Source organism: Chenopodium album, chromosome 19, assembly GCF_948465745.1.
Source record: "Chenopodium album chromosome 19, dcCheAlbu1.1, whole genome shotgun sequence".
Taxonomy (NCBI): Eukaryota; Viridiplantae; Streptophyta; class Magnoliopsida; order Caryophyllales; family Amaranthaceae; genus Chenopodium; species Chenopodium album.
In genome coordinates, this window is record NC_137852.1 from 8,147,152 (window position 1) to 8,401,668 (window position 254,517).

Consider the following 254,517-nt stretch of genomic DNA (forward strand, 5'->3'; position numbering starts at 1 on the left):
CTTACCATTACCAACATCAAAATGGCAAGCCACTGTTTGTATTGGATCTTATTCTTTGATAGTAACATTTCAGTCGGAGTTGGGTGCATTTTCTTTTCCTGGTTCCTAGTGGAATAAGATAAGAACTTCTAATTTGTAACCATATACTTCAATCTAAGAATTTTTTAGAATTTATGTAAATAAGCATTGCGTAAAATACAAAGCAGAATAGAGAAGCATCCTCAAAACATTATAATGATTTTACTTTTTAATATTACTTTGCTTTACAATGACTATCATCCATTCCCCATTTCCCCTTTGGATTGTTAAAATTGGCTGTTCTTGTTCACTATCCCTTTATAAACTTAGTATAATGTTGCACTTTTTTTTATTGGTTCTTTCCACTTTTTCGTTTATCTTTGTATTAACATTCATTGCCTGCTTGGATTCTCCTGGGTTTCATATGGTGTGCATAATGATTTTACTGTACATGTGTATTCAGTCTCAAGTTTATGAAACCCCATCAATGAAACGACAGAGATTTGTTATGTTTAATGAGAATGTTAAAGTAAGGCTGTTTTAGTTTCTAAGTATTATGGACTTCTATACATAGCCACATAGGTTAGACACAAAGGATCAAACTTGAGCCTGCCCTTCCATGATTAAACACTAACTGGTTTTCTCATTTTTGTTCTTCTAATTTGTATGATCACTTTATTTTTTCAGTTTTGGAGTTGTCATTTGCTTTATGTTGTGCTTCTCTAGTCTGGCTCTAACCGCCTGTAAGGCTGTTGGACGGAAATCACTTGAAGTCTTTGCTCTGCTTACATCACATTTCTCAGTTGTGACATAGAAAAGGAAATGCCTAATTGTGTCCAATAGATTTTATAGCATAATGATGATGTCTAAACCCTTCCTAAGATGGTTTTTACTGAAAATATCTCATGAGAGAATAAGGCGGCCCTGTATCCACGTTTGATTAGTTCCCCTCTTCTTTTAATGTGAAAGAATTGTCCTAACATTCACCCAAGTCTTTCAAATCTTGCTTTTTATTCCTCTTTTTCATTTCCCCTCTACTTGAATGTACTTATCCATCTATAGGTGTAAGGAAATGATAGAAGTGCAAAAGATGATTCCAATTTCAAGGCTATTGTAATGTGGGTACAAAAGAATCTGCTTGGTTGTTCACAAGGATAAGGATATTGACTGCTGTCTATTCATATTCTCAGTCAGAAAGCAAAATCTTGCATCTCTGACTGCATGCTGAAGAATCATAACTATATAAATACTCGTAGCTCTTTGATGTGTTTAGACAATTCGTGCCTAGTATCAATTGGCTTATAAGGCATGTCCGTTGAGACCTGTGTTCAACTATATAAATCTAGAATGGATACTCGGTCTTTGCAAGAGCAAATTGTGCAATTAAGGCGGTCTCTATTTGAGCAGGTTTAGTGTCTCTATTCTTTTATGCATCTGATACTTATAGCTATTGGTTTCTTTTAACAAACATCTGTCTATTAAAAAAAAATTGAAGGATGGATCAAGGTATCTCCTTGAAGGGCTGGGCATCATTGCTTGGATCAGTATGCAATCATTGCTGTTCTGCATTCTGATTTTGTGAAAAAATGGAAATTATGTGTAATATCCGAGCATTAGGGTAATGCAAGACCATTGAAACTCATTAAATAAAAAGATGGCAGAGTTTATACACATTATGGTGACAAATTGTATTTAATTAACTTGAGTTTATATTTCTCAAGGGATATTTTCATTGTGCAAGCATATGAAAGTTAATTTTATGAACAAACCTTAAGATGAATGCACTTGACATGTGACTGACTGGCTACTTTAAGAAGAAGCTAGGCTAATCGTGTAGATTATTTGTGGGTGAGACACTGAGACACCTCAAACTTGAAAATTTCCTGTTCAAATTCTATTAGAAATATGAATAACTTTTGTATACATCCGGTGTACAGTAATTTACTGTATATCGGGGGTCACTTTTTATTAATTTTAGGGTCACTTTTACAATTTTTTGGGTAACTTCTATCAGTAAAGCATAAATACTTCGTAACTTTTATTTATGTCAGGGTAACTTTTATTCATATTAGGGTAACTTTTGTTCATTTTAGGGGTAACTTTATAACGGATGTTCAATATTTATTGTACATCCGATTTATTTAAAAGTTTGTCTAGAGGTATTTTGCTTTGGTCTGCAATTTTAATTTCACTTCTACTGTTGGTCACATTGCTGGGAGGGTCATAGCGTCTGAGGAGGCCAGATGCATGCAGCCTTGCCGCTACCTGTAATGAACTCTTGATTAGTAGTTTGAATATTTGATGCCAATGCTGCAGGGATATCTTGATGAGCAATTTATTCAACTAGAGGAATTACAGGATGATGCCAACCCTGATTTTGTTGAGGAGATTGTAACTTCATATTACACTGATTCAGTTAGACTAATCCAAAATATCGACCAAGCACTGTGAGTATACTCTTACCTGACCAGTGATCTAATATTGGCTTCAGTCTTTGTACAGCATATTGATTGATAAATTCATACAGAGCGAAATATCCACTTGACTTTGAGAAGCTGGACAACTACATGCACCAGTTTAAGGGCAGTAGCTCAAGGTATGAATTGCTTAGTTAAACTTATGAGTAGCTTTGAATAGATGTATTTTATTTAGGAAATGGAGACATGTATTGAAATATGCATAGCAAAATTGAAGATCCATATGTTTAGTTGAACCATATATATATAGTATTTTTCTGCTGATCGACTGATGGTACTTGTTAGAGAAATCAATAAATGAAATAGTGAATATAACTCATTTTATCCCTCGCATTTGCAAATTTGCAGCATTGGAGCTAAGAAAGTAGTACTCGAATGCTCACAGTTCAGGAAATATTGTGCAGCTGGAATAGCAGAAGGGTACAATAAAATCCCAATCACACTACATTAGTAAACATTCACTAATTCATTTCCTTTAAAGTTACTTGAGTTAATCTCAACTGCAATGATTTAATGCATGGATTCCACGCGTTTGTAGGTGTGTCAAGACTTTTCAGATGATTAAGCAAGAACATGCGATGTTGAGAAAGAAACTTGAGGCTTATTTTCAGTTGTTGAGGTCAGCTGGAGGGACTTAGGAGGGCTGCCTGGCATCTGTTGTTGAGATTCACGTGTTGCTGTTACGTAGTACTCAGTAATAATGTTGTGCTAAATTTAGTTGTAGAAGCTGTCTGTACATGATATGTTTGTCGTCTCCTATGACTTAGCAGCGCAATTATATATACCAATACCACAGAAGATAAATGCAGATTTGTTTCAACTGATTTGAGTGTTACACAAGGGGTCATTCATTTCTTTGTTAGAACTCAGAAGTATAGTGTGAACGTTCAAAGTGCATGTATGTGGTCGATTGTACTTTGAGTGATATTTTGTAATGCAGTTAGCATGTCTCTTGCTACTCATCTTATGCTGCATGTAGCATGGAATGTGTATAGCAGTACTGAAAATTTGTTCACTTTTGTGTATTTTGTTGGGAAAAATAGAAATTTGCCACTGTGAGAGAGTACTTTGTATCTTATTGTTTGCTCATGCATTAAAGCTTCATCACCTTCATGGCAGAGAGTTGAGATCGAAGGCTTGATGATGTCCATGGACCGACAAAATCTTCATTGGACAAAAAAAGTTCTCAGAATCTCAGATCATAAGAAGGAATGGTCCTAGAGAATGCTTCAAAAATAAATGATAACAAATTGTTATAACTTATAAATACTTGTATAACTTTAAAAGGTTTAAATCATGTAATTGGACCTCCAATTCATTTATAGAAATCAAGTCTAAAAATTAACCAAATATTATACAAGTAGGTATTAAATTATTATTTCTTATTCCAATTCATTCCCATGTTTTTAAGGGTTTTTATTTTGAAAATCAAGCAATTATTATTTATCATGTCAAGTCATCAAATTTTCCTCATGAAACATAACATAAGATTACGAAATAGAAGAATTCAGGGAATCGTTTGATATAATTATTAGTTAAATTTTTTTAAAAAGTGCCTCAACTCAAGGCATCGCTCAATATAATCACTAGTTAAATTTTTAATAAAAAGTGTTTACATTTTCTTCTCGCATGTATTTGGATTATCATTTACGCAATTGTATTAACGTATATCACTTGGAAAATTATTATCAATTATTGTACAAAATTTAGACATTCTCGATTCTACTTGGTATTTTATTATATCTCTCATTATATGGTTTCCATTCGATTTTTTTTTCCTCATCTCACATCCCTAGCTTACTTATTACCTCACAACTTTTTTACGTAGTTATAGTACTTTTTAATTTTTCAATAAACACCACTTAGACCCTATAATCTTCACTTTATAAAATATAAATCAGTTTAGTTACAAAAATAAGGTGAAGAAAACAAAGCTTTGATATAAAAAAAGGGGGACCAACCTTAATGCCGTGTTTAAAAATTTTAAAGTGGATTTTTGTAAGGTAATAATGTTTAGGAGAAAATACAACTTTCTCATATCTCATATTGATAAACATGGAGGGCGCCCCAATTGATCTTTTTGATAAACATGAATGGTTTATCAATTGACAAACTTGTAAATAAATGGCCAAAAAATTGCATTATTCATACACCATTATAGGTTTTACAAAATTGTGCATTTTCGTGGTATAACGAAATAACTATTCTACCATAAATAGTGCATATTTTTGGTTGTTTATTTATATAAGTTGATCAAGATGATAAACTTGTATCGAGCATCTCAAGGGGTATTTTGGTCTTTTCGCGCAGGAAGTTTGGGTACTAATGTCATTTGTCAAGCCCTCATATTTACTGTAATTATTTTCTTAGAGAGAACGAGTGCATCTAGGCGCATAGCACCTATATGTTTAGCATGCATATAGGAGGGCAGTATGGGGTTTTTATTATATTTTTTCATTTGATATTTTTCTACTGTGGTACATTTTTGTGTATTATAATGTACCATTAAGGTATTAATTGTATTAATAGTACTTTTCTGTACTATTATACATGTGGTGGTACTTTTTGTTATCTTATGGCTTTGATTATTGTCTCCTAAAATACCTACCACCTATCACTTATTAGGCTGTAGTGGTGCATTTTGTCATCCTGTATATTTCTAAAACATATAGGTGCTATGCGCCAATACTTAACCAGAGAGAACCTGTGAGAAGAGGAGAGAGAGAACGAAAATGTCGGATGAGAGTGCGTGAAATACTGAGATGCTAAACATTGAAGAGCAAGAACAAGGTGATTTATTGCATTTTTGAATTTCATGCTGAATTTTCGATTATGCATTTCTCAATAAATTTTTCCCATTAATTTGCTAATTTTCAGTTTCTTCATCTGGGGTTCGTTTTCATGCAATTTCCAGCTTATACTTCCAATTCTATAACTCGAATTTAGCAGAATTCACCTGGGAAATTCGTCAGCATTGATTTACTATCAAATGGGTTAGTTTGATCTACTTGTTTCCAACTGGGGTTCTTAAATTTTGTTCTAATTTTGATCAGAACTTTACTTAATTGAAGCAAATTTGAAATTTCATTCTATAAGTTCGATTTCCAGATTTATTTTGAATTGGGTAATTAATTGATTGTGGATTTTTAGATAATTGCAGTAGCTGTTGCAACTTGATAGAATCTCATTGTTATGGATTTCTGGGTTTTCGATTATACCAAATTACACATTCTTATTCTAAGTTCTTAGCTAATTGCAGTTTACAACTTGATGGCATCTGTGTAGTGTTCATTAATTTGGTTTTTCGGTTTTCGATGTCGATTAAATTGCTTTACACATTCCTGTAGTTGGGTTCTTTCTCTGATACTCAGGAAAGTAGTGTAATATTCATATCTTCTTTGCTTGCATTGCAGATTGTTCAATGGAGGGAAAAAGTAAGCATAGGATATTGATGGTGTCAGATTTTTTCTACCCAAATTTTGGGGGTGTTGAAAGTCACATTTATTATCTATCTCAGTGTTTGCTTAAGCTTGGTCACAAGGTAAATTGTTTGTGGTTTTCTTATTAGTTATGCTGGTAGAGTGGTCATATGAAAGTAGTGAAACTCTTGGAAATCGCATTTTTGGTTATTTTGTGCAAGATTGTTAGTAGGCAGTATCGGTATCGAGTAAAGATTATCATTTTTTTTTACTGTTCCTGATTTGTGGATGTTTTATTTTATGTTGGCCCAAATTTTATGCTAAATGGTGAACTCTTGAAGTTATATATCTTTTGGATGGGAAACTATTAAAGGTTCAAGTTGGCTTAGTTGGTTGATAGGATTGTGATAATATTTCTTTACTGGTGTGTGACAAAACAATTTTGATGGTTTTTGGATAATTTGTAGGTTGTAGTTTTGACTCATTCATATGGAAATCGTTCCGGGGTGAGATATATGACGAATGGTTTGAAGGTTTATTATGTTCCATGGAAGCCTTTATTCATGCAGAGTGTATTACCCACGTTCTCTGGTACACTTCCTATTATGAGAACTATTTTTGTCCGAGAGAAGATTTCATTGGTCCATGGACATCAAGCCTTCTCAACTTTCTGCCATGAAGCTCTAATGCATGCACGTACTATGGGATATAAAGTTGTTTTTACTGATCACTCTTTGTACGGCTTTGCTGATGTCGGTAGTATACACATGAACAAAGTCCTACAATTTACCTTGGCAGATGCAACTAAAGCAATTTGTGTTTCCCATACAAGCAAGGAAAATACAGTGCTAAGGTCAGGAATTCCTGCTGAAAAGGTATATGTGGTACCAAATGCTGTTGACACTGCTATGTTTAAGCCTGCACCCGAACGACTTTCAAGAGACCAAATTGTCATTGTTGTGATAAGTAGATTGGTATACCGGAAAGGTGCAGATTTGCTTGTTGAAGTTATTCCTGAAGTTTGTCGTTTACATCCCAATGTTAGTATATGATTTTTTTATATGTTTTGGAATTAGCATTAATGTTTGTCCTCTTAGGTCAGAACTTGTCTCAATTCAAACTTGGTTTTGAATTATTTTTTTTCATGCATAGATATTTGATACATAATTCAATTGCTCTACATCTTTGTTTTTTATTGTAAATAATTGTTATCAACTGATCATCTCAGGTTCGTTTCATTGTTGGAGGTGATGGTCCGAAAAGAGTACGGCTAGAAGAGATGCGAGAAAAACATTCTCTTCAAGATAGGGTTGAAATGTTGGGTGCCGTTCCACATTCTCAAGTTCGATCTGTGTTAATCTCTGGACATATATTCTTGAACAGGTAACTTTTGTCTCCTTTAGAATATGAGGGAGAGAAAATTTCTCTTATTTAGGAGGATCTGCTTGTTTTTGTACCTCTGGACTCTACTTAGGATTTGAGGAAGTGTTAAATTTCTTGCTGGCCTTTCATTTTCAGGGTTTTTCCTAGCAGCTATTTTCTTATATTTGGGATAAATAATATATGCTTGATTTCATGTAACAAATGGAGACTGGTTTTCAAATGGTTTAAAAATTTATACAGTATTTGAGTTCAATATGAGAAATCATGAGTCGATAGATGGCAGTTGTCTTTCTTCCAACAGATCAAGCTGAGGACTACAGTTGATTAAATTTGTCTACCTTAGCTACACTTGATGAGTTGCTTGCTGAGGAAAAAACCCGATTACTCTTCATGAGTTTCTGATGTTGATACGAGCATTTCATTTGGTAATCTACATATTTTGGAAGTGAATAGTTGAACACTTAAATTTGAGTTATTCTTCTAATTTGATTGGGGAATTTTGGAAGTAATTGAACCTAGATGTTCCTAATTCCTTAAGTATTTGATTGAGTTTGCAAGATTGGTTGAAAATTCCCTTTTAGCCAGTACCTTGTTTCTAAGAATCGTGTTTTACTGATTCACCAGAGTAAAAATCAATCAATGAGGAACTTTGTTTATTTCATTCGCTTTGTTTGCAGTTATGTAGTTTGTTGACCCGATTTGGTGCTGTTGAAGTTAAGGCTTACCAATAGTGAAGGCTAGAGCCTTACGAGAAATCTTGAAGCTCTTTATCATAGAACTTAATAGAAGTAATATATTATTCACCTGGGCTGAGTCATATGATCTTTTAGTTCCCATATATGTAATGCTTAAGTTTTGGAGCTTCCTTTTTTCTTTACCTTTCTGCAGTTGTTTTGACCTTCCTGATGTTCTAACATCCATTGTTGTCTTCGTGTTTTCCACCATCTGATTTCTCTGCTTTGAATTTCTGGACAGCTCTTTAACCGAAGCATTTTGCATAGCTATATTGGAAGCAGCTAGTTGTGGATTATTAACAGTCAGCACACGTGTAGGAGGTGTCCCTGAGGCAAGTTTTATGAGTTTTTTTTTTTATTTTTTTTTATTTTTATTATGCATCAGTCTGCATCTCCCTTCATGTTTTTGCATCCTCGCCTTTCAACCAGCCTTAGTCTGTTACTATGATTCAAACTAAATCTTTTACTTTGAAGAGATATATATGTGTGGGCTAAATACTAGGTATGGATGGATCAATGTATGATTATATTTTCATTACCCGTGCAAATTTCCCCTTTTTACTTATTAGGTTTTGCCAGATGACATGATTGTACTTGCAGAACCAGATCCTAGAGTTATGGTGCAGGCTGTTGGAAAGGCGATAACCATGCTCCCTAACATTGATCCGCAAGTTATGCATCTTCGAGTGAGTACAGTAACTTATATGATTGTATTAGTTCCACCACCCCCTCCCCGGATCCCTTCTTTTCTCTCTGCTGATTTAATTATTTCCTGCTGCTGCTAGATGAAAAAATTATATAGTTGGCATGATGTTGCTAAGAGAACAGAGAGAGTCTATGAGCGGGCTCTGAAGTGTGCTGATCAGAATCTTCTTGAACGGCTTTCAAGGTAATGCTTGATAAATATGCATGCTTCAATGGTAGCGTGTAAGCTAAACCTTTGAAAGACATAACTGAATGGTGTGCTCAATATCTCTTTCATGTTTAAATTCTATGCTGTTAATTCAGTCTATTGTTAAAACAAGACAAAGAGAGCAGAAAGTCATCATTTGCATGGTGGAAACTGATGAAAGAGTGCTGTATCTTCTTAATTTGGACAACAAAGTCTGTTGTGATTGCATCGGCAGTTTTTCCCTAGCCCTTTATGCTTGACTAAAAAATGATCAGATGTTACAATACTTACAAATGCATTATCCCGAGCCCAATTAATGTTGATATACTGGTTCACTGTTTTTTTTTTTTTTTTTTTTGGTTCTCTTGGATCATTTCAGTCTGTTATCCTTATAATCTTTTTGGCAGATTGCAAGATAAAGTTAAGAGTGACAATTCTTTTTCTTTTGATCGATTTAAAATTAAACAGGTACCTTGCTTGTGGTGCATGGGCAGGCAAACTTTTCTGCTTGGTTATGATTATCAATTATCTTTTTTGGTGTCTGTTGAAACTATGGCAGGTATTTACTCACCTCCAACATTGTATTTGAATTTTAATTGTTTTGACATTATAATCTTTTCATATTACGACATTTTGCTTTCAGCCTGACGAGGAGATTGAGGAGGCTCCAGATGTTCAATTATCTCATCAGCTGGAAGATTTATCAGAGCAATCTACTCTGAACAGAAACACGGAACGACATTAGATTTGTCTTCTGTACATAATTGATAAATTCATCACTAGTTCATCGCTGGACGCTCACGTATGTCAATCTACAGCAAATTTTATATACAGCACATTGCAAAGAAGTCCACCTGTAGGCGTTTGTACTTTGTACTTTCTAACTTTCTATTACTATTGGACATCCTAATTTTTCTTTTACTTTTTGTAACAGTTTTGTGGTTAATGCTCTATACTTTGTATGTCCATAGGCGCAGTGTAAGTAATTTATCTGATGATTTAACCAAAAACCACAGAGTGTTTCATTTTGTCAAGTTTCAAGGATTGTTGAAGATAGTTCATAATATAAATTCTTCAGACTTCAGGTGTATTTATTGTTGTAATTTTTTTTCTAGTATATATATATTCGATAAAAAATCTTTAGCTATAATATACTAAGTAAAAAACTTGATTTATAAAGTTAAAACAAATTACATACTTGTACTCTTTCAAAAGAAACAATTAAATACTTGTACTAAATCAAATTAGCCAATGTACAATATTGACATGACAATTACTCTGATTTAAGAGAGTTCAGTTGCATTTAATCAAATGAAACGTTTCATTTTCACAGGAATATTTCCATCTTCTCATGGTTAACTACATACATTTATATGCAAGTATGACTTAATTGCAAATTAATCAACACCCCTTCGCTTCCTCTTCCATTCTCACGTAACTGTAATTCTAGACTGACTACCTTAAAACACCCTGTAATTCTATAAATACCAACCCCTTCACTCCATTATTCTTCACATCACTCTCTCTCTCACACACACACGAACACGAGCACGCGTGTAGAAACACCTACCATGGCACAGTCCCTAAGGATCCTCACCACAATTGTCGTATTACTCACAATATGCTTTTTAACAATCACCAATGCACGTCCTATACTTGTTGATCTTAGTCCTACTGAGTCGAGCACGTTAGTGGCTCGACTAAGCTTGGCAGGCCACTCGACGAGCTGCTGGGAGTCCTTGTTTAAGCTCCAATCTTGCTCAGGGGAGGTGTTCCAGTTTTTCTATGATGGAAAAACATATTTGGGCTCAGATTGTTGTCATGCAATCATTGTCATAGTCCAAGATTGTTGGCCCGCTATGCTCGGCTCATTGGGCTTTACTCCTGAGGAGGGTGATATTCTTAAGGGCTATTGTGATGCTGAGGAGAACAACCCAAGCCCAAAGCCTCCAAGCCCACCTCACGCTCCCGGGCCCGTTAAGGAAGAAGTGATGGATTAGGATTAATTAATCATGTTTAGTAAATCTTTGATAATTATTAGTTTGTATTTGGTCCAAAATGTCTGAATCCTTTTTGAGCAAGTATTTCCTGATGTTTCTTGTTTAGGTATTGGCTAAAGATGAGGGTATGTTAGGTAAGACAACTTAAAAGGAAACGACCTTAGTTTTTTGCATAATAAAGTTTTGATCTCGATCATATTAATTGCTCTTGTTTTGCTTCACTATTTGAAAGTTCAATAAAAAATCTCTTTAAGTTATTGTTTTTTGTTTTTTTTTTTTTTACTCGAGTTTTATTTATTTCATGCTTGTTAGTTTGAAATTTGCAATTAATCTCTCTTGATACTCTGAAAAACTGTTTGTATAAATGCTTTCTCTTATTATCATGCGTATTATTGTCTTTTGCAACTTCCTAAAGACATATTTTTCCGTAATAGGAAAGAGATGAGACAAAAAGTAATGTAAATGCGTGATTTACAAAAGTGACATTAAAGTTATATCAATTGTAAGTGAAAACAAATCTAAAAGCAAAAGATAAAGTGATTAAACAGAGAAGGAAAGAAAAGGAAATATTGAACAGACCCTTCAAAGTATGAAATAATTAATCTCTTGAATAAGACAAGACTACTAGTCCACTACTAGTCTACCACCAAAGTTGTGCTTAAATTATGTAAATTAACTGTTTTTGGTTATCTTTCTTTAAAAAAAAAATTAAAAAAAAAAAACCTGTTTTTTTTTGTTTTTTTTTTTTTTTTTTTTTTTTTTGACAAGACGAACTAAAAAAAGAACTACTGAAAAGAACAAAAACAACTAAAAGGACCAGAACAAAAACCGGCGACGACGAGCCTGAATAGCCAACCAATGAGCCGGAGCCACCCACTGACGAGGAACCCTCCGAAGTTCACAAGCTGAGAACCTAAGGATGATATTCCTAATGTCCTGAATCAACCAGATGCAAGAAATGTCTCGACCTTCTTTATTTTGAAGAAAAGAAAATAAAGTCGAGCAGTCAGTGTAGAGCAACAAACGCCTGAAACCACGACGATCAGCAGCCTTGAGAGCCCAGAGACAAGCCTGTAATTCTGAGTGTAGAGCAGAGGAAGAGAGGAAAGCTCTAGAACCACCACCAAATACCATATCCGAACCTGGGTCGCGAAAAATCCAACCAGCTCCTGCAGCGCTATCATGAGCTGTAAAAGCTCCATCGAACACCAAGCAAATATCATATGTAAACCCAGAAGGACCTTGGAGACAGCAGGACGAAAAGGAGGATCTAGACCTAGGACATAGTCTTGCACTGGACAAGAGAGCTGAAGCTTTACAATCCTGAACTGCGAGGCCTCGAGAGACCCAATCTTGCATAATGTGAATAACAAGAGCAGGAGAAAGCACAGCTTGTCGGAACACTTTATGATTACGAGCAATCCAAATTGCCCATAAAAAAGAAACCAAATTCATTAAAAGCTCCCAAGACTTAGTTTGTCGCAAAGATAACACCTGGTCTACAAACCATATAGTGAATGGTTGATCTTGGCGTACAACAAGCGACTGAATATTTGGAACAGTCGTCCAAAGAGTGGAAACAAAAGGGCAGTCACGAAACAGATGATCGATCGTCTCCTGATTACCAAGACAAAGGACACATGTTGGATCCGCTGGAATCCCTCTTGCCTGTAGAACCCCATTGAGAGGCAAAGCGTTATGGAGAAATTTCCAACAAAAACACTGCAACTTTGGTAAAAGTGGCAAACTCCAAAAGAACTTCCACCATGAAGTAGGGAAGGAAGTTACTCCACCCGAGTGATTAAGCTTGCGAAGCAGCATAGCATAGGCAGACTTGGTAGTGAAATTGCCATCCCTTGAGAATTTCCAATAAACAAAATCATCCATCGGCCTACTAGGGCGTTCCATAGCCAAAATACGACTGGTCGTGGAAGAGTCAAAAAGCTGATGAACTAAAGTCGAGTCCCACGCGTAAGAACGCGGATTAATGATAGAAGAAACATGAGACGGAAGAGGCGCCTCACTATTGTCACGGAAAGAGAGAGGTTCCCCAGGAACCCAAGAGTCCTCAAGAATTCGAACCTGAGAGCCAGAACCAACCTTCCAAGCTATACCATCAGACAACACTGACAGACCTTGCAACAACCCCCGACAACCCCAAGAAGACTCAGGAATTGCCCTCGTCTGAAAAGAACGAAGAGAAGGATACTTTGCTGAAAGGAGCCTGGAAACAAGAAGCTGAGGGTGATGATGAATACGCCAACATTGACGAGCCAGGAGAACAGAGTTGAAAGAACCTAGACGTCGAATGCCAAGACCTCCCATCCCTTTAGGAAGGTGTAAAAGAGTTTTAGAACGTAAAGCAAGCCCTCGAGACTGAGAATCCGACTTCCACCAGAAGCGGGCCAAAAGATTATCCACTTTGGAACATATCGAAGAAGGAATCTTAAACACCGAAAGAACATGATTGAACGAGGCAACCAAAACCGAGTTTATGATAACCAACTTCGCAGCTGAGGAAAGACCCAAGGAGGCAAAACTTGTCAAACGCTTAACCACCTTGTCAATGAGAAAACCAAAATCAGCAACTTTACTATGGCCTAACTCCACCGGTAAGCCTAAATATGAACCCAAGGTAGGCTTATGCTGAAGCCTCAAACTTTGAGCAAGGAAATCACGATAGTCTGTCGGAGTATTAGGGCTAAACTTAACAAAAGATTTCTGAAGATTAATCACCTGACCTGACAAAGAACAGAATTCTGATAATAGGGCCGTAAGATTCTCACAGGCCTTGGGAGTAATCTGCAAGAATAATAAGGAATCGTCGGCGAAAAACAGGTGAGAAATTGCAGGAGCTCCACGAGAAATATGTATTCCTTTAAAAAGAGAGTCTCGTTCCGCCTTGCGGAGCATAGCAGACAGAACCTCCATACAAAGAACAAACAGATAGGAGGATAGAGGATCGCCTTGACGAAGACCACAATGAGGTTGAAAAGCCCGAAGAGGGTTACCATTTACTAGAACCTGGTAAGAAACTGTTGAAACACATTGACGGATAATGTGAATCCAATAAGGAGGAAACCCGTAAGCTTGAAGCAACCGAAATAGGAAATCCCAATTGACCCTGTCATAGGCTTTATTCATATCTAACTTGATAGCTGCATAGAAGCTCTTTTTCGCTTTTGATTTGTTCATATAGGTAAGAACCTCATGAGCAATCAGCGCATTATCCGAAAGAAGACGGCCCGGAACAAATGCATTCTGATAATCTGCTACCAAACTAGGTAATACCTGACGAAGACGACCCGTAAGACACTTCGCAACACACTTATAAATCACATTACATAAACCTATTGGGCGGTATTGAGAAATAACTTCCGGATTATCCACTTTCGGAAGTAAAGCCAAGAACGTACGATTCCAATCCTTCAAAAGATAACCATGAGCAAAGAAGTATTGTACTGCTGCAACCATTGAAGGACCCACTATATCCCAAAGAGTTTTGAAAAAAGCTGACGGAAAACCATCTGGACCAGGGGACTTGCTATCATCAATGCTGAAAATCGCAGTTTTAATTTCGTCCGACGAAAAAGGCGTCATGAGAAAACCTTGTTGAGCAGAAGACAGAGAGGGTAATTGAAGGTTTTCCCACCACTCTGTATCATAACCAGATGTATGATCAGAGGCCGAATAGAGATCTTTGTAAAACTCCAGGGTCATAGAAGCAATTCGATCAGGCTCGCGATGCCAACAACCAGAAGAATCTCGAAGACCTGAGATCCTATTTCTTCTCTTCCTGGACTGAACTGAGGAGAACAAAAGACGAGAATGTGAATCCCCCAAAGCATCCCATTTAAGCTTTGCTCGTTGTTGACAGAACATGTAAGCTGCTTGAGCTTCAGCTACCCATGCACCGCCGGAGCAGAATAAAAAACCTGTTTTTGGTTATCTTAAAGACAAAGGAATTGGAACGGGTAGGTAATGTATTAGGTAGTCATTTTAAACTCGTCTCTGCAAAATTGTATACAAAGAATGATAAATACTGAGTATGATCTTATTGTTTTATAAAATACTGCCTCCGTTACATATTACAGTATTTGCAATGATTTGACATAAAGAAGAGAGGGAAAATGTCTAATAGGTATAGTACACAAATTTTCTTATGCTCGTTGATGTCTCATAGCATGACTCGAATTTGTAGTCTTAAAATTACATGCATGTTAAGTTTCTCACCATTTTAAAGTTTTTTTTTTTTTTTTTTTTTTTTTTTTTTTTTTTTTATTTTTTTTTTTTATCAACTTTACTTGCTTGATCTTCCAATTCTATATAGCTATGTAATAATATTGAAATTAATTTAGATCGATTGTAATATGTATCAATGTATAAACCCAAATTAACATGTAGAAGCTTTATATGATTTTAAAGTCCCAATACTTAAAATAGAAATTTAATATAAAAAGTAACGATAATTTCTCCGTTAACCTTGTATTCATATATATTTCCACGTCAAATCGAAACCACTTATAAAAACGATCATAACAATATTGTAAGTTTGTAACACATCACATACATCGATCACAATAAGCAACAACTCGTGGCAAATTTAGTCAATCGTTATTATCCTTACTTGTAGACTCCATCATGACTAATTGAGAAATCGTACCTTACCAAGTTACTTGGTATATACTTAAGCATGAGTGCAAGAACTACAAATGGCCCCACCCCACGGGTAAAACAGGCATAGTGCATGATTGTTCAATCATCAATGCATAACATCCACAATACATATATATTCTTAAATATGATTTTATTGAACTATGTACTTTTATGTAGCACGAAATATATAATTGGACTCACCTAATTATATTGTTTTAAGAGTTTAGGGAAGAAATATAAAATGAGAGGTACAGAAGATGTTATTAATTACAAGTTTTCTGATGTTGATGAAGATCAACTATTTGATGATGATGGCAATCCCAAAAGAACTGGTAATACCTTCTTTTTCTTTCTTTTTTTTTTGCTATTTATTATTTGATTTGGAATTTAGGCCCTTCTTGTATCAGGTATGTACGATCTCAATATAGTAAGCTCTACCATATCCTTTATGGAATACGGCATTGTCGTTGTTGTTAGTTGTTGTCGTTGTCGTTGTTGTAATGGGTTTGGGAGTGATGAAAAACTTATAAAAGAAAGAAAAAAAAGGTTACATATTTTATATAGGCAATTATGGTAAGTAATATTGCAGTGGTATATACTAATACACGACCAATTAGTTGTAATTCCGTGTAAATTTTAAATGAAGTACTTTGTACGGAATATGAAATAAGTCAGTCACATGTTCTAGTGATTAGTCGTTTGGTTGAAGTGTTGAACTATAGAAGTAAAATTTCACAAAGTCTTTCTCATGTAAAATAATTTGATTGTTTCGTAGTAATTATTGGAGATCGTTGTTTGGTTCAAGATGCGAAGTTACTTAGGGCAACCTAGGTTATTAAAACCAACATTATGATATAGCTATTTGATAATTTTGCAGGGACTTTATGGACAGCAAGTGCACACATTATAACAGCAATCATAGGATCCGGAGTTCTTTCACTAGCATGGGGCACGGCACAGCTTGGATGGGCAGGGGGACTCGTGACACTAGTAACGTTTTCGTTCATCACGTATTATACTTCAAATTTCCTAGCTGATTGTTACAGATTCCCTGATCCTGTCACTGGTAAAAGAAATCATTCATATATGGAAGAGGTTCGCGCCAATTTAGGTACCATCCCTCTACAGGGGTTATACATAGCGCGTATGACCTTAGTTCATCGGATTTTTTCCCCTGAATGACCTTAAGTTTTTGATCATTTTTAGGCAGAGTAAACTGCATTGCTTGTGGGATAGTGCAGTATGCCAATTTAAGTGGAATGGTAATTGGTTACACGATTACTGCATCAATAAGCATGGTGTAAGTCCATCTATTCCGAGTTCAATCTCAGTTTTTGAATCAATTGAATGCACGTTAAAAGTGTATGTAGTTGCATTAAGCTAGCCAATTTATGTTCATTGTCGAAAATTTTAATTTACAGGGCAGTGCACAAGTCTAACTGCTTTCACAGAAAAGGCCATTCTGCTTCTTGCAAGTTTAGCAATAATCCTTATATGATTGGTTTGGGAATATTTGAGATATTTTTGTCACAAATTCCTAACTTTCATAAGCTCACATATTTGTCAACTGTTGCCGCGATTATGTCTTTTGGGTATTCCTCAATAGGCATTGGACTTGCTCTTGCTAGGATCATCTCAGGTAATTTATCTACCTTTAATAGCGCGATAAGCTGATATTAGTGATGTCTAATTGAAATTTCAGCGAGTGATTACATTAATTTGATTGGGTAGGCAAAGGAGGGAGGACAACTTTAACTGGAGTGGAGGTAGGCTTAGATGTAAAAGTTGCTGATAAAGTATGGCGGACATGTAGAGCCCTTGGAGATATCGCGTTTACATACAGTTTCTCTGCTGTCCTTGTCGAAATACAGGTGATTTTTAGTGCATCTAGCCTATGTTTCAATGAAAACTTATGTCCATTTTTCTGATTATGTACAAAAATATATAACAATGACTTACTAAAGTCTGTGACATGTTCTTAGGATACGCTAAAATCGGAACCACCAGAGAATAAGGTGATGAAGAAGGCCAATGCAATATCAGTGTTCACAACCACAACATTTTACATGTTGTGTGGTACCTTAGGCTATGCTGCATTTGGGAATGATGCACCTGGTAACATGTTAACTGGATTCGGGTTTTACGAGCCTTTTTGGCTAGTAGACTTGGCCAACATCTTCATCGTTATTCATTTAGCGGGCGCATATCAGGTATGAAACAACAATATATTCAACAATTAATCGCGGTTATAACTTGTAAGTGATATAGGTCACTTGCATATAGTATTTTATATACTCTCCTAATATGTGTATTTAATTGGGAAATGATACTCTCGAGTGCATCATATATATGGTGCAATTGTATTATGAAGTAGAATTTTATGTTTTATCTTATTTAAAGGTAAAGAGAAGGGTCTTATCGAATCAGAACCTCTCACATGTTAACTCAGTTTAGGTTTTATGAAGTAAATATTTATAAGTACATATGTATTTAACTCGAAATTTTCTATGATGGGCCAGATATTTACTCAGCCTGTATTCTTATTGATCGAGTCATCGGCCCAGAAGAAATGGCCCAACTCAATGTTTGTCAACTCAGAGTGCCCCATCAAAATTGGCAACAAAACAGTGTTAAGCCTAAACTTACTTAGGCTAACTTCAAGGACCATGTTTGTGGTGTTAGCAACCACATTAGCAATGGCAATGCCCTTCTTCAATGACTTCCTCTCGCTGCTCGGATCAATCGGATTTTGGCCACTGACCGTATATTTCCCAGTGGAGATGCACATTGCTCAAAGAAAGATCAAAAGACGGTCAATGAAGTGGTGTATGTTACAACTTCTTAACTTCCTCTGCTTGCTTGTTTCCTTGGCTGCTGCTGCTGGGTCTATCCAGGGTGTTAGCCAAGGTCTTCGTACGTCCAAGCCTTTTCAGTATAAAGTATAAAATACCAAGTAATAAACTTGGTTTTTCGAATGAAGTTATAACAAGTCTTGTATCAACTATACACCTCTACCATGATTACCATCTAATTGTTGATATTAATAATAACCTTATTGTAATGATATTATCCGGACTTCCTAATATTTTATTTTACTTACCTTTATTATCCATGTTATGAATGTATCCAAGCAACAATATTGACATGACAATTAGCATAGGTCGCACCCAGTCAAAGAGAGTACAATTGCTTACATTTCTCATGGTTAATTTCCATACATTTATAAAAGAAATTAAAATGGTTTTATCTCTACATTCTCAAATACATAGACACACACACGAACGTGTTTCGGAGTTTGTACAAACACATATCATGGAACAATCTATAAGAATCCTTACCACAATAGTGGTAGACTGGTAGTAGTAACAATATGCACTTTAACAAGGACTAAAGCACGTCGGGTATTTTTAGGGTAAAAGAGGTCTAATACAGTGTGATGCCACGTCCTATACTTGTTGATCTAAGCCCTATCGACTATCGAGTCGAGCATGTTAGTGGTTCGACTTAGGGCCTGTTCTGATTGACTCAATCTAGATGAACTAAACTGAACTGATATGAACTAGACTAAATTGAACTTATTAGAGCTGAACTGAACTGAACTGAATATTTTATGAGAGAAGGAAATTAAGATAAAAACTGATCTGAACAGAACTTATTGGAGTTGAACTGAACTGAAAATAAGCCGAAGTGAACAGACACTAAATTTGGCCGGCCATTCAATGAGTTGCTGGGAGTCCTTGTTTAAGTTCCAATTTTGCTCAGGGGAGGTTGTTCCAGTTTTTCTATGATGAAAAAACCTATTTGGGCTCAGATTGTTGTCATGCAATTATTATCATAGTCCATAACTGTTCGCCTGCTATTGGGCTTCATCCAAGTCCACCTCACGCTCCCAGGCCCATTAAGGTTAGAGGGATGGATTAAGGTTAATTAAACTTGTTTAGTTAATCTTTAAATAAAATTATTATAAGTTAGATTTATTTTTTATTAGTTCAACATGTATGAGTCCTTTTTGAGTAAGGATTTTATTGGTATTTCTTTTTTAGGTGTTGACTAATGATGAGGATTTGTAAATAAGATAATCCAGTTAAAAAGAAATGAGCTTTCGCTATAGCTATCTAATTGTTATTTACGTAATAAAATTTTGATCTTCTTGATAGTAATATTTTTTTTGTTGTTTTGCAACGCAATTAAAATTTCAATCAATTCTTTGGTTTTACTGTATTTTTTTATTTTTAGGGCCTGTTCACATTTACTTAATTTCAGTTCAGTTCAGTTCAGTTCAGTTCCAATCAGTTCAGTTCAATTCAGTTCAGCTCTTAATTTCCCTCTCACATAAAATATTCATTTCAGCTCAATTCAGTTCAGTTCAGTTCCAATCAGTTCAGTTCAGTTCAGTTCAGCTCAGTTCAGTAAATATGAACAAGCCCTTAGTTTGAAAGAAAGATAAATAAGAAGTTAAGATAGAGTCTTCTTTCAAGAATATACCCTGCTTATCACAATCAATTCTATAATTGTTGTTGCTACTTCGAATATTACTTTCTTTTTTTTTTCTTTTTTTTATTTCATAATATATGTTTGTAATTTTTAAATTGCAATTGATCTCTTTGATTAAACGAACATATATATTAAATATGGTTTGTATAAAATTTTCCATCTTGTAAAGTCTATTAATGAGGGACGTTAATAATTGAATACGGATTAACATATACTCGTATTGTCAATATCATCGATGTCTTTTTGTAACCTCGACCTAAACATCCGGAGTGAAAATTAATCATTTATTTATGCTTTTCTGTAATAGGGAAACGATGAAATGATGAGAAACTCAAAAGTAATGAGAATATGTGACCTACTAATAAATGTGGTATAAAAAGTAGCACAAAAGATAAAGTGTATAAAAAAGAAGCAAGAAAAGGGTAAATTGAATAAATCCTTCAAGGAATGAAATAATTTTTGACTAAGACATGAGTACTAGTCCACTATACCAACTTTGTGCTTAGCAAGTTAGCATATGATAACTCTTTTTTTAAATAAATCTTTGAAGACCATGGAATTTGGAAGAGGTTGGTCACTTGGTCCTAGTACTCCTAGATGAGGTAGTCATATCAAAAGTGGGCCTCTTAATGTAACATAACATTTGTCCCTTCAAAATTGGATCCATTGATTGATTAAAATGGTTTCGTTGTTTTATAAAAATGTAAATTTTTTATTTCTGTAAACAAAAAGTTTGAATTTTCTAAGGTCCACTAGGACCACTACATTTTATTCCTCCAAATTTGGATACAATGATTGATTAAAAATTTAAAATGCTTTTGTTGTTTTATAAACGTTTATTCTTTTTATTTTGAGAAAATTATTATTTAAATATTTTAAGGTCTAAGCTTGAGAGTATGATTCGAATTTCTAATCTTTTTAATTTTGACGAAGACTCGAATTTCTAATCTCAAAATGACATGGTGAGTTCATCACCATTTTCAATTTTTTCATCAAGCTTGTTTTGTTGATTATATTTTCCTAATACTAACTACATACAAGTATATGTTATAATATTGAATAAAACTTAGATTGTACATTTGCATATGCCCAATTTTAAGTACCATGTAAAAGCCCCTATATCCCCTATTAGGTTAGGTTAAGATTTATCTTGAATAATTCTTTGCATAAAAACATTTTTTTTTTTTTTAAAAAAAAGGGTGTACATTAGTTGTAAAAATAACTTAAAATGATAAAAAAAAAAAATAAATAAATAAATAAAATTGCACCAATATTACTAAGATTTACCTTGATATATATAAATAAAAGTTCTTTACGTTTCTAATAATAAAGTTACTTCTATTTTCCTCACCAAAAAAATATATAATAATAATAATAATAATAATAATAATAATTACTTCTTTAAACTATATAAGTAGTTTAATGTGTATTAGTGTATTACTATACTCTTATTAGAAGGTAATTGTATTACTACCATTATAAAACTTTCCTACATATAATCTATTTACAAATAAATCAAATCAGGTTAACTTTGAAGTTGCCCTCAAATTAAAAAAAAAAAGGTCGAAAGTTACTAGAAATTGACTAAATGTTACTGTACTTACATGTGTTCAATAATTATTACGATGTAAACTAATATTATTATAAAATAATATTATTATAAACTAGATGAACATGACATACATATATTTTGTTTATACTCAAATAGCGATAGAGTACAAAATATATTGTTGGGGTTCAATTTACCAGGTCCTATAATATGGTATCAGAGTTAACGTGACATAAAGATCATGGGTTTAAATCTCATTCATCCCTTACTTTGAAGTAAAATATTTCGCACAGGATAAGCGAAGGGTCCATGATATATCCACATTTCAAGTCCAAAGGGTTCTCATGTGGGGGGGGGGGGGGGGGGTGATAGATTATAAATGCTTATTCCTGTGTCTCAACCATCAATTTAAGATTTTGGTTGAATTCGTTGATCGTCTTTAACAGTGTATGTTGAACCCATGAACAAACCCACATTTGAGTGAAAATATTGTCTCATATTGAACTTCCTTAAACTTCCTAGAACTTGTAGAATGGATATTCATGACGGGTGTGATCCAGACTCGTTTATCACATAGTTCCGATCCACGTGTTGTAACGTAACACATGAAATTATAAGTAACGACCCAGGGCATATTTCTAGTCACTAGTTTTATTTTGTCTAAGTTCGTACCCTCCACCATGACTGGTTGAGAATTCGTACCTTACTACGTTATCTACTCAAGCAAGATCGAGTGCGCATGCAAGAGCTTCAAATCTCTTCTATATATGTCCCCACTCAACGGGCAAAATATATAGGTATCGTGCATGATTGATCAATGCATTATAATCCACAATAAATACTTCCTAGTTTAATTTCTTTAAAATGGTTTTATTGAACTTATATATTACGAAATATTAGTATATTATTGGACTTACCTAATAACCTTGCTTTATAAGTTTAAGGCAGAAATATAACATGAGAGGCACAGAAGGTGCTGTTGATAACAAGTTTTCTAATGGCGATGATGAAGATCAACTATTTGATGATGATGGCAAGCCCAAAAGAACTGGTAACACCTTTTTCTTTCTTTTATCTTCTTTTTCTTGTATTATTTGATAGGTATTTATGCCATTTAATTCTCCTTAAATCATTATGTATGTACGATTTTAATATAAGCTCAACCATATTCTTTATGAATCGGAATAAGGCTTTGTTGTTGTAATTGTAAGCTCAATTCAAGCTTTAGACAATAGGTTGGGATAGTGCCTATAAAACTTGAAATCACAAAAAAGGATGGAATATACTTGTAGTAATTATTATTGTCGTATGAAATGTCATTAACAAGTAATATTACAAAGGTATCTTATACTGCCAAATAGCTAGTAGTTCGTGGACATTCTTAACGATGATACTTGTATGTACTTCGTACTCCCTATAATTTTTTTTTTATTATTTTTTTAATTTTTTTTTATCCATCTAAAATAAAAAAAAAAAATGAATCTTGATTATAAAAACATTTAAAGTAATAGAGATTTTAATTTTACAGTAAAATAGTCATATATTTCAAATAATACAAAAAAGAAAAAAGGGGACAAGAATAAGATAATAATAAATGTGTGTTTGAAGATAGGGAATGATGATTAAAAATAAGGAAAATTCAATAACTATTACGTGTGATCTATTAAATAAAAATATTACGTGTGAGTTTTGTCTTTAGTTATCATTTTGAATTTAACTTTTATAAACATCAATACTTAACTTTGTTCTAAAATAATTGATAAAATAACAAGGATTTTGCTACTGAGCACCTCTTGAGGTTAGGTAACAATTTAAAATAATTTCTAAAATAGTTTTATTTGAAATGCATGCCCAAATCGCTCATTGATCGGTGTAATAATGTTTATTCTTTTTTTTTTTTTTTTTTTTTTTTTTGAAGTAATTTTATCCATCACTCTGCCCATGGAGCTGGTTTTTTAGCTTTTATTTGCCAAGTAAAAAATGGCTACTGTAAATTTTATCAAAACCTTTTCCTCCCCATATTATCACATATTTTTATCAAACTTAATTGTCTCATGTTATATGTTTTGTTGTTATTATTTGATACCTAAGATTTACTTTCGTTGCCTCATGTTTTTTTTTTTTTTAAAATAATTTGTAAGAAATATTTACAGAAAGTTGTATTTACTCCGTATATTTTTAGGCCCTGTTCTCTTACATTGAAATTCAGTTCAGCTCAATTCAGTTCAGTTCAGTTCAGCTCAGCTCAGCTTAGCTCCTAATTTCCTTCTCTTATAAAATATTCAGTTCAGTTCAGCTCAATTCAGTTTAGTTCAGTTCAGTTCAGCTGAGTTCAGTCAATGAGAACATGCCCTAATTTTATTTTAGACATCTGTGAATTTATATAAGGTTATATCAAACAGTTATAATAAGTTTTTATAAGTTTCAAATAATACTAATATAGTAATATAAGTATATTTTTCAAATACTCCGTGATATAATATAATTATAGATTTATAGTAAATTAATAACAGTTCATATCTATTACAAAAAAATCAAAAACTCAAACTAAAGAGCCCGTTTTGTGCGATAAGTCACACCTTATGGTCACTTGTAAAGTAACCTCATAATTGACATATTTTTTGCAAAGTTACCTCGAGGATTAACTCAGAAACTCCCAACATTTTAATTTGATATACTCCATAACAAAGTCAGTAAACATGCTAAACCTATGAGCTAGTATATATAATATGCTGCCTTTCGAGTGTAGATTAAATCATCTTTGTTGGTTGATAATACTGCAGGAACTATATGGTCAGCAAGTGCACACATTATAACATCAATCATAGGCTCCGGAGTTCTTTCACTAGCATGGGGCACGGCACAACTTGGATGGGTAGGAGGACTCGTCACACTAATAACATTTTCATGTATCGCGTTTTATACTTCAAATCTCCTAGCAGATTGTTACAGATCCCCTGATCCTGTCACCGGAAAAAGAAATCACTCGTACATGGAGGAGGTCCGGTCCAATCTAGGTACCATCCATCTACACGGGTTGCACCACGTTACACGTACAACCTTGATTAACCAAATAATTCCTTTAACTGACCTTAATTTTTTTTTATCATTAGGCAGAATAAACAGCATTGCTTGTGGGATATTACAGTATGCCAATTTAAGTGGAATGGTAATTGGTTACACGATTACTGCATCAATAAGCATGGTGTAAGTCCAACTATTACGAGTTTAATTTGAAGATTTATAATTGAATCAAGCTAGCCAATTTACGTTCATTGTCGAAAATGTTGCAGGGCAGTGCACAAGTCTAACTGCTTCCACAGAAAAGGCCATTCTGCTTCTTGCAAGTTTAGCAATAATCCTTATATGATTGGTTTGGGAGTTTTCGAGATATTTTTGTCACAAATTCCCAACTTACATAACCTCACAATTTTGTCAGCTATTGCTGCTGTTATGTCTTTTGGGTATTCCTCAATAGGCATTGGACTTGCTCTTGCTACAATCATCTCAGGTACGAGTAATTTACCTTTTATAGCGCGATAAGTTGATAGCTAATTGAAATTTTATTGAGTGATGCATTAATTTGATTGTGCAGGCAAAGGAGGGAAGACAACCTTAACAGGAGTAGAGGTAGGAATCGATGTAACAGTTGCTGATAAAGTATGGAGGGCATGTAGAGCCTTAGGAGACATCGCGTTTACTTACAGTTTCTCTGCAGTCCTTGTTGAAATACAGGTGAATATATGTGCATTTGATCTGTGTTTCAATAAAAATTTATGACGATTTTTTCTGATTAGCCTTTGTAATTGACTTCAGGATACGCTAAAATCGGAACCACCAGAGAATCAGGCAATGAAGAAGGCGAATGGGATATCGTTGTTCACAGTCACAGCCTTTTACATGATGTGTGGTATCTTAGGCTATGCTGCATTTGGGAATGATGCACCTGGTAACATGTTAACTGGATTCGGGTTTTACGAGCCCTTTTGGTTAGTAGATGTGGCCAACATCTTCATCGTTGTCCATTTGGTGGGTGCATATCAGGTATAAAACAACTTATTCAATAACTAATCGCGATTATAACACTTGCACAAAATATGCATTTGATTGATAAATTATACACTCGGGTGCACTATATCATGTTTATTATAAAGATGGTTATACACTCGGGTGCACCATATCATGTTTATTATAACGATGGTGAGGAACTCATCTTGTGACTTTGAGGTCACAAGTTTGAGCCCGTTAACTACAAAATGCTTGGGAGTAGGGGGATTTTCTTATCCACTCTCTACTATCAAGTGTTGACCTGCGGAGCTGAGCTGGCTAAACCTATAAGAGGTGTCGGTTCAGTAAAGTCCTTCATCTTACCTTATTTTTAAAAAAAATATTATCTTTATTATACATTGTATTGAACTCAAATATTTGTATGATGGGCCAGGTATTTACTCAACCCGTGTACTTGTTTTACGAAACATGGGCCCGGGAGAAATGGCCCAACTCAACGTTTGTAAACAAAGAGTACCCCATCAAAATGGGCAACAAAACAGTGTTAAGCTTCAACTTACTTAGGCTAACTGGAAGAACCACATTTGTGGTGTTAGCAACCATAATGGCAATGGCAATGCCCTTCTTCAATGATTTCCTCGCGCTGCTCGGAGCAATCGGGTTTTGGCCACTGACCGTGTATTTCCCGGTGCAGATGCACATTGCTCAAAGAAAGATCAAACGAAGTTCATTGAAGTGGTGTATTCTCCAACTTATAAACTTCTCTTGCTTGCTTGTTTCCTTGGCTGCTGCCGCTGGGTCTATCCAAGGAGTTGGCGAAACTCTTCGTACGTCAAAGCCATTTCAATATAAAGTTTAAAAGTACAAACCTTTGATTTTATTATTTTTGTCTTTTATTAATTAATTGTAATATGTATGTATAGAGTGATTGTTGATTGATGATGCTCCTAAAATCACTTTAGTTAAACATGTCAATGGGTTTGTTTAATGAACATGTTTTTAATAAGTTGATTTCTTGTTATAAGGAATTTATGTAGTGGGTCACATATTGGTTTGTGCTCCTAATTTATAAATAAGATTAATTAAATAGTTGATAGGAAGCACTTTGTACGGAGTATATAACCTTATCAATATAGTATGATCCTACACTTTGATATGTAACTAGTTCAGTTAATTAAAAGTTTGACGGATTATATCATAAACCTGAAATCAAATCTCGTCTATATTTTTCTTTACATATAACCCAAATTTAATGGAATCTAGCTAAAATATCTATAGCTTAGCACATGGTCAAAAGATGAATCAAAGAAATATAACACTAAAGATATAAAAATGTGCCCTAATCCCACTCACAGTCACTAGACCAACCCACCTTGTTGTGGCTGCTAATAATAAAGTGAACCAAGTTTCAGAGTAGACTTAAAAAATACAATAAATAACTACTTTTTCCTATTACAAAGATCTCCAACTATTTTGTTCCTCAAAATTTTATCAAAAGCCAACTGTAAATCTGTAATTTTGCCAAATTATAAAGTGTAATTATTGCTAATGGTCCCTTTAATGCAATTTCAACGGACCAAATTATAGTGTTAATGTGTTATGAGTTTATGACTATTGTCAATCCCAAATTAAATTAGTTGTATGATTAACATATTCTTTACTAATTTAAGATGTAACATGTTAATAAAAATCGAACATTTAAATCCTAGATATATAAGATCACTTGTAATATTAAAATCAAACATTTTAATAATAGAAATATAGAATTGCTTGTACATAGTAATGGGCAACAAGTAATAAATGTAAAAATCTACTCCGTAATTGATATACTGAAAAAGTACTCTGTAACTTTTATACATTTAGTATTCTGTAATAGTATAATTTAATCTGTTTTATTTTCACGTTGAAGAAATAGATTGAGAATATCTAACATATAAAATCGATGAATTGTTCTACTTATCATCAATTAATTTAAAGATGAAACTATGCTAAGCTTGTATGCATGCATGTGGTCATTAGTCATATTCGATCTCTTTCAATGTGGGTGTATGCTCAGCCTAATGAAGTTTATCACTAACAGATGCGATTTACTTTTTGTCTTTTGATATATTCTAGCTATAATGTTCCAAACACCAACTTTATTTGAAATGTTAATTCATATATTAGATGAAAAGATATTGGGAACCTTAAAAAGTAGTAACAACCCTTTAATTACAGCCTATAAAGTCCACATCAAAGGATAAAACGGAATTTTAGGTGAAGAAAAGCTAATCAAATATCATAGAAAGAAATAAAGATGCTTCAAAGTTTGATTTCCTCACTTTGTAGAATTGTTGGTCGTACGTACACACCATTGAACAAATTATTAGTACTCCCTTTGTTTTTAAATACTTGCTCCACTTTCCATTTGCGGCCGTTTTTAAATACTTGCTTCATTTTCTTATTTGGAAAACTTCAACAATATTTAATCAATTTCTCTCACCTAGTGGTCCCAACATATGTCATCTCTCTTTCAATTCTTTCCACTACTTTTGCTTTATACAATTTTTTATTTTTCCACTAACCCCACTACCTCCATATTTTATTACTCTCTCTAATTTCTCTTAAAACTCCGCTCATGAAGAAATGGAGTAAGTATTTAAAAATGAAGAGAGTAACTTTTATTTGTTTATACTCGTAACTGTCGTAAGATAATTCATGACAATTAAGGGCCTGTTCACATTTACTTAATTTCAGTTCAGTTCAGTTCCAATCAGTTCAGTTCAGTTCAGTTCAGTTCAGCTCTTAATTTCCCTCTCACATAAAATATTTAGTTCTGTTCAGTTCAGTTCAGTTCCAATCAGTTCAGTTCCAATCAGTTCAGTTCAATTCAATTCAGCTCAGTTCAGTAAACATGAACAGGCCCTAAGTAGATGATGTAAATATTTAATGTTATTTTTTACAACAACAAATCTAAAATATTTTGTTTCCACGGAAAGTATATTTGTTTTCAACATTTCGTCCTATCCACCCGCACCAAATATATAGTGATTGGTCAATTTATAACAACTCACAAGTCAAAACTCTCAAGTTATGAAAATTAGAGTAGGTCTCGTAAAAGTAACCTCCTTTGACTGAAAGTGCGTAACATCACTTTATCAATGTGAAACGTTAAGATTTATACTTTCTCCATTTTCTAAAGATTGTCCCTCCCACATTTTCTAATCAGAATTCAACTGACTTTACAATGAATATTAATCAATAAAAGTATTAATAACTTTTTTTTTTGAATGAAGTATTAATAACTTTTAATTACAAAGGGTACGTAATTTATATAAATAATACTCCCTCCGTCCCTAAATTACATTCCTCCTTTCTATTTTTGGTATTCCAAAATTACATTCATCCTTTCTATTTTTGGTATTCCAAAATTACATTCATCCTTTCTATTTTTGGTAATTTTTTTTTAATAAATCAACTCTATTTTTCTGTTTTATATTTAATGCTTTCTCACTCATCCTTTCCTAATCTCACTCACAATCCTTGTGTCAAATTACAATGAATATGATTGGTTAAAAATTTTCAATTAGGAGCATATGATTGGTCTTTTTTTTTGCAAAGGATTGATGACATGTCATGAGTAATGACTATTCAATCTTTGTATTTCCCATTGCATTATCTAATTATTGTTATTTGTCTTATTCTTCCCTCCTTAATACCCGTGTAAATTTCCAAAGAGGAATGTAATTTAGGGACGGAGGGCGTATGATATTAACGAGTCAATTTTTCCTATATGTATATATTTCTCCTTAGTCCTTACTTCCTCCGTTTTTTTTTACTTGACCCGCTTTGACTTTTACACTATTTACCACCCCTCCTTTGACCATCTTTTGTGAATAATATGTAAGGAATTGAAAAACATATTCATGTTGGATCATTTTGAATTCGTCTCAATAAGTAGTACGGAGTATCATAATATATAACTTTCATATTTTTTAATTATAGACAATTAAAGTTATTAATCGTTGAATTTTTGCATTGGCAAGCGTGACAAAAGAAACAGGTCAAGTAAAAAAGAACAGAGGAAGTACTAGATAGCATGGTGGTATTGATGAATTTGTAAAATCGTAAAAATTCAATTTTGCAATTCAAAAAGAAGAAATATAAATAAGGTCTCGTGCACTTGACTTTATTTTTGCTGAACTAAAATTATTTAAACTGAACTGAAATTATTTTTGCTAAACATAAATTATTTTTACTGAACTGATTACTAAACTGAAATTATTTTTGCTGAACTGAAATTATTTTTTACTGATTTTCTATTATATTTATTCTTTAAGTTTACTGATTTTTTTACTTAATTGAAATTAATTTTACTCAATTGAAATTATTTTTGCTAAACTGAATTTCTTTGGACTGGACTGAAATTAATTAATTTTCCTAAATTGAAAGTATTTTTACTGAATATTACTTAATTAAGGTGAAGTGAATAGGGCCTAATTGTGGTAGCTTTAATTATTATTTTTTTTTCATTTAAAAGGTACTAACTTTTTCAAAAATATAGGGGATCCCATTAATGAGATCATAAATTAAAGATATTTGAACCAAATTAATGAGATACTTTCACACTACCCATGATACTTATAAACTAAATTAATTGGCCTGGTTTTATAATGTGACAACTATTTAGGTGTGAGTTGTGTGACATTAATAATTAAGTCGTCTGATTATATATAGTTATTAATCACCATATAAGACGATTTAGTATCACGAGTACTCTGTAATAAATTACTTAAGAGCAATGAAAAATACATACGTCACAGTGTTTAGGGACAAACGGTATAATAATTGAACATTGCATTGTGTTGTAAATAACTAAATATCAATCTTTGTAAAATACTTGCAAGATTAAAATAAGTAAAAAAGACACTTAATTTAGGAGTTGTTATATAAGTAGCACAAGAGCCTAGTCACAAGTGACACAAACAGTCTCTCCCACTTATAAAATAGGGAGACAGTGTAGTGTGTCTGTGTGTGAAAGAGCAAGAAGAGTATTTTTTTTCCTACCTAAATTATTTCTCAAATTATTGTAGGCAAATAATAAATTAGCCTTTTAACTTTGCAAATTCAGATTTTAGTATATTTTTTTGTGTTTTTCAAAATGAGAGGTAGAAAAGATGAGGAATTCCAGCAAGGTGGTATCAATTCATTGGCTACAAATTACAAGTTTGCAGATGAGGAATTTGATGATGATGGCAAGCCTAAAAGAACTGGTACAATCTTCCCTTTTCCTTGATTTTCTACTACCTTTTTTTGGTCCATTTTGTGCCTACTATTTATAAGAGTGGCGAAAACAAAATGTAGTCGGAATTTAATCCTTAGTTATATATACGTGATATATTTTGAGTTACTTCATACTCCGTATTTTTCTTGTTAAGATCATTATTGTTTATTTGTTATGACCATGTAAATTGGGTTGGATTGTGCTAAGTTTTACACTTTTGGCATGCCAAATTGTTATGATTCTTATGAAGCTTAAAAATTTTGTATGAGGTGTTAGCTAACTTAATTCATTGGTGCCATGAAAGAGGCTTTAGCCTTATTCATTTGTCCTGAATTGTGAGTGACACTTATATTTCTTCCTCTATTCCCTTTAGATGGCCCCATTTTATTATTATTTTTTTTTTTTTGTCAAACTTTATAAATGTTTATGGTAAATTCCAACTAATTTGTACATTTATTTATTCTTTACATTTTTCTTTGTGTATGATTTTGTTTGATTAGTTTTGATACATATGTGCAGTATAAATTTTTTTATCATCAAATTTTTACAAGTAAAATTTTACGTGTACTGAAATAAAAGTATACAGTTTATAATATGTTTTGAAGATTGTAAATAGTCAAATGTAACCGTTTAAAAGAATAGTGGGAATATATTAATTATTACATACTTACATCTATTGAACAAGTGGTGTTTTAAGTTTTTAACAACCAAGGTGTGAAGGAGATTATATACTAGTACTTCGTATTTAAGAAAGGACTACAATTTTTCTAAGCCGATATAACTATTACTCGAACTACTTAGGCTATATATATATATGTTCAAAAAAAAAAATAGTGATAATTTGAGAGAGTATTAGATTGGTAGCCGAGCGAAAGTGGCTGGTATGGACTGTATGGTTGTTAGGAGATGGAGGGGGGAGAGGAGAGGGGTGGGGGTAAATTAGTCTTATTTCTTTTAACAATAATTTATCTTATTACTTTTTTGAAATAAATGTCCCTCAAACTTTAATTAGGAGGATAAAAAGGAATCATATTTCCCAAATTTGGGAAGGATCTTTAATTAGTCTATAAGTCTTTAACACCTCATGCTCAACTAATTTAAGTACACCTTTTTTTTTTTTGGACTGAATAAAGAATATTATCATTAATAGATAGTCATACAACTAAGGGTCTGTTCACATTTACTGAATTGAGCTAAACTGAACTGAACTGATTGGAGCTGAACTGAACTGAACTGATTGGAACTGAACTAAACTGAACTGAACTGAACTGAACTGAGCTGAAATGAATATTTTATGTGAGAGGGAAATTAAGAGCTGAACTGAACTGAACTGATTGGAACTGAACTGAACTGATTAGAGCTGAACTGAACTGAACTGAACTGAAATTAAGTAAATGTGAACAGGTCCTAAGTACACTTTAAAGTAATTAAGTATTACTCCCTCCGTCCCTAAATTACATTCCTCTTTGGAAATTTACACTGGAATTAAGAAGGAAAGAATAAGACAAATAACAATAATTAGATAATGCAATGGGAAGTACAAAGATAGATTATTTATTACTCATGACATGTCATCAATCCTTTGCAAAAAAAAGGACCAATAACATGCTCCTAATTGAAAATTTTTAACCAATCATATTCATTGTAATTTGGCACAAGGATTATGAGTGAGATTAGGTAAACATGATTGAGAAAGCATTAAATATAAAACAGAAAAAGAGAGTTGATTTACTAAAAAAACTTACCAAAAATAAAAAGGAGGAATGTAATTTTGAAATACCAAAAATAGAAAGGAGGAATGAAATTTAGGGACGGAGGGAGTAGTATCACCCAATTTTCCCAAACATTAAATTGATTCTCCAAAGTAAACCAATAATTAAGGGTGCAATTTATTTATAGTTATCAATTTTACTTATTTTATTTCATCAAAACTTATGAGACCTTGTGTTTGGTTATAAAATAAATTTGAATAATATTTATTAACCCTTTATCATAACTTACTACGGAGTAATTTATTACGTGTACTTCCTTTGTTTTCCGAGCTCACATTTGTTGATGTACACGGACTTATAAAAAATTGTGCATCTGCAGGGACTGTATGGACAGCAAGTGCACACATTATAACAGCAATTATTGGTTCTGGAGTTCTTTCACTAGCATGGGGCACGGCACAACTTGGATGGATTGGAGGGATTTCTACCCTTGTAATATTTTCCATCATCACGGGTTATACTTCCAATCTTCTTGCTGATTGTTACAGATCTCCTGATCCTGTCACCGGTAAGAGAAATCATACTTACATGGACGAGGTCCGCGCCAATCTAGGTACTTCAAACTACTACATACATATTACATAGTTGATATAGTTTTTTGCTTATATGTAACGTATCATAATATAGTTAGCAACATTTTTGTACATGTACTTGTTTTGTAGTGATAAGTAACAATAATCGAGCTAGCATGCCTTACGATTTTTGGCCTGATGAAAGTTTCTTTTTTCGGGTTTATATAGGTAGATTGAACTGCATTGCATGTGGGACAGTGCAGTATGCCAATTTAACAGGAATGGTAATTGGTTACACAATTACTGCATCCATTAGCATGGTGTAAGTCCTATGTTTTTATCAATTCAATCTCCTGTTTTCAATTTTCGATGAAAAATTTATATATCAGTGGTGATGACTAATGTATGTTTGGTTTGATTGAAATTATTTCAGGGCGGTCCATAAGTCGAATTGCTTTCATGAAAAAGGACATGGTGTTTCGTGCATGTTTAGCAGCAACCCTTACATGATTGGTTTGGGGTTGTTTGAAGTATTCTTGTCTCAAATTCCGAACTTTCATCAACTAACATGGTTGTCAGGTGTTGCTGCGGTTATGTCTTTCGGATATTCCTTAATTGGTATTGGACTTGCAATTGCCAAGATTGCCTCAGGTTAATTAAACTCTTCCAAATGGTGCTTAATTTTGCTTTCGGATTTTGTCAGTAAATTGTATATAGCTTAGCTTGATACATATGCAGGGGATGGAGGCAGGACAACATTAACAGGAATTGAAGTGGGAGTTGATGTAACATCTGCTGATAAGACATGGAGGATGTTCCGAGCACTTGGTGATATCGCGTTTGCTTACAGCTTTTCTCAAGTCCTTGTCGAAATACAGGTAAATAAAAAATTTTCAACTTTGTGCTTCATTATGACAAAATTTTAGGAATGTTCAAGTAATTAAGTTCTAAGACGTTTGCCTAATGATATTGTACATTAATATACCTTAGGATACACTGAAATCAGATCCACCCGAGAATCAAGTGATGAAAAAAGCAAGTATGATCTCGGTATTCACTACAACATCATTCTACATGATGTGTGGCTGCTTAGGCTATGCTGCATTTGGGAATAGTGCACCAGGAAATATGTTAACTGGGTTCGGGTTCTATGAGCCTTTTTGGTTGGTGGACATAGCCAACATCTTCATTGTCATTCACTTAGTGGGAGCATATCAGGTATCACTTAGTCATTTTTTTGTGTTACAAACTTGTCCTAAAAGAGTGCAAAGAATTAATCTAGCTATTTTAGACATTATAAACATGATTTTTATAGTATATTTATTGAACATTGATGATTTTTATTTTTTCTATGATGGGCCAGGTATTTGCTCAGCCTGTGTTCCATAAGCTCGAGTCATGGGCCAGCGCGAATTGGCCCAACTCGACATTTGTAAACAAAGAACATCCTATCAAAATAGGCAGCAAAGTTGTGTTCACTTACAACATGCTCAGGCTAATTTGGAGAACAACATTTGTGATTCTAGTCACAACATTGGCAATGGCAATGCCCTTCTTCAATGACATTCTTGCATTTCTTGGATCACTCGGGTTTTGGCCTTTGACCGTATATTTCCCAGTTAGAATGTACATTGCCAAAAACAAGATCAAAAGGCGGTCCATGAAGTGGTGTATGCTACAACTTCTTAACCTGCTCTGCTTCCTTGTGTCGTTGGCTGCGGCTGTTGGCTCAATCCAGGGAGTTAGCCAATCTCTTGGTTCCTCCAAGCCTTTCCAGTTTAAAGTATGATTTTATTTAGGATGGCCTTTTAGAAACAATGTTTGGCAAGTGTACATGATATGTTGTCCGAAAATTAAGATGTTTGATGTTTGAAGCTAGGGAAGAACACCTTTTCTTTTGAGAAATGCAACAATTTTTATAAGAGTATCGCTAATTGCATTGGCAATTGCCTTCAACTAAGTACACTTATCTAAAATGTATGAAGAAATACAGATAATTCTCTTAGCCAAGGAGAACTATAAAGTGTCTTTTAAATGACAAAGGATCAACCTCGCAAATATGTGAAAAATAATCATCTCTCAATTAAAAATATCTTTCGAGGATCCAACAAATATATAACAATGCATGGGCTAACACAATTATATAATATGACCAGCTCGTTTTGTGTGTGGCTAACCATAATGTGTGACCACTTGTAAAAAAAAAAAAAGTAACCCCTATAATTTATATTGACCAAGTAACCCCTGTAATACTGACCGAGTAATCCTATAATACTGACGGAGTAACCCACCCCTTTAACATTGACCAAGTAACCCCCTATTACACTAACAAAGTAACCCTTATATGGCTGGCCACACGCGACGGTGTGACCAGCCATATATAAGAATTTGTGCAATTCTTAACAGCAAGAAATTCAATTGCAAACACATTATCTTATGCAACGTACTGTTTCGATTGCTCACATCCTCCTTTTCCTTTTCTTAAAAAACCCTTCCTCAAAAAAATTGGTAGTGCTTTGAAAATGATTTCCCCTTTGCCCGAATTGTATCCCACTATTTCATGCAATCATCGCTTCTTACCCTTAACTATGTAGAGTGATTTTCATAGTATGGACGAGTCATAATATATACAGTTAAATTTTAGTTAAATAATTGAGATCATAAAGCTCAATGCGCTTACAAATTATAGGAAGGTTTTATACTAAAATTAAATCAATTGGTGGTAGTAGAATATCTTCTTCTAGCTTAATGTTATATATACTTTTTTCTTCTGATCTTCTTGTTTATGAGGGGTAATTTACATATTAATAACAATGGGATTTTAACAATAGCCCATGATTTAGACCTAAAGTAACAAAATAACATTTTGCACAAGAATAAAATCTTATCGGATTTAGAAATCCTTATTCGGCACCCATAAACATGATTAATTAACACTATGAACTAGTTGACCAAATTGATATAAAATGGAGTAATAATATTCTTTTACTTTTAAGTTAAAAGCCATTCATAAGATGCTTTTAAGTTGTAATTAAATATTTTGCTACAATAATTACTAGGGAGGACCATTCTACAAGGAGAATTTTGTCAATAAATCTGATTATTTAAACAAAACAATTGATGAATAATTTCAACTTGGAGAATCATGAATATCATTAATAGTGTACATGATTTGCTTTATAATAGAATGTCCAAATAATTGAGTTGGTCGTTCATGCATTTCATAGTAGTAAAAGCGAATTTGTAAAAGCAATGGCTTATATATCAGTAGCGGTATACGGATGCTTCAAAGGATGAAACCGTATCTTTATAGATTTTTTGGTCACTAAATGAGTACTTCATATAAGTCTAATAGAAAATATAAGTTTATCATAGTGATAAATAAATTATATTATATACTCCGTACAAAATAACAATTTTGATATAAATCAACTAATTTTCAATTAAAAGCGGACCTCATCTCATAGTTGAAGTTGACTGGTACGCGATTAAAGTTATTTATCATTTGATATTTACATGATTCTTTCCAAATAAGTGAAGATAATTAATTTTGAAATTTTAATTACCTCTCATATAATGTATATGTATATGTAGGTGCATAACATTATTGAAAAAAAAGAAGCTAAAAGGTTAATGCTCAACGTATATGGTTGACTATATATATATATATATATATATATATATATATATATATATATATATATATATATATATATATATATTACTAGATTTATTGCTATTATTTTTATTAAATCTCTAAAAGAGTTATTGCAAAATAAAAATATCATAAATAAATAAATTTGAGGACACACCTAGTTGTGAGTTTGTGACATGTATCGTTGCTAATTTGTCTTTTCCATAGTAATACACAAAGTATGATGTGTATATAATGTCATGTACGGAGTAAAAGTTAAATTTTACAACTCCATATTACTAGTACGGTAACAATATACTTTGTATTTTATATGAAAAGGTTGAAAGTAAATATAACAATTTATAATTATTGGAGGCTTATAAATAGTACTGGTATGTTTCTGGCAAAAGAATAGTGGACAAAAAACACTCCTCCTTTTGAGTCAATTACAAATCTAGCTAGTTTTCTTAATTGGTTGTCTTTCACCATTTCACTCTTTCATTTTATTGGCTTCTTACCAACTTACTACAACACAATATTTTAAAACTGCTTCCCCAAATTTTATTTTTCTAATGGGAGACCCAAGAGATGAAGAATTCCAGCACAAGGAAGGTGTCGTACCGCCTTCTGTTTACAAAATTCCATACGATAGTGAAGAGTTTGATGACGACGGCAAGCCTAGACGAACGGGTACTTTGTCTTTCTCTCTCTCTCTCTCTTTTTATTTTTTATTTTTTTTTATTTTTTATTTTATTTTATTTTTTTATCGTCGAATTGACATGACTTGAATTGAATTGAATTGAATTATCAATGATTACAATGAATTATAAGTAACTTAAATTGGGTTGTCCCGAATTTACAATACTCAAAACTTAAATGGTATGAAAACATCAAATCTTCACTTCATGCTTTTACTCCAAATTTATGAATGTTTTGCTTAGTTTGTAATTGGAGCTAGACCGAGTCACTTGGTCTCAATGTCCTTAACACTTAATTTATATTTCATGGTTGAGAGTTGAAACACTGTCAAAAGAGGAGGCATAGGCAAAATATTAGCTAACTAACTTCTTGTTTAAATCTTAATTGGATATAACTTGTGTCGGACCATGGTCTTAGGGATATTAGTTACATTTCAATTTTTTAGACTTTATTTTCTCCATTATTACATAGTTGCACTATTTGTGACATTTGTCTCTCTCTTTTTTTTTCCTTTATTTATAAATTTAATGTGTTACTTTAATAATAATAAGTGCCTTTAATTGTACAATGCCAACAATGGTGATAAGTTATACGGTTATACCCTTGACAAGACAATACCAACATCATACACCATTACACCTGGATGCACATAGAGTTAAATGCATTCAAGGATGAGAGTGAGGGATAACTCAAGTGGTTAGAGCTTTCCTCCCGATTTCAGGAGATTCTGGGATTGATTCTCACCCCCGCCCTTGTGCCTCTCTAAACACCAAAAAAAATGCATTCAAGGATGGTTTTTTTTTTTTTTCTCATTTTATTCATTAAAACATGTTCTCATGAGGTCATAAAAATATATACTCCAGAGTTGTTTCTCAATAAACACATGTTGTCCATGCTTTTAATGTGAGCATGTATTTTAGGAATATATTGACAAATTTGGTTTATTTTCTACCAATGTAAAGTCAACGTTTTCAAGGTTTGAAGTTTAAAGAATTAAGGGACAAAGTGAATACTGTATCATTTACGTAGTACTCCAACGAAATTTTATTAGTCAGCATTATCAAAGTTTATCATTCAACAGAGAAATTGTGTTCAGTACTTCTGATCTTTTGTTGTTTTTTTTTTTTTTTTTTTTTTTTTTTTGGGTACTAGTGAAGTAGTGAATAATCTGATTATGATATTATAATGCAATCGTTGCAAATAATATGAAACGGAAGTAGTATACATATATAAGCATAAACTTTAGCCTAAAAAGTTTTACCGGTCATAAAAAACTCTTTTACACAGCCAAAAGCCAAGCACTTTACAAATATTGCTAGCATCTGCACCTCAGCTTAGTCTAAGCTAGAACACTAAATTATTAAATTCTTCAATGTTGATATACATAATTTATCAATCATATAGTATAATTTTACAGGAACTGTATGGACTGCAAGTGCACATATTATAACAGCAATTATAGGTTCTGGTGTTCTTTCCCTAGCATGGGCAACGGCGCAACTTGGATGGTTAGGAGGAATTGCTACTCTTTTAATCTTTTCTGGCATTATGCTTTACACCTCCAACCTTCTCGCGGATTCTTACAGAACCCCTGATCCTATCACCGGAAAGAGAAACTACACTTACATGGACGAGGTCCAAGCCAATCTAGGTACACATCGTGTACCAGTCTGATAAATTAAATATCTTTAATTGCATATTAGTTAAAAAAAAAAACAAAAAGATAATATATTGAGACGTTTTTAACAAGATCCAATTTAACTATACAGGTAGATTCAGTTGCATTGCTTGTGGAGTACTACAGTACGCTAACCTAACGGGGTTCGTAGTAGGCTACACAATTACTGCACCCAAAAGCATGGTGTAAGACCTTCTATCATAAGCTTAATTTTATGCAACTGTACAATAGGCAAATGAGGAGAAATTAATATAATTTAATAAAGTAATTTGATTGAAATTATTTCAGGGCAGTCCAAAAATCAAATTGTTTCCACAAAAAAGGACATGCTGCTTCCTGCAGGTTTAGCAATAACCCTTACATGATAGGTTTCGGAATCTGCGAGATCTTTTTGTCGCAAATTCCCAACTTTCATGAGCTAACATGGCTGTCAACTATAGCTGCAATCATGTCTTTCGCGTATTCCTCAATTGGTGTAGGACTTGCACTCGAGAGGATTATCTCAGGTAATTATAGTTAGTCTGTTTTTAAGTCTTAACTCTGTTTAATTCCCCTGCTTTTCTGATAGTAATTTAGCTTTGTTGTGTAGGGAAAGGTGGGAAGACTGGTTTGACAGGAGTAGAGATAGGTGTGGGTATATCGGCTGCTGAGAAAACATGGAGGATGTTAAGAGCGATTGGTGACATCGCGTTTGCTTATGGTTTTTCTCAAATTCTTGTTGATATACAGGTAACTTTGTGCTATCCTAGCTTGATCATGTAACCAATTTTATGGACTGAAGAACGCGTTATTAGAGTTGGAATAATACTAGTACTACCGAGGTTTAGTTGTGCCATGAGATCAATTTTCCTAGCAAAAAATACTCACAAATTTGTTATCATTACCATAATTTATTATTGTTTACCTTGTGAATTTCAATGTCTTAAGATTACATTGTCAATGAAACTATTGCTTAATCACAGAATTGTTTTACGGTCTCAGGACACGTTAAAGTCCCGTCCAGCAGAAAATAAGGTGATGAAAAAGGCAAACGCAATATCAATGTTAACGACCACAGTATTCTACATGATGTGTGGTTGCTTAGGCTATGCAGCATTTGGAAATGATGCACCAGGCAACATGTTGATCGGCTTTGGCTTTTATGAGCCTTTCTGGTTGATAGACTTGGCCAACATCTTCATTGTCATTCACATTGTTGGAGCATATCAGGTCTAATAATTTTACCTCGACTTCAAACACATTCCAATTTTATCTCAGTCACATTCGATATAAATCGCGACCATTATATTGTTATTCTTTGTAAAACGTGTTATATGATCCTAAGAGTTTTTGCTATGATGGGCCAGGTACTTGCTCAACCCGTTTACAAGATGATTGAATCATTCGCCATAAAAAAATGGCCCAACTCATTTTTTGTGAAGGCAGAGTATCCCATAAGAATAGGCAACAAAACCATATTAAGCTTGAATTCTCTAAGGCTAGTTGGAAGAACAATATTTGTGATTTTTGTAACCATAGTGTCCATGGCAATGCCCTTCTTCAACGACGTCATTGCATTCTTAGGAGCACTCGGGTTTTGGCCATTAGCCGTGTATTTCCCAATCCAAATGCACATTGCTCAACACAAGATCAAACGATGGTCATTCAAGTGGTGTATGCTACAACTTCTCAACTTTCTTTGTTTGGTTGTTTCGTTAGCTGCTGCAGCTGCTTCGATACAAGGGATTAGTGAATCTCTTCGTACAGCCAAGCTCTTCCAGTTCAAAGAATAGTGAAATTAATTACATTTTTGTAAGGAAATGGCAAAGTTCATGTTTGTATGGTCGGTCTAGCTAAGTAGCTAGTGTAATTTGTACCAAAATCCGTTATGTTGTACGCTTAGAAGCAAGCTAAGAACATTATATACAGAAATGATTAGTTTGGAGTGTTTGTGATAATATTATTCAAGATCCAATGTTGTTATAAGTCTAAACTTGTATGTATTCTTGTAGTTTATAACATAATCCTTAAAGTGCTTGTATAAAAGTTGGAAATTAAGTTCATTTTATCTCTTCGGAGGAATCTTAGCTTCACCATAATATATGACTGGTACAATTTTTTTCGTTAATGTGCTTCTAAGATACAAGCACATACATGGATAAATTAAACACACTCCGTATTAGTTATATTTGTACAGATATAGTTGGTTGTACATAGAGAATTGTCCCATTGGAATGTCTAAACTCTCATAAATTTCGATATTTCTTATATACCCAGCAAGCATAAAAACAATTCAAAAGTGAATTTAATTATTTATTTATCTTTAATTTTATACAAAATCACCTATAGAGTAACATATGGTCGTGACTTTATAGTATAATTCATAAAAATCGTACTCGTTCCTCATAATGACATTTTTTTTTTTGAAAACTCGTAATGGCATGTTTTGTTCATCATATTTCACTATTTTAGGTGTAATAAGTTTATATAAGTAATAAGTTATAATAAGGAGGTTATCCAAATACAAAGTACAACTAAACTAAATAATTCATCATATAATTTGTTCAGATAAAATAAGATAATTTCGAATAAGTGAAAAATAGGTGAATTAAACATGCACTAATATGTAATTAATTCCATATCCTCTAACGTTAGGGTCTACTATTCCTTCAGCTTAATATTAATATTATGCTCTATTGAAATTATGATGATGATGATGATTATTGTTGTGTTGAATTAAATGTTTCACGTAATTTGTTAATTAGCGAATTGTTTACGTAATTTGTTAATTTACGAATTGTTAAGGGGTGTAACCTTTACATTGTGGAACGGTTTACAAGTTCCTAAAACTTGTTGTCGACTCTTTTGCTCTTGTTTCCTTCCCTTTGAACGCCACCATACTTAAGTATATGATCACAGTGGGGTTCAAGTTTGGGGTAATGCTTGAAATATTCCCTACAAATCCCCTTATTTTCGACCGAAATACAACTGAGGATCTCATTTTTAAAAGCATCTAACAAACTTTCTCCAGCATAGTCCTCTAAAATCATTTCAGGCCGAGAAAATAAATACTTACGCCCAATTAACATTGAAATTATGTTAACTTTGTCATCAATTGCTTGCTGAATTGCTTTGGGTAAAAATATTTTAGTTCTACTTTTAATTAATCCCACATGTTTCACATCCTACAACATATGTGTAGTTGTTACATGAGAATACAACTCCTCCAATTTTCCCTCTACACAAACCAAAAAATTCAGCTTCCTCACTTTTTGCCGCTATGAGTGAGGTACAAAAGATAACATGATTAGATAATTTGATATGACATTTGCAACCATAAAATGCTGTTTGTTTAAGGGGTGGCCTACAAATATGATTTAAAATTATAATTTACTATTTTAGTTAACAAAAACAATTTATGTTAAAATTATAAACAAATACTTGCAATTTTGTTTTTTTCACGGTCCATTTACAAGTTAAAATAGTATCATGTCATATTACCTTGATAATTTTCTATATAATGAAGAATCAGGCTCTCCGCTTTCGCTCTTATCTATCACTCCCACTACAATGTCCGAACACCAGTTCTCAGATTCAGCCCTTCATTTCTGACAGGTAAACCCATAAATTCATGAGCATAGCAGGTTTGTTCTTCAAATATATCATGTTCTTCCTGCTCAAAAAAAATAAAAAAAAACATATTTACAAAATATAAATAAAACTAAAACAATGTTGGACAACAAAAATAAATTAAATTATTAAGCGAAAATATACGGAGGAAATTCATACAGAATACATTTTACTACTCGGTACTATATTATTATAGAAAAAACTTATACACAAGTATATACAGTAAAATGCCAAAGTGAAAAAATGAAGCTTTTCATATGTTCTTACCTTCATCTTCTCCGTTTTCAAAAATTATAAATTTTGTGCCTTTTTTTTGGAGTAGTACTCAAGCTTAGAGGGTCTGAGTGAAATAGTACATATTTGTTTTAGGTTTGAAACTAGATTATTCCCGTGCGATGCACAGTTTTAAGAAAAAGAGAAATATACAGAAAAGCTGGAAAAGATAAAGAAGCAGGAGGATTTGGATTAGAAGAACAAGTGCAGCCTATAATTTTCAATGCCTTTTTAAAGCTGGAATAGGGACAAGAGGGATTTGGACAGAAAAAAATGAGAGTGGGAGAAAGAGTTTTGACCAATAAAAAAGAAGGAATGATTGAGAGAGAAGCAACTGCGGCCTATAATTTTCAGAGCTATTAAAAAAAAACAAGGAGACAAGGCCAAGGGAAAAGAGAGAAAGAGAGAAGGCAGGCTGAAAAGAGATCAAAGGGGAGGAGAGAGAGGAGGTCAGGGAGAAAGCGAAAGAAAATTCATTTTACACCTCATTATTGAGAAACATTACGTTTTTTTTGCCATGACAGTTACTTTAGCCCAAATTAGATTGTATATTCACTCTAGAAAAACAAATCCTGAGAATAAAAATAGCACTAAAATTTGTTATGCAACTCAAAGAAAAAATATACAAATACAAAAACAAGCTTTGACGAAGTGTAGATCACACCAATTATGTAGACTAATAACAAAGAAATAAACAATTCTTTCATATGTTTTGCATTTAATCCATTTTTAATAACTTTAACCTTTTAAATTGCATTACCTTATCATTGTTCCTTATTATCATGCATAGTCATTTTTAGATATAGCTGTTTGAAAATTATTAAGTTACTTAATAAGAAATCATATTGCGCTCTAAAATAATATCTAAATTAATCGATTTTTTTTTAAAAAAAATCTTTTAATTCTAACAAATTCTAGATAACTTTACTTATTAAAATTGTTTTTCCACAAATATTTCCCCGTAGATATTTTATCACTACTCCTTGTAAATTCTTGTATCCTTGCTACTATCTCTGTTAACTTTTTATTGCAATTTTGGGGTATTATCTGTGAGATATAAAATATTCCAAAGTTGCAACCAAAAGTTAACAGAGGTAGTATTACAAAACTTGAACACAACCACGAATATCACAAAAACCGAACACAACAACGAATTTTACTTATCTTGCCGTCGGGGGGGCACGCGCAACGCGCGTGCTCCAACGACTAGTTAAATCAAAAGAAAGGAATATAGTTTCTTTTCAACTTATTATACTCTGATTTTCTATATTAAAGTTGTTGAAATAATGTACTTAGCTTGTTTGCGAAGTTTCAAAAAAAAATCTTGAAAAAAAATCACAAAAAATGACACCATCAATGGTTTAGGCGGGAAAAAAATTCATAAGAAAACGACACGTATACAGTTTTGAAGAGGGATGATGTCAGCAATGTTTTGTTTTAGTAATAGTTAATAGATTAGACCATATAAGTTGTTTTATTAGTTGTGCCTGAAAGGAGTCTTATGGGTTTTAGGTTTGAAATTAGACCATATGAGTTGTCTTATACGAGTAAGTGTTTTTGGTCATATATGTATCCAAACGGCATTATATGACCTTGAGATGTATTCCCTAGGGTTTCAAAATTTTTCGCTATTAGGCCCCGTAACCTTTAAAATTCCTCGAAAAGCGGGGATAAGCTTTCAATTTTGGAATTTTTTGACCTATTTTCGGCCAGAAATAATAAAATTTGATGAGATGTTTACCATGATCCCTAATACTCTCCGGGAGTCCAATTGGGTTGGTGAAACCATCCAATTTTCCTTAAATAGGTCAAGTTACCAGTTCGCAACTTGCACCGATTTCGTACCACGGACATTTATGACTACATATAATGGTCGTATATGGTTCAAAACGACATTATATGACCCTGAGATGTATCCCTTTGGGTATCAACACTTTACGCCTCCGGGCCCCGCAACCTCAAAAGTTCCTCAAAAAGCATGGATAATTGTAGGAGTTTATAGGTACTACGCAGCGGAAATAAACATGAATCATATTCATACAGTACCTAATCCAAGGATCTAATGCATAACACATAAAGCACAAATAATCGTACCTTTGAAGCGTGATTCCACGTGTGATCGAGCAAGAACAAAAGGAGATAAAGAACCCCAAGCGTGATTCCTCTACTTGGTCCACGGGCACAGATTAAGACCTCCACTAATGCTAGTTAGTCGCAATTGAAACCTTCAATTGACCTTCTATGGAGAAGAGCGACATGCTAACCAAGAACCACCACGATAACCACCACGAACCACCAACTAAGGGGCGGCCATACAAACGTGAGGGGAGGAGAGAGATAGCCGTGAGTTAGAGAGAGGATTAGGGTTTTTGGGATTGGTTGCCTTGATGTCAAAATTCACAGTGTGTGAATTATGACTCCTTTCTTACAAACCCTAGGCATGAATCTTATTTATAGATCTCATCTCTAAATAAGAGCCCATGTCAAAAGCCCAAAACCTAATTCCAATCTAACTATGCTAGCCCAATCCAATTCATGATTAGTTAATTGCTCATGAGGCCCATTAATGGGCCTCTTACTTGCTTAACCCAATACCCTTGTTGTGTGACCAATATAGGATCCATTCTAAAGGGCTTTGGGCTATTTGACTAGCCCAAAGATCATCTCTCATAGTCTAGCAACAGAGGATGACGCCCCAATAGAATGAACTTATTATCTCCATAATAGTGATCCTTGATATATCTAGTAATTGCACTTATCGAAGACATAATTCCTTCAATCTCCCACTTGTCTGAGACAAGTGCGCAATATTCAAATTCCTTAAGTCAATGTGTGTCGATTTGATAATATGATTGCATCTTATGTCGTGATCATATTAATCTACAAATCTTTTCTTGAAATCTGAGTTAGAATTGCAAAACAAATGATTACTACGTAATCCATTTGAGCACGGCCATGCATTTTCTGAATTCTCCCTCCTCAAGGGGCCAAGACACATTCCTAATTAAATAGGTAGACTCAATCCAATCTTATGGCAACCAAAGCTCCCACTCAACTTCTGAAATAACCGGGAAACACCCTTTATAATCTCCAGTTACGGGAAGACGTTTGAATGTACCACAGTTATATCATCCATTGAATGAAACCAATGTTCCACTCATGTCAAAGGAATCCACTAATATATCCGGAAGTTCTATACTTGAACTTCAAAGTAGGTCTATAGTTCGATCCTGCATCATTCATGCATATCCATGTGATTGACCGAGCATTATCACTATGCTCCTATAGCCCATGAAACCGAGCTATCCAATCAATCTTACATGCTAGTCCATTCATTGAAATCATTTATGTCCACTTTAATGATTTCGAACTAGGAACTTAAATAATATGTGGATTTTGTTCACCTGTGGGGTTTCATACACCAGGTCTCTAAAATAGATAACCTGATGAGCCCATCAATCCATAATTATTTTGGACATTTTATTTAATCTTGAAACCACGATCAAATAAGATTGAAACTTTGTTTCAATTGATAAACATAATTCTGCAAGCTAATGTATTTACTTTTGTAATATGCTTTCTCAAAAACATACACAACTAAAATTACATAACTTGCTTCAATCCAAAAAACCTTAGTATGACTCTCATACCTTGGTCATGGAAGGGGTTTAGAAAGTAGAGTTCATGAGAAATTCTCATAAACATGAATTTTGCAATTTCTAAATCTTATAATCATTTTTATCTCCATACACTAATAATTTTCCTTCGCCCTTTCGCAAGGAATGAACTTAGGAATTTCTAATTTGTATTCCAACGTTACATTGGATTTCGATTGAAATCTATCATCACTTGTTCTTTAAAACACGCGAATCAAATAGACGAGTATAGTCCATGGCATGTGCATGATGCATCCTTTGCGAATTGCATAAGGATCATCACTCAAAGTCTTAATTTCATCAACCTTTCTCAAGGTATTGAATCATTAAGCAACGTGCCATGTCACATGGGATTGAAACTCTTTTCAATATAATGTTGAACCTTATAAGAATCTTATCAATATAAGCTTCTTAACCAAAACTCTAACATCATTCGAGACCTATCTATATAGATCTTGAATCCCAAATGTGCTCATCTTCTTCTCCAAGGTTTTCATACAAAATCCATCAACCATTACTTGACTATTCAAGCAACAATTAATCGCTCTTTGTACTAGACCAAGAAGACTTCATAGCTCCCACTAAACATCTTGTACATACAAGACCTTTTCTCCATTTTACTAGAACATCAAACGATTTGATTAACTCGCAAAATTAAGAACATTGACTCCCTGATGCTAACTACAATCCATTATGGATCTTCTATGCATCCCTAGGATTATTGGATCTCCAAACTTTTGATTGTATCATATACAAATCTTATTTCATGAACAATTTCAAGAAAGTGTTTTTAAATCCATCTACCAAATCTTATAAGGTAGAAATTACTAAATATCTTTAATAGATCTTTGCAACATGTAAAGGTTTCATCGTAATCATAGTCATACTATGAATTAGTTGAATCCTTTAACAAGTCTTTGCTTTAGTTAGAAAACATTTTTTTTTCTTGTCTGCTTTGCTTACAATGGGTTTCACCCAATTTAGGCAAATTATTCAAGTGTCATACACTTGCTTACAGACTTAGGATCTATTTCAGATTTCCTGGTTTTAAACCACTTGGAGTCATAACTTGTCAAATCATCTTTATTACTTGCATAATCATCATGTTCCAAAATAAATATTTTAGAACTCTTAGTCAATATGAAATCATATTTCTTTGGCTAAGTTTTACGTATGCTAGTCATCATTGTGGGTTTTTATGCAACAATTGAAACTCATACAACAACTTTGTTTAGTTTTCAATGAGAAACGACAATAGAGGATGTGCACTTGGAATGTACTACCTTCGACACATGGTTATTAATCCCATTACACATAATGAGACCACGCGTTGTCATTTGTAACATGAGGTGAATCATGCTCATATTGTTGCTTTTATTCGATAACTTCTCAAATTTCTTCGAGATTTTCGAATCGAAATCACTTTTCTTGAACTCTTTCAAGGCTCTCGAACTTTTCGAGATTCTTATACTCCCACTTGCCTTTTGAGGAGGCATATTTAGCATAGGGTGAACCAACCAAGGTTTTGAACCATGTTTGTTTGTTGCTTTTCTCGAACTCTTTTGAGATTTACACTACTCCCACTTGACCTTTTGGAACAATTTCCATAAGGGCACCTACTTGAGCAACAAACATTTTGTGCTAAGTATGGTTGTGTAGTAGTACCCTGTGCTCTATATAGGAATCGAACGTGCATCAAACGGTTTAATACATGTTTAATTCCTTGCTTTGTAGAAAGACTTAATAAGAACTTTTCTTATCCATATCACATATGAAGTCTTTGCTACATTTTGATTTGACGTGTGTAGTTTTTGTTTAGTTTTGTAGCTTATCTTAAAAGTATATCCCTTGAACAATGGTTGGAAGATAGGTAACTTACATCCACTATCAAAATATATCTCATATAGGTTGATAGCTCCCTTCATAAACACTTCACAAGGTTTGTTTTCAGAGTTTGTTGTAAAACGATTTCACAACTCTTGGATGTTTATCAATGTGTTGGCTTAAATTCTCATTATTACGATCATATCGCAATATTTCAAATATGTTTCCAAGTACATGACTTGACTTAAATTTTCACAATTACAATCATATTGTAGTCTAATCATTATCTTGTCAAGTTGATACTGAACTTCATACTGAACATTTTGAACTTTTCAAAATCTTCACTCTTATGCTTCAACCAAGCACAAGTAGTGATCGTATCACAAATGAAGTTTCATTGTCCATCTCTAGTCTTTGAACCTTTGGTTTTCTTACATCGATATGTATTCGACCTTGAGTTCTCATCATCATTTCTCTAAATGGTGACTTAGTCAAAATTTCAAATCAGAATGATAATTACATATATCAATGGATTCATAATCCAATGATATTGAAAGTCCATCCCTTTGGATCTTCCGCATGCAATTTTCATTTTCATTCGAATTAATTGACATATTAGAGATAACTTTTATATATATATATAGAAATGGTTTAATTATTTCTATCATATAGAATTTTTAAACCTATTTAGCAATTCAAAACACATTATGACTCAAAGAGGCATAGAATAACATTTATTCCACGTTTTGAATCTTCGATGTTTAGTCATTACTAATCATTGAATGGTGTTTTGATAATGGCAAGAATGAATAACATTTATTTAATTCTAGCCAATTATTAGTGGTGAAATACTAGTTTCTACTTGTAAAGTTGCAACTTTTGCTTCCAAACTTGTAGATTCTACTTGTGAAGTAGCAACATTTGCTTCTAAAGTTGTAGATTTATTCCTCCTTTAGCTATGACTTCTTCCTTTAGATCGACCAAATTGTGCAATGAGTGATCTAAACAAGACATCATATGTCCAAGAATTAGCAATATGCTAAATCAATTTCTATAGTATACTTCTTAAATTGGAACATTTCCATTCTTTACCTTCCAACTATAAGAGGTAGTTTCTAATCAATTGGAATGGGTCCATTTAATTTGAAACATTTGTTGTTCATAACAACTTTTAGCATGTAAGTAGTTCTAGGTTTGAGAAGTAGCAACTTGTTTGCATTTCTTGGCCTATTACTTCTTAATGCGATCCTCATATATTCCTAAACCTTTCCCTTTGAGCCACTTAGAACATTTCTCTTAGGTTCAAAATGATACCTTGCTCAACTACTTTAAGCATTTTTCATGATTTTGCTAAGTCTATTCTATCATTATTTATATTTGAGTTTAATCAAGTATTAAACTCTATATAAAGTAGATGAAGAATACTGTCATTTGATCAACTTTTGATCATAGATATTTCCAATCACTTTCTTATATTCAATCATATTGAGGATAAGAGATTTTATTGGATTTTTATACTTGTCTTTGGAGGGGTTTGTACCTCTCATCTCATTATATCCCTTGAAACATTTTTCAAAATGAAGATGTGTTGATATTTTACTCAAACATTTTGAATAAAACCAACCTTAGACATGTAACATGAATTTCTAAAACTTGCCTTTTAGAACAATCTTAGCAAAATTGGAATATAGGTTTATGGATTATCTTTTAAACTCTTTTGAGAACGTTTCTCAACTTTATTTTCAATCGAGGAGATTATATATAATAATAAAATTAGAGCGACATGTTACTAATAAGTAAACGCAAAATTCAATTATGTTTATAAAATTTAAAGTACCATAAGCGAATTAAATTGGTAACTTTAAAGCATTTCATTCAATTTTAAATTGATCCCTATTGAATTAAATGATTCCAAGATCCTTTATTCGTGCAATAATTAACCGGACTTTGGCCCTGCCATCAACCATTACATTTTCAAGGTGAGTAAACTCTTTACTGATTACAACTCTTTGTAATTCTTGGTTGAATAATTAACCATCACATGTTTAATTATTACCCTTAGCTTCAAGGTTCTAAACTTTATCTTTAGGTAACCTTGTTGAGTATAACCAATTAAAAGTGTAGAATTTGTCCTACCCCCACTCCCCAATGAAAAATATGATGCCCAGCTTTGGCATGACCCATCATAAATGTCAAAGGTTTCATCGGGTTTTTAATTGGAAAAGCTGCCTCAATATTACTGGGACCTAGATTTATTATGTTGTGATTAAATAGTGAACTCTAGCGCATCATCACAAAACATCAATAAAATCTAACATGCATAAAATACTGAATGCATAAATAAGACATAGCATGGCCCCTAATCCTAAGAAAACTAATAAAGTAAATGCTCCCACTTGAATCATCATGGATCACATCCACCTTGCTCCTTTGGGCCTTCACTTCATGGGCTTCTTGGATTAACTGCAACCTGTAATTCTACTCTATTCTATCTACTACTTAAATAAAATAAAATAAAATTACAAAATACTTTATCGGTACGTAGACCGTACTAAGATTACAAAAATACATCACGATGCGCAGATCGTATTTAGCAATCTACTGGGCCATACAAGTCATTATATAGCAATAAACAACATCATATATTATAAAATTGCCACATAATAAATCACTCATCATGCTTTCCTAAACTATAACATCGAATGATCATAATTAAGGAAACATGGCATCTAAATATCTCATATTTTAATTAAAGTAATTAGATAATATCATATATTATTCATGATCATCAATAAAATATCATATATTCTAAATTAGTCATGAGATAGAATCAAATCTTATTTTAATCTTAAAAGATAAATCATATTTATCCTCAAAGATTATCCTAACAAAGTTAGGAAATTCTATCCTAATTACTAGCCAATCACAATATTTTAAATCAATTATATCCAAAAATAATTATGGGATAATCACATTATTTAAATCAATTATTATCCTTTTGGAATATGCTCAGAATATCCTAACAAATCTTATCCATAATTAACCACTTTAATTTAGGATAATTACCAATTTAACAACTTAAATATGGATAATATCAAGTATAACAACTTTTGAATATTTGATTTTATCCTAAAATAAAAGATTTTATCCAAATAAAACCAATTTTATCTTTTAAAAATAAAAGATCATATTTTCAAAATATTTTAACTTATCCAAAATAAAACTGATTTTATCCCAAAATAATTCATAATTATCCTGAAATAAATTTTCAAAAACTAAATTTTTTTTTTTTTGAAAAATCGCCAGCCACCGTGGTGTGGCCAGCCGAAGCCAGCCACGGTGGCCGTACACCGCAAGGTGTACGCTGCTGTGCAGCGGCGCAGGGCAGCAGCAGCAGCACCGTGCACCTGCGGTGCGGCACTGCTGTTGCTGCTGTTCTGATCCTTGCTGCTGCCCCTCCCCGCCCCTCCCTCCGGACCACCAGCAGCGGCACCACCGTGGCAGCGCCACCCAGCCGCGGTGCTGCTGCTGTAATTTCCTTTTTTTTTTTTAATTTTTATTTTAATTAATTAAAACAAAACAAATTTTGTAAAAATCAATTAAACTTTATGTGGTCCTATTAATCCCAAAATTAAATCATATTCAATTTTGAAATTAGGGTTCTTGATGAAATTAATCCCCAATTTAATTTAACACTTAAATTAAATAATTTGATCATGAAAAATTCATAATTTATCATGAAAGCAAATAGATTAAAATCATTAAACATATTACCATCGAAATAAATCAAAATTAAACACAAATTAGGGTTCAAAATTTCGAAATTTTCGAAATTAGGGTTTAGGGATTCGAATTTTTTGATTAATTTGGGGCAAAATTCGGATCACTTCATGGCTATTTTGAGCATTATTAAATCACATTTAATCAATTCCAAAAGTTAAATCACATTTAATATAATAATTGACCCATAATTAATTATTCTCCCTCCTAATTGAATTAAAATTGTGGATTATCAAAGAATTATTGGCAATATGCGTAAATGCAATAGGCTAACTGATACCACTGTAGGAGTTTATAGGTACTACGCAGCGGAAATAAACATGAATCATATTCATACAGTACCTAATCCAAGGATCTAATGCATAACACATAAAGCACAAATAATCGTACCTTTGAAGCGTGATTCCACGTGTGATCGAGCAAGAACAAAAGGAGATAAAGAACCCCAAGCGTGATTCCTCTACTTGGTCCACGGGCACAGATTAAGACCTCCACTAATGCTAGTTAGTCGCAATTGAAACCTTCAATTGACCTTCTATGGAGAAGAGCGACATGCTAACCAAGAACCACCACGATAACCACCACGAACCACCAACTAAGGGGCGGCCGTACAAACGTGAGGGGAGGAGAGAGATAGCCGTGAGTTAGAGAGAGGATTAGGGTTTTTGGGATTGGTTGCCTTGATGTCAAAATTCACAGTGTGTGAATTATGACTCCTTTCTTACAAACCCTAGGCATGAATCTTATTTATAGATCTCATCTCTAAATAAGAGCCCATGTCAAAAGCCCAAAACCTAATTCCAATCTAACTATGCTAGCCCAATCCAATTCATGATTAGTTAATTGCTCATGAGGCCCATTAATGGGCCTCTTACTTGCTTAACCCAATACCCTTGTTGTGTGACCAATATAGGATCCATTCTAAAGGGCTTTGGGCTATTTGACTAGCCCAAAGATCATCTCTCATAGTCTAGCAACAGAGGATGACGCCCCAATAGAATGAACTTATTATCTCCATAATAGTGATCCTTGATATATCTAGTAATTGCACTTATCGAAGACATAATTCCTTCAATAATAGCCTTCAATTTTGGAATTTTTTGACCTTTTTTCGCCCGAAAAAAAAATTGTTGAGATATTTACCATGGTCCCTAATACCCTCTGGGTGTCCAACTGGGTGGGTGGAAACATTCAATTTGCCTAAAAACAGTCAATTTAATAGTTCGTAACAAGCGCCGATTTCGTGAACTTAAGCCAACTACGGACATTTATACCCAGTAATTTACCTTCCAAACCCTACTTTGTATCGACTCATTATTTATCCGAAACCAATAAAACCCGACAAAATCAGAATTTGTAGATTGATTCATCTTCTATTCAATTTTGCCCAACTTTCTTCGAATTTAGGGTTTGCTCAAATTGCTTGTTTAAATTAGTTTCAGATTAGATAATTACAGCCTTTATCAAAGAAGAAATGGATAATTGGGAAAGTGGTTCAAAGAAGGCAATTGGTACGGTATTTATTGTGATTAGAGAGGAGAAGGATGTGAATGAATTGGGCAATAATGTCCTTTACGAGTGTTGTAAGTCATCCACTCTATATATTTTGATTGTTTTTTCTTGTTATTATCTCTAAATTATTGTTCTCATTATCATTTATTAATTCTATCCTCGTCCGAAGACGAAGATGATCAACTTTGATCAATTCTAATGATGAAGGTGATCATCCTTGTTCTTGTATATAGGTTGTATATTTTAAAAAAAAAAAAATATTATTGTAATTTAATTTAAGAAAAGATCACTAAACATGATTTCTATAGTAATTCAGTTTCGGTATGTCTTGATTTTGTTTACTATCTAGTTCCTCTTTTGTGTTTAACTTGTTATGATATGATATCTCAACCCTATGATGTTCTTGTGCTCATCCTAGACGCTTTAAATCTTATGATATGATATCTCAACCCTACGATATGATATTGTTGTGCTCATCCTAGACGCTTTAAATCTTATGATATGATCACTCAATTCTATGATGTTCTTGTGCTCATCGATCCTAGACGTTTTAAATGTGTCGGGTTCGCATTCACTTTACAACGAACCTCATTCGGTCAATTGTGTTGTGTATAACCCCATTCATTCGTTCAGTTTTCAACCTCATTCACTCACTTTTAGTTTGCATGTCATTTCATCCTGTGAGTAATATTGTTGCTGGAAAATATCGTGTGCAGCCCATCCATGTGTGACAGCTCGGGAGTTGCAAAGGAGTATAATGAAAGGAGTCCATGCAACGATGATTTTGACAATGTCGTAGATGAGCCTCGCCTGAAGAAAACATCTCAGATCATAAGTTTAATTGGGTTGGTTATACATATTGACCGTGTGTATGCAGAGGCAGAGATTACTTTCGTTTTAATTTACGTGTGTGTGAAATACGTGAATTCTTTAGACTGTTTGGATTTTGACAGGTACTTGCCCTGCACCTACAAGTCCAGAGGTAAACATTAGTATGTTTATCTTTTAATGTTGTTGGTTTAGTTTTTATGATTTTATCTTTTTTCTGGTTTCTGCACTATCATAGCAGCTTTTGCATCTTAAATTCGATCTTGATAGTTAAGCCCAACATTCTCAATGATAAAATCAATGTCCATTAGAGACAAATGGAGTAGATGTCAATGTGCATCATTGTACATTAATATCCTGGATACGTCACTGATATCAAGCGTGATGATTTTTGCTTCACTAATAACCCAATGGAGAATGGTTGGGAAAATCCGAAATCAAATTAATAACACAAAGTAAGAACTAAACTTTGAATAATGCACATTGCTCAACACAAGATCAAACGATGGTCATTTAGTAGACAATGCTCCTCTTACTGGTGTTTTTTCTTGGTCTTTTGCTTGTTACGATAGCTACCTGCTGGTGCCTTTTCTATTCAAAGCGTTCCAAAGCTCTTCAAAATTATAATTTGTAAAAGTTTTATGTGAGAGGGAAATTAAGAGCTGAACTGAATATTTTATGTGAGAGGGAAATTAAGAGCTGAACTGAACTGATTGAAGCTGAACAGAACTGAACTGAAATTTAGTAAATGTGAACATGCCCTAAATTTGGAGGGTTATGAGATGTAATAAAATGTCTCACAACATTAAATAATATAGCAAATGTACTAGGAAGAGAGAGTGAAAAAAGGGTGAGGTAAGACCCACCTTTTCGTTAGAATTGGTTTCGCGTGCAAAAAGGATAAAAAAGAACTGAGACCACAACTATTGAGATTTTATTTTATATCACTGAGGATTTTTATAAGTACCACTGAAACTGTATTGAGTTCCACCAAGAGTGTATTTTATACCACTGAGCTCTAATGATAATATTTGACAGACTAATGAGACATTTGAACCTTTTTTATATATATATATCACTGAAATTATATTTTATAGCACTGAAAGTCTATTTAGGACTACTGAATCTACAATGGTAAAATTTAAATCCCGTATAAAATGACCAACCTACCCTTGCGAGACAATTATAAATCTCTCTCAACCCTCTTATTGGAACCCCTCTAAGGCTCTAATAGTCATTGTAAAGATGGTTGCAAACACTGCAGCAATGTACAAAAATATTTATAGTGGCCCACACCACACGGTCGGTTGGAGAAATCTACTAATGTTAGCTATTTGTAAGTCAAAGTCGTCATTTGCCGCGCTAAAAAGTCAAAGTAAGTGGCTCTTGATTATTTGACCAAAAAGTTGGACCCACAATACAAATCACGTTTGAATGTTGTGATTACTTTTACTCCAAAAGTAATACAGTAAGTGCAAACCCTTATTATGGATCTGATTAATAAATGTAGTCAAGTAAACGGCTAAACATAAAGAGAAATAGAGAGAGATTGAGAGAATAGAAGTTTATTTCATTGATAGAAATTGAGAAATGAATCAACCAGTTTACAAAGGCTTACATTACTCATGTTTATATTATACTCGTAGATATTACAAGCTTACAAGCTTTGAATTCGAGTAGAATTGATTGAGTCCACAAATAACGTCATTAATTAGTTACGACTGGATTAACTAATCAAGTAGCCAATAAATTAAGAAAGGAGAGACAAAAGTTCACGCATCATCCTACTCTATACCAATGACTAATCTAAAAGGATTCAAATAACTCCAATCTAATTATCTCAACAATGTGCGTGCAAAGAGTATAGTACGTAGAGAACTCAAGCAAGTAATTGATTTAGCAAACCATGTGCTTATAGTGTGCTTAGGTATAGACTAATCCCAAAAATGAAAAGGTTTTGCCTACCCATTTTTGACTAGTGATCACTTTGATTGCTGTGTCAATATATTTTGGGAAAGCTATTATTGTTTCGAATTCAATGGATTTCAGAAAATTATACGTAGTACTCCGTATTTGATTCCAATCAACTACAAGTATTATCTATCAAAAATATATGAAAAAAAAAATTAGAAGTGTTATCTAAGTGTCATAATTATTTCCATTGTATTGAAGTTTTGTTGAATTGTCAATTTGCTATACATTTTTTGAAGATGACACTTTTTTTCTTTTTTCTTCTTTTTTTTTTTTTTTTTTTTTTTTTTTTTTTTTTTTTTTTTTTTAAATCTAGAAGAATGTTTGCTATTTTTTTTTTTTTCTAGAAGAATATATTCATTAAACTAATAATACAATCGTATCCTTTGTTTTCCACCCATCTTCTTCTCTATATAATAAAAATCTCATTCCACCCAAATTCATGTTCTTATATATTATTTTCTTTATCTATTTAGATATTTCCTCCATTTTAGTAATATTGCAAAAAGGATGAAAATTTGCATTTCAAATCACATTTCATACATTGTTATGAGACAAATCTAACAACATCTCATATGACTAATTAACTAAATTATTCTTAACATATAAATCATAATATTTGGTCAAAAAGAATGATGAATAGGACTTAAGTTTTATTGTTGCAATATTACTAGAATGAATAAATTTTTCACTCAAATCAACAAAACTCATTACAAAGTATCTTTATGTACTTTTAATTAGGGGTGAGCATAGCAGGGTACCCTGTAAAAATATCGGTACCTGGAACTGAAACCTGTTGCAACAGGTTCCTAAAATAGGAACCGGAACCGGAACCTGTTGCAACAGGTTCCTAAGAATTGGGAACCGGAACCGGAACTTGCAGGTTCCGGCTCCTAAACAGGGTACCCTGTTTTTCAAAGTAAGCTTAATAGTTACTTGATAATTGTGACAATTCTATATTTTTAAAAATGGATGTTCACAATAAAAGCTTACAACTTTAGTAAACCGCTTCAAATATAACAAACCAACACTAATTGTCTAGAATATTCAATACCATATAGGTTTCGTTTTCATGTATCCTATAGGGAACATGTACTAACAGGGTACCCTACAGGTTCTAGGTCCAAAATTTTATTACCCGGAACCGGAACCTGTTGCAACAGGTTCCTAATTTTATTACCTGGAACCAGAACCTGTTGGGGTTTGGAACCTGCGGTTCCGAACAGGTTCCGGTTCCACATCAGGGTACCCTGAATTTTTGCTCACCCCTACTTTTAATAACCATACCTTATTATATTGTCATAATGTTTCAAAAAAAAAAAAATTGTCATAATATTAATCTTTAATCAAACTAATCTCCACAATTTTAGTATTTTATTTTTCTTCTTACAAAATTGTGAAAAAGACAAAATAAAACTTTTATTTGGTACAAGGAAAGTGACATGTCACCATTTTAAATACAAGTGATCAAATAATGTGATAACAAATTAACAAATACAAAACTATTCCATTAAAGGGATATATGACAAAATCACCCGTGTAAGTTAACAATAGCATCTAATTTCTACCATCTTAGACTTTTCAACACATAATTATTCATCATTATCTATAGTAAAGTTTGTTATTATCTAGAAACACATGGACCAGTTTAGCCGTGCAGTATTTTATACATTTCATTAATCTATTAACAATAATTAATGACCAAAGATGTTCTTAATTACATTGACTTTGACTTACAAATAATGATGTGCTAGCCAACCCATGATATAATAAAATCATACAATAAGCCAAATTGAAACACACCAAATCTGAACACAAAAAAACGTTGAAAAAATTACCACAATGTCCCTTTTTTTTCTCTCTCTCTCCAAAAATGATTTCCCACTTCTAAGTTCTAAGCTCCCCTGTTTCTGAAAACAGAGCAACCAAAAACAGAGCAAAAACCACCCAATTCCACATACAAAATGACAAAATTACCCTTTCCTCCCACCAAATTCCTCCATCTTTTACCCTTTATCATCCTCACCTTTCTACCCTTTTTGGTAATTTCACAATCTGATCAACAAATTCTGTTGAGAATCAAGGAGCAATGGAACAGTCAACCACCAACAGATTCATGGACTTCCAATACATCCTATTGTGATTGGCCTGGAATCATTTGCACTGGTGGCAAAACCGTAACCGGAATCTCCCTCAATAGCCAAAACATCGAAGGCGAAATCCCTCCATCCATTTGTGATCTCAAGAATCTCACTCTTCTTGATCTTGGAAACAATAGTATAATAGGTAACTTTCCTACATTTTTATACAATTGTACCAAGCTCCAAACTTTAGACCTTTCTCAAAATTACTTTGTTGGGAAATTACCAAATGACATAAATAAGCTTTCTCCTAATCTTCAATACTTAATCATTAGTGCTAACAATTTCACTGGTGATATTCCATCTTCATTAGCCCAACTTAAAGGGTTGATCAACTTGTATTTGGATTCCAATTTATTTAATGGAACATTCCCATTTGAGTTGGGACAGTTGGAAAATCTTGAGGAATTGGTGTTAGCTTTCAACCCTTTTGCCCCTAACATATTACCCAAAGAATTTGGGATGCTTAAGAAGTTGAAGTTCCTTTGGATGACTCAATGCAATTTGATTGGTGAAATTCCAAATGAGTTTGCCAATTTATCTAGCCTTGAGCATTTAGACTTGGTTGATAATAGCTTAGTGGGTGAGATTCCAAGTGGGTTGTTCTTGCTCAAAAACTTGACTAAATTGTATTTGTACAAGAATATGATTTCTGGGGGATTGCCAACTTCGATCGAATCGTTGAATTTGGTGGAATTGGATTTGTCACAGAATAATATGACAGGAGTAATCCCTGATGATATTGGTAAACTGAAAAGTTTAACAATGTTAAAATTGTTTCAGAATCAAATTCATGGACCAATACCATCAAGTATTAGTCTACTTCCTAAGCTGACAACAGTGAGGGTGTTCATGAACCGGTTATCTGGCACCCTTCCTCCGGAAATGGGCCTACACTCAGAACTCACGAGCTTCGAGGTGTCTGACAATGCATTCACAGGGCAACTGCCTGAGAATCTGTGTTACAATGGGAAGTTGATGGGTGTTGTGGCATTCAACAACTATCTAAACGGAACGATTCCAAGATCACTCGGCCAATGCAGCTCTTTGTACGTAGTTGAAGTCTACAACAACAGCTTGACAGGAAAAGTTCCTGCAGGGTTATGGACTTTGCCTAATATGATGTTTATGCAACTTAGCAACAACCAATTTTCAGGCCGGCTTCCTGAGAAATTGGCTGCAAATGTGAGTCTTGTCGAGCTGAGCAACAACAAGTTTTCTGGCAAGTTTCCATCAAGTAGTGTAAGTAGTTGGAAGAGTTTACAGAAGTTTAAAGTGAGCAACAATATGATCACAGGTACTGTTCCATTGGAATTAACTAGCCTTTCGAATCTTAACACTCTCTTGCTTGATGGGAATCAACTGTCAGGTGAACTTCCTTCTGAAATCATCTCATGGCAGAGTTTAAGTAGCTTAGATCTCTCTAATAACGAGCTTTCTGGTTCGATTCCTTCTGCTCTTGGCTCTTTACCTGTTCTTACTGATCTTAATCTGTCCAATAATCAATTTTCCGGCCAAATTCCACCTGAAGTTGGTCAATTAAGGCTTACTTCACTCGACTTTTCCTCGAATAAGCTTACTGGGGATATCCCAGTTGGGCTTGATAATAGGGCTTATGAGAATAGTTTTTTGAATACTCACTTATGCTCCAATACCGGATTCTTAGACCTTCCAAAATGCTCGAAACATCAAAGAAAACCGAACCTGTCATCCAAATATCTTGTCTTGATCATAGTCCTTGCAGTGGTTGCCTTGCTAGCAACTTTATACTACATGGTGTTCATAATCAAGGAAATCCGACGAAGAAAGAACAAGGAAGAACTTGATAGAAGTACATGGAAATTGACCTCTTTTCATAGGCTGCAGTTCACAGAAGAGAAAATTATTGCCAGCTTAACTGAGAAACATGTGATTGGGTCTGGAGGATCAGGGACAGTTTACTGGATCCCTGTTAACCAATCAGGAGATGCTGTCGCGGTTAAGAGGATATGGAGCAACAAGAAGATGAGCAACAACTTGGATAAAGAGTTCCTTGCTGAGGTTCAGGTTCTCGGTACTATAAGGCATACTAACATAGTGAAATTACTTTGCTGTATTTCAAGTGAAAACTCGAAATTGCTCGTGTATGAGTATATGGAGAATCAAAGCTTGGATAAATGGATCCGTGAGAGTAATAGGCAAACTGTTTCATCAAAGAATGGCTCGGTGCATCAAGTAGTTTTGGACTGGCCTACTAGATTGAAAATTGCTATCGATGCTGCTCAAGGATTAAGTTATATGCACAATGATTGTTCACCTCCTATAGTTCACAGGGATGTAAAATCCAGTAACATTCTGCTAGACTCAAATTTTAATGCCAAAATCGCTGATTTCGGGCTAGCAAAGATACTGGCTAAACCAGGAGGAGAGCCTTACACAGTGTCTGCAGTTGCTGGATCATTTGGTTACATGGCTCCAGGTAAATTTCTACCCCAATCTTACACAATAAAATTTCGAAAAAAATTCTCTGACAATATACTTCTATTGTATCAACTTTGATTAGCTGACAGTTTGCTATCTGAATGTGTATTGCAGAATATTGTTACACAACCAAGGTGAATGAGAAGATCGATATCTACAGCTTCGGGGTAGTACTACTCGAGCTAGTGACAGGAAAAGAACCCCACATAGGAGATGAGCACACAAACCTTGCAGAGTGGGCATTGAGGCATTACAACGAAGGACATCCAATCAAAGATGTCTTCGATAAGAAAGTGCAGGAGCCTTGTTATATAGAAGAGATGACCAATGTGTTTAAGATAGGGTTGATGTGCACCAGTGCATTACCAGCCGTTAGGCCATCTATGAAGGAGGTTTTGCAGATGCTTCAACGACATATCAGTCTAGATGGTATTGGAGTAGCAAAGACAAAGAATGATCGCGATGTTTCCCCTCTTCTTGGGGGTGAAAATTACATCTCTAGTTGTAAGAATAGCAAGAGGACAGTAGAAGATAGCTATGACATGGTTTGAGTTTGTATCTATAGCGCGAGTTTGCTGTATTTCTGTAGGATAACCAATTATACTGTAAATGTAGGATTATAGTTTTACATACGAGTAATTACAGTAATCATTGTAGTCTCTTGGGAGGTTTATATCAAAGCATGTATTCTGTTCTCAGCTGCTGTAGTGGATGTGCCTCCATTGCACCGAAACAAGTTATATAATACAATCAAGAAATACTCCATTTTTTCATGTGCAACTATCAAGCAAAATATGAATAAAAGCCTCCTTTACCGATTCATTCAAGTGATTCAACGAACAATCATTTCAAATTAAATTATTTGTTCTTTACTTTAGGTCTCTACTCATATCAAGCATCATGCGTTGAACAATTCAAGCTCAAAGATTTAGAACAAAACTAGTCAAATTAAAATTAATAGAATTGGATATGATTTAGAATTAGATCAAAACTAGTCAAATTTGAAATTAATAGAGTTGGATTTTGGACGCATCCAATTAGTATTATATACTCCTGGAGTACTATGCATCATGGTACTCCTTACACAATATATTTGAGTTATTTTGCGCACACTTTATGTTATTTTGTTTAAATGTTGTGTTATTTTGTTACAACAATATGTTATTTACTTATTTAATACTTCAACCTCAACTCCTGCTATTTTTAAATTACATTAAATAACATGTACTTATTTATAAATAACATATATATAAATTGAAATAATAATAAATTCACATCAAAATAACATTAGCATTATTGAGTTTTAAGACATCGTGAAGAGAATCAAACACTTTAGAAGATACTAAATTTCTGGCCATAAACACATTTAAACCCTTAAATTACCTTCAAATCAATTGATTTCTAAGAAACCCAGAAAATTAGAAGAAGAAAAGAGGAGAGAGAAAGTGTGTTTGATTTAGAGTTGGAGTAGTGAGAGGAAGAGAGAGAGAGAGTGTGAGAGTGAGGTTGATTCCTCAAAAACCCAGAAAATTGAAATAAAGGAGAGAGAAAGTGTATGATTTTGTTGGAGTAGCTAAGAGGAAGATAGAGTGAGTGCGGGAGGAAGATGAATGAGAAAAAAGACGAAATAACATACATGTATTTAAAAATAACATATTTATAATTTGAAGTAACAAAGAGTTAACATCAAAATAACATGAGTTTTATAAAATCTGGAGTACCGTGTACATGGTACTCCTCCAGGAGTATGATAGAAATTGCGCACAACCAACTACCCATTAGCCAACCAAATAATATCGGGCTTGTTTGGTTTTATTTTTGGTTTTCAGTTTTATTTTTTTTTAAAAAAAAAATTAAAACCAAAAACAAGAAACAAGATAAATGTGTTATCCCTTTTCAGTTGTTAGTTTTCAAAATTATCAGGATTTTAGGGCATGTTCTCATTGACTGAACTCAGCTGAATTGAACTGAACTGAACTGAATATTTTATAAGAGAAGAAAATTAGGAGCTGAACTGAACTGAGCTGAGCTGAACTAAGCTGAACTGAACTGAACTAAATTTCAACGTATGAGAACATGCCCTTAGAATAATAAGTCTAAATATTTTTTTATTCATTATGTGACATATATAATAATATACTTTTAAAAAACCAAAAAACAGAAAACCACATTAATGCCAAACGAACACTTCAAGATTTGTTTTATTATTCAATTAAACTCTAATAAAAACTGTCATTCTACATGGATGGTGGCTTGTGAGAGGATCGCTGAAAGTGAATTTTACCTTTCAAAATACAAAAATCCACATTCTTACTTTTCTTTCTTTCTTTTTTTTTTTTCAATTTTTTTTAAGGGTGGATAACCTTATGCCAGATTTGTTAAAAACAATGGGCAACATACATGCTTTTATGCAACATTACAATGAAATCATTAGGTAATTACTAATAGTCAATGTGAAAAAAGCATTGATTAGGTTAGAATTTTTGAGTTTCTTAGTTGTGGAAAATAACTATTCTAGTTGTATTATATTCCAATTTTTCCACCTATCCATTTTTTCATTAAATTATTTGATGGAAAAACTTTTTGATCCACTAAATATTTGTGATTCCCAACTACTAGATGTGATTATTGGAATTTCTAAAAAGTCCCCATGATTTTTTACACTTAGGTTTATGTACACTTTAGTGCCAAGAAAGTTCTTAGTGGTCCATATTTTCATAGCACTTGTATGACATGCATGATTGTAGGTTTCCTTCTAGCTTGTTGCACGGGAAGGTTGGGTTTTTTTTTTTTTTTTTTTTTTTTTTTTGTTTTTTTTGGGGGGGTGTTTGTTCTAACATCTTAAGTATTTCCTCCGTTCTTTATTGTTACTTCAATTTTTGAGTAAAAATTCGCAGTCATATAAAATGTTGTTAGAAGGGAATGGTTTGAACATATTATCTAGTACAGTACAAAGTTTTCTTTACGCCCCATAATAACAGACACAATTTCCATATTCGTCCGTTTCAGAATAACTGATTAACAGCATGAGACTACTAATTACGAAGTAAAAATTATTTTTCTTAACTCTTTCATGACCCACTGATTTATTTAAGAAATCAATTTAGCCATATAAAAAAAGCAAATGAAAATTGGAATCTTTTTACACTAAACAAATGTATTCAATGATCTCAATCAAAGTTTTCTTAAACTATGTGTCTATCCCAACATCCCGGATATTTTGGGACGAGGGCATAAGCTAACAAGCGCCCTAGTAATGTTAGATTTAAGAATCATTTGTGAAAATATGAAAATAAAAGAAACATTAACTACACCGTTAGTCAGACATGTAATTTTAACATACATTTCAAATTAATCATACTCAATTTGAATATAGTAATATTTTGTCCAAATAGTGAACGCCCCTATTTTTCGTACCAACACCGGGCACAAACCATAGTGAGTACTCCATTAACCTTATCATTAATGGATCGGAGTCAAGTAAACGGCTAACCCCACTTTCAAGGACCAAAGTGTCACCAAACGTTAAAAATACGGAGTACCCGAACCAATTTTTCTATTATGGCCATTATGGGGGAACATAGAAAAACATAGGCAGAAATTCTTTCGTTTTTTTCCTGCCAGTGCAAATTTGGATGATTCTAATCTTGACTACCACTATATTAATTTTTTATTGGTTAATTTTTGATTTTTTTTATATTAAAATTATTAACTTAATTTTTAAAATTCATTTATTAAATTTGTAATAATTTTCAATTATTTAATTTTTATAATTGATTTACTAAATTCAGTTTTATTATTATTGAAATTGAAAAATAATTCATAAATTAATTCTGAAAATATTAAAAAAAAATTGAAAAATGAAAATAAGAAATATCATTTTGAGTCAATATCGACACATAAAATAAATTAAAAAAATAAGCCAATAAAATATTAGAATAGTGGTACTCCCTCCGTGTTTTAGTAAGTGTTAGACTCACATAGTATTAGGCAATTTAATTGATATAGATAAAATAAGAGGTACTTGGGATAATTGGAGTATTAAAAATTATAAAAGAAAGATAATAGGGTTAATAATTTTATTAAAAAATAATAAATATGAGAGGGAAGAAATAATAATAAAAAAATATTAGTGGATTTGGGTGGAAACCATGAGAGGAAAGAGATATACTATTAAAATATAGATTTTTGCCAAAAAAAAAAAAAAAAAGAAGTATAACACTTATTAAAACATAAGGAGAGTATTCATTTTAAAGATGACTACAATAAAATTTTCAACAAAAGGTTTATAAACTTGTAATCCTCTAGTAACTCAACTACCAAGTAGTAATTTGGCCTATATATGTAACATTATTCGAAAATTTGGGAAAAAAATAGTTTTTTTTTTTTTAGTTCATGCTTTTCTTGAGAAAAAGGAAGGTTAAAAGCAAGAGAAAGCGTCAAAGCAACAACTATTAAAATGCAACTATAAATGCTACTTCGTATTAAGTCAAGATATAAGAAGTAAATTTAAGATTATTGCCAAAAAAAAAAAAAAAGAAAAAGGGGGAAAAGGAAAGGGGGACACATGCCACTTGTGATTTGTGTGATTATAGACTAATAGGTATAGATTTGCCTTAAAAAAATATTTCCTCCGTCCCTTAATACAATGCCGAGAAAGAGGCTTTGTATTAAGGGACGGAGGGAGTACTCCATTTCATTTTTGTTTTGGGGAAAAGTACAATATTTTATTGAGAAGATTTTGTGTACCCATGAGACCATTTCACATGAGTCCGATTTATAATGCACACACCTTCCCCCATCCACATCCACTGCCATTATCTAGGCACTTGTCGCGGTTGGCGACCACCCTCTCCCTCCCAATCCCCCAGCGCCGTTGATCCTCCCCCACCCATTCCCCGATAGAGAAACGCACAATCAATGATTGGCAGGCCTTTAAGAATAAATTATTAGCTTCAAATACGTACTGAAGGTTAGCTACAATGAGTCGGGGAATAATTTAATACTTCAAATATGTGGATGGCTTTGGGATTTGTTGAGCTTAGATATGACAAAAGCTTAGAAGATGTCGCTAAAGGTGGGCACGGGCCGTGCCGGCACGGGCACGGGGGTCGGCACGGCACGGCACAGCGGCCCACCTGTGGGCCGTGGGCCGTGCCGTGAACAAAAATTCGGATTCCGGCACGGGCACGGCACGTGGCACGGCGGGTGGCACGGTGACCGGCACGTGGGCCGGCACGCTGGCACGACCCGCCGGCACGGCCAGGCACGGCCCGTGCCTTACCGTTGGAAAACTAGCCGTTTATGGCCGTTTTCCAACAGCTATAAACGACTAGTTTTCCACCCCATTTCCCACCCAAATTCCCTATAAATACCTCATATTTCCCTCCAAATTTTTCACAATTCATCAACTCATCTCTTCTCTCTTATTCTCTAATTTTCTTACTCCCAAATTCTCAATTCTCAAATTCCTACAAATCATACAATCTTGCTCTCTTTTGTGAAAAGAAAAAAAAAATTCCTACTGTCTTATAAATTTTACATTTTTACTATTATTACTTTTATTAGTCTACTACCAAAAAAAAAAAAAAATTGTTATATTTACATTCGGGAAATTAAATATTCGGGAAATTATAAGTTCGAGAAATTATAAATTTGGGAAAGCATTGAAGCGTCATTGTAAGATCTAACTCAACTTTATTTTAATTTGTTATTGTTATTATTATTATTATTATTATTATTATTATTATTATTATTATTATTATTATTATTATTATTATTATTATTATTATTATTATTATTATTATTATTATTATTATTGTATTCTTGGAACTACTTAATTATATAAAAACTATTTTCTATTTTAATTGTGGGTTATTTGGATTGTTGAAATCTGTCTAAGGCGGGATTTGGGCTCTGGACAACGTCGCTCCTAACCTCTCCTACCTGGGATCTCATTGATCCAAGTAATCTACTATTATTATAATTATTTTTAAAAATTTAATTTATATAAAAACTACTTACTAATTAATTCTCATTGATCTCATTGTTGTTAATTGTTACTTTGTTATTGTTAGTTGTGTTATTATTATTAATTAATCATGGCATCAAACCCGAACGTTTCCTCCTCCTCTAGAAAAGCCAAGTCAAAACGTAGGGAATCACCAAACCCAAACACTTCAATGTCTATGTCCCCCCCCCCCTAACATGTCCTTTCCCTCTTCTAACATGCCCTTTCCAAACACTTCCACCCCTTTCTTTCATCCCCAAAACACGGGACGGCAAGAACAAATGGATGATATGGCTCCTTGGACCCAATATCAACAAACCCAATTTCAACAATATGAATTTCCTTTTCCTCCTCCTCCTCCTTCCCAAGGTAGCCAAACACAAGCCTCCGGGTCGAGTGAACCATCCACCCAAATTCCCAACACCCAAAATCCTAACATATTAGAGTGGTGTACCGAAGAGGATTTTTCTCAAACCAAAAGAAAGAGTGAATGTTGGGCACATTATCAATTAAGTAAAGATGGAAAAAAATGCAAGTGTCGGGCTTGTGGTAAAATTTTCTCGGCCGATACCAAGGGAGGGACGGGACACCTTACTAGACATACAAAAAAATGTGGTGGACCATCTAGTGATCCAACCCAACCTAAAATTTCTCAATTCCATCCACAAGGTTTCATTTACAATTACGAGAGAGATAGGGATGAACTTGGGAGAATGATTGTACATGCAGAACAACCTTTTCTTTTCGCCGAAAATGATGCCTTCAACAACTATATTAACCAAGCACTACAACCAAAACACAAAAAAATCTCCCGAAAAACCGTTCGATCTGCTGCCATGAAGACTTATCTAGAGTACAAATTGAAATTAGTAAATGAATTAGCTAATCTTCCTAGTAGAGTTTCTTTAACCGCCGATGCATGGGATGGTGGGTACGGACTTCACTATTTATGTGTTACTTGTCATTGGTTAGATAATGAGTGGATGTTACAAAAACGCATCATTCATTTCAAAATGTTTGAATACCCTCATACCGGTCTTAACATTTCACATCATTTAATGGAAGCCATTGATGCATATAGTCTTAGGGATAAAATCATGTCTATGACTTTCGATAATGCAACTTCTATGACATATAGTGCGAATTTGGTCAAATCCCAATTGAACGATGTTATATTAGATGGAGATGCACTTCATGTTAGATGCATTTGTCATGTTCTTAACTTGTGTGTGAAGGATGGAACAGAAGCAATTGGTCCATTTTATCACAAAATAAGGAATGCTATTATGTCTATTAATAGCTCTAACATGAGATATCAAGAATGGAAAGGTTTTTGCAGGCAACAACGGATAAAAACCATAAAAATAGCACCGGATTGTCCAACTAGGTGGAACTCCACCTATGAAATGTTGAGTCGGGCAATCGAGTACAAGGTTCATTTAACACTTTTTTATAATATGAAATTTCCACAAAATGCTTTACTTGAAGATGATTGGGCTAATTGTGAAAAATATATGCAGTTTTTACAATTACTATATGGTATGACACATTGTTTTTCTTCTGTATATAATCCTTGTGCTCATTCTTTTCTTAGAAATGCATGTTTACTTGCACAACTTTTTGCGGAACACCGATCACAACATGTTTATCGTGGATATCTTCCATCCATGGAGGATAAATGGCGTAAATATTACACCGATATTCCTGTGATTTATATTTTTGCTTCTATTTTAGATCCTAGACAAAAATATGATGGCACCTTTTTATTAATTGATATTTATTATAGTAACATGAATTTTGAAGATGATGTTGAAACTTTTAAGAATAAGGTGACGGATGAGTTTTTTAATTTATATAGAGTTTATGAAAGTAAATATGGAACCGTGTCTCGATTTCTCAAACATCCAAAAATGTAAGTAAACGGGCCAAAGGTTTATTTGCACAAGTTGCTAACTTGATGTCTAAGTATTCAGGTACAGAATCATCATCATCTAGGAGAACACAAAGCGATGTTTCGGAGTTGCAAATGTAATTAAGTTACGACTTCATGAAAGGCATGGACGATGAAGAGAAGTTTGGCCTCGACATCCTCGATTGGTGGAAATCACAAGCCGTGAAACATCCAATTTTGTCGGCAATGGCTCGTGATATTTTTGCTATCCAAGTCTCCTCCGTTGCTTCCGAAAGAGCTTTTAGTGCGTCGGGAAGAGTTCTAGACGATAGAAGAACAAGACTAAAACCCGAAACACTTGAAATGTGTGTTTGCTTCAAGGATTGGTTGGATGCCGAAACTCGTTCTCAAGATCGTACTTATGCACAAAACGATGACGATGAAGGAACGTCGACTTCTTTTAGTTCTCATACTTCTCAATCCACTCAATTGGCGGATGAACTTGAACCTCTAGGAGACGAAGACGAAGATGAAGACGAAGGCGAAGACGAAGACGACCAATAATAATTACATGATTACATATTTACATTATACACTATTGTATTCTTTTTGTATTATCGAACTTCGTATTGTATTCTTTTTGTATTATCGAACTTCGTATTCCGTGGGCTGGGGCGTGCCAATTTCAGGCACGCCACGGCACGGCACGGCCCCCACCCCGGCACGGCCAGGCACGGCCCGTGCCCATGTTTAGATGTCGCTAAAGAATATGTTCGCAAATTGCTACGGCTATACTTCTTTGAGTTTCCCTATATCAAATATTCAGATCAATATTGTCTAATATCTGATATTTATAAATCAATATCCGACTATAATAATATAATTTTTTTTAATCTAATATCTGACAATTATAATCTAATTTCTGACAATTACAATCTAAAATCTGATAATTATAATCATACATATGACTATTCTAATTTCTGACAATTAAAATCTAATATCTGAGACTTACAATTTAATATCTGATAATTACAATCTAATATCTGACCATTATCATCTAATTTTCGACACTTTTAGTCTAATATCTGATATTTATAACTTAATATCTAACCATTACTATTTAATTTCTAACAATTAAGAATTTTTTTTTTTTTCTGTTTGTATGACCGGACTCAAGTGAGTTCGTTCTACACAATACTTTGTGTATTTTTTTTGGAGCTAATATGAATGTTGTTATCACCTCATCATTTTCATTTATTTCTTAAATTAGGGCCTGTTCATATTTACTGAACTGAGCTGAACTGAACTGAACTGAACTGATTGAAGCTGAACTGAACTGAACTGATTGGAACTGAATTGAGCTGAAATGAATATTTTATGTGAGAGGGAAATTAAGAGCTGAACTGAACTGAACTGATTGGAACTGAACTGAACTGAACTGATTGGAGCTGAACTGAACTGAAATGAACTGAAATTAAGTAAATGTGAACAGGCCCTTAGTTAAGTTTTGAATAATATAAATTTCAATAAGTTTGTGTTTAACCACTACCAAATCTCATACGAAGAGAGTGAGGAATAGCTCATGTAGTTAGAGCTTTCCTCCCGATTTTAGGATATCATGGGATCGATTCTCACTCTCGCCTTAATGGCTCAGGAAAAAAAAAAAATCTCATACGAAAGTTCAATTCATACATCCTCCCAAACTAATATAGCGAAGAAAATAAAAGGAAAAAACCTAAGCTAGAGAAGAGGGGATGCTAGCTATATATAGACCTGGCAATCCTGACCCGACCCGATTGACCCGACCTTAATGACCCGACCCGTAACCTTAAGTTGACCCGAAATCATTGAACCGAAAATGACCCAAACTCGAACTAACCCGACCCGACCCGAAATGGAGTTGACCCGAACATGACCCGATGACCCGAAGTGACCCGACTCGAATGACCTAACCCGAAATTGACCCGAAACCCGAACTTGACCCGATCCGAAATGACCCGAAACCCGAAGTGACCCGACCCAATTTTAACCCGAATTGATTGATCCGAATCAACCCGACCCGAATTGACCCAAATAATAAGAGAATAGGATGAAATGATGAACTACTTGTTTTAAGGCTTCTTTATTTTCTAAGTAATAGGTACTCACGATTTTTTTTTTAACTATTTTACTTTATTTTTCCAACTATTTTTTTTAAGTGAATTTATTTTGGTGACTTTTTTTTTTTTTTAACGATTTTACTTTATTTTTCCAACTATTTTTTTTAAGTGAATTTATTTTGGTGACCCAACACAAACTTGACCCGAATAGACTCGACCCGAGTTGACCCGACTCGAAATTGACCCAAAAATTGATCCTAAATATTGACCCGACCCGAACTTGACCTGACCCGAACTTGACCCGAAGTGCTGACCTGAATTTGACCCGAAACCTGAGTCGACCCGACTCGACCCGAACCCGACCCGAACATTTGTTGACCCGACCTGAATTGACTCGACCCGAACCCGACCCGAATGACCTGTTTGCCAGGTCTAGCTATATACCTTAACGATGTGCATGCAGCATCAAACCATATATGCTTCAAGTTTGCTTAGTAACTTGTGACCAGATTGACTAAATTGCTATAGGGTAAGCAATTGTCATTTTGCTTATAACTTGGGTTATAGAAATTGATGATATTAGAAGTTCAAAGGACAATGTTGATTTTGGCTCATACTAATTTTCTATGGAGTATTAGTAGATTCTTCTACTTATTATAAACTAAATTTAATTTGCTAGATGGAAACTATGTGACCAAAAAAAGTTCATACGTTTGTATTTAGGGCCTGTTTTGATTTACTGAATTGAGTTGAACAGAACTAAACTGAACTGATTGGAGTTGAACTGAACTGAATAGAGCTGAAATGAATTGTTTATGAGAGAAGAAAATTAAGAGCTGAGCTGAACTGAACTGAACTAAAATTAAGTTGAAGAGAACATGCCCTCGTAGTTGTACTTCGTAGTTATTACAAAGTAAATACTAAATAGGGATTATCACAAGAGAATTCAAATCATTTTTTTTTTACAACAAAAAATCAAATTAAAATTGCAGCAATATAATTGTAAGTTTTACTTAGTAAATTACAAAGCATGTTTTTTAATTATATATACCCATTATAACATTATATTGATTTTCAACAAATATAGAATTAAGTGGCTTAGATGATATATTGATATGACATATATATGGCGCGAAGTATATCAATACTCCGTATATGCTGAGATGAACATCTTTGTAATCTTGCTTCAACACAATTACACAAACATATACTTTGCACTACGAACCTATCACATGAATTTTTTATTGAGGTATAACTCAAGTAGTTAGAGCTTTCCTCCCGATTTCAGAAGATCCTGAAATTGATTCTCACCCCGCCCTTATGACTCTTCAACAAAAAATCCAAAATTGATTAGTGGTGTAATTGATTGATTTTCGATTAGTCCTTTATGGCATTGACTTGACTTGGAAAATGACATATTCCTATTCCAATTCACATTATTTAAACTCATCCAGTAGCCCAACTAAATACGCCTAACCGAACACTAGAAGCCGTTGAAAATTCTAACCAATTTTCCCTCCTTTTTTTTTCCCTAACCATATTTTCCTACACCTAAAATCCTCTGGTTCGGAAACAGAGCAACCAAAACATAGCAAAACTATCCAACTCCACATAGAAAATGACAAATTTTATCTTTCGAACAACCAATTTTCTCCCCATATTGCCCTTTATCCTCTTTACCACTCTATCCTTTTTCGTAATTTCACAAACAGAACAAGAAATCTTATTGCAAATAAAACAACAATGGAGTAATCAACCACCAATGAATTCATGGAACTCCACCACCCATTTTTGTCAATGGCCTGGAATCAATTGCTCCGGTGGCGAAACTGTAACCGGAATCTCCCTTAATAGCCAAAACATCGAAGGCGAAATTCCTTCTTCCATTTGTGACCTAAAAAATCTCACTGTCCTTGATATTGGAAACAATTATATCGAAGGTAACTTCCCCACATTTCTAAACAAATGTACCAAGCTCCAAACTTTAGTGCTAGCTTCAAATTTCTTTGTTGGGAAATTACCAGATAGCATAAATGAGCTTCCTCTTAGCCTCCAACATCTTAACCTTAGTGCTAACAACTTCACTGGTGATATCCCACCTTCATTAGCTCAACTTAAAGGGTTAGTCACCTTGTATTTGGATTCCAATTTGTTTAATGGCACATTCCCTTCCGAGCTGGGACACTTGGAAAACCTCGAGGAATTGGTGTTAGCTTACAACCCTTTTGGCCCAAACAATTTGCCAAAAGAATTTCGGATGCTTAAGAATTTGAAATTCCTTTGGATGACTCAATGCAACTTGATTGGTGAAATTCCGAAAGGTTTTACCAATTTATATAGCCTTGAGCATTTAGATTTGGATGGTAATAACTTGGAGGGCGAAATTCCTAGTGAGTTGTTCTTGCTCAAGAACTTGAAAAAATTATATCTGTTCAGCAATATGTTATCTGGGGAATTGCCAAACCCAGCTAAGGCCTTGAACTTGGTGGAATTGGACGTCTCAGGAAACAAATTGACAGGAACAGTCCCTGAAGATATTGGAAAGTTGCAGAAATTAGAAGTCTTGAAATTGTCTCAGAACCAATTTCATGGAACAATTCCGCCAAGTATAGCTCAACTTACATCCTTGAAGTACCTGAGTTTGTTTATGAACCGGTTTTCTAGTTCACTTCCCACAGAAATGGGCCTGCACTCGGAACTTGAAGGCATCGAGGTGTCAGACAATGCATTCACTGGCCAACTGCCGGAGAATCTTTGCTACAACGGGAAGCTGTTGGGTGTTGTGGCATTCAACAATTATCTGAATGGCACAATCCCAATTTCTCTAGGCCGATGCAACACTTTGCGTGTTGTTGAACTCTACAACAACAGCTTGTCAGGAGAAGTTCCTGATGGGCTGTGGTCTTTGCAGGACATGAAGACCATGTTACTTAGCAACAACCAATTTTCAGGCCAAATTCCTGACAAATTGGCTTGGAACTTAAGTCGCATGGAAATCAGCAACAACAAAATATCTGGTAAAATTCCGCCAAGTGTAAGCACTTGGAGCAAATTGCAGGTGCTTAAAGCTAGCAACAACTTGATTGCCGGTCCTGTTCCGTTGGAGTTAACTAAGCTGCCACTACTTAACACTCTTTTACTTGATCACAATCAACTCTCAGGTGAGCTACCCTCTGAAATAATCTCATGGCAAGGATTAAACAGTTTAGACCTCTCTCATAACGAGCTTTCTGGTTCGATTCCTTCTGTTCTTGGCTCTTTACCTGTCCTTTCTTATCTTAATTTGTCTAATAACCAATTTTCCGGCCAAGTTCCTCCTGAAGTTGGCCAATTAAAGCTTAATTCACTCAATCTTTCTTACAATAAGCTTACTGGTAAAATCCCACTTGGGATTGACAACAGTGCATTCAAAAATAGCTTCCTGCACACCCATCTATGCTCCAACACCGGATTCTTAGACCTCCCAAAATGCTCAAGTCATCAAAGAAACTTAAATTTGTCCTCCAAATATGTTGCTTTGGTCACAGTCCTTGCATTTATCGCCTTCATAGCAACTTTGTACTTCATTGTGTTCCTAATCAGAGAAAATTGGCATAGTAAGAAAAGGCCAGATACTTGGAAACTTACCCCTTTTCAAAAGCTACAGTTCACAGAAGAGAAAATCCTTGCTAACTTAACTGAGAAAAATACGATTGGTTCAGGAGGATCTGGTAAAGTTTACTGGATCCCCATTAACCAATCAGGGGAAGCTGTCGCGGTAAAGAGTATATGGAATAACAAGAAAAAGAGCAACAATTTGGAAAAAGAGTTCATTGCTGAGGTCCAGGTTCTGGGTAATATAAGGCATCTCAACATAGTGAAGTTACTTTGCTGTATTTCAAGTGAAAACTCGAAATTGCTTGTTTACGAGTACATGGAGAAACAAAGCCTGGATAAATGGATCCATAAGAGTAAAAGGCAACGTGTTTCATCAATGAGTGGTTCGGTTCAACAAGCAGTTTTGGACTGGCCTGCTAGATTGAAAATTGCTATTGATGCTGCTCAAGGATTAAGTTATATGCACAATGATTGTTCACCTCCTATAGTTCATAGGGATATAAAATCCAGTAATATTTTGCTAGATTCCGAATTTAATGCAAAGATTGATGATTTCGGGTTAGCAAGGATTTTGGCTAAGCCAGGAGGAGAGCCTAATACAGTCTCTGCTGTAGCTGGATCTTTTGGTTACATGGCCCCAGGTAAATTTTCCAGCTTACTCGTGTATGTTGTAAACAGGACAATATTTCAAAGATGATTTCTACCAATATACTAACTACTTTAATTAACTGAAGATGAATGTGTTTGCCATCTGATTGTGAATTGCAGAATATTGCTATACAAGCAAAGTGAATGAGAAGATTGATATATACAGCTTCGGAGTAGTTCTACTCGAGTTAGTGACAGGGAAAGAACCTCACATTGGAGATGAGCACACAAACCTCGCAGAGTGGGCATTGAGGCACTTTAATGAGGGACATCCAATCATTGACGTCCTTGATAAGGAAGTGCTGGAACCTAGTCATTTGGAAGAGATGACAAATGTGTTCAAGATAGGGTTGATGTGCACCAGTGCATTACCTTCTTTTAGGCCATCAATGAAGGAGGTTTTGCAATTGCTTCAACGACATAGCATCCTAGAAGGTCCTGGTGGAAGAAGAACAAAGAATGACTGCGATGTTTACCCTCTTCTAGGAGGCAAAAACTATATCTCTGGCTGTAAGAATAGCAGGACATTAGATGAAGATGACTATGACATGGTATAATTTAGTTTGTACCCTAAATCAGAATAAAATAAGCGTGATCTTTGTATGATCACAGGGAGTAGTGAAATATATTCTCCCTTCATCCTAAAATAACAATGATTGGCTTACCGCATTTCCTATGATAGTAGGGTAGTGAATGGCTTTTCCCAAATACACTCACTAAGATATTATATAGGTTAGTGTAATAATCATCAAACTATTATGATATTTTCCTGAGTGATAACAGTCACTAAAGTCTGTAGGGAGTTCTATTATGTTATTTGTTATAGGTGCTAAAGCTTCCTCCGTAGCAAGCAAGCAAAATAAGCACAAAAATGTAGTTTTAGTTTCTGCTACAGAACTATGTATAATTATCAAGATATATTTAAACCTTTCTTCACGAGGCAAACCCAAATATGCCTGCATCCTAAAATAATAGTTGCAACAATTATAGGATTTCAGGAAAATGTTCTAACATTACCTAGCATAGCCTGATCTGGCCTGGAATAAGGAATGGTGAAATCAAGAATCTTGATGTAAATTCCCTTCTTGTTACCTATAAAAAAAAAAAAAAAAAAAAGTAAATCAGTTGACATCAACAATAGACATAGAGAGTACTTGTATAATCAAATAAAATTTGATAGGAAGCTAAACAATAGATATGTTTCTGAATTCATTACCTTACAATTTTTAACAAATTCTAACACTAATAGAATCAAATTAACTACAAATTTTACTTAAGCCAAGTAACAACCTCTCAATTCATTCCTTCAATGAAGAGTCCACAACAAGGAACAACACTCTAACAAGGACTAGCATAGTAACAGTACATCATATTTGCAAAAACATGCCATTCCATTTTAAATTTATATTTGCCATCACATTATCTTCCATTTCCTTACAAATCAAGGACAGAAGGTGCAGCAGGCCAACATTTCATAATTTTATTTATAATAACTACATTAACCAAAGTTTACTAACTAAGTTGATATAAATGCAGGCACTAATTCCGCAAAAAAATCTCATAAGCTCCTCTTGAGTCTTAGAGGAACCTGTTTGATATAGCACAGGAATGACAAACTGCAAGTGAGATGAATCCAGTTTTGCTGCCAGGAGAGCTTGCAAGTTCCCCAAGATACACAGTTTTCATAGAGACAAATGATCCCATCTTGTGTCTCATATCCTCTCAATTTTGAAATAGCAATCTATTGTACAACATTTTTTGGATTTTAGTAGTTGTGTCTCATATCCCATCTTGTGTCTCATATCCTCTCAATTGAATTCTTCAAGCCTTCTAACTTCCAAATGCACAAAAATTAATTTCTGGAACAAAAAAACATTCTTTCATAACTAACTGCATGAAAGATGTCAAAAACAGTTTTGCCAAATTAGTATGCCTGCATCCTAAAATAGTACTATAGTTCTTTCTAACAATTTTAGGATTTCCCAGAAGTTTTTTTTTTTATTTTAACAAATGAAAAGAAAAGTATCAACTACTGTGAATTAATACAAAACAGCAACAGTAGTATTTATTTTAACTGCACTTCCCTTGAAAATTAGATTATCTTCAAAATAGCAACACTTACAAGTTACAACAGTACTTAAAGAATTAAACAATGAGTAAAGGGCTGCAGATGTACTACTATTATCAAAAGTATAGCGGCATAGCGCCTTTTTTAAATACGTTCTACGTCCTTAATTATACGGGATTTGGCTAATGACTATAATTTCCCTATGGGTTACTGAATTACCAGGGCAACAAGAGTCAACAGATGTATCAGAAAGGAGGAAGGATGAGAATGAGAATGCTGAGTGGGAGCAGGAAATCACAGAGGAAGGTGCAGATATTGCACAAGGATTAAAGGAATGATCAAGGGAATATAAGTACAAGTCCAGCTAAAATGTACTCGTAGTAAAAGTTTTATTGTCATTTGCTTAAGTTATTTGTCATATATGTGAGCCAGCAGTAGTTGGTGTAATCAAGGCTATATAAGCCAAAGTACGATTTAAGGGAATATTCCTCTCAATATTGTGACTCAAGTCAGCAGTAGTTGGTGCAGTGAAAGCTTTTCACTTTAGTGATTTGTTTATCAATTTGATGAACTTGCAACGTGACTCGGAGGCCAAGAGCTAACTTTTCAATTCTTCCGGACCTTTTACTCAGCCCGGAGCAACGCGTTTACACGCTTGTATTTATCCGGGCACCAACCTTTTCACACACACCCAAATAACTAAGTATATAAAATTAAAACAGCTACATTTACCATTTAATAATATACAGATGACCATTTAACAGCTGCATGTCCTTTAGTCTTCCAGCCTTCACTTAAGAATTTACATGTCCTCTTCCACTTAGTTTCCGGTTGGATTTTAGTACACTGCCCTAGTAGAACTCAATATGGCTTGAAAATAATCCAACCCACACACCAAATCTGATCACAGAAAAACGCTGAAAAATTGACCACAATTTCCCTCTTTTTTCTGTCTCCTAAAATGTTTTCCCCACTTCTAAGTTGTAAGCTCCCCTGTTTCTGAAAACAGAGCAACCAAATACAGAGCAAAAACCACCCAATCCCACATACAAAATGGAGCCACGACGAAGACCAAATATGAAGCAAGTTGTTCAGCTCCTTATTAAATGGAGCCACCACGAAGACCATGATCAAACACAAACGACTAATGAGTGAATATGTTAAAACTCTTAACCCTCCCCTGGTGTAGAAAGATATATAATTCCTCCGTTTCTGTTTACTAGCAATTCACCTCAAGGGCACACAATTAAAGGAGATTTGAGGTGAGTTGCAAGTAAAATGAATTGGAGGATGTATGTCTTAGCTCTAGGATCTTCAACCAACTTCACCTACTATAGAGTGATGTATAGGGGAGAATATAATTGGTCGTCATTCAACAGTCACCCCTATGTACATATATTATCTCGATATGTAACCCTTACCAACATCGAAAGAAATTATATAACTTTTGAGATGCAAAATCATTTTGGGTGCTTCCAGAGTTCCAGGTTCAATTTCCCATTACACCAAGTAAATGTCTTTTTCTTTAGTTGTGAAAATTTATCTATCTAAAAAAAATTAACATGCATTAATTGTACAGCAGTGTCCAGCTACCAAGTAATGATCAACAAATTAAGATATATCGTTAGAAAACGTAGAGGTCAAGCTGCACATATTTAACATAAAAGAAGGGGATAAGAAGCTGGAGAAATTTTGTGATTAGCAATTCATTGAACTTACTGAACACTTAACAGCAGCATGTAGACAAACCATCTTTTACCTTCAGCTTCCTCCTCAGTCCTGTCCTTTTCAGCATAGTTTCGGCCTTTCGGATTTGATTTTGGCTCACCGCCTCGTAAACATCAACAAAGCTTGGAAGTAATCCATCCCAATACTATCCATTAGTTCAGAAATAGGCTATAGCACAAAGTCTCCAAACAACCAGATTGGGCTTGATTCGAAGTCGATATTAGCATACCCTGATCTGGCCTGAAACAAGGGATGGTGAAGCACGAGAAGCATAATCCTTAAAAATGGCAAATCTTCTAGTGAACTCCCTTCTTATTACCTAGGAAAAAAGAAAAAACAGGTTCGCTGCTTTGGACATTCTTGGACTGTTTTTTCAATAAGATTAATAACTGATTGAATTTACTGAACAACTTACAGCATGTTAGACTCGGAGTTCAATGCCAAGATAGCAGATTTTGGACTAGCTAAGGCGACGATCAAGGCCAAAGGACCTCACACAGCATTTGCTATTGCAAGATCTTTTGGTTACATAGCCCCAGGTTGGTTTCTTGTGAACACTTCTTTTTTTTATCCAATCTACTTTTATAAGGGAGGAAAATAAAACCACCATATTAAATCTTGTATCTCTAATTTCCTCTCATTTTTTCACATGGTTACATAGAATATTGGCGTACAAAAAGGCTAGACGAAAAGATTGATGTCTACAGCTTTGGAGTTGTCCTTCTTGAGCTAACAGCAGGAAAACATCCATGCAAGGGAAACGATCATTTGAACCTGGCAGATTGGTCATGGAAGCATGAGAATTGAGCTATTAAGTGTCTTAGTACACAGGAATAAATTGTATTACGGTGCTTGTGTGCACTTGTGTTTCTAACATCGAGGGATAGAATTTGCGGCGCATTATGAGTTTAAGGGGTCTTCACACCGAGGTAGATTAAAAAGAATTCAACTTCAAAAGTTATGTGGTCACTAATTATTCAAGAATTAATTTGGTATATATGATTGATTGCTTGTATAATTATAATGTTTGATTATGTTATGGTTTGAGAGTCATCAAGTTGAATAACATGTAAAACAGCGTAAAGTGAAAGAGATTACGCACCAAAACTCTTGGAACGTATATACCTCAAGTATGAATATATGGGATGGGGGTTCTGGGGTTTTATATTGAAACATAACTTTTACCGGGAGTACAGAACGTTGTATTTTCCTTTTATCATTATTATGCACAGGACGTCCGTTACTTCATGTGACATTTGCCTACCCAGTTAGCTCCCGATGTAATTTACCTCAATTTATTTGTAGGGATTTGGTTGGAAACCTGTTTGATCCGTAATCAAATTAAATGGACATTGGTATTTGTCTAATTAAACGTTGAGTGTCTTTAATGCTTGTTTGAAAGGAATGGTGTCCTTCGAACAAGTGTATTATTCTGATAGTGGGTTCAGAATTATTAGAAAGCTAATATATTCAGTAAGGTCAACTGATCGGAATGCCTGGGTAGAGGTCGCTTCCGATCAGTAATATTAATGTATAATTAATATTACAGCTTAATCTTGACTGAACCCTTCGGGTCACACCCAAGCAATTAACAAACCGACACGACGAATTAATTCAGAAGAAATTAATGAGTCGCCCGAGTATTAAATATTTAGATGTCGGAAATTCAAGCTTAGAACGTTGAAACTGAGCGTCGGAAGTCGAGTCAAAAATAGTAAAAGATGAGACGGCAAAATTTGTAATAAATCAACAATGACCAAAATACCCCTAGCATCGGAACCCCGAGTGCTAGGGGATTAGGCAAGCTAGTAGCCCGCACAATGTGCGAGGCTTGCGAGCAAGCTACAGCCAGCAGCCCGCACATGGTGCATGGCTTGCTGGCGCGCTGCAGCTAGCAGCTCGTACCATGCGCGAGGTGAGCTAGCAGCAGCCTTCAGTAGCAGCAGCCCGCACATATGTGCATGGGGGTGTTGGCCAAATTGGCTGGCAGGTTGCCCACATGGTGCGGGGCTTGGCTTGGCCAGGTAGCTGGGCCGTGGACATGTGGGGAAGCATGTGAGGGAGGCTAGCTTCAAGTGTGAGGGACAAGTGGCACAAGGAGAGGAAGGAGTGGGGAGCAAGTTTGGTCCCACCCCCCACCTCCTCTCCAAGTGGTCCTCTTTTCCCTTTACATACAATGATGACACTTGTTGATTTATTACTTGCTTGTTTATTTATTTTGTTTTAGCTTTAAAATAAATTGTGGAATGTCATGATCCCACATTAATGGAATATAAATTCCCACTCTCACTCTTCCCTATAAATACCCACCTTGGGTTTTTGGGAAGAGTGCTTGAGTAGGAGTTCAATAGAGCATTGCATTAGCAAAAACTCTTAAACTCGTATAATACTCGGGTTTTGGTCGTACCTCACTAACCCCGAGGTAACAGACCTAAAAGTCGGAGTTCACTTTTGCGGGTGGATTTCCGTTGGACGCTCTCGTACTTTCGGAGCTAAAGCTTTCAAGTCAGAGCCCATCCAGTCGGGCGAAGCACGCTCACAAGGTATATTTCCTATATTGTCCTTTAATTCGTGTTTATTTGTTATGCTTTTGTGATTTTATTTATTGCGAGTGGATCCTTGGCTCGGGTTTATTTCCGCGGTGAGTCAAACTCACCAAACCCCCAACAGCGGTATCGGAGCCCCGCTCGTTTATTTTTATTATCATGATTTTCAATGTTATTTATGGCTCATTTTTCTGGTTTAAATTGCTAATTAGATTAGTGCTCGGTTATACTAATTTTAATCCCGTTTTTTATGCGAATTTTGGCCCAAAACCCAGATTTTCGCCCAGAAGTAGTGAATTTTGGGTGGAAAAGGCGTTCTGGAAATGATTTCCTCCCTTTGGACTTGTGATTTTAGCCAAATTCGAACCAGAAATGCTTTTTTCGAAGGATTTTTTGTTTTGACGAAAAAATTTTAAGTCTTTCTTACCTTGAATTTGATGGCATAACATGGTGATTATGTACTTGATTTATTTGCATTATTTTTCTAAAATGTTAATCTCTTTAAAGCATATTTACTTGGTAGTATTTAGTGCTTAAAAGATTGATTTATTTTCACCTAATTGCAAACTAATTGCATTGTGGTGTGAAATCTTTGTTTTTGAGGCTTCTAAAGTGCTAAAGATTCAATTTTTAATTATGTTAAGTGATTATATTGAAACTTTAAAGTTACTAAATTCCATGAATTTTATGTTGAACTTTGTTGTTTTAATCATTTTGGATTGATTGGAAACATAAAGTTTCAAACTTTGTGATAGAAATTTGGTTATCTTCATATTGGAAGATATAACTTTTCAAGGATTCACAAATGTTTATAGTTGGATTTTTCATTTGAACATTAAAGTTCATATTTTTCCAACTCCCTCTTATTTTGTCAAAATCTCAAGATTAATTTAAATTAATTAAATTAATAATGAGAAATTGCCTTATTTATTTTGTTGCACCAAGCTCAACCAATTTAATGGTTCTTGGGAATTATTTTGGTTGGATGCACTTTGATAATTTTACTTAAGTTAAACTTGTTTAAATTTTCAATTTTTTGCTCATTGAATTATTTCTAAAATTAATTTAGAATTAATAATATGTCACGCGAAATTTTGGATCAAAATCCCGAGGCTATGGTACGCAAATCGAGGCAAAACCACCCTGTGAACGGTTTACAAGTTCCTAAAACTTGTTGGCGACTCTTTTACTCTTGTTTCCTTCCCTTTGGACGGCACCATGCTTAAGTGTATGATCACAGTGGGGTTCAAGTTTTTGGGTAATGCTTGAAATATTCCCTACAACGGTACTCCAGGATTACTGTAGAAGTTGCGACATTTTGTACTTCATATAACAGCTTTGTCGGAGACCTTCGCATCTCCCCCTCTCATTCAGGACCGCCGGATCGCCGTTTTTCGATTGCCCCTTAGCTTTTTGACCGCCACGTTCCTCCCCTACCATTGAACCATTCAACCACAAAGCAAAACCATCCTCCACTCGCAAAAACCCCAAACCGCCCTTTCTCCCACCTCGGCTAGGGTTTTCAATGGTGGGGAAAGGGTGTTTAGGGGATTTGGGGAGTTGGAGAGTTTCAAGTGGTGGTGGTGGCTAGAAAAGGAACTTCACTAGCGGAAGTTACGTTTCAAGAGAGATTGTCTGCGGATCTGAAAAGGAGGGGGAGAAGGTAGGTCGCACCACCGTCATTAGGGGAGGGAGGAAACCGGTGCTGGGGGAGGAGGGAAATCGGCTCAGGGAGAGGGGGAGTAGCGGTAGCTGTTTTGGGTGGCCGGATTGGGGTTTGGCTGGTGTATTTTTTTTTTAATTTTTTTAACCAATTAACTCGTGACATGTGTCACTTTTTTTTATCTTTTGTAAATTAAAATTTAATTTGGCGGCTAATTTTAGGCAATTCTTATGTATGGTTGTATTGTTAAACCTACTAGCTTTGAATCTTTGTGGTATCTTTTGCTAAAACTACTAACTTTAAACTATTGTAGTATCTTTAATGAATTAATGATGTTTGCATTTTTTTTATTTTTGAATTGAGTATTAATTAGTTTATTACATACTATGTGGGTAAAAGGTTACCTGCGTAACCCGTTTAATAAGCGGGTAAGGTTTGGGTCAAGGGTTTTCAACCCGTTTAATAAACGGGTTAGGTTTGGGTTAAGGTTTTTTCACCCATTTAACATCGATACGAACATGAATCCGACACAACACGATACGTTTAACAGCCCTACTCTCAAAAGCGCAATTTCTATTATGCTCCCGGAGTACCGTGAGCATGGTACTCCGGATTAATTTTATTAAAATTCAAAAAATAGAAAAAGGGGAAAAAGGAGAGTGATTGCGATAGAAATTAGAGGAAAACGGAGCAAGAAACTTAAAAATCATATTTCAATATAATTAATGATGGCTAATTGAAAATTATGTTGAAATTCTGGAAAAAAAAAAAAAAAAAAAAAAAAAAAAAAAAAAAAAAAACTGTAAACACGAGATAGCTAGATCGTGATGAAGAAATCTGAAAGAAGAGGTGAAACAGTAAAATAAAGCAAACAAAAATTTGACAAATTAAAATAACTTAGGTTTTAAACAAAATAATACAAGCTTTAAGTAAAATAACACAATTTTTTTTACAAAAAAAAAATTGATGTTCACACAATATAACTAACTGATTTATATATATATATATATATATAAAATAACACAAGATGTAAGCAAAAATAACATTATATGTGAGCAAAATAACAGAAGGTATATATAATCTAAAGTAACACCATATTTAAACAAAATAACAAAGGAAATATATATCACTATTTTTAAGCGCAATAACATTAAATCATATAAAGAATAATATTAGGTTTTATACTAAATAGCACACCATAACAATAAAAACAACACGATCATAGTAACATAATACAAATTTTATTAAAATAAAAAATCCAAAGTAGTTTCTGTAAGATAGTACATGGTTTTAACAAAATAACACAAGGTGTAAGCAAAAATAACATTATATTTGAGAAAAATAACATAAGGTATAATCTAAGCTCAACAAGAGCAGATTCAGTACCACTACTTTAACAGTATATTTGAGCAAATTAAATGCAACAATTCAAGATTTAACAAAAATTAAACCCTAATTAACTCTCTTAACAAAATAATTTACAATTCTTCAAATACTTACTTCTCTTGATGCCATTAAAAGTATTTTAGCTGGTTAATTTTGGGCATGCTTGAGGAGAAATTTTATCTTAGAAGGATGCAATAGAAGAATTTTCAACCATTTCAAATGGTAAAATACAGGGAGAAAAAAGAAGAGTGAATTTCGTCCTCTTGTTTTTGCAATTGAAGAATTGATCTGTTCTTCGTCCCTTTATATATATATATATATATATATATATATATATATATATATATATAGGGGAGGGATCCGGTAAGAACCCCACCTTATATAAGAACCCTTTCTTATGTAAGAACCCTAATTATGTTCTAAACTTTTTCCTATGTTCTAAATTTTTTTCAACTTATGTTCTAAAATTTTTCCTATATTCAAAAAATTTTCTTACTTATGTTCCAAAATTTTTCCAATGTTCTAAATTGTTTTTTAGATTATGTTTTAAATTTGTTCCTATGTTCTAAATTATTTTTTTCAGCTTATGTTCTAAATTTTTTTTTCTATGTTCTAAATTATTTTTTCAGCTTATGTTCTAAAGTTTTTCCTATATTCTTAATTTTTTCTACTTATGTTCCAAATTATTTTTAATGTTCTAAATTGTTTTTAGATTATGTTCTAAATTATTTTTTCAGCTTATGTTCTAAATATTTTCTATGTTCTAAATTATTTTTTTCAAATTATGTTATCAATTTTTACCTATGCTATGATTATTTTTTTCAACTTATGTTCCAAATTAATTTTTCTTATGTTTTAACTTTTTTGGTTGTTTATGTTCTAAATTTTTGCTATCTTTCAAATTATTTTTCTTATGTTCTAAAATTTTCTGCTTATGTTCTAAACTTTTTCTACTTATGTTCTAAATTTTTTTTTCTATGTTCTTATGTTCTAAATACGAAATTCTCAAAATTACAGAAATGCCATTACTAAAGGATCATTTTAGATGGTTAGATCAAAACTAATAAAGGACTGAGATTGGTTCTTATATAAGATTGGGTTCTTATATAGAGGAGGGTTCTTACATATATATATATATATATATATATATATATATATATATATATATATATGGGTATGTTTATATGTTATTACATTCTGCTTATTTGTTATTTCACGAAATAAATCTTAGCGCACTTTCTTAAGTTGGGTTTCTAGCCCATTAATTGGATTGGGCCTGGAGTACAATACTAGATACTCCAGGATTACCTAATACCAATTGCTCAAAAGAACCTTGTTGGCTAGAGGGTGCGCTTTCACTGCCGTTGGACCCTCCATCGGGTAGTCTATGAACATATCATAGTGGAGCAATTCGGGTCTCCAACGTTATTGGCACCATAAGACTTATTCAATTGAGCGGCCAATTCCTTCGGGGTTTCCGAAGCCACTGACCAAAGATTTTCCTTAAATTCACACTAGCAGGAATATATAAAATAGTAGTTATTACATTAGGAACCAAAGCAGGAACAAAAAGTTGATTAGAGGGGACCAAAGCAGGAACAAAAAGTTGATTAGAGGGAAAGAAGGAACAAAAGTTGATTTTTGCTAAATTAAAATACTAGTATTTCTACATGTAGCTTTCAGTGTAGCTGTCCATGTAGTGTAGGAACTTGATTTTGGCTAACCTGTTTAAACTATTCTTAACTAATAATTTCACCCCAAGTTAAAAACAAAAATTGCTAAAAAAAACCTAAGCGCTCAGGTAGTTTCTCCCCAAAAGAACTATCCAACTCCATTTTCTTTCAAAACTCCAGATACAAAATGACAAAATTACCCTTACCAACCACTTATCTTCTCCCGATATTGTCCTTTATCATCCTTACCACTCTACCCTTTTTGGTAATTTCACGATCAGAAGAAGAAATACTATTGCAAATAAAGCAACAATGGAGCAATCAACCACCAATGAATTCATGGAATTCCACCACCCACTTTTGTGAATGGCCCGGAATCAATTGCTCCGGTGGCGTATATGTGACCGGATTCTCCCTTAATAGCCAAAACATCGGAGGCGAAATCCCTTCTTCCATTTGTGATCTCAAGAATCTCACTGTCCTGGATCTTGGAAACAATCACATCCCAGGTAACTTCCCTACATTTCTAAATAAGTGTAGCAAGCTCCAAACTTTAAATCTATCTTCAAACAACTTTGTGGGAAAATTACCAGATACCATAAATGAGCTTCCAACTAGTCTTCAACACCTTAAGCTCAGTGCTAACAACTTCACCGGTGATATACCGCGGTCGTTAGCTCAACTTAAGGAGTTGATGATTTTGTATTTGGATTCCAATTTGTTTAATGGCTCATTCCCTTCTGAGTTGGGACACTTGGAAAATCTTGAGGAATTGGTGTTAGCATTCAACCCTTTCGCCCCAAACAAATTGCCCAAGGAATTCGGGAAGCTTAAGAATTTGAAGCTCCTTTGGATGACTCAATGCAATTTGATTGGTGAGCTTCCCTCTGAAATAATCTCATGGAAGAGGTTGAATTTCTTAGATCTCTCTCATAATCAGCTTTCTGGTTTAATTCCTCCGATTCTAGGGTCTTTGCCTGTCCTTTCCGATCTTAATTTGTCTAATAACCAATTTTCCGGCAAAATCCCACTTGAAGTTGGCCAATTAAATCTCGCTTCACTCGATCTTTCATACAATAAGCTTACTGGTAAAATCCCACTTGGGATTGACAGCAGGGCAAACAAAAATAGCTTCTTGCACACCCATTTATGCTCCGATACCGGATTCTTATACCTCCCAAAATGCTCAAATCATCACAGAAATCCAATTTTGTCCTCCAAATATTTTCCTATTATTATAATCCTTGCAGTTGTCTCCTTTATTGCAATTTTATACTTCCTAGTCAGAGCAATCCGACAACGTAAGAAAAAGCAACAAACTTGGAAACTGACCTCTTTTCATAGGCTACAGTTCACAGAAGAGATGATCGTTGATAACTTAACTGACGGAAATACAATCGGGTCTGGAGGATCCGGTAGGGTTTACAAGATCCCCATTAACCAATCAGGGGACGCTGTTGCGGTAAAAAGGATATATGTTGACAAGACAATGAACAACAACAACTTGGAAAAGCAGTTCAATGCTGAGGTCCAGGTTCTGGGTACCATAAGGCATTCCAACATAATAAAGTTACATTGCTGTCTTTCGAGTGAAAACTCGAAATTGCTTGTGTATGAGTACATGGAGAATCAAAGCCTGGATAAATGGATCCGTAAGAGTGAAAGACAGCCTATTTCACCAATGAGTAAACAAGCAGTTTTGGCCTGGCCTGCTAGATTAAAAATTGCTAAGGATGCTGCTGGAGGATTAAGCTATATGCACCATGATTGTTCACCTCCTATAGTACATAGGGATATAAAATCCAGTAATATTTTGCTAGATTCCGAATTTAATGCAAAGATTGCTGATTTCGGGTTAGCAAGGATATTAATTAAAGCAGGAGAGCCTAATACAGTCTCTTCTATTGCTGGAACTTTTGGTTACATAGACCCAGGTAAATTTTTCAGCTTACTTTTATAATCTACGAAGAATGACAGTATGTGCTAAAAACTCGACAATATATCAAAGATGATTTCTACAGATATACTGTAACTACTTTTATTAACTGAAGATGAATGTGTATGACATCTGTTTGCGAATTGCAGAATATTACTCTTCAAGCAGAGTGGATGAGAAGACTGATATTTACAGCTTCGGGGTAGTTCTACTCGAGTTAGTGACAGGGAAAGAACCTCGCATTGCAGATGAGCACACAAACCTCGCAGGGTGGGCGTTGAGTCGTATCAATGAGGGACATCCAATCATAGATGTCCTAGATAAGGAAGTGCTAAAACCTTGTTATTTGGAAGAGATGACAAAAGTGTTCAAGATGGGGTTGATGTGCACCAGTGTATCACCTTCTGATAGGCCATCAATGAAGGAGGTTTTTGATTCCTTCAATGGCATGCATTCAAGGAGTATCTAGTGGAGGAAGAACAAAGAATGACTGCGATTTTTCCCCTCTTCTAGCAGGAGGCAAAAGCTACATCTCTAGAATGAAGATTAATGTTAGATGTTACATTAAAACATTGAAGTTTAGGGTTTAGAGTTTTTTTTTTTTCCTTTTTTGAGAACAGGGTTTACAATTTTACTTGCTGTTTGGATAGAGGGATTTGGGGGAAAGGGAGGGATGCAATTTCTTTTGTTTGGATAGTAAATTATGGAGGGGAGGGGAGAGAAATGGAAGGAAAACTTTCCAGTAATTTTTTATAAATAAAATCTCTTCAATTTTGAAAAGATTTGGAAGGAAAACTTTCCAGTAATTTTTTATAAATAAAATCTCTTCAATTTTGAAAAGATTTGGAAGGAAAAAGTAATTATACAACCTGATTAACTAAACAAATCCTTCTCTCCTCTTTCTCTCTCCTCATCCTCTACTCAAAGAGGCGATTTTTTCCCGAAATTTGCTGCAATATTCCAGAAATTCAACTTTGAATATATTATCCTCAACCAATGACGAGTCGAATTTGCTGCAATTTTTCAAAAATTCAACCTGAATTCTGCAATTTTGTAATTGCAAAACCCTAATTCTCAAGATAATCCTCAATTGCAATGTCTTGCTCAAGCTTTTTGTGCAAATCGATTTATCAATTGCTACTTGCAATATGTTGACATGTTGTGGTTATGGATTATTCACCATCTTTGATAATCCAATTGATTTTCGTTAATTAATTACTATATTTTTGTTTGTGCAATGTTACGGCAAATTGGTGAATGGTTATGTTTGCTTATGGAATTCAAGTTGTTCGTACAAGCTAATGAACACTTAAAACAAAAGCAAGCAAAGCATAATATTTTCAACTACTACTAAATATTTTACTAATCCATGACTCCTTTTTTTACACCCATCACAATATCTACAAAATCACTAACATCGGTAAACAAGTAGAATTAGTGAATAGGTAGAATCAGTGAACAGGTGAGATCCAATACAATAGTTAAGCATCTATAATTAAAACAATAGCTAGTTGTTCAAGTACAAGAACAACACAAGTCATGGTATTAGTATCAGATTTTGCTGTTCAGGCTACTAAACAACGAATGTCGTCCTTGAACAATAGTTATTCAAGACGCCTTCTTGATGATTACAAAAGTTTCAGATATAGTCCAATTTTCCTAGCGGTTTTGATGCACTCCAGCTTATCCTGCTAATAATTAGACCAAACATGTTAAACAATACATGCCTATAACGAAGGACATTAAAGATAAGATGACTAATCATTTGAGAAAAAAAAGAATTTGAGAACCACATTTCTAAAACAAGCTTCAACAACTTTGGCGAATTAATATGTATAGTGCAGGAACTCAAGATGAATGAGAATATTGCTATACAAGCAAAGTGAATGAGAAGATTGATATATACAGCTTCGGAGTAGTTCTACTCGAGTTAGTGACAGGGAAAGAACCTCACATTGGAGATGAGCACACAAACCTCGCAGAGTGGGCATTGAGGCATTTTAATGAGGGACATCCAATCATAGATGTCCTTGATAAGGAAGTGCTAGAACCTAATCATTTGGAAGAGATGGCAAATGTGTTCAAGATAGGGCTGATGTGCACCAGTGCATTACCTTCTTCTTGGCCATCAATGAAGGAGGTTTTGCAATTGCTTCAATGACATAGCATCCTAGAAGGTCCTGGTGGAGGAAGAACAAAGAATGACCGCGATGTTTCCCCTCTTCTAGGAGGCAAAAACTATATCTCTGGCTGTATGATCAGAATAAAATAAGCATGATCTTTGTATGATCATAGGAAATAGTGAAATATATTCTCTCTTCATCCTAAAATAACAATGATCTCTTTTTTTTTTTTTTTTAACAAATGAAAAGAAAAGAATCAACTACTGTGAAGTACAAAATAGCAACAGTAGTATTTATTTTAAGTGCACTTCACTTGAAAATTAGATGATCTTCAAAATGACAACACTTACAAGTTACAACAGTACTTAAAGAATTAAACAACAAGGGCTGCAGATGTACTACTATTATCAAAAGTATGGTGCCTTTTTTATACGATATTTGGCTAAAAGCCCTGTTAGTCAACAGATGTATTAGAAAGGAGGAAGGATGAGAATGAGAATGCTGAGTGGGAGCAGGAAATCACAGAGGAAGGTGCAGATATTGCACAAGGATTAAAGGAATGATCAAGGGAATATAAGTACAAGTCCAGCTAAAATGTACTCGTATTAAAAGTTTTATTGTCATTTGCTTATGAATTTTCTCATATGTGAGCCAGCAGTAGTTGGTGTAATCAAGGCTATATAAGCCAAAGTGTGATTTAAGGGAATATTCCTCTCAATATTGTGACTCAAGTCAGCAGTAGTTGGTGCAGTGAAAGCTTTTCACTTTAGTGATTTGTTTATCAATTTGATGAACTTGCAACGTGACTCGGAGGCCAAGAGCTAACTTTTCAATTCTTCCGGACCTTTTACTCAGCCCGGAGCAACGCGTTTACACGCTTGTATTTATCCGGGCACCAACCTTTTCACACACACCCAAATAACTAAGTATATAAAATTAAAACAGCTACATTTACCATTTAATAATATACAGATGACCATTTAACAGCTGCATGTCCTTTAGTCTTCCAGCCTTCACTTAAGAATTTACATGTCCTCTTCCACTTAGTTTCCGGTTGGATTTTAGTACACTGCCCTAGTAGAACTCAATATGGCTTGAAAATAATCCAACCCACACACCAAATCTGATCACAGAAAAACGCTGAAAAATTGACCACAATTTCCCTCTTTTTTCTGTCTCCTAAAATGTTTTCCCCACTTCTAAGTTGTAAGCTCCCCTGTTTCTGAAAACAGAGCAACCAAATACAGAGCAAAAGCCACCCAATCCCACATACAAAATGACAAAATGACCCTTTCCACCCATCAAATTCCACCTCCTTGTATTCTTTATCCTCCTCGCTTTTCTCTACCCTTTTTGGTGATTTCAGAATCTGATCAACAAATTATGTTGAAATTCAAGGAGTTATGGAGTAGTCAACCACCAACAGATTCATGGACTTCCAAAGATTGATGTCTACAGCTTTGGAGTTGTGCTTCTTGAGCTAACAAGAGGAAAACATCCCTGCAAGGGAAACGATCATTTGAACCCGGCCAAATGGTCATGGAAGCATTGTTGTGAAGAACATCCCATAATTGATGCTTTAGATGAAGAAATCAAGGAACCAAGATTCATACAACAGATGGTGAATGTGTTTAAGCTAGGTCTCATGTGCACAAGCCAAACGCCTAATTCAAGACCAACTGTGAAGCAAGTTGTTCAGCTCCTTATTAAATGGAGCCACCACGAAGACCATGATCAAACACAAACGACTAATGAGGCATGAGTATGTTGAAACTCGAAACCCTCCCCTAATGTAGAAAGAATTACTTGCAACTCACCTCAAGGGCACACAATTAAAGGAGATTTGAGGTGAGTTGCAAGTAAAATGAAACGGGGGATGTATGTCTTAGCGCTAGGATCTCCAACCAACTTCACCTGCTTTAAGGAAATCCCTCTGAGTGATGTATAGGGGGGAAATATAATTGGTCGTCATTCAACAGTCACCCCTATGTACATATATTATCTCGATATGTAACACTTACCAACATCGAAAGGAAATTATATAACTTTTGAGATGCAAAATCATTTTGGGTGCTTCCAGAGTTCCAGGTTCAATTTCCCATTACACCAAGTAAATTTCTTTTGTTTTAGTTGTGAAAATTTATCTATCTAAAAAAAATTAACATGCATTAATTGTACAGCAGTGTCCAGCTACCAAGTAATGATCAACAAATTAAGATATATCGTTAGAAAACGTAGAGGTCAAGCTGCACATATTTGACATAAAAGAAGGGGATAAGAAGCTGGAGAAAATTTGTGATTAGCAATTCATTGAACTTACAGAAAACTTAACAACAGCATGTAGACAAACCATCTTTTCCCTTCAGCTTCCTCCTCAGTCCTGCCCTTTTCGGCATAGTTTCGGCCATTCAGATTTGATCTTGGCTCACTGTCCTCATAAACATCAACAAAGCTTGAAAGTAATCCATCCCAATACTATCCATTAGTTCAGAAATAGGCTATAGCACAAAGTCTCCAAACAACCAGATTGGGCTTGATTTGAAGTCGAACTTAGCATACCCTGATCTGGCCTAAAAAGGGATGGTGAAGCACGAGAAGCATAATCCTTATAAAATAGCAAATCTTCTAGTGAACTCCCTTCTTATTACCTAGAAAAAAAAAAGGTTCGCTGCTTTAGACATTCTTGGACTGTTTTTTCAAGAAGATTAGTAACTGATTGAATTTACTGAACAATTTACAGCATATAAACAAACCATTTTTTTTTCATCAGCTTCATCCCCCATCTTCACCTCACACATGTCCTTAGCTTTTCGGCATAGTTTCAGGGTTGTAGTTGACCATTATTTTCTTAAGGGCACTTAATTGATCATGAATCATCCTTACTGTGGGTTTTATGTAGCAAAGGAGCAGGCTGCTGCAAGTCTGCAACAACTCTGCGTTATACCACAGAGATGATTCAAGAATTACATATTTGAACCTCAGTATTTTGCTGGAAGAAATCCACAGCATGCAAACCATAATGTCAATCAACTCTAGCACATTTAAATCTGCAAACATGATCAAATCTCATAAGCTCCTCCAGAGAAGAACACACACAAGGTAAAACCTTTAAATTTTAAATGTTGCGAAGGGAAAACAATCATATGCACTTCTCAACTAAATTCACAACCAAACTAATAATTGCACTGTGGTAAATAAACTGTTAAGAGGATAAAATTAATCCAGAGAACAGAGTAATTATCGAATAAAGTAACTATATTTATATAATCTAAGTTTAAACATGAACGAGGGACAAAAGACAAACGAGGAGATAAGCTCTCAGGCTCCTTAATTATTAAAACTTGAAAGGATGACTTTGTCAGTCAACTGGAGAGCAGCTTATATCCAAACTACGTAGTTTCTGTAAAAAGGGACAAACTCTGTAGTCACTATCAATTAACAACTCCTTAGCAGACTCTAACATAAACAATATAGTCTTAATCAGTTCAAGTTTTCTATACTTACTCCTCAGGCTAAAAAAATAAATAGAAACCTTTAAAATTCACACTTTTAGTTATAGCTTCTCTGCCTTCAACTTTCAAAAGCACAGATTATATTTAGGGGAAAAGACATAAGCTACTCAAAACCAAATTTAAAATGTCAAACATTTACCTTCCTTACCCCAAATTCCTCCCTTTGTTCACTCTCCTTACCTCTCTACCCTTTTTGGTTGCTTCACAATCTTCCCTCTCAGAACAAGAAATCCTATTGCAAATCAAATACCAATGGAACAATCAACCACCAATGAATTTATGGAACTCCACCACCCACTTTTGTCAATGGCCTGGAATTAATTGCACCGGTGGTGTAACTGTCACTGGAATCTCCCTAAACAGCCAAAACATCAGCAGCAAAACCCCTTCGTCCATTTGTTATCTGAAAAATCTCACTCTCCTTGATCTTGGAAACAATAGTATCCCAGGTAAATTCCCCACATTTTTAAACAATTGCACCAAACTTCAAACTTTAGACCTTTCCGAGAATTACTTTGTCGGGAAATTGCCAGATAACATAGATGAGCTTCCTCCAAATCTCCAAAACCTTAAGCTTAGTGCTAATAATTTCAGTGGTGATATCCCAACTTCATTAGCTAAACTTAAAGGGTTAGTCACCTTGTATTTGGATTCCAATTTGTTTAATGGCACGTTCCCTTCCGAGTTGGGACACTTGGAAAATCTCGAGGAATTGGTGTTAGCTTACAATCCTTTTGCTCCAAACAATTTGCCAAAAGAATACGGGATGCTTAAGAATTTGAAGTTCCTTTGGCTGACTCAATGCAACTTGATTGGTGAAATTCCAAAAGATTTTGCCAATCTATCTAGCCTCGAGCATTTAGACTTAGTTCATAATGACTTGGTGGGCGAAATTCCAAGTTGGCTGTTCTTCCTCAAGAACTTAAAATTATTATACTTGTACCAAAATAGGCTATCAGGGGGGATGCCAACCTCAATTGAAGCCTTGAATTTGGTGGAATTGGACGTCTCACTAAACAATTTGACAGGTATAATTCCTGAGGATATTGGAAAACTCCAAAAATTAGAGATTTTGAATGTGCATCAGAACAAATTCCATGGAATAATTCCACCAAGTGTAGGTCAACTTCCTGCCTTGAAGGTGCTGAGTTTGTATATGAATCGGTTTTCAGGTCCTATTCCATCTCACTGGTCAGCAAATCTTATTTGGCTTGATATAAGCAATAACAAATTTTCAGGTCCCATTCCATCCAGTATTGCCAAATGTGGAAAACTCGTTATATTGTGGGCAAGCAACAACCAGTTAAGTGGGTAAATTCCAATGGAGTTGACTGCTCTATCATCTCTTTATAGTCTTCAACTTGATGGTAATCAATTATCTGGTGAGCTGCCACTGAAAATAATTTCATGGAATTCACTGGATACTCTAAATCTTTCAAAAAATTACCTTTCTGGTCCTTTACCAGCAGCCTTGGGTTCTTTGCCTCACCTTCAAATTTTGGACTTGTCCCAAAATAAGCTATCAGGCCAAATTCCACCTGAAATAACACAGCAAATACCACTGCAAAACCTTATCACACTTAATCTCTCTTCCAATAACCTCAAAGGGAAAATCCCTCGTGAGTTTGACAATAAGGCATTTAATCTCAGTTTCTTGAACAATGCCAATTTGTGCTCAGATAAACAAATTTCACATCTTCCTCCATGTTTTACCTCTCATCACCGATATCTTGTTGATATTCTAGTTCCTGGAGCAATCATTTTCCTAATATTTTTGTGTTTCATTTTCTTCAAGATAAACACAGGGAGACATGAAAAGCATGGTAGTGAGCAACAAGCATGGGAACTTAAACCATTTCACCGAATAGAATTCACTGAAGCAGCGATTGTGTCTGGCCTGACAAACAATAACTTGATAGGCACTGGGGGGTCAGGAAAGGTATACATGGCTCCTGTAAATGATTTAGGCGACAAAGTGGCTGTCAAGAGAATTTGGAATGGTAGAAAACTAGAAGACGCTCTTGAAAAGCAATTTCTAACAGAAGTTGAGTTTTTGGGCACATTAAGGCATGCTAATATAGTAAAATTGTTGTGTTGTGTCTCAAGTGCACAAGAAAAGCTTCTTGTATATGAATATATGGAGAACCAGAGTCTTGATAAGTGGCTTCACAAGAGACAAAGAGCAAATGAACCATCATCAATGAACTCAGAGACTTCAAGAAGCAATCTGGATCCGTATATTGTTTTGAATTGTCCGACACGTATGAAGATTGCAGTTGGAGCTGCAAAGGGGCTATGTTATTTGCATCATGCCTGCTATCCTGCCATCATTCATAGAGATGTGAAATCAAGCAATATTTTGTTAGATTCAGAGTTCAATGCCAAGATAGCAGATTTTGGACTAGCTAAGGTGACAATCAAGGCCAAAGGACCACATACTGCATCTGCTATTGCAGGCTCTTTTGGCTACATAGCCCCAGGTTGGTTTCCTGTGAACACTTTTTTTTTTATCCAATCTACTTTTTATAAATGGGATTTATTTATTCAGTTGATATTTTCTTAAATTTTGCTTTATTGCTTCTACGGCATATAAGTTCTATCTTTTATACGACATATTTCTTAAACACCACATGCTCCACTGATACTATTAGTAAATAATAGCCAGAAACAACCTTACTATCCTATCCAAAAAAAAAAAAAAAAAAAAAAAACCCTATCCAAAAATTCAAAATATGAAACCACTTTCCTCCAAGTACCTCATTTAATGATTTTTGTAGCTACAAAAAGTAGGAAGATTATGGAGTGTCATAGATTTAGTAAAGATCGCAGATTCACAGTGACAAAACTGCATGTTATTTCATGTTTATATTTTAAAATCAAAGCTTTGCCACAAAACACTTTGAAACCTCAGTAGGATCACCTCTTCCATAAAGGGAGGAAAACAAAACCACCATATTAACTCTTGTATCTATAATTTCCTCTCATTTTTTCACATGGATACGTAGAATATTGGCGTACAAAAAGGCTAGACGAAAAGATTGATGTCTACAGCTTCGGAGTTGTGCTTCTTGAGCTAACAACAGGAAAACATCCCTGCAAGGGAAACGATTATTTGAACCTGGCAGACTGGTCATGGAAGCATTGTTGTGAGGAACATCCCATAATTGATGCTTTAGATGAGGAAATCAAGGAACCAAGATTCATAGAACAGATCGTGAATGTGTTTAAGCTAGGTCTCATGTGCACAAGCCAAACGCCTAGTTCAAGACCAACTATGAAGCAAGTTGTTCAGCTCCTTATTAAATGGAGCCACCATGAAGACCAAGATCAGACACAAATGAGTAACGAGGAATGAGTATGTTAAAACTCGAAATCCTCCCCTGATGTAGAAAGATATATAATTCCTCCATTTTTATTTACTTGCAACTCACCTCAAGGTCACAAAATCAAAGGAGATTTGAGGTGAGTTTCAAGTAAAATGAAACGGAGGATGTATGTCTTAGCTCTAGGATCTTCAACCAACTTCGTCTACTATAAGGAAATCTCTCTCTGAGTGATTGTAAAGAGGGTAAACATAATTGGTCGTTATTCAACAGTCACCCCTATCTACATATATTATCTCGATATGTAACACTTACCAACATGGAAAGGGAATAATATAACTTTCGAGATGTAAAATCATTTTCTGTGCTTCTAGGTTCAATTTCCCATTACACCAAGTAAAATTCTTTTTCTTTAGTTGTGAAAAATAATCTATCTAAAAAAAATTGCCAAAATTAGTGACATGTCAATCACTTTTAATAAACAAAATTTCTTGAAAAATCTAAGCAACACATGATACAAATTTTTTTTTCTTTTCTTGATCTTTCAGAGAAGTGCCAATATGTATAAAATTTAGGCAGTTTCCGGTTTCATAAACAAACATTGCATTACACAAATCAAATATATTAGCAGCTGAGAATATAGTTGTCTTCACTATTAACAGAAAACAATTCATATGTTAATACTAATTCATCAACAGCATGAAAATTTAAAAAATATCCCATAAAAAGTAATCAAATTTAATATCAAAAATCACATAAAATGTTAATACCAATTCATCAACAGCAGGAAAAATTGAAATATCCCATTAAAAGTAATCAAATTTAACATCAAAAATCACCTAAAATTAGACAATGTACTAGCCTAAGTATAATTATAAGTTAAAATAATGAGATTAATACTCCTGTTGCTAATTTAATAACCAATTAAACGGAAGCATGACGCTAAATTAGGTAACAATTTCAAAATTATGCAGATTAAAAGGATTAAAAAGATGAAATGAATGTAATTCAATGAATTGAATGAAATGAATAATAATAATAATAATAATACAAAATTAAAGTGTATGTTAAAGCAATTGACTAACCTGTTGTTGAAATGAAGTCCCCAAATCATTGGTAAGCAAGATGTTAATTGGCAATTATACGGGCCGAAACAACATTTCGGTTTAGTTTGGTTGTTGGATTTTTTTTTTTTTTTTTTTTTTTTTTTGGGTGTTTAGAGACTAGAGAGCTACGTGGCGGGGTAAGAATTGATCTAAAGATCTTGTAGAATTAGAAAGAAAGCTAAATTTACTGCTCCCTCCGTTTCAATATGATATTCCCATATGGAATCAATCACATAAAATAAGAAAAGAGAAATATTTAGAATCTATCATTAAAGTAAAAACAATTCACAAATAATTTTGCCTAATTTAATTTTTTTAGGAAAGCATTAGCCATAATTGCATAAATCATGGGAGTAATTTCTTTACTTAGAGTCATTTCATTAATTCACAATCAATTAATCTAAGCAATCAGAATTTATTATGTATAAAATAGGAAATAAAAACTAAGTTAAAAGTAGAATACATTCAATATGGGTAGATCTTTTTGAAACGCCCAAAATAGTATATGGGACTAACAAATTGAAACGGAGGGAGTATTTGTTTTGACCTTTTTGAGACAGTAAATCTTGTTTAGTGCAGACTTACATTAATTTTATTATAAAACTCTAGAGTTGGTTATTAGATAGAATAGTCCAATGATAATAGGGTTTGGGCCAACCTTAAAGGGCTTTTAATAGACAGAGCCCTCATTGGGTAGGGTCATATATAGAGTCAAAATATTTTTCCAATAAAATAGACAAACAATATAGATAGTAATAAGGAAATTTTGCATACAACCACCTTTCAAAAATTGAATTTTTTTTTTTGCCAAAAAAAAAAAAAAAAAAAAAAAAAAAAAAAAAAAAACCACCTTTTATAATTAATGTTTTTAAAAACCACCAATTTTTAAAAAATTGTTGCAACTTACCACAAGGCACCAACTGCCGGAAAGTGGATGTTGTTGACCTAGTCACGTGGTGGTGTTGACCTAATTTTTTGTTATCATCTTCCATTCTTCCTCCAAATCCACTACCATTTTCTCTCCCCAAACCTTTTAATTTCATCAAAAAATGCGCGGCAGCACTAAGAGCCACATACTCCCCGCCATATCATGAGATGTCACCTCCATCACATCACCACTGATGGGCGGAGCTCGGTGGTGTCATCATCGACATGGTGGGGTCATGTGGATCCGGCACCTAAAGACCCAATTCTTGGTGTCCGCCGAAGCTTTCTTGGACAATCCTTCTCCTAACAAAGTCAATATTTATACTTCGTATATACGAATTAACATTATGTCACACGAAAATCAACATTTATTTTATAAAAATGAACATCATACTATATGAAAATGAACATTCAATTATTGAGAGAAATGCAAAATCAATCAATTAACCTATACTAAAAGTGAACCTAAAGTAACACTTGTCACAATGTCATTAACAATTTTCCCGCCTATTTTACTTTCTGTTTTTAAGAAGATTCTTTAAGGAAATTATTTCATAATAATGAATAATATCTTTCTTCCAGTTAAAATTCTTAACAATAATAACTCTCCATATAAACCCAACTAATATATTTTTATATTTACTTTTGAATTAATATTATGTGTATAATTTTTTTATAAAATTCAATATAATAATATCTCTTTAAAAAATTAATAACAACCGTGCATTGCACGGGATTTAAACTAGTTATTGTAAAATAACAAATATGTTCAGTTAGAAAATGTTCATTTTTATTATACTAAATGTTCATTTCTGAACGAGGGACCACAAATGTGTACCTAGTCTTGGGCACTCCCATATAAGCCCAATCAACCCAGCCCATAATAAAACAAAGTATCTGAAAACCCTAGAACAAGTTTTATACTTCCATTACCAGCATCTCAACTTCAGAGGAGAGAGAAAGAGAGAGAGTGAAGCTCAGACATCTGCAATGGCGGCAAAGCAGAGAAAACCACGAGTAACCCGAAACCCAGAATTGGTGAAGGGAGTCGGGAAATTCTCCCGATCAAAAATGTACCACAAACGTGGTCTTTGGGCAATCAAAGCTAAAAACGGCGGCGTTTTTCTTCGTCATGATCCTAAACCTGCTGAAGCTAAATCACCTGAGAAGACCTCGAAATTCTACCCTGCTGATGATGTCAAGAAGCCATTGATTAACAAGCGTAACCCTAAGCCTGCTAAACTCAGGTTGGTTATCTCTCGATTGTTTGTTCTTTGAAGGGATTTGGTTGTGATGTTGAATGATTGAATTGGGTTTTGTGTTTTTTCAGAGCTAGTATTACCCCTGGTACGGTTTTGATCATTCTTGCTGGGAGGTTTAAGGGGAAGAGAGTCGTCTTCTTGAAGCAGCTTCCTTCTGGATTGTTACTCGTTACTGGTTCGTTTCTCTGTTTAATTCTGTTTTGATTTACATGTATAATTCTGCATTGATTTATATGTATGTGATAATCGAGAAGATTGACAAAATTTGCAATTAATTGGGAGATTGTGGTGGCATTATGCTTTGCTAATTGTTTTCGAGGAGATTTGGAATTAATGATGTTGTTTAATAGCTTGGTAGTGATCATATTGTGGTCTACATCTTGCATGTTTAGCTTAGTACTTTTAGATTGTTAACCCCTCTTGATCATTTGAAAATTGAAAGTCTATTATAATCATCATTTGAAAGTCTAATCTAATTAAAGCCAATAGGGTCATTTATATATTTGATAAAAATGGAAATTTATGTAAGTACAAGTGGATTCTTGTATGTCCTGTAATGCAGCTTCATTTGGGGTTAAGAAATTATGGTGTACTGCTAGAGCATGCTTCCAATATTATCTTTCAAATCAGACCTGATGTATTATCATTTCACTGCCACTCTGCCTCCAGCTTGCCACTTTCCCACCACCGTCACCATTTCTTTCCCCTCTCAACATTCTGTCTTCTAACTTCTTTCCTTCTACCATTAAAAGTCGCCCTAAATCAAATATAATCAATTGGATGTGATGAAAACCCTCTTTTCTCTATTGAGCTACAAGCCTACAAGAATAATGGAAGCTTGTAGGAATAAGCTTAAAAGTAAAGCCCAAAAAGGTTAATAAAGAGGAGAGGGAATGAGAGATTTGCATGGGTTGCGGTTGGGCAGCGTCAGATTATTCATCTTGTTTACTTCTAACTTCTTCCCTTCTACCAGTAAGTAGTTAAAGAACTAAAATCAATTGTTCTTGTGTGACTTTGGGATTAAGTCGAAGAGAACAAGTTATATGTTTTACCATACTTGTAGATCATAATAGATGGTAAAAAAGGAGGGTGTCAAATATGTCAAATAGTATAGAAGTCCAAATGCTGAAATATATATGGATGGATGATGTGAGAGCTCTACTAAAATGCTTGTATTTTGCATGATTTACTAATTTTTTGTAGTGTTGCAGGACCTTTCAAAATTAATGGTGTCCCCCTAAGGCGTGTGAACCAAGCTTATGTGATTGCCACCTCGACCAAGGTTGACATTTCTGGAGTTAATTTGGAGAAGTTTGATGACAAGTACTTTGCTAAGAAGACCGAGAAGAAGAAGACGAAGGGAGAAGGGGAGTTTTTTGAAGCAGATAAGAAGGTTTGACTTTCTGCCTCATGCATCCTCTTGCTCTTGTTTGTTGTTGACAATTGGCTATTGTTTCCAACCTGAATATGTATTTTCCGACTCATCTTTGTTTTCTGTCCTAAAATGCAGGAGGAAAATGTTCTTCCGCAAGAGAAGAAGGATGATCAAAAAACTGTTGATGCATTGATTGTTAATTCAGTTGAGAAAGTGTCTGACTTGAAAGCTTACTTATCTGCAAGATTTTCACTTAAGGCAGGCATGAAGCCACATGAGTTGGTTTTTTAAGGGGCAAGTTTTGGACCGTTGATTTAGCTTTGATAATCTGTGTTTTTTGTATGCTTGCATATTGGTAGTACTTCCTGTATCCCTTAGTCCCAGTTTGCAGTAGACATGACTTACATATTATTTAGATATGAAATATATCAAGGAATATTCTTTGGTTGACCCTTTTCATTTAGATACATTTTTCCTTGCAGTCAATGAAATTACAAGGAAATGCTCAAGAGTAACCTGTTTGTGATCTGTGGTACATCAGTACATGTCTGGTTTTAGCTACTCTTGTACTTTGATTTTGCGGTGGGAGGTGCATTACATGTTGGCAAACTGTCTCTTTAGTGGTTATTTGCAAGCATTTGATACAGGAAATTAAGAATAGTTTATTTGCAGGGCATTTTTAGTGTGTGGTTGAGGGAATATGTTGATGATTCATCTGGTTCAGTCTTGAATAAACGACTTTGAAATTTCTCTGTAGTACTAGCCTCAGTAGCCTGCTGGTGATATTCACACTAGGTTAACTGTGCCTTTAACCGTTTAACCACTAACCGTTTTTTAAATAAAAGTAAAAAAATCTCAATATAAACAATAATAAGTTTTATGAAGTATTTCATTACGGAGTTATTTTTTGACGGATGTTCCATTTTTATTTTTTTTTTGACAGATGTTCCATTTAGTTGATTAGAAACTGATATAGATTTTTAAAGGGTTATTACTCCTCAAAAAAGTTAAACAAATTATTGGCTTATCATCAATCAATACTTACTTAAGGAAACAAATCATTTACAAAAATCACATTATTTTTTTTGTACATATTCCCTATTGGCATGTAATAATTATTATATTTAAAATAAAAGATTTATTCACAAATCTTTCTAAAAAATAAATTGGGCAATATATACCAATAATAAATATTTTTAAATAATTAGTGACCTATTTTACAATAAAAAAAATATTGCTCGGATTTTTTTGCCTACTTTGTTTAAGTTGTGTATTGGAAGCTACAATTAAAATTGCAAATATCAAATTAACATATCACATACTTTTATAATTATAATATTTCTCAATCAATAATATATAACTATATTGTCTAAATATAAAGATCATCGTGCATGGCACGGGATCTAACCTAGTTTACATAAAATTGTAATTGTAATTGTAATCTTAATCATTAGCCGTTATATTTAATGGTTCGATTAACTATCGAGTAATGATAAGGTAAATTAACTTACAAAACATGTCAATTAATGGTTAAGGTAAATGGTTACTTTTAACACCAAAGCAGTAGAAATATGACTAGGTTGTAGGCAGTACTAAATGAATAAACCCGGTGAGTAAGCAAACTTTATTTAATAATCATATGTATTTCTTTTCAACCAACAACAAAATCAGTCTAGTCTACCCTCTTTTTTGTGGTATTGACTCCGATTTCTTAAGGAACGTGTAGAGAAACTCACTCAAATCCATCTTTGACTCGTCATCCAAGTTTAACAAAGACTAGAAAAGTTGATATTCTGACTATGAACAAAATCTGAAGAGGTAGCTGTTCATAATTTAAAAGGAATCTGTTTGATAAAACTGTAGAAAATAAACTGCATGATTTTGTGTTAGTATACAACTATAGTATATGAAAATGTCATATTTCTACTTACTTCATACAAAATTCCTGCTGTATCTGCTATATCTCAGCATGGCTTGCTTTCCCTTGCTGGTTAGTTCCGAAAATCCGGTTTCAGAACAGGCAATCCTGCTGAAAATCAAGCAGCAGTGGGGTAATCAACCCTCAATGCAACAGTGGACTTCAACCAGCTCCCCATGCCATTGGCCCGGAATAATTTGCACTGGTAGCGAAAGCATAACCGGAATCTCACTGAATAGCCAAAACATCAACGGAGAGATCCCTTCATCCATTTGTGATCTCAACAATCTCACCCTCCTTGATCTTGGAAACAATAACATCCAAGGTAATTTCCCCACTTTTTTATATAATTGCACCAAGCTCCAAACATTAGTCCTAGCTTCAAACTATTTTGCTGGGCAATTGCCAAATGATATAAATAAGCTTTCTCCTAATCTTCTACACCTTCATCTTAGTGAGAACAACTTCACTGGTAGTATCCCTGCATCATTGGCTCGACTCGAAAGGCTGATCACCTTGTATTTGGATTCCAATTTGTTCAATGGTACGTTTCCTTCGCAGCTAGGAAACTTGGAGAACCTAGAAGAATTGGTGTTAACTAACAACTCATTCACCCCTATGAAAATTCCCAATGAATTTGGAAGGCTTAAGAGCTTAAGGTTTCTTTGGATGCAAAATTGCAATTTGATTGGTGAAATTCCAAATGATTTTGCTAGTCTAAAGAGCCTTGAGCATTTAGACTTGGTGGAAAACAACTTGGTTGGCGAAATTCCAAGTGGGTTGTTCTTGCTCAAGAACTTGACATATATGTACTTGTATAAAAATAGGCTATCAGGGGGGATTCCAGCCTCGATTAGCTCCTTGAATTTGAAGGAAATCGATGTCTCGAACAACAACCTGACAGGAACAATCCCTGAAGGATTTGGAAATTTGCAAAACTTAGAAAACTTGAATTTATTTCAGAATCAATTCTATGGAAGAGTACCACCAAGTATAGGCCTGCTTCCTTCTTTGAAGATACTGAAGTTGTTTAGCAACCAGTTTTCAGGTCAACTTCCCTCAGAACTGGGCCGACACTCGAAACTACAGCGCTTTGAGGTGGCAGATAATGCATTTACAGGCAAACTCCCAGAGAATCTTTGCTTCAACAGGAAGTTGTTAGGTGTTGTGGCATTCAACAATTATCTGAATGCGACAATCCCAGCTTCTCTAGGCCAATGCGATTCTTTGCTTGTTGTTTTACTCAACAACAACAGCTTTTCAGGAGAAATTCCTAAAGGCTTATGGTCTTTGCAGCATGTTCAGTCCATAGTACTTAGCAACAACCAATTTTCAGGCCAACTTCCTGAGCATTTGGCTTGGAACTTGAGTCGCGTGGAAATCAGCAACAACAAATTTTCAGGGAAAATTCCATCTAGTGTAAGCACTTGGAGAAATTTACAGGTGTTTAGAGCAAGCAACAATATGATCACAGGTAGTGTTCCATTGGAATTAACTAGCCTTACGCGCCTTAACACTCTCTGGCTCGGTGGAAATCTACTCACAGGTGAGCTTCCCTCAGAACTTATCTCATGGCAAAGCTTGAACAGCTTGAATCTCTCTTATAACAAGCTTTCTGGCTCAATTCCCTCGGTTCTTGGCTCTTTGCCTGCTCTTAATTATCTTGATTTGTCGGATAATCAATTTTCTGGCCAAATTCCACCCGAATTGGGCAGCTTAGTGCTCAATTCACTTAACCTTTCCTCAAATGAGCTCACTGGGAAGATACCATTTGGGCTCGATAGCAGTGTATTCAAGGCTAGTTTCTTGAACACCAACCTATGCTCTGATGATAGAATTTTAGACCTCCCAAAATGCTCAATTCTTCGAAAAAATCCAAAAAAGTTGTCCTCAAAATATATAGCTTTAATTATAGTCCTTACTATAGTTGCCTTCATAGCAGTATTATACTTCATGGTGGTCATAATAAGTGAAATCAGGCAAAGAAGAAATAAGCAAGAACGCGATACATGGAAACTGACATCTTTCCAAAGGATACACTTCACAGAGCAGAAAATCCTCAATAACTTAACCGAGAACAACGTTATTGGGTTTGGAGGATCCTGCAAAGTTTACAGAATACCTGTCAACCAATCAGGGGAAGTTGTCGCAGTTAAAAGAATATCGAACAGCAGGAATAAGAGCAACAGTTATGAAAAAGAGTTCACTGCTGAGATCCAAATCCTCAGTACAATAAGGCATCTCAACATAGTGAAGTTACTTTGCTGTATATCAACTGAAAGCTCGAAATTGCTTGTGTACGAGTATATGGAGAAACAAAGCTTGGATAAGTGGATCCATGGGAGTAAAAGACGTGCCATTTCATCGATTAGTGAGTCGGTCCATCATGCAGTTTTGGACTGGCCTACTAGAATGAAAATTGCTATTGATGCTGCTCAAGGATTAAGTTATCTGCACAATGATTGTTCTCCTCCTATTATTCATAGAGATGTGAAATCCAGTAATATTTTGCTGGATTCCAAATTTAATGCCAAGATTGCTGATTTCGGGTTAGCAAAGATTTTGGCTAAGCCAGGAGAGTCTCACACAGTCTCTGTTGTTGCTGGATCTTTCGGATATATGGCTCCAGGTAATAGAGCATCTAGCTTATATGGTTATATTTCTGAGATGATTTCTAACAATAAATTCAAACTACTTAATAAAGCTTACAACTAAGTGTTTGCTATCTGAAACTGAATTGCAGAATATTGCTGTACAACCAATGTGGATGAGAAGATTGACGTCTACAGCTTTGGAGTAGTTTTACTTGAGCTAGTGACAGGCAAAGAGCCCCACATCGGAGATGAGCACTCAAACCTTGCAGAGTGGGCGTGGAAGCATTACAGCAAAGGGAATTTAATTGAGGATGTTTTCGACAAGGAAGTGCAGGAGGCTTGCTACTTAGAAGAGATGAACAATGTGTTCAAGATTGGGTTGATGTGCACCAGCACAATACCTTCTTCAAGGCCATCAATGAAGCAGGTTTTACAGATACTTCAACAATGTAGCAATGTAGAAGATTCAGATAGAGCTAAGGCAAGGAATGAGCGCGGAATTGCCCCTCTTCTATGGGGTGGGAATTCTATCTCTAGTAGTCTAGTTGTATAAATTCCAACGGGACAATTAACATAGGATAACCATGATATGGTCTGAATTTGTACTCATGAGGCCATAAAGTAGTGTGTTTTTCATAAGCTAAGTTCGATGACAGATTGATAACAGGATGTACTGAAAGTATGTCTTCCAATCGTAATCACATATACTTCATACTATTTTAGAATGTCCCAAACACACCACATTTTCCCTTAGTTGTATCTTGTTTCAAGTTATGAGTTTGATTATACAATAGTAACAATACAGTTCCATGACTCATTACAGTTGTTGCAGTATACCACAATTTTCCCTTTCCAGCATCAAGTAAACTAAACATAGAAAATCCTCTATTTGTCTCATGTATATTTTATAACTACTATTAATACGAGAGTACATATGTTTAAAAAAAAATCTGATCTGGTCCGATGAACTGAATTTTTTGAGGCTCAAACCTAAAAAAATCTGATCTGGTCCGACGAACTGAATTTTATGAGGTTCAAACCTATACCGAGAAAAATAAGAAAAAAGAAGCTGGAGGACGATCAAAATTGGTAGGCAGACTAGCTAAAGTAGTCCTAGTCAAGAAAATCCAGCAGCAGAAAGTTTCTTGGTCAATTTTCTCCAGTTGCCACATTCACAAGAAGATCAACAACAAATAATTTTCGAAAACCTTATTTTCCTCCTCTCCTCCTTGTCCTTTAATAGTAGCAACGGATTCAAGAGGAAAATATTACTTGTTTTCTAGAACATTGAGGTTCAGTTCTTCAACCCATGAAAAGTCATATATCCACAAGGCAAAATTAGGAGTAATTTACGTTTGAACAAAACCGTTTGATGAAATATTCTAACACCACTAGTATGCCCTCCATACATAAGGCAGTTCTGATTTCTGATACCGGAGTTGAGAAATTTCGCGCTGTGTGAAAATGCAACATGCATACTATAATTTATCTCAATTCTCAAACAAGAAATTCATAATTATCAAAATTGCTAGCAGTCCAATATATATATTGTAAACCAGTAAATAAACATGTATTTATGAACACATCAAAACATAAAAACAAATTCCAGTATATAAATCCATCAATGTTGATCATCCACTCATACATCAAAGTCAGAAAATGCAACAAGCCAAGTGAAAGAAGAAAATTCCAGTACTAACATTTTTATAATCTCATCAGAGATGGTACATAACCCAAGTTTACAAACTAAATTCATTACTTAAAATCTAGGCGCTAATGCCGCAATAAATCAAACTTCTCAGTCACTCTTCATTGTAATATACCTCTTTTTTTTTTCTTTTTTTTGAACTTCCATTTTTCACCTTTTTTTTTTTTTTTTTTGGCTACAATACATAAATTCACTTCCTACATGATGTAGTGGAGATCCCATTTAAGTCTGGTCTCAGTTATCTCCTGCTGATGACCCTGGTTAAGGGTTCAGTCTTCACACATCCATACAGGTGTGACGCTCTGAAGCAGCTTTTGAACAAGAAAGCTGCCTAGAGGGCTAGAGAGACCTGCTACATGGGGTCCGCACGAACTACACCACATCCATAACCATACACATATCACAATTACGGGCATGTGAACTCAGAAAATTGCAATTCTTTTCTTCAACACGACAAGATTCCAGTGCACCTGGAAAACCATAATTTAATCCAGCAGTAAATTTTTGAAACTTACCGAAGCTGCTGGACTTCTATTTACAAGTGCTTCATGATGAGTATCTCTAATATGCTGTTGCCATCAATCTCAGGTTCAACCTGCTAGAAGAAAAGAAAGGCCAGAGAACCAAACAACACAATACGTAGTTACTAAATTTTGCAAAAAAGAGAATAAAGTATTAATTTCATGCCTTGTGATTGGCTTCTGCACAACCGTTGTGGAAAATGTAGTTCTACCTCGAGTTTCTATGGCCATGCCGACTGCAGTACTTGACTACAAAACAACGACAAGAGTAAAAATGTGTTGTTAGGTTCAACAATAAGGAAGATAATCAAAGAAACAAATGACAATTGTTGGGCTCTAGGCAAAACCAAGACCAGTAACACATGATGTTACTGATTGAATCTACATATTCGTAGCCAGAAAAAAGCTGAATAGAGCCATAAAGCCATTAGAAAGAAACTTCTAGATACTACAAATAGATTGATGGTAATGCAGATTCAAAATAGTACAACACTAATCAATAGAATAGAGTAATTAAAAAAAAATGAAAGATTGATTCTTCAGGATCTGTCCTTTCCTTAATTGAAAAGAATTAGAGATAAGAACAGACCGGGGGAGGAAGGCATCACTATATAGGATCACCCTGAGGTGCTTAAAGGCAAGAGCTTCCTTTTCAGAACAGTCCAAAGCCAGAAAACATGAAAACAGAGAGTGGCAACAAAACCACAACAAAAAAGCCGCAAGTAATTAAATATAAACAAGAGGATATGATGAAAGCCTCAAACCTCTAGCTCTTCCGTCGATCCACCCTGCAAAACATCAGTCCCGCCCAGAAATCCATTATCAGAATGCAGCAAACCAGGATCGACCCCGCATATGAAAACAGAGAGTGGCAACAAAACCACAACAAAAAAGCCGCAAGTAATTAAATATAAACAAGAGGATATGATGAAAGCCTCAAACCTCTAGCTCTTCCGTCGATCCACCCTGCAAAACATCAGTCCCGCCCAGAAATCCATTATCAGAATGCAGCAAACCAGGATCGACCCCGCATAGATCATCCTGCAAAGACCCCTTTTTCCCTCACTAATTTCGAAACTTTACTATTCTCATGCCATCTGCCAGTTTCTTAACCCAAAGTCCTCATAACAGAATAACTCACCTCATGATTGAGAGTCTGAGTGCCAGAGCTGGACTCAAAATGGACCTCATTTTCAGCTCCCTCGGTCTGCTCACAATGATCCATTACTTCATCAATATCATCCTTTGCAGCTCTCTCTATTAGGTCCTTTGCTCTACGGAAAGATTCAGTCTGAGAATTCTGAGAGTCAGAAATCTCTTCATCCTTTCTAACCAGACAAGCATCCATAATTCGATTACAGATGTCAAATGAAGCAAGATTCTCCTGGCTGGAGACGTCCTGCGACAGCGCATCCATTGTACGTGCTTCATTATCAACCACAGAAATATTATTAGTGATATCCTGCTTCTCCAGCGGAATGGTACTATGATTGGTACTGTCTAGCAGCACATTGTGTGAGTCCATACTTTTGTCACCATCCAAAAATGATGATGAATCTTGCAAGTGGCAAAGTACATCTGAGGTAGAGCTCAAAGGTGACGGAGTGTAACATCTAGAATTGAACTCTGGAGAAAGAGTTTCCAGTCGTTGCGGACTGATAGATGCCTTCTTCTCAAGACGTGATGGTGTCAGATCCCCCATCTCAGAATCCGTACGCCTCTTGAGTGGTCTATCAGTAGACCCAGGGATATTCCCTTCAGCATCACCACACATTTTTTCAACCTGCTGACTTACGTGTCTTCGAGGTCGTTTATAGCCTTCCGGAAAAACATATGGAGGAAGCTGCTTTCTACGAACATGCGACACAAATATATCCATGCCAGGTTTCCAATACATATACATATTAACCTCCTGCCTGAACTCATCAACAGTTCCTCGAATATCAAACTGCTGACCTTCTTTGACTTTCACCCCTTGTTTCCTCTGCAAGCCCATGAAGAAAGCACAATGGGCACATTCCTTAGATGTGTCTACAAATTCATATGGATAAGGGTGGCACTGTAACATGCCAAATGTGTCTCTCTCTATCTGCATATTACAAGCAATAATCAATAAAAATAACATATAATACTATCTACAAGCTTAATGAGACGTAAAGTCATAAGGTACCAGGTCAAATTTGAAAGTTCAGCTACAGCAATTATTACCTTCAAGGTAAGCTGCCGAAGTCGAGATTCTACCCAGCCTTTCCAAGCCAGCAAATCATCTGCATCATCTGCAACGATATCAACTTGCAAGTAGTTTTTGTATGACTCAAAGAAAAGGTATGGCTCAAAGAGGGTACTCCATTGGGCCTTTGTCAGCTCAATATCCTGCACAGGGACACACGCACAACAATCCATGAATAACATGTCATCGAAGGGGATAAATACAGACAAAAGAATCACATATGCTCTTACCTGACAAATTTTATTGCCATGCTCAAACTGCTCCATCATAACACGGAGTGTACTTGTTGAGACATTGTAGCTAGAGTTCATGCACGGGTATGCAGGAGTAATAATTGGCATATGATGAGTGCGGTCCCTAGGATTTTTACGAGGGTCCCACACAGGGAAACCAAGATCCTCCTCTTCAATTGGACAGAGCATTACAGGATTTGGCCAGCGCCATTGAGTATAAACTCTAAAAAATCGAGATAGTAACATGCTAGGAATAGCGTTCGGGTATAGTTGGCATACTCTAGCAACTAAAAGAGCCCAGTTCACCCCACCTAAAAATCCAGTCACCTACATTCGAAGGAATGTGAGATGTTCAAACTACTACACAACCAATTTTTCACTGATAAGCAAGATAAATCTTACATTTGAATAGACACCCCGTCGCTTAGCCCAAAATTTGAGACACCTTAGTGTTGTCCGGAAATGCTATAGTAATTGCACAGAGGTTAAGAAGCATCATCATAAAAAAAAATTAAAAAAAATAAAAAAAAAAAGGTCCAAAAAACCTAGAATTCGCTACAAGAATATCGAGCATTCACCTCAATATTAGGAACCAGCTTAAGGATTTGGTCTGCAACTCGACATCCATTCAGACTACGAACTGTTTGCTCATCAACATTGTGAAGTACGGAGCCCTGTGATATATCCAAGTCCTGGAAAAAAAAATTACATTAGTAAAATAGTAAACAAATCAACTTAAATAAAGGAGTGAAAACATTTACATTGTGAAACTTATCTAAACGATTATTAAACAACTTTTGAAGTGAGCACAACCAAATAAGAGCATGAACGAAAACTTCAGTGGCTAAACATATCCAACAGCATAAAGCACTCAGATATCAGAGTCAAACCACATCAGAGTCCATACAGCACACCGCGTATCTGCGTCTTGGCTTTTCTGGCCAATGGATCAAGAATGACAACACAAACCAGGAGAATTCCGAGCCACACCATTCAGGTAAAACCAACATCCGCATTCTCATAACAAGTGATAGAAGCAGCAGAGGGTGTTGTACCTTATTACTTTATGATATTTCATGAAGATCAGAAATTCAGAATGAAAAACCTAATATCATGCATGCATGCAGGGCTCCATGCAAATATAGAATGATTCAAGGTCGAAATAAACAATGAGAGAAAGCAAAACGGTAAAGAAAATAATCCAAGTGATAGAAAAATATGGAGTGCCATGTTGCTTACATCAGGAACAATCAGCATCGAAACACTTGCATAGAGGAGGTCAACAGAAACTCCTAGAAATTTGAATTTCATTACAGGGACATGAGCATCAGGGACTGGCTGAAGCTCAGTGACTTCTTCTAATTCAGCCAGAATGTCGTGCAATATTATAAAGAAGTCTTCCTGAATGAAAAAACCTCAAAAGGTTGAGTGTCTAGTTTAGGTATGTCTAGGAGCAACTTCAAGAAAAATGACTAAACAAGTTTAAGTTCATTTTCCGGCTGATAACATCTCAACTAATACAGTCATTACTTACATCACGGTTTACATATGAAGGCCCAACGCACAGGGTATCAATGTCTGCCCCAGGTCCATGTACCTGCCATAAGTCACCAGTTATCTTAATTTGTTATAACAATATACTTCCTCTGTTTTTTATTTTTTTTACTTGCAACAACTCTACAGTGTACACTATTTACACAATCCACTTGAATTAAATTTCGTGATTTACTTAGAGAAAAGCATAGTCATGTGATTTTGTTGGACCCCTCCCAATGTGTCAGTAATTGAAATTTAATTTTTATAATTTTTACAAATGCATAATTGATAATAAAAACAGCTGAAGTTATGCATCGCCAAACATAAATAGAAAATATTGCAAGTAAAAAATGAGTGTGTGTGTGTGTGTGTACGCGCGTGCGTGCGTGTGTAATACATATAAATAGCAAGCTTCCTAGTCACCAAGAAAAAAAAATCCATAATGTTTACCTTTTTAGGAAGTTCTAAATTTGTTGCATCCTTTCCCTTTGTTAAGAAATGTTATCCATCTATTACCTTACTAAAACTACATTAGTGCTGCCTATTTTTACTGTCATTAATAAAAAAAACATCATCTATCAATAACTAATTAATTCCACTACAAACAAAAGAAAATCAATATATCCCCACCGCTTTGGAGACTTCCACAACATTATATCTCACGCATTCGCCACCCCCCTCCCCCCAGCCATTTTTGCAATTTAATAGCTTAATTTTGCACTCAAGTATGAGCCCTCAAATGTCTCACGCTATGATCCCGACTCCACTTTTCTTGACTCAAATGCAAACACCCTAAAATTAACTTAATTTGGATAACTGAGCTCGTGCTGGGCTAGTTTCCAGCTAGGTTGTCAGCTTCATTGCTGCATTTGATGGAAGAGGATAAAGGTTTATTCTTTATGGCAATGAAAATTTTCTACATTACCCTTCTTTGTTCCACCACATGGATCCACTTAATCTATTGAATTATTGAATAGCCCAATGTCTCTAAAACATTTTGTCCTCTTCCAAGCAAAAGGTCAAATAAGGGACCTATTCTTTAGCTTTAGTTGTAGGATTCAACAGACATGTCTCTCTTAAGGATTGATATCCTTCATTCCTTCTCTTATTTTCAGAGAAATTTCTCTATTATTTGATGAAAACAAGAGAACAAATTCAGACACAACAATACCTCTTAACATTTGAGAAAAAGAATTCTTAGTTTGTTCAGCATGGAACAAGACAGAAAATAGTAGAGCTACATAAAGATGTTTGAAAAATAGAAATTTCAGTCTATTTTTTGGTCAAAGAGCTACAACAATACCCTTATTTAACAGAGAAAGTTAGTACTAGACGGACAGTCGGACAAGCTTTCAAGTTTTATCACTCACAAAAATTGCCCCAGAATACATTCTCTTGCAGCTAGGACTTTTGAGGTGCTAGGACTTTATACATCAACCAAAACCTATTAAGCAACAAAAAATTCTAGTGGTGTTGCTCTTTTCATCCAATAGCACCAACAGCTCCAAGTCATCTGATATTCTCCAACCTCTCCCCCTTTTGATAGGAAAAAGACTCCAAACATTTTAAGATAGTTGTTTAGATTAACCTAATCTAGGCCAAAGAGGAGCATTAAAGGTGTTTCAGCAGTAGCAAACAAAAAAAAGTAGCACTAAAAGCTCAACACACAGATATCAATTAAAAATAATAATTAAGTGATCAAAAGGACCATAACTTTCAGGTTTCAGATGTATTCCCCCCCCCCCTCCTTCCCCAGTGTCAATCAGATACACACAAATGCACACCAAACAAAATTATAACATCCCCAATTCTTCACAGTTATCTGATGAGATTAATTTGCTGATACATCTGTATAAATTTTACAATCATTTAGCAGAGTGATCTAAGCAACAAGAGATTCCTTATAACATCCCTCTTTTTCATGAAAAAGTGAAAATTTGTCACACAAGAAAGGATAAAGGAGATGTAAGGAAAATTCATGGTGCAGCACAAAGGCAAACATTTTAAATTAGAGAATAAAAAACTACTTACCCCCAGTCGATAGGACCCAAAAGTAAAAATGAGAGCATTTGCATCGTCAACCATTTGATCTGTGTATCCTCTTTGACGAGTCAACTGCTTTACCCACCCTTTCACAATCTGAATAACAGATTATAACAACAATTTACACTGGTATTCTGCTCATGAATGATAGATCCAGGTAATAACTTTGCGAAAAAAGCAATGCAACAAAAAAGAGAAACCTTTCACATTCACTTGTTATGAGAAGAATAATTCTTAGCCTACCATGTGAGTTATGCGATGATCTTCAATCAATTTTCAAAATCAGGAATTCCAGGCATGGGAATCTAGTACTTAACCAATTCTGACAAATAGCGATTAGCGACTAACCTAAGTCTTTAATAACATAAATAAAGAACCGTAAATAAAAACTTCAAAGGCATCAAGAGCTACAACTATTTTGATTCAACTACTTCGCAATGACGTTATACTAACCAAAATATACTTTGCCTGATTACCAACTTGTATATAATGCTAATATGCAATTCAACAAAGACAAAAGTCAGCATAAAATAAAGAAAGTGAAAGCCATTCTTATATCAGTACATCAGTAATCATAGCATATTACTCTGTCCTTCCATTCTAAATCATGTGTCACCCTATTCTATTACTTAGAATTTGACCACAAATTTATCTCAAAATAAACTGACTAATTGTCTATGAAGAATTACACCTTACTACTGTATTGACAAAACTACAAGCAATTTAACATAATTAACCTCACAAATACATAATTTAAGAGTAATTGACATTCACATTTAAACCTCGAAAACAAAAACAATTGAGAGGAAGCAATCAATATTAATAATTCAATAATTAGCCGGATAATACAAGGAAGATATTTACCTCGCGAATTCGATTGAGGACCTCCTCCCTCTTATCTCCTTCCTCACTGCTCTCATAAAGCCCCGAATCAATCAAAAACTACAAATTCAACATAAATTATTTAGAAATTAAAAAATTATCATGACATTAGAGTAAAAACAATTAAAATCATATCAAATTGAAGAAGCAATTACCTTCCCTAATTCAGCATTCCGCATAAGATCAATCTCAGTGGGACCCGCAAGTGAAATCGGCTTATTAATGCCATGCTTTTTCGCCGGCAACGAAGAAGAACTACTATTAAGCTGCTGCTCAGATCCCCCCACCATTTGAACACCGCCAAAAAAAAACCCAATCAAAAACCCTAACCCTAAATCAGCAAAGATTGAAACTTTAGTTCCAAAACAGCTCAATTCCTTCCGAAATTGAGCATCAATCAAGCATTCTCTCTCCCCAGAAAAGGGATTTAAAAGGGAACCAAAAAAGACAAAAACAAAGAAATGGGTAATGAAATTAAGCTTTATAGATTTGCCAACAATGGCAGAAGAGATAAATTTGATTCTTTTTAATTAATTTGGGTTTTTTTATTAGGGTTTATGATGATTGATGAAATGATTTGGTGAGAGTGAGAAGAATGGGACAAAGACAGAGGAAAGAGAGAGAGAGATCTGAAGGAGTGAGATGAAAGAGAGAAGAAGAAGGGGAGAAGAATCTGGGGAAATTGGAATAAAGAAGGTCAAAGAGAGTGTGAATTATGATGTTAGGCCATGTTTGGTAAGAGTAAGCACGTACTACAATGTTAGACCCCACTCTCTTTGTAGTTTGTACTCGTACGTATAACAAAAAATATCAACATTTTTTAATCATTTTATTCCACCCCACCACAAAAAATATCGTTGAGTAGGGGCGTTTGTGGTCTGATTTGGTTCGGGGTTATAAATTTATAATTTGACAAATTGGGGTTATAAATTTATTATTTGACTTGGTCTAAGGGTCTGTTCAAATTTATTGAACTGAACTGAATTAATAGGAGCTGAAGTGAACTAAATAGAGTTAGAATAAATATATTATGAGAGAAGAAAATAGGAATTGAACTGATATTAAGCTGAAGAGGTGTAAAATAAATTAAAGAGTAAAAATATGGTTTGAATTTTGAACAAAGTTGTTAACCAAACAAATTACATTTAGAAATTTGAGCAAGAAGCACATAGCTCAATGGAGCTAGGCTTTAGTTCCTGTGGTTGAGACTCGGGTTTGATGCTCATATCCCCCTATCTAGTGGGTTACACTATTTTTTTAGCTTCTTACTTAGATATACTGTTTCATGGTATTCTTCGATTAGCAAAGTCTTTTGATTATGTTAACTTTGACCCATGTTTTTAGAGAAGGCAGTGATCGAGGCGGCACATATTATAGCTCACTCTAAGGGCCTGTTCATATTTACTAAACTGAGCTGAACTGAACTGATTGGAGCTGAACTGAACTGAACTGATTGGAACTGAACTGAATTGAGCTGAAATGAATATTTTATGTGAGAGGGAAATTAAGAGCTGAACTGAACTGAACTGATTGGAACTGAACTGAACTGAACTGATTGGAGCTGAGCTGAACTGAACTGAAATTAAGTAAATGTGAACAGGCCCTAACTCGATAGATTATCATACTATAAATGGGTTGGATGTAACCTGGTGTGTTGTTATTGAGGATTTAACCTATTCACCTCTTATGACTATTGTCTCGCTTTTGATCATTTCTAGAGCCTCATGGCATATTTCAAAAGAATAAAATTAAATTAAATATAGTCATGGTTTGAATAAACATCTTGCACTTCAATGTTTTATAAAACTATTTCATGTATGATTACAATTTACAAAGAACTTGAAATCATGACATATTGCGATTACAATTAAATAAAAAAAATGAATTAACAAATCAAAGGAACCATACAAAACATGTTTAACTGCTATACGAAGGAAGAAGATATTTGTTAAACTGAGGTGATAGCTTGACAAATTATTATAAAACCTTAATCTTTCACTTTATTTTGCTTGTGTTTAGTTGTTTACACATTAAAGGATACAAATCTATGTAACCAACACTTTGTAAACTCTACGAAGTGCAACTTAATAGGGTCATATATTGTTACTCTATGTAGGAGGGTAGTGATAATGATTAATGTGTTGATCTTATCAAGGGCTATTAGAGGTCGTTAGGTTGAGTTGATTCAACTTAGCATGATTCATCCAACCATTGAGGCTTATAATGACAAACTTAGATGTGACTCAAGCATATCTTAACCTCAATATGTCCACCTAATGGGGTCAAGTTGTTATTCTCTCATGCTAAGAAAGTTAGGCCAAAAATGGTGGATTTTATTAAAAGCGAAACATTCTTACGTTTTCATGAACTTGAAATTTTCGTAACAGGGAGACCATTGGATGACCAATGACCTGATCATGAGGAGAGAATAAGAAGTTTTGGTAAAAAAAAAATTGGAAGAAAGAAAATAAGGGAGGAGAGATGGTGATGACCCGGTCATTGGAATGACCAAGACAAAGCTTTGGTCATGAGAACTGTTGATAGGTGGCAAATACTATTGGAAGAAAATGGGAACTTGCAGGTTATACAGAGGATATAAAAGAAAATCATCACCAATGTTATTTTGGGACACCATTAGGAGTCTTTGGTCATTGTTAGCCGTCATGTGATCTGGTCATTGATGAGTGTAAGAGAGAGAAATTATATAAAATCCATGACCAAGATTTTGTAGTCTAACATTGGGTATGATCAATAGTAGGCTTAGACCTATTTCATTAGTTTTTATGCCCCCCTTTTCTTATTGATTACTTAGAATTAGCTAAATCATCTTGGTATAAATTTGAAATTTACTAATGAATTAAGTCCTTAGATACAATAGTGAAAGTAATTATACTTTGGGCCTGTTCTCATTGACTGAACTCAGCTGAACTGAACTGAACTGAACTCAGCTGAATTGAACTGAATTGAACTGAACTCAGCTGAACTGAATTGAACTGAACTCAGCTGAACTGAACTAAACTGAACTCAGCTGAATTGAACTGAACTGAACTCAGCTGAACTGAACTGAACTGAAATGAATATTTTATAAGAGAAGGAAATTAGGAGCTGAGCTGAACTGAATTTCAACGTAAGAGAACATGCCCTTTGTGCGGAGTGTTAAAATTGCCAAAATTGTGTGAGCACACGTGAATTCAATAAGATTTTGAATAGTAGTAAGGAATTGAAAGTGGTTTTTATTAGAAGAGTTTTACGTAGTACTTACATATGTCAAAAACCATCTGACAGGCTAAAGTCGTATCACCTAATCAAAAGTATTACCTAAATCCTCTAACTAAAGTAGATAGGGAAGTAGGGTCGAATCCACAGGGAAACTGGTCTTTCTACTCCTAATTAATTAATATAATCTAAATTATTAAGGTGACAAATTGTTGTTTTTAATGTGAAACTATACAACGAAGATTAAGTTTAGGGAGAAAGTCGATAATAAGAAGGCCTAGGGTCGTAGGTTCACCAATAATTAATATTCCGGGATAAAACATAACAATCAATAAATCAACATCGCATAAATAACATGATTAACAGGCTCTCGCAATTTATTAACCAACATAGATTTAACAGGCTTTCGCAATTTACTAGATCTAAGTTCCTATTGAAAATAGCCCTTAATATCAAATTAACATCTGCTCGATTCATCAATTCAACATTGCTAAACATTCACAATCAAATTACATCTGCTCGATTCATAATCCAATTACAAAGAATTAAAACAATTCAATAAGAAATTATCATGCAAAGTCAATAATCAACAATAACAAATTATCCCTTCATATTAATTATGGATTCCCCTAAACCCTAGAAATAAAACTACTCGGACATAATTAAATCTAAAGTAAACAAAGCAATTAAAGGAGACATGATTAAGATTAAAGCAAGGAAAATAAGTAAATAAGGAGAAAAGAGATAGTACTAAAAGAAGGAAATATAAAATTGCATAAATTAAGAGTTTAGAGAGAGAAACAAGAGAGAAAGTAATACTAAGAGTTAATTAAGGAGAGAGAGAGAAAAAAGTTAGAGAGAGAAAATAAAACTAAACTAAAACTAATAAAAACAAAACTAAAACTAAAACTAAAACTAATTAATAAATCTAAACTACCGAAAATCCTACGTGAAGAGTTTCCTCCTAAAAACCTCACTAAAAGTTAACATAAATAGGCAAAGTAACCGCCTCACCTAGCTAGGAGTCATAATCCTAACTAAAGACAACTAATAAGCCTACTTGTTGGTTTTAAAAACAACAAACCCAAATCCAATAAAATGGAAGAAACAAAGCAACTGCCCAACGAAATTGAAGTGCATCCTAACGGCCCAGATACGAGCTCACCCGATCGGACTTTGATCCACTCGATCGGGCCCGCTTATCACGCCTAGCAGCCCAGCAACTGATATCTTGTGATTGGGTTTCTGTTTTCCTTGAGCCCAACTCTTATGATTAGCTTCTAAGAACTTGGACCTCTTTAATAATCGAGCTCTTAATCACCAAACTAAATTAATTTAGTTAGGCCTTGAGGTTCATATATACGGTCATAAAATACGATCAAACTCCAATAATATTGTAGTGGCTTAATAAGCTCGGGAATTGTCATAAATCTGCAAATTCCTACAAAATAATACCAACTCTACAAAAACACTAGAAAGCGAATATTAGTAATAAAATTAGCTCCGTAGAGCTCAAATAAGCACAAATATGACCGTGAGACGGGGAATAAAATATATATAAAATAGACTTATCACCATCTTTAACCTAATAAAACTCGTCAATTTTGAATTGGATTATAGAAAGACATGTTACTCGTACTTAAAAATGCACCTCAAACTCGTCAATGGAGATACTCTAATCTAATCCCTTTTAAAAATCCGTAACAATATCTTTAACTTCAAACATGACCCGAGCTAAACTTGACACTCGTAGAATTAAGGGGGCGTTTGGTTGGGGGTAATAATCAAAGGGAATGGGAATGAGAGGGTTTCATTCCCTTTGTTATTGTTTGTTTGCCACATTTTCCTATTCCCTTTACCCCTTTTTATTTTTGGGTTCACCCACTTTCCCTCTACACTCATTCCCCACCTCCACCCCACCTTTTGCATTCCCATTCCCCTCATCACCACCAACCTCACACCAACCACCACCTTGCTGCCCTACCCCACCGTCCAGCCACCTTGCCGCTCCCCAGTCATCGCTGCCCCACCGTCGCCGCCCCTCCTCATCAATCGCCGCCCCTCAATGACCGATCTCCCTCAACCATCGCTGCCTTTGGTCGCACGTAGATCGTCGCTCCTCCCCCATCGTCGCCGGAGATCATCGCTACCTTTGGTCGCAACGATGTCTTGAATTTTGATTTTTATTAGCTGTTGATAGTTAGATAAATCTCTCTTCTCAATGATAACCAACAGGAGCAGGAGCTTCCTTCGCTCGCGACCTTGATAATGAATGTCCTGCCTTAATATCAACCACCAAAAGAACCAATTTGTTAAGTTCAAACTCAGAAAATATACACCAGCATACCAAAATCAGGAATTCAAGACATCGTTTATTGGAATATGAATATACAATTGTTGAAATTGGAGGAGTTGTGGTTGTGTTGTGGTGGTGCTGTGGTGGTGTGATTCTTGGGTGTTTTTTTTTAAAACAAACAACATGTTAAAAAGAATGGGTTTCATTCCATTCTCTTTGATTCCCTTTCTTCATTTCATTCCGATTCCCTTAGGTGAACCAAACGGCCCCTAAGTCGTTTTAAGACACCCAAGCTGCCAAGCAGCTAACCCCTAGTCCCCAATCCCACATCCAAGGCTAGAAAGCCTAGAATCACTCAATAAAACTACAAAGAGCAACACCTGAATGCTCACATCTACCACCACTCATCACCTCCTCTGCCGAGCTCTCCATCCTCTCCAATCTCTCTCTTCTCAAATGGCGCGAGCCATGACCCGCGCCATCCCATTTTCCCTAAAACCCACCTTCTCAAAACCCAGGTTTCTCACTTTTACACCACCCCATTTCAGAGCTAATCCTTCCCTAAAATCTTCACCCATTTCTGGGTTATTATGGGTAGGAAATGAATTTAGCAATGGCGGAGGATTGAGGGCTTTGAGAAGTCCTGGAATGAGTGTTTATTGCGGCGGCATCGGCGGCAGCGGTGTTGGTTTTGGGGGCGGAGAAAGAGGGTATAGGAAGGTTAGGAGGAAGGTTGTGAAGAGTAAGAAGAAAGCTAAGGAGTTGGAGCTTAGTGTTAAGATTCTTATTGAAGAGGGTTTGCCCAATGACCCTGAAATTTTGGTAATTATCTTTTCTTTAAATTTATTTTAAAGGGTATTTTTAATGTTTGTCTTGTTATATGTTAATTGCCTTTTCATTGATTGTAATTGTTGAAGCATTATATTGATGAATGAGATATTTATTTAGTCTTATGAATGAATGTAATTGTTATAAATTATGATTGATGAGCAAAAGTTGAAAGCCGGTATTGTACTCATGTATCTTTCTTGCAATGTGCAAGAAAAATGTTGCTGGGGGTAAGTCTTTGTATATGGTGTGTGCTAATGATATGCATTTTTTTAAAAAATATATGTTCTTTGTTTCGCGAGGATGGGCTACAATCTTTGTGTGTGTTGTCAAATGAATAACTGCAATCTTGTAGAAGTTTTGATTCAAGAACATTGGTTAATTAGCCTATGTTTTCAGAGCTGTATTGTGGAATCTTGAATCAGCAAAGGGCTATCTTTTATTGTTGTTGAAGCCTGGCTGAAGCTAGAGCTACTAGAGGTAGTATTGTAGCTAGTTTAGCTTCCATTAGCAGTATAGTTCTACGAAAGTTTTATCTTCAATATATTGTCCACTTATACTTTATTATGATCTTAGGGAGTACTGTTTGCTGATTGCAAGGGGCACATATACAACAGAAATTTCCTGATGAATTTTCTTATCAAGATTATATTTGCGTTTTCTTAAGGGAGACATTCTTTTGAGTAGGAAGGGGGAATATTGTAGTGCACAGGAAAGTTTTTATTTATAGCATGGTGTTTAAGATGGGGAACTTTGGAGTGTAAAACTGTTACTGATGGCATGACTATATTGGGTATACCAAAGAGGAAGATCAAATCCTTCTGTTTGTGAGTTAGGATTTTGCAGAAGGATTTTATCATCATTTCCATCCTATCATGAATGTTAATCTTTATACGACAGTTGATTTGGTGATAAAGACAAGCAGCTTTGGTGAGCAATGTCATTCTGTTTCAAATAAGATGGGAAGAGAAGAGCTTAACTTTGGTGGGCTAGTTTGGATTGGAACCAAAGAGTTAAGACTGGGGATCTTTCTGAAAGGCTCATAATCCACTAGATCAGTTATCAAAGGGGAATAAATTGGGTCAATGTTTTGGATCACATGTTTTAGATCTAGTGATCTCTTTCTAGTTTCTAAATCATTATTCTAAATTCACGTTTGGTATGTGGCAATTAATTGTGGTAATGAGAATGAATTTGTATGTAAATTTGTAAGGAAAAAGTCCTACGCCATTGCCCGTGTTAATGTTAGTTTACCTCAAAGTGTCTTTTATCTTCATAAATTTTCATCACCGTTCAGTAAGAGGGTGTTATTGAATATTTTTGAAGGAAAACACATGTTTGTGATGGAGTTGCATTACCATGGACATCAATGAAATACTTTCCTTGCAGAATTATATATAAATTGGCTTTCATTATCTACATTTCTTACGACCTACCAAACGGGCTGTAAGATTCTCAATTGGTGACTGCAAGACCTGGGAGGAAATGAAACCCTTTTTTTTTTTTTTTTTTTTTTTTTTTTTTGTGGTTCTGAAGTTTGAAGAAACTCTGCTTTGAATGCTTCACTGCTTGCTTTGGAAAAGTATGTTGTGTGCTAATAAATGTCCACCTGCAAATCTTGAATTTTTTTATCCTGTACCACTTTTGACTGGAGGAAATATATGGTAATAGCCAGTTAGGATTCTTAGAAACTTCTCAACTTATGAAAATATGAAGTCATATTACATCAGGCTGCTTCTTGCAAATTTTGCCTACATTGTCATGTTTATCATAGTTATGATTTCTGGTTCTTTTGTCAGTTTATCCTTTTAATCTTTTTCATTTTGTAGAGTATTTCTGAAATGCTCAGACTAAATGCTCCAATGGCAATGAAGTTGGCATTAGATGGACTGAACAATTCAGATTACAAAACCAGAGATACAACAATAGATGATGTTGCTGGATATGAAACCATTGAGCTGTCTTTACTTCTATGCAATGATGAGTTCATTCGACTACTTAATAAAGATTGGAGGGATGAAGACCATGCCACTGATGTTCTATCAATGTCACAACATATTCCAGAACTTAAGCTACCTATTGTAAGTGATGATAAATTTAGTTTTTGAGTAAAATCCTTATGGAATTTTTTTGACCAGTATGTTTTTGTTTCAGCTTATGTTAGGTGATATCGTGATTTCTGTCGAGACAGCTGCTAGGCAAGCAGAAGAACGTGGCCATTCACTACTCGATGAGATACGCATTCTTCTGGTTGGTTCTACTTTTTGTTCCTTCCCCATGATTTGGCTGTGATGTTTTTTGCCTTAAAATTTACTGTATGCTGAATGTGATTATGCTTGGTCGAGTTTTTGGCTTCTTGACTTCTTCAAATTCACTGCATCTATAATGAACTAACATTGAAATTGTTTCCGAAATGCGATGATATTTTTGTCGAATCTTCTGGATATTTTGAGTTGTCAGAATATTCACTATGCACTTTTTGTTGATCCTGTGAACCCTAGTCAACGTCTTGTATGCAGGTTGGTTTTGTGCCCCAATTCCCATAAAAAAAAAAAACTGAACAAATAGGGGGTAGGGGGGTGGGGGGGAATGATGATAATGGAACAGCTCTCTCTTTTTCCATTTGGCATTGATGTATGTTTTATTTAAGTCATTAAATCCTATGTTCCAATGTTCTATGAACTTGAGTGGGATCATTTTCAGGTTCATGGCCTACTGCATCTTTTGGGTTTTGATCATGAACTAAGTGAAGAAGCAGAGGCGGAAATGGAAAAGGAGGAAGAACTACTTTTAAAAAATCTTGGCTGGGAAGGAAAAGGGTTAATAAAGAGTGCATGTGATGCAGAAAATAATGGGAGTCTTCAAGTTAAAGATTCTGATGGTAATTCTAATTTATTGCTTACCGTTTTTCCTGACAAATATGAGCATATCAGTCTGCATGAATGCATGCTTTGTTCATTTTTGAATTTTCTTGTACTAGTCTGCAGTGATGAGAATCTTACACGCTGATTGCTAAAAGACAGGAAGAAAGAAGGCAGTCTTCGATTCTATAGACCAAAGTTCAAATATATTTTCTGTGACATGGATGGTGAGATTTGTATTGCCACTTCAAATGTTATTTTTCTTTCTTAGTGTATTGTGGCTAATACTTCTTCCTATAATTTCTAATGTATAAGGCACTCTGCTGAATAGCAAGAGTCAAATTTCTTCTGCAAATGTGAATGCTATCAGGGAGGCATTGTCAAGGGGTGTTCAAGTAGTCATTGCCACCGGAAAAGTAAGAATTTATGTTTGTTAATTCCTCTATCTAACTTTTGCATGTCTTTAAGTATCATGTATCTTTCAACTGCATGTCTACAACATATTAGATGAGGTTTGTGATATATAATACTAAAGTGTTAAATATTGATATGGATAGCTAAGGTGGAATATATAATCGGCCTTCCAATCTTCAGCTGTTAGAATGTGGTAGACACCTGATGACTCTTTTACTGAGGATTTTTTTTTATTAATTTATTGTATTTATTTTAAAATTTTTTAAATTTCTAATTTATTTTTTTCTTTTACATTAAATGTTGGCACTTGAGTATCTATTGGAGTAAAGGCCAAACTTAAGCCTTGCTACTGATGTAACAATGAAAAAACATACGTTGGATATGAATGTGCTATAAAAAGTGAGTGAGGCTTGGCCCTTGCGGCATTTTAAACCATACAGGCTTTATGCATTGATTTGCTCAACATTGCAGTATAATAGTATATACTTCCTTTGTTTCTCAATATATTCATCATATATCTTTTTGGGATGTTTCACATTAGGTGCATCATTTCTTAGGTTTTATGTCCGAAATTACTGTCTTGTCCTCAAAATAAGTGGGGACCATCCCTCTACTTTTACTTTACATACCATAGTTAAAGCTTATCACATGAACAAATATGTAAATCTCTCCATTCTTTCTCCTAATTGGTTTGTGTGTCATTTCTCTATGATGCATCAATTGAGACAGAGGAAGTAGATATTGGATATTCATGATTTTCATCTGTTATTCTATATGGCTTTTCTATATCTTTTACACCTTAATCTTTTTGTTGGCTGAATAATTTTGGATTTTGCCCAAGTAAATTCCATTCCATTTTGGACTTGGATTTGGCTTTTCAAGTTATGAATTTTATTTATGCCATGCTTGTAGGCTCGTCCTGGTGCCATAGACACATTGAAGACTGTTGATTTGGTTGGAAGAGATGGCATTGTCTCTGAATCATCACCAGGTGTTTTCTTACAGGTATACCTCAGTACTTGTCTCGATTTTATGGCACTGCTGTAACTTTTGTTTGTTTATTCCTGTGAATATTTTTGTCAATTGTCAATTGAGAAACTTGTGTCAAGTGTTTACCTATTTTTCGCTAAATTGGAGCCTTTGGTGCATGATCATAAAAGTCATGTCTTAGTTCCAGGCTATGTACTATATATGAGAATACAGACAAATGTGCCTCCACTTTCTCTGAGTTGACCAATCTTCAGAATAAAAGAGCAGTATTTGTGTCGTAAAAGTATAAAAGTAGGCATATAAATAAAATGACCATCAAACTCGATTCTTATTTACAGGTATATAAAAAAAGCTTATGTATTAAGATGTACACTTACCTGAAAACAAAATGGAGTTTACAATTTATTTCATCTTTGCTGCCAAGTCAGGAAACCTGTGTTCTCGTATTTGTGATATTAATTAGCTGTTCTGATTTCCACCCAGGGATTGCTTGTTTATGGAATACAAGGCCGTGAAATTTTTAGAAGGAATTTGGACCCAGACTTTTGCAGGGAGGTATGAACTATCTTTCAATGCTACCTCAAAAGTAACAAAATCTGTTGTATACTTGCATTAGGTATTTGGAGGATTTTGATGATAATGAAAATGCTCTTGTTCTTTCTAAAATTAGGCCTTCTCCTACTCTTGGGAGCACCAAATCCCTCTTGTTGCATTCTGCGGCGATCGTTGCTTAACATTGTTTGATCACCCACTTGTAGACTCACTCCATAGTGTATACCGTGAGCCAAAGGTACCTGTCAGTGATGTCAGCTTCTGTGTACAACATCATCCCCCGGGATTTGTGGATAAATAAAGTTTTTTTGCTTGGGAAGCTAATAGTTTTTTATTGAATTCCTGCAGGCGGAGACTATGGCTTCAGTTGATCAACTATTGGCTGCTGCCGAAGTACAGGTAAGATACTTGAGCTTCCCATGATATAGGTACTATGCACTAAAGATAAAACCCAACATAGAATCATTGTAGGACTAATCAAAGAAGAAATGTTTTGGCCACAAAAACTAGCTTATACGAAGTAGATGAGCAGGTCTATCAATGCATGCGGCATGGTGGGGGCTTCAGGTAATTGGTGCCTTGGGATGATGAGAAAGAAGCAAATTCAATAGTCTCATTATCCAGGCAACATGAGAAAACAGCAATATCTGACCATCTGTGAAGCTAAATAAGATGTTTCTTTTAGACAAGTCACATATACTATTTCAACTTTCCCTTTGGAAACTAGTCACATATATTATTTTGGGAAGTTTGGAAAAGTTTAACTTTATTAAGATACTCTTATATTGAGTGTTGGTTGAGTGTGTGGGAATGACCCAAATTGTTAACCATCATAATGGTTTTGATAGTATGACAATTATTTCTAGATGAAGGTAATGTGATAAGACTCTATAGCACCCAGTGTCATCCACGAAACTGACGTAATTGCATGAATACTGTTATTAAATTTCTGGAAATAGTCAACTCTTGCCTTTGATCTATGTGTTACAGATCAATCTCACTTTCTGACTTTGAATAAGAGGCATGTACCTAGGCTAGCTGCAGCTTACTTAAGTAATGAGAAACACTATACAAGCTCAACTGTTGGTATGGCATTCAGGCAATTGTCCCTGAATGTTTGAACGTTTTCTTTTTGAGGCTGGGCATGATTAGCTACCATGAAAAAATCCACAGGATACAGTAAATTGCAGAAATTCTTTTCAATCGATACGGTTGTAAGCTGGCATAGACTATCTTGTTGAAGAATACTCTAGAGAGGACATTCTCAATATTTCAATAAATCCATCACATCTTCTAGCATCATAGACCTTGGTTAGTTGTAGTGGACTGTGAGCTGGTGGAATATACAATTGTATTTGAATCAACTCTAAGTTGAATAACACCTTTTTCTCCAGAATCAGGAATAGAACCCAAGAAGTCCTGTTGCATGATAATTAACAGCCCTGGAATCAATCAATCAATCAATCAATCAATCAAAGCCTTAATCCCAAAAGTGGGGTCGGCTAACATGAACCAAATTTGATTATTCCGTGTAGTCATCAACATAAATCTTTCTCCTCCATCCCTTACGATCCAAAACTTCATCCTCACGTAAATCCATGCACTTCATATCCTTCCTCACTCCTTCCAACCAAGTCATCTTTGGTCTCCCTCTTCCTCGTTTAATCCCTCCATGGTCCCACTCTTCCACTCTTCGCACCGGTGCACCCTCGGGTCTCCGTCTTACATGTCCAAACCAACGCAGACGATTTTCCCTTAATTTATCTACAATGCCCGCCACACCTACTTTCTTGCGAATAACCTCATTTCTGATTCTATCTCTTAAAGTGTTTCCACACATCCACCTTAACATGCGCATTTCCGTAACCTCCATCTTTTTAATATGCTCTTTCTTAGAAGCCCAACATTCTGTACCATATAGCAACACTGGTCTTATGGCAGTCCTGTAGAATTTTCCCTTCAACTTTAAGGGAATGCTGCGGTCGCATAACACTCCCGTGGCCGCTCTCCATTTAAGCCACCCTGACTTAATCCTGTGGGTCACGTCTTGATCAATGTCACCATTCTTCTGGATGATCGACCCTAGGTACTTAAAACATTCACTCATGGTCAAATCCTTTCCATCCAAACTCACCACTTCATTGCTTGTCCCCCTCTGAGTGCCAAAACGACATACCAAATATTCAGTCTTACTCCGACTTAGCTTAAACCCTCTAGATTCCAACCTTTGCCTCCATTGCTCCAACTTGACATTAACCCCATCCTTAGTCTCATCCACCAAAACGATATCATCTGCGAACAGCATACACCATGGAACCTCATCTTGAATTGGTCTAGTTAATTCATCTAGAACCGTTGCAAAAAGAAAAGGGCTTAATGCAGACCCTTGATGCAATCCGATTGTAATAGGGAAATCTTTTGTCAACCCTCCGCATGTCCTCACATTTGTTGACACATCCCGATACATATCCTTAACTAGGTCTACATACCTTCGTGGGATACCTTTCTTCAACATTGCCCACCAAAGTATCTCTCTTGGCACCTTGTCATATGCCTTCTCTAAATCAATAAAGACCATATGAAGATCTTTCTTCTTTACCCTATAAAACTCCATCATTTGTCTTATCAAATGGATTGCCTCCATAGTAGATCTCCCAGGCATAAAACCAAATTGGTTATCTGAAATGCTTGTGCATGCCCTCAACCTTTGTTCAATCACCCTTTCCCACAACTTCATAGTATGGCTCATAAGCTTAATTCCTCGATAGTTAGAACAATCTTGAGCGTCTCCTTTGTTTTTATAAACCGGGACCAAGGTGCTCTTCCTCCAATCTTGTGGGATCCTTGTAGCCGTCCATATCTTGTTGAAAAGGTTTGTTAACCAATCAATACCAATCTTACCCAAACACCTCCACACCTCTATCGGTACCCCATCAGGGCCAACCGCCTTCTTAGGTTTCATCTTCCTCAGTGCAATCTCCACCTCTACTCTCCTAATCCTTCGCACATACTCCATGTTGATTTCTTCATCACTCATAGAGGTATCTCCTATCACAACTCCATTACTTCCATTAAATAATTCATCGAAGTACCCCTTCCACCTGTCCTTGATGCCCTCCTCTTGCACTAGGACCATTTGGTTCTTATCTTTGACACACTTCACCATGCCAATATCCTTCCTTGCCTCTTGTCTTCTCTTTGCCATCTTATAAATGATCCTTTCTCCCTCCTTGGAATCAAGCTTTTCATAAACCTCCTGATATGCCTTTTCTTTTGCTTGGCGAACAGCTGCCTTTGCCTTACTCTTAGCCTCCTTATACGCTGCAAAGGTTTCATCACTCCTACATTTTCCTAAGGCTTGATAGCATTCCCTTTTTTGCTTAATTACTGCTTTCACCTCTTCATTCCACCACGAAGTATCTCTCTGTACCGAAGTTCTTCCCCTTACTTCCCCTAAGACCTCTTTGGCCACTCTTAGGAAACAGTTCTTCATTCGTAACCAAGTCATGTCCGGATCCACCTCTCCATCCCAATCCGCTTCTTCAATTACCTTTTCTGTAAAAACCTTAGCTTTTGCATCCCTTAGGGTCCACCATCTTATCCTTGGTTCTTCTTGTCTAACTTTTTTCTTCGCCTTCTCTTTCAGACGAATAGTCATTACCAATAGCCGGTGTTGGGTGACCACACTCTCCCCTGGGATAACCTTACAGTTTATGCAACTTTGTCTATCTATGCTCCTTGTGAGCAGGAAGTCTATTTGAGTTGCATTTGCTCCATTTCGAAAAGTTATCAAGTGTGAATCCCTCTTCTTAAACCAAGTATTAGCCAAAATTAAATCATATGATTGGGCAAAATCCATAATAGCTTCACCACCGGCGTCCCTCTGCCCATACCCAAAGCCTCCATGGACACTCTCATAGCCATCTCGGCTCGCCCCAACGTGCCCATTTAGATCCCCTCCAATATATAACTTCTCTGAGTGGTGGACACCCTGCACCACCTCGTCTAGGTCCTCCCAAAATTGTCGTTTCTCTTCTGCATCTAAACCCACTTGGGGAGCATAAGCACTGATAACATTCACAATCTCCTTGCCACATAGCAACTTCAGCCTTATCAACCTATCGTTCTTCCGATAGACCTCGATCACCTCTTTTGCCAACCTCTCATCGAGAACCACACCAACTCCGTTCCTAGCTCCACCATTCCTTGTTCTGTGGCTCGTTTCTTGCCCAACATACCATACCTTATACCCCAAAACCAAGCCTCGAGCTCCTTCTCCTGTCCATCTTGTCTCTTGGAGGCACATGATGTTCACGCGTCGTCTTTTCATTACTTCTACCAATTCTGCTGATTTTCCCGTAAGAGACCCCACATTCCAAGAACCAATCCGCAAACTAAATTCTTTTCTCCCACGCTCCCTCCTGATCCCAACTCCAAGCCCTTGATTATTTGACACCACAATTGGGCAATATGGCGCGTCGCTTCTGGGCGACGACCTAGCAACCCTTACATACTTATCACTGCACCCGGGTCTGGGAAGTGCAGCGCGTCGCTCAGTAGGGAACGCCCCAATGGCACGCCCTTGCTCATTTGACACCACACTCGGGCAATGTGGCGCGTCGCTTCTGGGCGACGACCTAGCAACCCTTGCATACTTATCACTACACCCGGGTCTAGGAAGTGCAGCGCGTCGCTGAGTAGGGAACGCCCCCACGAAAATATCTGTTTGGCTCATGTCATGGGATGTGACGAAGTTTTATACTGGCTGTCACTGGCCTACCGTAACCCTCCTCCTTTATCCAGGCTTGGGACTGGCAGCGGGAAACCCACTGGCGGAGTAAAATTCCATCATTTATTGCAGCCACATAATTTAGGTCTAGTTAAATTAGTGATCTGGCTAGGAAGAAATTGTTAACTTTCTATGTGTGTTTCTTATCCAGATAGTTTCAGATCTGTTGTCTTTTATTTACTTCGTTATACACTCGTACTAATCTTTTGACTCCTGCAGAAACTGGTGTTTTTAGACACTGCTGAGAGAGTGGAGACTGCTATAAGGCCATATTGGTCAGAAGCAGCTGGAAATCAAGCTAGTGTTGTTCAAGCTATTCCATACATGCTTGAACTTGTTCCCCATGGGACTTCAAAAGGAAATGGTGTGAAATGGCTGCTTCAACATCTGGGAGTGTCAGCAGACGAGGTATGTCATCATTTTATCATTTTTCTATGCTATACAAACTTACAAAGCCATCATCATGAGGTGTGTAAGGGGAATACTACTGCAAATCTACAATAAGTTTTTGTTTGAGGCTTTTTACTGGGAGCTTCTGATATTCAATCAAGTTGACCATAAATGACAAGTACTTTTCACCTTCAGAAAATAAGTACATGAAATAAAAATTTAGATAGGCTTTGATAAGGGCAACCCACCCAAATTCAGAAGAGGGCTACGCTGGCTACACAAGTTCAAATTTTATGACTACTTGAATTTCACATCAGCGTATTTTTAGGGTGAAAAGAACGAAGCCACAGTCTAAATTATTTCACTTTAAGCTATCAGCTTTTACTTTCTAATTTCTATTACTACAGTCCAGATGGTTCTTTTTTCTTAATGTTGCTGTCATAAAGCTAAATCATTTCAATTAATTATTTCTAGATTATGGCGATTGGTGATGGGGAAAATGACATCGAAATGCTCAAGTTGGCTAAACTTGGAATTGCTCTTAGTAATGGAGCAGAGAAGACAAAAGCTGTTGCTGATGTGATTGGTCTTAGCAATGATGAACATGGAGTTGCTGATGCCATCTATCGATATGCATTTTGAACTTCTTGATGAAGAACATAAGAATGATGGCGATATTTGCCATAACTTTCTATCCTTCACATTCCCTTTTTTATGTTTCCTTCATAATATTGTTGTATTCATTCTTTGATTCCAACAAAGAATAGTCCAATATACCTGTTGCTAGGGTAACAGAAATACATATACATAATTTCATTGATTTAGGATGCCAAAGTTTTGTAATGTCACACATGATAATTTTTTTGGCAACGTCAACCTTGAAATGAATACATTTTGTCGAATGAATTTTATCTGGCAGTTGCTCATTGCATTCTATATGAACCTCACTTGAGGCTGCTCTCTCTTGTACTTGAAACTTCAAAATCTTGATCAAAGTTACTATTGTCAATCTCCAAAGAAAGATAAACGATAGCAATGCACCTTCTCCAAAGAAAAATAGTACATTGGACTGGAAGTTATCGTGTTGCATTCTAATGATGTATATATACTTCATTTGTTCTTTTTAATCACAACATTTAAACTTTCACACTATTCACAAACACTTCTTTGATCATCTTTCGTGATGTATAACATTTGGAAAAATATAATTACGTGAGATCTTGTTAGATTTGTCTCTATATATAATATACTAATAGTATAAACTCTGAAAATATCAATACTTATTCATTTTTGCTAATCGGAAGTTAAAGATGTTAAAAGGTGAAAAAATGTGCCTTGGCCAACATGAAATTTCAAATGTTGCGACTAACAAAGAATGAAGTATAAGGGAGAAGTTACATTTTGATCAACTCAAGTCTTGAGCATAACACCAAATAATAATCATCAATTGTGTAAAGAGGCTTTTGATGTCAAAACAAACAAGCATTACCAATCCCAGCAACAACACGATAGGCATGCCTAGAAAAATAACAACAAAAATCATATTCTGTAGTTTAACTAAACTTTACAACAAAGGCTGGTATTGACAGGCCAATTTTATCCTTCACAATAAACTTTTGGTTTGACGATGGTACCATCACAAAACATGCTAATCAGATTACTTCATACAGGATGTTTTCACTTGGAGACTCTTATAGCAATTTGCGACGCAAGCTCAATCATTCATAATTGGAAGCATCATATTTTGCATGTCTTGTAGCACATTCCAGAATAGTTTTGTCAGCGGTAATGAAGTAAGAAGAAATGGTTGCTGCACACAGAAATTATGTTCGTCACAAATTGTACGATAGAGCGTAAACAAAAATAGCTAGTAGTACAACAAACTGCACCTATCCTTTTTAAGTTATAATGTCACGGTAATAACACTAATCTTTTTTCTATAATACAATAAGTGATTATAATACATGCAAACTGTTACATACATGCCCACAGAAATGAGGATAGTGAAGCGTTTGGTTAAAAGGACTAAAGAATCTCTACTAAATTAAGACAGATAACTGAGATAATATATCACAAATATAAAGCTGAATGAACATTAAAAATGAAAAGTTAATAAGTTAAACAATACACTGTACTCAACATTTGGAAAATGTAAAATGATTTGAGATGCAAAGCTAGAGATAACTTAAGCAATTATTTAACAAGTATTACCTGCAGATATAAGGAGTGCCTGAGCACTATAATTAAGGTTGGCCTTCGCCCATGGGTTGACTCGACAACCACCTATCTGTAATTTTGAAAGAGGTACAATATCAACAAGACAAATAATTGACATGCACAAAACACATTATATTTGCACTGTACATTTGTATAACCAATTGAGGCATCCCATGCCCGTTGTCTAGGTTCAGCATAAGGGATCGGGAGGAGCGATCTTGAAGGGTGTTAATTGGGTTGACTGTACCAGACAGAGTAAAAGTGCTTCAGAAAAAAGAGATTCCAGTAAATCTAGACGCTAGAGTATTTAACAATTATAATGATTTTTAACCAAGTCTTACAGCTAACTACCTTGATAACACTTCCTAAATCCAAAGCTCATAATAGAATTCTGAAAATATTCTTATTGGGAAAAAAGTGAGAAAGAGAGGGTGGGGACTTGGCGGGCTATCAAGGAGAGCTCATATTAAATCCTATGCTGTGATGAAGTGAAACTATGTCACAAATATATCCGGATGAATAAGTACTATTTTAGGATAATAAGAATCTTGCCAGAAAATCTATGAAAGGTGGCCATTTAAATCCATTTTTCAGTATTACAAACATTTGACAGTACGTGAATGCATTTTTTTATACAAAATCACTAGCAATTCATTCCACAAGGACTTGCAGTTACTTTCTGCAGAATGACTTCCCTCCTTTCAACAAAGTAGTTTTCGGCAACATGATTTCTTAACATGTATTTCATGGAGACTCTTTAGGATATGTAAGGCAGTAACAGCTAAGAGAGGCTGATCTCAGACATCCAAGTCCAAATTGCAAGGAAATGACTGCATATAATTCCTACGGTGCATCTTAGTTCTATTCTTAATTTTGCTCAAGTGAAGATGGTTATCGAGTTCTCACTGGAATAGGAATTTCAGAATATGTCCTCAACCAGAGTAGATGAGATGGGCTTGAGTATATACACAACCACAAAGCTTCTTTACAGGATTCAGGACTTTCTTTTGTAGGTGGGAAACAAGATTAGGATGACTATTAGTTTACCACCTAAATTTTAGACAACCTTCTCTCTGGAAGGTCTCTTCACTCTATCAACAAGCTAATATCGAGCTGGACGTAGTTTAGTACAGGGTCATAGGGATTTGGCACTCAATATTCAGTCTTGCAGATGGCCAAGATTGGATACACATTTTGTTGCAGTCAATGCCTTCTTCAATAACAAATGCACTACCCTATTCTATATTCTTCAATGCTCATTTTGCATACACCCTATTATCAACATAGCTTCAAGCTCGCAAGATTATAACTTATAAGTCCCTCTCAGTTCCTTCTTTCGACACGAACCCAATCAATATCATTACCCCAAATACAGATACCAAAAACTCCCCATCATATCAATTTCCAAATTATGTTCTAAACTAAATTTACTATGGGCAACCATATATTCACGATCCATTAATGTTTCAACTTTTTTCGGCTTCGATTCTCTTACTCTAAAATTTGTTGCAATGCTTCTGGGTTTTCAATTATACATAATTAGTAATTTACCTACTAACTTAACTTCATGAAAAACAACATACAAAAACTTGAAAATTCCACTAAATTTCAAATTAAACAAAAAATTATAAAGGCAATTATGAATTCAAACACATACCACGGTAACAGTAGCAATAACAGAAGCAATTGCTGCCGCTTTAAATCCAGCTCGAGTTGCCTCTACCAAAATAAACCCAGAAAAAAAAAAACGCAGAATTCAATCACCCATATACACAATTGAAATTCATGATGAAAAAAAAAATTAAATTTACTAATCAAATCAAAAACCCAAATCAAGAAAAAGATGAAGAATAAGATCCGAGAATACCTCGAGCACATTCGGCTTTAATTTGATGGGGTTCAAGAGGGGCAGGAATCAATATAGATTGGCTGTTGGAGTTATTTTTTTGACCAGTCATTGCGCTTAGAATTCCCATTTTTGTCTCTCTTATTACAGAAATTCGATTTCTTCTGTTGTACCGAATGAACTGCCAAGTTGAAATTGGTTTATAGAAATATGTAGTTGTTCTAACCTTTGGAAGGAGGTGGTGGAGAAGGTGAATTGTATTTGTTCATTAATCATTCCCATGGGTGGCCAATTTCGGTGGGCTAGTATGACCGTATAATCGAATGTTATACTACTCGTGTTAAATAATAGGATACATTTCTATTTTAGCTCGATTTTAAATATTTCGTATAAGTTTATGTAATCAATGATCTTTTGGAAACGGGTAGAAAGGTCTAACCACTTAAGTTATTCTTCACTCTCACGTGCGAATTGTCTCTTAAATGGCGTTCTTTGGTAAAGTACTGGATTCTAATTCAACATTTCATTCAAAAATAACTTTTTTCCAATTATAATTGAAAATGATACAGAAGGATATACTTCAAACAAAAAAAAAAAAAAAATACAGAAAGATATACTTGTATCAACAAACTTATAAAATTGACAAGTTTAGTTGATTTTGGGGTTTTTGCCTGGAGCCGAATGTAGGGTTTTATAGTCGAGGTCAACTCTTAAAAGTCTTCAGTGTCAATTATGTTATCGATTAACAAATTGGATTTGTAGTACATGTACTTAGTTTTTAATCTGGATAAAAGTCTACTTTAATGTTGATAGTTTAACTTCCACTTCTTCTCTAAATTGGAGAGATTTTATAACCTTAAGGGCATGCTTGGATTGGAGGTAATACATTAAGGGGGTAATAAAAGTCAAACTAAGCAAAATGAATGTGAAAATAGGGAAGAAGGAGATAGTGATGGTGTGATTGTAAGAAAATTATGTAGTGATGGTATGGTGTGAGGTGAAGAAAGAGGAATCAATACCCTCATTTTGGGGGTAATAGTTACACTAGGGGGAGGGTGGGTAACTATTACCCTCATTATGAGAGTAATAATTCCTCCATCTCTCTCTTTTCCTCATGGCACAACTAGTTTAATTCATTTGGAAGCACCATGTCTCCTACAACAACACCTCTAATTACTTTTGTTTTTTCAAGTTTGACTTTTATTACCCCCTTAATGTTTTACCCCCAATCCAAGCATGCCCTAATTGTGTTCTTTCCTTTGATGACTTCTATTGTGTATCTAACATATTAGACGTAAAGGAGATCTAAATACCATAACTTAAAATAAAGAATCCGAGTAACATAGATTTATATGCACCGTTCGTCCGTTCCCTAGGCCAGCTTGAGATACACTGGCAGTATGTCGCCTTGGGAAAATGATCACGGTCCATCTTCCAAGATTAAAGGTCCATGCTCCTGTCTTACTAAATTAAAATTATAACGAGACAGATAGCAAGAACCACTAAACTAAGGTCACTTGATTTGATCCTCATAATTTTCAGATAACAACTGACCATGACAGATTAGAATTGATCATATGGAATCCTTCTTGAAAAACTGTATTAGATCTTTTACCATCTTTACGATTGCACTCCAATTCATTTACAGAACTCTCACATCCGTCTCACGTTCGATATTATAGGAGATTGTCGATTTTACTAGGATGCATCCCATTGTCATTAATTCAATTAATTAACCCTGACAATATGAAAGGCTTGATAGCCATATAAATAAATAGGCATTTGCAGAATTACAATTATTATTCCATATTTGAAAACATAAGCCGCTGTATGGATCAACCATCTCCAAGATCAACGCAAACAGTTCATACAAAAAAATTAACACAAACCCTTCAAGGGAAAAAGCACAAAGGATAATAAATAGTTCACGATAGAAAGCCAATCCCCAGTATATAGAGCAGCAAATCCACACCAAGCTCCTTTGTGTACATCAAATATGTAATTATCAACCTACACAGAAGATTTCGACCTTATTCAGCAAAAGCAAATTGAGAATGAGACATGATAAATTACAGATTTATACTAGTATTATACTCTTTCCATTTCACAAAGAAGCTCGAAATTGACTTTGACATGATTTATTAAGAGTAGTCTGTGGAACTTTCACTTTAATAAAAGAGGGGCATTATATTTTCAACAACATTTTAATTTGGCTACAAGGAACTTCATTGTGACGCAGAGGGAATTTATTATCAACAAAGGTGCAACGAAAGCCGGGGATAAGAGGTTAAGAGTGACATATGTTATTCACAAAAACTTAACCTCCATATTTGTAGTTATGTCATTGTGCAATCGATGTTAATATAAAAAATTAAAAGAGTTTCAGCATGGAAATATGAGTATACAGGGTAGATAATTGTATTTCACATGATCACATCGATATAAAAGTATATTGTACTTAAAATGAGCACATACTCAGGTAACAAGGATTGGACATACCAAACTATTTAGAGACCCTGCTCAATGAGATAATCACCCAGCCTTTCAACAATCATGTTGCACTGACCAGGAGTCACCGGTTCATCATAAATACCAATAACAAAGGCCATTCCGGTCTTCTTCACACAAATGCCACCTGCACCCTGTAGTATGTATGATAAAGAAACAATAAGGACCAGCTTAAAAATGATACACTCTATAACTGAAGCACAGCTAGATGTCTCACATAATGTACACACAATACTTCAACTAATTGAAGATGTCTCACATAATGTACACACAATACTTCAACTAATTGAAGATGCCTCTACTACTATGGAGCACAAAAGGTAGCGACACAAAAAGCGAAAATGAGCATCACTCTATTGATGTGTTGTTATAGACACAATTACTGCAAACGAGGGCCTTGAATGAGAAGAGAATTATGCCAGGCAGTATGTCGAGACTGAAGGGAGGGTAACCAAACAAAAATTCAAGATTACTCAATCCCAATTGACCACATTCTTAATATTATAATTTCAGATTGACTAGCCCATATTGACATTACACTATGAAAGACCTTCAAACAAATCATAAACAAGGAGGTACAAGAGGCAACCTTCATGCCAAAAAGAGAAGATGGGTTCCGACCAAAGGTTTTTCCCACCCAATCAAAATCCAAAATTATTTTGCAAAATGCATCAATTATCATACATTCCACTTTTTACAAACAAAAACCATATGCAATAGAAACCACTCCAAAATAAACAACGTATGCACACACACACCGCGGGGAGGGGGGTGGATGTATTTGCTGAAAACAATAGAAGAGACATCCATTATAGGACTGCATGCAGGTATAACAAAGCAATTATTCCCATTTCGTTTCATTTAGGAAACGAAACCATGGAATAGTGGATAGAGACATAGAGTACAAGCACACATAACAAACTAGGCAAGGGGAACCATCAAGCCTCTAACAACATCGACCCAAAATGGTTCCAGAATAATCAATCGTTACCTTCTTGCCACGGATAACAGCCCCGGGTTCTCCTTGAATAACCATGTATTTGGTTCCACCAAGGTAAAGTCCAGTGGGCGCAAGGGTTCCAGGCTCATCAAAATCCTTGGAAATAGCAGCGATTTCATCTGGTTTGAACTGCAGTATCAAGAAATACAAAACATATGAGCACAATTAAAAAATCAAACTCCATAATTATATACACTTGCTAGTTACTGTATATACTTGTACATATTTCATCAACAAAATAATGCCACTCTTCCCTAAATTCTACTAAAACTACTAACAAGATCTCATCATTTTATCAACTCCTTAAAATCAGACAATTCTTTTGATGAATCAGTGACCATAATCAACCCTAAATTCCACTATTAATCACTTAAATCATCAACAAAAGAATTACAAAATCAGCACACAATTCAGCTCAAGCACAGAAAATAACAGTAAAAATTACAACCAAAATTAAATCAAAAATTAAAACCGACCCATCAAAGGAATCGATGAAACAAAAAATACCCAGATAATTAAAACATCAGATCAAACAAAATCAATCAAACCCACATGAAATTAACCACCAACTAGATCTATGAATCAGATTAAATTCCCAAAAAAATGAAATTGATGAAGAATAGACCTGAGGAAAAGTGGCACTTTGAGCCCAGACGCTGCCGTCAAGACCGAGAATAGCAGCGGCGGAGAGGTGGTTATTGGTGCCCTCGATCTCGCACATCAAATGGTCATCGACGTAAGTTTGCCACGACATTTTTGCTCTTCTTCTTGACTAGAGCAGATTCAGTGAAAGAGAGGAGAGAGAAAGAGAGAGTGTGATTGAGAGAGAAATGACGAAATGTGGAAGAAGAGCACTTGCGAATTAGGTAGATGAGGAGGGGTAATTTTGGTCTTTTTCAGATTGGGCTCTGAGGTACGGCCTATGAGGCTATGAATCTATGATAATCTGTATTTTTTTGTCTTTTAATTTACAAAAACAATTATTATTATTTTATTTTTATTTTTATTTTTTTTTTTATTTTTTTTTGGTAATGAATTAATTTTTTTTATTATTACAAGATTTTGAGATTTTTTGTTGTGTTCATAAAATTTGAAATTAATATCATATTGTACATTTATTGGTTTATTAAATGCATTAATGAAATGATGTTGATGGTGGAGTTAGCTTGATGGTGGTCGTCCATTTGATTAATGAGTCTGTAATCTGTATCTTCTGTTCCATATTATACTTATAAGTTGTGTGTCAACTTCAATTGTTAATTGAAATTAATATAATGGTCTAATGGTTTTGAATTTAAAATTTCAAAACTTGTTAATTTCAATTTAAATGATAACGTGGTATATTTTCTTTTTAGGATATGGTTCTCGGAAAAAGTCATACAAACATTACAGAGTAATATGTCTAGTAATTATTTTAGTGTTGAAAATGGAATTGATAAGCCGTTTTCCATCTTTTCATGACCTATTATTTTGTTTTGGGAGGTGGATAATCCATTTTCAAAAGACAAACATTACCATTTTGTATAGTATTTCTATCTTAAGGTCACTAGATCTATAGTAGCCATTACCATTTTGTATAGTATTTCTTTTTAATTAGTTTGTGTTCTATGCACATTAAGGACCTGTTCCGTTTTCTCAAAATAACTGAACTGAACTCAACTCAACTGATTGAGGCTGAATTAACTGAATAGAGCTAAAATGAATTGTTTATGAGAGAAGGAAATTAGGAGCTGAATTAAACTGATTGGAGCTAAACTGAAATTAAGCTGAACAGAACAGGTTCTAAGATTACTAATAATGTTAAGACTAAAAAATTGCAAATCTTTAGCATTTTTTTCCCAAAACTTGACCATTTAAATAATTTCATAACAATATCCATTAATTCATTTTTTTTTTTAAAAAAAAAGACTTAATTTTTCAATAACAAAAAAAATATTGAAAATATTATCAACTAACTTGTCCAAAAGAAAACTACTGTATTTCTTTTTACTACCTATATATACAATCAATTGTACACAAACTCTTCTTTGTAGAATGAAATAAAAAAAAAAAAAAAAGAATGAAATAATAAAAACGAGAGTTATTGAGCTCCCAACCACCCAACTGTCCCAGTCAACGAAACCCCTTTCTCTTTAGTCAACGGCAGCTTGCCGGCGACCACTTCAGCTCCTCGGGTCGCCGGCAAGCACTTACCTAAACACCAAAAGCGGTCTAGGTCTCAACCAAGAGCCCAGTCGTAGATCCTTCCGTTTAATTTCCGCTCCAACGGGTATGTTCAGTGTAAGTGTTTTCCCCTTTCTCTTTCTGGTAATGGGTCCTCTAAATCCTCTTCATTTTTTCAGCATGGTCTATTTTGTCTAGTTGAAGTGTTTTATTTTTAGTTAGTTTTTCATCTCTTGTTTTTTGTTTAGTGTTTCTTTAATTATGGTTCATTTTGAGAGTTGGGGGCAGGATCCTAGCCTGGCCTCTATAGTCTGTTATCATGTAGAAAATTTGCAAGAAGATGATTATGATGTTGAAGAGTTGTTTGAGAAAACTTCATGTCCTGAGGAAGTTATCCCTTATGTGACTTCCCTTAAAGCAGAGGGAAATTCTCTCTTTAAGGGGAATGATTTTGGAAACGCACTTGTCAAGTATAGCAAAGCAATCAAGTGCATTTGTGTAGCAATTCCTGCTATCTGTGATGGGTTGATGGATGATGATAACCCATTACTCAAGAATTTAGTTACAGCTTTACTCCTTAATGTAGCAGCATGTGCGTTGAAATTACATGACCTTAATAAGGTCATGGTCTATTGCTCCATGGTGTTGGAAATCGATAACAAAAATGTCAAGGCTTTGTTTAGAAGGGGGTCAGCTTTAGTGAAGTCAGGGAAGTTTGATAGGGCTTTCGAAGATTTGAATAGGGCAAGGTCGTTAGAACCAAATAACGAAGACATAGCAAAGGAATTTTCAAATTTGATAAGCATCACCTTAGGTAAACAAAAAATCAATGTTCGGGATCAGGGTGATTCAAAAGAGGGGAAGCAATCAAACTTTAAGCCTCAAGGCCAGGATCTCGCTAAGGAAATTAAAGAAGAGTCCGGAAGCTCACCTAGAAGTTGTGGTAATGAAGAAGAGTTGGTAGAAGGAAGAACCAAAGAGATTATGGAGATTGATAATGTGCAGGAGCCGATATCAGACGACCCAGCTTTCAGAGTGCAACAAATAAGGAAAGCTACCTTCGTCAATAAAAGGAGACCGAACTTGCGCATGAATATCTCTCATGAAGATATGGATAAGTTATCGAAAGGAAAGGAGTTGTATCTCTACCATTCCCACACAAACTCTTTTATGAAGGTTCGTACCTTCACCAAATCAGACATCTTGATGAAGACTCCCCACAATCAAGTATTGAGGGAAGCAGTGGTCTCAAAATCAGAGTTCACAGCAAGTGAATTCTCCTGTGGTGCTGATCCAAGGGAAAATCTGAGTTTGGAAGCAGAGAAGGAAGTTGAGATGAATCATCCGCCCAAGTCAGAGGTCACTTTTCCACAAGAATTACAGAGCAACCTAGCATTTGAAGAAAAGAGTGAAGGCCATGCTCCGCCGGGGAGCAAACAATCTGAAGATAATATGCAAGAGGACGCAACTAGCCAATCTAATAGTGGAAAAGAGAGAATGAAATCCATTATTATCGATCAGAGGAGAAGGAAAGCATCTGTGAAGGGAAGAGCCCTAACCTATTCTACAAGCCAAAAAGCCGTCTCTGGTTCTGGTTCCAAAAATAAGAGAAAGTTTATGAAATCTTTTATTAATGCACGTATATGTCATGTTGGTATGAAGCGAAAGAATGACACCTCCCAATCACCGGTCCTCTCCAAGCGCCCCCGAAAGAAGTTTGTTAATGTTTGTAGTTGTTTATTGGGTAATCAAGTATGTCCATTTCGTCGTTGTAAAGAGTCTGTAGTCGCAAGAGAAAGCGAGACAGCCTCTCTAGGTTAGCTTGTTGTTTTCCCTTTGTAACCGTTGCCTAAAAAAAAAAAAAAATTGTACATCATACGTGAAACAATTAAACTGTGTATCTATTTATTTATTTATTTTCGTGTTTGTACCTTACGCAGTTCATTTATTTCCTTTCATTTTTCTTGTAATCTCATTAGTTGAGCCAACATATATCACAAAATTTAACAATAATGTACAAAAGGAATCAACATTATTGTTCACTAATAGATCTTATGAACAGAAAAGTAGTCAATCATTGAAACAAATGCCATTTGCATAATATTATTTCATACATAGTTGATGCTGCTTTGATTAACTATGCCTTTAACAATACTTAAATAAATCACAAAAAAGTTGCCAGTTCATGACATTGATTTCTCACTCTGAACAAGAGTATGTACTTTCAAACTTTATAATAAGCAAATGTGCTAAGAATCATAAGGATCAATACATCATGATTCATGATAATGGCAAATAATTCATACAAGAAGCACCAAAACCTTTCTTGTCATAAATCATATGCCAGACAATCTACCATTTACCCCTTCTAAGGAGCAAAAAAAGAAAAATAGAAAACAAAAGAAAATTAAAATGCCAATCCCGAGCAGCAATCCACACCAAGCTCGTTGTGTATGTCAAATATGTAAATATTAACCTTCAAAAGAAATATAAAGTATGTTAGGATCAGGCGATAGCGAAACAAAATTGATTGTCAACTATGTATGTATCGGTTTTTTATATACTACGTGATATTTTTCCAATGAAAAGCACAGCCCAGAACACTGAGCTCCCTCCAAAGTTAGAGTAAGGGAAGAATAACAAATGTTTTACTTTGATAAAACCTCCCCTGCTTCAGCTATTTTAGAAAAAAGAGCTGACTGAACAGCCTGAGACATGATTTAATAAAGACGAGAGGTACCGAGCATGAATCGGATGTTCATTTTTCCAGAGAGGTGGGTATGAAGGAGAGAGCATACCAAAATATTTAGAGGCCCTGTTCAATGAGATAATCACCCAGCCTTTCAACAATTATGTTGCACTGACCAGGGGTAACAGGCTCATCATAGATACCAACTACCAAAGCCTGATCGGTCTTCTTAACACAAATGCCACCAGGGCCCTGAAGAACACACAATGACTTACAATAAGCAACCACGAAATAACATTATTCTTTTTCTGTAAAAAGTAGCTGAAGCATGAAGTCTTTTGATATATATCTATGGCCCCAGAAATTCATGTGATGCAACATTTGAAGCAGAAGGAAATTCCAGCTTTCATTATGTACAACAGAGCACAAGAAAGTATGATTCAAATAACAAAAAGGCACAAAACTTGATTAGGAAAAAATTAATCATCAACATGAGCACAATCCACACACAATTACACACAGCCTTTCAATGAGTCAACACTAGTTGGGTAGACACCCATTATTTTCAACTGTTGTTTCCAAAGGCAACATTGTTGAGACCTCACAAAGTTTTCAGTCTGATACATTAGATTATCCAATCTACTATCTACCAACAAGAAGTTACAAAAATTCAGTCTAATTCAATTTAGAAAAAGAAGGCAGGTTTAATACTTTAATCACATTGAAAATGTAAAAACTAGTGAGTAGTGACTGCTCCCAACTGCATAGGCTAATTTTTAAGGATCATTTTCAGGTTACATAGAAACTAGATACGTGATATTTCTAATATATTTCATTATTAGATTTAACTCTTTTTGTTTCCTTATAAGCTACGTAACTATAGTGGCTGTGATCGCTAAGTTTTATAGTGAATCAAACTTTCTGGATTTTTTCCTAGTTGAAAAACATTGCTACAGAAACGGGGCGACAAAAATCATACTTGTATAGTTGTAAACTTGTATTTAATAGGGGAGCACATCCAGCATCTTTGATCATAGAATTATGCTGATAGCAAGGAATTGCACTACGTCATAAATTTAACTTTCACGGTCTTGGTCTTCCTACAACTTTCTCTTGTTGGAATTGGAAATTACTCTTATTGAATTAACATTTTCAGATCAATGATAATCAATCCTTTATCATACCTCAATAAAGAAGAATGCACTTAGAGACAAGTATGATCACATGAAATTCATCATCAATCAGCAATTTAGAAACAAAAGAGCCATCAAATTCATCAAATCTATTTGAATTTAAAGCATGCCCATTTATTTTACAACCAAAGCACAAATCCGTAACAATAAGGTCAAAGTAGTTCAAACACATTCCAGCCAAAGATAAATGCTACTCCGTACTTAAGCTCACCGAAACTAATAACATGGCATCTTGATACAGAAAACAGGACCTCTACCACTAATGATTCCTTATGTATCAGATTCTTTTTCCAAGAACGCGTCTAGATCATACGAAAAAATGACATGCAACGTACGAGCAAAGAAAAAAACAAAACACCAGCAAAACCAGAACTTAAACTCAGATCAAAGTCATCAAATCATCAAGAATCAATCAGTATCATTCTATACCTTCTTTCCACGAATAACAGCCCCAGGTTCACCTTGAATAACCATGTACTTGGCTCCACCAAGGTGTAATCCGGTAGGTGCAAGGGTACCGGGCTCCTCGAAATCCTTCACAACAGCAGCTATTTCATCTGGCTTAAACTGTAATTCCATGAAACACAAACCACATCAAAATTATGTCAAGTCCCATTATATCAGAGGGTACAAATAATAGTGAACAAATTACATTTTCGTCGCTTTTAATCAAAATTTGCAACTACAAATTCCACAAAACTATCATCGATAGATATGTAATTACCCATTCATTCAACAATCACATAACAATTCCTCCACCCTACTTATAGGATCACACAACTTCATCCCAGATAATTAAATTAGATCAACACAGAATCAAACCAACAACAATCCCTTAATCCAAGCAATGAACAAACACCATAATCAAAACCTAAACCACAATCAAATCAAATGAACAAAACTAAAAACAAAATCAAAGCCAACCCATAAAAATTATCATGAAAACAAAATGACCCAGAAAATTAAAACATCAGATCAATAAAAAACAGTCATACCCACATAAAATTAAACCCAAATCAAATCCAAAAAACCCACCAAAATCAATAAAGAAAAAGCATAAAATTCAACCTGAGGGAAGGTAGAACTCTGAGCCCAAACACTTCCATCAATACCCAGAATTGCAGCAGCAGTAAGATAGTGACCAGTCCCTTCAATCTCACACATCAAGTGATCATCAACGTAAGCTTGCCACGACATCTTTGTTCTTCTTCTTTGATCAAAAGAATTTCTGGGGTTGTTTTGAAAACAGGAGAGAGAATGAGAATGAGAGAAAGATGGTGAGAAATGGGAGAGAAATAGAGGGAGATGAGATTCGAATTAAGGGACAAAAAAGTTGGCGTAAGAATTAAGCGGATGGTGGGAGTATGTCAGGGTGTAAGAAGAACATATGATTTGGGTCACAAACTCCCAAATTTTTGCCGTGAATATTGTTGGGTTTTCCATGTATTTGCCTATTTTTAGCTTTTCTTTTGGTGGTGGATGTTGTTGCATCACTAATAAAAAGAGAAGGAATAAATTAATGGAGTTGATTATGGGAATAATCGACGTTGTTGCTTTGACGGATCTTGATTTAGTCAATTCATAAATGTTATTCCGATTTTGGTTTTTGTTAGTGGTTTTCTTTTGATTTGTTGATTATGCTTAATTATAATTTAGAACCAACCATTTGTTCAGCTTTACCGAATCTTTATATGTGTGAATATCAACTAGTTTAGTAGGTAAAAAATATTATCTATTGTACTCAAAAAACCTAAGATCAAATTATGTAATGTTATATCACTTATTACACTACTGGTTACATGCTTACGGATCTTATATGTTCTACTCCTAATAATTATTGCATGATATAATATGGAGAAGCATAAGAAAAAAAAAAAGAATTTGTATTTTGTTGTGAGTTTAACTTATTTTTATTAATCATAATTAATATGTTGACATAAATTAGTGTAAAACGTGTTATAGTCTAATCTAGATAATGTGGTTTTTCATCACTATAAGTGAAACATCTTTTCCTAGCAAAATAATAATCGAGTAATTCATAAGATGTTTGGTTTCAATTTTAATTAGCTATTTCATTTGATATTTATTTTTTTTAATATTTTCCTTTATTAGGATGGATTATAAAATACCATATCACTATATATATATATATATGAATAAGTTATCACTGGTGTATGTAGTGAAAAAAGATAAAGTAATGTGGTAAATTTGTCTCAAATGTTAAGATGACCTCATGTGTTAGGATCAATTAAGACTTATAAGTTTATAACACTTGAAATTGCAATTATTGTGGTAAACAAGAATCAAAGCACTCCTAGCTTCAAACATTGAAAAGTATAGTTCATTCAATGGAATTGGTCATGATTCATAAGAATATAAAATGATTGCCTTTACCAACTTTTATTTGGCTACTCCATATAGATTTGATCATCAAATCTTCTACTTTAAATGTGAATGTCCAACCACTATGCCATGACTTCTTTTAATGGTTACTGTTGCAACAAATCTATTTTGTCTAATGACTTTACAAATGTCAAGGGGATCCAGGCCATCGAGCCCTCCCTAGCCCTAACTTTAGGGTTGAACTCAGCGTGTAAGCAAGACGTTGAAGCATAAAAGAAATCCTTTCGTCTTGTAGTAGACCTTGATGGTTTTTCATTGTTATGACACGATGTATATAGGTTTATATAATTTTCAATATTTTTGATTTCCTGTTCAGATCAATCAGTTGAGCAACAATATATGAATAATGGAATTTGATCTTGAATACAATTCTCAATACTTTAACCAATTAAGATAGTTGACATCTATAAAAATTTAGTACGGGATATTTCATGCTCTTTAATTAAGCATAGCAAATACAACTCGACTATAGGCCTGTTCATATTTACTGAACTGATTGAAGCTGAACTCAACTGAACTAATTAAACTGAACTGATTGGAGCTGAACTGAACTGAACATAACTGAAATGAATATTTTATGAGAGAAGGAAATTAGAAGGTGGTGTACAACAGTACAAGCCATTCGAGTCATCAAAGTACGAAAATGATAAGCAATTTAATTTTTTTTACCATAATGGTGAAGAAAAATTCAACGGCATAGCCAAGTCAGCCAACTGGTTTTCTTGTGGAAGGAGTACTCCCCCACTTACAAAAATTCAGCAAGAGGCGCCCAAATTTTAAAGCGTTCTAAAAAAAATAACGTCGTTTCCTGTTTTTTGACACAATTTTCCGTCGAAAAATTTTAGGAGAGAGAAAATGGAGAATGAGGTCCACATGAAGGTCGTCAATGGCGAAGATGGATACGTCCTTGAAGATGTTCCTCATTTATCAGATTACATCTCGAATCTTCCTGTACGTTTTTTTTGTACACATAATTTTTGGAATTTGATTACGAGTATATTTTTGTATTATTATGTTTCATCATTTTGAATAATTTGTTGTGTTACGATTGATTGTGTTTGTTTTTGGGTTGATTTGGTCAAATTACGGGATTATAGTTGGCATTGTGAGTAATCATGAAGATATTGTTGAAATTTGTTATTACTCATCATAATTCTTAACATTTGTTGAAATAATTCTCATGCAATTTGGAAATTGAATTTTGGTGCTTTTTTAAGAAATTGATTATAATGTTGTAAGAATGGCTGATATATCATGAATTTTGGTGGATTTATTTATTTAGGATTTGACTATTGTAATGGCTAATTATATCATGGATTTATGACCATTTTATAAGAAATTAATTGAAATGTTATTATATTGGTAAATTTTATCATTGATTTTGGTAAATTTTCTGTACAATTTATTTGATCGAGGTGCGTATGGTAAGACATAGATTATCACAGGGAAAATCAATGATTATGTAAACATCATCAAAATTATAGTGGATAGAATCATAATTAGGATTTTTTTTTGGGTCACATTATAGAGAATTCATTATTTGAGACATTTGACCAAGAGAAAGTATAAGTGCAAAATAGTTTTCGCATTATTGCACCTCCAAACATTCCGAAATGCTCCCTATTCCTATAGTGAATTTCCTTAATGGTCTTAAAAGCACCCTTTAAATGATCAATGTGTCCCTTACAATTATACTTCCTTTTAAAAGCATAATGTTTGTTATGCATCTTAGCATCTATCTTCTGTTTTGTCGACTGTAGGATTAAAAGCGTGCTCCAATGCTGGTATGGTTTATAATGTTGCTAGTTTAAAGGTTGCAATATTTGTGAGGGGGCTCACAAAAGATTGCTTTTGTTATGCATCTTAGCATCTATCTTCTGTTCTGTCAACTGTAGGATTGAAAGTGTGCTCCAATGCTGGTACGGGGTTACAATGTTGCTAGTTTAAAGGTTGCATTGTGTGTGAGGGGGCTCACAAGAGATTGCTACTTTGTGCATTCCACTATGTAAAGTCTCAAATTGTAGTGGAATATTTGTAAGTAGTTATGTGTATTGTGCTATCCTACTTACTGGCGAGGATGGTGCTTTTCTTAACAGAGTTTTTCTATAGCATACCTATATAACAAAGAAGCCGTTGGTATGCCAAGTCTTGAGGAAAATAAATCTGTCTCCGTTGACAATAGTTTCTTTTTCCTTTGGGGAAAAATGGTGCTAGATTGATTGCATTATTGTATGAATAAGCTAATGCTTGAACAATTGTAGCACAGCCCTGAACATCGAGCTCTTTTCAAATTATAATGGCTAGAGTGAGAATCATAATCTTGAGAATTTTAATGTTGAAGTTCAATCATTGTGCATAATTTGGAGATTTTGGACTGTGAAGCAAACTTCTAAATTTGTGTGCCTATGACTTTATATTACGGAGTATAGTTTACATTTCTGTGTTACGTATAGAAATCAGAATCATAAATGAAACGTAACTAAAATGTTAAAAGAAATATAGTAAGGTTTTGTTGTGGCAAATCTACAGCACAGTGAGACACTTCATTGTCAATGCTATAGATTTGTGTGCCTATGACTTTATATTACGGAGTATTGTTAATTTGTTTTGCACTTATAGTCATATTTTCTTGTTTTACTTACATGTTTTACCTTGTTTGCAGACCTACCCCAATCCTTTACAAGATAATCCTGCCTATTCAGTTGTTAGGTAAGCCAGTTCCTTGCTGATGTCTCCTTTACAAATGAAATTTTTTACCAAGCTTGGGTTGATAAATTATTAATCTCTCTCTCTCTCTCTCTCTCTCTCTCTCTCTCTCTCGCGCTCGCTCTCTCTCTTTTCTTCCAGGCAATATTTTGTTCATGAGGATGATACAGTGATACAGAAGGTATTCCCCGTATATCTTTCACAATGTCACATAGCCATAGTAGTTTGTATATGTATATTTTCCACTGCAGAAGTGCAGAGTATGTTCTGATATTTTCCAGACAGTGTGCAAGTGATTTGTACAATATGTTAGGATGAGGTCTTGGAAGTTAATAAGGAGTATTGGTTTTTGTTAAAAGAAAATATTAGCAACAGAAGAGCTACTAGCTTTTTTTTATTTTTTATTTTTATTTTTATTTTTTTAAATTTTTTTCTTTTTTTTTTTTCTTTTTCCTTCTCTAGGTAGTAGTTCATAAAGATTCGCAAAGGGGTATACATTTCAGGCGTGCAGGTCCAAGGCAGAAGGTACATTATCTTATGCCTGTTATGTAGATGCTGTGGGAGTAATTTTCTGGATGTCATAAAAAAATCAAAACCTTTTCATAGCCCAGGTGTACTTTAATTCTGGTGAAGTGCATGCGTGCATTGTGACATGCGGAGGTCTTTGCCCTGGACTTAACACTGTCATCAGAGAAATTGTCTGTGGCCTTTACCACATGTATGGTGTCAGCAAAGTTATTGGAATTAATGTAAGTATGATAATTCTTTTATAAGTTACAGAAAATTTTCAATTTTCATGTCATCATAGCATGATTATCAGTCAGTTTGATTCTTCTATATTTTATGGTATCATGTTTATAGCCCTAACCAGGTAAAGGAGCAAAGAAGGAAACAAAACTAGATATTTGAAGATTTGTGGGTGTATACTGTATGGTGCTGAAAAAAATCATAGATAATATGAATTTTGTTTCAAGAGCTAAGATCCTTGGTTACTGGCTTGCTGCATCATTTGTTTTTTGAGTTTTTGTCCAACAATTTTTATTTACTACATTATGTTTTTTTATCCTTTGATACACGATGATTTTATGCTTGCAACATAATGCCTGAACCTGGTGTGGCAGTTTTGTGGTTTTGATACGAGTCTTTTCTTTGGAACATAGAGGGTGTGAAACTCTTGTCTTTATCAAGTGCTTTAATCATTCAGTGTCTTAAATCTGCAGTAAGTTTGTAAGGCATCATTTGCTGATAAGGAGATTCTTTTTTCCTTCATTTTTGTGTTTTTCTTCTTTCATAAATGCTGAAAAATTTGTGCTGTTGTTAACATGGTTCCTTTCTAAAGTTTTTAGTGTTATTAAACAATTAGAATTTATTTTATGGAATACTTTATTCTCTGACACTCTCTAAAAATTCTTTTAATCATGGTCATTATGCACCCAGTGTAGTTGAAACTTTGTGTTTTTTTTGCTCATGAATGATGTACTTGTAGCTGTTACTGATATTATCATCTGACAATGTGAAATGTATTCTTTAGGGAGGATATAAGGGGTTTTATGCTAAAAATACTATTCCTTTCGACCCTAAGTTTGTCAATGACATCCATAAGCGCGGTGGTACAGTAATTGGAACTTCTCGAGGTGGTCATGATACCAAAAAAATAGTTGATAGCATTCAAGACCGTGGAATAAACCAGGTATTAAGTGATAATATTTTTTTTTTTTTTTTAAATGTAAGCTCAATTGCATTTACTAGGTCGAAGGTCCTTTGTGATATATTTTGTGGTGCTAAGCTAATGTGTCTTTGAATTTTTCAGGTTTACATAATTGGAGGTGATGGGACACAGAAAGGAGCAGCTGTGATCTATGAGGTACCATTTATTAGTGAGAGAGACTTATTTTCTTAAGTATGTCAATTTTTAAATGGTGGTATCTCTAGATAGCAAACTGTTATTCTGTTATTTACTTATTTTATCTTCTTTATAATAACAAAAGCTTAAACATTTGATAGAATGATGATCTCCGATGTTCTAGTCACCCATATGTAATGCCAAGAGGATGATAAAAATTGTCTGGCATGAAATATATTTCTGTAAAATAGTTTAAGATATAACTAAATGGTCATGGTATAATGGCCTAGTTCATTCTGTTCAGAATTTGACTAATGTGTTTTAAAGATGCTTATTGATGTATGACTGAAATATTATTAATTTCTGATATGTAATTATGCAGGAAATTAGACGACGAGGCCTTAAAGTTGCAGTAGCTGGAATCCCTAAAACGATTGATAATGACATTCCGGTACTTTACAGCATTTGGAACTCATTATATTGTTTTCTAGCTGGTATACGTGTCTAAATTTTAGATGTTGGTTTTATTGTATTATTGAATTTGATTGCTTTGGCTTATGCCTTATGGAGTTATGCTTTGTCCTTTAATTTCCAGGTTATTGATAGGTCTTTTGGCTTTGATACTGCTGTAGAGGAAGCTCAACGTGCAATAAATGCTGCCCATGTAGAAGCTGAAAGCATGGAGAATGGTATTGGTCTGGTGAAATTGATGGGACGCTACAGTGGTTAGTTATCTCTTTTTTATTGAAATTATTTGACTTATAATGGAAAATTTTGTGTGCTTGAAATACTGAAATGTTAGTATTTGCAAGTCTCTTTTCCCGGTATGGTGGTACCTCTCGATCTGTTAGTGTATTCAAGCTTTAGCTATCATCTTGGTATAAGTTTTGCTATGAGGATCATTTATCTGCTGTAATCATACTACGTATGATATTTTTGCTCACTTGTGCCTTATTTAATCACCTAAGCAAGATTGTTCTGATTAAGAACCATGCATTTCAAGCTGATTATTAAAGCAGGTTCTCCAAATTATGCAGGGATTTTCTTTCTCCATGGTTCTTTGAGAAAGCCAAAATGTTCACCTTGACGGCTTGACCACTGCCTACTAGACATAATACTAGTGAAACACTTGTTTATTTTCAGGCTCTTGTACTTTTATAATGAGGCATCATAATTTATTATCTTCAATGTTGATCCTGTTCATTAATCAGTCTTCTATTTTGCATCCTTTTTTGAGGTTTAAGAGGATGCTTTCAGAAATCATCCATGCCCAATTTTCTAGTTTAAATATATCTTGTATTCGGAGCATGCTCAAATAATTCCCATGTCATTTAGCAGTTGTTGGAAACATTTCTATATAATCAAAATTAATTATTGACAGTGGCTTAACTCTGTTTCTTTCCCTCTCTCTTACTCTTCTTCACGGGGTTGTTTTATAATCGCAGGTTTTATTGCAATGTTTGCAACTCTAGCTAGTCGAGATGTTGATTGTTGCTTGATTCCAGAGTCACCTTTTTATCTTGAAGGCAAGGGTGGGCTTTTTGAATACATTGAGAAAAGACTCAAAGAAAATGGGCATGTAGTCATTGTAATTGCTGAAGGAGCTGGGCAGGAGCTCTTATCACAAAATTGGAATGAGAAAGATGCTTCAGGGAACAAGTTGCTGAAAGATGTTGGCCTGTGGATGTCTCATAAAATTAAGGTTTGTATATTCATGTTATCCACACTATTGCAACACGCGTAATAGCACAGTGGAACATTCTTGGGCTAATTTAACATAATTAGGTAGTGTGTTGCAATCTTATACTCATCTCACTTAGTGAAGCGAGTATGTATTAGGTAACCCTAGATATTCACATGGAACATGCCACATGCCATGCAATGTTTTCGATAAATTTCAATCATGTTTCTTTGAATTTAATAAAGCCATTCTATAAATGTTTCAGCTTTGGTGCTTGCATCACATGATGAATTTTCTTCTTAATTAACTTAAATTCTTGAGGGACTAGCTCTTTGCTAACTTGCTAAATTGTGAAACGCTAGAACTTCTTTTTGATACCTGCTTTTGTTTTGTTAAAGTTAACATTGTTGAATGCTACTTAGTGGAATGATGAAAGCTCTTTAAAATCCTTTATTCATGTTTAACATTTTCTACTTCACATCAAACCCTGTTTGATACTGGTCTTGCATAAATGGATCACAGTAACAGATGAGACTGTGAGAGTACTTTTATTATTTTCAAATTGTACCAGTTATATTAATTTCAATTATGCCTATAATGCATGTGTTTATTGAGAAGTAGTGAACTAATTTCTTGATATTATGATGAAAGGATTATGCTAAATCTTCTAGATTCTTAATGTTTCCTGTTTATGACTGTAGGAACATTTTGCACAAAATAAAACGGTCCTAAATCTTAAATACATAGGTCAGTCATCTATTTTTATGTATACTTCATTATTTAGGGTATAGTCTATTCTGAAACAGATTAAGAAAGAAATACAGAAAGGAGAATGACTCGAGATAGTTGTTTGCAGATCCTACCTACATGATCCGTGCTGTTCCCAGTAACGCATCTGATAATGTATATTGCACACATCTTGCTCAAAGTGCTGTACATGGAGCTATGGCGGGATTTACAGGATTCACAGTTGGGCTTGTTAATGGAAGGCAAACGTATATTCCTTTCAATGTGAGTTCTGTATTTAGTATATGATCTCAGTTTCTCCAAATTCAGAAATCGGGTTTAAATAAAAACTTTTGCGAGTATTAATTGGCTCCAATCTTCTTTATTTTCTTTAAATGAAGCCGAGGTTTCAATTTTTTCAGTGCATCTCAACCTTGGCCTCATTTAAGTAAAGATGGTTGCATAGCTAACTTGGTTACCCCCAGTGGCTAGCTCTTTTCCACCATAAAAAACAATCCCTGTAGAATTTTAGCTATAGTTTCTGTAGGATGACATGATTCCTTGAAATGTATGCAGCGCATTACTGAGCAACAGAATCAGGTTGTCATAACTGATAGGATGTGGGCTAGGCTTCTTTCATCGACCAATCAACCAAGCTTCTTGGGGGCCATAGAAGTTGCCAACACCAAGGAAATTGAGAATGCTGCTCAGTCATCGGAGGGAGACAACTGTAAAAACAATCCTCCGGAAGAGGACAGTGTTGCTAAGTCCTCATCGGAGGGAGAGAGCTGTAAAAACGATTTTGCAGAAGAGAGTGCTGCTCAGTCATCTACGGTAGAGTGTAGAAACAATTCTGCTGAAGAGGAGAGTGTTGCTCAGCCATCAAAGGGAGAGAACTGTAAAGGCAATGCCGTGGAACAGAAGAATGTTGCTCAGCCAATGAAGGGAGAGAACTGTAAAGGCAATGCTGTGGAAGAGAAGAATGTTGCTCAGCCGTCGAAGGGAGAGAACTGTAAAGGCAATGCTGTGGAAGAGAAGAGCGTTGCTCAGCCATCGAAGGGAGAGAACCGTAAAAACAATTCTGCATACATTCTTAATGCATGACACAATAACAGAATCCTGTACTTCAGCTTGTGTCAAATCCTAATTGTTTTGAGTCATTTAGATTGAATAAGTTTTTTTTCTTCTTTTCCCATTTGGTAGGTAAGAAATCTAAGAAGAGGCTAGGAAAGAAAACCAAGACAATGTGCTTTTGTCTTCCTGCTCGGTGATTTTACGGTCTCAATGGGATTTTTGCTAAGGGTTGAGCCCTGCTTCTCCTACCAGTGCCATTTTCTTCAAAATCAGTGAACTTGTATACTTCTTTTGGTTTCAATACAACTATTGTTCTAAACAAAACTTAGTGTCTTGAAAAGGGTGTGGGAGTTTGATAGGCTGTAGGATCGGAGTACTGATGAATGATGATTTGTTATACGAAGTATATGTTAGTGTCGATTTTTGTCAAGTGAATGAGGAGAATCTGTAAAAATTTCAAAGTGAATAAAACAGATAGAACCTACAATCAGTTCTTTAATCACAATCAGTACAGTATTGTTTCTGTTCAAAAATTTGTCCTACATTGTAATTATGAGACTTTGATATCAGTGTCTTCTTGTCTACAATCTTATGTACTTAGCAATCAAGTTATGAAAGTTTCTGAACTTCAATGTTGATATAGCAGTTTAAGTTTTCTAAACATGAAATTTAAATTTTTTTGTAGCGCGTAATATTGTAAATGGTCTATTACTCTATTATATGCAGGTTCTAAGGCATTGAGAAAATGGTGATGGATTCAGCAACACAATGTTATGTGCTGTAGTGCTGTACTGTTGTACCAGACCTATCATGATTTTGATGAGGAATGCCACTTGGAGGAGGAAGACGCACTTTATTAATAAAGCGACCATAGTGTCTAATATTAGTGGTCCACAATAAATTTATGTGAACCAGGTTTATTCAAGAGTTTCTAAGGAAAGAATTGCTAATCTTTGAGTGTAACAAGAGCAACCTCTTTATTCCCACTACTCTACATGCATGATGCAACAGCCTTTTATTTCATAAATCCAAAATGTAACAAACAATCCTTATGAAAAAAAGGTAAAGCAAAACTTGTCTGTTTGCATGTTTTTCATTCACTTTCCACGTTAAGAACATCATCAAGAAGCCCAAAACAAAGTTATACTCCGACTCTTCTCTCTTTTTTAGATTCCTTCATATCTTTTTTACGTCAATTCATCCACTTCATTTGTTTTTCCCTTTGATTTGTAGGCCATGCACGCACGACGCATCCCTTAATACAGTATATTACTTTATCCTTTTTCTTTTTTACACAAAGGGCTTATTCAGTAAGGATATTCAAGAAAATTCCTTTTAAAGGTTTATCATCTATAATGTGGACCAGCAAAAAAATTACAATAAAAATAAGGAAAATCATATACATTTTTTTTTTTTTTTTTTTTTGTTGATAAATTTATATACATAAGCTTATGGCTACATATAAGGCGCAAAAAAAAAAAAAAAAAAAAATAATTACACGGTTTTGCATGTGAATTTTTCATGCACGCATTCTTAAATTAATACTCCATCCGTCCCTAAATTACATTCCTCTTTCTAGCATTTATTCCTCACATAATAGAGAGAAAGAGGAATGTAATTTAGGGACGGAGGGAGTACTAAACTAAAAAAATGTATTAAATATTCTTTCAAAAAAAAAATGTACTAAATAATTATTCTTAGTAAGGACTACACATATATAAAGTTACCCTAAAAAAAATTTTCTAAACAAGTGAAATGGGTTAAACTAGTTAACTAGATATTTATTATTTTCACCTATCTTATTACATAGTACTAAAAAAAAATAATTTTCAATTTTCTCATTATAAGGTACTTATTACAGATACTAAAAGTGTGTGAATTACACACGTCGGTTGAGATAATGCTTTTTCATGACTTATTGCATGCATTATATGCGTCTAAATTTAAGCGTGTTTAGCGACCCCATAATTTATGTATGGTAAATAACCTATATGATAAACCCAAAAGAAAAGGGGACTTCCAAAGGGATATTCATATACTCAGTGAAGATGCAAAGTCTAGTCACCAAAGCAAAAGCATGTTATTTTATTAAAATTGGGTCAATGAGCAGGAAAGAAAAGAGGGGAGGAATCTCTTTGTAATTTCTTCCCTTCAAAAATTCTTATTTTACTCATCTTATCTTCACACCAATGCAATTGTTCTTGTGTTATTTCTGCCATCCTTAAAACTCTTGATACCACTTTTAAATCAATTAAACTCATCAAAATCTCCATCTCTTCCTCCCTTGTTAGATTCCTCTTTTTGAAGCATATACACGAACGTTGTAATTCATTCAGCTTCAACTTCTTCTGCAAATATACATTATTCATAATATGTTACGGACACATATGCGTCATTTTAATAAAACTTAACGAGAGATATCCATCTGTATTTAAAAAGTGTAACAATTTCACACTTTCACTAATATGTACATGACTGAACAACAAACACACACTCACTTTAATCATTAATAACTTTGACTAAATTATTAACAAAATTATTAAAAAATAGATAATTGTTGACATATATATTGATGCTAATTAAATTGAACTAATTACTAACCTTTTTGTTGCATTTCTTGAACACTTTGAGAACGGTAGGATCGATTGATCCTCTTGGACGTACTTTAAAAAAAGAAGTGATAACTTGGCAATGACTCTCTCTATCTGCTTTAAGAAAGTTCATAAATGTTTGAATTGAATCTTCTAGTATTTCAAGGAACAATGTTGATGCTATTCTTCCTCCACTTAATTCCTTTTCTTCTCCTTCATAATCTGTTCGAACAATATAATGATGTAAGAACTACTTTGTAATAATCAATAATATATTCGGGTTCATAATGGACATATATAGCTACATAAAATTGTTAGACCGTATGAATAATCTATATGTTTCGTCGTAAATCCTCAATTTTCTAAAGACAGACAACTATATAATATGGCTAAAGAATTGTACCTCCGCTAATACAAAACTGAAAGTATACGAAACCTTTTCTTTGGTTGAACTCTTGGCACATTTTGCATTATGATTTCATACTTTATGATTCATGTACACTAAAATAACAATAGGTTATATAAATGTGTACGTTGAACCAATGATTAGTTATGATGATTAGGCTAATTCTCATGCATTATTATGAAGTAAACTTTATTAAGACCGCACACTAAATCATCAAGATTCTTCATTATTCCATTGTACTCACTTTTAACTAGAATAACTCAAAAAGGCAAGTAACCAAAACAAGAAAAGCATGTAATGAAACATATTTTAGATTATTTTGAATATAATTAGGTGCAAATTAGACTTTAAGCCTATTTTTTAGTGTTTAGAGAGCCACAAGGGCAGATAATGAGAATCGATTTTATGATCTCTTAAAACTGGAAGGGAAGCTCTCACTATTTGAGTTATCCCGCACTCTCAACGAACTATAAGATGTTACACTAATGTTTTCCTGAATTATGTTACTCAAGCCATATACAAGTCATGTAAATTTGGTTCTAAGCTTAATAGTAAATAAAATTAAAATGAAACTCACCATGATATTCAGGGACTTGAAGCAATTTAGGAGCATGACTTCGCATTCGCGCGTAAATTTCTGGCCTTTTACCGCGTTGATAAGGCTCATTTTCAATGTACCTTTGAAGAAGTACTTGAAATTGCTGGAATTGCTGTGCAATATAAGCCGGGCAACCAGGGTCTACTAGTTCGGTTTTCGACACGAGCTTTCGCTTGAAGGTTACATAGTTCCAGTTAAGCGCCTCCCACGTTAAACATATTTGAGCAACATATGCAACCTCTAGTTCATTATAAGGGTTGTTCTTGTAGATTTCGTCGCCTGAACTTGGCTTCTTCTTGTTACCAAGTTTGTGTACTATTCTTTGGGATATTGATCTTGGTTCCACTTGGAATGACTTCAATGATTCTACGCAATCAATTACAAAATTAATCAGTTAAACAAGAACTTGTTCTCTTCAGCTTATTTATTTCAACAAATACTTATTTATGATTTTTGTTCAAATTAGACGACCAGAAATATTTCGATTATATGTATAAACTTATTAAACAATGACAAAAGAATCAGACCAGATCAAAGCAAATCTTAGAATATTCGGATTAAATTATCTTATTTCAAATGAAGAGAGCAAGTCAAGTTGACGAAAGTAATACTTGGGTAGTTGAATGCTTAACTTAGAAGTAATGTGGGTAAAATGGTCATTTTCTTTCGTTTTAGAATGCAAGTTACCCAATATAGGAAAATCTATGTGGTACCATTATAACAACCTTTTTGACATATTCATATAATCCCTTGTAAGTAAGGAATCGAATGGATCTCTTATAAAAATAAAATAGTTTAAAATTTGGATAAAAATGTAAATTCTCACCATAAATAATAAAAACATAAAATTAATTAGATAGTATCCATCAAAATTAAACTACAATGAAGCAAATTATGTTGTTAGGTAATAAACAAGTAACAACTATTGATGTACTTGTATAACATACCAGTTTCATGAAGCTTTTGTGCGCTAATTCTGTCGAGAAACATCATCTCCTCATCATATTTTTGATACACGGCATAAGACTCCCATTTAGGGCAGCTCCTTCTAGACGAGGAAGAGAACGGATCATCTGTACACGAATCCCCTATCGAACTTCTCCATTCGGAGGAACTCTTAGAGGTTGATCCAATCGTGTACGTGTCCTCGAAAATCATCTCTTTCTCTTTTTCCTTGTCTATGATCAATTTTTTTGACTCGGATTTTGGAGGGGCAAATATTAGAAATTTGTCATCCCTAGTGAAATTATTCGCGTCTTTCTTTTTTGCTACTTCGATTTTCTCTTCACTCTTTTCGAAATTCACCTCTTCTTTTTTTGCTACTTCAATTTTCTCTTCACTCTTTTCTCCTACAAAATCAAGAACAGTTAAATAAACAATCTTAATTAATTATACCCAATCAATTAAAGATATTAATAATCGAATTTAGTCTATATGCTTGGGACGGTAAAAAAAACATACATAAATTTTTTTAAAGGACGGAAAACATACGTACATACCATGAATTTTATTAAAAATTGGAGGTTTTCGACGCATCTCCTCGTAGATTTCTTGACTTTTGTGGTTGCTATCATCTTCTTCTATGAACTCAGAGATTTGATCAGTCAAATAATTGGATTCGTCGTAGCTTAATGCATAATCTTCATTTTCAACCTCATAAGCATTGTTCCGAACAATATCACCATTTTTATAACCACCATCGAGTTCTGAAGAGCTAATAGTCGAGCTCTCAAAACAGTATGCTTGCTCTTCCTTAAAATCTTCAACAGGATCTTGAAATATTAATACACTCTCATCGGAGTTACTATGATCATGGAAGCTATTATCTTTCGGAACGAAAACTAAGTCATCGCCGTCATTTACTACATGAGCAACAAGATGATGATCTTCTTCGGACACATATGAATACCGTATATACTCTTCTACTTGTTCATTTTCTTCGTCTATTTCTTCGTCTTCCACCTCTGTTGTTGTTGTTTCCTCTTCTTCTTCGTCGTCTTCATATAACATTTCATCTTCGTATTCATACTCATCTTCGGCTCTGCTAGATTAACAACAATATTAATACATGTTAGTTTTATTTATTTATTTTTTTTATTTTTTTATTTATGTGAAATTGAATGTAAAAAAATTAAGTGGAATCAATTAACCTGAGAAAGAAAGTGAAGATCTTAGCAACAAAGAGAGAGAAGAGATAGAAGAAGAGAAAGAAGAACTTTGCAATGGTTGTGACATTGTAGAAGATGAGCTTAACAAGTGCTTTTTTTCTTGAACATGGCATTCTTTAATTTGAACTTGCTTTAATTTGCACTAACTAATGAGACTCTCTTACACTTTAAAGTATCCCAACCCAAATATAAAAGAAACCAATCTACTTTTATTTGGTTGGTTGCTTTCAACACGTTTCAATCTTTTTAGTCAATATTGCTACTAGCTTTTTAATTTTCAAATTTTTTCCTTGCAGTTATTAATTGAGGAAGTCATAGTTAATCAATTTGATAAACAAAATTTGTTTATCAACATAAAACAACATAAATACCTAGTCATTATGACATTTTCGTAAATATATCAACAACAGTGTGGGACCCATATTTAATAAAAAGTTGTTGATTTATTTACAATTTTACCATTTGATAAACAAATTTTGTTTATCATATTGATAAACTTGAATTTTCTCTTTTTAATTAGGATTTTTTTGTCGAAAACTACCTAATAAAATTCAAAATTTATGAGAAACTACCTAAAAAATGGTGTGAGAAATAAAAGAAGTTAAATTGTTGTAAAAGATTACGATCATGTTCTTTAAAACTGTTCTACTTTGCTGAAATCTGCTCTATTGTATTGAAAGCGCTGCTCTACTTTGCTCTGCTGATCCAATCTGCTCTACTTTGCTTGACCAGAAGCTCAGAAGAATAGGGTTGTAGGATCTCCACTGTTATAAAAATAGAGTTGAGGCCGTGAAACTCTTGTCTTTATCAATTGCTTCTTAAATCTGTAGTAAGTTTGTAAGGCTTTAGGTTCAATCCAAGACCAGTAAAGCAACAAAGCCCAATTACGCCAAGCAAAGGCCCAGACTACGAGTGAAGAAATTGGGTTATCTTCCTATAAGTAGATTTTTTTCTTTTTTTTTTTCCTTTTCCTTTCATTTCTGTGTTTTTCTTCTTTTATAATTGTTGAAAATATTATTATTAGTGTTATTGAACAATTAGAATTTAATTTATGGATTTGTTGAATCTCCGACTCTCTATAAATCATTCATGCGGTCATGCCCATATGTTTAGTTTAAGTATTTTTTGTATTCGGAGCATGCTCAAATAGTTTCCATGTTATTTAGCAGTTGTTGGAAACATTTGTGTATAATCAAAATCGATCGTTAAAAGTAACCTAACTCTGTTTAATTTCTAATTGCAGGTTTCATTGCAATGTTTGCAACTCTACCAAGCCAAGATTTTTGCTAAAGGTTGAGCCTAGCTTCCTTCTCCTATCAGCGCGTAATATTGTACATGGTCTATTGTATGCAGGTTCTAAGGCATTGAGAGAATGTTGAATACTTCAGCAACACAGTACACTGTTATGTGGTGTACCACACATTAACACATACATATCATGATTTTGATAAGGAATGCAACTTGAAGATATATGGAAGCAAGACACCCTTTAATAAGTAATTTGTATATATATGTAACTATTATGGTGCATTACCAATTCCTCAAATTAAAGAGCTTCAATAATAACAGTTCATATATAGTGCATTGCCTTCATGCACATTAGTAATACATGCTATATGTGTCCTCACACTTTCTTGCACATTATGGCATATATAGCGCGCACATTATTACATGTGCTAGTGTGTTTTTAGCACACAACTTGTGTGTAGTAATGGTTGAAGATCAAATACAGTTAGGTGTATGTTAGAAATTGCGAGACTTCATATAATAAGTTTTTAATTACTATAATTTCACTAACATATACCAATAATAAAATTAAGAATCGGTGTCAAAATAATAGCAATTAAGACTTGTTTTTAATGACATGAAATATTTGACCTGGTTATCTAAATTATCCTTTAAAGGCAAGCATGTGGTATAAATTTTTTTGTTTTAAATGGAGCAATTCTCTTTTTACTTATAACATTAAACAGTACTGTATTTATAAGTAATTTCTTGTCAAAAAAAAAAAAAAAAAAAAAGAAAAAAAACAGAAAAAAAAAGTGTTTATAAGTAATTTCTTATATACATAAATTTCTAATATTAGACCTCAATCACCCACTATTTCTTTTATTACTTGCAAATTATATGATGAAGCATCCCTAATTATAATTGTCTAATTGCAGCATATCCACACAATTTTCGCCAAACAAGTTTTAGTAGTTGTGAGATCTTTTTTTCCCTTGCATATGATCAGAACATATAAAATCTTCAAATTGTATGAACAAAATGGATAACATTTTATTTTTTTACCTTACATATATTTTGTTTTGTTTTTATTCGTTTATTTTGAATAAACATTACATGACTTTAAAATTCAAAAAAAAAAAAAAAAAAAAAAAAAGAGAGAGAGAAAAGACTTACACATGCAAAACTTAACCCTGAATCCTTTGTACAAAATTAGTTGCTACTTTCATATTCACTCTTTTTTCCAAGTGATATTCAAGCACTTTTCTCACATGCTGAGACATATGCTTGAACATTGGTGTAAATTTTTTACATAAATTAACATAATGAAGAAATACATACTCGTATTGTAATTTATACGACAATATATTACGGAGTATACAAGAACATTATATTATTATATTATGTAAAATAACTTAAGTCAAACCTAATTTGAAGTATGTAAAATTATAGTGGGATGCAAAATGTAATTAGAATATGTATCACTCAACCAAAAAAAGGGGTGGAGTAATAAACAGAAGATCAAATCAAGATGAATGAACATAAAGACTTATGTTTGAAAGCAACTTAATCGAAACGATAAGTTACATTATACTATTCTTGGTCCTTAAGGATTGTCTTATAAGAGTATATTATTTTGAAGTGTCCCTTTACATATTCTTATATGTTTTGGTATGGTTTCTTGATTGTTTTTTTCTTTTGTATACTTTACTTTTTCTCTGTTTCACAATAAATGATACACTTTTAATTTTTGATCGTGTCTTAATATTTGACACGCTCCTAAGCTAAAAACAACTAAAGGACCAATAATATTTTACTTTAATATATTTGCAAAATCATACCCATTTTTTTTGTTCCCCCCCTATTTATTTTCTCCCATACACACTTTATGAATAAAAGATTATCCCACCATTTTACTTTATATTTACTTTGATCCTATTTGTTATTTGCTCGTTTTTTTTAATATTATGTTGAAACTTCTCGTGTGAAATATTTATATACTTCGTATGTAGTTAATTAGAAGAATTCCCATCAATTTTCTTATACATAATTTGGTGAGTGTGCTAATAAAATGCATTACTTTTTTTTTTTTTTTCTTTCTCTCTTTTCAAACAATTTTGTAAACTTCATTCTCTTTTCTGAATTGCCACATTAATCATATATATATATTTTTTCTTCTTCTTTCTTATTTTCCTTTTGTTTCGAAAAGCAAGAATATTAAGGTAAAGATCAAAAGCAAAATGGATAGAGTATTAATTACGTTGGTTATTACAAAACGCGTAGAGTATTAGTCAATCTTTTAGATTTTTTTTTTTTTTTTTTTTTTTTGGAAAGGCATTAGGAAATTCATTACACTTATTTAGCAAAATCACCTTAAAAAAAGAAGTTAAGATGGTTATCACTAAAAGCCAAAAGTGGTTAAAAATAGAATCTGCGTCTTCAGAGTCAAAAGTACAGTTATACACACACTGCATTTCATTCCCTCCTTCTGCTAAGCTCTCAAACTTCGTATCAATGGCGTTTTCCCTCACAATTTTCTCTCTCATAAAACCACCCTATTAAAGAAAACCCTTTAATCCATTCTCACAAATTATATCGTCTCTCCTATATTTTTCTCAGCAAAAAAATTGAACACCCAGAAACTTGAAACATCCCAAATGCATTTTCCTGGAATTTTTCTGGGTTATTCGTTGGGATTTGCTGTTCTTTACAAATCTTTGAGCTTGAAAGGTCCAAATTTCTCAGAATTTTACTCACATTGAGTTTTAATTCATACCCATTTTCCCCCTTCCCCTGTTTTTCAAAATTTCTAATAATGGAAGCTGAGAACCATGGAAGTAAGAGATCTAGGGCTTCATTGTCTCGGGATTTTCCGCCACAATTTGGGATTTCAAACTCACCCTTTATGGAATTTCCAACAGTGAAGAGAGTTCATCATTATACTCGAGATTTTCCACCTGGGTGTGGCCCAAATTCCCCAAAAATCAATCAAAAACCCTCTGAAAAACCTACTGAGAGTGAGAAAATTCCTAGGTTTTGCAGTAATTCCACTGCTTGGAGACGTTCTGTGCCTGCTGTGAGAAGTAAGCCATCAATGGATGATGGAATTCCTGTGAAAATTCCTCAGAATGTGAAGGGAAAAGCGGTGCCGGGTTCGGGTTTCGACGCATTTACTGAGAGAAGTGCAGAAGATAGGAAGAAAGAGAAGGTGGATGAGATGAAGAAACCCCAGAACATTTCTAGGGAAAGGGTGAAAGTTTTGGAAATGGTGGAATTGTTTAGGAAGAGGTGTAAAGAAATTTCAATGAGTGGAAGAGGAATTAGAAGGATTGATACAGTAGCTTGTGCTGAATTAAGAAAAGAAGGAAAGATTTCAAACCAATCTACATTGATGATTGGAGCTGTTCCTGGTGTAGAAGTGGGTGATAAATTTCATTACAGGGTAGAATTGGCCTTTGTAGGGCTGCATAAGCATTACGAGCGCGGTATCGATACAATGGAGTGGGGTGGAGGGAGATTGGCCACTTGTATTGTAGCTAGTGAGAGACATTTGGACAAAATGAATGATCCCAATGCTCTGGTTTACATTGGGGAGGGAGGGGTTCTAAGGCGGAACGAGGCCGGGAAACCTCCTGATCAGGAGCTTAAGGGAGGAAATAAAGCTTTGTGGAATAACAAGGAAGAGAAGAAGCCGGTTAGGGTGGTTAGGGGGCTTACATTGGATAGAAATTATGGTCAAAAGATCTTGTATGTGTATGATGGGCTGTATGAGGTGAAGTCATGTATTAAGAAGAAAGGGCCAAGTGGGAACATGATTTTCGAGTTCCAATTGGCAAGGTGCGCTGGACAGCCTGCTGTTTCGTGGCAAGTGTGTAGACGGTACCAGTTTTGAGGTTTTTGTTTACTTGTTTTGTTTCATTTAGGAAGATGTTAGTTCCTTTAATTGTAGCTTGTTCTTGCATGATACATTCTTGATGTATGCAGCTCAAGAAATATCATTATACTGACATGATAGGCTTTCACACTTGTTGAATTGAAGCTAGTATATGTAGAAGACTGAAAATTGTAACCTGTCAAGGTTTTTTGTAATACATTATACATTGAATGAAATAGAAGGAGCTTCTTTATTGTTGATTCTGCTTTCATGTTATCCTTCTTAGTAATTTACACCTGTTTCTATCATCTATTTGGCTGGGAGGGTAATTGTGGGATGAAAGAGAGGATTAATTATGTGAAAATGTGAAATGATTGTCACATAAAAAAAGTTGAGGTAATTGTGCTACTTTTAAGCATTGGATCAAAACGAGCTGCACATTAGCAATGATCATATTGGCCATCATCTTCTGTGCTACTGCAGTTGGAAGGTATGAATAACATCGTTTTTATATGCAACATTATGCAAATGATGGAGCATTCTTCAATGTGCCTCGAATGAAGGGAGCTTAGGATAAGAAAAATGTGTCGTGCAGTAAGAGATCCTGCCACAAATTTCTATATTTATTAGGTATTGTAGTTCTCTTTTTCATAATTTTCAGCTTATGACTTTCTTTCCTAGTCTATTTTTCCTTCTTGTAATTAGCAGGAAAGTGAGATGATGGCGTCATCTGATACTTCGTGCTCTTTATCCTAAGATATTGAGGTTAGACTCCATCATTATGAGCATATACTTATACAGTCTTACGTTGCATCTTCCCTATTTCAATTATTTTCTCTTATTGATTGGACCTTTGTGAGGTGCTTAGAGCTAGCTTCTGTTTCTGCTTATAACAATAGCTCTTAGCAGAACATATTCTGTGCTGTCTTTGTTGGATGCATAATTTTATAGTTCCTTGCATGCATCATGAATAAAACTTCACCAGTTTCTTTTTATGTAGCATTTAGGCACTCTTAAATCTTAATACTCAAGGCCTTGTAACTTGATTAAGTTAAAACTTATCATTTTACTATTGAAACTCTACTGAAACCTAATGTGAAGTCTCATACAAGACGGTTACTGCTTTTGTTAACAAATTTCATTTCTGTAAGGAAATACTTATCTAGATCTATTATATCACCTAACAATATGAAGCTTAGGTTGTTAGTACTTGCTTAGGAATAAAAAGTTGCTCAGTGGCCAGGCTTCTAGATTCAGAGGGGTGGAAATTGGGGTGTGAATTCAATATGAGCAGAAAGAAATATTGGATTGGAACCAAAGCGTGCTATTGCAAATGACAGAGCCCCATTAAAGCTTCATTGATCATCAGAACTCAAATCAGATTATATGGTTTCTGGTGAGGAAGTGGGCAGCAGAGTTCAGGGGATACTAGAATTGCTGGTGTCTGTGACTCTGTGAGGTGCTGAAACAATTATGTTGCTCAGTGTGCAAACTAATTAAAGACCCCAGTTTAATCTCTAGTTTACTTTTGGTGTTACATAAAAAATAAAAAAAAAATAAAAAAAAAAACAAATTAAAGGGAAAACAAATGGGATATGCTGATAGTTTCAAACCCAAATGTAAACTACTGTTTGAGAATAGGAAGAATTCCATGGAAGAATTGGAGTTGTTAAGTTGGTAGGCTGATTCAAGTACCTTGTCTCACTCAATAATGTTGGAATTCATATCAACCTGCTGTACTTTTAAAATGACTTCAACTCGGAATTGGACTAGAGAACATGAATGTAAGGTGGGATCATGTACAGTATATGTTTGATTTGGTTGTAAAAAAATAGCCCATCAAATAATGTAGGAGATGCACTTGAGTTGAGACAGTGATCAATATTCGATATATTATTATCCTTGCCTTAATTTTAGTACATAATAAACGAACAAAAGAATTCTTATAGCTACAATATAATATGGGGAACAAATAATATTCACCTGAAATACGTCTACACCCCTAGGAAGATGGCAACTACTTTAGAGGGGACATCAGACATGGTTATTATACAGATTAGCCCATCCTAGGAAACATGCATTAGATGACAATTTTACAAAATAAGTACTTGTTCTTGTTATAATGGCGTATCACTATGGAGCTGAAGAGCACGTATTAGAACTTGTAAAGACCTGAAGGATCTGCATTTTGTACTATCCATGGATGTTCCAGAAGCTTGTGCAATGGAAGACGGTCTGCTGAGTCTTTAACGAGCATCTGATATTTTAACGATGAGGGTCAGAGGGGCCACTAAGACAGGTTTGAAAAAAGATTTATCAGCAGTATTAAAAGATGCTTACCTTACTAATCAAGTCCTTTGCAGCTGAAGATACAATGGGTTTGGGGGGAAACTTTAAATCAACTAGCACAATCCTGCAGAAAGATGTGTTCTTGCTGATGTTAATGGCTGATACAAGATTACTTCTTTCAAACAGACTGAAATGTGACACAGTCACTGAATTCTCACCTTCTATATGTGTCTGAATGTTCCTTAGCCTCAAAGGGAGGGAAACCATACAGAAACTCATAACAAAGGATGCCAAGGCTCCATATGTCAACACTTGCATCATGTTCTACGCTCTCAACTGTCAAGGCAAAAGGAAGCACAAAATGATTCATGTAAATATCAAACCCAAAACAAACACTCTAAAAGGTCTGCAGTAATAAAGATTTTTCACAGAATGCATACCCATCTCTGGAGGAAGGTAGTCAAGTGTCCCACACATGGTCTTCCTGCGGTTGAATGTATGGACTGCCCAACCAAAGTCTGCTATCTTGAGTTCCCCCTGACAGAGTAAACCAGTAAAATTGTCAATATTAGCACACAATCTTGCATATATGGAAGCCTGAGGAAAAACAAATTGGAAGCCTAGGTGTGCTTGTCACCTGTGCCCCTATAAGGAGGTTCTCTGGCTTGATATCTCTGTGAATCACGTGTTTTCCGTGACAGTAAATAAGAGCCCGGGCTAATGATGCAATATACTGCAGACAAATGAAAACAGGAATAAAAGACACCAGTTAGCACTCTGCACTCTTGACATGCTGAATCAAGTGGCTGTTAAAATCAGTAGAAGTATAATTATATGTCCTCTGTCATATATATATTTCAGGAACAAGCTTTGCAAACTTGCAAAAGATGGAAAAAGATATGGTGTGTTGAACTCAACTATATTAACTTGAAAATTATGAAGACCAACATATAAGTATGAGCTGGATTTGGTATCAGATCATACATTTTGTAATCATTCCTACCAAAGTACCTCAAATTTTGTTATTGCTATGGAAGTAACTTACAGTTGCTGCGCGCTTTTCACCGAAGTACTTGCATTTCTGAAGCTCTTTGTACAGCTCTCCTTTCGGTGCATATTCAAGAATCAGATACACACGTTTCTGCATAGATAATATATCGAGTCATTCACCTTTGTATGGAACAATGTCTCATCTGACCTAGCCAACATCACTACATATAGCAGTACCTGATCATAGAAGTATCCATAGAGACGTAGTATGTTAGGATGGCGAAGATGGCTTTGAATTTCAACTTCTCGACGAATCTGGTGCTCAACTTGTGATTGTTTTAGCTGGCTCTTGAAAAGTACTTTCAATGCCACTATATGATTGCTCTGCTCCAATAATAAGCAAATTAGTAAAATTCTCAAAATTCTCCTTCAGGCCATGATCGTATCAAAGGGATAACAAATAAGGGTGCCTTTAACATCAATCACTATGTATAAAAATGGAGGATGAGGCACCAAAATTAAATCAAACATGACAGTGCTAATAACAGGTAATTGATAATAGACTCAAATCTTGTGCTTTTTCAACATGTGATGTCTTTACTAGCTAAAGATGCATAAATTTCAAAGAAGCTAATCCTTGACAGTTCAATACAAAGCAATCACGATGCAGTAATGCAGCCGAGATTTGATATCATTCAGTTACAATAACTTAAGTATCCCCTCCCCTTTACACATGCCACTGTGATGGGGGTCATGCAGCCTAGATTCAATACCATAGTTCAAAGCAATAGCCTAATATATAGTTATGTGAATTTTCTTTTTATCATCCTTTCTTGAAATTAGCTTATGTTAGTCATTATTCACACTTGTTTTAAATTAGGACTAGATCATCATATTTCGAGGTTAATTTAAGTCTATGCATATGCATTCAATTTTGGACATACAACAGAAACATTACAACTAAAACTTCCTACTTGAAAAAAAGGAGCAAGATTTAATGGCATACTCTCTTCTCTCTTGCCAAGTAGACATGACCGAACTTCCCTCGACCGAGCGGCTTTCCGATATCGAAATCATTTAGCACCCACCGTTGCTTCTCCGCTGCAGGAACCTCTGCAGATGCCTGAATAAACTCACACAGAAATAAACACATTCAGCACCCAAAAAAAAAAAAAAAAAAATGAAATTTGCCAAAAACCTCAAAAATCCAGATTTCTTAAACTAGATATCAGTAAGTTCATCATAAATCGCGAATCAAAGCTGAAATTAGCAAATCACAACGAAATCGAAATGAAAATAAGCATTTCAAAGAATCAAGTGCAGATTTTCGCACATTGCACAGAATCAAACAGAAAGATGAATTTGAACTCATCAGCAATAAATCTTCATTCTATAAATTCAACAAATACGTCGAATTTCAAAAATAATCCCCAATATAAATCCAATTTCTGGAGCAAAGAATGAACAAATCGAAACAAAGAAACAAAACTAACACCAGAAATTAGAAACTTTACATTTGAAGATTTATCATCAATTTCTACAAAACCCTAGCATCATCTCACGCGATTCAGAATTCATAATTTCACAATTAAAGAACAAATTCAACCCTAACTTATTAATAATCCGAAAATTAAAAATCAAAATCTTTAACTCACCTTCTCCTCAGCCTGATTTTCCGCAGCAATCGCCATTGAAGAGAGAGAACGTAGAGAGAGAAAGTAGAGAGAGAAAGAAGAGAGAGAGAAAATGACAGTGGTGCTCAACGGTGGAGAGGAAGGGGATGATTAGGGGGGAAAGAAATCGAATGATTTCTACAACGGTCGAATTTTTGGGGTGGACACGTGGCCCAATTAGAATTGTTCGACAATTCAAATTTTATTTTTGTAATTTCTTTGTTTGATTTGATGAGGAGGAGCGTAAGCGTATTTGAGTCGATCTAAGCGTATTGTGGCCGTTGATTGTTAAGGTTGTATTGACGGTGGAGATGGAGTTTGAGTAGGATTAAAGAAAATTATTGACCAAATATATTTGTTAATTAATTTATTAATACCAAATCTTAGGCGAAATTTAACTTTTTTTTTTTTTTTGAATTTTTAGTTATCTGTGAATCTATGATTTCACAAGTACAAATTCTTTGGCCCTCATTAAGAATTCCGTTAATAATTTGTATAGTTAAAATCTTGAAGGAGATAATTTGACCAAATTAAACAAGATTTAGAGTTGTGTGCAGATCTATCTAGCTTGTAGTATTAAGGGTAATAGAAATAAGAGGTTTGTATTATAGACTTTACAGAGTACTTTTTTACAAGTTTGTGGAGAGACCTCTTATTGTTGATAGGAGTAATAAATAAAGAGGTTTGTAAATGCAAACAGGTATGCAATTGCTTCCATTTGTTTTATATGTTAATAATAAGTAGAGTTCAATTTGCTAAGCCCACTTCTTTTCTTTTTTTTTTTTTTTTTTTTTTGTCAAAAATGTTACATATAAGGAACTAAAATAGAAAAAATAAATGAAAATATATTAATTATACTGATTTGCATGTAATCATACATTCTTGAATTAATATCACACTAGTGTGTGGCCCCGGGCAATACACCGGGCTTTGCTTTGAATATCAATACATATATTATTTGGCCTATAAAATCATAAACTATTTAATTACAAAAAATAAGTGGACAATAATAACTAATGAAATTAAATAAATGCTCTCAAATTGATGTCTTGTACAAATTAAAGTATTTAGTGTATTATAATTGAATATGAAGTACAATGAAAAGATAGCAAAGTTGGTAAGAACATTACTTCATTTATTATTGGTCTTGTGTTCTAACCTTGTGATAAATAATGAATTTAATGACTTGTATATATTGACAGTGGGTCACATACATTAGAGAAAATTCAAGTTTATACCCAGGATCCTAGGGTAGGGTCGTAATTTACTCACTTTAAGGTGAGGACACGCTTGTAACACAAGCTGGGGTGAAAATTGATAACCTGACGCCACTTAACTTCTGTCAAACTTGTGATAACTCCAGAAGCCACTTAACTTCTATCAAACTTGTGATAACTCTTGCCAACCCGACTTTGGTTAACTAAGGTTAATTGTTTGGGAGAATTGGGGCCAAAAATTAATCTAAAAATAATATTAAAAAATATATAAATTTAAAAATCGAGCAATTCAAGGTCGAATGGGGGAAATTGTTCGGTAGTAATCAAACACGAATTCGCGAATTAAGTCACCGCTGTTGTGGGGAATCAACCATTCAGTGCTCGTTTAGCCGAAAAATGTTATAGAACGAGGTCAACAACAAGGTGGAATCAACCATTCATTTTTAAGGTAATAAGAACACGGTCTAAGGGTTTGTTCTCTTCGGCTTAATTTGTATTCAGTTTAGTTTAGGTCCAATCAGTTCAGTTCAGTTTCTAATTTCCTTCTCTCATAAATAGTTTTTTTCAATTCTATTCAGTTTAGTTCAGCTCCAATCAGTTCAGTTCCGTTCCTAATTTCCTTTTCTCATAAATGATTCATTTTAAATCTATTCAATTTAGTTAAGCTCCAATCAATTCAGTTCAGTACAGTTCAGCCAGTTCAATAAATTAGAACAGGCCCTAAGTTACCTTACTGTGGATCAGTGCCACCAATTTTCGTAGCGCTCATATTGAAAGAAGACCAGCAAGTTGATCTAGCAACACCAGCTTCATCTCCAACCCATCGAACATCAAGTTGAGCATCAAAAAAAAATTACGGCTTTAGGTTGCTGTTGATGAATTAGATCAAACCAAATGCAAATTAAAGAAATAATCCATATCCTTCTCCACCTATCCCTTGGCACCATCCAACCATACCTCCTTGATCTCCCCATATCTGTTTCATCAAGAAGTTGTTTCATTTAACAACACCAGAGTCCAGAAATTACTTAGAAGTTATGATCTTGAATTATGGTTACATTGATTATTTGCAAAATTGATTGATATTATGCTATTGAACTTCAGTAGTTTGTTATCAATTGAATGACGATTGATGTCTGTCACCTTAATTTATTAGAATTGAATTATTGGTAATTTGATTGAAGCTTATCGCCCTAATTAAATCAGCCATGATCGATTGCTGTAATAAATCAAACACCATATATGAAACACTAGTCGAAAAGAAACTATGAACCCTAAATTAATTAATAGAAAGAGGGAAGAACAGAAAGACTGAAAAAATACAAAAATCAACTCTAACGGCCATAGTTAATTCACAACGATTAACCTTGAAGTAGAGGTAACAGCCGTTAGTTCGAGTGTGGGGCCCACACTTGTTACTTTCCACTTACTTTTTGCATGTTTTATAATTTCTTAATCACATGTCACTATTGTGGGGTTCTTTATATGAGATTTACAAATTTTGTATATCCCCGAGATCAATAGGGACTTGCTCCATTCATAAACCCTTGAAACGAGTTTCTCTATTGCTGATAATTTCATGAGCTGGATACCTAATCCACTAAAAATGAAGAGAGTTGGGTCGGACCATGGTCTAGCTGATTCAGTACTCATAACCCGATCTTGGTACCCAAAAACCTAAAGTTTCGGGTACTCAATTATGAACCCCCCTAATAATTATTACATCGATAGATGTTTGTATATAACATATATTATAAAATCACACACACAACACCAAAAACACCAATATACAATTTTAAATTTTGTATTTTAATGGTGACACCAAAAGAAAAACCAAGTCCTCCACATGTCAAACTCCCACAAAATCTCATACATGCAATTAACACTTGCCACCCCATTTCAAACCCTCATTTTAACCCACTTCCACGTACACCCCCTCTTACCTTACAATATATCCCTCTTACACTCCCTCCCATCTTACACACAACACTCATCAAATTTACAAAACTAACACAAACACATACAACAACATGCAAACCAACATGTCATCTTATGAACAACAAAGGCTACACCAAAACCAACACCAACACCACCCAATTAGCCAAACCACCCGTCAAACCGTCAAATTCCTAACCGCCTCAACCATAGGCACCGTCCTCTTAGTCCTATCCGGTCTAACCCTAACCGGTACCGTCTTAGCCCTTGTCTTAGCCACCCCCGTCCTAGTCCTCTTTAGTCCTATCCTCGTCCCTGCCCTAATAACAATCTTTTTAATTGCATCTGGCTTCGTGTTCTCGGGTGGGTGCGGTGTTGCGGCCCTTTCGGCTTTGTCGTGGATTTATCAATATACGACGGGGAAGCACCCAATCGGTGCTGATAAGTTGGATAGTGCTAGGATGAAGATTGGTAACGCGGCTTGGGAGGTCAAGGAAAAGGCTAAGGAGAATTTACAATATGTACAACATAAGGCTCAAGAAGCTACTACTACTAGTAGTACTACTGATCATAACACTTATCGAACTAGTCAAGCACAAACTTCTTAAGTAGTATTTTATAGGGTTTTGTTTTTGCACCACCCTTTTTTTTTTTTTTTTTTTTTGTGTTGTTTTATTTTGATTTAGTGTATTTTTTTTGGTTGTAGAAGTACTTTTTTTTTGGGTGGGGAGGCAAATTAAAGCTGTATGTGACATTTGGTGAGAAAAGTGTATGAATAGGAAATGATAAGTGCAATAATTTATTTTTAAAGTATGTTCCAAGTATTTTAATTAATTTGTTAATTGTCAAAATTTGTGTTTTACCATGCTAAGGCCCTGTTTGATTCACCTTAATTTTGCTGAACTGAAATTATTTTTACTGAACTGAAATTATTTTTACTGATTTTCTATTATAATTTTTCTCTAAGAAAACTGAATTATACTGAACTTATTTTTACTGAACTGAAATTATTTTTACTGAACTGAGATTAATTTTACTGAACTGAAATTATTTTTACTTAATATTATTTTTTTAAGGTGAATCAAACAGGGCCTAATTGTCAATGCAATTTTTTTTTTTTTGACTCATAATTGTCGATGCATTATATACTAATAGCTCGAACTACACTATAATATACTTCCTTTGTTTTGTTTATAGTTACAACACCACCTTTCATCACTAAACTAGGTTAACGAATAAATTAATCTATGAAATTTAAATCATAGCAATTTATCCCTTTCTTCTTATAGGTGATAAAATTATGTAAAATAATTTATCCATTTACTTAGTCTAATATCTTCCTTAAAATGCGTGCTTAGAGGGGGTGTTGCAACCGCAAATAAAACAGAGGAAGTATAAGTAAAATAATAGTGACAGATTTTTTTTTTTTTGAGTATAATAACAGTGACAATTAATTATGTTGCATTATTTAAATACAAATAAAAATATTATAGGAGTATTAATTTGAGAAATACTCGTATATTATTGTTAAAATTTATACTACTATGACTACCAACAAATCCGTTGTAGTCTAGTTGGTCAGGATACTCGGCTCTCACCCGAGAGACCCGGGTTCAAGTCCCGGCAACGGAATTTTTTGTATTTTTTTTAATTTTTCCCTTTTAAACTTTTTTAGCAACTAAAAAAAATGGTTAAAGTGAAATTAGTAAATAATGTCAATGTATAGTCAAAGAAAGTGCAGTTGCTATATATGGAAGGGGAGCTAAAATTGACACTATGATATATTTTCTCATAGTGCACACAAGATTTTTCCAAGCATTTTGCTACTTGCACATAATAATACTCTAATTAACTTATTAGTATTCTCAATATTCAAAGTGAAGTATATGTCATCGGTGGTGGTAGGATACAATGAGGGATCGGATTTCACATCAGTAGAGAAGTGTACATTAAAAGTAAAACGTCTTGCAATTAGCAGGCTCGATCGATCTTTAGCTCTGGCTCGACACATAGCTGGTGTAATATGTGCAATCACACAAGATCTGAAGACTGATTAGAGCCTCATATAAACTTTAGAATACAATAATATACTTCGTATGTACTAGTATTCAGCAATAATTTGATTTGGTTGAACTGTGGCTCAATAAAGGCTAACAAAACAAAGGTTTTTGGTTCAAGTTCCATGGATTAGTTTTTTCCTCTTTGCTTTTAAATAGCAAGCTTATAGTTAACTATTAATTAGCTCGTAATTAAAAAAAACTTGGTCCAAAAAAATGGAATAAGGAGGTTCTCAGTAGTTAAGAGGTTTATATTGTTATCAAGCTCTCTAATGGCCTAATGGGGTGAAGTTTGTTTTACAACATTATTGCATTACGTATGTACATAACAACTTAATATGGATACACCAAATAGCAATTAGTGTAGACTTTCTTTTACTACGAGTATTGTTCTAATTTTGTGTAATATTTTGTGTTTTGCCATTGTAAAATTTTCTAAAAAAAACTACCAAATCGTTATAATATTTTGTGCTTCGATTTACAATCTCATAATTAGCGTGTGCATCTCATATGTCGGCATAATAATTCACACATAATCAGCATATATATCACATATGAAATAGACCATACATATATTTCACATATGCCGGTACGAAGACGTTCTCTATCGGATAATATTGCCAACAAGTTTCTAATAAAGATGCATTCGTCTCCTAAAAAAGACAAACCCCGTTATTTTTCGGACGAAAGCTCAGTTGCCAAAAATACGAAGTTCCTAGTTCTCAACTCTTTTGTGCACTCAATTCCGCGCCTAAATTCTCTCCACTCAAGAAATAAATTTACGAACAAATCTACCAATTTCCAAATTCCAACTATGGCTGTTCAATTTCTATAAACCCTACAATCACACAACATCTGGAACAATGGTAATTTGAATCATATATTAGTATATTTGTCATCATTTTTTGTTCATAATAATTTATCGAATGAATCATAATTTGGGCTTGAAATCAATTTTTTGCTGAAATTTAGTGTTTTTGTTGATTACCCTTTTTTGCAGTTTGCAATTTCCGCCATTAACGATACAGATTCGAAGAATCAGTGGGAACCATTAGCTCCTACCAAAGAAGCTCAGGTACCCTTTTCTGGGTTTTAAAAATTACCTTTTTTTTATCTGGGTTTGATCAATTCTATCAATTTATGTTACCCTTTTGTACTGATTTCTGTATGTTGTGCTATATTAAATTTTGGGTTTTTCATATGATCATGTTTGAGATATTTTTGAGGGGCATTGCTTATATTTTGTGTTTGATATATGAATTCTGTTCTGAGTTCTGTGATTGATACTATAATAGCTATCTGGTTGATTGGTGGATTACCATATGTTGTTGGTGAAAATTTTCTTGTAAAGTTCAGATGACTGTGTTTTCGGCTGTGGCAGTTTAGGTTGTTTCGGATCTGATGCATTTTGGAACTTTTCCTGATGAAACCCTAATTTGGCTGACAATGTGACTTCAGATAAGCTGATATGATATCATTGTAAAGGGCATTGTGCTGATTATTGAAGTTGTCTGCTGTTAATTACTTTAGTTATGTGAGTTTTCTCAATTAAATGAGAGAATTGCACTGATGATTAACATCGATATATATATCTAATTGGTGTGCATAGGATTTTGGATGAAATGAGTTTTCAAAAGAAAAATAAAATAAAATTGTGATCAGGGAGAGGATACCATTTTTATTGCCTTGTTAATTTAAAGATGAGGACCTAAGGATTTGGTGCTGATTTATAGTTGTTGTTCCTGCTGGCTTAGTTATATTTTGATTCTAAATCTCCTTATGTTAAGCTAGCTCCTTGTGTTCTTGAATTTTGACCAGAGTAGATGAGACATCCTTTTCTAATAAAATTCACTCTCATGATTCTGTTCGGTACAGGAGTTCCACCTTACGCAAACTTATCACGATGGACTCTTGAAGCTGCAAGCTAAAGACTATAAAAAGGCACGTGAATATCTGGAAGCTATTGTCAAAGATCCTCTGGTGTCTACTACTCAGGTGATTCTTCACTCATATATTTTGATCTAAGTATAGATTCCTTATAAGCTTGGATGAGGAGTCATGAGGTCATTTTTATCCTTAGGTGGAGAGTACTGCAAGTGATGGCCATCTCTTACAACTCAAGTAAGCTGTTGCAACCCCTTAATATACTGCACACAATATCTCTCTGCGTGAATATGTGTATGCTTTTGTTGTTTTCCAATTCGTTTTAGATCCGTATCTTCCTAGAGTAATTATTGCCTTCTTACCCCCCCCCCCCTTTTTTTTTTCCTTAACCTTTAGGTTTGTGCGGTTTTCTTCATGATTATGAACTGACTGTATGACCTAGCTACGTTTTAAATAAACTGTATCATATTCTCTTATATTTCATATTATGAATTTGTATCCTTTATCTCATACTCCATCTTCTCTAAAGGTTGTGATTTGTGAAGAGTGCTTGTTTTTGTAATGATGCAAGACTTTACCACTCCCATGCAATTCTGGTGCTAGAACTTGAAGCATCATATTTTTTAACAGTTACCAGACACCAGCAGTAATTATAAAATTTTGCAGTCATCCCAGAAGCTGAGTGCTGTTTATATAACTAAGTTTAATTCTTCCATTGGCTTTAAGTTTGGTATAAAATTATTGGAATTTAATTTCCCCATTTCTTCATTGATCTGGAGCTAACTAAAAAATTCAACTAGTGTGGATAAGATCCATATTCTGGACCCATAGATCAAAATAATGTTAAAATTGTTAACTGAATGTAACTCCCTTAATGTCTGACTGTCTGTCTGAACCTCTCTCATCCTCCTTCCAATATACCTTCATTAGTGTCAAACCTTTTTCCACCGTGGTTAACAGGTTATCTTTATTAAGCAAGAACTACAGTGTGTGACCTGATTTGTGGCTTATTTGTTGTGTACTTCATTAACTTAATTTTTCACACCATCTTTCCTCCCCTGGTTTCCTTAAGAAGTTTTAAATAGATAAGTGCTAGGGTTTGTTCCTGGGTGCATCACCACATTATAAGGTTTTGGAATCTACTCTGACCCCTGATATTTGATTGCGAGTTGCGACTGCGGGGACAACCATCCACATTGCTTGCAATAGCGGTTTTGTGACCATGTTGCCATCATGACCTTATTCAAGATAAAATTTCTTCATTGATCCCCTTGGCCCATGGCCGCCCATCTTCATTTATGGTGGCCTGGTGCATCAGAACTCAGAAGCTGTGTTGGGGGTGGGGTTGTGGTAAAACTACAGAGGTTCAAGGTTATAGATGTTGAGGAGGGGCTATTTTTGTTTAGAGGAGGGGCATTTGAGACTGGCTTTTTGTAATTATACAGTGAGCTATAACAATTCAAACCTTGGCCAGTGGACCATTGTTGGTTTGTTGGCTTGAATATCATGGCCACAATGAGATTTTTGACGTATTGTTCATTGCATTTCCCCTATACATGGTCATTTATAGTTTCATGGAAGCAATGATAGCAAGGATGAACTTTTCTTCTTATTTTGGTTTAACCCCAAAGTGGGGATTATAATCAATGTTTGTAATGCTTGATGGGGCTGATTATTTATAAAGGGGAGGAAAAGTGCAAATAAAGTAAAATCAAAAGATAATTGAAGGGAACCATCTCTTTGCAATATTATCCTTAATGAGTTAATTCAGAAAATGCTGAATCCATAGAGTCCCTAAATACTTGCGACATGTCTAACAGAGTTACAGGTTATATACTTAGAAGTGCTATATCTATTATTGATTAAGGCTATCTGTTAATAGAATGAAATGCTAACAGGGTAATTATAATAAAATATGGCATTGGAAGCTAGAGAGGTCCAGAACTCCAGATATACCTGATTATTACTCCTAAACAGTATTAGACATGCTACAAAAGATTGATATTCATAGAATTCAAGCTTGTGCTCATACATCAAATATAATTTTTAGGTTCAGCCGTTCAGTCATGCATAAAGTGGTCGTCATCATGTAACTATGGTATTCTCAATCTGCTGATGAGAGATGCATAACTCTTGTTTTGACAAAATGATGATGGATTTAGGCTATGTTCTCCTCAACTTATTTATTTAGTTGTAGCAAAAATGAGTTCTGTTTAAAGAAAATAAGTTCTGTAAAAATAAGTCAAGATCAGCAACAGTTAAGTTCAGAAAAATTATGTTTTTTTTATTTTATTTTATTTTATTATTTTTTTTAGTCGCAAATATAAGCTGAGGAGAACAAGACATTAAGTGGATAAATGTAATATAAGCATTTTATGATGATACAATCCTCCACTTTTATTAAAATTCCTTTAAATTTATGGCCTTTTGAGTAATAGATATCTGCAGCAATGTAGTGCTTTTATTGATTAATGTCATCCGGCCAGTCATTTAGCAGTTCCACCATGTGGATACATATTTTATCTCATTTTTTAATTTTTTTTCAAATCTCATTCCTGACAGGTTTTTGGCCTTGAAGAATCTTGCCACTGTTTTCTTGCAACAAGGTTCTGCACATTATGAAAATGCATTGCACTGTTATCTGCAAGCAGTGGAGATTGATACTAAAGATTCTGTTGTCTGGAATCAGCTGGGTACACTGGCTTGTTCCATGGGTTTATTGAGTATATCTCGATGGGCATTTGAGCAAGGGCTTGTTTGCAGTCCTAACAATTGTAAGCACTAAGTTGGCGTTCTTTACTGATGCATGCTATTAATTGACTGGTTTGCTGCTTCTACAAGTACTTTTGCCTTTTCTATTTGTCAAGAAAGAAGCGTTATTTTTGTCTTTTTCAATGGTGTATGCAGGGAATTGCATGGAGAAACTTTTAGAGGTGCTTATTGCTATAGGAGATGAAGTTGCAAGCCTTGCTGTTGCAGAATTAATTTTGCGCCATTGGCCATCGCATGCTCGAGCTTCACACGTCAAGAGAACTATCGAAGAGTCAGAGCCAGTACCTTTTGCTCCAAGAGGCATTGATAAGCTGGAACCAGAGCATGCCAGACTTAAATTTGTTGACAAGAGAAAAGCATCCAACAGTGATTTGGACATGGACAATGTGCCAAAGAGGTTGAATCAGACGGTTGAATTACAGTTAAAAGAACTCTCGTGGACAGCTCTTGCAGATATTGTCTTGGGACTCTTGAATTCACTTGATGGATCAAATTCTGAGACAGCAGTTGACAATTCTAATTTGTCTGGAAATATGAGAATAGCTATCTGCTTACCTTCAAAACAGGAAGATACCGAAATGCCTTTCGCCTCTTCTTCTCAAAACATCTCAAATGGTGAGTGTGATACAAGAGAGGAAAATATTACTGATAGAAAAGAAATGCATTATTCTGAAGAACAAATATATGAAAGAAGAAGCACCCGTTTGGTCAGCCTTAGGAGCCAGAAAATAGGAAAGGAAGATGCAGAATTTTCTGGGAATAAAGACATGGAGAAAGTTGTGATTCATTCTTTACAACCTTTCATCATAAGTGGACAGCAGATTAAGGATTTGGATTACTCTTCAATTCATTCTCTGGAGAATGAATGGCAAGATGTACACAATTTTGTTATTCAAACTTCAAAAAATTATGGGGCTCATCACTTGGGGCGTTTGCTTTTGGAAGAGGTTGCAAAAAGAGAACTTTTATATCGTGATGCATTTATGAATTTTTTAGAGATGGAAAAATTGACGAGGCTTTGGGGATGTGATAGAACGCCTGAATGCAGTCTCTTTCTGGCTGAGTTATATCATGATCTGGGATCATGTTCACCCAATTCATCTAAAATGGCTGAGTTTATGCATGAGGCATCCTTCCATCTATCGAAAATTGTAGAATCAGTTGCTCTGGAATGGCCTATGGATTTGGGTGTTAATTGGGGTAAAGGTTGCTTTAAGGATGGTAAAACTACTGAAGACTCTGTTCAAGGTTCCTCTGACTGTCCTCAGCGACCAAAATCATCAGTGCATGCACGCATTTTGACTGAGAAAAGTTCTTTTTGGGTACGATTTTATTGGTTAAGCGGTCTTGTGTCGATCTGGGAAGGTAATAGATTGAGGGCTCATGAAGAGTTTTCAGTTTCTTTATCCCTTTTAGAAAACAACAGAAACTTGAACGATATACCTGGTTCTGTTCAATTGCCTCACTGCAAGGTTAATAAAGAGTTGACTACTGATAAAATACTTCATGAAATTAATCTGTTAGAAGTCCAGTTTCTGCTGAAGAATGATGTTGCTGAAATGCTCGAGAAAGAAATGTATACGGAATGCATAGCCTTGCTTGCTCCACTTTTGTTGTCCACAAAAGGTGTTGATGTGGATGTTGCACCTGCAACTGATAAATATGAGGGAGTTACCACTAGTGAACTATCAGCATTAGATGTTTTGATCAAAGCCTGTGAAAAGGTCAATCCTCTGAATGTGGAGGTATACCTGAATTGTCAGAAGCGCAAACTCCAATTACTCATGGTTGCAGCTGGGATAGAAGACTTTGTTGCCTCTTGTGATCTATCTTGTGAGAAGACGGCTCGAAAAGTAATGTCTTACGGAACAGAATCAAAAGATACTTTATCAAACAACTATTTTGATTCAATTGCAGAGCAAGTCAAGGCAATTTCAGAATGTGCATCTCAGGTGAAGAATTTCATTGATCAATACAGAGATCTGGTAATGACCTTATCTTTATCAAATGCTGACATTCCTTTGCCATAGTTTTCCTTCGTGTTCAGTCTCACCAAGCAAAAAAAAAAAAAAAAATGCACTAATCTTGTTGGGAGCAAAAGGTTAGAGGGTCTCTATTGATTTTCATCCTTATCTATGCATAATTGATTGGAGAGGACAACATTATTAAAGAACTTGTAAAAGTACCTCTGTGGAAGGAGATAAGTATAAAGAGAGTATTATGTCATTCTAAAACACAGATATCTAGAAGGAACCTGAGTATATAGTGCTAAGATGTCCCAAATTTCTATAAAATTTCATGTCCTAACACGAGCATTAAAATATTTTAACAAGTGATTTTTTTTTTGGATATTATATATATATATGTTGCTTTGGCGCTGCCGCGCTGGAGGTTTGTTTACCCCATACCAATAAATATTTCATAAAATTTTCTGTTCAAGAAAAGGTCTTTCTAAGGAGATATTGTAAGAAACCATCTATGTTACACAACATGTTTCTACTTCCTAGTAGTATTTGCAGCTAAGTGCATTTGGTGGGAGTTGAAATCGGTGTCATACTTCCAGATAAGTTAAATAGTTTATGAAGTCAGTTTTTGTGCTGCTGTTGACTGAGTATTGTATGGTCCCTCTTTCCTGTCAACCTCCTCCCCCCTCCTCTCCTACACCCACCCACCCAAACCAAAAAAAGGAAGAACAATGTTGTCCTTTTAGGTTTTGGGATATGCATACAGCCATACACAGCATCAACTTGTGTGTTGGCAAGTGGGAAGAGATTTAGGTTACTGTCTTATGAAAAGGATGAAGAAGGATATTATGGAAAGCTAATCTAATAGACTAATATTGATGGTTTGTAGTTTGGTGTGGTTTTAGCAACTTACCTTCTGGGCTATACAGTATACTTTGTCATGGAACAATGTGATGCTGAATATTCTAATCAATCAATTACTTAAACGCTGTTCTGAACTTTTTATTAAATTAAATACCTGGAGATTTATTTAGAAAAAGTACCATTCAAAGGTATTTGTTTGCTTTCTTGTTGTGAAAGGGTATGTGGTTCATTGTGCGTTGAATTTGTTGTGCATGTTGGCTAAAAAATAACATTTTCTCATTTCTCCCTGGCATGTCTAATGTTAGCAGGCACATTATTACTAAACTAGTTGTTTATAAAGAAATTATACTCGTAGACCAAGTTAATTATGGCTTGCATTGGTTTACAAGGCAACTTTTTTCTAATAAACCTTAAGATACCTCAAATTCCAGTGACAAATTTGATAGTATTGTGTGTCTGTGCCGAAATATATCAACTCAGGGTTAATTGATGCTCCCGTTATCTACATATCATGTCATAGTAGAAATTGGATTCTGATACCATTTTGTGGTTATATATGCATGTTTACCTTTTGAAAGCTTTAGCTATTCAATGTCCAACCAATTTAAGATATGGCAATCATTATTTCCTATTGTCACTCACTTTTTCTTGCTTAGTTGTTGATGCAAATTATGAATAGTAAACAAGATTATGGAAATGGTAGCGGTAAATCTGTAATTATCCATTTTTGTATATGTGCATGCTTCTACTAGCTTTGAAGGTTACTTTTACAGCTACTCATATCTGAATTTATTGTTGCAGAAGGATATCAATGTCCCAAGAAACAGTATTGCTGATATCCAGGCTTTGTTGTTGGCACTGATGTGCAACATTGCCAGAATGAGCTTTTGCAAGAAACCTTCCGGCGTCTCGAGTCCAGATCATGGAGAATTGAAGCGAAAATGTTTCTTTGTCAATGCAGCAATTGCATTCTGCAAGCTTCAACACCTGGATCTGACAATCCCCATTAAAACTCAAGTGAGTCATCTGTGCAAAGTATTTCTCCAGGTCATTTTTCTAAGGTTCATGCAATTTTGCAAATTCTTCAATGTTCTTTACCCATCTTGTATCAGGTTGATTTAATTTTAACAATCCATGATGTGCTTGCCGAGTATGGGTTGTGTTGTGTTGGTGAAGATGGCGAAGGGGTGGATGGAACATTTCTTAAACTTGCTATAAAACATTTGTTGGCTATAAAACTTAAGTCTAGTCACCATTCTTTGAGCAAAGAATCCAATGGATCTCATGATGATGCAAGGATGTCTGCGGATGGGCCAAGTGCAGGAATTAGTCCACCTATGGAAGTCTTTACAGGACCTAATGAATTAATAGTTCCAGATACTTATTCCTCTGCTGAAAGCGAACAGGGAAATGTCATAGAGGATGTTCCAATCAACAAATTGAGCAATGGGGAAGAACAAAGCAAGCCGGATTCTCCTACTGGATCTGAACTTTCTGAAGATGAAAGAGAAGAACTTGAATCAGCAATTGATAATGCCTTGAATCAGTGCTTTTTCTGCCTTTATGGTCTAAATCTCCGTTCTGAATCAGGCTTTGAGGATGATTTGGCAGTGCATAGAAACACTAGTCAGGCAGACTATCAGTCCAAAGAGCAGTGTGCTGATGTGTTCAAATATATACTGCCATATGCGAAGGCTTCAACTGTCAGTTTCTTTCTTAATCCCTCTGTATGTTTTAAAGTAGTAGCCTGTATGCGTACTTATTGCCACTACTCTTTTAACTCTTTTTTCTATGCTTGTTGCTTGCAATATCATTCATTTCAGAAAACAGGGCTGCTCAAGCTCCGAAGAGTGCTGAGAGCCATACGCAAACATTTTCCTCAGCCACCAGATGATGTTCTTGCTGGAAATCCCATTGATAAATATTTAGATGATCCAAATCTCTGTGAAGATAAACTCTCAGAGGTGGCAGGATCTGATGAATTTCTCGAATCAATAGTGAAAGCTATATTTCTTGATACAGGAATCCTCAACCAGAAAAAGATTTCAGTTGGAAGGTAAATTAATTGCATTGCTACTTGAGTTTATTCTCTTGCTTTCTTCTTCAATAAATCTTTACTAGTGATGTTATGACTACAGCTGCGAGCCTTATATGGAGGTTTATAGCGACCTGTACTATCTTTTGGCTCAGTCTGAGGAAGCAAGTGCTACTGATAAATGGCCTGGCTTTGTTCTCACCAAGGAAGGGGAGGACTATGTTGAGCAGAATGCAAATGTATCCAAGTATGATTTATTATTTAATCCTTTGCGCTTTGAGAGTTGGCAGCGTCTTGCCAATGTTTATGATGAGGTAAGACTGATCTATTTTATTGTCATAACCACCGAAGCCTTCTTTAACAAGTTTTTTTTAACCCCTGTTAATTCTATGAGCGAATGCTAATTTAGAAAAATGAGAGGGGTATCTTCTTTTATATATTGAAGGAATGTCTCTCTTTGTTGAAACAGGAGGTGGATTTATTGCTAAATGATGGGAGCAAGAATATAAATGTGACTGGATGGAGAAAGAATGCTTCATTGCCTCAAAGAGTGGAGACAAGTAGGAGGAGGAGCCGACGGTGCCTATTAATGAGTTTGGCTTTGGCTAAAACCTCAGAACAACAGGTAATTTGCCTTCTTTCAGTACTTTGCCATGGCTTTGACCTTGTGGATAAGCTTCTCAAGCTGACAACCATCTTACTTCCTTGTATTGACCAAAATGTATAGTGTTCTTGCCTCAAAACAAAAGTGTGAAGGGTGGGATGTTGAAGTGTAAGAGTTTATCAGCTACTAGTAGTGTAGTAGTATCCATATATTTTTTCATTTGAGTATCTGATTTTCATGACGCTTAGAATTGCTGGTCACAGAGTCAAGGAAGGGAATGACAAAGTGAGTCTATGATGCAGACTATCTTGAGAACTAACTTTCTCTCAATCCAAATGGAGGGTGTTTGGGGTGGGTGGGGTGCGGAGAGGGTTGGGGGAAGTTTCTTCTTTTATTTAATTTTTCATTTTTTCTAAAGGTACTGGCATGACTTGCTTATATTTTGCTATCCTTCCGATGTAAACTACAGAGTGAGATACACGAGATGTTGGCACTGGTGTATTATGATGGTCTTCAGAATGTAGTACCATTTTATGATCAAAGATCTGTTGCGCCAACTAAAGATGCAACTTGGATGATGTTTTGTAAAAATGCAAAGAAACATTTTGAGAAGGCTTTTGCACAGAGGTACCTTATGGTCTTTTTGTTCCTCATCATGTATACTCTGTTTTATTAATTTTGGAATTGGTTCTGGAACTTTTATGGGTTTTGATCTGTGATTTTAGGCAGGATTGGTCACATGCATTTTATTTGGGGAAAATTTGTCAAAAGCTGGAATGTTCCCCACAGCTATCACTCTCGTATTATGACAAGGCTATTGTTATAAACCCATCAGCAGTTGATGCGATTTATAGGATGCATGCTTCTCGCTTGAAATTACTTCACACATGTCAGAGGACAAATGTTGAAGATCTTAAGGTGGTATCTAATTTATCTTATATAGAACTCTTATTTATTTTTTCAACCAATTCTATGTTTGGGCATGGAAAGGAATGTTTTTACCAGAAGGATATGTTCAGAAGCTTTTTTTTTTTTTAATTTGCTAGCAGTGCAACTATCTTACTTTTTCCATCCTAAAATAATTATCAGTCTTTAAAAAGTTTACCTGATAAACAGAACTTTCTGTAAATAGTGATTATGTGATTTTGTAAGTCTCGACTCTATCATGCCATGTTTCCTCAAAGTCTTCACACTTGCATGGCATCTTTTAGGAATACTGTTAATTAAGCTCGATTTGCTGGCTCGTATGTCTTTTCAGCCTTCACTGGACAGTTTCTGTAATTGTCTTTTGAACTCTCTGCAAATTGACTTTGCTCTATTTGATCTAGGTTTTTGCAGATTATTCCTTCAATCAGACAACCAAAGAGAAAGTAATGAATATCCTTGATAAAGTAGAGATTGATAGGAAGGAGAATGTCCTATCTGGTCATGATGGCCCTATCCATGAGAAAGTTCATCAATTGGATGAACCCTGGCACATGCTGTATAATGATTGCCTTTCTGCTCTTGAGATATGTGTGGAAGGAGATCTCAAGCATTTTCACAAAGCTAGATACATGCTTGCTCAAGGATTTTACAAAAGAGGTGGAATTGGGGATCTTCAGAAGGCAAAGGATGAGATGTCTTTCTGCTTCAAGTCATCACGCTCTTCCTTCACAATTAACATGTGGGAGATTGATAGTTCTGCAAAAAAAGGAAGGTTTAAACTCCATTCATTCTATATTAAATTACCTTTCCTCAATCTTGATGATGCCTTTCATTTCTGTGGGGCAAAAATTTTAGCATATGTGGCCCAATTTACTATTTTGAGACTTCATGAAAAGTTTGTGGGTACTCTATAGACTGTACAATCATTTAAAGGGGCTTTACCTGTCTTGTCTTTGGTGTCAGACGAAAAGCACCTGCTGTTGCTGGGAGCAAAAAGGTCCTTGAAGTTAACTTGCCAGAAAGTTCTAGGAAATTTATAACTTGCATAAGGAAGTACTTGCTATTCTATTTGAAACTCCTGGAGGAGACTGGAGACCTTTGCACCCTTGATCGAGCATATGTTACTCTCCGAGCAGATAAGCGGGTAATGTAGATTAATTCTTTTACATGTTGTACTGTTGCCTATGATCTCTTACATTTCACTAGTATTAATTTATAATGAATACTAGGCTAAACTAGAAACAAAAGAAGTTACTGGGATAGAAGACCAACAATGTTTCAAATTTGTAGTACATATGATTAAGAGATATTCTCAATTGAGTGGGCCAGATGGGTGATTGTTTTATTTACTTTCTTCTGTGAAGAGAAGCTACTACATATTGATATTCCGCCCCTAGCAAATCACTCGGATAAGAGCAGAAAAGGCTGACCTCCATAAAATTTATAAGATTTCACTCCTATATTCTAACAAAATCTCACATGGGGGTGTGTGCAATGCTCCAAAATTGTAGCTGGACTATTCATCTAATACAACATAACCACATTGTAGAGCTGACTTCATGAAAGTTAGCCAATTTCCCATTCTTTATACTTGAAAGGGTTTGTTTCTGAATTGTGAGCCCAGCTTTCATCCCATCCATTCCTCTAGGTACTGACAGCTGTACCTTAAGAGCTGAAATTAACTCAGAGATCTGAAAAGTTATAGAATTTTAAAACTTAATAGAGTCAGCCGTTAACTAGCACCCAACAAATACAATGGAGATAAGCAACTTTGAATCCATCTCCTCCACCTAGGCCTTTGGCGTTATTTTATCCTTGGCTGCCATTTCATCAAGATTCATGCTTCCTACCCAAGTTGAAGGAATTTTAAATATCCAGTTTCTTTTCTTTCTTCTCATTTAATTTTCCTTCTTTGTCTTGTTTTAATTTTTGGCTTATGAATTTGAGTCTTTGTTCTTTCTGTAGAAGTCGTATAGCTCGTGTACTTAGTTGGATTTCTCTTGCCCCTTTCCTACCTTAGTCCTGAAAAAAGGAAAAGGAAAAGGAAAGGCCGGATTTAAAGTTTTATCTTAACAAAGTAGGGGGGGGGGGGGGGGGTGGAGGTGGCTCTTAATTTATTTCATAGGAATTGAAACCAATTCAGGTCAAGTGTTGAAAAAGTCAAGATGGCACAGTTATTCAAATTATATGGCTCACATAAAAGTCCATCATTATGAAATTACTAAATTTGCCCAATCATGAAAACATGTTCCTCGGGTCCGAAATTGACTGTCTGAAATAAGAATGCAATAGTTGTAAATCTCAATATTTGATCAATGATAATCTTAATAAAACTCATTAGGTTCATCTTCAATAAAGTTAGTTACTAGAAATTTGATTATGTAAGACTGTAAGTTAAAGATGGTTAAAAACTTACCTTGACCTTAAAATGTTCATCTAAACTGTCAATTCCGGATGAGAGTGTAGCTATTATTTAGTAACATAAAATGTTGTGAAACCTTTTGTTTTAAAATAGAATGAGAGAAGGAACGTCTTTAAGATAGTAACTACGTATCTGTGATGTTCCTGTATTGCCTCTGATCTTATCCTTGGCTTGACAGCCCTGAACAAACTCTGCCCTCATGTATATATAGGAACTTATCATTTTCTTATCTTATAATGTTATACCTGAAGCCATGTTCTTTTTGAGGGATAATGTGATGGTGTGATCCTGTGCACTTCTCTATGACCAGTTTTCCACTATACCATTGCTTTGTATTGGGTGTAGGGAAAGGGATAATATTGGTAGTGCATAATATATGTGAGGATTAGCTTGAAGAAGAAGCGAGTGACTTAAAGGGAAAATAGGGGAACTTTTTGTATTGAAGAGATTAAAGGGGAGAGAGCAATGAGAAGAATTGATAAGTTGGTTTTAGCTTTACTTAGCTTTGGGAGAGTATCAAGTCTCTCAAATTCTTGACATCTATCATTTATATCTGTAATTTCAGCTTTATTAATCAAAATCATCATTTTCAACTCTTCTTCATTTTCAGCTCTTTTTCATTTCCTTCAATATTCTAACTGTTGCTAACAGTTTAACCAAAATATATATTGAACTTCTTGATGTCAATGTCAACATGAACTTATGTTATCGGAATATCGGCATTGAGGAGGAATACTTTATGGGTTCCTTTATGTTATACCTTCTTTCCTCATTTGTGGGCGTGTGCATATATTTGGCCTTCTGGTGCCTGCTGGTCTGGAAAGAAGGAAATATTATCTAACAAATTATTTGAATCCAGTTCTCCTTATGCTTGGAAGATCTGGTTCCTGTGGCTCTTGGGAGGTACTTAAAGACTCTTATCTTGTCCATGTCGTCAACTGATGGTTCTGCCTCTACTCCTGCAAAAAGCTCTCCTGAGCAGATACTTGAGAAGATGTTTACTTTGTTCATGGAGCAGGCAAGCCTTTGGCCTGATATTTGCAGTTCGACAGAAATTAAGTGCCCAGAATTATCAGAAAGCACATTATATGGGTAATTTATGTTCAGCTACTTATTTCTTTTATCGGTCTTCAGCAAGTTTATTTTGATATCTTCATGCTACTATTGCTTGTTTCTTTCCCTTTTCAATTATATATTTTCAGAATTCTAAATTTTTCATGGAGACTATCACAAAATATGCTTGACTTTAATGTTCTCCACTGTAATCAATTATCATGAACTCATTTTGAAACTAAGGCCCCTTATTGTACTCGATATTAGCAGTCAAATTTGAAATTGAACTGAAATGGGCAGATGCATTATTTTCTTTATCTGCTCTTAATGCAGTTATCTCCACCAATATCTATATTCATTGGAGAAAGATGTCAAGCTTGAAGTCCTTGAAGGCTTAAATGAGAAGATACGGAAACGTTGCAGAAATCCAAAACTGTCGAATGATAGCAGCTGCTCTGGGGTTTTCAAACATGCTTCTGTTGCCTGGTGCAGATCTCTTGTAATCAATCTTGTTAAGATCACACCATTACATTCTAGTGCCTGTGGTGAAGCAACTGCTTCAGACAATGAGCAGCTTTTGTGTCTAGATTTGCGAACCAAAGATTTCTGGTATCCTTCATTTGGAAATTCAGCTCACCTTGCAATTCTTGAAACAAAATGGAATACATTATTGTCAAAATTTGAGCATGTTGTAGTCAAGAAAGCTTCAGAGGAAAATCTGGAAACAGCAAATTCTCTGCTGAGATCTACTTACAGCTTTTATCGTGATAGTTCATCGATAGTTCTCCTATCTGGTTTGAATCTCTTCTGGGTTCCAGCTCGACTGATCACAACTGGGCAGTTTAACCACAGTGCAGATGGGGTTGAAATTGTCGATGTGAGTGTACCACGGAAACTTTTAATGTGGGCATACACACTATTGCACGGGCGATGCCCAAGTATCTCTGCTGTTGTCAAGTACTGTGAAGAAAATGTTAAGGTACATGAACTATATTTTGCCGTATTCTGCAATCATGTATTTACTTTTAATTATGCATTCATAATTCATATAAGTAAACTCATTATGTTCAGTATTTTAGCATGATCTTTTGTGACCTTGCATTTTTAGATTTTGGTAAGTTTTCCTTTGGATGAAATTGGATATAGAGTAGAATTTAAGGGAAAGCTGTATATCCTTGAGTTGTATACAACCTAAGCTAGCTCATACAAGAACAAAGCTCAGGCTCATCCTAGCGTTTACAGCCCAAAGCTCAAATAAATACATGCTCATCATTAATCCTAATTACTTCAACATCTTTCTATGCAAGCTTCTTTCAGATGGGAGCTCTATTGCTCAAATACTTATTGTATATATAAAATAAAATAAAACTGATATAATCTGAGTAATTTAAAGAACTATACTCCGTATATTGTAATTCCTGAGCCCCTAATATCTCTTTCAGTATGCTCTGCACCTCAAATTTCATTTTACCTAATGCTATGCTTTTATCCCAGACGAAAAGCAAAAAAGCAAGCAATGCCTTATCCTCGGCTTCCACCACCAGCATGCCAACTGTTCCAACTCCTCAGTCAGGTATGTAAATCTTATTGATAAATTTTATGAACCTTATTGTTAGAAGAAAAAAAGGTCTCTACATACTGTATTATCTGTGGCCATCTTTCTTTATGGTTCCCCTCATGCTTCTAAATTCTTTTCTTTCTTGGAATGTTTCTTCATTGTATTGTTACAGCAGTTGTTGGTGGTTGTAAAGACGGTGTGGCAAGTCATGTTGGATGCAGTGAAGCTGCAGGAATCGCTCCCTTAGCTGATATGCAATCTTCCATTTTGCCTGAAGCATGTAAAAATTTGGGAACAAACACTTCCCCTAACACAAATGACAGCCAAAAGATTTTATCCGCAGCTCAACAACTACACCATTGTAATAATTCTACTGTCTCAGAAAGGAGAACTTTTGATCTTAATAGTGACGCAGAACCTGAAAGAAATTGAAATTTTTGACATGATGAATCTTGCCTTTTGTGCATTATTTATATATATATATTGAGTGAAATAAGGCAATTTTCGCGTTTACATTGTATATGACCTAGTCCCTCCATTTTGAGTATCTGTTTTGCTTCTGCAGCCTCTCACTCACTCACATGAAGGAAACTAGGAACATTACCTATCTGGAATTTGGCAAATCAAATCTCGAAATGACAAAATCACACCTTAGGCTCAGTTGTATGTCGATTCTTTAGTGTTAAATCTTTAACATACATTTTTAGTGTTAAATCTCTACCTTTCAATTGACTAGATATATAAATTGATTAAAAAAAATAATATTGGATTTCTTAATCCCTTCTTTTGACACTCTCATGATTTTTTTTTTTTTTTTTTTTTTTGACTGGCTCTCACTCATGATTTCGTTAATGATAGCATAACATTAGATAATGCAATTATGTTCATTCTGATATCGAATGAATAGCACTAGATTTTGACCTTCTCATCCAAAAATCATCCTTCTTGTTATCTAAACTAAAATAATAGGCAACCATTGAAATTAATTATAAACGATGATTAAAATGTAAATTTCAATATCATGTTATTAATTATGGTGAACACATTTTTTTTCAATTATAATGTATGGTAGACATAAAAGTTTCTAACTCTTGTTTTATTTTTCTTAATTTAACTTTTTCAATTAACAAACAAATTGAATGGACACGATTGCTCTTTAAGTGTAATATGTTAAGATTTTTGTATAGCACTATAACATCTACCATTACATGTAGCCATTGAATAGTCTTCCTAACTGAATTAACCTAAAAAAAAATAAAGCAAATATTAAAAATTTCAAACACATTATAAATCTATGAAATTTTATAATTTCACAACTATTTCCATTCTCAAAAGTAATTTTAGAAAATTGGCTAATTTTATTTTTTTTAAAAAAAAATCATAAATTTATTTTCCAACTTTTTTATCTTTATTTAACCTTCCTAGTATTTTATTTGTATTTCCTTAGCATTGTGGATGACCCATTCCTCACTCACCAGTCACTACATTCCTTCATTCAACTCCTCCTTCCGACCCCATTTTTCCGGCGAATTCGGCGGCGACGGTGACGGAGCCAGCGATCAGCTCTGCCCTAATCACCAATTTGATTACTAGCACTACCTCTATCTTCTCAGGTATTTGGATTTATCTTTCATTCACAAATTCTTTTTACACTTAAATTATTTCGAATTATTCCCCTAATGTAATTGATTTTTGTTTGAATTTCTTTTGAGAAAGTTTTGTTAGGATTTATAATTTTCTTTAATTCGGTTATAATCGTTGATATAGAATTTTTCCTTTTTTTTTTTTTTTTTTGTTGGGATTTCAATTTGTTATTTATGTAGTTTTGGTTATGGTTGATGTTCATGAAAGCGACATTATTACAATTTTAGTAGTTTTTATATTAAAGTTATGCTCAATCTATGATGATTATTAGTGTACTGGTAATTAAATCAACAACATTGATATTTTAAACGAATGTGTTGATGTAAAATGATTATAGACGGGAAAGTATAGTTAATTGGTAAGATTGTATTGAGCAAAATGAGTTGTATACGCAATTACACATGCAGATTTACAATATGTGATTTGGAAATAATGTTGCATTCCTTGCATACTAATGGACCTTGTGCTTATCTATTTATCTTACTCGGAGTTTTTTCGGTACTGGCTTAAAAACATCTAATAGTGCTTCTTTTCCATGGTTTTATGGTGTGTAAGATTTACATTTTTGTCTGTACTTGGTTTCATGGTTTTTATTGTTTAGTTTGCAAATTACAAGTATTAGAATTTAGAATGATTTACAAAAATAAGGCTATTGTAGCTCTAATTCTTGGTTATAAGAACATTTACTTGTAGGACTACAGTTTTATCGTTCTTGTGCACATAAGCTCATTATACTTAGTTTGGTTTTTTTAATTCTATAGTAGATGTTTGGATATCATTTTTTAACAATTACAAACTATTAAACATTAGATATTTATACTTTTATCTTGTATATATCATTAATTGATATTAACTTGCCATGCAACCTAGGCGTACTATCACCATACTCACCATCTTCACTCGTAAGAAGTTGTTAAGTTTATACTACCAAGCTTAAGCACTTTATGTGACGGGCCAACATTACTTCAGAGATGCTCTGTACTTGTATATGTTGGATAGGCTACAGATAGCCAAATATAACTAACCTGGTTTCTTATGTTCCTTCCTTCTAATTCCTCCCTCTTCCTTTATCTCAAACTAGAATAAGACATACCAGATTTTAAAACCCGCTGCACTCACAGTCTCACTTCCAGGTCAAAGCTTACTCTCTCATTAACTTATCTTATCTTCACTAGGCCAAATTCAGAATTTGTAGAAAATTTGGAGCTGAATGGAGATTGAGTTTTAACAGATGGGGAGGGGTTTTGATGGCGGGAATTTCAGTTCTTATTTTTCAGCATCTAAATTTAAATTGGCTCAGTTTGCAGTTCGAAGACATGAAATTCAGTCTTCATCATAATTTACAGTTTCTTTTGTAGGGATTTATTTCCAAGGGAGAGGGTGAAGAGCACCTCTCATTTGTGTTTATTTTGTAAAGATGAATTAATTTTTAATCTTTAAACTCATCTTCTTCTTTTTTTTCAACATTGCACACTGCAACTATTAAATTTTGTTGCCTTTTGCAAATTTGTTTGCTCTCTTGTTGATAAATCCGTTTGATTAAGAGAATCAGCTCTAGATTTGGGTTAGTTTGAAGTGGGGATTTTGTTCAACATAATTTTTTCTATGCTTGGGAGAGGTGTTAGATATGGGTAGATGACACATTATGTTGGAATTGGTTTAGTTTAATTGTGTATTTTTGCAACACCCAATGACTTATTCTGAAAATTGTGGTTGCTTTCTATTTTAGGTCATAAGCTGTACTGAATGTTACCTGTTGGCTCTTTACAATTATAATAATCGTATTTTGTGATAGAATGGCAGTATTATTCATTACATGCTGTTTTGTTAGCTCTTTATCCAATTGCTTAGCTCTTGTTCCTGTATTTTTGTCCGCCAAAAATAGCTAGGGGGTGGGTGAGGCATCAATTCACAAACTACCGGTGTTGAAGAAAAGAGTGCAGGCAAATGGCAAGCTGCTGCAGCAGAGCAATGGTTGCATTTAGAACAGGAACAAACATATTAGTTGGTAGTACGAGAAGCACTACTGCAATTCCCAGTTTGCTCATAAAGAAGCGAGAAAGACGTAATTACTCCATTAAATCATCCTCTTTTGATCCACCTGATGTGGGTCGGTTGGCTGAAACTGCTCGTATCTCTCTCACCCCCCAGGAGGTAAAAGTAAAACAATACTAGCACATTCTTTTCTGCAGTTTGGTCACACCTATTTTTGTTCTTTTAACAATTTTCCACGGCTTGAGCGGGATTTGTTAAGCTGTTTGTCTTCTGGTTTTAGGTTCAAGAATTTGGTCCTAAAATTCAGCAAGTCGTTGAGTGGTAAACCTTCCCATCTTGCCTACTATCCATTCGTTCAGTTTAAGCTTATGTAATTTATGATTGCTTGCATTTTTAAATTCGGGTTTTCCACATTTTAATGGCTGATTAGTCTCTCTTCCTTGTTGTGATGCTAAAATCGTCCATAGTCATATTAGCTTCAGAACTTGCAGAAACTTGAAAGTTGATTTTAACCTTCAAAAATCAAATTGGAATTATTTATATTTCCCGGGGGTGGGGGGGTAGACCAGTTTTTTTTCCCCTAAATATTTAATAGATAGGTCAAAGAATATGATATTACCAATTCAAGCTGCCTTAATGAAGAAAAAAAACATATGGAAATAAGATGACAGAGACAGAAGCTTGGAGCTACCTTCTTCCAGATGTGACCCCTACGCCCATATAGAACTGCAGATAATACTCCAAGTACAGCACCTGAGTATTCTGCAAGAATTGCTCTGAGTTGAACAACTGTAATTGTTAATTACTTAATTTACTTGTCTCATAGTGTTACCATATGCGGAAAAAGGAAACACAAGCAACATATATAGAAACAATGTTGAAGAATAAACAGGAAAATGCAACAAAAATGACAACTGGAAATATTAAGTTCATCATCCTGGTTTATTAAAGGATGCTATCAACTGGTACTTTGTTGGGGGGGAAGCACATTTCAATCATCGCCAATGAAGTAATTTATGTAGATTCTTGTTCCATATGCTGAACTAAGGAAGGTTAACCTAGGAACGTTTACTGATTTTGTTTAAATAATCTACATATGACATAGGATTGTGAATTTATTTGTTTTTTCTTTGTCCCTTTGGGGTTTTTAATATTCATGGATTAATGCTGTCTTGTGGTAAAATAGTTTTTAAGAGGCAATTTTCTTACCTTGGTTATTGGGTGTGTTGCATCATTGCATGATTTACAGCAGGACAACCTTGATCTAAAATAAGAATTTGCTTGGGCTGTAATTAACATTTTCTAGTTTCTTGTGCTGTCTCGTCTTAGCTTATAGGATTTTCTTTCCTGGTTTATTTATTAGGTTTGGACAACTGCAAGCTGTCGATCTTGAAAGTATTGAACCAGCCATTCGTTCAGGTAATAGTATTTACTCTTCTAACTCCCACTAGCTTCTGCAATATGACACCCCTTTCTTTGTGTAATCAAAGAAATCATTACGTTTGCAAGATTCCTCTGAGTGCATTATTATTTTGACTTCGGAATGTCATAGGATTGTAAATCATATGGAAATGATATAAGATTTCGTTTCAAGACAAGGATATATTTGCTTCTAGTGTTTATGCAAATTTAATGTGGAAAAAAGTCTGCATTCAACCATTGTTATCGAGAATACACTTATACACCTTTTTTTTTTTTTTTTTTGTCGAATACTATCTTGTCAAACCTATCTTCACTACTGCTTTCTCTAAGCTCTAATATCAAATTGATCTCCTCCAATCCTCTTTACAGCCCCCCTCTTATGATTTATCAACTTGTCTAAGAAGCGATGCAGTCATTTACTGAATTTTGTGAATAGCCTCTTCTTAAGTGCATGATGCACAGTATATGAGCTTTTTTCTTGCAAGGATTCTCCTAATATATTGTTTATCTCTTTGCCTCATCCCTGAACTGTTGAAATTTGATAATGTACTAGTTTGATGTAAGTGTATTGTGATTCACTAAATAATGACATTGTTCTAACAGACATGTATATGATCTTGTTTACCCTCTTCTGCAATGAGCATTGAATTCTTAGTCTTGAGTCTGACTTTTTAAGAAACATTCACTAGGAGAACTTGTAGCCCTTTAGGACCTTTGCCTGTGCTGATTTGTGAAAACCAAATCAAAGTGTTTGCGTCATTGGCATGTAGAATTCCGTTGTTATGATTTGCTAGAATTAAATTTTACATTATTATACCTGAGAATATTGGTTGCATTACATGATAATCTAGATAACTACTTTAATAAGCATTGAATATATATCCCTGATACGATATGGCAATGTACAAATCTCCTATCTAACTTCAAAAAGTAATCATATGTGCAGAAATTGATGGTGACAATTTACGTGAAGACATCCCTCAAACATTTGACAATTGGTAAAAAATTCTTCTTTTTCATAGCCATTTTGATTGCCCTTAAAGTTCAACTTCTTATGTAAACTAAGTCTCCTGTTTCTACTGTACAGGGAAGCTATTATATCTGCGATTCCCAGTTATGAGGAACCATACATCAAGGTGCCCAAAATTTTGAACAAAGAGTAACAGCAGATAAGTTTTTTTTTTTTGTATCAAGAAATTTCTGAAGATGTTCAATGATTCTTAGGCAGAACAAAATCTAAACTAGAAGTGAATCAGCCCATCTTTTTCCGAAACCAGTATAGTTTCAGCTTTTGATTATGAAGCTGTGAAATCATTTCTTGTTGTCAATCCTCATAGTATTGGCTCTGACCGTGAATCTTTAAATTTGTTTTCTTCATTTTGTACGTTGATTTTAATTTTTTATTTTTTTTACTGAATAATTAATACTAGTAGTTCATTACAAGTTTATTGACTCTAGCTGTGCTCAGATTGGTGCAACAGTTACCTCAAACCAAGTTGTTGGAATTGAAGGTGTAATAGAGCTACCTTATACTATATGTTACTACTTGCTAAGTTCCATTTTGAATTTTAGACTATAGCTCAACCCATCATACAAACACTATCTTCTCCATTTACAAACACTGTCTTCTCCATTTACAAACACTGTCTTCTCCATTATTACTTTTATTATTACAATTCAACCGTAAAACAGTTGAGAAATCACTGTTGCAGCATACTTTCTTTGTTCTTTTTAGTTGTAACCTTAGGATTTCAGCACTATTTACACTCTAAAAGTAGTCATGTATTATCTTGTTAGATTCGTCTCAATTTGTTCTTTATTAGATTTTATTTAAGTCTAATTTTTACCAAAATGCAACAAAGATATTAATAGTTTAAATTGTGCATTATTAAGTGTGAAACTCTCAGTGTTGTAAGTAAAACTCTTAGTTTAAATTGTGCATTAGTAAAGTAATATTTTCCTTTTTTTTTAGTCCCAAGATTGAGGATTTCACAATTGCCTATGCACATTATCTAACTTAAATATCTCAAGTTGTTTTTAGTAAAATTATAAATTGTTAATTATAAGACAAATTTAACAAAATCTTACGTGACTATATTTTTTAAAAAGGAAAAAAAAGTAATCATCATTCCTCCCTAAATTCATTTTACTACAAGAAAGTTTGTATACACATTATTATTTCCATCTAACATTGCAACACTTAAAGAATTTCCAAAACCTATTCAATAGTTAAAATCGAATGCTCCATTCCGAGTTAGTTTGGGTGAAGCGTACAAGTCCGTGTTAATACGATTGTTCCGTTAAACAAGTATGGTAACATTTGTCAAAATGTCAGGAAGAATCATTCATGGTCAAAAAGCGAAGCACATATGTACCTATTATGTACATGGGATACAAAAGATTACACAATGGATCAGCTACACAAAAAGAATGACATTTATCCTAGGCCTAATAATTTCTTTTACTCCTGTTGTTTTCTTTTTCCTTTCAGTTCTTTTGTGTTTCTCATCTACGCCCAAGAGCAACATACAAAAAACCTAATACTTGGGCAAGAGACAAAGTAAATGATGTTATGACTTATGACTGCCAAAATACGTCAAAGTCGGAACTATACAACGAGCGATCTTGTATCTCCAAATTTGCAACATGCCAATTTATCAGTCGAGACTGAAGACATTTACACAAAAGCAGTCCCACTGGAAAAATCCACCATTCACCTTCATCCCTGCAAATACAGCCAGCAACAAAGGAAAATATTATGAGGCAGGCAGACGACAGCCTATGTTTCCCTGTAATTAGCGAATAAAGAAAACATCTAGTAAAAAGGTTAACTTACAAGCCCCATGGCTGCAAATAGGGAATCATTTTGCTTCGTGATGCTTGAGACTTGTAGTGGATATAACCACAAATAAATGCAACCACCTGTTCACAATTAAAAAAAAAAAAGACAGTCGGCATTCAGCAGGGCCGCGAGATGAGCTGAAGAAGATCCAAATTGCCATTGCCAAGTTAATCCTTGTTAAGTAAGCTGATTGGCAAGTTGAGCCAGATATGCAAGTGTTATTAATAGATACTTCCTCCGTTTCTTTTTAGTTGACACGTTTTTTTAGTCACGTTTGCCAATGCACTTATTCAATCATTAATATCTTTAATTATCTACAAGCAAAAATTATGAAAAGTTGATATTTTAAAAGTATATAACATGACGAATCTAACAAGATCCCACATGAGTATATATTTTTCATTACGTATAAAGCACAAAACACGGTCAAAGGGAGGTGTGTGATTAGTGCTAAAGTCAAAGCGTGTCAACTAAATAAAAACGGAGGTAGTATTTTACTAGAGAAATCAATAAAAATAAATAAATAAATAAATAAAGCATCAAATTCTTTTAAATTATTAGATAAAGTCTTTAAGAAGATATAAACCATTATTGTAACAAAAGAGATGGAGAATTTGTACTTACAACGTTGACCAAAGAGGTGATGTTCCACAGAGCATACAGACGTGCAAGACCAGCTGAACGCCGAGGACCATGACTGAACAAAGCATTAATTCCAGCAGGAAATGGAAGAAGAATACCCAGTGGTAAAAAACATAATACAAGGAACACATCCACCATTGATACTGAATATAGCTGGAGTAAAGTAAGCAGCACTAGACTGAAATCCCCCAGAAGCAATATAGAGATAACCAAACCAACAAGATCCTGCAAGAGCACATCCATATAATAGTGATGGTAAGTTCAATATCCATGAAGACCCTTGTCAACTATATTTTCCAGCATAACTCAATACAAAAATTAATTAGCAGAATCCATTACCTGGTGCCCTACAGGCTTAGTATTGTGAAGAATGAGAGAGAAGGGGAAGAAGATATCTCTCTTTTCCTCCAGATCTCGTATATTTTCAATGTCCAAAATAGCTCCATATGACCTCTTCTGCCGCATCAAATATTCATCTGTTTTGCTAACATTGTCTAAGAGGGCATCTTCCCAGTGATAGCCTGATGAATTTCCTACCCGGATGCTGTTATGTGATCAGAAGCATTCATCAAGACAGTCACCAGAACTAAAAGATACTAGACGCAGAGGCTGAGTATACATATACAACAATATAAGAATAAATAAAGAAGGATCAACAAAGCACATACCTAGAAGGTAGCTCAGTTTGCATATTCCCATCATGATACTCAGGGGATAGAGACTCAAGGTTCTCATCAAGAGTACAAACCAAAAGACCATACTGACAATATCCACAAGCTGTTGCTTGAAACCAAGCAAGGTCAATACGTAGAGAATAATTCTTCAGCTTGGGGTTAGCATGACTTTCAAGCCACCTAAGAAGAGGTCGAAATGATTTCCTTAAGCATCCACGCCGAACCAAGCGTAGATGCGCATTAAGACCGGCCACCAGACGATACCAAGAGGTTGGAGGGACAGACTGAAGGGAATCATACCCCCAAAAGGCACGCACAGACAATCAACATTAAGGAAATTATAGTATCAAAAGATATTTATAAATATTTAATTCCTACTCAGACATGAGTTTACAACAGCATACCTGACTCATAAGGCTAGTAAGAATATTGTCACTGTGAAGAGTGAAGGGTGACATATAGCTTCCATCACCACCAAAAAGTATAGCCAAGGGGAACCTTTGAAGTAGATGAGGAGGGAGATCATTCCTTTTCTCATCACCACCAAGGAAAAAATCCACATATGCGAGCATCAAATCAGGAGTAGCAGCAACCTGTTAAATTCAAATGTGGGTTCAAAAATAAGCTTTAATAAAAACCTATTCTGAAGTCACTTCCTTTTTTTATCCATCTCCTTTTACATTACCACCATCCAACTCCTCACATATGCGAACATCTTCTCTCGTATCTTATTTCTCCTCACATGGTCCCCCCACCGTCCAACTCCTACTTTTTTTTATCTATCTCCTTTTACATTACCACCACTATCTTTGTTTTACAATATTTTACTCCATTCAGCTCACCAACCTACAACCAAGTTCCGGTCAAACCGATACACTTAAAATTAAATATAATAAAATTAATTGAATAAACAAAAACAGGGGGAACAATCAAACTATCTAATCAGTCATATTATCACAAACCTATCAGCTACCCCAATACCCTTTAGACGCAATAAGTTTGAAAAACTACGCCTTTCAGACAAATCAATATCTTAATTGAGAAAGACATCTTACAAATGTTACAAACAAGAAGTCAACAAAATCAGCAACCAGTACAAAATAATCCAAGAAAAAGCAAGTTTTAGTACAGGAATTACGTAATGAAGGTTGGTGAAAAAAAAAAAAAAAAAAAAAAAAAGCAAAACAGACAATCCTATTTCAAAAATCCAAAAACATTCAGATATTAAAGAACAGAAGAAAGTAAGCAGGTACAGAGCTTAACCTTTATCCCTTCATAAAGAGCACGAGAACGACAAGATCTTAAGCAAGCATGATCATATTCTGATCGAACAAATTCTCGAAGTCGCTGCAGTTTAATCCTGCGGCGCCACTGTAACCAAGACCAAGCCAATGGATATGCTAAAACACCAAGTATACTATATACTGATCCTTCCCACCACTGATATGTTGCAAGAAGATTAACCTCATCTACAAATCTATTAAAGGCACCCTCATACCTGCATATATGAAACAAGATACCCTTAAAGTTTGTAAAGATTTCAAGCACCAGAGAGCATTTAGAACTTGAAAGCCACGCTCAGGTGCATCCAAAGATCTATCAAATATATAATGGCTGAAAAAAAAGAAAGTACTAACACAATCTCTTTTAATTGTTCTGGTGGGGAGTGAGGGAGGTGCCAAGGCTCAGCAAAAGTGTTTGGCCCCATAAAATACATCCTGTGAACATGACTCTGAGACTCCTCAGCTCTGTTTGTTTCCAAGACCTGCAACAAGAAACAGCAAAGCAAGACAATAGTCTCAAGTTATCAACACTGCAAATATAAAATTAAAAAGAAAATAAATTGAAAAAACAAAGATGATTGAAGATCACTTCCGTAGTTCAAAATTTAAACCAAGTCATGTCCACTTAATTAGAGAATCCCCGCGCTCCCTCCCTCTTTCCAAACAAAAAAGTAAAATAAAATCAGAAGACAGGATTGTGCACCTCATTGAGCGACTCCAAGAATGGGAAAGAGTGATCTATCTGAGAGCCATGTTGAGTTGGAGCAGGGCCAGGTAATTCGTCGACCCCAACAAACCTCATACGTGCAACACTGAGCACTAGAGCCAACAGGATAAGGAGGCCCAGTAGAATAAGACCAAACATCCATGGTCCTCCAAACGTATAAATCAGCTCCTCAAGGGCTGTATAGCAATGTGGCATATGATATCTGTCTGAAACACATCTGTAAGGACATGTAGCTTCAGTTGCGCCACCTATCAGAAAGAATCAGTTTATTAATGAAGCGGCCAAGATTTAAGCATTACATCCTCCATATTGTAGTTTCCAGTGGTTAAACATGAAATTTCCAAATCTGAACAAATAATTACAAGAAATCACAACAGCCATAAAAGCTGCCATAACCTTTCACTAATTCAGCTCAGCAACTGTTAAACTCGTGCTGACATTTAATAATCAAGATTTAGAAGTACCTCTGACACTAACGTAAACAGCACGGTGGGAAAGCTCCAGTGAAGGACAATGACGGCAGAGATGTTCTTCAGATCCAATGACATCTTTATAAGTGCCAGGGGGGCATTCCTGTAAAGTAAAGCATTAATCTAGGAAAATGGACTCAGAAAAATTATATTGTGTGCACAGCCAACCTACTCCAAGCTAATGAAGACGAATTTTTGTGAGTGAATGGCACACTTATACACAGACGGCTTTAGAGATATGGCTGGCCAGGGAGCGCATTTTAAAAATTTATGGAAAACAAAAAAAATAACAAAGCATTCTTTGATGCAACCATTGATTTTGTCCAGAAAACTTTTTTTTTATTTTTTATTAGTTAGACTAATATGTAACTGAGTAAAAGCTACTAGATGGTGTCAGTTGTTTCCCATAACATACATGGCTAAAGGGGAAAAAAAGAAACATCTATCAGACCACATGCATAATATTTTCTACAACATTACAAGACATGTGCAGCTAACAAAGTAATTTTCAACTATACGACGACCAAAGAGACCACAAAACTCCAGTTAAAGATCAAATATCGTACATAAATTTCAATTAGACAAGCTGTTAGCTGGGGCCTCCCCAATCCCCTCCATTTTATTAATTTAAGATCAAAATATAAAAACTGCTTACAAAAACATGTACTATGATCCCATAACAGCAGCGCAATCCAATACAATCCAATTTAAAAATTTCTATCCTGGTCTTGGAAATTGGTTCCTATCACACTTAATAAGTTACTGAGCATTTTTTTTTCTTAGCAAGAGATTAGCCATCTACTCATGACTGCAACGTGGGTGACTCAACAGCCACTTAATTTGAGTAACTTAAATAAGAAAATTGTAGCAATAAGAGTAAAACCAATTAAATAAAAATTACAAAGAAAATTATGTAAGAACTTCACTTCCAAATTTACCTTGCAAAAGGTGCCATAGAGACCTTTAGGGCAAGCTTTTCCTGTCATTGTTCCATTCTCTCCAGCAGCACCTTCATCACCACCAGATCCTCCCCTATAACAAAGCAATAACACATCCAAGTGTCAGTGGAGACACTAAAAAAAAGTAGCAGAAAGAACAAAACTCATATATTTTCCAACTAACACGTAACAAGAAGAGACACGTCAGGCTCCAGAGAGAGGTATCAAAGAAAAATCACCATTTACAAAGACATACGAAGTATATTTAACTGCACACTTTAAACCATCAATTATTTCTTTATTTACTGGTGTCAAAAGAGGAGGGGGGGTTAAGATGTTTCAAGATTTTCAACACAAGAATTTGTACAAAAAAAATGTCCAATGCAAACACGAACCACTTCCATACATAAAAAGAACAAAGCACCACATATTCCTAAATTGCTAAATATCATCTGAACTTATACATTTATGAAACCAGATAAGAAAAATGCATACGAAAATGAAAGTATGACGAGGTAACTGCCAACTAAATAAATAACAAGGGAATGAACTATTGACTTAAGTATATAACAGAACAGCAAGTGAGACGTAAATAACACAAATGTATAAGAAAAATGCATACGAAAATGAAAGTATGACGAGGTAACTGCCAACTAAATAAATAACAAGGGAATGAACTATTGACTTAAGTATATAACAGAACAGCAAGTGAGACGTAAATAACACAAATGCCAGATTTATATTCATATCATTCACAAGACAACCCAATACAATAACAAAACAGAGCATGCAAATCCAAAGCAATAATGGCAATAAAGATTACAATTGCATGCAAAAGAAATTATCAAATAAGGAAGCTAATACAAACCCAGTGACAATTCTTCCCCTAACGCTGGCAATCGGCTGATAAAATTCACCGGTAGGAATATCAGACCAGTGAAAATGCACCCTGCCGCCAGCACCACCACCACCACCCAGTGGACCACCATTTCCACCGACACTAGATAGGGTGGCATTATCTCCAATAGTCAAGGTCCTCAAAAATAATAGCACAGTGCCACCTGATCCACCCCCAAGACCTTCACTGACGCTGTCAAAAATAGAATAAGCTTTCCTACTTCCATCTTTATAGCTTCCTCCATCAGCTCTCAGTGAGCCCTCAACAGAAAGGCTGGACAATGGATGCTCCATTGAACCCATGACTACAACACAAGGACAATAGGACACAAAGTGAAAATGTATACAATTAGTTTTAATTCGCATTAACTAGGAGTTCGAAAAGCTCACAACACAAAATCAGCAACTTCAATGTATTAAACAATTTAACAATAGCCAACAACCAAATATATGCATAATTGCCTTCTCCAAGATAAATGATCGTTTAGATAGGACATACGAACCCCTGCCAACCTATGGCGAACAGATTAACATATAGAACTATTTTCATAAGATATTTAGATCTAGCAAAAAGAGAAGTGTCAATAATATACAGATGGCATGGACTACAAAGTACATACCATAACCCACACTTCTGTAAATAATATGTGGAAAAAGAACAATCATTGACTAATACAGAGTATCATATAATAACAGAAATATTGGTGGACGGCCAACATATCTTAAAAAAGCAATAAGGCTTTGATAGACACTAAACAGAAGCCAATAAAATAAGGTGACATTCACATCTAAGCTCGCGGTACTTACCAACAATTCCACCACCAGCAGTAGAACCAGCTAAGCTATCATTTCCACTTCCACTACCAAGTTCACAAGGTAAATATTTATTTCCATATGATACCCCACCCTCAACACAAGTACCACCATGACATCCAGCCCCACCATTACCTCCATGACCACCACCACCACTGAGCCCATTACTGAGAAACTTTCCTCTGCCAATTCCACCAGTGCAACCTGCACAATTATAAAACATCCTTACTCAAAACAAAGGACCAAGTACTTACTACTTGTACTTACTACTTAGTAGATCCTCCCATTGCAGCCCAACCAAACATACAAAAATAAAATAAATAAAGTAAAAAAGGAAAGCAATAGGAATTTAAGGAAGGGATTGATGTCCATGTCAGAGCAACCACCGCAAATTACTGAACGACAGATACTGCCTAAGGTTATAGCTTAGGGATCTATTCCGAATCTCAGACCTCTAAAATGGATCCAGCTACATAACCAAATATACACCTAGACTAGAAGAATTTAAAATATGCGTACCCAAGCCAGATGCAGTTATTGTTCCAGATGGTCCCACATCTACAGTCCTGGCTCTATGAAAATGAATAACTGACCCTTCTATAGAGCCTTCAACAATCACGTCTTCAACTCTACACACCTGTGAACAACTCCTCCAAGTGAATTAGATTTAAATATTGATCATATTTGGATCTTGTTAATAGCATTCACTTAAAATACAGACCTGCAGAGTGAATGAGAGGGAAGAGTTCACATTACAATCTTCAGGAGGATGCAGCAATTCTAAAGGACAGTCATTGTCATCACAGTACAGCCTAGGTGTCCTGCAAGACAAAATGAATGAACCACTTTGACACCAAATGAAGTGGTAAAAAGGCTGAACTGTTAAGAGTTCAGCAAAACTCACATGTCATCTTTCTTTTCACTCTCCAGTGGGCCACGCAAGAAGGATCCTGGCCCAATCTGCAAAAGTTTATAAAAATGAAATGATTGCACGGCAAATCAATTTAATGTTCAACCATAATACAATAATGAACAAATGAATATTCTGTACAAACATTACTAACTGACAATAAAATAATCCAAACCATGGTATAAAATCCCAGGCACATCACAACCGCACTGTTAGGAATTTCAAGCTTACCGCGACCAAAATTTTAGGCCACAACAGCCACAAGCCACCCACATTGCCCGCAGCTGAGAATGTGTATGAGATTTAAAACCATGATCCAAACCATCACAAGAGGAAAGCATAGGATTATCAACACATCGCAGATCCAAAACAGAAACCTCCTATGGCCGAGGGTAGATTCAACATAAATCTAAAAATTTAAACCTTGACCCTAAATCTGATCGTCCCAATAAAATGTTCTTGCATTATTTCCGCCACCACGGGTGGAGCATTGCATTTAATGGATAACTTGCAAACTTTAAACATAAACTTACATGGATACCATAAAATAATGACAGCACCAAACGCTGTGCCTCAATCGCATCACCAGGACCTGTTAAATTCAGCAAACCTTGCCCATGAACTCCCAAATTAGCATTAGAGTGTATGGAAGATGATTCCTGGCATATAAATGAGAGTAGATTTCAATACATGGATAAGTGATCATGAACAAAAAAATTAAGTAATATTAAAAAACATAAAATAAAAAAGCAACATGACAGGAGGATGTACCCTTAAAACCAACAGATTACTGGCCTCAAGCAAGGATGTCGCAACTGCGATATCTGAACCCCCATCTACTAGCAATTGAGAATTCCACATCAAAAACATTTTCACAGACATACGAAGAGCTCCATACACCTGTGCTTGATTAAACATTAAGCAAAACACAGTTAATTACAGAAAGTAACTTAAAAACAATAAGAATAAAATATATGTTTGCAAAGATAATCAAAGCACCCAAACCCAATAATAAATATACAAAATTGTGAAAAAAAAAAAAAAAAAAAAAAAAAAAAAAAGAATGACGACATAAGAAGTCTGGCCATCCAGGGTCTAGCTAAAAAGATAGCCACTTTTCAAACCAAAATGCAAGATCTCTCAAAAATCAAAAACCACAATGGATGGCACCTTTAAACTTCCTATATCATAATACCCATTTTGTAAAACAACTAACAAAATAAAATAAAAAAATGATTTACTTCCTAGACGTATTTTAAAAAGTATTATGATGCTTTTATGCTCTCCACTCAAAAAACATTCAAATTAGACAGAGAACTGATTTTCTTGGCAATGTTAGTTTGCTACATAAAATATTTGATATTTGCATGAATCCAGAAGGTAAAGTCCGAAATAGCAGAAACCTTGATCACTGAATCACTCATCAATAATTCTTCAGCCAACAATTCAAATTCTGACGAAGCGTACTTTGCCAGCCCAAAGCTCAATTCACCACCAGCCTCCAGTTTAATTTGGCCTTGAACCTAAAAATTATAAAATGAAATTTAATTTATATAATATTAGAAGCTGAAATCTGAGAGTAATACGCTACAACATGTATCCAAGGGTGAGGGCACAAAATGAGACTAGAGCTTTCTGTTATGATAGATTAGATGTGTAGGCATAGACTGATCCAGTCCCCCAACACTGCAAATTAGAAGAATGAAAGTGAAGCTGAGACAATCCATTATTTTTACTAAATACTTCCTTGTTCCATTTTACTTAAAACAATTTGACTTACACATTTGCCAACGCATAACTTTCAACCATTAATATCCTTTATCATGATTAAGTAAAATTTATTTAAAAAAACAAACAAAAATAAAAAATAAATAAATAAGTTGATACTACGAAAATATACCATAGGACAATTTTAACGAGATCCCACTTGACTATACTTTGCCTTACATATTGATCACTAAAGATGGTCGAACAGAAATATGTGATTAGTGGCAAATGTCAAATTGTTGAGAGCAAAATGGAACGGAGAAAGTATATAGCTATTTCATAAAACATGTTATTGACGACACTAAATGAATAAATGAACGAAACAAACTGACCTGCACACGACTCCAAAGCAATGGAACAGATGCCTTCGCATGGTTTCGTACATACACATTGGTCCAAAGAGGCTGATTAGGAAAATCCATCAGCAAGGTGTTTGTGTCAGTAGAACGATTGTGGTTACTAATAATAAGGCTGCGGGGAACAGCATCATAAAGAGTGCCAGCAGCACCTGCATTATCTGAACATCCATAACTAATTCCACCTGCAAGCAGTGATGATGTAGGTGTCAAGTTAGCAATAAACAATTGTACAACTTTAAACAAAATATAATTAAAGTCATCATTTCACGAAAAATAATTATAATCTTCACAGACTATCTCATTGGAACAGAAAACATATATAGTAAAATTTAAGTCTCTCCCGCATAATCAATCTTATATGTTTACATAAATAAGTTTGATGATGTAATCAAAAGTATGGCACTAATTCAGTTATACCATCACAGTAAGACCTGAATTTTCAGGTCTGACATGAGAAGCCGAGTCCCGAGCCAGAGTAACATATAAAATGACATAAGCAAACCACAATATCCACAAGATACTCCCTTTCTAAACACTGTTCCTACTTAAAATATTTCATTTGAAGGGATACAAAATATTTCATTTGACGGGATACAAAATGTTAAATTCATCTCAATGTGTTTTCAAAATATTAACTTTTATACTTTTTAAAGTACGTATTTCAAGATATTGATGCTCACATGAACATGTGCAAAAGGCAAATAGGAACAAAATTAAGAAATGAAGGGAATAAGACGCAAAAAAGTTTAAAATTTAGGGAAAAAATATTCATAAAAACTAAAAGCATGAGTCTTTTAGTTAAAATTTTGAAGGTGTAAATGAGTTTGAGAACATAAAAAAGTAAAATTTTCCAACAGAACACTACTTAAAAATAATTTTATCTTGTTTCAGACGAGTCAAAGGACTCAAAGCACGTCATTACGTTTCAAGATGTGGTACATGGGGTACCACAATAGTTATGAGACACACATCTTAAAAAAGTGTGACCTATCTAGATTCTCATGTGAATTGTAATCCTATTATAAGAAAGACCCAGCCATCCATAACCAAGAAAAGCTGCTCATCCCACAAAATCCCACTTTTGGCTGGACCAAAATAGCAAATAGATTGTAAATCAAAGAAAATTTATGAAGCCGATGAATTTTTCTGAGGGCCATACAAAACAAAAGGTGCAGCAGGCAAATAGAAGCAATCAAATCAACATAGAAAAAGATAATGAGACAAGAAATAAGAATTAATCAAACAAAGATATAAAGAATTTCAATGAAGTGAGAGTGGATCAAACAAAAATAAGTAAATATCAAATATCTCACCATGAGTATAAGTGTTTGGCTCATCACGCCAGCTAAAAACATCAATGGAAATCCTCCCACCACCTCCACCACCAAAACCATTGCCCCCACATGCACTCACTTTACCATCACCAGACCTGCATATGAGCAAAAGAAGCACCAAAAACCATACATTTGCAAATCAACACAACATAAACTCAGTTAACTTGAGACAGAACGCACATAGTAAACATTCATATAACTCCTAACCACTATAATGGAGAGAATAGAAGGGTAACCAAATAAAGGGAGAAAAAAGTTGTGCCTTTGATTATACATTTATACTTCCAACTTCTAAAAGCTTGTTCTCTTCAGCTTATTTCTGAAACTTATGACTAATTTGTAAATATCCATTAATTATTACTATATATCCTTAGTTGCATATTAAAAAAAATTATGATAATAACATGCATGAAAAGTACACGTTGAGAAAAATTTAAGAAGATCCTACTTATTACAAAACACCAATATTAGAGGTTCTGACTATGTCAGACTTTAAAACCATGTAGGTTGAATTCAGAACCTACATGTTAGAACTTAAGTGTCAACATACTCCAGCAACCTACTAATTACAAAACACCAATATTAGAGGTTCTGACTATGTCAAACTTTTAAACCACTCAAAATCTTAAATATTTTCCCAAAACTAATTTTCCCAAAGAGGAACTTCATCTTCATGATTAGTTGACACTTAGCTCCATAGACAATGGCCATTCTAGTAGCTACATAATAAACTTCAATCTTGACTTTATGCGGTATGTTTAGGTGCTTGTCGATATAAGCCACACAAATTGATGCAATACACAATATCCTCATCTCATCATTACCTTGAACAATAAGCCCAAATATTTAAAACAATCTACCATTATACACAGCATACATCCCAATCTTAAAAAATATATCCAACACATCCCTAACTTTCCCAATCATACACTACAAGTCTCCAAGGGCTCCATATTAACTCAATATTCTTTGATAGTTTGGCATCTAACTAATATTCTTGTCATTGGCGCTTTGATATCACATCCACCAATGTCAATTCTTGAAAAATATCATACACCACATAAATGCCCTTAGATTGTCTTTATGCACTCGTATAAAATAATGAGCTATTGTGAAAAGTATAAGGCTGAATCAAAACTTGTCATTGATAAAGTCCTACATATATATTTGGCATTCTAAAAATTGTCTCCCACCCCACAGCCTAATTTTTTTAAAATATAAATCTCCGACAACACTTCACTAATTACTCAATAATAAACACTTATTTATCAAAAAAATCCCAAGTACATCCTATAACTTATGATACTCTATTAAATGCATGACAAATGAATAGATTCCACTATAGATCTTGAAGGCATAAAACCAGGTTAATTCTCTTATACGTTCTTATAAGGATGATGACATGATGTATAATTGATTGTTAAAAAAGCAAAAATTCAAGGACCTCTACCAGAACTACAAGAACAGGAGTACAGGACACTCGTAAGGGGACACACCATTCATGAAGCATTGCGTTTAATGCTAAAAGATAAAGGTCTTTCAACATTACAAAGACAAGTACAGACATTGTAAATTGACTTTTTAATATTTCTTGTTGAACTCTTATCTCAAGCCTGACTTTAAATAATTTATTGCATGACCTTTTCTCATTTTTACTCTTTTTCATAACTTTGTAACGACAAATATGCAGGTGTTGGTTGAAAATCAAAGCATTAAGAGTTACATAGCCTTGTAGGATGTATTTGAAATAAATAACCCTGTTGATTTCTTCATCTAAACTCCTAACCCATAATTGTGTCATGTGGGCAAGTAAACTCTTCTTTGATTACAAAATCTATCAAGAGTTTCATATTATTGAACATTCAAAAACGAGCTGTAAAACCTCAAAAAAAAAGGCAGGTTATACCCTCAAAAAATTGAATATTTCTTTCTTTCCAAGTACACTACCAAATAGCCTTTATTCATTCTCCTTTTCTAAGCCACACAAGCATCCGTAATAGAACAAGGTTGAACCAAATTCACCTCAAACAAGGCTAAGGATAAACTCCAAAGGAATAAAACAAAAGGGAAGAAGAATCCTCAAGGTACAAAATAAATGCTCACAATGTTAATTACCTTCTCTTAAGAAGTTATGAGCATCCTCAATTAAAAGCTTTTCACTAACTGGCTAACAGCTGCCAAGTAAAGAATCAAGCTTTAGGAGACCTTTTGTCTACCAAAAATAATTCTTCAATTGAATTCCTTTACCATCTTCCTTATCATATCCAGTTCATTTCAACTAAATTCCACCCCTCCTGCTCTTAGCGTATACCCAAAAGCGTATAATAGCCATGACTTACAAGTTTAAGCAATGACTTCTCACACATTAAAATGTATTACATTGCTAAAAGGGAAGCATAAATGATTAAGAAAGAACATATGCATACATTTAGGGGGACAATCTGAACTTCCTAAACTAAAAGGGGAAAACCATGTCTTCTAGGGCTACATACCTAACAACCTAGTTATTTGGACCAACTAATTAATATCCCATGGTCTTGCCAATAGAAAAAGCATTGCTTTATAAAGACACCACTCGGCCAATAATTTCTTGATAGATAGTTTGATAGGGAAGCTACCCACCCTAATCATCTTCATGAGAAAAAATCAATCAACCTTAAAAATGAAATGTGATAGATAAACCTCGACCAATGCCACAACTATACGTAGATTGAACCCTCAAATTTTTCGCTATAACATGAATATATAATACAACAATTCTTTAAAATCAGATTACACTGCAGCTAAACCAGATACAATCAAGTTATTGAAGTTAATTGAGACCTGCGTTACAACAATGTTAAAGGGTTATGGCACATCACCAATCTAAACAAGAAGGTATGTTTTGTACAATACCATCTAAACACAAGCAGGTATGTTTTGTCAGAAATAGACAATCGCATTGAAAAATGTATCCTACTGTTATCGAGTGTTCAGAAATCAATAGCTAGAAAACAAACCTAACAAAAAAAAGTGAAACAAACAAGGTTGGAAAGAAAGGGTTAAAGATATTTACATTTTGTGAGCAATGATGTGGATGCTCCCACCAGAACCACCACCACCTTTGTTTCCCCCATTGCCACCATCAGCCAAAACCGCCGCATTCACCACAAGATACTCCTTTACACAAAGCCTAACCCGCCCACCTCCTCCCCCACCATAATCAACCTCTTTACTCGTACTCCCTCCCTTACTCCCGTAACTCCAAGGCTTATCCAACGTTGACCAAGAATAAGTATCCCCACCCCAATAATCCTCAGGACTCTTCGAATTGTCAATCAAACAGCAAGCGCCTCGACCTCCATGTCCTCCACCCGACCCATCTAACAAAGCAGGCGACCCACTCGTCTGGGGCGGGGGATCACCCGCTAATCCCGTGGTATTTATCACTGACCCTTGACTAAATGTTGCATTCCAAGCAGCTAAATCAAAAGTACCAGCAATAATCGTGGAATTTTCGCCTAAACTAAAATTACCAGTAATATTGATAGCAATCTCACATCCTGGAGCTTCAACACAGTTGAGTTTTACATTAGGGAGGATGAAAAAATTGCCCGTCCCTTGTATATACACACTATCAGTAAGATTCAAATCCGATACAATTTGACAAGTGGTATCCAAAGAACCAACACCATCTAGATCTCCCTCACACGATACAGTCGGTGGATGAGGCGGAGGAGGCGGCGGCGATGGCGGCGAATAATCATGATGAGATAACAACATACTCAATTCAACATCATCAACACCACCACCACCATCATCCAACAATGAAGAAGCATAAGCAATTGGAGATAGAAATCCAGGGTTTAACAAGAACAGCAGCAAAAGTGGAATCATTGAACAACGGAAACTCAACATTACAGTAATCACAACAACAGATTAAGCTAAACTTGATTCAAGAACACTATTTAACAGATATCTAGGGTTTAAGAACAATAAAAAGAGAGAGAATAATATCATCGAGGAACTGAAATTCGCCATTACAGTAACAGAAGAGAGGACAAAATCAAACCGAATCGAATCGGAAAATTGTTCTGCTTCATCAAAATTAGCGGAATTGGCGAATTGAAGAACCTGGAAAAGTGATGAATTAGGGGAGAAATTGGGGGAAAATTGAAGATTGAGTTTGGAGAAGAGAGAGCATCCAGAAAAAACCCTAGAAATGGTGTGAAAATCTGCTCTCTGGGTTAACAGTGGAAAGAGGAGAGAGAAAGAGAAGAAGGTGGTTTTTAATTAAGACAGTTAATTTTCACTTGAAGAAAAGAATACAGTGGAAATGGTTTGAAAAAACTGTAAAAGCAGTTAGCGAGATAGAAAGAGTCATTGTCCAAATAATGTAACGTTGAAACTAAATTTAATTTAACTACTTAACAAGCCATTCGTTATGATTAACAAAAGGTGAGGAAATAGTTTTTATCTATAGTACTAACAAATCAATAATCACGGATTATTCTAAATTAAACTCACTTAATGTTATAAGAATTGTGATGTGTTTGTGAAAAAAAAAAAAATGTGAACGTCATTCAGATGATTTAATAAAGTTTTGAAGGTGAGATTAGATATACTCCATACGTAATAAGAATCTCGTTAAATTTTGTATTACTTTATACATTTAATTATAAAAATAAAAAGGCAATGAATAAAATTTTGAGATGGAGAAATTATTATAGTAATAAATACATTAAGATAAGCCAACCCTTATTAACATTCTATTTCATATAATAGCAAAAACATAAAAACCTATATTGTGCTAAGTCAAAGTGTGTCAGATATATAATTACGAGGAATATCATTTTAGGTCATGTTTGCCAAAAGCAGCGGGTTGATGTTAAGATAGCGTCAATTAGTAGTGGCGGTTGATAGTATAAATGTTTGGCAAAGTAACGGTTGATAGTATGAGTGGTTGGCAAAAGTAGCAGTTGAAATACTAAATATATCAAACTTCATATAGTAGCTACCCCGCTACTTTTTCTAACGTCTGAGAAAAGCTACCTAAACGCTACCTCTTATGTAAAATGTAACCGCTACTTTAATAGCTACCTTGCCAAACACTCTCAAATTTTTTTTATAATATTGTTTTGACTAGTCAAAACACTAACCGTTGTCCGCTACCTCAAACACTACCACCAAACAAAGCCATAATTGTCAATATCAATTTTTTACAAGATTTTGGAAGAGCCTAAAGGCAAATTAATCTTTAAAAAACTTGTGCAGGCAAATTAACCTTCAAAAAACTCGTGTAAATTCCGTACATATATTTTTATTATATTATTATAAGTCATAATCTTATATTGGAAGCACAAATTATTATTTTGTCTAATTTATTAATTACACTATAAGTCATATCATTATCATAAATAATAAATTGTTTAGTTATAATAGTTAAGGATAACAATGCCTTTTTCATATTAATTATGTTACAGATTGTAATGGTGTTAATCTATGAATTAAATGCTTTTTGGGTCATGTTTCACATTATTGTAATGTTGGTGTGAGGTGTGATGCAGGAGGGGCAATGTAGGCTTAAACCAATAGGGATGATAATTAGTTTAATAATTAGGTATGCAAATATTTAAGACCTAATTTAAAGGTTCATTGGGGTTAAAATTAAATGAGTTCAAGTTGTAGTTCAAGTCTATATATGTTTAACAAATTGTTATACTAATCATACTATTTATAATTTATAAGCTCGGGTAATTGTAGTATGATAAGTAGATGTATATCAATCTACTGATATTTTCTTGCTATATTCGACATGTGTACTTAATCAAATGAATGGCTTGATTAATTCAAATTATGTTTTGACTTGATAAAATATAGTGAAAATTAGTGGATGAGTTGGTGCCAAGTACAAGATGAAGAAGCTTATGATGATAGTTTATCACTATTTATACAAATTATTTAGACTATACATTAACTTAAAAGGTTATTATAGAGTTTTTCTATTTTTAAAAGTGTGTGAAGTATTTTATTTATTTAATTAAACTTCACAGGTATAATCACATGAAATTTCCTTCATATGATGATATGTTATACAATATTCTTTTATAGTGTTGATTGTACACATTGTTACAAAGTACCTTTGTAATACCGCTGATACTAAATGAAGACATGTGGCTTAATATGAGTAACTTTTCAAACCCCTTATTTCCTACAAGTCTTTGCTATTTGAAATGCTATTATGTCTCATTTCGGACCAAAAAAAGTATTGTAACATTTTTACGTTTAATGTGATTCCTAAAATAAGAAAGAGTATCCAACTTGATGGTCTTGCAACGTTGACTTGACCAACAAGTGTCAAAATAAACCAATCCAAATTTTATTACATCATCACATGATAAATGAGATATAAGCATGAACACAAGCAATCATAGAAGTGGAAGATCTTAAATGCACGTAGCATTAAAATGTTAAAATAATAAAGCAATTCATAAATGACTACAAAATCTCAACAAAATAGCGGTAAGAATGCAGCAAATGCAACTACAACTATGCACAAAAATCAGCATCAAATTTATTTCTAATTACTCTAAACAATTGCCATGTATTATATCAAAATCGGATCCCTTTGAAATTTTGAGCCAAATTAGAAAAGAAAGCATATAATATACGGTAATGGAATTTCCAAGAATCATTTTGATAAAGATCTTACGTTATTTTATGGAAAATCATGAAATTTTATAGTACGTACTTGTTACATTTTGATTTTGTGGCCTATAATGTACTACATCTGTTTCATATTATTTGCAACAAAGAGTTATTATTTATGTGACATAAAATATTCTTTTATTGCAAATAATATGAAATAGTCGGAGGTAGTATATATATTTGTCCACGAATACATGTGACTAAATATTAATATTCCCTCTGTTTCTTATTTCTTGCAACAAAGGGAGGTTGCACGGTTCCCAAGTCAAAAGTTTTTAAGCATGATTAATAAAAAGTAAGGGTATGTTAATAATGTAATTAAGGAGAGAGGGTGAATAATTAATTAAATAACTAAATGTTCAGCAGCACCACCGATGAACACACATGCCACTAGAACCACCAGCAACGAAATGCTACCACCAACGAAACCACCCCGAAACCACCTAGAACCACCCGAAATCACCCAACGACACTACAACCACCACACTAAATCCACCCACCAAACCCACGAAACCACCAAAACCCCTCCTCCACCCTTGCGAAACTACCGACACCACCGACACTACCAGATCTAGACCCACCGACACCACCAAGGCACCAACACCACCGAAAACGACCAGTTCAAGACCCACGAAACCACCAACCCACGCCACCAACCCATGGAACCCACGACCACCAAACCCACGCCACCAACCCCACCAATCAGATATGAAACCCACTAAAAGGTGGTTTGGAATTTGATTATGAGAGATGAAGATGATGCAATGATAGATGAAGGAGGAGAGAGAAAGACAATGTGTTTGATTATTTGGGTGTGATTTAATTGATAATCAATTTAGATTAAGGTTATAATGGGTTGTTATTATGTGTAGCATTATGTGTTAAATTTTTTTTAGTACGGGTATATTGGTCATTTTGACAGAAAAAAGTTTCCAAATAAGGAAAAAAATAAGTTTGTTGCAAGAAATGTGAACCACCCCAAAATGATAAATGTTACAATAAATAAGAAACGGAGGGAGTATAAAAAGTTGGTTAAAAAAGCGTTATAAAAAGTTAATATTAATACATTTTAAATCTAATTTATTATCATTTTTTTTTTTGCAAACCAATTTACTATCTTTGTCTTTCGTGACATGGTTGTATTTTTTTTTTTTTTTTTTTTTTTTTTTTTTTTTGACACAACATGGTTGTATGTTTATAATACTCATGTAATTAGTGTTTTTTTGCAGGCAAAGTTTATAAAAGTTGATAATAAAAGTCAAAGTGTAACAAACAAAAAAAAAGGTAGGAGGGAGTAATATATAATTTATACAATTTACTTATTAGGATTATAGTTCCTAATTGAAAAGGAAGATAAAAACTTTAGACCAAAAAGGAGAAGGATACATACATGTCAAGCTAAGTGCATAAAAACAAGTGTAGGAAATTACAAAAAATATTTCTTGTTCCAATTTTCATCATGGATGATGTCTACTCGTTTATATCATGATTCATGAGACCCTCTTCATGTTTATTTTCTGACAAATATTCTTCTCTTACACATATTTGGAATCCAAGGAATAAGATAATTAGCATACAACAATCATTTCGCATGGTTCGGGTTTGATTTGATCTATTTCGATTCAGGCCATATATAGGTGATTAGACAAATACCTTGATTTTGTTCAGCTTGGGTCAAATTTACTAATAATAATAAAATGAAGATTTAGTTATTTCAAAAAAATAAAAAAATAAAATAAAAAAAAACCCTACTCATAGTATTAGTCATGTTCATTTTCAAATCGATTGGAATCAGTTCCAATCAATTTTTTATTTGAGCCACAATATGATTATCTAATTTCATTTGTAAAACTGAATTTTTTTTTTTTTTTTGAAAGAATGTAATACTGAATAGTCTAATTCAATTCAAATTATCAAATATGGGTCAATATTTAATTCTCCGTATTGTAATTTCATTTGTAAAAAATTGTTAACTTGAGACCGTCTTATTCAAAGTATTACCAAACATAGTGAGTGCGCTTTGAAAATTACTTTATTAATGCTCCCCAAACAACTTGCTTGCAGTAAACAAGCTGAGCATCTGACGAGAAGTGTAGTATACTCTATATGCACATTTCTTCATCAAAAAGAGAGTATATTTATTACACTAGGCCAAAAGAAGGAAATTTAGGTAATGTGACAGAATAATCTATACGCTTCTATACAAAGGATTTTGTGTACAACAAGATACATGGGATGAACATAACAAAGGCATCTGATATTTTCGAGTTTCGTTTCTAATGGAGTTATCTTAGACTATAGATCTATGTAATGCTTTAGATTTCTTCGATTCTCTTCGTTCTTTAGCTTATTGAAAGCCTTCTTCTCCATTTTTCTTATCCATTCTTTGCTTACGTTGAATATCTTTCCGACCTCATGAAGTGACATACAATGGCCTTCCAATCCATACCTAAGGATCAAAACCCGTCTCTCTTTTGGATCAAGCCCTTGGAGGAGCTTATGTACGTCGTTTCTCATATGCTGCTTCATTACGGTTTTTTCAGGCATCTCTAGTGAGATATCCGGAGTGCATTCCTGTATCACAGATGCCAAATGGAATTATATTCTCTTCTACATGATAACAGAACCCAATTTGACTCTTTAGATGATATGCTGCATCAAACTTCTTTCTATCTTCAGTGTTATCGAATAAAAAAAACTACGGTCTACAGAGTACAAAAACACGAAACCAAAATAAGCTAGAGAATAGGGCCAGTTCCTGGCAGCAAAAGAGGAAACAAAAAATAATATGCAATAGGATTACAGCCTAAAGCATTGTTTCCCATCAATCATTGCAATAGTGAAAACGAAAGTTGTACACCTTAATCAATCATACACAAAAATTTAAAATAAGTGTTTGAAACTCTCAGATTCACGGAACTTGACACAATTTCAATTCATATAGGTGGAAGGAAACACAAGTCAGATAAGACACATATTTGCTCATGATAAAGAAGTGAGGTTTGCATCAAAAAAATAAAGAAGTGAGGTGCACTGTCTTACCAAATATTTAATATTTATATCTCCAACTTTTGAATCCAATGAGCCCACGATTCGAAAGCACTTATCAGCAGACTTAATTTTATCCAAGGAAAGACCTGTGACTTTTGAAACTTCATCGTCATCAGGGTGTTTACCCTGACTTCTTTTTAGGGTCTTTCGAGCCTTTTGTACGCGGCTTATTGTAGTGCTTAATGTTGCCTACATGAAAAAGGAAAATTATAAATACTAGAGAATAAATTTGCAGAAAAATAAATATCCATGAATACTCAAGAATAAGTTTGCAGAGAAATAAATAGCCATAATATTCTTGTACATACAGGAACTTTTATCCCTCTTCCATGCCGAGAAACCAATTGAGACATCGCTTTTCTGATCCAGTATTGGACATATGTAGAGAATTGATATCCCCTTGTGTGGTCAAACCTTTCAGCACCTTGCAATATTCCAACGTTCCCTGCCTGTGAAAAGATTGGTAACAATCAATAATTTCCAGGAAAGCAACACATAAGCTCAGAAAGCAACAAGGCAGATTGCATATGTTATTTTGACGTCAATTCATCCAATCTAGTAGAACAACTATCTTCTTGGAAGACAGAATATAGGTTCAATATTAAAAAGAGCTAGCTTTGAATTATTGAAGCCCAAAGAAGTCATATTCAGTGTAAATCCAATTATTGAAGCCAATGAAAATGAAAGTTCTAATTAGTCTTGCATACAATTTCCTGTTGGGCATAGCAGCATATAACGAACTATGAGTAATTACTGATTAATGGCATTAAGATACCAGAAACAAATGCAATGATGCAGGGCCATTAGAAGACAAGATTGACTAAGCAATTGATACTCCCCAAAGCCGAATTAGTGTGCTTCATTTGACGTTTAATAAAATGATCATGGCGAGTTTTTCACCATTATGCAAGCAGAGCAGCAAACATTCTCAAGTCTCAACAGTTTCTAGCTTTCAACTGGAGCTCTTGTAAAGAATAGGAAAGAAAGGATCTTTTCTCTTAGAGATGGACGAAAAATAAATCACCTGCATTAAGTCTTCATGTGCTACTCCTAGTCCTCGATAGTATCTCGCAAGGTACAATACTAAGGAGCGACCACTTTTAAGAAGTTCGTCCCTGCAATACCAACCAAAGTGCAAATCATGCTGCAACACCTTTTCATCAATACCAGCTGCTTCAGCCCAGCAATTTAAGCTCACTGCCTTTCCAGTTTCCTTTTCCAAGGTTGATTTCATCTTTTCTAATTGCGCAACTACCTTAAACAGTGAGGGGTTATTATAAGTAACCAGCCTAGAGTATGCTAAGTTGCTAAGCACCAAAAATAGATTAATGATAATAAAATATAAAAACATCAACAAGAGATAACCTTTATTCCCCTTGACATCTCTGCTTCATTTTTGGCAATTACTGCTCTTCTGCTTCTCGCCTTGGTCTTCTTTGCTGCAGAAGAAACTACATGATGCATTGAATTCTCAATGGAAAATTCGGATCTACAAGCACATTTTTTACTGGTAGGTTGTAACCTCCTCTGTTGTCTTGATTTCCTTTCTTCCTTCCTCTTTGAGAAAACCACATTTTTTTTCAAAATATTCTCTTTTCTAACATTTGCTTGGTTATCTACAGTGACCTGATCAGGTAAGTCTAACACATCAACAGTCCTAGATAAACATGCATGAAACAACTGCAGTGCTCCCAGCCTTCCTAATTGAACTAGAATATCTCTTTCGAGCTTCAATAACTCAGAATCAGATACTTTGTTCTCAAGTACATTGATGTTTTCCATTAGTACATGAAAATGTGAAGCACTGCAGGCTTGTACACTCCGAACATATACAGAGGTGTCTCCTTCGGGCAGTACTTGAGTATTTTGCAGACCTTTGCAGGGTCGTTTACTGATAGTCGTCTGAAAAAAACAAAAGATTGGATTACACACTCAGAATTGCTCCTGATATAGTAAATTAGAGTTAATTATACACCTCTTTACCTCCAAGTTTGAGTAGTCATTCTCAGCAGTTTGTGATACCGAAGAAGAACTTGCATGTGGTCTTGATGTGTCTTTACGCAGAATTTCACTCTCATCAAAGCCAAATGTCAAGAGAGACAGCCTTGCTGAGCCAAAATCAAGCTCTTTACCTCGAACTGCAGGTTCCAAAATAATTACAGAGATTCAACACATTTACCGGGAACTAAAAGCATACCTAGTCTAACATGTATGATACTCCATTTGTCTCAAAAAGAACATTACCAAAATGTGTAAGTTTTTAAAAGATATCCTTGGCGTTGGGAAAGGTATAACATGTATGATACTTCCTTTATCTTATTTAAAAAAAATAAAAAATAAAAACATAAAAATAAAAAATAAAAACCATATTTTGATATTGTTATAGAATTAAAAATTTAAACAATGTACAAGTTTCAAAAGACAAGTATGGCGTTGGGCAAAAGAAAGAGAGTAGATGAACTGGGCAAGTTTATAAAGGGTTGAGCGAGGGTGTACCAGATAGTACACAATTATTCAGAAACCTTGTTCATGAGGAGGTTAGGAAGGACCAGAAAATGCATTTTGATAAGAAAAACTAGAAGCCCTGAACAGTATATATATATACATTTTTATTTTTTTTTTTAGGAAATATATACTTTGTATAAGTCATTAAAATCATTTTCTCTATACCCTGGAAAGTGGAAATGGGCATTCTTTTTCAGACAGCTTGAATGGAAGTGACCTTTAATCCTCAAAGAGTAAACATGATAGCAGCAAATCTAGGCCTTTCTAGATAAAGACAGGTTTGGGCAAATATAAAAGGATTAAGTAGTTTCTAATCCCGAAGTTTGAGTTAGTCAAACCTCTAATACTTGTATTTGAAAATTACCTAATCAAAGAAGAAATCTGGATGTAATCCTCCAAATTTCGAATAGCTAGATTTAGAAGCGTTTCACTATGAGGAATTGTTATTTTGGGTTTCATAAGATAAGTTTGCTGCCAAAAAACTACAAATCCAATTCGAGAACACACAGAACAGTGAACACACAACAGCAACTACCAACAATCAATGAATATTCTTTTAAGCTAACAGATTAGGCATTGTCTGCCATATATCCATGATAACAAGAATTACGGTTCTCATACATAACTTCGGTAAATATTACAACAGCCTACGTAAATAATTCTACGAGGAAAACTAAGTTATCTCCAAGATTTGTGAATAATGCAAATTGCAAACCTAAATATCCTAATTCCTAAGCCACCCCACCCCCGTTCTCGACACCTTTTAAAAAATCCTTCATCAAGTCAGGGAAATTACACGATGCGCCAATGCCACCTAAATACGACTTTATACACAAATCTCGACGATGAATCTATCACACATGTAATTCCATCTTGATCTATAAGTGCTTGACATTACACCCAAGTGATGCAACCATAAACCATACAAATAAAATTTAAAAAGACCAACATACATCTTCACAATCCCAACTAAAGTTCTTGAATTCAGTGTTCAGTCTACTATCAAATAAAGAAATCATAGTTCAATTCAAGCAATTTGTGTAGTATATCATACAAGTGTAAAGTTTAGGAAATAAATCAATTCAAGCAACTTGTATAGATTATGTTATCAAATATCAAACCAACCAAAATGCTAGTTCAATTCGAGCAATTCAGGTTCAATTCGAGCAATTTTGCAAACTATACTATTAAATACTTCAAACCCACAAAAATTAACAGCAATAAACAACATTAAACTTCAAAAATTTTGTACCGTACATCAAAATTTAATAAAATTACAAAACCTTAATCAAGAAAAGCTAAAATTAAAAGGGGGAAAAACTTACAAGAAGAAGAACAACAAGGAGGGGATGAATTGATGGTGAAAGGAGAACGAAGTGAAGGAAGAACACATCTCATCATATAGATATTAGGAAGCAGAAGAGTAAAAGGGAAATGATAGTGGTAGTAGTAAATTAAAATAAGCAGAAAATGGACAAAAATTGGGTGCCTCAGCTCTCCACCACCGGTTCTTCATCTTTTTAGGAGAAAGATTGAAGAATGACTGGATATTTTCTGATTTGCTATAGGATTTTCCAGGTAGAATTGTCCCACGTGTATATTTTTTATTATTTTTTTGTGGTTGGAAGGTGAATTTAAATTTTTTTTTTTTTTTTTTTTGGTTTTTTTTATTATTAATCTTATTAATGAATATTGATTGTGATTGAGGTAAGCTCTTGCATAATAAGAGGGTGATTTATCAAGTTAACGTTCCGTGGAATAAAGAGTTTGGTGAGATTTGATCTTTAATTTATTGCTTTGATGTTCGAATTAGCTCAAATGACATCACTATTGACCAATTTAACTCTAATTTGACGATTTACTAAGACTTAACACTTATCTAAGCTTTACTAACTTCTACATAGTATATGCTTTATAATGATCTATAATTTAAGTTTTTTATGTCGTGTTCAATAGACTTACGTTTCAAGTTTATCGTAAAGCACTATGATCATAAATTAAAGATTTTATGCTACAAGGTTATTGTATTACATTAAGATTGCTTGAAAATTTTCTATCTTGAACGTATTACATAATCATGCATTCATTGATCAATGTTATTAATTTACAATCATGCATTGATCCATATATGGCCTTTTACCGGTATATCTTCTTCCAAAATAAAAAGATCACAAATTTGGATTGGACTTATGTATGACTCGTTTATTTGTTGTCCATTTATGCAATGATGGATCAGCCCAAAGTTTTGGAGCTGCATGATGATTATGGCCCAAGATAGCCCAAGACCATTTAACAAGCAATATGGTAAAATGGCTTGTTGTCTCACCCTTTGTAAGCCCAATTAGTACACCCCTTCAAACTAGAATAAGTGGTGTCCATAACAATTTAACAACGTTGGTGAAATAATCCTTGCCAAAAAAGCATTTCAAGATTGTTAGGACGTTTAAATACTTCATTATAACTTCATTACCATCTAATTTGGCTTCCCTTTGATTCATTGTATGATACAAAGTTTATATGATGCTTAGCCAGAGAATTTCAAATAACATCTTCATGACTTGCCAAATGCTATTTAGATATGAGTATATGAAGAGAGCAAGATAAACAATTGTAGTACTAGTATTTCTTTTCTTGATTATGATGAACTAAGTAATTTTGTGTTATTACAACGTGAAGGCTCAATAATGGTGCAAATCAATGGTACTGAGGATCGCGCTTCCATCTATTTATTGAAGGGGGTGCATGCCATTTACATGGCTCTCCAGTCTCCAGTCTCCAGTCTCCATGACTCCATGCATGCCATCCTTAGCTTCCCTTACTAGGACTTATCTTATTTGGTGATTAGGGTGCATTATACAAGCATATATTGTAGGATGTGCGCCTTGCTTTTTTGTTTAAAACGATTTCATAACCTCATTAGTCGTGAAACTTGAAAAACAATAACCACAAAAATATGAACTCCTAGTTATTAAAAAGAAAATTACTCATGGCCTTTTTTTTTTTTAATTAACTTTCCTTTTTTTTTTAATTTGAAAGAAAACTGCAAATTTCATTATAATAGATCAATATCCACCAAAGTATATAGGTTCAATTAACTTTCTTGTTTATATATAGTTCTCAAACCATTTTGTATATTTTTAATGAAAAATTAGAGTCCAACTCTTCCCTAAAAGTTTTACATACAATTGTTGATAAAGACTTATACCCAACAATTATGTACATACAATACTCGTTTTGATGTGAACGCATGAAAAATTGCTCGCACTGCTTTCAATTGTGGATTTGTGGTTGATTATATAATTGAATTTTAATTTCGGTAAATAAGTAATATCGGAGTAAATTTTCATGACATTAAAATCAAAGGTCATAATTATAAAATTGAATTAATTTATATATATGTACTTAGGTATATTATTTTGTTAATTAGGTAATACAATGACATTAATACATTAGTCACTTGAAAGTTCAAACCAATAAAAATCGAAATGAGTGGGGCATGGTTATGATGGACAATAAGTATGAAATTTGGCACATTGCAAATTGCAAATTGCAAGTCCATGAACAGAAAATTGTAGCCTAAATGACAAATAAGGTGAAGTAGCTTAGCTTGGTCAAAACTCAATAGTAGTTGCCTCTTCTTTGTAATCATATTTTCCCCTTTCACTATGTCTCCTCTCTGCTAAACACCCATTGTACCATTGGCCCACACTAATCCATGAATCATGGTACGAGGAGTCTCTTGTCTTCCAATTACTTCATTTCTTTATTGAAAAAAAAAAAAACACATCCATATATAGGGGTGGCAATATCATCCAAACCCGATGGATAACCATCCACCCGATCCAAATATATGGATGAAAACCCGAACTTAAGCGGATGACGGATGGATGATGGATGGGTTGAGTGACGGATCGGGTCGGATACGGATGATGATACATCCAACCCATCACCCGACCCATCCATCCACCCGTTAAATTTATATATAAAAAAATAAAAATAAATATTTTTTTAATAAATTAATGTCTATTGTAGTGTTAGGAATTGACATTTGTTTTTAATTTAGTAAAAAGGAACGAGTATTAGAAAGATGTATAAAAGTTTTAATTACTTGATCATTTTTTTTTTCAAATCTCAATTTTAATTATTAAAGTGCAAAGTTGTATTTATATATATATTTCACCCGAATTATCACCCGATCCACCCGATTCATCCATGGATGACGGATGGATCGGATGTGGATGACGGAAAATTAGGTGATGGATGGGTCGGGTGATGGATGGATTTTTGGCGGATGGAGGCGGATGACGCATCACCCGACCCACCTCCGATCCATTGCCATCCCTATCCATATATATCAATATATCATTATTTTTAGCGGAATAGCAAACTCCGTTTTTATAAAAAAAAATATAGTTAAACTTTGACTGGCACAACATATTGACTTTGGCGTGATAAATTCAAGATTATTTGATCCCACTATGTTAATTGATTCTATTTTATGCTTGCAATTGGTACATCTGGTTTGTATTGTTGTTACTTGTTTATGATGGATTATTAGTCTCGGACTCTATAGAATTAATAAAATCTGTTTATTTCTCTACTTACATTTATCAATATCAAGGCATGATTATGAAGATATTAGGAATATAAGTACAAGTATATACAAATGAAATAATATACGTGAAATCCTACCTATTATAAGTTCATAACATATTCTAGAGAGTCTAGTTAGCTTGGTAAAATGTCATACTAATTGCTGCAGGAGTTTTACTGCTACAAATTGCAATCTTAACTGCCCAAATTACTTGCAATAATTAAATTATGTAGAAAAACATAACCATTAACTTTAAATAAACTCTATTACCTCCTATTGAGGGAATTGCAAATCAACTAGTATGACAATTGACAATACTGCTTACTGTTTATATTTGTTTTACTATCTTCGACAGTAGTAATTAAAAAGAGGGGGGCCATACATGGTATATTGGTAATTTGGTAGCTAGTTAATGGGATTGGCAGACTTGGAACATTTGTAACTTTACTTACATGACTTGTCAAAGTCCTTGTACCCTTTAGAATTGAAGTTGCTCAATCATATTTTAGATGCTAATGAAGTCATGTAACGTACACTATCAACGTGTGACATGTCTATTGTAAGCTTATAGCCCGATAGCTTAGGGTCGAGTTAGTCACTATATTGAATTGCCTCAGTCAGATACGAGTAACTCTTTTGTGAATATTCTCTATCAATATACAACTAAATTTTTCGATAAATCATACTTCGTAATTAGTGTTATATATATAGATAATGTTATCTATATTCTTAAACAAAGAACTAGGTTTACTCTTTAACTCCGAGAGAAGACAAATCATGATATGTTGTAACACAAAAATATACTCCATGATGATGCATGAATGAAGCTGATTTGCCAAATCCCAACTAATGCACTATGCCACTATCCCATGGTCGGACGAGAAACCTGTGTCCCGAGACTTTCGACTCTTGTAACAATCGAAATAATATTACAAAATGCAAGTGTCAATTGTTCTATAATCTATACAATATACAATTATTCCTAGAATATGACTGGATCAAAGTTAATCCACTGGAAATTCGATCATGGGAACACAGTTTGCAAATAAATTACCTACTCTATATTATTACCATCCATAAGAAAGCAAAATGTTACGAAGTACATGCTTTTACAAGGGGAAATATTAATCAAACTTCTTGGTCTTGACCCAATAAAGTAAAGCAAAAGCTATGTATCTAGGTATGGTAATCTAAAAGTCTGTTCTGATTGATTGAATTGAGCGAATTGAATTGAACTGAATTTATTAAAGCTGAGCTGAACTGAACTTAATATTTTATGATGAGAGAAGGAAATTAAGATAAGAGTTGAACGAAACTTATTAGAGCTAAACTGAACTGAACTGAAAATAAGTTGAAGAGCACAGGTCCTAAGTCGAGTTATCTAACATGTGGAGATTTAAAAGGTGCATGGTGCCCCTTGAATGTCATCCAATCTGCTATGCCGACTAATTCATTTGATTTATCCAACTCGATCTACAGGTCAACGTACATTATTTGATAGTATATTGGAAAGGCAAAGGAATTCCCTTACTCCTAAACATATGTAGTTTGTGGGATTCGAACTTGTGACCTTAGAAATACAAGGTTAATTCCCCAACTAACTTTACCAAGCATGCTTGATTTATTTTGGTTTATATACTTTATTAGATCGGAACAATTTACACATACATAACAATTATTTAAGTACAAAGAGAATATAATACGAGTGTCGATCATGTTAACGGATATGGATTGCTCCTACAGCTACTCCTACTAGGTTAATTAACAATCTAATCTTTAGGGTTAAGTTAAGTATGTGGTACACCTGGAAGCAAAGTAGACAACTTGGAGAACAAATAACTACTGATAACTTTGTCCTGAAACCTTCAGCTTGACTATTACTCGTACGAATTAAAAACTACTCGTAGTAAAAGAATCATATGTTAAATAAGTTGATATTATCCAAAGTTGGTAAAATATAGTACTCATAATAGTGTAATTTACTTTATGTACTTGCAATAATCTTTTGACCAAAAGTAGCCAAAGATCATGTGATCACTGTGTTTTAAATTTATCCTCATCCTTAAGGTGATGACAGTGGTAGTTGAGGAAGTATGCATTTGCATGTGTTGTTCTTCTAAAGCACGAAAATTTGACTCTGTCAATATCACCAAAGCATTTTCAGTAATTATGCTTGTTTTCTAACTTAAAATAGCTAATGCTTTCAAGGTGCATTAAATTGTTCATGGATCCTGAAGATTTCTCATACCATATTTACACTATAGATTATAAATTACGTCTATACCATATAACACAATTTTTCTTTATAGAATAGCATTTTGATACGTCAGTTATTGTATACATTACGTCTAAAGTCCTATTTACCAAATACAACAGTTACACTATAGATTATATATATGTTACGTCTATATTATGTAACATAACTCTCTTTATTGACTTTGATACGCTAGTTATTGTTTATGTTATATCTATAATCTTAATATGTATACCATATTATAACACAACTCTCTTATACGGATCGCGGAGTATCACTTTATAACTCATTAAATTACTTTAAATTGTACAGTACTATGTAGCATTGAGTAATTTGAAACGTGTTTTCTCAAGGGAAGTTGTAATTGAACTTAGAGAATTGGATGAGATAATTGCCTACTTCCTCGTTCTTGACTCAAAATTACTTGCGCAAAAAAATAGGACAATATATGGAGTATGATGGTAAATACTATTAAAAAGGCTAGTAATTCATCGTACTTTGCATTAGTTGACCCAAAATTAATTAGTGCTATGTTGATAAGAATGAACTTGGTTAGTTGGAAGTTGAGTAGTATATCCACTAGGCATTACCATGTATGTTATATATCTAACAATTCTTCACATGTACACGCAAAATTCAAAATTAGGGTGAAAAATTAGTGCACAAACCAAGTAAAGCTAACCTACTTTATATCAAATAAATCACATGCAATATTTATCCTTTCTCATTTAATTTGTTATTATAAATTTTATTATTATTTGCAAAAGTCATATAAAATGAATCTACTATTATTTACTGATCGCGGTGTACTCTCTTAATACTTCGAACTAATTTGTGAAATACATGTTTGGAACGATTTCTCTTGAATCATACTATTAAATATAGGATATATTTGAATTGTTTTGTATAGTCAAAGTAGTTTATTTGTTACCTATTTTGTAAGCATAATTCACGCCTATGATAAGGCTAGTATACTTGTATATATTCGAGATTACTCACTGAATGAAGGGGAGGAAAACATTCCCTATCTCTTTTATGGTATCAGAGCCAGCGTGACACAAAGGTCACAAGTTCGAATCTCATCCACCCCTCCTTCAAAGTGGAATTAATTCGCACCAGGTATGGGTAGGCCTGTGTTGCATCCACATTTCAAGCCCAAAAGGGTCTTTCATGTGAGGGGAAGAGATAGAATATTTAACATATTCCTGGGCCTCAACCAGCTTAAGCTTTTGGTTGAGATGGTCCGTTAACACATACTCGTATTGTTTATTTACAAATTCGCCTCATTACAATTAAAAATAAGTGGATGTCCATATAATTTATTTATTTTAAATAAATTTATTGACTGAAATACGCATCAACTAATTAATTAAATTAATTACATTTTCATCAGCTAGAAAATGTATACATTTACTGTTTTATACACGTTTTTTTAAAAAAATAAAAATAAATATTGTTATCGTGTGGTGCACATCATATCTTTGAAAGTGAATTTTAATACACTAATGGAAGTTTTATGTAGTTTGAATTTTGGAAAGATAAGAGTACATTTTTAGTAAAATCTTACGACAACAAGTGAAAAAAAATTCTTCAATTATCCTCCTCATCATTATCCTGATCCTCCTCCCCCCTCCGTCTGTTGTGGCTAGTGAAAGTGATTGTAGTATGTGTTCGTTGTTAGCATACTTAGCTCGTACCACCAAACTTGTCTTAATCATAAAAAGCCATACTCGCTTTAAATAAAAACATACGAAAAACCAGAAAAAATAAATAAATAAATAAATAAATAATATAAATAAATAAATAAATACATACATACTAAGTAAAATTCTAAGAGTAATAAGACTACACATGAATGTTGCATGTAGGCCTTACGATTGCTTATATTTTTTACTAGCATCTATAATATTTATTAAATGATTTGCAAATTTATAAATGAATGATAAAATTATTGTCTAATTTATTTAATATTTTCTACTCCGATCCGTAATATTTTCATTTCTAACTCCTTATTCGCGGCTCTAAATAGAGTAAAGCGTGAAATGTACTACTTGTATCATTTTCCAAAGAGAAGTGGTTCATTAATTAAAAGGATTAAAGCTACATTATTCTTAGAATAAATTGTTTACTAATTTTATATAACTAATATACTTCGTAAGTAGTAGGTCAACTTTGATGCGAATCATCTAACACTCCATCCATCTTTTTATATACTTGTATAGTTGTATATGCAAAGGCTCAATTAAACACTATGCATGAGTAGAATAAGTCTCTAATAGAGGACTTAAATTTTAATTAATGTACCTGTTGTCTGTTGATGTATAGAATTGTAGATCATGATCACTTTAGAGGTTTGCATTCATTACATTAATTAGTACGGAGTATTACATATTTCGTATTGCCTACTCATTTTTCATATAAATAAATTGGACCAAATCAAACAAAGTACGTATTTGTATCATCTTATACGGTCCGGATCTAGTCTTCAATCTACAGATAAAGATCAAAGTCTCGACCACATTGTTTTACCCGAAATACTTCGTATATGCACTGTAGTACAATAGTAGTGGAGTGTGACCAAGTCATACCAATCACGAGACCAGCCTGATATTTTGCGGATAAAACTGAGGACATTTTTTGAAAATGACTTTTTTTTTAATTATTATTAATAAATTGGAAATTGAATTTCCTAGATTTTATTTTGGAAAATAGACAAGGTTGCTCTCATGTCGCAATTTTGCTGACTGGTGTGAGTGTTTTTCAGTTTCTTTTTTCCCCATTTTATTTTCCATTGATGTGAGACTTTCAAATCATTATTGGCTACTTCACAAGTTGTAGCTCTAAATCTAATTAATTAATGATACCCAATTTATTAAATACTCCGTATCAGATAAATACTAACAACTCCCTACCTTACGTTGCTTGATTCTAATCTAATGTTTTTGTAATACTGCTTAGGTCGATATGATTGCAAAAGTAAATTTTGTTTAATGAAAATTGATTTTGATCAATAAAAACTACTGTAGTTGTCAAGGTAAATATAGTCTTAGCTTAGTTTAGTTAATTATAGTTTTTGGGTAGTTCTCGCCCTTCCCAGTACTTTCAAATCGAATTTTGACTGACAAATTGATAATATAAAATTTTACAAATAAAGTTATGGTACTATTATTAATTCCAACAAGTTCATATAGTTAGTATAGGTTTTCATAAGCTCATGCTTTGTATTAAGATAGTTCAGACAGAAAAAGCCAAATAGATTGAACCCTCTTACTAAACAAGTTTGAAAGAATGATATTAGACAAAAAGAGCATCATGTGAAGTTTTGAACTTATAATTTGCAAGGTTACCACCCAGATACACTTAGAATGATTAAATTTAAATTTTTTTGGAGGATCAATTAAAACTTTCCTTGAGTTGGTGTAATTTAAATGATCTACTAGTATTAAAGATGCAACCAAATCATGAAATTGCACTTAATATGACACTAATTTTACAAGTAAAAATGTTCATAATTGTAGGAAGAAGACAAAAGGGAATAGACCAAAAGTGGTCCAAACAATGTGGAAAGATCTAATACAGTTGAACAAATAGAAAGCATGGTATAGATATGACTACACGAGTAAAAATGGCAAATTAAATCCAAGAAATTAGGAATTTATATTATTTTAATATTATTTTCATTTCTTAATAAAAATAAAATAAAATAAAAATGTTGTGGATAAGGTTGAAGAGGAAGAAGGTCAACATCAAGGAGATCTGAGTAGAGTGTTATCCAAATGCCACGAGTGAAATGGAATGGTAAAGAGGAATACTCTTGTGGGGTACCCCTTTTCTTCTATCTACCAACCACGTGTCATATGTTTTAGATCCGCGTGACTTTGTAATAATAATATCCTATCTATAATCCTCTCACACGATGTATCACGTGATATTTAGTTGCTCACATTGTTCATTCTATAGGGGTGTTTGGTTGAGGGAGATTTTGGGGCAAAAGAGAGGTATGATTAAATCAGATTAATTTAGATCTTTGTTGTTGTTAAGTAATTATCGGATAGCTGGTTATTAAGGCTTAAGAGCTAGTTATTTAGATCGATTTGACTAATTGGTTGCATTAGACATTTTAGATAGAAAATGATTATCTATACCTAACTAGCTTTGTACTTCCTCCATTTTCTTTTACTTGCAACACTTCCCTAAAAAGGAAATGTCACAATACTTGCAACACACTATAAAAAAAGAAAGTTACTTTAGAGAAAAACTAAACTATATCCCTTATTTAAAATACATGGCCCACTAAATTACTCTTCTAACAATCACTCATCCTATTTTAAAGTTTATTATATCATGTAAACCTCACATTTCTTAATTACCGCGCTAAAGGGTGTGTTGCATCTAAAAGAAAATGGAGGAAGTATTAAGGATTGAGGGTTGTGACGCAAAAAATACATTGAATTAAAGTGTTTGATGATAAAATTAGCTGATAGCTAGTACTTGTTATATAATATTGAACATGTAAAATGACAAATAAAATAAAATATTAAAATGTCCATGTTATCACATATTTGATGAACTCACTATCCTTTATCAATAATAAAACTATTATGAAGTATAATTTATTTGATGATAAACTGGTCAAGTATCTTTATTAGTTACTTTACCTAATAAATTGACTATTGTTAAATTTCGAAACAATATGAAATGGGCCTAGGCAACCCGAATAAGAATGAGGAGAGTTTGGTCTGCAAACAAGGCTTTGGAGTTTCCATACTAAAACCAATTAGCAATAGTAGGAGGTACTCCTCTACCTTGTAAAGTAAAACCATATATCTATGCTCTTTCTCCAATGTGGGACATTCACAAGTGGACAACAATGGGTTTCAACAACTATCAATTACCATCTACTTCGTGTTTGCCAAATATTTTTAGGTTTTTTTTTTCCACAAATGATGCAAATTTTGCAATCATCTACTTAAGTTAAACTAGCTAACTAATCACTATTTACCAAGCACATATCATTTGCTGTCAAATTTGTAGTTGTGTCAATAATGATATGAATGATTTTTTGAAAACGAGTTTTAAATTTAAAATTCATGTTATTTGACTTAAGTTATATAAAATTTTCGATCCTGTATACGATTAAAAATCAAACAAGATACTTGAATTGAATTTTATGCAGCTAATCAAATCTAAATCATAATTTATTTTCTTGGACATATGATTAATATGAATCCAATCTAAATTAAGTTATATCTCACCATAATATATGGGTAGGAATGATTAAGGGCATGTTCACATTTATTTAATTTCCGTTCAGTTCAGTTCAACTCCAATCAGTTCAGTTCAGCTCCAATCAGTTCAGTTTAGCTCATGATTTCCTTCTCTCATAAAATATTCAGTTCAGTTCAGTTCAGTTCAGTAAATGTGATCAGACCCTAAGAGTCTAGCTATTCGTTTTGCTAAGTAGATGCTCGTATAGCTAATAGTTGAGCTTTTCAACTTCGAAAAAATGGAATAAACATCAATCTAAATTTAATTTGCAATTGATGAAACTATGCTTCCAAAAATAAAGAGAAAATAAATAAATTCTGAAGTATGTTTCTTTCTCGAATAGTATAGCGCCGGCTTTGCCATACTCTAAATCTGACCTGTTACACCCCAAATTTAGGAACTCACTACTAAATGAGGCATAAAATTAAAATTAGTAAAATCCAGCCAAATTAGTCCAAAAATTTGGAGGGGTCCTAAGTTATTAGTGCCTGTCTATCATCAGTCATCATTAGACGTGGTTATTGGATAGGGTAGCCCAATGATAACAGGGTCAGGGCCAAACTTATAGGGCTTTTAATGGACAGGGCCCTTATTGGGTAGGGTCAATATAGGGCCAACATGTTTTCCAATTTAGTTGATAAAGAAAATACATAATGTAAAAATAATTATATAGATTAATTTGTATTCATATGTATTTAATAATGGCTTTGTCCAATATTTATTTTAATTGATATTTTGTAGGCCCGCCCATTATCGACCCGCGACCCGCATTGGCCCGACCCTATATTTGACCCTATAAAATGTGACCCTCTTTGACCCTAACCCGCAACCGACCCGCACCGACCCTGACCCGACCCGCCCAATAACCAGGTCTAGTCATCATCAAGTTTAAGAACTACAGGCTATAGCTTGGATGTTCTTCAATAGTGTACTCCATTAGTCAATTGTAAAGGGTTAAATAAATAAAAAGAAAAAAAGTTTTGATGTCGATCATGAAAAAGAATTCATTCTCTACCTAAAAGTTGCACACTTGCATGATTATTTAAACCAATAATTTATATGTGTATTAGATCTTATAATAATGACTCCATCTAAACTAAAGATTAAATCTGCTTGTACTATACAATGGGTTCGTTTGCTTCACTTGAACTAATTTAAATTGAATTAATTAGATATAGGGCATTGACCGGCCCTTAGTTTCAATTAATTAATATCTAGATCTAATTGGACCTAATCAATATCATTACATTGATGCAAAATAAAATTACAAAAAGCAGCATATATTGGAGTGAGTATTTTTTTAACATGCGAAACACTGAAACATAGAAGTGCGAGAATTCACTTTACAATCTAATTTAAAAATGTTCCGTTACCAAGTAGCCTCTTAAACTTTTAAAGTATTGATCTTTCTCATCTTTTACCAATGTAGGACATTTACGTATGGTTTTTGGAAAGGTGTTGCCTCGACAAAATGAAAACCTTCCTTTTTTTTTTTCCTTTTTTTTTGAAGAAAAAAACCTTTCTTTTTATTTTTGTGGTAAATTCGTAATCTTTATTGGTTTACTTATCATAGAGTATATACTATGGAGTAGTATTTAACTATTGCATTAATGTCGTGATTTAAATCCTGATTTAATTTGGAAAGAATGCTTAGTCGTTAACAATTTACTTCCCTTTTTTTGTCTCACTTAACGTTTTACGATGTTCAGGACGTGTCTTGAAATCTTGTATATTTTTTATTTTCATACAAGAAAAAATTTATAAAAACTCAAAATTATGGGTTTAAATATCATACGAGTACAAACCATACTTATGAACGCTTTTTATAATGACCTCGAAACTAATTTGGTAGTATTACATCCCTATAAAATTTTACTCATTCATTTTTAGTTTTTTACCCACTTCAAATTCAAATACTCATTGTTATAGTGTTAACAAAACATTGCTTGCAAGAGTTGCAAATTTGCAAAGATCAACTCGATTTAAACCATAGGCATCAAAATTCTTCCCAATCAAAATCTCTTTAAAGAGTTTAAACATCTTGTAGCAGTGCACATTAGCAATTTTAATCATTCATCACTAACTTACACCTTAAGCACAAACCCTAAATTTAGAAAAATCAAAAATTAGGTCGGCCTCGAAAATCGAGGACGATGCAAGTTGGTTACTATAGTTCGCCGCCATCAAGTTTCGCTGAAATCCGGCGGTTACTCAACTGCCACTTGTCCTATGTCTAGTTGTCCACTTTTTTTTTCTATTTTTGTAAACTTCCTAATTAAATGGCCCGATTATCTTCCTCGTGTCACCGATTTATTCTCTAATCCATACACTTTTAGTAGTGATCACTATTACTTCTCCGCGTGTCAAATTACCTCTCGTGATAAATATCTACAAAAAGATGGATAAATAATGAGGGAAATTAATTTTATGTCATAAAACTTGTAATTAATCCTTGTTTTCCTATTTTGGCCTTTTGAGAGAATTGGTTTTTGGCTTTTAGCTCAATTCGTCTTATTTCACTACTTACTCTAGTAGCTCATAAAAGTTTTAATTGTTAAATACGAGTAGTTGATATTCCTTTCGTGTTTTTATAAGCGTTATATTTATCAAATGTGATCATTTTAATAAGTTTTACACTTTTTTTTTTTTTTTTGGCAAAAGACTACATTTTAATATTAAATCTTTCTTCTTTCATGATCCTATCAAAATTCAATACTCAGTACTATTTTTTATAATTTTTTTCCTCTCTTATATTTATTACCTTTCTATAAATTATTAATCCCATAACCTTTTTTGTACAATTTTTCAATACTTCAATTACCTCTTATTTTATTAAGTCTATGAAATTGCCTAGAATTATGCGCTGGTCAAAGTGTAAACTTATTAAAACACAAAGGGAATAAAAAGATTACCTTAATTTTACTATGTATCAGAAGGTACTTTACTATTGTATCTAAAATAAGTGGAAAAAAAAAGTGAACATAACATGCCTTAATTTTGTCAAGATTTGTTCTAACTTTGATTTTTTCCTCACAAATTTCAAATATGAAGAACAAATAGAAACGAAGGCAATGTATAAAGCCATAATGATACATTACTCATCCATTCATCCAGTCTGTACTTGACTAACATGACCTTGTCTTTTACAAACCACTTAATTTACTAGCTAGGACACTAAACTTTATCCGTCAATTTCACAAACAAGCAACTATAATACTACCTTTTCTTGTTGTTCTAGGCTTAGCTAGTATAGTTTGAAGGTTATTAGTAATTTAGTATGATAGTGCTCAATGATCAAGACTTAAGATCGAATCCTATCTATAAAAATACTACTAATTAACTTCAAAAATATTTCAAAAAATGGAATTACATATCTAAACATATACATAAATTCACTAATTCGTGCCTATTTTTCTCCTTTCATACACTTTAAAGAACTAGAATAAAAATTATTCTTTATGCAGTGCACATTTGCTTAAATCAAATTGTTAATCATTTATTTATAATCAGCAGTTATTAATTATTATTATTGATTTAATTATTTCCATCAATGTTTTTTTTTATTTTTTATTTTTTAATTTTTATGATAGAAAATATCAAAATACTCCGATAAATTACTTAATTTTTTCTCAATACATTGAAGGAACTAGAGTGAAAATATTTGGATTATCCATTGACGGAGGGGAAAATCAAGCGTGACAGGCGGTTATCTATTAAATTAGGTGAACGTCATTGAGGGTAGGAGTGAAGATGGGTCGTTTATGGGGTTTTCAAAATTCTCGGTGATTCGATATTAATGCGCTTCGTTCGGGGTGGACCCCACGTGGTTACATGGCATTTTAGCACCTTGCTTATGGTACGATTTTTGGGTCCCACTTTTTTTGGAACCTAAATATTTATTTCATACCCTTTAAAACTTGCGTTTTGTTTGGCATGCTACGTTTTTTTAAGATAAGGTAAACTATTTTACCGTATGAGTTTTTTTTTTTTTCAGTATTACTCCCTCTATTTTTAAATACTGGCTTCACTTTTTTTTTCCGGCCGTTTATAAATACTTGCTTTATTTTATTTTTTGGAAAACTTTTACAATATTTAATTCATTTTTCACACTTAGTGAACCCAACATAATATTCTCTCTCATCCTATTCTTCCACTATTTTTGCTTTTTAGAATTTTTTATTCTTTCAATTACCCCACTACCTCCATATTTTATTATTTTCTTCAATTTTTCCTAAAACTCCGCGCATGGAGAAGTGGAGCAAGTATTTAAAAACGGAGAGAGTAGTACCCCACTGTCATTTTCCTTTTGGATGGATTACTATTAGGAGTATTTTAGTACTGTAGCTATAAATACTTTTCAAAACATAGAGAACTTTTTTTATTTAATTATTTGGAATTTTGGTATACAAAATTGTACTAATTTTTATAAATATTTCAAAAATGGTAAGGAATAATCATAATGGGTAGAAAATGTCCAGTCAATTTTCAAGAAACTTTCTATAAACTTTAGTTTAAGAAATGTTTAAGTTGTAGTAATGATAAATCACAATTATATGGAGTTTATCGACACATTTATGCTAGTTTTATAGTTGCTTTTTAGGTCTTTTAGTCGTTTTTTAGGTCGCAAATACATAAGTTGTTTGTTTTGTGCTCTATTACGCTCCGTTTGTGTTTTTCTTAATGTTTCAGGTGATTTCATAGACATTTGAACGCTTTCGGAGTGGTTTTGGAAGAATCGGATAATGAAAAGATGAAAAGTTGATGAATCGAGGTCGCTAATGAAGGATATGCGTTTTTGGAAGCTTATTATGAGATTAATATGTATGAGGAATGAATATGGCATCCACAAGGGTCGTTATGCACTTTACGTAAATGAATTTGAGTTAGGAACGAAGAAAAACGAAGGTTTGCAAAGTATCAAAACTGACCTCTGTCCACTCTTTTGATCATAACTTGAGTTCTACAAATCGGATTGATGCGATTCAAATTGCGTTGGAAACTATACTTAAAGAGCTTTCCAATGATAGGTCACACGCCCCAAGAAGCTTCCTAGAACAGAAGTTATGATCATTTGAAACCAGGTGTTGCAGTCAGCCACCCGCGGGATTTTGCTGCGGGTCTGTCCCGCGCCCACTCGAGGCCTGCTGCCGCCACTGCCAGGGAGCGGGAACCACCCTGCGGCCGCGGGTTCTGACGAGCAGCCAAGGAAGCAATGTGAAGCTCGTGTTCTCGACTTCTCTTGCGGTTTTATGCCACGTCATCTTCTATCATCCACTAATAATTCAACTTATGTAATTTATATTTTCTTATTTCTTTTCTTTAATTATTTTTAGATTAGTTTTAGGATAATATAAATTTTCCAAGGGATTTAATTTTTCCCTTATGCCTTTTATATATTTTATTACTTTACGTTCTTTTTAGTTCTCTCTTGAACCCTAGTTTCTCATGGCATCTCCATGGATTCTTCCATGGATGATTCTTGGGTTTACTATTTTAATTCATTGAGGTATTTTATTTCTATTTTCTTGCTTTTTATTATATTTTATTCCTTAGATCTAGTTTTAATTATTTATTTTATGCTTGAGTAATTTATTTCTAGGGTTTGGGAATTCATGTTTATATTATGAATCTTGATTGATAATTTTAATATTTTGATTATTCATATCTCTAATTGATAGTGTTTTTATTGATAATCTTGCAACCTGATCAATTGTATGATTAATTCATGTTAATAAGAGTTTGAATCGAAAGATCTTACTTTTAGAGGCTTCCCTACAATTAGAAATTCTGATTATGTTAGCGACCAAACTACATATGTTGAATTGAGAGCGTTAAGACCCGACCGTAGGCTTAGCAATTGCTCTAGATAATTGATTGATTGAATTGTTATTGATGCTTGATAGATTTAGAACTATAAACATGGTGAACCTTAACCCTAGGTCTTTTTATTAATTGTTTTTTTCCCATCTTAATTTAGACTATCTTTTTATCTTGATTTCGTGACATAGTTTAGTTTATCCAATTTCTTAGAGGTTAGATTAAATACCATCTCCCTGTGAATTCGACCCTACTTACCCTACTACATTGTTAGTTGGTTTTGTTAGGAATTTATTTTTGACAGGTGTACGACAACCTATCAACTAATAAAATTATTAAATGGTTTTAAATCACTATTTGTCCAATATAGATTAATCAACTACGAGTACAATTTGCTAAAACAATAGAAATAAAAAAATTTCAAACATTTTAAATATGTATAAAAACAAGGTACGTGTAACAAATCTATCTGTCAATTTGATCACTTATATCTATGTCCATATATCAATATGAATATTGATTCTTTCAACTAAAGTAGACATCTAAAAATGGAAAAAAGATATTGTATTCATAATACCCAAGAACCTCATTCTTTTTTTAATTTGCTTTCTCGTATCAATCTCATGCCATTTCCGATTTATTCCACATGATCCTTTATATTCTCATATACACTTATCTTATACGAAACACTTTGCTTATACTAGCTACATTTTACTATGTTTAGCACTTCACTCGATTCCATCAATAAATTACGATATCAAAAGAATTCTCCGTCCTAAATATACCCTAATCTCTCTCCGTCCACATCATAATGACTCGTACAAACGGCGAGAAATAAAGAACCCAAAAACATCCCTTTTTGTCACCCCACCCACCAACCCATAACCCATACCCAAACCCATAACCCATTACCATCACCCCAAACACACCCTTAACATAATAAGAAGGCAAAGGGACACAGAAAATGAAAGGTCGGCTGTTGGTGACATAATTTAGCGTGACAGACAACCCATCTTTTTTTAACCTTATTTATTTAACATTCCTAGTAGAACCCAATAGATTTTCTCCATATTTAAATCAACCCTAACTTAACCTAACCATGGTTAAACCCCAATTCCCACGTCTACTTATAGCAGTTGTTTTGGATATCTCTATTTTCACCACTAACCCACCTTCATTTGTCTGTCTTAAGAGAGAGAAACACAAAACCCCAAGATTTCATTTTTTAGAGAGAGAAAACTCAAACACACTAAATCATACTGAGTTGTTTGAAATGATGATGATTCATCGGCAACATCCGACGGTTGATATTCCACAATGGGACCCACCATACGAAGATCCAACGACCCCCATTTTCTCCCCTCAAACAAACGATTATTTCTCCGCTTTAAAGCGTTATTTACCGTCCTCCGAGTTCGATGACTCGGACACTGAGTCGACTGATCTCCCCTTTGACTCGTTCACATGCGACAACTTCCGAATGTACGAGTTTAAGGTACGGAAGTGCGTACGTGGCAGGTCACATGACTGGACTGAGTGTCCGTACGCTCACCCTGGTGAGAAGGCTCGCCGGAGAGACCCACGGAAGTATCATTACTCCGGCACGGCTTGCCCGGAGTTCCGCCGTGGGAGTTGCCGGAAAGGTGACTCGTGCGAGTACGCGCACGGGGTGTTCGAGTGCTGGCTTCACCCCGCACGGTACCGTACTCAGCCGTGCAAAGATGGGCCCCACTGTAAACGCCGTGTTTGCTTCTTCGCTCACTCGCCTGAACAACTTAGGGTTCTCCCTTCTCTGTCTGAGTCACCCCGGAGGCTCGGAGGTGGTGACACGTGTAAGGGGTTTGTCGGGTATTCGCCGACATCGGTGTTTGACTCGTTCCCTGACTCGCCGCCGTTGTCGCCGTCAGTGAGTGAGCTTGCTAGTGCTATGAGAGGGTTACAGTTGGGTAAGCTTGGAATGGGCCTTAACCCAAACCCGAGCCCAGGCCCAAGCCCAGGCCCAAACGCAGGACCAAGGAATGTGTGGGGGGTTCAGATGGGTTCGTCACCGAGGAGTCCAAGAGGGTTTATGGGAAGTGGGCTATGTGGTGGGTCAAGTGGGCCGACGACTCCGAACCGGTCTGGGCTTGGGCTATTTGACCCGTTTGAGGTGGGTTTTGAAGAGGAGGTACCAATGGAAAGAGTTGAATCAGGGAAAGATTTGAGGGCAAGGATGTATGCGAAGCTGAGTAAGGAGAACTCGCTTGATTGTGACCGAGTTAACTCAGTGAGTTGTTCTGGGCCTGATTTTGGGTGGGTCTCTGATTTAATTAAGTGAAGGGTATTTTCGGTAATGTGAATATGGTGGTGATGATGATGATGAAGACGAATTTCAACTTTTGCAGTGTAAATATTGTTTGAAAATTTAAAAAAAAATTTGAGGAAAAAAAAATTAAGAGGTGAAAAGTACTAAAATGTCTCCTATTTTGAGGGATGCTTTTTTGGAGGCATTGGTTTGGCGGGGTAAAAATGGAAATTGCAAAAAAAAAAAAAAAATAAAAAGAAGAATGTACAGATGGCGAAGATCTATTAGTGATTGGATGATTTGGAAGATTAAGATGTTTATCTATTTTATTTTTCCTTTTGATTTTAAATTTTTTTGGAGGGTAGTCGGAATTTGTATTTGAATGCACTTTGGTTCATTGTTATTGTTCTATGCCCTATATTATGATGTTAATTATGGTTGGGTCTAATTTCGAGATTATTGATTTTTTGATGTTTATGAATATTATTATGTAATTAGAGTGTTTAATCTTTGTTTCTATCAATGTGAATTGTTAAAATTTATGTTGTTATTTTATCCAATGTCATCTACTCCAATATTGTTAAAATTAAGTTTACAACTTTACAAGTACTTCTTTGTCAAAAAAAAAAATGTTTATGAGTACTTGGCCACATTTTGATATGAGTAATTATAGATTAAACTCATGAAGCTCCGTGGAAAGTTAATGTAAATGACGTTACTTAATTACGTATGACCTCAAATTTAATTTAGAAACTGGTGAAATAACTTGAAATCCTTACCATTAAAGACTCTAGTTTATGTTCAAGTTCTTTTGTAAGATATAGAGTCCTTTGTTGGATTATAATACGATGTTCATCGGTGGTTTTTATTATTTATTACATTGTGCTCCTTAATTTGATTGATTATTTTGATTTTGGAAGGATTATCATTACTCCGATATTTTCACTAGTCAGATTTTCACCAATCACAATCAAGTAAGAATACACTTTGGTTGCACTCTTCCCTTATTTGTCCCAATTTTGTGAGCATATGAAGTTCAAACTAAGATTGTTTTTGATCTTATCTTGACCAATTTGTTAGACTTGTGCAAAATGTTGCCTTAAAGGCTTAAAGCCAATATGCTACTCAATGTAGGCCATTTAGTTAATACAATCATAATAGCAAATTAGCCCCACAAATTTTGGCATTTGATCTTATCTTAAGCAAAATTCCTCTTATTATACTTTAATTCTAAGAGCAATTGACCACAGTCTACAGCCAATTTTCACATATCTTGCAACATAAGTACATAATTACTTAATTAGATTGAAGGAAAAAAAAAATATGAATTTTCATTTGATATATTTAATTCAAGGTACATAATACGATATCCAGTTATCCACCAATGCACCCTTTTCTTTCTTTTTTTTTTTTTTTTATTTTTTTTATTAGTGTTTTATTTTATCTTTTCTAGATTGGTATACCACTTAGGGCCTGTTCATATTTACTGAACTGAGCTGAACTGAACTGATTGGAGCTGAACTGAACTAACTGAACTGAATTGAGCTGAAATGAATATTTTATGAGAGAGGGAAATTAAGAGTTGAACTGAACTGATTAGAGCTGAACTGGTTGGAGCTGAACTGAACTGAACTGAACTGAACTGAATTGAGCTGAAATGAATATTTCATGAGAGAAGGAAATTAAGAGCTGAACTGAACTGAACTGATTAGAGCTGAACTGAACTGAACTGAACTGATTGGAGCTGAACTGAACTGAAATTAAGTTGAAGTGAACAGGCCCTTAAGCTTCACAAATCTCATTCATCACCCTAAATTTTATTTTTATTTTTATTTTTTGTTAATTATCTCTTACATTTTCTTTCTTTATTTTCCTCAAAAGAAAATTAAGAAGCATTAGTATTATGTATACTTAGCTCAAAAATAACTTCTTTATTCTTTTCATTTTAAAAAATAGCATCAAAGTTGGTAAACATTTATTGTTTGGATCAAGTTTGTACTACAATGTATGTGCCTAGACCTAATTGTTAGCTATTGGTTTTAGAGCAAATCTAACCTTCTTATGAAAGAGTGGTGGGTATGATTTTTGAGCTTTCCAAAACACAAGATTTTTTTATTTTTTATTTTTTTACTTTTAATATTTTTTTCTCTAAGAGGTGTGATGAAACTTAGACCACTCTCACTCATGGGCAAAAAATAAAAATGCCACTCTCTCTCTACTAACTTTCTCACTCCTTTTTTCCATTTTTTCTTATGGTCATTTTATTTAAGAACTCTTCCCACACTCATGGGCTAAACAAAAAAAAAAAAAAAAAAACCACACCACCATCTCTCCTATATTTTCTTTCACAAACACTCATGGGCCCATAGGTACTGTAGCAATTTATTTTTGCCATTCCTATAGGCATTTGATAATCTCCTCATGGGCATTTTTTTTTTGCTCATGAGTGGGATAACATTTTTAGCATTTTTACCATTAAATTCTCCTCATGGGCATTTTTTTGCCCATAAATGAGAGTGCTCTTAAACTCGCTTATTTATTCTTATTTATTAGTGGATTTTAATTTAAGTTATTTAACTCTTCTAGTTCTATCCCTTCTATTTTTCTTTTGTAGCAATATCCAATACCTCAAGTGGTCTTCAACTAACCTTACTTTAGCATGATACTATGATTTCATTGACTTATTAATAATCTATTAACCAGATAATTATTTGATGTGTTTTTTTTTTTTTTGAGAAATTATTTGATGTGTTTAATTTAATATAGGATGCCAATCAATTTCATGGTATCCGGTTCTAAAAACTTCCGCTATCATGATAATTATATTATATCTTTAATTATATCAAGCTAATCAACCTTGATGAAAACAAAAGCATACTTAAAGTCTTTGCATGCTCTTGGACATATGTATATGCTCTTTAGAAATTTAATTATTTAAACGAACTAGGATTAAACAATAATTTAATTAAAGATTGATCTAATAATTATGTTTATTGGATGATAGAAACTTTGGATTATCATTGTGACGTGGAATTGGAAAAAATTACTCGTGGTCCTAATCAATTATCCTCAAAATAAGGTAACATTATTTTTTTGCAACAATTTTCGTCATCCACTTGCTACTAAAGAGATGACTTTATTAATTAATTTATTACTCGTATAATCATAATTACCTAACCTAAATGTAGTGCTAATTAAATTCTATTGATAAGACAGGATATAGTCAAGGGATTGTGACAACGTGGGTCCTCTTACAAAATCTAGGGATTTTAGTTTACTTGTTTGTGGTTCTCCTTTTTTTTATTTAATTGAAAATATTAATATTTTAAAATAGAAAATCATTTAATTTTTTTTTTTTTTAAAATGAGAAAAGGTATACTTGTAGGAGAGAGTTTGGTAAAGTAGGGTGTATAAAGAGGAGACATAAAAAGAAAATAAATTTTTTTAAAAAAAAAATGGGGGACAAAGAACCATGGGGATACTTAGTTTGGGGATAAATTTATTCCCTTTTTCAACTAAAAAAGTAACTATACGACATATTGGATATTTTTGATGTACAAGATCATAAATAGTTAAAAAATACGGAAAAGCTAGGATGAAGGAATCAAAACAAGTATTAGTTAAATCTTATGTACGTGATGAGAATTATGAGATGGATCTTCTCACGTGAATGTAGATAGCTTGTTAAACGAATGAGTATATAATGATGTGGCAATGGTGATCTTGTAACTCGGATCGAGTAATCCGATATGAATTGATCGTCTAGGTTCATTCTAAGTGTAAAGATAATTAGATTAGATGGTTTGACGTGCATAAATGTGGAGGTTGTTATTTAAAATTAAATCGAATTTCAAATGAACTTATTGTAATTTGTAAAGCTTGAATTGTAAGTCCTAGTAATAACATTGTCAACTTAAATTTGAGATGTTTCAATGATAAATATGAAGCATGAATTTGTAAGTTAATATGTAGTAAATGAAAGGAAATGACCATAAATGTTTTTTAGTCATAATTAATTTTGTCCAAACTTACACTATACCATAGTACCATGTAACTTTGTTTGATAACCTAAGCACTTTGTTAAATGTTTGACACCAATGTGTAGTTTAACTACTTATATATACGCAGCCATGTTTTAAAACCATGCATGAATTGAATATTGATGCTTAAATATTATTTTAAGCTTATTTTACACTTAGTGAATTTCATTTATGATCGAAATACAAGATTAAGCTTCAACGAAGGCAAAATGATTGCTAAAGGCTACATATATACATGGATCGAAAACTGAAAATAATAAATTAAATTAAACATTAACTACACTAATCGATGCTAGATGTAGTCATGTATTTTAGAAAGGTATTCAATGTCTATTTGTATCCCTCATGACTACAAATTAAATATCATTACCCTTAAATTAAATAAGATTTTTGGTTGTAACATTAAACTATGAGTAACCCTTCAAAAAAAAAAAAAAATTATGAGTAAGATAAGACCGACACTAAAAAAACTAACTTGAGCTTTATAATAAGCTCAAATTGGTTTTATTACTAGATAAATTCAAGTAAGAATAGGCCAATAATATAGAAAAGTTGGTTGATTCGATGATTCGATCTCAACCCTACATAAAAAGCGAAATGACACGCACATCAAAATGAAGCTAGATTTCAATTATCGTAACACCTTAGCTTGTTTCACAACCTTCATTCATCAAAAAATTAAAAACACAATCGATCAAGAACTAATAATAGATTAATTAGATCACACGGTAAGTACATGAGCCATTTGGAACAAATTTAGGCCTTACAAATATCTAAAATAAAACTCCAAATAATTGGTAACTTTTTTTTTTTTTTTGAAAGCAAATAATTGGTAACTAAGTTTATTCCACTTGGCTTTCCCTTGTTATTCCAACAAACTAAGGCGCCAACAATAAATCTGACATGCATTATTCCAAATAATATTTTGCATTATTGGTATGTTACAAGTGCATGCATGCACATGTAATATAGCCTTTATATAATCAAGGGAAAACTATATAATAGTATAAAGTTTAGATACTTATTTATGTAAGTGCCCTGGAATTTAGGATAGTGATAGTGAGTGACCATTACTAGAACACAGGAAATTCATTGACCCATTGTTTATATTATGGTTGTACTAGTTATCAAAATATGCAATATTGAAGGTTGAAAAGTTAGTGAAATAACCCCACATTAATTCATCAAGATTCATGAACCTAATTAACGTACTATGCTCCAAGTATTATATTGCAACTTGCACAACTTGGTCTAAACTGCATGCACGTCTGAATGGACAAGGGAACATTCTAGAGTTATGGGACTTATGGCTGTTTGGTTATATGAATCATGAATTTCTTATGTGTCGATGTCAACTAGCTAGATTAACCGGGAAAATTAAACTATTTATAAATTTATAATAGGTTCCATCTTGAAATCTATTGATAATTAATTGAAGACATATTATTAAAGCAGGCTTATAAGCTACGGAGTAACTCACATAGTCACATATAGGTTGTTAATGTGATCTCAACACCACTCCTCGCCACATGTAAATTGTCCAAAGTGTTGATCTTGTGCGAATATTTTTTAACCCAATTGGGCCCTAAGGATAGATTATACCAAAACAACAAATTAAGCAAGTAAAGCAACAAAATAAAATTGGGAATATTGTGTAATTTCTAATAGAAGTATTAAAGTGCTTTTGGTTTATTTTCAAGTAAAGAGTATATTGCGATACATACTATCATGTTTGGTTCATAAAAACAAAGCATGTGTAATTTATGTAAAGGGGAAAAAAGGGAACAGATAGGGGCCTGTTAATTATTCTAAGAGGATACAATGTTACATATGGGCTGTTGTATAATTTATCAAAGTTTTCATCAAAGATAATGAAGGATTAGCATTAACTATAATATAATAAAAACACTAATTATGTATACTTTTTAATAATAATGACAATATTTAGATTTAGGATGGGTGGTTTTGTCGATAAATAAAGCTAATCCATAGGTTTTAATATATTCTTAAAGGGTTTAAGTGTTTAGATATATAGTTGAAAATTTAAAATATATTATTACTACGTATTCAAGTAGACATAGAAAAATCAACAAGAATAAATTGCCCGTCGTAAGTAGCATATAAGACTATGGTGTCAATTGTCAAAGGAATTAGTCAAGAACTCATTCTCATACATAGCTAGTCCAAAACTTGTGACAAATTACAAAGAAACATTTCAAAGCTAAATAACTTAAAGACCAAGTTTCCAATTCATGTCCTTTGTCCAAAACCACAAACATTCAATTTTAGACATCAACTTCCATACCGCTGAGTATATATAGTGAAATAAAACTACAATAGAATAATTAAGACATAGTTATTTCATCATAAAAAGTTGTTGACAAAAAAACCTTGATCAACTAACATATACGGAATACAACATTAACTTATTGTTAATAAACTCGAATTATTAACATGAACTTAAAATAAACACGACTATACATACTTATGACAATTAACTAGTACATGAACTTTCATTGTCTTATAAATTTGTACATTAGTCAAGTACGGAATAGGAACTTACAAATAGGACTAAAGTAGACAAAATAAATGTACCCCACCAATAACATCCTAACATAATTCCAACTTTAATTTTGGGTTGAGATTCATGCATATTGTATACATGCTTGAAATTCAGATATTTGGTAACTTTGGTACATACCTTGCTCACTTGATTTTTTCTGACAATAATATTTGGAATTGCAGTTATCTTCGATCTGGTCCTAACTCTTTTACCAATTCGTTGCATTTGTCCATTTTGTATTGCTTTATTTATATGAATCTCAAGAAACTTGTGAACCTCATCTTTATAACAACTTTAATTCATGTAGTCCCATACATGGTATGATATGTATGAATTATAATATAAGATTCAAACAATCAAACTAAACTAGTTGCATTTTGGTTGATTTGCTACTAAGCTAGCAAAAAAACTTTGATCCTCGTGATCATGGAATAGTATTTTTATCCGTTCTTAATTTGCAATAATTTTAATATAGACAATTTGATTATTATAAACCGCCCTTTACATTTAGTATTGTATTTCAAGTATTTAACGATACTTCTTAATGAAAACTTGAATTAAGACTTCTAGAGAAAAATGATATTGGTATAGTGTGATATAAGTTTTAATCATGAAGATAACAAAGGCATTAGTTGATCTTAGTTTCTTAAAATGACCCTTATAATATGTGATTAAGTGATGGTCTCAATAACTCTCATAAAGGCAGATGGAGAAAATGAGATGTGATCCAAAATATTCGGTATCATATCTTAAATTTTAAACAACTAGAAAACTTAAATAGAAAGTGTTGCCACTATTATGAAACAGATGTAAAAGAAAAGTGTTGCGATTATACGAAACGAAGGGAGTAGTCATTGTATAGACTTTAATTTTCTGTCCATAGCTATTGGCCCCTAACACTCTGGAGCACTCGAAGCCCAATACTTGTCCAACTACTTTGGGCTTATTACTTTGAAGCATTGACTGGGCCAGTTTCTTAACATGTGAGAAATTTCTACCCTTTTTTTTTTATGCCCCTTTCTCACAATACTGGCCGATTAATGTTTTGCTTTTGAACGAGCCCACTTATCATATATCCGTTATAATTAATATAGGCAGCCCAATAAGAGCCCACCTTACCTTTTTAATTATGGTTTTGCCTTTTTCTTTCTATAATGTGGGTTTTAATGGACCTTATATGATACAACTTTGGAGGTATTAAGACTATTAACCTAAGTAAAAATAATGGTATAGCTTTGACCTATTACAGATGACTAGTAACAAGGCTAACAAACTCTCTAAAAGAATCAATACATCCTATTGTGACTTTGTGGGGGAAGAAAGCATTGGCTGAAACTTTTTATTACTTCATCCGTTTCAAAATTATTGCAACACTTTGATCAAAACTACGAAAGCTTTATAGTCAAAGTGCTGCAATATTTATGAAAGGAAGAAATTGAAGTAAAAAGTATTTAAAAGGCGCACTCACTCCACAAGATTGAAAACATAGGCTACAAATAAGATTTAGTTGAGTTCTTAGGGTTTGTTCTCTTCAGCTTAAGTTCAGTTCAGTTCCTAATTTTCTCCTCTCAAAATATATTTAGTTCATTTCAATTCAGCTCAATTCAGTATATCAGAACATGCCCTTAGTCTTCTTATAACTATTGCTACATTCTCTAAATATATTAGTCAAACAAGACGGTCAAGTTATTCATAATATTAACTACCCTTCCTCAAAAACTTTACCCAACTGAGCTAACTTGACATCTATATTGTACGAGTAATCTAAGATACTTAAACCCTTGGTTTAATTTGGTACACATACTTGATGATCACACTAGATTTATGTTATGCATACTCGATATAGCATACATATGATGATTAATCTTAGACGATACCCTTTTTCCTTTTTAACTATTGATGACACTTTACTATTACTAAGGGTAAAGAAAAAAAAAAAGGAGAGTAAGCATTCAATAATCTGAAGCCACTTTGTTACTCAACTCCAGCAATAGAATTGCCTTCTCACAGCATCATGACTTTGTGATGGTGTTGTTTTGCTAAATTGGCCTAAAGTAAGAGATAAAACTACAATTGAGCAAACATATAAACAGGAAAGAAAGCTATTTGTAGTATTTGGTCCCCCTAGGATTTAAACTTTGGTGGTTCTTGGAACATACAAGAAATGGGAAAAGCTACAAGTAACTAGTTTGTCCAAATAGTTGATGTGGTTAATATTTTAATAATTTATTTATGACTATTCATGCATGTCGGTGCATCGCATCTTAATACAGAAATAAGTCTTATATACTTTTTTCGTTTCATAATACTTATAATACAATTTTTTGTCACATAGATTTATGGAGAGATTAGACCAGGTTAGATACTTTGATTCACCATCATGTAATTTGACCTTAAAAAAGGGGCCCAAATAAAGTTATCCAATTAAGTAATTATTATTAGGTTGGGGTACGTCTTTTATAAAGTATATGTATAACCGTCTTATATGTGTAGAAACCGTCAAACCTTTCCTAATACACGATGGGAGGATCAAGAAAAGAATCTATATAATTGACATTTAGGGTTATAATCCCCATAGTATATACAGTTACTCTCAAAATATCACATCAATAGAGAGAAAATCTAGTGTGTATAGGTGCTAGAAGACGCATGATAATTAAGAAGAGGATTCAACCAAATTATCATGGAATTAGATACGCTTCCAAAATTATGATTTACCGATGAATTTGATTAAAAGATTAAAGTATGTATTAGGAATTAGCTAGTCCTAACATATATAGTACTTTGTACTTGTATGAAAAACAAACATAACGATTGTCAATACTTTTATCATATCAATACAATTGAATGCTATTTGGATTTTTCATGACTTGTCAAATGACAAATGAAGTATTCTACAAATTATTATGCAACATATGTAGATAGATGTACTAATTGATTGTCATGATAGTAATTTTACTTGTATATGAGAGTAATGAGATCATTAATCAACGAACCAAATGATCCCATATTTTGAAAGCGTTCTATTCACCTTATTTTTAACTATCTAAATTTAATTGAATCTTTCAAAAATAATATGAATTCTGGTAGAGTAAAACATATTCATGAGCCTCAATTATTAGCTTAAGTTTTTGATTGAGATGGACTTTTAACATATTTTTGGGCCTCAACTATCAGCTTAAACTTTTGGTTAAGATGATCTTTTAACATGGTATCAAGAGCCAGCGTGACACAAAAGGTCACGGGTTCGAATCTCATTTACCTCTCCTTCAAAATGGAATTAATTCGCACCAGGTATGGGTGGGCCTGGTTGCATCCACATTTCAATTTATGTGAGGGGGAGTGATAGAGTAAAACATATTCCTGGGCCTCAACTATCAACTTAAGCTTTTAGTTGAGATGGTCGTTTAACAAATTCAATATATTATAAATTTAACTTAGACATTCCTTATTACTTTGCTTAT

At 34.3% G+C, this 254,517-nt stretch overlaps 24 protein-coding genes, 1 non-coding gene and 2 pseudogenes across 37 annotated transcripts; 19 read left to right on the forward strand and 8 right to left on the reverse strand.

Annotated features, from left to right (window-relative positions):
- Positions 1-1,267: 1,267 nt before the first annotated feature.
- Positions 1,268-3,568, forward strand: LOC145594782 (histidine-containing phosphotransfer protein 4-like). 2 transcript variants are annotated; one of them, XM_081651116.1, is made up of 5 exons: positions 1,268-1,425; positions 2,335-2,465; positions 2,546-2,614; positions 2,844-2,945; positions 3,034-3,568. In XM_081651116.1, coding segments are annotated over exons 1-5 (402 nt in total). In that variant the 5' UTR covers positions 1,268-1,326; the 3' UTR covers positions 3,035-3,568. The 2 variants fall into 2 exon arrangements, with proteins under 2 accessions (XP_081507242.1, XP_081507241.1); XM_081651115.1 differs by having other exon boundaries at positions 2,844-2,915.
- Positions 3,569-5,198: 1,630 nt separating this feature from the next.
- Positions 5,199-9,972, forward strand: LOC145594736 (phosphatidylinositol N-acetylglucosaminyltransferase subunit A-like). 2 transcript variants are annotated; one of them, XM_081651071.1, is made up of 10 exons: positions 5,199-5,285; positions 5,410-5,488; positions 5,909-6,036; positions 6,382-6,954; positions 7,143-7,297; positions 8,273-8,363; positions 8,601-8,717; positions 8,817-8,920; positions 9,392-9,482; positions 9,567-9,972. In XM_081651071.1, exons 2-10 carry the CDS (start codon positions 5,485-5,487, stop codon positions 9,666-9,668), a joined length of 1,365 nt encoding a protein of 454 aa, XP_081507197.1. In that variant the 5' UTR covers positions 5,199-5,285; positions 5,410-5,484; the 3' UTR covers positions 9,669-9,972. The 2 variants fall into 2 exon arrangements, with proteins under 2 accessions (XP_081507197.1, XP_081507196.1); XM_081651070.1 differs by having other exon boundaries at positions 5,200-5,285; positions 5,373-5,488.
- Positions 9,973-15,797: 5,825 nt separating this feature from the next.
- On the forward strand, positions 15,798-18,645 carry LOC145594580 (amino acid permease 6-like). Its single transcript, XM_081650899.1, has 7 exons — positions 15,798-15,911; positions 16,457-16,690; positions 16,786-16,879; positions 17,001-17,218; positions 17,311-17,450; positions 17,562-17,789; positions 18,099-18,645. Exons 1-7 carry the CDS (start codon positions 15,821-15,823, stop codon positions 18,522-18,524), a joined length of 1,431 nt encoding a protein of 476 aa, XP_081507025.1. The 5' UTR covers positions 15,798-15,820; the 3' UTR covers positions 18,525-18,645.
- A 3,623-nt stretch (positions 18,646-22,268) lies between these two features.
- Positions 22,269-26,599, forward strand: LOC145595828 (amino acid permease 8-like). The gene is made up of 8 exons (XM_081652258.1): positions 22,269-22,419; positions 22,561-22,673; positions 24,406-24,639; positions 24,736-24,829; positions 24,916-25,133; positions 25,218-25,357; positions 25,439-25,666; positions 26,064-26,599. The coding sequence occupies exons 2-8, from the start codon at positions 22,580-22,582 to the stop codon at positions 26,487-26,489; spliced, it is 1,434 nt and encodes a 477-aa protein (XP_081508384.1). The 5' UTR covers positions 22,269-22,419; positions 22,561-22,579; the 3' UTR covers positions 26,490-26,599.
- A 3,810-nt stretch (positions 26,600-30,409) lies between these two features.
- LOC145594533 (amino acid permease 8-like) lies at positions 30,410-35,133 on the forward strand. Its single transcript, XM_081650847.1, has 7 exons — positions 30,410-30,882; positions 32,985-33,218; positions 33,406-33,499; positions 33,611-33,828; positions 33,916-34,055; positions 34,168-34,395; positions 34,541-35,133. Exons 1-7 carry the CDS (start codon positions 30,771-30,773, stop codon positions 34,964-34,966), a joined length of 1,452 nt encoding a protein of 483 aa, XP_081506973.1. The 5' UTR covers positions 30,410-30,770; the 3' UTR covers positions 34,967-35,133.
- A 2,104-nt stretch (positions 35,134-37,237) lies between these two features.
- LOC145594540 (amino acid permease 8-like) lies at positions 37,238-41,153 on the forward strand. The gene is made up of 7 exons (XM_081650857.1): positions 37,238-37,501; positions 38,928-39,161; positions 39,280-39,373; positions 39,477-39,694; positions 39,778-39,917; positions 40,170-40,397; positions 40,535-41,153. The coding sequence occupies exons 1-7, from the start codon at positions 37,384-37,386 to the stop codon at positions 40,958-40,960; spliced, it is 1,458 nt and encodes a 485-aa protein (XP_081506983.1). The 5' UTR covers positions 37,238-37,383; the 3' UTR covers positions 40,961-41,153.
- Positions 41,154-58,462: 17,309 nt separating this feature from the next.
- LOC145594534 (uncharacterized) lies at positions 58,463-62,025 on the forward strand. Its single transcript, XM_081650849.1, has 2 exons — positions 58,463-61,240; positions 61,357-62,025. Exons 1-2 carry the CDS (start codon positions 58,606-58,608, stop codon positions 61,791-61,793), a joined length of 3,072 nt encoding a protein of 1,023 aa, XP_081506975.1. The 5' UTR covers positions 58,463-58,605; the 3' UTR covers positions 61,794-62,025.
- Positions 62,026-72,731: 10,706 nt separating this feature from the next.
- Positions 72,732-76,195, forward strand: LOC145595833 (uncharacterized). The gene is made up of 2 exons (XM_081652264.1): positions 72,732-75,480; positions 75,608-76,195. The coding sequence occupies exons 1-2, from the start codon at positions 72,861-72,863 to the stop codon at positions 76,042-76,044; spliced, it is 3,057 nt and encodes a 1,018-aa protein (XP_081508390.1). The 5' UTR covers positions 72,732-72,860; the 3' UTR covers positions 76,045-76,195.
- A 10,458-nt stretch (positions 76,196-86,653) lies between these two features.
- On the forward strand, positions 86,654-97,804 carry LOC145593942 (uncharacterized; annotated as a pseudogene). Its single transcript, XR_014102811.1, has 5 exons — positions 86,654-88,485; positions 88,637-88,955; positions 90,396-90,627; positions 94,211-96,602; positions 97,128-97,804. The product of XR_014102811.1 is annotated as an uncharacterized LOC145593942 (transcript).
- Positions 97,805-100,403: 2,599 nt separating this feature from the next.
- LOC145595835 (large ribosomal subunit protein eL6-like) lies at positions 100,404-102,574 on the forward strand. Its single transcript, XM_081652266.1, has 4 exons — positions 100,404-100,725; positions 100,809-100,915; positions 101,952-102,133; positions 102,251-102,574. The coding sequence occupies exons 1-4, from the start codon at positions 100,469-100,471 to the stop codon at positions 102,404-102,406; spliced, it is 702 nt and encodes a 233-aa protein (XP_081508392.1). The 5' UTR covers positions 100,404-100,468; the 3' UTR covers positions 102,407-102,574.
- Positions 102,575-103,926: 1,352 nt separating this feature from the next.
- On the forward strand, positions 103,927-107,432 carry LOC145595193 (uncharacterized). Its single transcript, XM_081651572.1, has 2 exons — positions 103,927-106,662; positions 106,777-107,432. Exons 1-2 carry the CDS (start codon positions 104,022-104,024, stop codon positions 107,178-107,180), a joined length of 3,045 nt encoding a protein of 1,014 aa, XP_081507698.1. The 5' UTR covers positions 103,927-104,021; the 3' UTR covers positions 107,181-107,432.
- An 869-nt stretch (positions 107,433-108,301) lies between these two features.
- On the reverse strand, positions 108,302-116,503 carry LOC145595836 (nuclear poly(A) polymerase 4-like). 7 transcript variants are annotated; one of them, XR_014103017.1, is made up of 15 exons: positions 115,936-116,503; positions 115,763-115,840; positions 114,887-114,994; positions 112,854-112,916; positions 112,559-112,720; positions 111,898-112,011; positions 111,722-111,784; positions 111,317-111,646; positions 111,065-111,229; positions 109,998-110,945; positions 109,799-109,909; positions 109,621-109,644; positions 109,069-109,105; positions 108,851-108,930; positions 108,302-108,707 (listed from the first exon to the last, which is right to left on the reverse strand). XR_014103017.1 is itself a non-coding variant. In XM_081652271.1 (14 exons), the coding sequence occupies exons 1-14, from the start codon at positions 116,068-116,070 to the stop codon at positions 108,926-108,928; spliced, it is 2,256 nt and encodes a 751-aa protein (XP_081508397.1). In that variant the 5' UTR covers positions 116,071-116,503; the 3' UTR covers positions 108,302-108,925. The 7 variants fall into 7 exon arrangements, 5 of the variants coding, with proteins under 5 accessions (XP_081508397.1, XP_081508396.1, XP_081508395.1 ...); XR_014103016.1 differs by having other exon boundaries at positions 108,851-108,933; XM_081652271.1 differs by having other exon boundaries at positions 108,302-108,930; positions 109,799-109,822.
- Positions 116,504-121,617: 5,114 nt separating this feature from the next.
- Positions 121,618-133,034, forward strand: LOC145594746 (endoribonuclease YBEY, chloroplastic-like). Its single transcript, XM_081651080.1, has 12 exons — positions 121,618-122,114; positions 123,950-124,201; positions 124,275-124,370; positions 124,824-125,001; positions 125,140-125,208; positions 125,297-125,397; positions 126,308-126,400; positions 126,869-126,940; positions 127,056-127,175; positions 127,286-127,336; positions 131,946-132,134; positions 132,591-133,034. Exons 1-12 carry the CDS (start codon positions 121,677-121,679, stop codon positions 132,756-132,758), a joined length of 1,827 nt encoding a protein of 608 aa, XP_081507206.1. The 5' UTR covers positions 121,618-121,676; the 3' UTR covers positions 132,759-133,034.
- Positions 133,035-133,437: 403 nt separating this feature from the next.
- Positions 133,438-136,403, reverse strand: LOC145594992 (early nodulin-93-like). Its single transcript, XM_081651346.1, has 4 exons — positions 136,201-136,403; positions 135,991-136,052; positions 134,328-134,403; positions 133,438-133,926 (listed from the first exon to the last, which is right to left on the reverse strand). Exons 1-4 carry the CDS (start codon positions 136,307-136,309, stop codon positions 133,835-133,837), a joined length of 339 nt encoding a protein of 112 aa, XP_081507472.1. The 5' UTR covers positions 136,310-136,403; the 3' UTR covers positions 133,438-133,834.
- A 1,521-nt stretch (positions 136,404-137,924) lies between these two features.
- On the reverse strand, positions 137,925-140,555 carry LOC145595840 (profilin Sal k 4.0101-like). Of its 2 annotated transcripts, none has more exons than XM_081652275.1 (4): positions 140,313-140,555; positions 139,679-139,816; positions 138,679-138,821; positions 137,925-138,208 (listed from the first exon to the last, which is right to left on the reverse strand). In XM_081652275.1, exons 1-3 carry the CDS (start codon positions 140,439-140,441, stop codon positions 138,687-138,689), a joined length of 402 nt encoding a protein of 133 aa, XP_081508401.1. In that variant the 5' UTR covers positions 140,442-140,555; the 3' UTR covers positions 137,925-138,208; positions 138,679-138,686. The 2 variants fall into 2 exon arrangements, with proteins under 2 accessions (XP_081508401.1, XP_081508402.1); XM_081652276.1 differs by having other exon boundaries at positions 137,925-138,189; positions 140,313-140,554.
- Positions 140,556-144,010: 3,455 nt separating this feature from the next.
- LOC145595841 (profilin Sal k 4.0301-like) lies at positions 144,011-147,114 on the reverse strand. Its single transcript, XM_081652277.1, has 4 exons — positions 146,801-147,114; positions 146,162-146,299; positions 144,649-144,791; positions 144,011-144,326 (listed from the first exon to the last, which is right to left on the reverse strand). The coding sequence occupies exons 1-3, from the start codon at positions 146,927-146,929 to the stop codon at positions 144,657-144,659; spliced, it is 402 nt and encodes a 133-aa protein (XP_081508403.1). The 5' UTR covers positions 146,930-147,114; the 3' UTR covers positions 144,011-144,326; positions 144,649-144,656.
- A 1,825-nt stretch (positions 147,115-148,939) lies between these two features.
- On the forward strand, positions 148,940-156,575 carry LOC145594535 (ATP-dependent 6-phosphofructokinase 6-like). The gene is made up of 13 exons (XM_081650850.1): positions 148,940-149,086; positions 150,798-150,844; positions 150,983-151,022; positions 151,304-151,366; positions 151,453-151,590; positions 152,373-152,531; positions 152,652-152,705; positions 153,067-153,135; positions 153,280-153,409; positions 154,130-154,386; positions 155,067-155,112; positions 155,222-155,376; positions 155,668-156,575. The coding sequence occupies exons 1-13, from the start codon at positions 148,991-148,993 to the stop codon at positions 156,193-156,195; spliced, it is 1,782 nt and encodes a 593-aa protein (XP_081506976.1). The 5' UTR covers positions 148,940-148,990; the 3' UTR covers positions 156,196-156,575.
- A 1,280-nt stretch (positions 156,576-157,855) lies between these two features.
- LOC145594917 (uncharacterized) lies at positions 157,856-162,070 on the reverse strand. Of its 2 annotated transcripts, none has more exons than XM_081651269.1 (6): positions 161,911-162,070; positions 161,260-161,804; positions 160,708-161,109; positions 159,740-160,126; positions 158,767-158,978; positions 157,856-158,513 (listed from the first exon to the last, which is right to left on the reverse strand). In XM_081651269.1, the coding sequence occupies exons 1-6, from the start codon at positions 162,039-162,041 to the stop codon at positions 158,265-158,267; spliced, it is 1,926 nt and encodes a 641-aa protein (XP_081507395.1). In that variant the 5' UTR covers positions 162,042-162,070; the 3' UTR covers positions 157,856-158,264. The 2 variants fall into 2 exon arrangements, with proteins under 2 accessions (XP_081507395.1, XP_081507396.1); XM_081651270.1 differs by having other exon boundaries at positions 157,857-158,513; positions 161,260-161,801.
- Positions 162,071-165,970: 3,900 nt separating this feature from the next.
- LOC145593943 (histone-lysine N-methyltransferase, H3 lysine-9 specific SUVH6-like) lies at positions 165,971-167,047 on the forward strand. The gene has a single exon (XM_081650299.1). The coding sequence runs from the start codon at positions 165,971-165,973 to the stop codon at positions 167,045-167,047; it is 1,077 nt and encodes a 358-aa protein (XP_081506425.1).
- Positions 167,048-168,889: 1,842 nt separating this feature from the next.
- Positions 168,890-172,127, reverse strand: LOC145594634 (serine/threonine-protein kinase Aurora-2-like). Its single transcript, XM_081650961.1, has 9 exons — positions 171,964-172,127; positions 171,315-171,431; positions 170,546-170,692; positions 170,364-170,459; positions 169,956-170,051; positions 169,759-169,855; positions 169,537-169,654; positions 169,370-169,442; positions 168,890-169,286 (listed from the first exon to the last, which is right to left on the reverse strand). The coding sequence occupies exons 1-9, from the start codon at positions 171,997-171,999 to the stop codon at positions 169,185-169,187; spliced, it is 882 nt and encodes a 293-aa protein (XP_081507087.1). The 5' UTR covers positions 172,000-172,127; the 3' UTR covers positions 168,890-169,184.
- A 3,113-nt stretch (positions 172,128-175,240) lies between these two features.
- On the forward strand, positions 175,241-175,741 carry LOC145593944 (oleosin L-like). Its single transcript, XM_081650300.1, has one exon. It carries the CDS (start codon positions 175,241-175,243, stop codon positions 175,739-175,741), a length of 501 nt encoding a protein of 166 aa, XP_081506426.1.
- Positions 175,742-176,692: 951 nt separating this feature from the next.
- TRNAE-CUC (transfer RNA glutamic acid (anticodon CUC)) lies at positions 176,693-176,765 on the forward strand. Its single transcript has one exon. It is a non-coding gene; the product is annotated as a tRNA-Glu (tRNA).
- A 1,090-nt stretch (positions 176,766-177,855) lies between these two features.
- LOC145595843 (calcineurin-binding protein 1-like) lies at positions 177,856-193,793 on the forward strand. Of its 2 annotated transcripts, none has more exons than XM_081652278.1 (19): positions 177,856-178,056; positions 178,191-178,265; positions 179,066-179,185; positions 179,271-179,311; positions 181,637-181,848; positions 181,982-183,831; positions 185,476-185,691; positions 185,787-186,377; positions 186,498-186,730; positions 186,813-187,023; positions 187,179-187,334; positions 187,783-187,940; positions 188,039-188,231; positions 188,642-189,012; positions 189,204-189,384; positions 191,522-191,754; positions 192,049-192,694; positions 193,210-193,288; positions 193,446-193,793. In XM_081652278.1, the coding sequence occupies exons 1-19, from the start codon at positions 178,054-178,056 to the stop codon at positions 193,703-193,705; spliced, it is 5,829 nt and encodes a 1,942-aa protein (XP_081508404.1). In that variant the 5' UTR covers positions 177,856-178,053; the 3' UTR covers positions 193,706-193,793. The 2 variants fall into 2 exon arrangements, with proteins under 2 accessions (XP_081508404.1, XP_081508405.1); XM_081652279.1 differs by having other exon boundaries at positions 193,449-193,793.
- A 915-nt stretch (positions 193,794-194,708) lies between these two features.
- LOC145594863 (glutamyl-tRNA(Gln) amidotransferase subunit C, chloroplastic/mitochondrial-like) lies at positions 194,709-199,787 on the forward strand. Its single transcript, XM_081651207.1, has 6 exons — positions 194,709-194,886; positions 196,803-197,071; positions 197,193-197,233; positions 198,276-198,331; positions 199,281-199,332; positions 199,422-199,787. Exons 2-6 carry the CDS (start codon positions 196,865-196,867, stop codon positions 199,495-199,497), a joined length of 432 nt encoding a protein of 143 aa, XP_081507333.1. The 5' UTR covers positions 194,709-194,886; positions 196,803-196,864; the 3' UTR covers positions 199,498-199,787.
- An 858-nt stretch (positions 199,788-200,645) lies between these two features.
- Positions 200,646-216,254, reverse strand: LOC145595844 (uncharacterized). Its single transcript, XM_081652280.1, has 22 exons — positions 215,046-216,254; positions 211,970-212,085; positions 210,630-210,838; positions 209,934-210,053; positions 209,302-209,430; positions 209,064-209,189; positions 208,525-208,580; positions 208,342-208,441; positions 208,140-208,257; positions 207,615-207,824; positions 206,779-207,112; positions 205,911-206,004; positions 204,967-205,075; positions 204,479-204,750; positions 204,130-204,257; positions 203,756-203,990; positions 202,897-203,085; positions 202,487-202,776; positions 202,158-202,362; positions 201,801-202,043; positions 201,171-201,256; positions 200,646-201,059 (listed from the first exon to the last, which is right to left on the reverse strand). The coding sequence occupies exons 1-22, from the start codon at positions 215,885-215,887 to the stop codon at positions 200,912-200,914; spliced, it is 4,359 nt and encodes a 1,452-aa protein (XP_081508406.1). The 5' UTR covers positions 215,888-216,254; the 3' UTR covers positions 200,646-200,911.
- A 4,437-nt stretch (positions 216,255-220,691) lies between these two features.
- On the reverse strand, positions 220,692-225,692 carry LOC145595848 (RNA polymerase sigma factor sigC-like). The gene is made up of 7 exons (XM_081652283.1): positions 225,559-225,692; positions 223,712-223,866; positions 223,094-223,630; positions 222,753-222,983; positions 222,037-222,177; positions 221,720-221,917; positions 220,692-221,251 (listed from the first exon to the last, which is right to left on the reverse strand). Exons 1-7 carry the CDS (start codon positions 225,632-225,634, stop codon positions 220,973-220,975), a joined length of 1,617 nt encoding a protein of 538 aa, XP_081508409.1. The 5' UTR covers positions 225,635-225,692; the 3' UTR covers positions 220,692-220,972.
- A 17,567-nt stretch (positions 225,693-243,259) lies between these two features.
- On the forward strand, positions 243,260-245,000 carry LOC145595850 (zinc finger CCCH domain-containing protein 23 pseudogene; annotated as a pseudogene).
- The last annotated feature ends 9,517 nt before the right edge of the window (positions 245,001-254,517 follow it).

Bases quoted from the DNA above. Each gene is read 5' to 3' on its own strand.
- LOC145594540 (XM_081650857.1), top strand. From the start codon at position 37,384: ATGGGAGACCCAAGAGATGAAGAATTCCAGCACAAGGAAGGTGTCGTA. The intron at 39,162-39,279 runs GTACACATCGTG...TTAACTATACAG, and splicing joins CGAGGTCCAAGCCAATCTAG to GTAGATTCAGTTGCATTGCT. The intron at 39,695-39,777 runs GTAATTATAGTT...TTTGTTGTGTAG, and splicing joins ACTCGAGAGGATTATCTCAG to GGAAAGGTGGGAAGACTGGT.
- LOC145595193 (XM_081651572.1), top strand. From the start codon at position 104,022: ATGAAAATGTCATATTTCTACTTACTTCATACAAAATTCCTGCTGTAT. The intron at 106,663-106,776 runs GTAATAGAGCAT...ACTGAATTGCAG, and splicing joins TTTCGGATATATGGCTCCAG to AATATTGCTGTACAACCAAT.
- LOC145594746 (XM_081651080.1), top strand. From the start codon at position 121,677: ATGCTCACATCTACCACCACTCATCACCTCCTCTGCCGAGCTCTCCAT. The intron at 124,371-124,823 runs GTTGGTTCTACT...GATCATTTTCAG, and splicing joins ATGAGATACGCATTCTTCTG to GTTCATGGCCTACTGCATCT. The intron at 125,398-126,307 runs GTAAGAATTTAT...CCATGCTTGTAG, and splicing joins TAGTCATTGCCACCGGAAAA to GCTCGTCCTGGTGCCATAGA.
- LOC145595840 (XM_081652275.1), bottom strand. From the start codon at position 140,441: ATGTCGTGGCAAACTTACGTCGATGACCATTTGATGTGCGAGATCGAG. The intron at 139,817-140,312 runs GTCTATTCTTCA...TTGATACTGCAG, and splicing joins AAAGTGCCACTTTTCCTCAG to TTCAAACCAGATGAAATCGC. The intron at 138,822-139,678 runs GTAACGATTGAT...TACATACTACAG, and splicing joins CTGTTATCCGTGGCAAGAAG to GGTGCAGGTGGCATTTGTGT.
- LOC145595844 (XM_081652280.1), bottom strand. From the start codon at position 215,887: ATGTTGAGTTTCCGTTGTTCAATGATTCCACTTTTGCTGCTGTTCTTG. The intron at 209,190-209,301 runs GTACATCCTCCT...TTTATATGCCAG, and splicing joins GTAATCTGTTGGTTTTAAGG to GAATCATCTTCCATACACTC. The intron at 208,258-208,341 runs GTCTGTATTTTA...AGTTGTTCACAG, and splicing joins CCCTCTCATTCACTCTGCAG to GTGTGTAGAGTTGAAGACGT.
- LOC145594782 (XM_081651115.1), top strand. From the start codon at position 1,327: ATGTCCGTTGAGACCTGTGTTCAACTATATAAATCTAGAATGGATACT. The intron at 2,466-2,545 runs GTGAGTATACTC...AAATTCATACAG, and splicing joins CAAAATATCGACCAAGCACT to AGCGAAATATCCACTTGACT. The intron at 2,916-3,033 runs GTACAATAAAAT...ACGCGTTTGTAG, and splicing joins GCAGCTGGAATAGCAGAAGG to GTGTGTCAAGACTTTTCAGA.
- LOC145594580 (XM_081650899.1), top strand. From the start codon at position 15,821: ATGAGAGGTACAGAAGATGTTATTAATTACAAGTTTTCTGATGTTGAT. The intron at 15,912-16,456 runs GTAATACCTTCT...ATAATTTTGCAG, and splicing joins TGGCAATCCCAAAAGAACTG to GGACTTTATGGACAGCAAGT. The intron at 17,219-17,310 runs GTAATTTATCTA...TTGATTGGGTAG, and splicing joins TCTTGCTAGGATCATCTCAG to GCAAAGGAGGGAGGACAACT.
- LOC145595848 (XM_081652283.1), bottom strand. From the start codon at position 225,634: ATGATGAGATGTGTTCTTCCTTCACTTCGTTCTCCTTTCACCATCAAT. The intron at 221,918-222,036 runs GTATGTACAAGA...TTTTTCATGTAG, and splicing joins GAAGAGGGATAAAAGTTCCT to GCAACATTAAGCACTACAAT. The intron at 221,252-221,719 runs GTAAGACAGTGC...TCTGTGATACAG, and splicing joins ATATAAATATTAAATATTTG to GAATGCACTCCGGATATCTC.
- LOC145595833 (XM_081652264.1), top strand. From the start codon at position 72,861: ATGACAAATTTTATCTTTCGAACAACCAATTTTCTCCCCATATTGCCC. The intron at 75,481-75,607 runs GTAAATTTTCCA...TGTGAATTGCAG, and splicing joins TTTTGGTTACATGGCCCCAG to AATATTGCTATACAAGCAAA.
- LOC145595841 (XM_081652277.1), bottom strand. From the start codon at position 146,929: ATGTCGTGGCAAGCTTACGTTGATGATCACTTGATGTGTGAGATTGAA. The intron at 146,300-146,800 runs GTTGAATTTTAT...ATGGAATTACAG, and splicing joins AGAGTTCTACCTTCCCTCAG to TTTAAGCCAGATGAAATAGC. The intron at 144,792-146,161 runs GTATAGAATGAT...TGTGTTCTTCAG, and splicing joins CTGTTATTCGTGGAAAGAAG to GGCCCTGGTGGCATTTGTGT.
- LOC145595828 (XM_081652258.1), top strand. From the start codon at position 22,580: ATGAGAGGCACAGAAGGTGCTGTTGATAACAAGTTTTCTAATGGCGAT. The intron at 24,640-24,735 runs GTACCATCCATC...TTTTATCATTAG, and splicing joins GGAGGTCCGGTCCAATCTAG to GCAGAATAAACAGCATTGCT. The intron at 25,667-26,063 runs GTATAAAACAAC...ATGATGGGCCAG, and splicing joins ATTTGGTGGGTGCATATCAG to GTATTTACTCAACCCGTGTA.
- LOC145594533 (XM_081650847.1), top strand. From the start codon at position 30,771: ATGAGAGGTAGAAAAGATGAGGAATTCCAGCAAGGTGGTATCAATTCA. The intron at 33,219-33,405 runs GTACTTCAAACT...GGGTTTATATAG, and splicing joins CGAGGTCCGCGCCAATCTAG to GTAGATTGAACTGCATTGCA. The intron at 34,056-34,167 runs GTAAATAAAAAA...AATATACCTTAG, and splicing joins AAGTCCTTGTCGAAATACAG to GATACACTGAAATCAGATCC.
- LOC145595843 (XM_081652278.1), top strand. The intron at 185,692-185,786 runs GTGAGTCATCTG...ATCTTGTATCAG, and splicing joins CAATCCCCATTAAAACTCAA to GTTGATTTAATTTTAACAAT. The intron at 191,755-192,048 runs GTAATTTATGTT...CTCTTAATGCAG, and splicing joins TCAGAAAGCACATTATATGG to TTATCTCCACCAATATCTAT.
- LOC145594634 (XM_081650961.1), bottom strand. From the start codon at position 171,999: ATGGCGATTGCTGCGGAAAATCAGGCTGAGGAGAAG. The intron at 171,432-171,963 runs GTGAGTTAAAGA...GAGTTTATTCAG, and splicing joins AAAATCAGGCTGAGGAGAAG to GCATCTGCAGAGGTTCCTGC. The intron at 169,856-169,955 runs GTGACAAGCACA...TTACTCTGTCAG, and splicing joins ACCTCCTTATAGGGGCACAG to GGGGAACTCAAGATAGCAGA.
- LOC145595835 (XM_081652266.1), top strand. From the start codon at position 100,469: ATGGCGGCAAAGCAGAGAAAACCACGAGTAACCCGAAACCCAGAATTG. The intron at 100,726-100,808 runs GTTGGTTATCTC...GTGTTTTTTCAG, and splicing joins CCTAAGCCTGCTAAACTCAG to AGCTAGTATTACCCCTGGTA. The intron at 102,134-102,250 runs GTTTGACTTTCT...CCTAAAATGCAG, and splicing joins TTTTTGAAGCAGATAAGAAG to GAGGAAAATGTTCTTCCGCA.
- LOC145594863 (XM_081651207.1), top strand. From the start codon at position 196,865: ATGGCAAGCTGCTGCAGCAGAGCAATGGTTGCATTTAGAACAGGAACA. The intron at 197,072-197,192 runs GTAAAAGTAAAA...TTCTGGTTTTAG, and splicing joins TCTCTCTCACCCCCCAGGAG to GTTCAAGAATTTGGTCCTAA. The intron at 199,333-199,421 runs GTAAAAAATTCT...TCTACTGTACAG, and splicing joins CCTCAAACATTTGACAATTG to GGAAGCTATTATATCTGCGA.
- LOC145595836 (XM_081652267.1), bottom strand. From the start codon at position 116,070: ATGGTGGGGGGATCTGAGCAGCAGCTTAATAGTAGTTCTTCTTCGTTG. The intron at 111,647-111,721 runs GTAAGATTTATC...CTTCGAATGTAG, and splicing joins GACGGGGTGTCTATTCAAAT to GTGACTGGATTTTTAGGTGG. The intron at 109,106-109,620 runs GTTTGAGGCTTT...GTTGTTTTGTAG, and splicing joins GATCGACGGAAGAGCTAGAG to TCAAGTACTGCAGTCGGCAT.
- LOC145593944 (XM_081650300.1), top strand. From the start codon at position 175,241: ATGTCATCTTATGAACAACAAAGGCTACACCAAAACCAACACCAACAC.
- LOC145594534 (XM_081650849.1), top strand. From the start codon at position 58,606: ATGACAAAATTACCCTTTCCTCCCACCAAATTCCTCCATCTTTTACCC. The intron at 61,241-61,356 runs GTAAATTTCTAC...TGTGTATTGCAG, and splicing joins ATTTGGTTACATGGCTCCAG to AATATTGTTACACAACCAAG.
- LOC145594535 (XM_081650850.1), top strand. From the start codon at position 148,991: ATGGAGAATGAGGTCCACATGAAGGTCGTCAATGGCGAAGATGGATAC. The intron at 152,532-152,651 runs GTATTAAGTGAT...TGAATTTTTCAG, and splicing joins AAGACCGTGGAATAAACCAG to GTTTACATAATTGGAGGTGA. The intron at 155,377-155,667 runs GTGAGTTCTGTA...AAATGTATGCAG, and splicing joins AAACGTATATTCCTTTCAAT to CGCATTACTGAGCAACAGAA.
- LOC145593943 (XM_081650299.1), top strand. From the start codon at position 165,971: ATGGAAGCTGAGAACCATGGAAGTAAGAGATCTAGGGCTTCATTGTCT.
- LOC145594736 (XM_081651071.1), top strand. The intron at 6,955-7,142 runs GTTAGTATATGA...TGATCATCTCAG, and splicing joins TTTGTCGTTTACATCCCAAT to GTTCGTTTCATTGTTGGAGG. The intron at 8,364-8,600 runs GCAAGTTTTATG...TTTACTTATTAG, and splicing joins GTGTAGGAGGTGTCCCTGAG to GTTTTGCCAGATGACATGAT.
- LOC145594917 (XM_081651269.1), bottom strand. From the start codon at position 162,041: ATGCCATGTTCAAGAAAAAAAGCACTTGTTAAGCTCATCTTCTACAAT. The intron at 161,805-161,910 runs GTTAATTGATTC...TTGTTAATCTAG, and splicing joins ATCTTCACTTTCTTTCTCAG to CAGAGCCGAAGATGAGTATG. The intron at 158,514-158,766 runs GTTAGTAATTAG...GTATATTTGCAG, and splicing joins TCAAGAAATGCAACAAAAAG to AAGAAGTTGAAGCTGAATGA.
- LOC145594992 (XM_081651346.1), bottom strand. From the start codon at position 136,309: ATGGGAATTCTAAGCGCAATGACTGGTCAAAAAAATAACTCCAACAGC. The intron at 134,404-135,990 runs GTATGTGTTTGA...TCAAAATTACAG, and splicing joins TTATTGCTACTGTTACCGTG to ATAGGTGGTTGTCGAGTCAA. The intron at 133,927-134,327 runs GTAATACTTGTT...TTCTGTGTGCAG, and splicing joins GGCACTCCTTATATCTGCAG to CAACCATTTCTTCTTACTTC.